A 275666-nucleotide genomic window follows, 5' to 3' on the forward strand; every position below is an offset into this window, starting at 1 on the left:
TAACAAATATAGTAATAATGAAAAAGTTTGAAATACTAAGAGAATTACCAAAACGTGACACAGAGCCCTGAAGTGAGTGAGCAGTTGCTGTTGGAAAAACAGTGCCTGTAGACCTTCCTTGATGCAGGGATGCTGCAGACCTTCAGTCTGTAGAAAAAGCAGCATCTGTGAGGTCTGCCTGTATTTATTGAATGCCTGTTATGTGTCAGGCATTGTTCTAGGAACCAACAGCACTCTGACCACACAGACAAATATTTCTGCTCTTAGAGAGCTTTCATCCTATCAGGGAAAAGGAGTATATAGTAGTTAAGAGGTAATAATGGTTATGGAAAGAAAATAAAGTAGGGTAAAGGACGTGGATAGGGTTGCCAGATTTAGCAAATTAAAATAGACAACACAAAATTGAATTTGAATTTCAGATAAACAGTGGATAATTTTTTTTTTTAGCATGAGTGTGTCTCAAGTATTGCATGGGACATAGGATCATTTGTTTATCTGAAATTCAGATTTAATTAGCCATCCTGTGTTTCATCTTGCAACTCTAGGTGTGGGGAGTTGGGTGATGGTAGAATTTCAAATGGGACGATCTGGGTAGTAGGTCTCCCTGAGAAGGTTGTGTTTGAGCAAAGACTTGAAGAGAAGGAGCCAGTCATGCAGATGTCTGAGGGAAAAGAATTCCAGGCCGGGGAATGTGCGGGGAGTGTCTGAGGCACGGCAAGCAGGCTCCCATGGCCAGAGTAGAATCGGCAGGAACTGAGGTCAGAAAGGGTAATGGGGAAGGGAGGTGGAGTGTCTTGTAGGCCATTCCAAGACCGCTTTGGCTTTTACTCCTGTAGGGGAAGCTTCGAGGAGGATTGTGAGCAGGAATAGCATAGCACAGCATTTAAAAGGATCACCGGGCTGCTAGTTAGGGGGTTTGGGGTAGGGGGACGGGGCGATAGCTGTAGAGGCAGTGGGAAGCAACTGGATTCTGAATATATTTTAAAGGTAGAGCCAAGAGCATGTCCTGATTTATGATTTCTAGGACGTGGAGTAAGAAAGAAGAGAGGACTCAAAATGACTGTGAAGATTTGGGCCCAATACTGACAGGATGGAGGATTCTACTGAATTGAAAGGGATGATTGTAGAAGCAAAGGGGTTTGTTTTTGGAGGGAGGGAGGAAGGGAGGGGGTTGGCACGGGGAAGACGGGGAAGTGAGGAAAGACAGTTGGGAATTTGGTCTGGGGCCTGTTTAAGATGTTTAGTACACGTTTGTTCTGGTTTTTTATTGTTTTGTGACGACGGGCCGTAAACTTCAGTGGCGTAAAACAACCCCCATTTTAACTCATGGATTCTGTGGGTCAGGAATTAGGACAGGGCACAGCAGGGATGGCTTAGCTCTACCCATTATGTTGGACCTCAGCAGGGAAAACTCCAGTGCCAGGGGGACGGGGGCTGCAATCATCCGACCTGGCACCTGAACTGAAGGTCATGAACTGGACTCAGCTGGGGCCAGTCAATGGAGGCACCAACTCATGGCCTCTCCGTGAGGCTTAGGCTTCTCCAGCTCTGGCTACTGCGTGTCTGGTGGGACCGGTTGGAGAATGAGTGACCTCGGGTGGAGGCTGCATGATCTTTTCTGACCTGGCCTCGGAATCATGCAGGGTCACTTCTGGCACATTCTGTTGCTGACGAGTCACAAAGCCCGCTCTGATTCCAGGGGAGAGGAATTGGATGGGGAAGTGACAAGGACACTGCCAAAGCTCATGTGGAATGGGAGGTATTGTTGCAGCTATTTTTTGGAAAATACAATCTGCTCCAGCATCAAGAGATGTTGGTTTAGCACTCACATAAGAGTTTGGAGGTTAGGGGGAGAGATCTGGCCTATACATGTAATCTGCAAGTCATTATCATATAGATGTCATTTCAAGCCTTGAGGTTGATTGAGAGCATGAAGAGAGTTAGTATAGACCGAGAAGCGGAAAGGTCCAGGGGTAGAGCCCTGGGGTTCCTGGAACACTGTTCAAGGATCAGAGAAAAGAAAGCCAGTATGAGGCAGAAATGACCAGTGAGGTGGGAAGAAAAATCTGTGATGTCCTAGAATCAAGGTGTTTCCAGGAATAAGGGTCAAGGTGTTAAGACTGAGACTGAAAATGGCCACTGAGTTTAGCGACATGGCGTCCTGGATAAGCTCCCCATGGGGCAGCTCCTTTTCAGTGAGTGGGAGGACAGGAACCAGAAACAGCTCTTTCAAGGAATTTTGCCGTGAAGAGGAAAAGAGAAATGGGGTGGTAGCTGGAGGGGAAAGCAGGGATGGAGGGTTTTGGGTTTTGCCAGATGGGAGAGGTACTGGCATGTTCGTATGATCCAGTGGGAAAGGGGAGGTGGGCAGGGGTGAGGGGTGGTGAGTTGCTGGAGCAATGGCCTTGGGGAGAGGGAGGGGCTGCGTGTACCCCAGGTGCTCTGAGTCGGGAGGGCAGAGTGGGTGCAGCTGCTGGTAGGTGGGCAGATGGGATGGGATTTTGAAGTTCTCGTGACTCCTTCGGTTGTCCCATCGACGTGAAGGGTATGCTGATGGTGCCTGTTGCATTGGGTTGCTTTGAAAATTAAATGCGTTTATTTCTCTAAACCACTTGGAATAGTTCCTGGCACATACAATTCAGTTGCTGTGTTTGAGTCTAAGCCCTTACTCTTTTTAAAATGGGTTTTTCCTCTGTGAAAAGTTGTGGTAATCAATCAGGGTTTTTTTTCATTTTAATAATCCTTTATTGAAGAAGAGCATACACACACGCGTTTGCACGTAAGGGTACAGCTCAGTGAATGATCATGAAGTGAACGTACCTATTTACCACACCCAGATCAAGAAATAGAACATCAGTGGCATCTAGTGGGTTTGGGGGGTTACTTTGTTTTGTTTTCTCTCTTAAATGTCTTTAGTTCAAAAAACAGAAGGCTATAGTCATTCCTGTGTTGGGACCCAGGATATTTTTGAAATATTTCCTGGCCTGTGAAATCCGAAAGTCTGCTAATACGTTTAACACTGAGAAGTCCAATAAACCTTACTGGGCTATCCTGCTGCTGGACGAAAGAAAAAACTCAGTTCCCAAATGTACAGTAAGTTTCTAGAGTCATGAGAAAACGTCTAAACGATGACGTGACACCAATTCCTTGAGCATTCTTCAAATCCTTTGCCTAAATTAGTGACTATTGTGTTAAGAAACATTTTTGAAGGATTTCAGATTCTCGAAGATAAAATGCTTCTTGCCCTCTTCAGCTAATAACCACAAATTTATTGAGATTAGTCATTCATCTACCCCTTTTTCTCGCCTTGTCCCAAAAAAAGTAGGCCTGTTTTCCCTGCAAGTGTTTCTCCAATCTGGTTTGCTCATGATGTTATTAGGACGGTGATGATACGACCGCTTTCTACGACAGTGTGTTGGTCACTTGTTCTGTGTCTGTCAGTGATTACCTAAATGGTTCCTCTTTCTAGGATGTGATGATCCACAAAACAAAGTTGAAGAATACGTAGCTAGTGTCCTTTTCTTCGGGAAGCTCTTGTGTCTTTGCCTAGTTATTTCATATGGTTCCCAGCACACAACCTCTAGTACACAAATATACACCCACACGCATGTGCACACACACACACACACACACACACACTCTGTGATTATGGTAATGGTAGTGTTCGGGAAAGCCTGCCTCTTTTAATTGAGGGGACTTTGGTCTGCAGCCAGCACTCGCGCTGTCTGTACATTTTACTTGTGATCGTATTCATTTTATATTTTGATGTTGATTTACTGTTCGCAGTGTCTCGATTGTTCAGAGCAGCCATCTGTGGACTGGTGGAAGCTCTGTGCCTCGTCTTCAGTGGCGCTCGCTTTCTGTTTCTTGTGCCGGATTAGTAATTGGTATTTCATGAGCTCTCCCAGAGCACCTGTCCACTCCCCCGCCCAGGGAAACCAAGACCCCTTTTTTCATTTATACGCAAAATGGAAAATATATGGATGTTTTTGTAAGTTAATTTTATTATATGAAGATAGCATACAAAGTACATTCATAGTGACTAGAGATGTAGGACGAGATTCTGTCTTACTTATATATCTGCAGCATATATTCTTGGTTTGTATAAAAGTAACTTTAAAATTCCAGTTTCCTTAAATAGTTCTGCACAAAACACACACACACACACACAAATATACATATAGTTACTACCACTGTCGGTCAAAGACACGCTCCTTCTTTGATCAGTTAAAAGGGGCCGACATGTGGTTGTTTCCTGTGTGGCATTCTTAGGGGCTGGGAAGCGAGGCGCAGCCAGAAGGCCGAGGTCGCCTTCTCAGGGTTTGGACCCACTTGCTCCACGGGCCTGAGCGTCACTCTTAGACCAGCTAGATACCGGCTCGTGCGTGGTTCCCGTCCCCTCCTACCCATGCTGCTCCGTGTCCGTGATCTCACAAGTCCTGAGAGGGAGTGCTTGTCCCCTCACTGTTCAGGCCAGCCATTTCTGTTGGAAATGTCAAATGGGTCTAATAATACCATCAGTCCGCTAGTGAATGCATTTTCAGTGCTGTTTCAACGAACCCGTCTGGGACAAGCCCTTCACCACTGGATACACTCATTCCTCCCAGCTTCCAGTTTTCGTCTATGTTAAAAGACTCCAGATAAAACCGGACTGATGGACAGACCCGAGTCTCTGAGGAAGCCGGATTAACATAGTCTAACGTGTTCTTTGTCTTTTGGAAAGATGGTATTACTAAGGCCTCTTAATGATTAAGAGTTAGATTATTGAAATCAAGACATTATATGTATAGCTAAGGTTTTTCTTTGTTTTCACTAACTGCTGGATCCTTAACTGATGTGAGAAAACAGGAGAATCGACTGTGGTCTTCTTGTAATTTCCCTGTTTGACCTCCTCCTGGTTACCTGATTTCTACTGTTGCCAGGGGTCACAGGTGCTCTTGGGCTTGTGAAGAAGAGGAGGAGGAAGGCCCCCCTCTCCTGGCCCTGGCCCGGTTCTGTCTGCACGTGGCTCTTGCTGGAGGCTGGCCAGAGGCTCCTCCAGCAGAGTCCCCGCCCCCGGAAGCAGCCGACTACGTCTTGCTGGGGACGTTCCAGCTCTCCCATCTCTTCATAGGAAGAGCCTTGAAGCAAGACTGTGGCACACGGGGCAGGAAGCACAGGCCCGTCTATCACTTCCGTCTCAGGTTCTAGAGTTAAGAAGGGAAGCGTCCTCTTCTCTACCAGGAGCCGTGATTCCTTGTGGCCTGTCTGGCTCCAACTGGCCCCAGAAGGTGTGCACATCCTAAACACGCAGCATCACGCAGAGCCAGTGAGGGGTCCAGGGCCTCTGGACCCTGAGAAGTAGGCACCCTTTTGTACCCTGTCTCCCTATCTCCATCATCCTCAGACCCAAGGCAAGGCCCGAAGTAGATGAAAAGAGGCTTTTCTCCTATTGTCGGCTCATTAACTAGTATCCTGAGTCCCAATTCTAGAAGTATCTTGCATAAATTACATACCACCTTTTTCCTCAAGGAGCATAAAGTGCTTAGTAGACATTGGTCAATGCTCTTCTGTCTAAGAGGTGAGCGTGGGTAGGGTCTCCACCGAATAAGAAGGACACCTGGTTGACTTGTGTCCTCGGGTCGCCATGGTTTTCGGGAGTTGGTCTGGTTGGCGTGGAGATGGGGTTTTCACTCCGCCTTCTCTTTTTTTCCCCATCTATCCTAGTTTGGGTCTAGAGTAAACCTCCACGAGACTGTTTTCCTTCTCCTCAGCTTCCTTTTATAACTAACTGTACGAAACAGATTAATACCAAAAACCGAGTTAAGTGTCTTGACTAGATGTTAATACTCCAGATGGACTCTGACAGTATCTTTGAAAACGTGGCGACCAGACTCACTGGGCTGAGCTTCCTGGGAGCGGCGCGTGGGGAGAGGCGACCCCCCCCCACCCGGCACCCCCCGCCCCGCCCAGCTCAGGGGGCGGGGTCAGCGTGTCCTGCTGGGGGGCCGGCGGGGGCCCGGGCTTGGCTTCGAGCTCCACTCAGCGCTGGAGACGAAAGCCGTGCCCCGTCTGGGAAGAGGCACAGAACCCGTCCCATAGCTGAGGTGGTGCAATGTGCTTGGTCGTTCCAAAAACTACGTTTGGCCTTTTTTGGCCTCCGCTCACCGCCCACCCCCTGTCCTGTCTGCTTCCCAGCTGGTTCTCGAACGTGGACCCAGTGGCACTGTCCCCATCCCACTCCGTCCCCGCGCCCTGTCCTGTTCTCTTCCTCTCTCCCCTCCTCCTCCCAGGCCGTGTCAGCTGCTGCAGGGCCCCAGAGCCACGCCTTCGCAGCACAGGCCGGTGACAGGTGTGTGTCCTCATCCACCCGGAGCCCGGCGGCCCTGGGGTCCCGGAGAGGAGAGGCGAGTCCTGGGGCTGAGGAAGGCTTTCTCCTACCCTCTGAGTCCCGCGAGGGTTGGCAGTGGTGCTCTTGGCTTGTCACTATTCCTCTATCTGGGGTTACATTCTTGTTAGTCAAGAGAGACAAAAGCGCTATTAACAGTCACACAAAAGCCGCTGGCTTCTGTGGAAAGAAAAAGGTGTCCATTTATATATGCATAACACTGGCAGAAGCTACTTTCCTTGGGGTATCAATACACACGTGGCTCTAGGAAGAAGCCTGTGCTGAGTGGGGCTCTAGACGGGTGCGGCGGAGTACGGGACCACGGAGTTGTAGTCCGGCGGGGGGGAGCAGCACGAAATCTTCCTCTCCAGCTCCGAGGGGTCATAGGTGAATCTGCGCCGGCCTCTGCTGAGGTGCCCACAGCTGGCATGGCAGAACGCGGGTCTGCTGAGGTCAGAAAGGCCCGACTCCTTACTTGTACTGGTTACTCTCAAGCTAAAGAAAGAAAAGAAAGGAAAAAAATCAACCGTACAAAGTTGATTTCTTGAGCACACTCAAGTCCACCCCTTGGTGGGTCGTTTGCTCATAGCCGTCCTGGGGTTCATGGCTGTGGAGTCCCACCTCGCCCTCTGCCCGGGTCTCTGGAGCTGCGCACGGCCTCTCTGCCACCAGCTGGGGGTCATTCCGCCGGCGGGCCGGGGCCGAGGGTAGCATTAGTTAAGGCAAACCCAGAACTGCTGGTGGAAAATAGCCCGCAGGCTTGGGTCCAGCCCTCCCCTACTCCTGTGATTGGCTCAGAGACGCTCCCCAGCCCCGTAAATATTCAAGTCGAATCCCTAGAACCTGTGAATAGCACTTTACACGGCAAGATCTGCGATTGAGCTAAAGGATTTGCGGAGGCGGCGCCTGGCCTGCGTCCCCCAGGTGGGCCTCAAGCACAATCACAAGCGTCCTTATAAGAGAGGCGGAGGCGGCGGGGGGGGGGCGTCACGGCGCACGCAGGAGGGGCGGGAAGGTGGGGCCGAGGAGACTCGGGGTCAGCAGCACCGCTGGAGGAGGCGAGGTACGGTCCTCCCCGAGGCCTCCCGAGAGAGCGCAGCCCTGTGACACGTTGATCTTGGACGTCCGGCCTCCGGAACTCCTGTGTCGAGCCACCGAGTTTGTGAAAGTTTGCTACAGCCGCCTGGAGAAACTACTAGAACGTCCTACGGAAAGGTGAGCCCAGCCGTCCGTCTCCCTCTCCTGTTTGTGCTCCAGAGGAGAGGCGTGTCCAGTTAGGGCGGTGTATCACGGCAAGGGTGACGGGGGAGGGGACTGGCTGCTGGCTTCCGTGCTTCGCGTGGAGCCCAGGACGCCGCGCCGGGCAGAGGAGCTTCTCTTGCCCTCCCGTGTTTGGTGGGCTTAACAGCTGGGATGCGAATGAGAACCCCGGGCGCCACGACGTTGTTTGATTGGCTCTGCATTAGCGCGCCCAGCCTTTGATCCATGTTCTACATTTTAGTCTCCGAGTAGAGGATGCTATGGGCGGTTTTCCTTTTTTCACACAGGAAAGTGTGTCAAAGAGTTTCTGGAAGTGTTTTAAAGCAGGAAACAAAAGCGCGTGGGTCCCGCTTCTCCCCTCACTCCCCGCGGTGTCCCCTGAGCTGCCCAGCACGCGGCTCTGGGCCCCCGGGGTGGGGGGGCGCCGCAGAGGACACGCGTGCGCAGGTGTTCGGCCCCAACGTTCCCGGCCCTCCAGCTCCCTGGGGTTGATGCGCTGTGGGCCCCATCGCTCAGAGGCGTCTGTGGCCACCCTTTGACTTACTTGGATCAGGGCCAGCAAACTAGCCGTGCGCTGGCCACCTGTTTGTGTTTTGTTTGTTTTAAGCAACAGATTTATTGACATATAACTTATTATGCGATTTACCTATTTAAAGCATGTAGCCCAATGGTTGTTATATTCACAGATGGCTATTCTGCGCATTTCATATACATGGAATCGTACTGTTTCATGACCGGCTCTTTTCACTTAATTCAAGGTTCATCCGTGTTGTAGCGGGTATCGGTACCTCATACTTTTGATTGACAAATCTCCTTCTATTGTACAGATATATGCATTTTAGTTATCCATTCGCCAATTGATAGACATTCGAGTTGTTTCTTCCTTTGGTTATTATGAATAATGCTGCTATGAACATTTGTTGACGTAAGTTTTCATTTCCGTGGGGTATATACCTACGGAGCTGAATTGCTGGTTCCTAGACTAACTCTATTTAGCCTTCTGAGGGACTGCTAGACTGTTTTCCAAAGTGGCTGCACTGTTTTATGTTCCTACCAGCGAGCATACAGGGCTCTAATTGCTCCATCTCCTCGCCAGCACTGACTCTGATTCCAGCCATGCGGGCAGGTGTGCAGGGCTGTCCCACGTGCCTTGCATCTCCCTGATGACTAATGAGGTTAAGCGTATTTTCCTGTGCTCCCTGGCCGCGGCTGCCTGCTTCTGTAGGGAGAGGTGGCCGGACATAGCTGCAGCTCCTTGCTCGTGTGCCGTGGACGGCTGCTTCTGTAAGTGGCAGAGGTGAGCCACTGTTTACCCTCTGGCTCTTTAAGTCAGCAGAGCCCTGATTTAGGTAAAAGGGGAGCAGAACGGTTCCGCCTGTGGGTGAGTCAGGGGCAGGCGTTTGAACCGGGAAGGGAAGGCAAGCCTGGTAGGCCCGGCCTTGCCCTGTCCAGCACTGTCCCTGAGCAGAGACGAGCACCGAGAGAAGCAGGGCCCTGGAAGGTCCAGCGAGAGCCCAGGTTTTCCGACGGCGTTGCCACTGGTCGCTGTGTGGAGGAAGGAACGCCAGGGTCCGCAGGACATGAGCACTCCCTTGGAAGGGCTGGGGTGTCAGGAGGGCGAGTCTTAGGACTGGACGGCAGTAGTCGGGCCCTTCCTGTGCCGCTGCTACCGGCCCGGGATGGTGAGGGCTGCGCGTCCCCTCCCCGCCCCTGTGAGCAGGTCTCCCTCTGACTGCGCACTGTTGACAGTTGGAGACATCGGGCTCCTTTCCCCCGAGGGGCTGTGCTTCATGGGCTTGGACTGCCTGTCCTTGCCCGTGAAGCAAGTTCTGTTTTCTCTTAAATCCCAGTCTTCTTTCCCAGAACATGGCGCTCAGGTGTCTGATTTTATGCCCTCTTTCCTTCTGGGGAGGAAAAAGTGCTTTCTGCACGGCCTGGACACTACGGTCTAGGAGGGCAGGTAGCCCTCAAGTATCGCCATGAAACCCCCTCCCCCGGCATCTTCCTTCTCGCCCCTCCGGGAACTGGTCAAAGCCCCCCAGCGTCCTTACTCAGTCTTCAGTGAGGCCTTGGGTTTACTCTCGGCCCAGGTGAAGCGCTTTAGCAAGGGAGAGGCCAGCAGGGTGCCACTGTCCAGCTGGTAGTCCTGAAGGGGAGAAGGAAAAGGTTACACCTCTTGCTTGACCTGGAGGGGCCCATGCCAATCGGGGTGTGATGCTGGGATGCGCATCTAAGGTCACTCCAGGCTCTGGCCTCATCTTCCACACTCCCTGCCTGTGAAGACACAGCATTGTCTCCATATCGGCAAGTCTGAACTTTGTCAGTCACAAGAAATCCCTGTGCCCAGTGACTGAGGCCCTTTCTCCTGACGGTGAAGAAAGCAAATGTAAACAAAAGGGAAAACTGCGGGTACCAGGTGAGCGTTTTTCCTAGTCAACTTTTATGCAAATGATTGCTTAAATATATTAAGGATGGTTGGACGGACGACTTGGCAATGATATGTAAAGACTCTGAGAAATTATAAAGACCCGGTTTAATTTTTCTTGAAGATTCTACAGAATTTTTAGGCCCTCCTGTGTGATGGTTTCCAGCCATTCTGTTTCCTTGTTGGTTCGTATTTAGCACTGAGTTTTATGCAGGGTCCTCCTGACTGTTAACAGGGCGTTTGCGGTGAGTGGACCCGACACGTGGTTGCTGCCACCCTGAGTCCCCCCGTGGCTCTGTGTCCTTAACTATCCGTCAGTAAAGGAGCCTCAGCAAGGGGCCTGCCCCAGTTCCCGAGGTACTGAGGTGGGCAGGGCTGAGGGTCAAAGAAGCCTTCCATGTTTTGTTTTATATCGTTTCCTTGGACTTAAAACCAGTGTCTCTAAGCAGCAAACCAAAATTTCCAGCCACTTTGCCTTTGTATTCACCAGCTTATTTGTAATTTTTTTTTTTTTTTTTTTTTAGTGTTTAAATAATCTTTTCCTCTTTCTCTGGTGTGTTTGGAAGGTTTTGGTGTTTTTCAGCGGTGACTGTGCTATGTCTCAAGGCCACGCTGTTTGTGGTCATCACCTTCACACCACAGTAGGTTCTACAGGCCTTTGTTGGGTCACGACTCCGTGAGCGGCCCTGAGATGCAGCGGCCGTGTCTCTTGTCCAGCCCTCCCTCTCCTCCCCTTATTCTCTCAGCCCCACATCCCAGATCTTTTAAAGGGACAAGCTGGTTGAGGCCTCTTGTTTGCTGGGCTGTACGGATCACTTTGCCCTGTGTGGTTGGGTGGGAACAGGGCTGTTCAGTTCTGGAACCTTCATGGGAGGAAGCAGAGGCCTATGAGATTCTTCCAGGATCTCAGAGCTGCTCGTGGGAGAGGGCTCTCTGTCGCACCACGAAGGTGCGGCCACTCACACAGCTTTGAGTTCCTCTAATGCTCTGAAAGCAAGGTTCCATCACTGATGGCCAAGAAGCTAGAAACACACAGTGAGGTTTCCTAGGGGACTGAGTTACGCCCAGGCAAGGACATGGGCCCTGGAGTGAATCCTGGCTCATCTTCAAACTACAGAATTACTTTCAAATTAGCTCTGTGTATTCTATGTCTTGTTGTCAGCCCCCCTGAAATGGTCATTCCAGCCACCACTGATTACTGGCCCCCATAGACCTAGAGCCACCAGACGACGGGTGTTTGTGTTTGGATGGGGTGCCTGAGTAGGTTACTTCCGTTACTTACGTCAAGCATGGAGGTGGCATTTGGTGAAAGTTCTTCAAAGGTTTTGATTTTTTCCAGGCTGATGAAATTGAAAGCATTTACATATCTAAAGAAGAAGCAGAAAGAATAATCAAGACAGGAAAATGCATCCAGTGTTGATTAGTCAGGAGACCATGGGCACCACATCCCAGCTAAGGTGAACCCAGATACTAGGAGTCACCTCATCCCTCTTGAGGCTGCAATTCTCTGGCTGTTTCCCTGGGAATCTGGACAGTGGTGCTACTTTCTCCCGTGGTTGGTAATCCACGTTGCATAGTTTTGGGCAAAACCCCAGAGGGACCCTTGAGAGACGCGGTAGTGGTCAGGCCTCTGGTCCCCCGTGGAACCAGATGGTGTCGGGCTGAGAAGAGACCTGAGTCGTCATCTGGTCTAAACACCCATGTTACAAAGAAATGGGAAATGATGCCCAGAGAGGTGATGTGGCTTCATCATGTACAGCTGATACTTCTGAAAGGACATGACCCGTCAGGGTCACACAGCTGATTCAGTGGCATAATCAAGCACCAGGGCTAGTCTTGTGTATCCAGTTTTGCGATCACAGATCGGGAGGAAGGGTTGGTATTTGGATGAGCTCCCTGTGACTGCCTGCTGAGCTTTGGTTGATCTGTTAGGAGGGGCCGGCAGAGGGACCCACTGTGCGCCCCCTCACCTGAGGCCCTGTCACCACTGACAAGGCCCCATCTCTTAGGCAAGCTCCCTGTTGGGCCCAAGGCTAAGCAACAGACTGGAAGGGCCCGTGTAACTTTGACACCTTCCTCCCCAGGTCTGACCCAATCCGCCCCTGCTAATTTATTTAATCCACGCTTACTTTTCTCATCTTTAAAACAATGGATGACTCATCTGGGCTGGTTGTGAAGTATGAATCGTGCCGCTGACCTGTGACCCAGTGCCGCAAATCTGGGCCGGCCACTGGACTTCTTCCAGGCCTATCCCAGACCATCCGTCTTTCCAGCTCTTCCCTAGTCACCTGCCAAGCTTGGCTGAGCTGAGGTTGGAGCCCTAGGAGTGTACTGACTGCAGACAAAAATGCTAGAAGGCCCACAGGATAGTCTAAAAGTCCTGAAACGAGTCCTGACTACACAGGGACAGGGAGGGAGTGTCAACACCTGGGTTAGAAGTGCTATTCTGCGGCTTTCGAGCCGCACAGTTTTGGCGAGCTGTCCTCTATGGAGCTTTAATGTCCCCACTTGTATAACAGGAATACTTCATAGGATTGGTTTGAGCATTAAAGGAGGTGATGTATGCAAACAGCCCAGCATGGTGCCAGCCCACACAGCACGTGTCTAACCATCAGCACTGAGTGTGTGTGACACACGTGTCACTGCTGGGACTGAGGTGCTGACCCCACCCAGCACGGCTGCTCAGTACATCTTCCTTCCCTTACACCTTCTCCAATTTCCTCTAGGATAACGAGAGGTACCTTAGTTTGTCAGGTAAGAAAACAAATCCAGTTTGTTGCATTTTATCGAAGGTATCATGAAAAAGAGTCAAGGTCATTGGGGGGAACAAAAGAGGAGTTCTTCTAGAATAAGATAGACTAAAGAAATGAAAGAAAATGCAAAGTGTTCTTGATTGGATGATGCTTTTTAAAAAGGTACATTAGATATTGGGGGAAAATAATGGAAATTTGAAAATTTAATAGTATGAAGGGATTATCAATTTTCTTTGGTGTGATAATTTTTGGTGTGGTGGCACAGAAGAATATCCCTTACAAGATGTATTCCAAAGTATTTAGAGGGAAGGTGTTACAGTGCCTTATGCCCTTTTTCAAAAGGTTTGGCAAAAAGAAAAATACACACATACACACGTATAGAGTACATAGACAAAATAAGGTAAAATGTGTGTTTGGGTTTAGGAGGTGGGCTTTTTTTATGTTTGAAAATTTTATAAAATGAAGTTGGGGGAAGAAAGATCTTACCTGACATTATCAGAACTTCCTGAATTAAACTTTGGAGCAGAAATATCTTCCTTGAAGAAGTCCTCTGAGAAGGCAGGAGTTGAGTACGTAAACCCACCACTGTTTCCTGTCAGTATGGCATTGAGTGGGATGTAGTCTTTGCCATCCTAAAACACCAAAGACAGGTCTAGTCGCATGCTTTTCTACTTCAGCCTGTTTCTGTGGGACACTGTTTCAGTTCAACTATGTCATTTCCACAATCTTGATTGTGTTTGGGGAAGATAAGTCTGCACACACCCGCACACGCCCACACACACCCACACACACAGTGTTTTCCTTTACTGATGAGCTCAGCTATTAATAGCCATTAAAATAACAGACAAATAAGACACTCCCTTGACTTATATTGAAGGCATCTGGCCTGATATTCTAGATAAATTTACCTGTTGTACATTGGCTTGAAGCAAGTCGCCTAGTTTTTCCACAAGTTCTGCAAATCTTGGCCTTTCTTTTGGGTCTTTGTTCCAGCAGTCCAACATGATCTGGTAGCTGTTGGGTGAAAGCACAGCAGAGGTTGCTGGGGAGCAGTGGGGAGTACAGAGACTGCCCTACACACTGGCCAAGGGATGGGTGTTGTCACGGGTATAAAGATGATGCTTCTCGTAGTATGTAGCGTTTGCTCCACTTTTAGATGTGGGTACGCAGCCACGACACATAAAAAGACTGCTTGGGCCAGGTCCTGCTGGTAGTGGAAAACACGTCTACACAGGCAGACTCTCAAACCAACCCCCCGGAGCCCATGACGACCCAGGCTGTTGTGGGGAGGGCGTGCTGAGCTCTGAGTGAAGCCGAGCTGTCTGGGGGGAAACGCCAGTGGTCACTCGGCCATGAAGTGTCATGTCCTCCCCTCACTGTGCAAAGCAGGACAGTGTCCTTAAAGGTGGGAAGTGGATATAGACACAAATATCCACGGGTGAATAGTCTGCAGTCTTAGGACCTTCTCAGGCTGGGATGAAGGCTGCCCTGGGCTCCTGCATGAGCACATGGGATGCCTCACCCCTCACAGTTGCCTTGTCGAGCTCAGCAGTGGAGGTGGGCAGGGGGAGGCACTGTGTACACGACCCACATCACTTCCAAAAGGTGGATGTCCACACAGAGTGTGGGTAGCTCCTCGGGCCGTATGCTAGTTCCTTCCGCGTGGCTGATGGCCCCACCCCCGGCATTTCAAAGCCACCATTACAGACTGGCCTCTCCCCACACAAGGCAAAAGCACAGGCTGGCTTCTGGATAGGAAACCATTTGTCTTAGTGTCCCAGAAGCCGACTCTTGTCCCGGGATTTAAATGTCAACAGGGTTCCTCTGTGATGCTCCTGACATTTTAGTCCGAAGGGTATCGGGCTCCTCTCTCAGTCACGTCTGCAGGGAGTGGAGGTCTCTACCTGCTCCTTCTGGGCAAACCACCTGCCAGGCATCTGTACACACACTGGCTTAAGGAGCTATTCTCTTTGCGCTCTTTGTTCTCCTCGAGATGTGGATTGTAAGTCGTCTCTTCTCTCGGGAGATCCCCTAGACTAGAGAGGACTCTGACCAGGTGGGATCAAAATCTGAATGGGCCTGGGCTCTGGATCTGGGTCAGAACCCGGCCGGGAGCCCTGCGCGGGCAGGGACCTCCTCTCCAGACCCCTCACCTAACCCAGGGCCTGCCTGTGCGCACTCGGCAAATGTCTGCTGAAGGAAGTCAGACTGAATCTCCTAGAGGAGAACATCCCGCTCCTTCCGTGAATCCCTGATTCCTCAGGCAGACACGGCTGGGACCTGGGCGCCGCCAGGATGCGCCCGAGGTGACGCGGCCTTGCTGGCACCTCTCAGAGGTGGGCCTGCAGGCGGCACCCACAGCTCCGAGCGTCTCTGAAGGCTGTCCCTAGTTTGTGTCAAAGTCTATGAGGTGGCTGACAGACAGGAAGAATATAGGAAGGTTAAAAAAAAAAGAAAGAAAAGCAGAGTATCAGGAAGGATATAAAAATAACAGTGAAAAAAGGTGAAACTGCAGGCAGTGAACACGCACAGTGTATGCCATGATCTTGAGTCGTCTGACAGAGGCAGTGCTCTAAGCTTCCAGGCAGCTGGTGAAAGGAAGGAATAACCAGTTAAATGAGGCACATGAGCCGGAAGCTAACAATAAGCCAGCTACTTGGGAGAAGTACGGCTATTCCCAGAACTGAAATCTGAAAGGAGGTTCTTGTAGACACCTCGCAACTGCATCATTGTCATCCGGGTAATAATGACGTCGTGGGATGGTCTTGTGCATTGTCTTTCAATGCTGGCCAAAGTCTCAACGGCAAAAAATACCATTCAGTAAAAACAATTCTAAGAGGCAGAACAGTGCGGTGTGTGTGTCCAAAGGCTCTGATTTAACCCCAGGATAAAGTTCTAGGTACCCAAGGGGGTGGGAGCACCACCTGGTCTTCAGAACTTTCCACGGGCACTGGTCTTCACAAGCAAACTCTCCTCATAGTTGGCTGGTGGAGCTGAGGTCCTCCTTTCTGATAGGATATCTGCTTGCTGGGTACTTAAGTCTTTGTTTAGGGATGGACAGGAGTTCATACAGATCACATGTCTGAATTGCTAACTTTCCTCCATTTGTCCAAACTTCTGGGTCCAGACTCTTTTCCGAAGATAATTCTGGATCCCTCCCACCTGTGTCTCATCTACTGGACCTGTTTGACCTAAATCCCAGGGGCGGGCTGTGGGTTGATTTGTCCTAAGAGCAGTGAGGGCCCTTGGGTGAGTGTGCTATGTGGGCCGGTGTCAGGTACCACTGCATTGGGGCTCAACTTATAGACACCAAGGAGGCTGGGACTCTGGGCTGTCATCGCTGCTCTCTGGGGGACACAGGACAGGTCCCTTAACTCTCCCTGATGAGCAGCGCCTTAGAGTGAGGGCTCAAGGCACATGCTCCATCCAGGCAACCCGGGCCAGCCTGCTAGTGACCAAAGGGCTAGAGTAGCATAAGACAGTCCCCTGCGGATCTCATATTAAGGTCCGTTTACACATCTTACTAATTTATTGAGATAGGTACAAAAATGCACGCTACAGAGGCAGGTGGTTACGAGACTCGAGTCTGGGATCCTCATCCCAGGGGCATGGGCTGTGGCAGAGGCTGGCCTGTGTCTGCCTTACCTTGTCTAAGGCTCCCTTGCCTCTAGCAAGAAACAGATTCTCAGAGGCCATTGGAAGAACAGTAAATACATACACAGATATTCTATATCAAGGCAGCCAAAGCAAGAAAAGCTTGAACCAGGGCTTCCCTGGTGGCGCAGTGGTTGAGAGTCCGCCTGCCGATGCAGGGGACACGGGTTCGTGCCCCGGTCTGGGAAGATCCCACATGCCGCGGAGCAGCTGGGCCCGTGAGCCATGGCTGTTGAGCCTGCGCGTCCGGAGCCTGTGCTCCGCAACGGGAGAGGCCATAGCAGTGAGAGGCCTGCGTACCGCAAAAAAAAAAAAAAAAAAAAAAGGGGTGCTGAGAGTAGGGGGCATTTGGTCAAGCAGGGGCCCCAGGCTTATCCCGACCAGCATCACTTCACTGCTGAGAGGCAGCTTGTGGGGGAAATGCAAGGCCTGTGAGCAGGATTCTCCCAGGTGCCTCTCTGCTGAAACCAGCCGAAGGGACCACCTGCGACTCTTGCTGTTTTTTATTTTGATTCTTGGTTTCTGACTTCTGGTTTCCACTCCTCTTGCCTAAAATTCAGTGCAAATCATCTCAAACACCAAAGGGAAAGAAAAAAAAATCAAAACATTCATTATTTCTTCCCTTATTGAAAGACATCTGATTAAACAGGCTCTGGGCGAGGAATGAGTGACTCACGTTAAACCGTTTTACATCACTAAGTAAACAGGTTGAATAAAGAGAAGAGACACCAGTTACACCCAACCCCACAGCCCTTCTAGAAAACAAGCCGGGGGTGAGGGGACTGTGCGAAAAGCCTCCTTTCCAAGCTATCACCCACGATCCCAAGGGCACACGCCCACTGAGACCAAGTTCAGGTCACAGAGCCCTCGTTCTGAGAGCAGCCCTTCCTCCTCACCGGGGCCTTCCCGCTGCTGGAACAACAAGAAGGAAATGACTCCATCAGCTTTCAGACGCTGGAGGTTTGAATTCTGGACTTCTCAACAAACAGTTCACAAAGCTGCTTCTTTCTTTTTATAGTTTCTAAAATAAACTCCCTAGAATTGAGGAACCATCCTTCTTTCTATGGGCTGGGGTACAAGTGCTACCTTATATAAAGACTTGAAGGTTTGATAAAGTCCAAGTGAGTTTTGGGCCCAAAGTTGATGTGAGTTGTTTTGGACCGGAACCTGGATAAGAATTGGAAACACACCCTGCAGGTGTGTAGCGTGGTGTTGGGGGCTCTGGACTCAGACTCGGTTTGCTTAACTAATTGGCAAAGTGGCAAATCTCTTAGGTGTTCTGTGCCTTGGTTTTCTCACCTGTAAGGCGGAGATAATAACAGCAGCCACTTTATAGGGTTGTTATGAGAATGAGGTAAATTAATAGGTTAAAGTGCTTAAGACAGTGCCTGATGCTTAATAAGCACTAAATAACTAATAAATATTAAATGCTGTTAATGACTGCAATTATTACTGTTAGTCACTGGGAACTTGCTCTTGTGATTTTCAGATTATATGAAAAGTCAAAGGAAATATTTAATTCAAAGCATGAGTGGACATATTAGAGAGACATTTCTTCTAAGGAACATGGGGTATATTCCTAATTTAACAGTCCTGTGATCTAGGGAGCTCAGTCCAGAGGACCGCCTTTAAATCTGTCTCCTTTCTACTTAGCTGACAAATCACGAGACTTCTCAGAGGCTTAGTTTCATCACTCATCCAATTCAGGTGAAAATTCCCGTCTGCCTGCCCCTCAAGCGGGCTGGGATCTTCATACGAGACCGTGGCAGGGGGAAAACACTTAGAAAACTGTAAAGTGCAAAGTCATCTCATTTTAAACCAGACCTCCTGGTGTTTGCCCCTCTCCACCACGTAAAAGCAGTGAGCAATTAAGAACTCTCCTGCCTTTAAAATCTCTCTCCAGTCCAGCGCAGGCCTGGGGCTAATCTAGCCGTGTCTCCAGCTCTCAGAAGGGCCTTGTGCTTTGCTGGCAAGGACACCACGTACGACTAAGAAGGCCGGGTCCCTTCTCCCCTCTGCACTCAGGCCGCTCGCCAGCCCCGTCTCCGTGGCCCGAGCCCCCTGTCCTCCTGGTCCCGGGTCTGACCTAGCTTGTCTCTGGGCTGTGGAGGAAGGAGAGGGCACTTTGGCCAAGCGCACACCTCCTTCGTTCCCTCCGACTCCTCCCAAAGGCCATCGAGGGGCTCCTCACAGCCCCAAGTTGTGCGGGTGGGTGGGGGAGGGCCCCCTGTCGGTTCGGCAAAGGTGGTACCACCGCGAGCGTGGACGGGGTGGGGCGAGTCCTGGTCTAGCAGCCTGACAGAACTGCCGGGGTCATCACCTTCCTGCCCAGGCCTCAGGGCAAAACACCCACAGAGCGTCAGGAAGACAGAGTCCGAGAGAGGCGAGCGAGCATTTGTCCAAGGTGGACAGCCCTCACCCCGGGCCTCCCGTCCTCCTAGAGCCACGGGTCCGAGTGGAGGGGCCTCCGCCAGCAGCAGCCCCAGCCCCCGGCTCCGCACAGGCTGAAGGTGCCTCGCTGCCCACGCGGGCCTCTGGGGAGCAGGGCTCCTACCCAGTCCGGACCCCCCTTCCTCTCCTCCACGTCTCCCCCTACACTCCAGCCAGCCCCCCGGGGTCCCGGGTGTGGCTGGAGGGCCGGTCAGCTGCGGAGCCCGTGGGCCCACTTTGTGAGCAGGTACGGGGTCTGGCCTCCACTTCCCGGGCGGGCTGTTCAGTGGTGCCCGGGCTCCTAGCTAGAAGCTGCGTTCCTAACCTCGGCTCCCAGCTACGTCGGGGGTGGAGAGAAGCCCTAGGTAGGGACGGGTCCAGGACGTGACGCCTCGCTTCTGGAATGTGCTCCCAGCACGGCTGGGCCCCAGGGGGCTCGACAGGGGTGACCCTGGAGTAAGGACAGCCTTCTGCATCTCCCAGGACGGGGGCTCTGAACGTCAGCAGCACGTCCCCTTCCTGAGGCGGCCTGGCGGGGGGGAGCCGTGGGCTGGAGGTGACAGGGACTCACATTTCGGGCGTGGCGTACTCCGGGGCCCGCATCCTCATGCCGTCCTTCAGGCGGCTGCAGAAGTCCTCGTCCATCTGCACACCCGGGTACGGGGACCCACCTGTACCAGAACACAGGGCACGTTATGGCCTCAGGGCACGAAACGCCCCGGGGGGCAATTCCCTGTCTCTTTCCTCCTTTCCAGGTGAGGGCTGGGTAGTGAACTCCCCGTGATGGGAATGGACCTCGGCGCACAGCGCACGCCCCAGGGCAGCTCAGTGGATCCTTGCTGGCGACAGGCTTGGCTGCTTGGCGCCCTGGTGCTGGGTGTCAGATGCCCGCAGGCCGTTCCCATGGCTGCTCTGGTCTGTTGGGTCAGGAGAAAGGGTGGCACCTGAGGGGTCCCTCCCCTCTCCCTGCAAGGAACCCTAGAGAAAGCCCATCATTTAGAGACTCATTCCTTGAGTTAATGAGCTGCTTTTTAACAAGCCCGTAGACTCGGAGGCGGTCACTGGGGGCTCACTCGCACCTCATTGAGAATGTCTTTAACTCACTACCCTCGTGTAAGGTTCGCACAGCACTGGGGGACCGGTTGCCGTGAAGGGCCCGAGGGAAGGGGGCCAGGAGCTGCGGGACTGGGCTGGCTGCTGTGGGGCGGGGCTTGCAGGGGGCCCAGAGGAGCCAGGACTCTGCCTGTTGCCAGTTTTCCTGGGCAGGATCGCACGTAACCGTCCCTCTTGGAGGGACTGGTGGCTGAGGTAGGGCTCGGGGGTAGCAGCCCTCCCGATCTGCCCTGTTCCGGACCTCGAACCTAGTGTGTCTCAGCATTTGTTTGTCTGCACTTTCGAGTGATTGCTGTCAGGAGGAAGCAGCTGGGCGGCGTGCAGTGCTGGCCGTGTGTCACCGCGGGGCCACTGTGGCCGCCAAGCTGCTTTCAAAGACTGGAAGCAACAGGTGCCTGTCATCGAAAGCAGGGGAATGGTTTTCACACATTACAGGAAACCAGGGATGTTACTGGGTGACTTTTTATTTGCTCTGCAAGGCAAGTTTCTGGCAAAGTCCGAAAGACTCTTGGCTAGACCCAGCGTTTGGGAGGCCTCGGAGCATCGGTGCATGTCTGCAAGCAGATGGGGGCTCCAGGTGCACTTGTGTGCTCGGGCGCCTTGGACAAGGCTTCCAGCCACCACAGTGGGTGTTGGTGGAAGCAGGGTGAATACAACCAGCGTTCCTGCCGCTCATGCTGCAGAAACCAGTGTCTGGGGCTGGCTGTGCTGACATCAGAGACACGGGTGGAGCTGTGTTTGTTGGGTCTTTCCTGGGAAATTCTGCGGGGAGCGAGGACGTGGGGAGGGAAGAGGAATGGGCGTTAGGAATCTGGGAGGTTGAGGAATTAGAAGAAGGGGGCCAAGGACAGGGAAGGAGTAGCCAGACTGGCTGAAGATAAGCCTGACTGCAGATCTCACTCTGGTCAGACCTCGTTCACGGCCCTACGAACATCTTTGCGGCCCAGGCGCATGTGCACACACCACTCGCCTGAGCCTACGTGGGTTTTAGATGCTGATCTGCCCGTGGACACTCAGCGGAGGGGGCGGGCGTTCGGTTCTGGCCTGTCTGCTCTCGTCCTGCCCCCAGATTTACCTAAGGAGAAGATTTCCCACAGCAGAACTCCGTAAGACCACACGTCGCTCTTGGTGCTGTAGATTTTGTCAAAGATGGATTCGGGAGCCATCCATTTCAGAGGAAGTCGAGTCTGGAAAAGGGCAAGGGGGCCTTGAGCAGGAGGACATGACAACAAAGCACATTCAACCCATGTGCCCATGGGGTCACCTCCCAGATAACATTTGGCCTGTAAGTCATTTCCTAGAGCAGCTATGGTTTCCCAGCATGGAGGAAACTCATAACATGCAGTGTTAACGCTGAAAGAGGGAGGGTTGTGTGCTATACCAATTCCTGTGATGGCAACAGTTGTTCAGTAAGCCCTTCCCATGAGCCCAGCATGTCCTGACTCCGACTCTGTAAGAAATCCTTCTCCCCACAACAGCTCACACTCTACAGGGACCTGGGAAAGAGTGATCTGAAGTAGGAGGCATCCTGAAAATCGGTAATTTCCTGGAATTTTTCTTAACAAGGATTTTGAAAGGCGTTCCTATTAAAAAAAAAAAAAAAAAAAAAAAAAGACAGGATTTAAAAGGTCATTGAATGGGGGGAGTCGGCAAAGGCACCAGAAAGAAGGAAGTTGATGGACAGTATTCAGGACGCCATGTGGCTGGTTTTCAAGCAGGAACTCCAGTGAGTTAGGCCCGGACACTTCAGAGGGATGGGGATTGACAGGGAGCCTGGGCTAGTGGAGAGACAAAGAGAAAAAGAGCGGGGAGGGCCAGGGAGAGGCTGAAAGAGACACGGATGGACAGAAAAGAAGCACAGACTGACACATGGGTAAATGCCATCTTTGCAAATCGGGGCTCGAGGAAAGCTTGTTGTTTTCCTTTTATAAAAAGAAACAGTGGGGCTGGGCTTCCCTGGTGGCACAGTGGTTAAGAATCCGCCTGCCAATGCAGGGGACACGGGTTTGAGCCCTGGTCCGGGAAGATCCCACATGCAGCGGAGCAGCTAAGCCCGTGCGCCGCAACTACTGAGCCTGCGCTCTAGAGCCCGCGAGCCACAACTACTGACCCCGCGTGCGTGCCTAGAGCCCATGCTCTGCAACAGGAGAAGCCACCGCAATGAGAAGGAGCCCACTTATTGCAACGAAGAACAGCCCCCACTCGTCACAGCTAGAGAAAGCCCGTGTGCAGCAATAAAGACCCAACACAGCCAAAAAATTAATAAAAGAAAGAAAGAAAGAAAGAAAGAAAGAAACAGTTGGACTTCCATGGTGGTCCAGCAGTTAAGACACCGTGCTTCCACTGCAGGGGGTGAAGATTCGATCCCTGGCCAGGGAACTAAGATCCCACATGCCTCGCAGTGTGGCGAGAAAAAAAAAAAGAAAAACACTGTGGAGAAGTGGTTCTCAAAGTGTAGCCCTGGGACCAGCTGAGGCACATTCTCAGGCTCCACCCAAGACTTTCAGCTGAACAGGCTCTCCAGGTGACGTGTGTGCTCGCTCAAGTTTGAGAACCACGACTGTGGAGTAGTCATCAGAGCCCAGACGCAGACTTAATTAAGCCTTCAGGGTAAAGGCCAGAGAAGAGGGGGCACAGGAGGTCACCCGCAAAAGCAAAAATAACACTATGTTCAGAAACAGGCGGGGGGGAGAGGCCCGTGTGAGCTGGCAGCGATGCTGGGTCTGAAGGCAAACCCGGGAGGGACGCCATTTCCTCCCCGGCAAGGTCATCCTGACGCCTGCCTCCGCCCTTCCTGAGATGTGTGCACCTGCTGAATCCATCACCCGGGTTTATCTGAGGGGAAGAGTCCAGGCTGTTCTTTCCAGCGGCCCAGGGAGCTCCCCCAGGGGTCAAAGGGGAGGGGACGCTGTGGTCCCCGCGGGGCCCACTGCGCAGCGCTCCGGGCCCGAAGGACAGGAGCCGAGCAGGGACAGGGGAAGGGCAGGAGGAGGGGACCGTGGCCTCCTGGAGCCCCGTGCGAGGGCCCTCGGGTCCACGGTGCACGCAGACCGTTCGTCTCCACAGAAAGCGCGTGCTGGTTTTCAGCGACCTCTGCCGAGGGCCTTGGTCTGTGGTTTGGAAACGATAGGGCCTAAATGAGCCCCAGAAACGTCCGACTGACTTACATCTCCTTTTCTCACGTAATCGGGGTTCTTATAAATATCCCGGGCAAGGCCAAAATCGCAGATCTTCACCACGTTGTTCTCAGACAGCAGTATATTTCGTGCTGCCAGGTCCCGATGAATGCACTAGAATAAAACGGCGGCGTGATCAGTGCACGTCCTCGATCTCATCGGCTGATTTCCTGCGCCTTCTCTGGGTTCTCCCTCTGAACTCGCGGATCTATTTTGCACGCTTCCTTTACGTGAAGGGAGCGGCTCCCGATACATGTGGCGTTGCCCCAAACGGGAAGCGCTTCTCTACCAATACAGACCCCCGGAGGCCCCCAAGTCAAGAAAGGCCCCGAATCCCCTTTGCTACTGTGTTGCAGGACAGCATCGGGGAAACAGAGCCGGCCATCGAGTTCTCCCAGGGAGCACAACTTCCCCAAAACCTTTTATCCTGAGCTGCTGAGATCAGATCATGATCTAGCTGGAGTTTCCTGGGAGGACCCCCCTGGGATGTATTACTAGATGCCCTCCCATGGAGTCGTGTCCTCTGAGAGTCTGGCCAGCTCTGAAAACACGCCAGAGGACGTTGTGGAGCACAGGGGCCAGGTTCATCTAGTCTGAAACCTGGCGAACTTTTCCCCTGGGATTAAGTTCTACCTGCTGGTACCCAAGAGTCACTGTTCTCAAACTTCCTTACTCATATCAGGATAAATTAGGTCATGAGTTGTGAAGTTCACTCTACATTGAAGGACACACATACAAGCAAATACGAGGAAAAGTGGATTTATAGCACAGGTGTGTGTTTGCCCATGTGAACATCCACACGACCAGGCCTGGTGAAGAAGCAAAACAGTAAAGAGTGAGGCTGACCTTTCTGGAAGACAGAAACTCCATGCCTCTGGCCACTTGAAAACTGTAAGAAATCAGATCTTCCATAGTGATGGGCTGCTTGTAGAAATCGTCAGAATCTGGAAAGCATTAAAACCGTAACTGTGTGTAATGGCTCTTGTTATGCCACCAAATCCCAGTTTATTGGAACAATGTTAGCAAAACACGAAACAAACCAACAAGTAGATCAGAGTTCATTTTCGAGAGCATTTTTGAGTTTCAACATGAATATCCGAGATTTTTCCAGGCCTCCAGCCCATTTTGCCCAAGCATGGGGGGCAGGGGATGATCCATGAAGACAGAAAGGCCGGAGGGGAGACAATTGGACGGTTCCCTGTCAAAATTAGTAACTCTGTAAATAATCTAAATTCAAATCTTATCTCCCCAGGACATTACGCTTCGAGTCTCCCACGGATGTTTATTAGGGTGATAAATAAGAAAAAAATTTCAGAGATGCACAGTATGCTGTAAAAATATCTCAGACTGTAGGACAGGAAGGAATTAATACCTACCCTCCTCTTCCTCAGCATCGCTCAGACTTTTCTCTTCCTGAAACCCGGAGCTTGCGAAGCTCTCGCTGCTGGTGACACTATCTAGTCTTTGTTTCTCGCCCTGCTCCAGGTCTGGCTCCATTTTCTCTTTCTTAGGCTCCACGTGTAAGGCTGCATCCTTTAACAGACCAAGAAAGACACAGATGAAAGGGACAGAACAGGAACGGGGAGACCGGTCCCTCAAGCTGGCACTCGCCTGCATTAGGAGAATGTCATCCGACACAATGGATAGTAAATGAGTAGCCTGGCTTCCCCTGGGGTTGTGGAGTCTATTCTGCTCTTGACTGGGCTCCGTGACAGTGACTTGGGTAGGATAGAGGAATATCCACAGCAGCTTCTCTTTACCGAGCGCTTACTCGGTGTGAGCCAGTACACTAAGAATCTTTGGTACATTTTTAATCTGTCCAACAATTTTATGAAGTGGTTCTTGCTTGTAATACACGGAGGAATACGTTCAGAGAAGTCAGGTAATCAAAGTCACATGCAGCTAGTAAATGGCAAAGCTTGAACCCAGGTTCGGCCAACTCCAATCTATGCCCTTGAGCACTTTTCCATGCCGTGCGCCATCTTGTGAAAGATGATATGGGATGACAGAAAAGGATCCCCGGTCAACTCGGGGCCTTTGTAATCCCTGGGAGGAGTAATAAGAGAAGGCTGCAGTTACCAATTTCTCTGGTTTCCTTGGAGAAGGAGGGAGCATGAATGTTTCCTTTTCTCCCCTCCATTCAGAACAAAGATATAGTTTAATGCTAACAAAGGTAGAAAAGGCCTTTCACCCTGGACTGGGCCTCTATAAGCCCTGGTGTGTATCTGGCTCTTTCATTGACCATGTGATCCTGAACAAACCACTTTGCTTTTCTGGGTTTCCTTTTTCTCATCGGAAAAGCTCTATCATCTTAATTATGTTTTGACTCACGGGAAAGGAGTTGGTGATTTTGGGTGGAACCAGAAAAGATTTTTATCACCTTTTCGTAATTCACCTCATCACTGTGACACCAGAAACAGCACTCCCAGTGGCTTCATGACTCGACCGAGTACCTAGCTCAGTCCTGCTAGATGGCAGTGCCAGACAGGGTCGGAGAGGGACTGGGGTTCAGTGGTGTCCCCCGATCCACCTGCCCGCTGGGGCAGGGCTGGGATTCACCAGACTCTCCATCCTTCCTTGGCTTTTCCTGGAAGTGTCACAAAGTGGGAATGGTCCCTCCACTAGAGGGCGCCGTGGGAGCAAGCAGAGGACAGTGGAGGCTGCTTCAGCCTGACAAATCCTGGAAGCGGGGAGGGTCCCCGGCTCCTGCCCCCCGAAGAGAGACCCTCCTGTGCCGCAGAAGGGGAGTCAGAGGGAACCCCGACTGCCGTCCAGGGGACCCACCTGAGTGGAGGTGGAGATCGTAACTCTTGGTTATTATGTGTCCCCGAGGCAGTTAGACTTGATTCTGCTCAGCGGGGGACAGAAATTTTATTTTCCACAAGACCCTTCCCAGGACAGAAGGCAGCAGCGGAAGGGGGCTGGCAAAGATGCTGGGGTGAAAAGGGCTCGAGTCTTTGGCGTGACTCCAAGGACCGTAACTCAGACCCCTTCACTCCTTCCTGACTCCCAATCAACGGTATATATTTAGTTTTGCTTATTGGTAACCATTTCTGGTAAATGTTGATTTACTGAACTTTTGGGACTCTGACAGAATACAGTGAATTTATTACAAATAATATTTAAAGATCCTAGTGAATTTACTTGGAAAATAAAATATCCCATTTCTGTTTAGCCATTTGGTTTTTCCTTTAGGTTCCAAATATGAAATACAGCCATGTGTTTTCCACGAAAACACTAAGCTCCACCAAGAGGGAGGTGAATCATTAAATTTAGCCAGAGAAGGAAGCAAGCTCTTCAAACAAAGGACGCATGAACCCAAACGTTCCATCCTGCCCGGGTCCCTGGGGTATTCTTGCTGGATTAGTTCTTCCTGAAGCTTCCCAGGATTTCAGGACTGAGGAGAATTTGTACTGCTCTCAGCCCAGGGCTCCACTCTCCACTTTTTCTTATGTTTTTTCCCCCTCTTTACCCAGTGCAGTGCATGGAAAAAGCATTGCAGGGGGAGTCAGGAGAGCTGGGTTTTCTCCTCGACTTCACCTCTTGTCTTGTGTGTCCTTAAGGCCAGTCACTTGACTTTTCTGGGCACATCTGTAATGTGAGCGTGTAGGCTAGCTGGTCACAAAGATCCCTTTGAGCTTCAAGAGTCTCATTATTAGAGGGCATGGTTTAAAATAGGGAAGTGTGTTCTTGCGTCTATGTTGCCAGTCTGGTAGAAAACCTGTGTCTCTGGTTGGATCAGAGGCTGAGAGGGTGGGCCAGCTGTCCGGTGGGTCTTCTTTGTCTGCCACGTGAGAATCTCACTCGCATGACAGAGATGGGCATCGTTCTTGGGTGTCGTACACCTTATCCGTCATACAGATCACATAGATCAGTGGCGTTAAGTCAGACTCACCCAATCTCTATCTCAGTGGATCAATGATGATGATAATTAACATTTATGGAGTGATGAACAGAATTTGATTCAACAATTCCGTCAGTTGGGTTCTATTATTATCTCCATTTAATAAATGAGGAAACTGAAACTGAGACTGAGCAACTTGCCCAAGGTCCCAGATTTCTTGAGTGGCAGAGATAGGATTTAAACCCAGGCAGTCTGATCCTGGAGTCTGAGCGCTTAAACCACCATGCTACGTGGATTCATCACCTACACTGCTGGTTACAGGTTAATTATGTCAAATCATTGTCTCGTGGGCTTCTCTAGTCCAGAGAAGGACACAACATTGGTGAAATAGGTCACGTTGGTGAAGGTTTATTAAACTCTCCTTCACTCAGTAATCCCTTTTAAACTTTGTTTGCCTTCAGGACTTGGACCCTTGTGTTCCTTTTATTACATAGCTTTATTTTAGTGGGTAAGGCTGGTTCAGTATGTGTATAGGGGTGACTTGGGTGGTGAAGGCGTGGGGAAGTGGGAGAAAAGGCACTGTTCTATTGTCGACTATAAAGTCTCTCGGTTGACTGAGTCCTAATTTCTCTAATCTAATCAATGGAAACAATTACGCTTGCCGTCATCTTTTAAGAAATGAGTGACTAAGTGCTTTGTGCATGTCTGAGTATCTATGGAGAGAGAAAGAGACAGAGAAATTTATCAAGATGATTTGATATTTACGTAGATGGCTAGTAAATGTTAATCTCTAATTATCACTGCATACAGTGGGCTCGATTATTCTCTGTGCTCACCCCAAAAAGAGTGTGATATATTAGCGTGGAAAGAAGAAAAATTTTTTTAAGGAAAAAAGCAGAGATTGTGTTTTAAGCTCAGTCATTAATGGTGTCGACTGAAAAAAATGCACAACGTAAAAGCTGTGAGTTGGGTTTATTCAGTGTCTTTCTGAGGACTGTGGCCCGGGAGCAGCCTCTCAGAGAGCTCTGAGAAACTGCTCTGAAGAGGTGGGGGGGAGGTCAGCATATACGTGATGTTGGTGAAGGGGGGACGTGCAACCAAGCACACATCTTGGCAGAAGGTTGCGGCTAGTTACGCAGAACAGACATCTTAGTTAATGGTTTCGGGGCTTTTCTAAGTATGAGAAGATGCAAGAATCCAGGTTCCAAAAAAAAAAAAAAAATTTTCTCCTGAAAATATGTAACTATCTGAAGGCCTGTTCTGCTAGTTTTCCCAGAGCGCCTCATTCCTGATCTCCGCCCCTGAACTCCTTTCAGGGTGTGTTAAAGGTCAGCGACTGCAGTGGCTCATGACTCAATCCTTGCAGAGCTGGATGGATGGCTAGTGACATTCTTTAGTTGGCAATGGAAAAAATATTTTCTCTTGCTTTATGCTGCTACAGCCTAAATGGAAACTCATTGCTGTCTTGAAAAACCTCCAACCCCTAAGTTCCTTACCTTGTTGAGAAAGAATAAGGCCCGTTTGCTCTTGAGATAGTTGGATAGATTTCCGTGTTTGCAATATTCCACGATCACCATCAGAGGCCCTGCAGCCAAAACAACACATGCTCAGCCACACCAAGCCAGCCAGCCATCTGCCAGCCATCAGTGGGCCTGAGAAACCTCAAACCAACTTGTTTTTATATTAGCGGGGTCTGGGGGATGCAACTTGGGGGTGAGAGAGTTTTTTGTTTTTGTTTTTTTTTCCAGCTGGACCTGAGAAGGGGTTTAAAAAAAATACAAAAGGGAAAGGAGACAATTGGTGGGGGGTCGGACTGGGGAAGAAGCAGAAAAAAAAGAGTAGGAGAGAAAGAACTGTGGGGAGGGGCGGGGAAGGGCCAAGGTCAGGGCTCGACCTCTAACTGCCAGCCACCCTCTTGGCCCCTTGGCCTCAGGACACTGTCACACCAGCCCCTCCCTCCCTGGTTCTGTCTGGCCTGACCCCCAGCTGCATGGCCACCTGGGGGTGTCTGCACGGAGGTTGCCCCAGGGCTTGTAAGGTCTAAAGCAGGGATCAGCAGACTCATAAAGAAAGAGAGACGGTAGCTATTTCAGGCTTGTAGGCCACACGACTACTCAGCTCTGCCTTTGTGACCGGGAAGCACCTGTAGACGACAGTACAACCAAATGAGTGACCGCGCTCCGATCCAACTTCAGGAACGCACAAATTTGAGTTGCATGTCGTTTTCCCATGTCACAGAATATTCCTCTTCCCCCCCCCCACTCCACCCAACTACTAAAAACGGTCAAAGTAAAAGCTCCCAGGCTGACCGGCCATCGTCTGGTGACCCCTAGTCAAAAGAGGCAAGAGGGTTGGAAAGGAAACCCCCGAGCTGCACTGCGGGTCCCCTGGGCTCCCCGAAGGCGCCATCCCCACCGCTCACCCGCTGGGCTCTAGGCCCACAGGGGAAGGACAACTTCCGGTTCTAGGTCAAAGCGGAAGTGGCCCCGGAGAGGCTTCTGCATGTGGGCCCTGTCCTGGGGCATGCTGGGAGTACTAAAGGCGCCCTAGGGGAGGATGGGAAGGTCTGCGAGTCCTCAGTCAGAATACACCCTGTCCCTGCACTCGGCCCTGTGGGTACGGCCTGTCCGAAGGCCGTGTCCCCCCCCCACACACCTCCTCCTGGGACCCTGTCAGGAGAGATTCCTTCCTCTGGATGAAGCTTCAAGGGATGCTAACCTTCTGTGCATCTACCTTGGCTCCCGTCATACTCGTCCCAAGTCATCATGAGAAAAACGCCCTGCACTTGACCTCGAGCCTGTGGAAGGAGGTCTCAGAGGGAGTCCTTCTGTTCAGAACCTTTAAGCTAAGTATCCAGGGAAGGCACTTCCAGGATGGGAGCACCTTCCATCAGCAGACAGGCTGCTTCCTCTGGGCTATTACCAGGCCATGTGCCAGGAGGTGGGGGAGAAGCAGTGTGGGGAGAAGGGCCTCGGGGCAGGGAGCTCGCCCAGGCCGTGTGAGCCGGGAGAGGGCCAGGCCCTCCCTTCCCCTTTACCTCCTTGCTTGGTGCAGGCTCCCAGCAGGTTGACGACGTTCAGGTGGTGGCCAATGTGGGTCAAGATCTTGAGCTCGGTCATCAGGGCCTTGTACTCACTGGCCGTGGCCCCCTCTGTGTAAGGAGCAAGGGGAGAGTCAAGGCAATAGGACAGTGGGGCTCCCTCCTCTGGGGCGGCCCTCCTGCCCTCTGCGTTTGGCAGAGCTCAGCCCTTACTGCGTTGGCTTCCCCACAGTCTGCAGAAGGGCCAGCCTCCAGCCTGTATTCATTCCTCCCACCCTCTTGAGCCAAAACGGTCCTGGTTACAGTGAGGCGCAGAGCGGTGGTGGGGTGAGTCACTGGACGTTTCCTCTAGGTGGACCTCGTCCTGTTCAGTGACGTGCTGCCTTGGAGCTGGGCACCTGGGGAGAGCGCCTTCCAAAGGCTTCCTTGCGTCAGAACCAGGCCCAGCAAGAACTTTGCAGGCAGGGGATGATCCCACACCTCACCTCTTTTTCTCACTTCCCCCGCTTTGAGAAGTTACAAAGGGGCCTGCGAGGGCAGAATGGCCACTTCTGTAAACATCTTTGCCGTGTGTTATTTTCTCTCTATAACCTTTTCCTCTCCGGAGTCTGCAGGGTTATCTCTAAGTCATGAGGATCCATAAGCATCTGACTTCAACTTCATTCTCAGAGATAAACAATGTCAGTCTAGGAATTAGCAGAGTCTAAAGCCTAAATTAAGTTTGTCTTGTCTGTTTGTTCTTATTGGTTAACTTCTAAGGCATTTAAAAATTTTTAATTATGTTTACAAGTAAAAAAAAAAAGTCATATAAGCTTGCTGTAAACTATTTCAACAATATGATGTTTATAGAGTGAAAAGTGAAAGCCACCGCAACTCACCTTTTTAGCAGTAACCACTGTTAATCATTTGGAGTTTCAGAGCTTTTTCTATGCATTTATAGATATATGGACCCAATCAAAGGTCTTTTTCGTTTACATAAATGGGATCATATATAAAAATATAAAAGCAAATTTGATATATATAATTTGCTTTTTTCCCCCTTTTAAATGTCATAGACTTTCCCCATTCTTTTAAATTGATTAATGGCATTCCTGACATTTAGACTGTCTACAGTTTTGTTTTGTTTTTGTTTTTGCCATTACAAATAGGCTGGAATAAACAGCCTGTGATCTTTGTACCCATGTGCAAGTATTTCTGCAGGACAGTCCTGGAAATGGGTCGTGCATTTCACATTGCATTTGTGCATGTGAAGGATGTGCATTTCACATTGTGGTAGATACCAACATGGTATTTCATAAGCACAAATCATTTGTTAATAATAACCAGATAAACTCTAGAAGCCTCCCAGTGGGATTGGGATTGGCTCACAATAGATGCTCAACAAATATTTGTTAGACAAATAAACAGCATGAGTACTCTTCTCATTTCAGACATGGGCTTAAGGCCCAAAAAGGTTAAAGGTTTTGCTCAAGGGCACTTTGAAAGAGCTTCTGACTCATGGCCTTTGTTTGACATTCTGCCTTTCCAGTTTCTCCTAGAAACAGATGGCCAACCAGTTTAAACAAGAAAGCTTGAATGAAAATAGTTTTTTAGGAATGTTATATAGTGGGTGATTTGGCAGTCTTTTTCAATCAAGTCTGATGGCTTAAAAAAAAAAAGATAAGCATTTATACAGATACTACACACCCTATTTCTGTATTGCATAGAACACATTCTCTGGCCCTTTAAAAAAAAAAAATTGCCAGTCAGAATTTCCCCCTCAAATTCATCCCTCCACGCATTAATGCCCCTTTAGCACAGAGGGAAAACCAGGTTCTTTTGCTCACACTGTTCCATTTATAGGCAGGGCCATTGGGTTATCTTGGACCCACAGTAGACAAGCATGGGCAGCCCACTTGCCTCTCCTAGAGATGGTGTGTGGTAGTAAGCAGGGAGACAAAACTAGCTGAGGAAACAGATGCTTCCAGATTTAGTTTCAACTCATCTCAAGGCTGGATATACTAGCTTGCCTCCAGAACACAGGCCAGGATCATTTTCAGGATTTTGGAGCAATGGATTACTTCTAGGAGGGTGGGCCTCTGCAGCCCTTCTGTAGCACTGAGGTGTGCGGGGGCGGGGGGGAAGAGCCTTGCACCCAAACCCTTCTTTTTGCACTGCTAAGCTGTGTGGCCTTGCAGAGGCTGTTTAACCTTCCTGGGCCATGTTTCTTCATCTGCAAGTTGGGATAATAATATCTACCTCACAAAGGCTGTAGAGAGAAAAATAAGAAAAGTGGCAACTTCATGTGGTTCAAGCTACTAAAGTAAAGTACCTAGTCTGGTGCTTTCTCACATAGAAGACACATTGATGCCTCTTCTCTTTAGAATCTGGGTGGGAGGTGGGGTATGGGGGGTGCTGGACTACAGGTATTCTCACAGAGATGCCCACCATCATCTGGGTAGTTGACGTTGAACAAGGCCTGCTTTGGGGATGCAAAGCTCTTTTCCTGGCTACTTTCAGAGTAGAACTGTCAGGTTCGTTGCAGAGTTTTATCAGAGCCTTCACTCAACAGCCTTTTGACGTGGAAAATATTATTACATGGGACATTTTACAATGACGGTGTCACTGCTGGATGAAAATGAAGGCTTTGAAGTCTCCCTCAGCACATGGGCCTTTCTGCTGGAGCCTTTGCCAGCTACCTACTTGGTTGGGCGCATAGCTTTCTATGCCTCAAAATCCCCTGGCAATATCTTAGAGACTTTGGAAAGCTGAAAATTGCCCTTTGGGTTTTTAGTCCTGGTTCTTTTTGGTTTGGGAAGCCTAAAATGCATTGAAGTAACAAGACAGTTTCATCACAGTGAAGTATTTTCTATGCTTTAAAGGACCTATGAGTCTTGGCGATGTTTGGTTGCCGTGACTTTCAGTCATTTTTCATTTTCACTCTGTCTAAGGGTGCTGGTCGTAAATCACCGTGTGCTTCGGCCCTACCTCCCAGTGCTTCACAGGGTGATAGTATCTTCAACATAGGAAGATAGTTTGTTGTTTTCGGTTTTGTTTTGTTTTTATTTCTAAAGAGGAAATGTTTAATGGGTGGGACTTGACACTATAAAATAGCCAGAAGTTCTGATCAACTCAACTGTTCTAGCTTCATATTCTTACTTTACAGTGAGGTCCAGCCCCAGCTAAGCCTTTGAGATTTATGACGTACAGCTAAGTTGCCGTCATAACGCCATAGTGGATCATTCCAAAACTCCGTATCTGTGGTTCCTGTGGGCTTGAGTCCCTGGTAGTCTAGAAAAATCTGAGATGTGGTAGGAGAAAGATCTCCGAGGAGACGGAAATCATTTTCCCATGGATAATGCTGGACTGTTTCCTTTACAAGGTTTATTCTCAGCTCTTGCTGGTATCATCTAAAGCTCCGGAGGTCAAGGGGCTTCCAGCAAAAGCAAGTTTTGTGGCCAGAGCAGAAATGGCTTCTGTCTGTTCCTAGGCCACACCCAACTTGTGCCAGCATTTAGGGAAAGGAATGGGTGAGCTGAAAGCCAAACTTACACCATCCATACCTTTCAGCATTTTTACAGCCACCGTCCGGCATGTAGGTGATTTCTTAATGCCAAATGCAGATGCTTGGACCACTTTTCCAAAAGCCCCTCTTCCAAGTGATTTGCCTACAATGAAAAGAAGACGTTGGTTTGTTTGCCAAGCCAGCAGGGTGAGTTTAAGTGTTTTTTCAGGAAGAAAGGGGCTTTTCCCTGTGTGTGTATGTGTGGCATGTAGCTCTGAATGGAATCTCCAATGAACTGACCCCAAAAGGGTCAGGACACATCTCTGGGGTGTCTTCCTTTCCACTCTTTATTGTGCTTCTGCGTTGTCCTCACCCTTCACAGCTAGGCTAGGCCCCTAGGAGGCATTTGGTGCAGGTGGATGGCCAGTGTCCTCTTTTACAAAGTCCTTCTTGTGGGGAGAGGCTACCACATCCTGAGTGGTCTTTTCCATTGTTTAATAAGGTTATTACCACAAAAATTTCCCTATGTTTAACCTAAGCCCCTTTTCTTGCCACTTACGCTTATTTCTTCTGATCTGTTTTCAGCAAAGGGAGGAAATTGAGAAAGGGGGGTTACTGCTGTTGGTTATAATGATGCTTCAGAGCTACCAAAAAATAATTAAGTCGTTTCTCAGACTTCCTTGCCAGGCAAGATATTCCCAGTATTTCCAACGTGTCTTTACATGATGATTATACACCTTCACGGTTCCAAACATGGGCCTATCAACCACTGGTAGTAATTTGTTTCAACCACAGAGAGGTGGTGGCCAGATGCAATAACAAAGTGAGGTCTCATTCACGGGACCCGGTATGTTATGTCGTAATGACTGTTAAACACTTTTTTTTTCCTCACCCTTGAATGAGACAACTTCACTCAAAGGGGCAATGACCATGTCTGAATCTTCCCAGAACTTGGCCAGGTGCCTGGTGCATCTGGGTCCCCCGTGTATTAGTGCAGAATGAAGAGTCGCATTTGGGAATTTGTGAGATGCTGACCGCAGTCCCGGGTAACCAGAGGGGCCCGTGAGTTGCACACCTGAACGGTGCACAGAGATGAGGAGGGACCACCCCTGCCCCCAGAACACCTCCGCCACCTTTTCTATCAGGGCTTCCCTTCTGCTCCATCAGGAAACAGGTTGCTGAGTACAACCTAGAGAAACTGCACACTCAAGTGTGATACGGCAGAATAAAGAGTGAGCCTAAGAAGTCGCCTCTTTTTTGGTTCTTCTGGCGGCAGGTGGGGGGTTGTGGGAAAGCCAACAAAATGCCTCTGGTCAAAAGTAAGTCCTGGTGGGGAGAGTGTTACTTCCACACAGAGCCTCCAGTTCCAACCAAGTCCTCTTGCTCAGACTGTTCTGATAACGTGCCTTCAGTGAGCTAACTTTCCTCCCTTCCTTCTTTCCTATCTTTCTCAGACGCCAGTCCCTTCCCCCAAAGGACACAGTTTGTTGTTTGTGTTTTAAGATTCCTAGAAAATTGGTAGGGAAGCTTTCCTGCTTCCTCATCCTATTAGAAGCTTTATACTTCTATGTGCAGCTCCCACCCACCCCCACCCGAGGTCACGTCCAGTGAGGAGGTGGGGAGAGCTCCGTCCCCACTGACATCAGCGGCGTCTCCCCGCCTGGGTCTCACGGGGACGCGCTCTGCGTTAGGAGGAGACACGGGTGACACGACACGCTTCCCCTGGTCACATGTGCACCTGTCGTGGCTGATCAGGTCCTTCTCCCAGAGCACAGGCTCCATGGACAGGGATAGAGTCTCTGCTCCCTTCTTCAGATAAAAGCATCCAAGAAATAGCAAGCTCAGGAGTTCTCGTTTAAATAAAAGAGCCTCCGGTGGACCCTGAAATCACGTATAGAAAGAACACTGGCCAGATACCTTCTCCAGATTGTAAACATAGGTGCGCTTTGGTGAGAGGCTTATCCCTTGCTTTTGTAGGGTAAAAGAACACCTTTTCTCCTGCACTGCCTTCTACCATCTAATATGAAAAGTGTCCTGAGTCTGAGACAGATGAAGAGCATCTCTGTCTTGGGACAGCTCTCCACAGGGTCCGCAGACCCCTGCTCGCTTGGGGCAGGCGACATCCTTTTCCTTTCCACAGCTTCAGCCCCCATGCGTTCCCTTCTTAGCCATCACACAAAACACTTTATTTTGACAAGTGTTTGGGGACTTGGCTTTGACCAGGGAGAAGCCGCTAGTACTCACTAGGCTTCCCTGTCTTTTCATTTATTCTCTTGGAAGCTGACTGCCCCCTCGAGCACGGCCCGAAGCCATTACGGCCTCTTTAATCATCTGGCGCAGTTGCGATCCTTGGGCAGATCTGCAGTTCCAGGGCCAGGGGAGCCCCGTCACACTGGACTCCATCTTGCCTGATCCTTCTTTTCCCTTAAAATCCTCCTTGGTGTCACCTAAATGCCACTAACTTGGAAAAGTGCTACGTCATTGTCATACCACGAGAGGATATTGGAATCTCCTCTGAGAGTGACTGGCCAGGGTCCCTGGGACACTGGGGAGAGTGCAGGGCAGCCTGGGGCTGAGTCCCTCTGGGGCATCCAGGGCTCCTCTTACCCTACGCAGCACCATCCACTTGCCACATTCCACACTCCATGTGTGGTTTCCCACCTTAGGTAATCCTGACTTTACTTTCCAATGGGAAGATGCACTGTCAGGCATTATCCCAGCTTCTGTGATAAATGCATAGAAGCGGAATTCTCGCCCAGGTTGAGTGAGGCATCTCTAACAAAACAGGGTTTTTTTTCTTTCTGGGTTTCAGGAATTTCAATGGTAGCAACACCTTTGACCTAAACTCTCCCTCTGTCTATCAGGTGCTACCAGTTCTGACTTCTGTCACCAGGGCTGCGAGTCGTAACCCAGAGTACACTCAGCTGATATCAGAAGCCGTTCGGTCTGTGTATTTCTCTACATTTCCAACCCACTGTAACTCTGCCCATCAAACCAGCTTTTCCTCTTCATCCATCCAGACATAATTTTGGTTACTTTCAGTTGCCAGACGTTACTTCAGATTACTTTCTGTCATGTTTGTTTTTTTTTTTTTTTTTTTTGCGGTACGCGGGCCTCTCACTGTTGTGGCCTCTCCCGTTGCGGAGCACAGGCTCCGGACGCGCAGGCTCAGCGGCCATGGCTCACGGGCCCAGCCGCTCCGCGGCATGTGGGATCCTCCCGGACCGGGGCACGAACCCGTGTCCCCCGCATCGGCAGGCGGACTCTCAACCACTGCGCCACCAGGGAAGCCCATGTATTTGTTTTTTAAGCCAAATAAATCTCGGGCCATGGAGTAGGACAAGGACTCCTCTGGCCCTTGCAGCCACACTCTGTGTTGAAAGGCAGAGTTAGCTGATTTGACCCACTCACCCTCATCCGTCAAAGACACTCACACGTACATTAGCCGAATCATAGCATCTGGCAGCTCCGGGAGGGAAAAGAACCAAAAGATCTTCAACAAGGAGACTCTTCTGAAATGGGATTCTCTAAACTCACAGGGCCCCAGGGGAATTCTGGTAGAAGGGTTAGCATTCTCCCTTGATGTGCCGTCAAGGATCACAATGGTACTAGGCCAAGGAATGAAGAAATGGGACAGAAAGCTCGTGTTTCCTATACAGAAAGACGCATGTCTGCTTGTGACTAATAACTCTGGAAAGCAACGTGGCCTGAGAATGGCTTACGGTTGTGGGAAAACTATCCCATGTTCCCTGCCAAGGTCACTGGCGGGGTGGGCTGGGCCAGCTGCCATATAATTTAGACTTGCAGAAGGAACTCATCTAGTGTGCCACCTGCCCTGAACTACTCTAAATTTAGTTGATTCCCCCCACCCCCAGTCGGCATCCATTGCTGGCTTTCGCCTGTCTCTCCAGCCTTTTACTGATTTCTAATTTTCTTCCCCAAGCCAAACAGCAGGCACTCTTGGGGCCAAGTCTTCTTTCTCATGGAGGGAGAAATGTAAGTGGAATCATTTCAAGGCCCAAGAGGACAAGAAAAGCCATTTCTCCCTCTCTGTCCCCTCACACCCCTACCCCAATATAGTCTGCATGTGGAGGAGGGGGGACCATGTGAGTAAATTGGAACAACAGGCTCTTCGGGCAGCAAGCTCCACTGGCTCCATGATCTCTTTTTTTAGTTCCAAATATTAATGATTCTGGCACACACAGGAGAGAGTGGAAAACTTTCAGAAGCCACCATCCAAATATCTGGGCAAGAGTATGTGAGGCTCCTGTGGTTTTGTAGCACCGTGGGCTGGAGGTTAATTTGCATTGTGCTGCCTGAGCTGGAGGAGATTGGGGGTAAGCTGGAGAGAAAGCACGTTGGCCCGGTGTTTACAGCGTCCCTGTTACCTAGGAAACAGCAATCCTCCCTCTTCATAAATGACACATAAATGACCCCCAAGGGCTTTTTTCTCTGTGTGGACATTTCAAACACCCCGGGAAATTCAAAGCATGTAATTTATAGGTTCGTGCAGAGGGCGTTTGATCCTCAGCCTTGCGGAGCACCAACCCTTTCACCATATATTTGGTTTTACTGCATCTCCTCATCCTGAATTGTGTTCTACGTCACCAATTTCTCATCCACAAAAATTTCATTATTTAAGAGTGTCTGTACTTGTAAGACTCTGCTGGAACTAAGCTCTCCCCTTCTCCTCCACTCATCGGCTTTTACAGCTGTGTCCTTGTCCCTTCGAGGGGACACTCAAACACCTTTGCATCCCCAGCACCTAGACAAGCATCTGCTGCTCGGCGAAGGTGCTTAATAATTGTTGAAAGAATTAACAGGTGCTGCCTTGTGCCCTTGACCTTCTGTCTTAGGATTCTAGAGAATTCTCTGTCTCTGTGTCCATCTCCCTTGCTGGTTTGTGAGCAGCTGGAGGGTAGAATCCCAAGTCTAGTCGACTTCTGCGTCCCTCAAAGCGCAGTGCTTTGCAAGTAGTAGGTGCTCGGTTATGGGTTTAGGAGTCTGTGGTACAAATACTTTACCCAGTTTAAGTCTCTCCCGGGCAAACTCCCACTTGCTGGCGTCGTAAGGGAGCCGTTCGCACTGCTCATCCAGGGGCACTTCATCTGGGTCCACGATAATCGATAGGTAGTCAGTTTTAATCTCGGAAGAAGACTGAGAAATGAAGAGATCTCAAAGTCACCAAGAAGGAAACAACTTTAAAAACCCAGATATTCAAGAAACCACACTTGGCAACATCGGCTGCTATTTTGTTGGTTCGTTGGGTTGAAACCACGTGGTGGGGAACAGGAAGGACCCTCTGCATACACATAGACACATCACACGTGAGCGTGCAATTTTCATCAAGCAACCCCTTACTGTTCCCACGATGCATTTCTGCGGCACCCGCTCCACCGTCCTGTCTCAGGCCAAATGCACTCAGATTCTGCTGTGATCCTATTGCTTGTTCTTAACCAAGCAATAGTCCTCTGAAAAAATGCAAGGCATTTTAATAAAATCATTCCAAACTGTGACTAAAAATAGCTTTCCACGACCATTCTCCACATGCAGGAATACACACGACAGATGAGTCAACAGCAGGCTCCATGACTGTGGCTTTTCTACATTTGCAAGAAAGGCCGGAGGTGGCAAAGTAAACCCAGGATCCCTGGGATGGTTGAGAGGCACATTTCACGTGAAATGTTTAAATAAACTCAGAAGGCCTGGCCCCTTAGTTGCTGCAGCAACCTGAAAAGACTATAGTGAGATTAGTATAAGATTTTCCTGGAGGAGTTTAAGAAAAAGGGTTCTGAGCTCAGCACTTAACAAACACTGAAAAGTCAGCACTTCTGAAAGAATGAAATAAAGGAATCCACCAACAAGTAGGCTACACAGGTTTCCTGGTGACCAAAATTTTGTGAGTCCCTGTTCAGATGTATTGGATTCCTCCAAACTGTTCAGTTTGAATTTGAATTATTTATGTTAAAATTCATGTAAAATGCAAACTTATTCAATATATTGCAAGTTCATATCTACCATACATTACTGTTACTCAGACGCAGGAAAAAGATAAAAATAAAAAAGGAAAAATGTACAAAAAGGAAAAAAAAGATGTATCTTCAATAAGAAATAGAACTTGATTATTTCAAAGGCCAAGGGGTAAGACTTACACACAGTCACATTCCAAGTTCTTTTGGCCACTGGTCAAATAAATAAGGTGGCATCGACCTCCTAGTGCTTGTTTTATCTTGGTAATGCAAATTAAGCCCGGAAAACACCCTTTATTTCAGATCATGCGTAACTGGTTTTATATTTAGTGTCTTAGGTTCACATTAATGGGTGATGCCCTGTTAATATTAATTAACTGTAGAATTGACTGCATTTCTGTGGGCAGGACAGACGGGAAATATGTTTGCCTATATATGCTAGGTCTTGATAACTCTTGCCTAGAAGTTATGTACCCTCCATTTAAATGAGTTTCAGGCCCTTCCTTTCAGTGCACTTCCCTAAACAGGACCAGAGTTCAGTAGAGAAGATGAACCTCTCCATCCACCCGACTTCACACCCGCCCACATTCTTTGGCCCTGACGCACCCCGTTCTGGGTTGTCACAGCTCACCTCATCCATCACTTGCAATCTGTCTCTTTCTCACAAAAATTATCACTAAAATGTGTGACAGATAGCTCAAGGCAGGAAGATTTGCCTGGCCTTCACGAAGAGGGGAAAATGGAGAAAGATAGGGAGCACGTTTCTCACGAACTGTGATGGCCAGCGGTGTTAGACTGGAGGGCCCCAGCCTGTCAGACGCTCGTGCGAGGCTGTGCGGCTAGAGAGGAATATAAGTTCCTACACTAGGGTGCTGGGTGTTCATTAGTGCTCACTGCTGGAAGAGGTTTTCTGACTCAAGCTTTCAATGTCTGCTATAGCCACGGCCGTGAGAAACGGTCTCCAGTCTTCCAAGAGCACAGGAAGCGCTGGAGCCCAGCCAGGGACAGCCTGGGTCCTGCAGGAAGTGAGGGAAGGTGGGCAGGGGTGACGGAGGCAAGGCAGCAGGCCATGAAGGTGGTCTTCCCACATGGCACCTGTGGAATCTGTGCTTCATCTCAATAAGGCGGATGAGGGGCAACACCCAACAAGACTTCAGGAAGGGCTTTGAGACGAGTATGAAAGTAGAATCTCGGTTGACAAATATTTATTCCTTCAATGGACATTAACGCCGAGCAGCCACTAGGTGCTTGGCATGGAAATTGCACTGCCAGGCGCTTCAGAGTCCAGGCTCTGAATTTGACAGGCTGGATTGGAATCGGACCAGCATATAACCTTGGGGAAGGTGCTTAACCTTTTTAAGGCTAGTTTCCTTGCCTGTAAAATAGTGATGATAATGGTACTTATCTCATAGGGTTGCTGTGAATATCAAATGAAATAGTCCACGTAAAGCAAGTACGGCCTGGAGTATAGGAAGTATGAATAAATGTTAGCTTTAAGTTGTAACACTGGCCTAGGCAGGGTAAGGATAAAAAGAGAAAAAACAGGGCTTCCCTGGTGGCGCAGTGGTTAAGAATCCGCCTGCCAAGGCAGGGGACGTGGGTTCAAGCCCTGGTCCGGGAGGATCCCACATGCCGCGGAGCAACTAAGCCTGCGTGCCACAACTACTGAAGCCCGCATGCCTGGAGCCTGTGCTCTGCAACAAGAGAAGCCACTGCAATGAGAAGCATGCACATCGCGACGAAGACCCAACGCAGCCAAAAAAAAATAAATTTATTAAAAAAAAAAAAAAAGAGAGAGAAAATCCAGCCCTTATCAGCGAGGATTTACTCTGAGGTTGGAGAAATCGTCTGGAAATAATTCCTGACACCTTGCTCCTCCTCACCTCCTACAACCAATTACTTCTCGAATTCTATAGTCATCCGGTTACTGATATGATACCTTCTTGCTCTCATCCTTTTTTTTTTTTTTTGCGGTACATGGGCCTCTTACTGTTGTGGCCTCTCCCGTTGCAGAGCACAGGCTCCGGACGCGCAGGCTCAGCGGCCATGGCTCACGGGCCCAGCCGCTCCGCGGCATGTGGGATCTTCCCAGATGGGGGCACGAACCCACGTACCCCGCATCGGCAGGCGGACTCTCAACCACTGCGCCACCAGGGAAGCCCTCTCATCCTTTTATTGACATTAAAATTTCCTAAATTTTTAGAAATACAAAGGACCTCTTCCATTTAGTCCCAGTTTGCCTTTCCAGTTCTATTTCCACTAGGCTCCTCTATGCAAGGTAACCAGACTCCTCCCCTAACCTGGGGAGTGGGCAGGAGTTCAGGTGGGCTGTGTCTTTCTGCTGCTTTTCTTCCAGCCACAGCCTTCAAAGTGTGTCTCTAAGCTGGGCTTTCTCTGAAGTTTTTCTCCCCCTCTCCTCCTTTGAACTCTGTAGTCTTTGCACCTCCCTTACAGATTTGGCAAGTTTTGCTTTTGTTAGTTCTGCTTCCCTATATGATGTACCTCCCCTTTCAAAACCCCATTGTTTAACTTTCCTTTCCTTCGAAAGCAGTGGCCTTCATTGTCACGTCTCCAAGCCACTCACTCCATACAACAAGAGCCTGAGGTTACTTACTCACCGTGGAGGAGGGCTGCCATCCCACATACCGACACTGTAGAGTACACCTTCCTGCTTCTGAATAGCAAGTCTAAGGTCAAACAACCTGGGTCAAAACTCAGCTCTGACTCTAACTAGCTTAGTGACTTTGGGCAAGTTACTTTACCTTTCCAAGCCTCAGTTTCCCTCTCTATAAAATGGGAATAATAATATAGTTACATCTTTGTGTTTTTTAAAGGATTAACTGAGATACAACATAATGAACGTCCCACAAGGTGCCACAAAGACCTGGCACATTAATAAGGGCTAATAGGGACTTCCCTGGTGGTCCAGTGGTTGGGACTCCGCACTTCCACTGCGGGGGGCATGGGTTCAATCCCTGCTCGGGGAACTAGGATCCCACATGCCCTGTGGTGCAGCCAAAAAAAAAAAAAAAGCTTTCTAATAAGGGCTAATACATCTCTAGAAATTGAGGAGGCCTTGATACCTTCCAAGTCCTGTTGATTTTTATCTCCCAAATATCTCTTGACTCTAATCATTTAGACTAAGCGACCATCATTTCTTTTTTTTTTAGTTAAATTATTTATTTATTTTTGGCTGCATTGGGTCTTCGTTGCTGCGAGTGGGCTTTCTCTAGTTGCGGCGAGCGGGGGCTACTACTCTTCGTTGAGGTGCGCGTGCTTCTCATCGTGGTGGCTTCTCTTGTTGTGGAGTATGGGCTCTAGGCATGCGATTTTCCATAGTTGTGGCATGTGGGCTCAGTAGTTGTGGCATGTGGGCTTCAGTAGTTGTGGCTCACGGGCTCTAGAGCGCAAGCTCAGTAGTTGTGGCACACGGGCTTAGTTGCTCCGTGGCACGTGGGATATTCCTGGACCAGGGCTAGAACCCATGTCCCCTGCCCACTGCGCCACCAGGAAAGTCCCTCTCTTTTTTTTTTTTTTAAATATTTATTTATTTGGTTGCACTGGGTCTTTAGTTGCAGCTCGTGGGCTTCTTAGTTGCGGTATGTGGGATCTAGTTCCCTGACCAGGTTTCGAACCTGGGCCCCCTGTGTCGGGAGTGTGGAAGTCTTAACCACTGCGCCACCCGGGAAGTCCCGTGACCATCACTTCTGACTTGGACTACCAAGGTCTTCTGCCAGGTTCTTCTCTATTCCCTCTTGCCCACTCTGGTCCTTTCTCCTCATACAGCTGAAATCATCTTTCCAGACACAGATCTCTCGCCCTTACCATCACCCACCTTTGCTTAACCTCACCCCTTGAAGGCTTCCTCTCACTTCTAAACCAGAGGGAGTTCCTTCCCGCAGCTTACAGGGCCCTGCCTGGGCAGCCACTGCAGCCTCTCCTTTCCTGCGCCCCCTTGTCTCTCATCCCCACCTCTTCGCCGGGTCAGCCTCTCCTCTTCACTGGGTCCCCTCTGCTTGCTCCAGCCCCAGACGTGTGCTGTCTCTCTGACTGCAGACTTCCCCTCCATTATGTGTTGTTTAGTCGGCTTTGTAGCATTTGCTCTGCATTCTTATCAGAGGTCCCTACACAGGGTCTGGCACTCTGCCCCGAGCAGGCACACGGGAAATATTTGCGCCATGAATGAATGAGTGCGTAAGGGTTGGCTCTTTCCCCCACTGAACTTCAGAGAAGCAGACTGTGCTACAGGCCCAATGATAGGAATCTGATGTCCTGAATTCCAACCTGAGCCTCACCCTCTAAAGAACTTAATTTTATCATGGGGCTCAGAGTATGGAACAGCAGAGATAAGACAGGTGGGCCTTTATTTTGCTTTTTCCCTTTTGGTTCTTAGCAGAGAGTGAGGTTAAGAACATGAATGCTTCCCAGGTCTCATGTTGAATTTAATTGAAAGACTTTTTTATATCAAAAATGTCTCTTCTGTGTCTGGGAAATAGTCATCTGTTCATTGCTCTAGCTTTTGTTCTGAACACCCCACGTTAGGGTTGAGATACTTTTTTTTTTTTTTGGCCGTGTGGCATGCAGGATCTTAGTTCCCTGACCAAGGATCGAACCCACGCCCCCTACAGTGGAAGTGCGGAGTCTTAACCGCTGGACCACAGGGAAGTCCCAAGAGACGTTTTTTTGTTTGTTTGTTTTTGTTTTTGCGGTACACGGGCCTCTCACTGCTGTGGCCTCTCCCACTGCAGAGCACAGGCCCCGGACACGCAGGCTCAGTGGCCATGGCTCATGAGCCCAGCCGCTCCGCGGCACGTGGGATCTTCCCGGACCGGGGCACGAACCCGTGTCCCCTGCATCGGCAGGCGGACTCTCAACCACTGCGCCACCAGGGAAGCCCGCAAGAGACATTTTAATAATGCATTTGCCGTGTTCACCAGGCCAGAGGGAGGAAGAGGGGGGGAGGAAGAGGGTCTGCCATCTGTTCAGGGCCTGCTCTGGACATCAGGCAGGCATTCTGGTGGGCACCTTGCATGACGTCACTACACCAACGGCGCTGCTAGGCATTTGGGAAGACTATGCAAAAAGGAGCATAGAATTTCATCTGAAATGTTCTTACCCTTTTCAGTTTTCGGATAAAGAGAGTTAACAGGAGCCAGAAGAGGGTTGCAGCCACACAGGTACACGTCAGAGTGATCAGCTCCAGATTAGACTTGTCTGAGGTTCCTGGAGAGAAAAACACCAAGAGGGCGCTAAACAGCAACTCGCAAACTCCGGGTCTGTGATTTGACAGAAGAAGGTCGGTGACCTGGAATGCTTCATCACAGAATGCAATCGGCTGCCTGGCGCAGGAATCGGCTGCCTGGCGCAGGAATCGGCTTCCAGGACAGAGCCTCTTACTTTCTCAGTCAGGCAGGGTCCATGCCATTATCATCATAAACTTACATGGAAATGAAAAGACTTTCCAGAAATTTTGCTGTCGAGTTTGCAAACAATCCCAGAAATAGAGGAGAAATTAACAATGGGCCAAAAACATTGAGGCAGGACCAAAACCTCACTGCAGCGCTACATCTGGACTGTGTGAGATCTCCCTAATGGGTTTTAGAGGACATTCTAAAGAAAAAGGAAAAAAAAAAGACATAAGTGTCCCTGGGGACTCACAAAATTCTTCAAAGTGGGTTTTAAAAATAAAAATAAAACCCCAGGACTGTCACAATTGCCTGCTCACTCCTTTTGGAGCAGCCAGGCCAGCGCTCAGCAGTCCCGCTGTTCGCGTCTGGGGCTTCTCAACAGGCGGCCTGCAGGGCTGAGCTCAGCAGAGGTACCAGCTAGAGCCAGTTCTTCCCAATCACCTTATTTCCCAGAATCACACAGATCAAAAGCCGAGCACTGTTTCTCCATGACCAAAAAGAAAAGACCCAAAGGATCCAAGAGAAGCTTCCAGAGAGGACAGTTTTGGGGATTTGTAAAGGAATGCTCCAGTGGGCCAGAACCGTGGTTCCCTGCTTCTTGATTCCAGTGGACACTTTCCCAGGAGCTCTAAAGTGACGTTCCTTTCCTTGGACTTCATTAAAAGGAGACAGAGTCTTAGTATTAAGTTAGGCCAAGATCAAGTGAAACTTATTCCTTTTAGAAATGGTGAGGGACTTCCCTGGCAGTCCAGTGGTTAGGACTCCACGCTTCCACTGCACAGGGCGGGGATTCAATCCCTGGTCGGGGAACTAAGATCCTGCGTGCTGTGCCGCCCAGCCAAAAGAAAAGAAAAAGAAATGGTGATGTGGATGATGATACTTTTTATTGAGCACTTCTTATGTGCAAAGTCTTCACACATGCCCGATGAAGTAGGGGCAAGAATATCCCCATTTCATGGATGACAGTTTCATCTGGTGGGCTCTTTGGGGTTTTTTGTTGTTGTTGTTGTTTTTAAAAAATATTTATTTACTTATTTATTTGGTTGCACCAGGTCTTGGTTGCGGCAGGCAGGGTCCTTAGTTGTGGCATGAGAACTCTTAGTTGCGGCATGCATGTGGGATCTAGTTCCCTGACCAGGGAGTGAACCCGGGTCCCCTGCATTGGGAGCACAGAGTCTTAACCACTGTGCCACCAGGGAAGTCCCAGCTCTTTGTTTTAACTCAACAAAGATGTGCTGAGTCCTGCCCCAGGCAAGGAGATGGGAAGGTGAATAAGGGAAAGCTGCTGTCCCTCTCCAGGAGCTCACTCACAACCTAAACAGGAGGCTTAAGGCAAATACAAAGAAACTAGGTACAAAGAGTTTGGAGATGAGGAACTCTGACGCCTTTTGGGAGAGGTGACATTTGAAATGGATTTTGACCTACAGGGATGAAGGCAGGGCAGGGCATTATAGGCAGAGGGAAGGGTATGTGTGAAGGCCCAGAATTGGGAAACAAGAGGGCACTGACGGAGTATAATGCAAGATGCGGGACGGGACCAGACCACAGAGAATTGTGAGCATCCCTGTGGTTTCAACTCCGTGCTGTGGGCAGCTGCAGCCAGTGAAGGTTGTCTGCCCTCAACAGTAGCAAATACCCAAGCTAAAACCGAAGCCACTTTCCTCTTCTCTCTTCTCCGTTCAGCCACCACATACCTACACTTCCTGTGGCCATTGTCCTCACCACGGCTAGGGGCGAATCTGGCTTCTTCTCTCTTTTCAGCCCATCCCCAAGTCCTGCTTATTCTGCTTCCATGGCTCATGAAATTGTCACCGCCTGTCCTACCGCGTGATCACCACCTAAGTCAAGGCCCCCTAAGTCCCCCGGAATGACCGCATCAGCTTCCTAACCAGCCTGGAGTCCCCAGTCTCTCCTCCGCTCCAGCCCGTGTGATCTTTTGCCAAATCATGGATTCCATCCTGGGGCTCCTTAAATTCCACCATTGCTACCCACCCTCAGCCCCGTCAGGATAGAGGCCCAAGCCCTTAGGTCCTCTGTGCCCAACCTTGCCTGTTTCTTCAGCCTCGTCTCCTGCTGTGCCCTCCCACGTGCTCTACATCAAAATACTTGTAGTTTTGTAAATAGACCAGCCCTTCTGCACCTCTGTGCTTTGGCCTTAGCCATTTCTCTACCGGGATGTAGGCTTCCCAGGGCTGAGGCCACACCTTATTCATCTTTCTATCCCCACTCACCGAACTGGGTGAATAAGTGGATAAATCATACTTTGCTTTGTCTCCAGAGAGTTTCATGAAGCTTTCAAAGGGTTCTGGGCCAAATTCCCTTTCAGGTATATTCATCTGATAAATATACGGAACATCACCCATGTCCCAGGCTCTGTTCTGAGTGCTGGTGTATGGTGGTAAGTGAAAGGGCATGGAATGGAGCTCACAGTCTGGTGTTCAGGTATGAACTGACGGCTGTGTTCAAAGCGCTGCGTGAAGCAGTAGAACGTAGGTCCTCTTCGTTCACTGCTGCATCTCTGGTGTGGAGAAGAGTGCCTGGCACGTAGCAGGCATCCTGAAAGTGCTGGGTGAGGGAGTGCGTGAATGAATTTGGATTCATTTGCTGCTTTGGCATCTTGTGATCACTTTTCCCCTGAATCTCCTGAGACTGAGAAGCTTCAAAGTATGACCGCCTTTTCTCTCAGTATGTCCTCTTGATGGGAAAACTGTAAGCGCAAGTTTGTGAGTTTGGATTTCCTCCCCCGCAGTAAGAGGTTTAATGTTGCCTTGCTGTATTCACACATGCACGCATGCACGCACACATTTCTTTGCTTATGCTACAAATACGTTTTGTGGAACTGAAAAACTGATTGGGACCTGCTCAGGGCACAGTGGCCTTGGGCTCCTGGAGATGCTGAGAGCATCTTAAGACACGGCACTGTCTGCATAAAGCCTCTGCAGAGGCCTCCTGCACGGAATGCCCTGGGAGAGACCCCGTCTCATTGTGGGAACTTTCCCACTGCATTCCCCGGGGCAGGAAGTTGACCCCCCGAAGTAATTCCACGGTCCTTACTCAGGCAGAATTCCTTGCAGTGGGAGCAAATGTGTTTGTGTGCACTTAGGCATTTAAGGAATCATCTCATTAAAAACATCTTCAAGATGAACATTAATGAGAAGGGAAAGGTCTATTTCATGTTCTATTGCGGTTGACCGAGAACTAAACTCATTTTGTAAGATGTAGTATCTAGGCTCTACCTCTATCTTGTCTGATAACTTGATCTCCATCTTTATTTGGAAAGTAACTACTAGGACAGTCTGCTATAGATTAATTTAAGTCAGCAGCATCTCTTCCCATCCAGCTCTTGGATGTGTTTTCAGAGGTCAGACATCCACACGCTGGCCGGACTACACCCGGCTTCACCTCGCTGGTGTCAGCTGATGAAGTCGGTGCATGAAATAGCCCAGCTGCAGACGGCAGGCAAAGGAGGCCAGTGGAACGTGGGTGGGATTTGACAATAATAGGAGTTAGCACTGGACCTCAGGGACGTCCCTCCCGTCTGATGTGTGTGAGAGACCAGGACATGGTACAAGGGTATCTTTATACGGCATGATGACAAGAAGGTGGCTGTTTCGAAAAGGTCAGGTATTTGTACCTCTTATTTCAGGTTGCTGACCTGGCTGCCCAGAACATTCCATGTCAGTTACCCTCCCAGGCTTCATCCCATCCCTGCTGGGATAGGAAGGGCAGGTGGCAGACAGAGGAGGGGCTGATTTCTGAAGATGGTGCGCCTTGTCTGGAGTCTGTACAGCTGGGCAGTGTCTTGCCGTCCTGCCCTGGTCCTTTCTGCTAGTGATGGCAGCTCTGTCTGCATGGGGCCCGGGCTGTGTGTTGTGGCAACATCACACCAGCCCTGACATGTGGCTCTGAGTGGTACCAGACTACCTGAGTCAACAGGCAACAGGATCAGGCAGCTCAGCTCGTGCAGTATAACTGGGCGGTGCCTCCCAGGAAGTTGGGGAAATTCCCCAAGCAAAAGACCAGGGTCCCTGGCCCCAGGGCCTTCCTTAACTGCAGATAAGGAAGTCTTTATGTGACCCTACAAGCAGCTATGTCTGAGGCCAAGGACTCTGTGCCCCAGCTTCCTCATCCCTAAAACGTGGAAGTGACAAGAGCACCCCACCTTACGGGGAGATGGTTAAAGCCAGTGTGAGCTGTTACTTTGAAGGCCTCCCCCCAACGCCCGCCTTTTCCTTTTTTTCCCTTCTTATTACTTTCTGGACTTCAAGTGCAAGATCGTTTTCTTCATCCAAACATATTTCATATAACACAATTTGTCTTTTCCTTCTAAAACAAATCAGACTTTGACCCAAGTACTGATCATTTTCTACAAACAACTGCGTTACTTTCCCTGAGAAATTGGCCTGACGCTGCAGCCTGGCCTAGGAGTTATTCTCTGGTTCTGGAATTGTTTTAATTTGAGGTAACTGTATATGTGGGTTTACTGCCCATGAAGCTATTAGGACACAGAGAGGAGGGTGTGTTTCTTGTTCATTTTGCGTCTTGAGCACTGGCCTAGTGAAAGTCTCAATAAATATATATGGTTGAGAAGAAAATTAATCAGTACACCTAGACCTGGCCTCGCATGTGAGCCAGTCAAGCAATGCTACCTCCTTTCATTTAAAATCTAGTAACCAGTAATCCAGTTAACCTTATTATGTAAGTCTCTAAGGTTTATTGGACATTAAAATTGGCCTTCATACTATTTATGAAGGTTTATAGGAATCTACATAGATTCGTGTACAGCCATCAACTTGGAATCCTTCTTAAGGACAGTGATTGTAGGCATACTCTATTCGGATTAAATCTGAAGTACATTTCAAGAGTAATTTTAAGTAAAGATACTTAAAATTGCTATCCTATCAGTTCTGTAATACATTTTTATCACAGGAAGTTAAATCCTTAGGTCAAATAGGAATTTTGTGGTCCAGAACACCATTTGTGTGACCTACTGGCTAAGTCTAGAAAAACTATAATACAGAAAGTTTTGTTGAAATGGAATTTGGTTTATCATATTAACAAACAATAGTGTTAGCTAATATTGAAGAGGTTTTTATCATATGCCAGGTATGGTGTTAAATGTGTTAATCCTTGCAACAACCCTATAAGGTTGGTATGCCATTATTCACACCCATTTTGCAGATGAGCAAACTGAGGCTCCAGGAGGGAAGTCATTTGTCCAAGGTTGCACGGCTCACGAGCAGGGACGCACCTGGCTTCAGAGTGGGGCCTCTTCCCCACCAGGCTGAGAGGCAGGAGAGCAGAGTGGTTAAACAGGGATCCAGTTCTCTCAGCACTGCCTCTTCCGAGCTTTGTAACCCTGGACAGGGTCCTAACCCTCTCGGGGCCTCGGATTCTCACTTGTAAGGAGGAAAAAAAAACCCTCATTGGATTGAAGGAGGCTAATGCATGTTATGTGCTTAAAACAGTGGACCACACGGTCAACAAGCATAAGATGTTGTAATCGAATTCCATCACCATTTTTTGCATTCTTGATCAAGGCCAACGTTATGTCATTGCTTGGGTTTAATTACAAAGGCACGCACATCCCGCCCCCAGCCCTCCCATGTGAAATTAGTGAGCTGCCTGCTCAGCTGTCGGTCTCTCTGTTCTCTCCTGGGGAAACCCTTCTGGACTGCCAACACCCACGAGAGGAGTGACATCAGTCACCAACATCTTCGTGTCAGTTAGGTTATCACATCCTCCCTAGTGCCAGGAGAGCCAGGGGGAGAGGACTGGCGGCACGCAGGCTTTAAGAAGAGAGGAGCTAAGGTAGGGGCAGTCAGAGATCAGAGGAGGCTCAGAAAGGTGAGATGCAAACTCAGCACTGGCCAAGCGTGATGAGAAAAGGCTGGACACCCAAGACAAGTCCCTTCTGAGCTTTTCTTACTCTTTACTCTTGGGACTTTGTTAAAGAACATAGTGTATCCTTCCTGCCATGTGAGTCCTTTCCTGAAACGTGTTAATGTGCGATTATTGTGGCACAAAATTTACAAATCACACCTGTGGTGCCATTTGAAGTATTCAGACTGCCCTGAGGCAGTCCTGTGCTTCCCATGATTTTTGCATCCATCAGTCTTCCTCAAAAAAATGTTAAAAATGGTAACTATGCTTCAAGTTGCTTTCTCCTGTGTGATTATAAATGCTATTATAATGCTTTGCTATTATTTCAAGAGCAAAGCCTAAATCTCTTAGAAGAATACACACACACACACATACACACACACACACACAGTGGTTATTACTAATAATGATAAAGTATAGTTGATTTTAAATCCTTGGATGAAAATGTGCCACCATTGCACTGTAACAGTCCCGTTGAGTTCCACAGGCTATAGCGTGCTATGTTAATTTCAGAAATTATTTTGGTTAGTTACAGTTTTGTTGCTGTTGTTTTTAATATTAGAACTTCCCCTCTGAGCACTCCACGTGTGCTCCTGAGCAGTCCAAACCAAACAAGACCTGTGATTATTTAAAGAAGCCACTTTGATTCCCCAGTCCGCTCATCCTTTTCAGATACAAAAATAACACATTGTTTTATCTATGAGTATAAGAATCCTTTTTCAAAGGAAATAAAAAGAGCAGACAGTTTCCTTCCTGGCTAATTTGTGAACCTCTTTAAATATGTTAAACATAGCCACAGACACAACTTATTTCCCTGGTTTCACTTCCTAAACTCAACCTGACAAGATAGGTCAGTGTGAAGGGTCTATACTGCATATATTAGGAAATTAAGTCTAAAGCTCTTTTACTTTTTTCTATAAATTTATTTATTTCTTTTTGTCTGTGAAGGGTCTTTGTTGCTGCGCGCTGGCTCTCTCTAGTTGTGGCGAGCGGGGGCTACTCTTCGTTGTGGTGCGCGGGCTTCTCATTGCCGTGCTTGTGGAGAACGGGCTCTAGGCGCGCAGGCTTCAGTAGTTGTGGAGCACGGGCTCTGGAGCGCAGGCTCAGTAGTTGTGGCACACGGGCTTAGTTGCTCCGCGGCATGTGGGATCTTCCCAGACCAGGGCTTCAACCCGTGTCCCCTGCATTGGCAGGTGGATCCTTAACCACTGTGCCACCAGAGAAGCCCAAGTCTAAAGCTTGATTCACCTAATTCACAGCCACCAGAGTGAGAAGAATAAATGATTTAGACTCCAGAAGCAAGAATCTAATTTCAGTGATGAGATCATTAGGCAGGTACTGCCTTTAACCATTCTGGACAGCATCCAAGGATGAAATTTTTATTCAGTGAGCCCAAAGTACTTCTTGTTCAAGATACTGCGTCTCATTCACAAGATGCACATACTGTCAACTTTCAGAAATTCTTCCTATTCAAAATTCTATCTTTATGTGGAGCTGAAACCTGCCTCTTTGAAATTTTACCACCATCTCCCTTCCTTGGTTCTGGTTATCTTTTCTGGTGAGTCAGAGAATGAGGCCAACATCTCCTCTGTCTGAAAGCCCTTTAAATATTTGAAGAAAACAATCCTGTCCTCCCCAAGTGGACTCACTTTTAGACTAAACATCCTCATTTCCTTGCACTGTTTTATCATTACCGTATTAGGATATGGCTTCGTTTGTTTATGCTTCTCTTAGAAATAGGTACAGATATTTCATGTGTGGTTTGATGATGGCTGATCAGGTAATTTCTCAGCCAACTACAGTTTTTCAGCAGAGAGGCTGGATACAGCCATCACGCTGAGAGTAGAGAAAAATTTACAAAAGAGAGCAAAGGAGGAGACGGCAGAAAAACTACGAAAAGCAGACACAAGAGCTCAAAACAGGGCTGTTGGGGGCAACAGCGGGTGAAAAGAAGGAGTCGTATATATAGTGTCTGCAGCTACCTTGTAGATTAGACCATTTCTCTAAGTGATATTTGAAGATTAATGCCCCGTGAGGAAAAAGAGGTCATGAATCAAAAGTACCAATTCCTCGGGGTCGGGGAGGGATGGATTGGGCGTTTGGGGTCAGCAGATGCAAACTATTATGTAGAGAATGGATAATCAACAGGGTCCTACTGTAGTGCACAGGGCACTATATTCAATATCCTGTGATAAAGCAAAATGGACAAGAATATGAAAAAGAATGTATACGTATAACTGAATCACTTTGCTGTATGGTAGGATTAACACAACATCGTCAATCAACTATACTTCAGTAAGATAAATTTAAAAACAGAAGTACCAATTCCTCAGAAAATTCAAAGGACTAGCCAGTAGGAAATGGTTAGAATTGTTTAGACGCTGTCATTGCCAAGGGAGATATCAGCGTGGGAGGTCCAGAGCTGCCACAGAACTCGCTGTCTTCTTTCCTGCCCCATCCACTTGGCCAATCCGACATCCTGCAAGGCCTCCTTCAGAGGTCAAGTCACTCGCCATATCATTTTTGGCCTCTAGGAAGTCCTTTAGCCCTTATCAACAGCACTGCGTGGTCTGTTTTATACAAACTAGGGTTTCTGTCTTACCCACAGGAGGAGCTCAAAATGTTTATTGATCTGGTTCTAACGGTTCCCCCTAATCACCTTCCAACTAGGTTTTCAAAACACAGAGAGGTGAGGGATCGTGACTTGCACGTCCATATCCTGCAGAGTCCTGGGCAAATGTATAAGTGGTTGCCTTAATTTAATACGGCTTCTCTCTAATGCCCTCAACAACATAGTGATGTGTTTCTTTTTTCAGACATTCACTGGTGGTTTTTAAAGAGATTAATCCAACGAACATTTCTCGAGTGATCTGGACCAGAAAAGTGAATAATGCGCAACGCTGAGCGTTGTATTAAAGGTCCATGCCAAGTGCTGTGGGGGCACGGGGTTCAGGGGGCATGGTGGTGAGACACGAGGGATGAGGTGTAGAGAAAGTGACCCAAGAGCGAAAGTGAATTTTAAAAGATGAGTAGGATTACTATATATAAAACAGGGAAACAAGGACCCACGGTAGAGCACAGGGAACTATACTCAATATCTTGTAATAACCTCTAAAGGAAAAGAATCTGAAAAAGAACATGTATAACGTATAACTGAGTCACTTTGCTGGACACTCAAAACTAACACAATGTAAGTTAACTGTGCTTCAGTAAAAAAGATAAAAAATAAAAGGTGGGAGTAGGATTGTCCGGGGGGGAACAAGTTGGGAAGGAAGGCTGTTCAGACAAAAGGAAAACGACGTGGAAAGGGCAGAGGACCAGGGGGAGTGCGGTGTGTTCCGGTTTAGTCCACGTGGGGGGCCTGGGGCGTGTGAGGGGGATGAGAGCTGAGGCTGGAGGAGAAGCATGTGGAGGACCAGGTGCGCTGGGGTGAGGATAATGGTGACCAGGAACCGCTGCAAGATTTCCTTCAGAAATTCTTAGGTATTCTGAAGTCTACTGGGGAGCCTTTGCAAATAGGCTACTGAAGAAATTCCATCTCTTCATGTAAAACCTCAGCGAGCCATAGATGTGTATACATCTAAGAGGCACCAATTCGAAGACTTGATGGTGCTATAAATGTTATGTTTTCTGGGATGATTTTTGGCTTTGGAGAATTGAAATTGAGGTCTAATCTCTGTTCTAAATGGAAGCCACATGGCCAGAGTCCACGGTCAGATTAGGCCTCTTTAGGTTTTGCTGCTCAACAAAACTGTCTGAGGAAGCCCTTGGAATATTTTTCTTCCATGTGGTCTGTTTATTATGTGTTGCTTCTCTCTGATAGTATTTTGCAGCCTACTTCGTGTTAAAAAACCAGTTTACAAAAACGGTGGCAAGAGCCAGCTTATGTGTAACTGGTGGGAATTGGAAAAAGAATGGATAATTTCCAGTGTGGGTTTTTTTTTCTCTCTACACCCATCTTCTGCCTTCTTGGATTTCTTTCTCACAGGTGTGGCCACTCTGGTCATTCTCTGTGGGTCAGTGTCATGGCTCTGGCAGCAGCTGGCTCTCCTGTCTTCCGGGAACTACTGTCCCCTACGGAGACTGTGTTCCGACGGTGGCCTGTGTCCTCACCTTCAGCCTCGCCAGGAGGGGGACCAGCCAGGCCTTCCCAGCGGGACGGGGAGGGGGAAAAGGAGGTCAGGGAAAGGAATAGACTGGAGGGGCAGCGGGACACTGGGAGGTGGAAGGTTCAACAAACAGGGAAATAGGTGTCTGAGCAGCTTCTCCCGCTTTCTGGAGCAGTTGTTTACCTTGCACGGTGAGGTATGCTGAACTCTCCGCGGACCCCTTCTGGTTGGTGGCTTTGCAGTGATAGACACCTTCATCCTCTTCCGTGACTCTTTCAATAAACAGCGTGCTGCTTCCTGGTCCTAAAATAATTCCTGGGGAGTGAGAGATGTTTAGATTAGTGAGCCTGGATGACAAACCAAAACAGCCACTTCTGTAACACAACCCTCTTCCTATCAGTATGCCTTCAGACGAGGAAATCCAAGCTCTGGTTCACCTGGGCCGGGGCTGCGGATTTGTTTTCCCTCCTCCAGGCTTTTTCATAGTACCTTCTATAGCTCTGAGCCCCTACTTTGGAGATGCAGATCTGACCCAGGCCAGAAAGAAACGAGATGGGGCTACCGCCCCCAACTTGAAAGAGCACATATCAAGGAGGTAGCATATCTAATAATAATAATAATAACTTCCGTTTCCTCAATGCCCGCCGTGTGCCAGGCACGACCGACACCCCATTCCTATCTCGACAGCCACCCTGTAAGGGGTTATCGTCTCCATCTTTCAGACGTGGACACTGAGGTCTGGGGAGGTTAAGGGACTCAACCGAGAGCGTGCAGTTTGATGGAAAAAGCACATTCGTGGCTCAGGGGTCAAAGCCAATCCCGTTTCGTTGGTCCCAGTGGTAAAGAGCTTGGGCTGGGCTTTAATCGAGGCCTCACCAGCACACCTCTGTCACTTTAGGCCAGTTACTTCACCTTTCTGTTTCAGTTTCCTCAGTCTTAAGATGACAGTGAAAGCAGTTCCTACTCAATCAACGGGAAAATGAATAGCAACTGCCCAGCACATAGTAGGTGCTCAGTAAATGCAGGTTTAAGTATTACTGTGGAGCCGGTGTGAGGGAGGGAGCACCTGGCTTCCAGACCCAGTCGCTTCAATAGCAAGGACTGTCTCCATGTATTTGAGTACTGACTCTGCTTTAGTCTGTGGCAGAGACTTGGGCGGGTAGGGAGGGGCAGGCTAAGACACTGTGTCTGTCGAGGAGGGACAATCAACTCATACCAAACACATACATACATTCTCTCTCCCCACCACGCGCGCGCGCGCGAGAGAGAGAGAGAGAGAGAGAGAGAGAGACACACACACACACACACACACAACCAACAAACAGAAAATGCTTGATGTGTGAGAATAAGTACATGTAGCCCAGGGGACCCAATCAAATGTAAAGTGTGGCCGGGGAGGCGCTCAGTAAGAATAGACCACTCAGGGAAGGTGTCATGGAGTATATGGGCCTTGGGTTGAGGTCAGGTTATCAGAGGTGATGGGAGAAGGGGGGCCATTGAGAAAAGGCATGACCCTGAAATGAACACGCACCAAGTGCTTGTTCCGGAATAAATTGAGCCCGACCAGACCAGAGGCTGTATTTTGTTAGTTGAAATAGTTTGTATTCTCCTGATTATAAAAAACTATATCTGATATAGAAAACTTGAGAAATATTGGAAAGCATAAAGAAAATGTGAAAAGACAGACAAACCTACAATCTCACCCCCGGTCAGTTCTCCTTTAGTCTTTTTAAAGTGGCCTTTTTTACACAGCTTGTTCATTGATATAATGGCTATTTTTGAGGTCCGCTGTGTACTGGACACTAGTCTAGATGCTGGTGATACGGTAATAAGCAAGGCACATGAGTCCTTGCCCGCAAAGGGCTTAAATTATAGTTTGGGAGAAGTACCAATAAGGAATGTCATTTCAAGTAGCCATAACGTTTGTGAAGGAAATAGACCAGGTTAAGGAGGTCATGAGTTAAGGAGGGTGAAGAAGCTACCTTAGATGGGCTGTTTTGAGGAGACTCTGAGCACGTGACGTTTTGAGCAGAGACCCGGGAGGTGGGGTGAGCAGGTGAGGACCTGGAAAAGGGCATTCTAGGCACAGGGCGTAACAAATATAAAGCCCGTGGGGCAGGAAGGAGCTTGTTTAGGGAAAGATACAGTGGCTTTGTCCTGGGGTGACTGTGTTTGTTGGAAGTGGTAGGGATTGGGGGTGCTGGGGATCTTTTGAAGGCTTGCTTATGGGTTAGCATGTGGTACAGGAAAAAAAGTAATAAAAGTCTGACTTCAGGGTTGATAGTTTGAACAGCTGGGAGGGTGGTGGTACCTCTCCTGGCGGGGGGAGCAGGTTTGAGGGAGAAAAATCAAGAGTTCTGTTCTGTTTCGTGAGGTTTCATTGGGGGCCCAGGGAGGAGGTAGGGGTTAGAGGCGGCTGCACGGACTCAACATTCGGGAGGCATGGCAAGCCAGGGGAATGGAAACAAAGCTCATGGGAAGTGAGTCCGGAGAGAGACGACAGCTGGCCTGAAGGCTGAGCCCCGGGAAATCAGAGAAAGAGGAAGCAGCAGGGATTGAGAAAGAGTAGCCTGGGAGGTTGCAAGGAAACCAGAAGAGCGTGATTCCTAGAACCAAGGAAAGAGCTCATGATGGAGAAGAGTGATGAGCTACGTCGGGTGCAGCGGAGAGACTACGAAGAAGGGAGATGACAAACCACTGGGTTTGGCAATGAGCCGTTTCAGTGACATCTGGGAACAGAAGCATGATGACTGTCACTTAGAGACAGGAGGGGATGGAGGAGAGACGGTTAGGGGGTTACTTTCAGGAGGGTAGCTGGAGGCCAGCACGAGGTCAAGGAATGAATTCGTTTTTGAAATGTGAAACTTTACAGCATGTTTATGGAGAGAGGGAGGGGGAGGGAGAGAGAGAGAGAGAGAGAGAGAACCAACAGAAGGAACAGTACCAGCAGTGGATTCTTAAAGAAGTGAGAGGGGATGGAACTCGGTGACTGAACTGGCCTTGGATAGGAGTCGGGATAGTTCATTCATTTTAACAGGAAGAACGGCAGAGCGTAAAGGGATATAGACTGGACAATTTGGTGATACGTTTTCTCAATAAACAAGAGGTACTCCTCTGTTGAAATTGAGGAGGAAGTAATTTTGGAGGTTTGAAGTGAGAGAAGAAGGTGTGAAATAGTGTGCTGGGAGAGAGGAAACAAGTCCAGTAGTGAAATGTTGGTAAGATTTCTCCTAATGCTTATACAAATTTACATACTGACCCGCCCCCCAGTATCATAGCATAAGTTATTCCCCATGTTCTTACATGCTTTGAATATAATCATTCATCATATGTCTGTACCCTAATGATTGGTATCAGGTTATATCTAATTGCTCATAACTATAAATATTGGTGCAATGACATCTGTAAGCATAAAGATTTTTCTGAATTTCAGATTATTTCCTTAGGAGAGATTTCCAGAAACAGATCTATTAGGTCAAAAGCTCTTGATTCATATAATCAAACTGCCCTCCAAAAAGATAATACCAATTAAAGCTTCTACCAGCAGAGGATAAGAGACTATTTTATCACTTTCCTACCAGGACTGAGCAGTAGCATCTAAAAAATAGAAAACACAAAATGTTGTTGATTTGATAGAGTAAAATGATGGTTGCCTTAATTTGTATTTTTTTGGAACATTCTTTCATGTGTTGCTTAGCCATTTTTATTTTCAAAGCACCTGTTTTGAGTAGTCGACTGGAAAAGGTGAGTTCGGCTTCAGGAGAGCTTTGAAATCCTAGCTGAGGAGTTTCCATTCAGTGGAGAAGGAAAGAGAGGGTCACAAGGATTTTTGAGGGAAATGACCTAACAAGAGCGATGTTTAAGGAAGTTTAGTCTAGAAGGAGAATGCAGGATGGACTGGAATGAGGCAAAAGTGGTATCTGGAAGTCCAGCTCCGCAGTGGTAATTCAGGCAAGGAGTGATGAGGCTCCAAGTGTGGATGGTGGGAAAGGAAGTGGAGGGGGGAGACATGGAAACAGACACTTTGTAGAAACAAGCCACAGAAATTGGTGCTTTATTGCATTCAGGAATAGACAGAGATGAGTCCAGGCTGGTTCTGGAAAAAACATGAGAGCTCTGCCCTGTAACCTTGGCTACATCATTTAATCCCTTTGGGGCAGTTTCCCCATCTGTAAAACAAACAAACAAAAAAACCCTGCTTTATCTATTTCATGGTATTGCTATGAAGATCAACAGAAATAATTTCAGTGAGAGCTTTGAAGCTTTGAAAAGTGCAAGATAGGGTATAAGTGGCGCTCCCAGAAAGTGAAAGTGTGGCTGGTGAGTGGGTGATCGGGGCAATGACCGTTTAGAAGAGCAGCGATCTGGCTACCCACAGTGGTCTCCACTGCAGCGGACCTGAACCTCAACCAAGTTTCTATCACTCAGATCCCAAATGAGGGCTAACGGCATGATCAAATAAAGTCAAAGGACTTGGATTTCACCCAAGGAGACAGATGTGTAATTGTAGAGGTGAGAGAATGGTGCCAGGGATGCTGATGAGCTGACATCATCTGGCTCAGTTCCCTCTTCCCATCACGCGGAGGAGAGATGGGGTGAGAGAGTGTCCAAAACCAACAAGCACAGCGCTTCTTTCTGACTTGGCCTCAGTCTGCACATCAACAGAGGCACAGACCTGGATACGTCATCATCAGACCCCTGAGAAACCTCATCACACTTCTCTCATTCTCTGCTCTCGCTACTTATTTCCCTTCTCACATAAACAGGCCAGTTACTCCCCTTATTATTTTCCCCCATTCATCAAATCTTCTGCCCATACTTAAACGTTTAGGGGAGACAACTATAGTTCTTTTTTTTTTTTTAAGTCTTTATTGAATTTGTTACAATATTGCTTCTGTTTTATGTTTTGGTTTTTTGGCCGGGAGGCACGTGGGATCTTAACTCCCCGACCAGAGATCGAACCCACATCCCCTGCATTGGAAGGTGAAGTCTTAACTACTGGACCATCAGGGAAGTCCGTCCCCTAGCTTCTTTAGTGCCTTAACCTGTTGCCACCTTGATGCAACCTGTTCACTATGATACAGGCTCTGGTCTACCGTGGAGCTCACCTTTTAAGGAGGGCTCTCTTTTTAGTTTTGAATTTTTTCATTGTAATTTCTAAGATTTTAAGAGTGCAGAAAAAATATAACCCATGTGGCTCACCGTTAAGATAGCCAGATGTCAGCATTTTGCCATATTTGCTTTAGACCCCTCTCTCTTTTTATGGAAGTGTTAATTTTTAAATTTTTATTGGCGTATAGTTGATTTACAGTGTTGTGTTAGTTTCTGCTGTACAGCAAAATGATTCAGTTATACATATATCCACTCTTTTTAAGATTCTTTTCCCATATATGTCATTACAGAGTATTGAGTAGAGTTCCCTGTGCTACACAGTAGGTTCTTATTAGTTATCTATTTTATACATACTAGTGTGTATATGTCAATCCCAGTCTCCCAATTTATCCCTCCCCCTTTCCCCATTGGTAACCATAAGTTTGTTTTCTACATCTGTGACTCTATTACTGTTTTGTAAATAAGTTCATTTGTACCATTTTTTAAGATTCCTCATAAGCAATATCATATGATGTTTGTCTTTCTCTGTCTGACTTACTTCACTCAGTATGACAATCTCTAGGTCCATCCACGTTGCTGCAAAAATTTATAGATACTTTCCCCCTCCTCCTCCCTCTCTCCAAAGTTCGTGGATTTTAAAATTCCAAATAAATTGTGTCATATGGTACATATCCTTTTTTAACTTGGACTTTTTTCTATTCAACAGTGTTTTAATATTCTTGTTGACACATGTAGATGGAGTTCACTTCACTGATATATAATATTCCACTGTATTAAAAAGCCACAGATTTTTTTTTTTAAATCCACTTCTCTCCTATAGGGTAGTTAGGTAGTTTCTACGTTTTTTTGATGTTACAAAGAAGGCCACAATGCACATCTGATTCAACTATGTGTACCTTGTTATACAATATCTCCTTGTACTGGGTTATAGGATATACCCATTTTCAACTCTACCAAGTATTACAAAATTGTCTTCCAAAATATGCCAGTTTACATTTTAACCAGCAATGAGTAAGTGCTCCCCTTTCCCATTACTCACCAATATTTGGTGTTATCAGGTGTTTTAATTGATGGCAAAATTTTGGGTGTGAAATGACATCCCTGATTACTAGTTACGTGGAACATCTTTCTCCATTTTGGTTGGCCATTCAGGCTTCTTTTCCTGTGAATTGCCTGTTTGTGTCCTTTGCACATTTTCCTATTAGCCTATTGGTTTTGTTCTCAATGATTTTAGGGTTCTTTACATGTTTTGGATCCTGAGCCCTTGTTGGTTAAATATGTTACAAGTCTTGCCCATTCTATGAACCTTTGAAACTTTATGGTGAATTTTATTTTATTTTTATTTTTATTTTTTTAAGCGTTACGTGGGCCTCTCACTGCTGTGGCCTCTCCCGTTGCGGAGCACAGGCTCCGGACGTGCAGGCTCAGCGGCCATGGCTCATGGGCCCAGCCGCCCCGTGGCATGTGGGATCCTCCCGGACCGGGGCACGAACCCGCGTCCCCTGCATCGGCAGGCGGACTCTCAACCACTGCGCCACCAGGGAAGCCCCTATGGTGAATTTTTAATACAAAAGCTTTTAGAATCTTAGTGCAAAGTCAAATTTATCAATCTTTCTATTATCCTTTGTGCTTTTTGTTACTTGTTAAAGAAATATTTCCTATTCTGATATCATAAACCATTCATTCCCCTTATATACTTTCTTCCCCCAAAAATCTGATTAAAGAATTTTGCCTTCTCTCACTTAGGTGTTTAATACATGTAGATTTTCTTTTGGAGAAGGGTATGTTTATTGCGTGAGGTAAGAATCTAACTTTTACTGTATAAATAGCCAATTATGCCAGCTTCACTTACAGAATAATCTGTTCTTTCCCCACTGAGTTGTGGTGCCAGCTCTGTCAGCTACTAAGTTTCCATATATCTGTGGTTCTGTTTTTAGGCTCTCTATTTGTTCACAATGACCTATTTATCTGTCCCACATGAGTTAAACCATGATTAACTTAAGTTATGATTGCTTGATAACACATCTTAATATTTAGTATGAGATGGTCCCTTTTTCAAAATTGTCTTGGACCTCTACACTTCAATATGGATTTCAGGTTTAGCTTGTCAAATTCTGTAAAAAGCACTGTTGGAATGTTGATGGGAATTCCACTGAATTTATGTAATAATTTGGGGGAAATTGCCATATTTATTTTTAGGTCGAAACATGAAATTGTCAATATTTTGACCTATAAAATGGCTCAAAAATGGTTCAACTTGATAATAAATATTCCCAACTAAGAATACCAAATATCTTTGCGTTACTTAGGTCATCTTTCATGTCATTTGATAGCTTTAGGATTTTCTCTTTAAATATATTGCTCTTCAGTTATATTTATTCCTTGATAACGTTGTAATTTTTGTTATTATGCAAAATGGCATTGGGTTCTTTTTTTTTTTAAACATCTTTTTTGGCGTATAATTGCTTTACAGTGGTGTGTTAGTTTCTGCTGTATAACAAAGTGAATCAGCTATACATATACATATATCCCCATATCGTATTGGGTTCTTTGAAGAGTCACTTTATCTGAATTTCGTCTTTCCCCTTTGGGTGTTAGTTATTAGAACTAACAAGTAGAACTCATAAACGTGATGCTCTGCTTTGTGTTGCTGAGGTAATTTAATTGTAGGCCTGCTTCCTTCCAGAAGGATCACCTAAATAATTTCCAACCACAAAAATGATGACAATTCCCATGGAAACTTACAATTTATCATGATCAAAACTCTTCTTCACCCATCAAAGTCCAATTCAAATGACACTTCCTCCCTGAAGCCTCCCTTGATCACCTCAGAGGTGCTAATTTGTATCTGATGGAATTTTATGCCATTCATGTTGCATATTTTTTGAATTGACTTTGTACCTATTATGTGTAAGTTTTTCAAAGGTAAGGACTAAGTTTTACTCATTTCCCTTTTCTTTAGAATATAACAAAATGTCTGGCTCATGGTAGGGAATGAGTGTTATGTTTAGAAAAAAAAAGTAGTTTTTGTTATGATAGTCTTGGCTCACCCACTAAATGATAAATGCTTTGAAGTTGGCATATGATAAGTTTTCAATAAATGGTAGCTATGATGATGATGTATACAGTTCTAGGCACACAGTAAATAATCATACCTTTAGATTGGCAGTTCTTAAAGGAATTCATTAGCTGAGAGCTGTATCTGAATTAAGGATCAGAAGAGCGAAAATATAGATTCAGGATGGTTAAAGGTGACCCAAGAAAACTAGCGATAGGTTGTCTGACTGATTTCCCACAAACAACACAAAGGAGATAGTGCACATCCAGTCAAACTTTGGAGGTTGGAAAACTATGTCTGGGGAAGAGAAATCCAAGCTTAGTAAATTTAAAAGGCTGACAAAATTCGGAAATGAAGAATGATGGGCTCACCAAATAGTACTAAAAAGATGAATGAGTCCTATGTTTTCAAATGGTCACCATGCAGCTTCTTCCTTCTTTATTGAGAATTTCACTCTAAGATCAAGCCTTGTGGCAAAGCCTTTACAGATGTAAGAAAAAAAAAGTTGGTAAAGTGTGGAATAATCTGAGACATGGTGAAAAGCAGCCTTATAATAATGTGCTAAGTTGGAAGAGAGTTGTGAGATGTTTAAAACATATGGTCTAAAGGGGATCTGATGGGCGATGTGATCTGTGGTGAGACTGTTTGCTCTATAGCCTTGAAAAAGATAGAGAAAGAAGAGAAGCTCTTAGAAAAGAATGAGATTAAGGACAGTGATGAAAAAGCTGTATGATATTCCTCTCCATGCAACCATTGAATAAGGGAAAAGCCATAAACAAAGGTTCTTTCATTTGAGATAATGTCTGTTGCTTTACTAGTTTAACTTCCAAAAGTGGGTTATGATAACAGAATAGATTTAAAAGCTCTTAAGAAATTGTAAACCAGTTGAATTGAAGGGTTGTGGTTGAAGTGAGCACCTTGAAACTATGCCAAAAACACATGTATTTCTAAACACTTAAAAGTGAAAAGCATTTTTTTTGCCGTTTCACTGTGAACTTTACTGTTGCTCCAATGAAGTAGTTCAAGATGATTTGGGCACTTAAAAAACATGTCAAGTGGTGCTAACTCTACGGTTATTGGCTGTAAAACCTTAGCTATTCACTATTTATGTCTATAAATTATAAACACACACGTGCGTGTGTGCACACACGTAATATACACACATGCGCTCATCCCTGCCCCAATAAATTCTTGTGGTATGTTCAGATTGGCCATAGCCCCTTCCATGAGGTTGGATGAATTTGTACTGCAGGATACAGCTATTCACCTAAAGTGCCCTTCCGGTGGATAGTAAAGTAGCGTTTCTATGTATGACCATTTTAAGGCAGGAAATAATATGGCACTGCACAAGAGGTTAAAGTCAAGAAGGTATTTTTCCATCGTTAGGAGAATAGCTAAATAAATTGTGGGAACACATACTATGTTATAGTGTATGCCTGCTTAAAAAAATGAGGCAGACAATATGTACAGACATAGAAAGATCTCCAGGATATATTGTGATAAAAGCAAGTCATAAAACACGGAGTATGAGCTCAACTCAAACTTATCTTAGAGGTGCTGGCTTTCCCATATAGCCCCACTGTAATCCATTACCTTATTTTGTTCATCACAGTAGTTAGTACTAACTGATTGTATGCTATAGGCTTGTAGTTTTGTTTGTTAAATTTATTACCTGTACTTTTCCATTAGAATGGAAATTCAAGGTCCCTGTTTTGTTTCCAGCACCTAGTTATATTCCTGGCACAGAGCTGGCTTTCTGTAAACAGCTGTTGAATGAATGAATGAACCCCATCTATCATTTGCCTCACATATATCTGTGCCCCACATTTGCATATATACATATATGTGGGTAAAAAATGGAAAAATCTTTGATGAAGTACACGTGAAACAGTTATGTGTTAATTCCCCATAAGGGAAATTTTTATAGCTTATTCTATTTTGGTACTATGTGAGCTTTTAAAATGAAAATATACTCATGTATTACTTATTTAATTAAAATAAATAACAGTAGTTTTAATAATGAAATTGTAGGCCTCTTTACCATCAATAAAGAGCCACTGAATGAAAGTTTAAAAGCTCTGTGGGTCCAAATACTTATATATTTGCAAAACTTTATAATATTGACTATGTATAGAATGATAAACTATTTTTGAAGAAAAGCAGATCTATGCTTCACAACAATTTACAGTTGTGGGTTAAAGCAATAAAAGGACAAACCAAAACCTATTCCTTCAGGAGACGAGGGAGAGGGAGGGAGAGGGATCTTAGTAGCAGATTATGCAAAAATCAAGTTTTGATTGAATGTGGGTGGAGGAGGAATGAACTTGATTTAACTTTTTCAGCAGCGATTTAGTCATGCAAATGATGGGCTGAGTTCACAGATTAGCTTATCTGAGAGTGTATTTGTTGGCATATTTTCCTTAATTGAACTGGGCAGAGTGGTGACCCCAGCTGCACTGCTACGTGTCACTTTAGATCCTGGTTAAGCTGTTTCAAGTTTGTCCTTGGGGGCAGGAGGGGTTTCCATGCAAATGCTGAACTTGTGAGATAGAAAAACCTCATCTCATTATTTTGCCAAGAGATGGAGGAGAAAACTTAGCCAGGTAGTGTCTGAGTTTTCTTTCTTTAGTCACCCAGGCTTCAGTGTAAGCAGGAAATGGTGGATTGGGGACGGAGACCCCCTTCCACTCCAAGCGCCCAGACCATGGCTCTTAGTTTCGGAGTTAGTGACTTTGGACAGGGCACAGCCCCTGCTGGTCTCTGGGAAGACTCCTGGGAGAGTCTGCCCTCCCCCTCCCCCATCCCCATCCATCTTTATTTCTCTCTTCTTTGTTCTTCTCGCTCTCCCTTTTTCTCTGCTCCTGGTCTCTCCAACATCGACTGCTCTTCAGACAAAACAAGCTGCTGGTCATGGCCATGCTCAAAGTACAGTTCCATGTGTCAAAGAGGTCACAGAAAAGGTCAAAGAGGAGGTTAATTCACAGTCAGAAGGGAAAAGCCTTAAGGGGTATGAGGTTTCCGTTTGAGGTGATGCAAAAGTTCTGAAACTAGATACTGGTGATGGTTGCAGAACATTGTGAAAATACTTACTGTCACTGAATTGTGCACTTTTAATGGGTAAAATGGTAACATTTATGTGTATTTTGCCACAATTTTTTTTTAAAAAAGGGAGAGGATCTTTCTAAAGCGATGCCCACATTTACAAGTTCTCTCCCATTTCTTACGTTCTAAATTTTTCATTTGAACATTCAAGAGGGCTTCTAAAAAGGCACCCAACCAAACGTAGACAATTTGCAGGGAACCTTGTTGTTTCTATGAACGAGTCTGTGCCGGCTTATGTGTGATCCCTCAGCTGGGTCTTGCTGTGGCTGACAGCTTTCGGGAGGCTTCTCTGGGCTGAATGGGGATGAGGATAATAGGCTGGAAAAGGCATCCAAGTAGTTTTCTTTGGGCAAAGCATTAGGATGTGATACGATGCTATGTATGTACATGTAAGACCTAAATACGGTGGAACTTGACGATAAAGAGAGAGATTTGGGGGTGTCAGGATTGAGTCTCCATAAATAACTTCCACTGATTTCCAGTACAAAATGGGCCTCTACTCACGGGTTACTTTTCTGGATGTAAACCCTACAGCTCCACTGCCCTACTACATGCGTCAGTCCCACCAAACCAGGCAAACATTAGCAAGTAATCGCAGGAAGTAATTCTACAGTTTTTCAGCAGGTTAGAGCTGTGGTTAGGGTCGGGGGTCCTCTTGTCTGGGTTGGGCTAGTAGCTCTGAACTCTGGCAGTGCCAACCAATGAACTGTTTTCCCTGCTCTTACCCCAACTCCAATCCCCCCTTAACTCCACTCCTTTTCCCCTCACCTTCTAAATGGAAGTTTATCCTTAGAAGAGAGCTGAGCCTTGGTTCTATGCTCTGTTCAGGGTGTCCTTCATGCTTATTTGTTCTGAGATACAACTAAACCTTGAGATATTCTGGCAGAAGAGCTCTGGATGAAGAGCTACTGGGGTATCTACTGGTGAAGCTTGGCCCTTCTTGGTCTGGGTACCTAGAACCCCTTACCTTAAAGACACAGATGGAAGAGGAAGGGATGACGTGATTGGCTGATGAGCCGATCACGTGAGCACATTCCCTCAGTGGGAGTGATAAACAGCAGCCCACTCAACTCCCCCTGTGCTGCCCTGTGTGCACCTGGGATGCTTAGACTCGTTTCTTTCCTGCAGTGTGTGTACCTGGGATGCTTAGACTCATTTCTTTCCTGCAGTGTGTGTACCTGGGATGCTTAGACTCATTTCTTTCCTGCAGTGTGTGTACCTGGGATGCTTAGACTCATTTCTTTCCTGCCCTTTGTGTACCTGGGGTGCTTAGACTCACTTCTTTCCTGCAGTGTGTGTACCTGGGATGCTTAGACTCACTTCTTTCCTGCAGTGTGTGTACCTGGGATGCTTAGACTCGTTTCTTTCTTGCAGTGTGTGTACCTGGGATGCTTAGACTCATTTCTTTCCTGCAGTGTCTCTTAATCCATTTTGCACCATAAGGGTACATTTCATGAGAAAGAAAAGGCAATTACTATTCAAGTTTTGCAAAAGGTTAATTGACATTTCTGAATTTTATTATTCTAGGAAATCACGCAAAAATAGCCTGAGAGTGACGGTCCGTTTATCATCCCGGGGCATCGACATCCTCACTGATCTTTCTCCCCTGCTCTTCCTCAGGATCTTTCTCAGATCTATGAAAACCTTGACACTTCAGGTGTAATTCTGTCCCCCAGGTACTAGGACGGCAGGTCACCTTGATCTGAATATGCGCTTACAGGTACAGATATTTGGTGTCAGTGACACAGTGAGGACAGGAAAGATGCCCCTTTCAGATCCTTAGATAAATAGTCCCAGGGACCAAGATCTCACTTAGGGAGGAACATTGAGAGTGAGACGGAATTAATTCTTTCGAGACGGAATTAATTCTTCCTAAATTCTTTGTGGTTCCAACCCTACTGCTTTAATCTTAAAATATTCTGAAAATGTCTTGCTGTTCTAGAAATTTCAATGATGGTTTCTTGGGCTTTACTAAAAACATCTCAGGTCAGTATCGCCTTCTGTTCTCTGAGATATTTTCAGAGAAGGGTTTACTTTTTTCAGCAGTTTAATGGCTTTTGTCAGGAACCCCGTTTTCTCTGTACCCCCATCTGGGAGATGGTTTGTGCATGCATCAGTGTAGACCTAAGCTGGACCCACCTCCTGCCACCTCTGCCTTGCAAACTGATCTTGATTCCTTACAGTGTCACTACGAACTCAGTGGCCAACAGCCCCCCTTGCTGTGCTTACTCAGCTCTGTCACAGCTTTAAACAGTTTAGGACCTCACTGGAGAATCTGGGAAGAGTGTGAGCTAGAAAGGTGACGTTTTGGATCATTTTGGGGGAACTGCCAGTCCCTTGGGCAGGTGGCTGGAGGAGTTATGAAGACACTCTTGGGAGTCAGAGGTTCTCCAGGGTGACTTTATGCCATTGTTCCAAGTCTGGGTGCAAATCCTTAAAATGGTTAGCCTAACAGAAAGAATGTTTCTTAAAGGAGTTTTCCTGTCTGTCTACCCCTAAGCATCAAACCATACTCAAAGCAGCCACTGTCATGGAATTTGTCTCCAACTTAGAGCTCTCGTGGTGCTTTTCTGGTACTGCTTCTCTCGCATTTCCTTTCACGTCTGGTCCTTTATATTATATTCACGTTAGTGGCTCTAGATCTTTTAACCTGTCTCTTCAAAGTAAACATGTCTCAAGTCACCTCCCTCTTTCAACACTTTGCACCCTATCAGTCCCTCCTGGTTGTTCCCAGTTCTTCTTTACTTGGGTCTAATCTGGAGGTTCTCCTACCTTTTATCACTCTTTGCATATTTCCTCTTTATCTCTCTTCCATTCTATGTATTCCACTAAAAATGAATGATTGAGAACCTACTGTACGCTCAGTGTTGAAGCAGGAAAATTAAAGTACAAAGGATGTATCTCATGTATTAAAGATCTTTTAATCCTGTGATGGAGCCACATTTTCCACCTGTCCCATTTATTAATTCACCTTATTCCAATTTTAGGCTCATTAACTCTGGTGCCCACTGTCCTGATGATAATAAGTTAGGACACACATGGCTGCTGCCTGAAGAAGCTGTGTTCACTTAAAGACATACACTAACTGATTACCTTAGATATTTGCTTATTCAGATTTTCATTTTCTTGTTCACTGCTGTATTTGCAGAGCCTTGCACAGCACCAGACACAAAACAGTGCCTTAATGATGTCTCCTGAATGAATAAAAGACTGTGGGGCTGATACAGAATGAACTCTGGACCTTTTAAAACTAACTGGATTTTGGTTCAAAATAATTTTTAATTTTTTATATGGCATGTCCACTTCTTTAAAATGCTTTGAATATTTTAATATGCTTTACATTTTTTTTGTGTGTGTGGTACGTGGGCCTCTCACTGTTGTGGCCTCTCCCGTTGCGGAGCACAGGCTCCGGACACGCAGGCTCAACGGCCATGGCTCACGGGCCCAGCTGCTCTGCAGCATGTGGGATCTTCCCAGACCAGGGCACGAACCCATGTCCCCTGCATCAGCAGGTGGACTCTCAACCACTGCGCTACCAGGGAAGCCCTATGCTTTACATTTTTAAAAATAAAAATTAAAAAATAAACTATAGTTTTTATAGCTTAATATCTAAGGGTTGCAAATGAGAAAATATTCATTGCTTTAAATGCTTGTTAATGCCCACGAGGTCATTTAAAACTAGTGTCTGTTCTCTTCTGAGTGATGGGAACTAGCGTTTAGCTCCACGTGCTCTGCGTTCAGAGCCCAGGCTTCAGAGTTGCTCTTCTGGTTTAAACCTTGGTCTGCTACCCACTAACCCTATGACCTAGAGCCACTTATTTCCCTTATGTTTCTGCTTCCTCATCCCATAGCCTGCCAAACAGGCACGATAATTTAGCAAACCTCATAGAATTGTTAGGAGGAGTAAACAAATTAATTTTAGTAAAGAGCTTAGAATAGTACTGGGCACCTAACAAGAGTGTGCAAAGTCAAAACAGACCCGGAAATGCAGCTGAAAACAGTACCTACCTCAGATGACAGTCATGCAAAGTATCAATAAACAAGACATTTGTAAAACTCCTAACAGTTCCTGGGTACCTGGTGAGTGCTCAGTACATTTTTATTATTATTTTCGATAAAGAAAACCTATGAAGATAGTATATCTATCTTCAAAGGTTTTAACGGGCACACATCAAACCAGAGAACAGCTAAGTGATGTGCCCTACGACGTGACACAGATTGTAAGAAAAAGAAAAATGCGGACATCAGAGAGAAGGAAGGATTATGTGCTCTGGGATGTGAAAGGAGGCTCCTTTGGCCAGAGGCTGGGGGAGAAAACGAGCCAGTGCAGGCTGTGGTGGAAGTCACGAGGGTAGATGGGAGTTAGCAGGGTTGGGCCATGCAGTGGAGGCCCTGGGAAGCCCGTGGGTGCCCTGGGGAGGGGGCTTCCTGCCCCCCTGAGCATATGCTTCCCTGGGCTGCATGCTTAGGACCTCTTCTGTCCCTGCTTGATGTCCCTTGTCCCAAGAACTTACTATTTGGCTTTCATAGAACTTTCTAGAAATTGCATTTCTTCTCTAGAATGGCTCTGCCCCCACAGAAAGGTCTTCCTGAAAGGAAATGAGAAGGGAGAGAAGAAGTTCCCCTCCCCTAAATTCTCTCAGCAGGTGTTTGATCGCCACTTGTCCAGAGCATTAACTCTCTTCTCTGTTTTCTTTGGAATTGAGTAAGTTGTCATTTACCAAAAACAATGATAATGGGCCAGATCCTATCAATGATCCAAGGTGACCAAAATACTCTCAGTATATAGGTTCTTTTTGAGTTGCCAGGCTTCATATAAAAAGATCCATCTCAAGTCTCCAAAGGATGTACAGTTTATTCTCAGGTTTTAAAAACTCAGTTGAGCTTTCCAAAGGCTTAGGTTATAATGAGCTAGTTTTCAGTCTTTTTCAGCCTGTGATCTTGATGTTTTTCCATATCAGCTTTGGAACAACCAGTGAGTTAATTAAGGATGATCACTTTGGTTATCTGTAATCTTCACTTATAGATTTGTATAAAGAAGCAACCATAAAAGAAGTGGTATTTTTGAAGATATCTACACACAGGGACAAAAGGGTCACAGTGATACAGGGTGTGCATTGGCTGCTTAATCTGCCACCTCAAATGGGAGTCTTACATATGAAACTTTACAAATACCATATAAATACATGTAAGAAAGAGATTATCTCCAGAAAATTAAGAAATTCCTTTCCAAAAAAAACTATAGTAGTTTTAAAGAGTGAATAAAGGGAACAGAGAGAGAGAGAGAAAATTGACAATTTACTATAGCGGAACTCAATAAATGCTAATAATAGCATATTAGAATGATATTTAGGAAAGGTTTTATATAAGAATTTATATAAAACTCTTTTTAGGTGTTCTTCTTTTGGCCCTCAGAAGATCAAAGAAAGCTGTGAGGAGGACATCTCTGTTAGATTTAGAGTCGTTTGACATTTGAGCTGACTTATTAATTAACCCTCTGATACCTTCCAACAGATTCTGACAATTCGTGGGCCAATTTCTATACAGTTGAGGTGGGTGGGAAGATAGTATTTACTAAACCATGTCTATGGGTCAGCTCAGTTATATTAACTCATTGTAACCATACCACATTCCTCTGTGGTATTATCTCAGTTTTATAAATAAGGAAATACAGGCTCAGAGGGTAAAGATAAGTGAGTCGCCCAAATTCTCTGACCCATGAAGGGACAATGCTAGGATGCAAACCCACCCAACACCTCATAATATTTTTCTATTTATAATAACTCCCTGGTCTCTCCCTCTCATCCCAGAACAGTCATGAGCTTTCAAATTGGTTCAACTCTAATTCTTGAATCCATATCCAAAGCACAAAAACTGAATTTAAGTCAAATTTACTACTTTCAAAGAACCATCCAATATCTTATGACATTTCACAAAATATATTTTGTGATCAAGTCAGTTTGGGGAATACAGAACTTAAAAGCACAGTTTACCTGATTTTTTCAGTACAGGACTTCTTTGGGTCTTTAATATACTAACATGAACTCTGAATCTCTAAGGGGACCATATTACAGACCTTGTTTCCCAAGCTATTATTTATTCACATATTCATTCATCCTTTTATTTTGCTAGAATCCTTCAAGGGCTGAATTTTCTATGAAACTACCTTTCTTAATAGTGTGTCATCTTGGGCAAATCACTTTACCTCTTTGCACCTCCATTTTCTCTTCTTCACATGGAACTAAAGATATTCCAAAGGGCCCTTTAGCTTTAAAAATCCTATGGCGCAGCCTCTCTCCTCCCCCAGAGTCTAGGCATTTGTGCTACCAAGTGAACTTGCTAAGGACAGAATCAGATTTTCTGAAAACCATTCATTCATTCATTCACGAAACATTTATTGATTGCCAAGCACTATGCCAGGTTTTGAGGATAAAAAGACAAGATACAAATAACATGAAGATACACTGTACTCAGGATGAGCCTGTGATATGATGATAAACATAGAGGAAGAAAGCATACGCGTGAACTCACGATACAATACAGGAAGAGGGCAGTAGCAATATGCATAGATAATACAGACTCGCATGAACTGGTGACTATAAAACAACTCAGTAAGAGAGAATAGAAATATGCCTAGATAATAAAGACTCACGGAGGGCTTCCCTGGTGGCGCAGTGGGTGAGAGTCCGCCTGCCGATGCAGGGGACACGGGTTCGTGCCCCGGTCCGGGAAGATCCCACATGCCGCGGAGCGGCTGGGCCCGTGAGCCATGGCTGCTGAGCCTGCACGTCCGGAGCCTGTGCTCCGCAATGGGAGAGGCCACAGCAGTGAGAGGCCCGCGTACCACCAAAAAAAAAAAAAAAAGACTCACGGAGGACCTGCCTCCTCTTTGCAGGGGTTGAGTAAGACTTTCAGGAGGGAAAACACCCAGTGTCTTAAGGGATGGGTCGGCATTCCATGAAGGGAAGGTACTCCAGGCAGAGGGGACACAGGAACAAAAAAAGCATAGGGGCTGAAGCAGCATAACATGTGCCACGAGCTACAAGAGTTTGGCAATTGTTAGAATGCAAATAAAGTTCAAGGCTGGGGAGCATTCAGATGTAAGAAGTAGGCAGGGCCTGCTGTTGAAGGCCTTCTTTGTCAGATGCTTGAACTGGGTCCTGTGATGGAGAGCCAGTGGAAGACTTGGAACAGGGCTGGGCCATTTTAGTTGTGTGGAAAACAGATGCAAAGAGAGAAAAGAGAGGTAGGGAGACCAGTGAGGAGACTCCTGCAGATGTCCAGGACATAGACAGTGAGCACCTGAACTAGGAGACTGACAAGAAGCAAGCAGAGGAAAGGATGGATTTGAGAAACAGTTCACATTTCGTAGGTACAACCTGCTCAGCCTGATGGATTAGAGGAAGAGGGGGAAAGAGAGGGACCACCTCTACTGTGGATGATGGATACATGATGTCTGTATAAGAGGAGGAAAATCATGTGATGGGATCAGTTTTGGACCTGCTTAGTGTAAGGCCTTTCTGAGATATTTGTAGATATGTTAAAATTGGAGATGCTCTACCACAGCCTTTTTCTGTGCATCAAACTCAAATGGAGATTTCATTTTGAGGATTCGCATTGAAGGATGACTCCATATTGCTGGTTATTTGATTTAGGTTGTCGGGATGTTGCAAATAAATGGCAAGTTTATCTTTAATATAAATGTAATTACTAATCAAAATTATAACTAAGTTCATTTTACTCTTATTTAACCACGGAATCATGAGGCACACAATAGTGTTTATACTTGCAGATTTAAGTGTAGTTGGTATTAAATATATTTTTTTGTTGAAAGACAATCAACACGACCATTAATTTAGATCTTTTTTTACCAGTATTATAAAATGTAATTTAAAATATTCTTCTTTTTACCAAATCACTGAAATTGTTATAAAGTGAACGAAGGAGACTATAAATCTACTCTGAACTTCATCTATGCCAGGCGTTCAAAGCTCAGCTAGACCTCAAATCAAGGAACTAATGCCTCACTCTTCACTGCTGTCAAGATGAACTGAAACATTTTCTGAGGGGCTCTTACCGTTTCTTTCTGAATGCACGATTTTTTTTTTTTCTGCCACGTGACTTGCAGGATCTTAGTTCCCCAATGAGGGATCGAACCCAGGCCCTGGCAGTCCTAACCACTGGACCGCCAGGGAATTCCCTGAACGCATGATTTAAAGCAGATTCTGGAAGGATCTTTCCGTAGGGGTAGGAATATGGTCTGTATAAGAACTGACTCCAGTATCCCTCACTGGAAGTGATATAAGCATGAGCCAGAGCCCAATTCATTTTTGCAGGTCTATCAGCAAGTAGTTCTAGACATCCTGAAAGGAGGTGATAGGAATTTTAAGGGAAGAAGAGGGTGAGGAGAAAGAGTAAACACAAGGAAAAAAAATCTCTTACCAGGTTCTTGTTGTATTTTGTGGTTGTTTTTAAACCAGGTTATCTGAGGCTCTGGGACACCGTTAGCATGACAATCTAAAGTCGTAGAACTGCTGATGGCCACTGTGTGATCACTGAGGTTTCGTAGGAGGTAGGGTGCTTCCTGATCTAGTGAATAAAGAAAGGGAATTGTTATTACTCGTCAATTTTATTCTTTTATTATATATGCATATCAACATTTTAAAAATAGAGAGGAAAACAGCAAAACTGTAAGTTTTCATTCATATTTTATTCCCTCAATTTCTCCTCTATGGTTAGCATACTGCTTCCTCTTTATTAAGTTACTACAATAAATTGAAATCTGTTAGAACACAGAGGAAAATCAAGAACTCAACTCTGTATTTTTAGATTTCAGTATCAAGGTTTTTGCCTGGCCAACTAGTTTCCTTCCTTTCTTTGAGAGAAGCTTTTTCTAAAACCTAAGGATTTTGCATGATATTTTAGGAACTAGAAAGGAAACAGACATGATTTTGGATATAGGCTTGTAGTGAGTTTTTACATAAATACAGAGAGTTCTAGTAATGAGCTAAGCGAATTTTGTATTTTTGTGTTTTATTAACATGTGAGGGCATGTTTGTGTCACTCAGCTGTCAGTAACCTAAACTGTAAGGCAGCAGACCAAGTGGGAGAATTTCTTGAACTTTGAAAGCTTTATTGATATATCTCTTTGCTCCAATCCCTTCCCACATGCAAGCGAACAAAGGATTAATTCAAGAGGCAGAGGCACAGATTTGTAGTTTTTGCACTATATAATAGTACAAATATTGTATTTTATATTACTTTCTCTTAAAACATACAAATATGATACAATTTATTTTAATAAAATGCCAACCAATATAGTACAACAAAATGGATTTGATACATCAGGATGCAATACATTACAACATTAAAATCTCACAGAAGGACAGCAGTCCCCCAAGGCCCCCATGAGTACGTGTCTCTGTTTTTATGGAATCAGTCCTGCTGATGCGTATACATTCTAGTTGGGCAGGTGCTGGATTGGTAACTCAAGCTTCCACGGTCAAAGAGTAAAGACAACTCCTGAAATCTTTCCCCCCCCTCAAGTCATCCTTACCCCCCACCTTGTTGTAAATCCTGGAAGAGAAATCAAAATAGTTTTGGCATCACTTACACATTCTGCGTCACTGGTTTCAATTACACAGTCTGAGCTTTCTCTGACCATTCCTCATCTTATTGTACTAACACTGTGAAAGCAGCTTAGGAGTGATTACAACGCTCTAAGAGATGACACCTTGCAATGGCTTTGATTCCATGTCCCTGCAGGATTCTGCCGAGTCCCCAAACCTTTCTGTTTTTATTCCTGCAGGGAAACTCTCAGGATTAGCATTCATTAAAGCAATTGAGAAATCTCAGGTTAAGAATTATATTACCATATGACTTTGAGAACATGTTGACATAGCATGACATGGCAGGGTGACTATCTGTTAGGAGAAACAGATTTCTCATTCAATTTTGATTTCCATAGCTTATCATTAGTCTTTTCACATTTTATACAAAATGCAATCTGAAGGCAAAACAGACTTGAAGGAGTGCTAATTTATAAACTCGTCAAATATAGTGTGAAATGCGTGATAGCAACAATCCTTTGGCCTGTTTCAGTGTAGCTTTCCTAGTCTTATCTTGTGCCCCCCCACCCCGGCAGACCCATTTTAATAGTTCTGGGTTTACATTCTGTCCGGTCTGTCAAATAGTTTTCCCTAATTGAAAACGCAGCCATGTATCAAGATCTTCCATTTTGATAATTCTTACATGCTTGATCATTACAATTTTGACATTTTTACACAGTCAAGACCCCAGACATATCAGTGAAACATGACAAGAGAATAAAGAACAGTATCATATTACTATTTAGCATCTTTTACAGCCAACTTTGACATACCTCATTTAAAACTCAGAACAGACCCAGTTCACTGAGTTATACTTGTAATAGCTTCCTCTGGCACACTGACTGTTTCCCAGGCGTTAAATATGATCAAATAATCTTATCATTGTCCATAGGTCTTATCAGAAGAAGGAAGTCTGAATACATGGCCTACCACACCCGAATTACTTTCATAGCTACAAACTGTAACATCATCAACACAGACAGGATTTGGCTTCCCTGACAGGTGTACTTGAAAACAATGCTTATATAAAAGAGAGCATCTTATTTTAACATAAACGTCACGCAGAACTCCCAAAGGCCCTCTCTGTACTACACAAACTTCAGACAAGAGAAGCAGCCAGAAGGCTGCAGAATGAACAGGGGATTCTCAATGAAATACAAAGTTCATATAAACATGTCTGAAACATACAGTATGATGATTTTTTCTTTGTACCCATTTCTGGGAAAAAAAAAAAAAGTTCTCATTTTTGGCAAGTTTCAAAATGACCAATCAACCAAGGAATTGTTTTTTAATCAATTCCCACTTTATAGTCATCTATTTTGGCATTTTAAATAGGAAAGGTACGTTGAACCCATATTTTTAAACCTAAGTTATTTGATGGAAATAGCTGCTTTCCAAAGTTTAACAAAGTGGAGCTTTCAAACTGAGAAAATCAGAATGAACAGACTATTTCTGCTGGTTGTCAACAGCCAAAGATGGCTCCCCACCAGGTCCTTTCACGTCTCGGCATTCGAGCCCAAGAGATCTGCCAGGTCCCACAAATACGTAGCTCCGATTCTCCATTTGGAAAGGGGACCGAGGAACCAGCCTCACGCCCTCTACCCCACCTCAGTCATTCTCCATAGCAGGCTCTTGGTTCTTTCTCTTTTTCCCGTTATCCTTCCCTTACACCACACCCCGAAGACTAACTAACAAAAATCAAAACCCACCCAGTCCTTTCTTTTCCTTTTTGAAGCTCTCTGGAAGGATTCATTACTCTATGGAATTCTTCAAATTCTCTCTCGGAAGTACTTCAAATCATCTTCTGTAACTACTAAACCCCTCCTCTCCCTAGGAAAGGATAGGTTTTGCATGTCCATTTCACCATGTTTTTCCAAAGTACTCCCTAAACCATTTCATTTGCTTTTTCAGCTTTAGTAAAAATTGAGCCTCCCGCCCCCCCAAGTCCTCTGGTACTATGGCAGTTTCCTGAAGGAACACACTGACTTATAATGAACAAAGACGCCAGGCAAAAGAGCCATAGGTAAAATTTCCAGATACAATTGATTATTCTTTCCTTTGGGCTGACAACTTCCAGGTTACTAATTGTTTTCAGAGCATTTGGGGCTCCATAAAAGTGGCATTCTGGGGAAATGCTATTGTTTACTCCTTCACATTTGACAAAAGCAATTCCCACGTGAAAGACAAGTTTAGCCGTGGGACAGAGTCTGTTACCTAAAGGAGGAAACAGTCTGGTGAGTTCCCAAGCCTGAAAAGCTGTCATATTGTCACCTCCTACTGAACAGCCCAGCCACTGTGTTCTCAGCCATGGCTATTTTGGTCATTATAGTTTGTTTTCCAATAGTTCAGGCAAGTCACATGTAATGATCAATCATAAATGAAAACAACAGAACAATGCATATGAAATTGGTGAAAAAGTTACTTTCCCCTCAAATGCAAGCTGAAAACAAGAGATTACAAATCTCTCTGGATTGGAAAATGGGGTGCATTTTAAAATGACTCTGAATTCTACGTCTATAGTTTTGCCATGAATCCCCAGGAAAAAAAAATCCTATTAAATTTGCATATGGGGAAAGTGGACTTTTTTTAAAATGGACAAATTTGAGATTGACATTTAGAAGAATGCATTAAACCTCTGGTCACAAGAGCCTTTATTTCCTTGATAAACTGATCATGGTACACAGTTGAATGCCATCCATTTGGACAGGATAAAGTTCTTTAACCAGGGACAAAAATATGAAAAACAAAGGCATGATCCACTTTTGTTCAGGTGCTGTCAATGGCTGTGTAGTCCACTCAAAGGCAGTGAGGAGAAAACCCACTGGACTTGTTGACTAGCTCCTGGGATTGCAGGAGAGAACTGGGCTCGATCTGGGTGGACTTTTGTAATTCATACTGTGATAAAGCTTTTAATACCTCTGAATGACACCAACACCTTGCACCTCTGGGGCCCATCTTAGACGCTCCAGTTTAAAATTAATGTGCTTAATATATAAAAAAAAAAGCATCTTCAAATAAATAAGCATTATAACTTGCTATCATCCAGGTGCTATTTACAAATCAAGAGCAGATGAAACAGTACGAAATAAAACCCGGCAGAGGTCCGTCAGAGTCTCCAATGCAACTGTCCTCATTCTGAGCTGGCCAATGAACTGATTCATGTCCATCTTTGGCAGACACCAGCATTTGTTTAAATTATTCAGGTTTGGCAGCTTGGAAACATAAACATAAAAAGAGGTGGGCATTAAAGTGGAAGGAAAGGATCAGTCCCGAGTTGTCATCTATCAGGCAGGAGAAGACAGCAAAGAGCGAAACACAGAGAATGCACTGCAGGGATCCTCCAAATCCAAACGTGCACCAGGTCGGCCCCAGAGGGCGGACCCCTCAGCCTGAACGGGGCGCCCACAGCTGGGGGTCCCAGGGGCGCCATGTTACTCCTATCATGGCCAAACTCATTTTGGGAGGAGCTTCTCCTCTGAGCCGGAAAATGAGCAACAGTGACAATAAATCAAGATGATATGACACAACTGTTACTTTGTAATGAGTCCTTTAATGTTTTACATTACTTTGTGAGGTACAATCATTCCTTGTGCTTTTAAATTTGGAGATCCGAGAGAAAACAGCCTTTTTGTTGCAGTGCTCACCTCTAATGGTCACTTCTTTCTTCTGGAGGATTTCTTCCCCTGTGTACATGTTCCTGGCGCGGCAGGCATAGGTGCCCGAATCTTCCAGGGAAACATTCTTGATGAGGAGGTTGAGTGTCACGGAGTACTCTTTCGTGATGGCCATTTTTTGCTTGCTGATGCCGTGCTGCATGGTTCGGTTATTCACTGTCCGCAGCAAAATCCAGGTAATGTCTCTGTATAAGAACTTGTTAACTGTGCAAGACAGTTTCAGGTCCTCTCCTTCCGTAGGCATTTTTTCCAAGTTAACATGAAATCCATTGGGCACATCTGGAAAAAAAAGAACAAAGGACTTGAGTGCATAGGAACATCAGTGTCTCATCCTGAGGATATATCTCATCCTAAGATAGTCAAGGATCTTAAGGATTGTTCCTACACAAATTCAGCATCAACATTAAAAGGATGGTATTTATCTTTTTTTTGTTTTTTAAAGGGGAACGGATCAGACATGGTGGGTAGGAACCAACTCAGTTCGTTCCATCAGAAGCGAGGCAGGGGGCTGCCCTGGTGGCACAGTGGTTGAGAGTCCGCCTGCCGATGCAGGGGACACGGGTTCGTGCCCCGGTCCAGGAAGATCCCACATGCTGCAGAGCGGCTGGGCCCGTGAGCCATGGCCACTGAGCCTGCGTGTCCGGAGACTGTGCTCCGCAACGGGAGAGGCCACAGCAGTGAGAGGCCCGCGTACCACACACACACACACAAAAGGAATGCTTTTTTTTTTTTACAACTTGGGATGATAACCCATTGCTTTATCATGTGCAGAACTCCTCCTGGTAAGTGGGCAAATAGTGAAGGACTCTAAGAGGAGTCTGTACTAGAAACCACAGGTGCTTTGATAGCCAAACTTATTTAACTAAGTTGTGAACAATTGAGAACAGGAGGTCCCAGGTCTGCGCTAGGAGACTCCAGTTAACACTTTACTCCTAAACTCTGGACTGATGGCATCCTCCTCCTGCTGCAGGCCCATCACTTGCCTGCTCTTTGCTGGCACCAAGGGGTCCTTGCTCAGGTCCCCTTTTATGGTGACTGCTCTACTCAGACATAAAACAGCAAGATTTCTTTTTTTTTTTTTTTTGCGGTACGCGGGCCTCTCACTGCTGTGGCCTCTCCCGTTGTGGAGCACAGGCTCCGGACGCACAGGCTCAGCGGCCATGGCTCACGGGCCCAGCCGCTCCGTGGCATGTGGGATCTTCCCGGACCGGGGCACGAACCCGTGTCCCCTGCATCGGCAGGCGGACTCTCAACCACTGCGCCACCAGGGAAGCCCAAAGAGCAAGATTTCTTCTGAAAATGCGGACAACTAATCTAGAAGAGTTGCTAGATTCCAAAGTGGGCGCAGAAGGTTCCTAAATCAAATCTGCTCTTAAAAAACATATTAAACCTTTTCCTAAAAGGACTGCATCACTGCAAGTCATTTTCTCCAGTGTCATTCCCAGGTAGCCTTCTTCTCCACCTTCTTGGTGCCTCTAGCCACACCTCACGAGCTCTCCCCTCCTCAGCTTTCTTAACCTGGACCATCATTTAGCTTCTGCCCTGAGCGTTCCTTGGTCTCCTTTTGGACCATCTCACCAGATGATTGTAGAATACCACTGGTCGTTACTAGCCCTGAACTGGCCTGCTCTCAAAACCCTCCCATCGCTTGTGACTAGCGGCATATCTGTACTTGAGCAAAGAACTGGGGCCAACATTTCACAAAGAACTTTGAAGATGAAAAGCGCTATGTTCTGCTATTATTATTATTATCCTTTGCACACAAAGCTATAAAGAAACCTTTAAACCTTAAGGGGACAATAGTCCAAAATTAGATATCGTATCAACTCTTTCCTAAATCTCACTTTGCTTGTTTTTCTGATTTTTCTGGGCTTTGGCTTTATTATAAAGTGTCACGTCTGAAGAAATGCCAAAGTATTCATCTGAAACCTGGGAGCGGGGGGTAGCAGTGGTTTATGAAGCTGTCAATGACTGGAGAAAGGGGAGGCCAGTGGAAGTTTTCCTGCTTCTAAAATGAAAACCTAAGAATGTGCCAGAAGAGACAAGCAGCTGACCACAGTTTTTTAACATAACAATAAGGTGTCAGAAATAGCCCCTCTAATTCAGCATCTTTTTATATTTGGGACACTTTCCAAGCATGAGGAGTAAAACATCAGCCATCAACTTTTACCCAGATACTAGGGCAGGAGTCTTGTGCCCTGGTTGCAATCAAATTAGTTCTTAAAAGACTGTAGGCTTCCATTTACGAAGTTCCATCCTGGTAGTCAGAACCCAAGTGGGTCCCAAGTAACACCATTGAGATCATGTAGAGAGTTTCTATTTACTTTAGTGATTTGAAACTTCCTGTGGAAATAGCTCACAGGTTTCCTGGTGGAAGATTTTGTTTATCTTTGCCAAGCACCACCAGGAATCTCAAAATAAAATGCATTTAGTGACATTGGGAAACCAGGGAGATAAGGCAGTGCTGTTCCTGTTTCACCCTCAGTAATTGCTAACACACCCATAGTCATGCTGAGTGCCAACAAAACAGCAAAAACACACACAGAGGAAAAGAAAAGAATCGAATCCGTTTTCAGGTCCGTTTCTCATATGGGGACACTGTTAGGAGGCTTATTTGGTTTATGTTGTCAGATGGCACTTAGAAATGATCTATTTCTCAGTATAGCCCCTCCACTATTCTGATCCATGGAAGGTTCTAAATAAGATGTCCTAGACTAGGTAATGAATCCAGAGGGATTTTTCCCTTAATTCATGTCGATTTTTTTTAGCCCGAGTACAAAAACAGACCGAAGAAAGCATTGCCTTCTAACCCTCAAAATGAAAACAAGAAATATTCCCACACTTAAGGATCTGTTGCAGATTCAGCCCAGTCATCAGTAGCACCAACTAACACTCATCCATCTAACACACAATCACATCCACGGCGTCTTAGGAGATGTTGTGGAGAAGACGCCACCCTTGCTCAGGAGACATCCCACCCAGGGTTAGGTGAAAGGGTAATGTATTTACAGAGGTGCACATTTGGGGGTGGACATCTTGGCTTGACTGGATCAAACGTGTGAATTAAGTTCATGAAAGAGAGAAGCACAGAAATTAAAAGGATGAAAGGTATCTCCTTTGTCAGGTGGAAATAAAGGCTTTACTTCAACTAGAGAACAGAAATAGCATTCTCTGAAAAAGTGAGTGGTGACTAGAAAGTTCTGCTTGTTTCAAATAGACACTATGGACAAGTGAATGGCAGAGTTGGAGTAGGAGCCGTGGAGGATGCTGCTGGCCATAGCAAACTGGTTCACATCAGTTCAGAAGGCAGCTCTGTTGTTATTGTATTTTAAAGGAGGGGCAGCATGGTTGAAGTGAGGATCAGTACGGATCCAAATCTAGATCTTTCGATTCTGAGCAGTTAAATTGTAGACAGCTCTTTTAAACCATGACCTGCACTAGGTCGAGTATAAGCATGGAACAAATAAATACACATTCATTTTTCAGAAAATCGTCATGTAAGCTGCAACATTCCTAAGAATATTTAGTCTCATATCTAGTGAGGCTAAATCTCAAGACAGAGATTTGAGTAAGAAAAAGAGAAGAGTTTTAGAAATAATGAATGTAAGTAATCTATGATTACCCATCAAGACTAGAATTTTTCAAAACAGGGAGCAAAGAATTTAGGAGAATTATATTCTGGGCAATGGGGACTTGATTGGATGAGTTTGTGCTCCGTTTTAAGATTAAAACCCTTAAATTTCTGGAGGAGAAATGTCGTGAGCTTCGAGTTAGGTATGTTGGAAACAGAATTCCCATCGCTCCTTTCGATGGATGAGGAAAGGTTTCAAGCACTCCGTGATTATAAACTGGACAACATGGTGGGAGGTGAAGGGGGGCTTCTGCCTGAGTTCCGCACGTGAGCAGCTGTATCTGCTGGGGCCCCTGCAGCAGCCGTGCTGTGCACAGATACAGGCCGGAGCCATGAAACACTCGGGGTGGGGGGGCTGGATGTTGGTGCTGCAGTGAATAATGGGCATTGATGAACCTTCCTGGGACTCATATCGTGAGGGAAACGAGCAGGATGTGCCCTCAGTCAGGGCATCCTCTCCCAGTACTGCCTTCAGACCCAGGCAAGGGGGCTCTCTGTTCAGGCTGTACCCCTCCCCACAATGGAGAGAGTCTAGCGGGGGGGGGCTGCCCACACAGAGCCTGTGCTACCCCCACTCTTTATCTTTCGTGGGGCCCCTGGGGCCCCAGAATTCCCTGTAAAGATGATCCCAAGTCTGCTTCCAGACTGTCTCAGACCTCTTCCCCCTTCGCTCGGTCAGTCTGCACACTTATAGGGCCCAGGGAGACTGTTTGGGGGAGGGATGGACAGAGTTTGGAGGTGTGGCCTGGGGAGACCATCCCCAGGAGTATACGGCGCCTTACCATGAGGGCCGAGCCAGGAGTGGAGGGGAAGCAGGGTGATCAGGGGGTGGGCTTCTCCTGCACCGCCAGGCACTGTCACTGTCACTGTCTGTGTAGTCCCAGAACTCTAGATTTGTGCCTGACTTTCCCAGTCATCATGAAAGTATCTTTGTCCACCAGAGGCTAAAACATATTTCACAGCTTGTCCATGTGATTTAGAACTTGTAAGTGGTTAGACGTATAGTCTGTGGGCCTCTGTTGGTCTTCTTGCTTTGATTCTGAAAATGCCAGGGCCAGCCTGTCCTCTTCTTTCTACCGATTCTTTCAACCCACAGGACTACCTCAAGTCCCGCTTCCTTCTCAGAGGCTTAGAGCAACACTGTACAATACAGGGCTACCTGTGGTTACTGAGCCTTGAAAGTATGGTCAGTGTGACTGAACTGAATTTCATTCAATTAGTTTTATCTTATTTCAATCCTGATTTTAAAAACCGAAGTGATGTAATATTTTTAAAAATACTGATGACATGTTAAAATGATAACATGGGATCTGTTAGGTGAAATAAAATGAATTTCACTTTTTTCTTTTTACTTTAAAAAAAATGGTCACTAGAAAATGTTAGCTTATGTATGTGGCTGACATATTTTTATTGGTGGAATTGGCTTAGCATTGGTAAATTCATCTGTCACATTACTTCTGCTCAGTCCTTTTGATACTAGGATACAGGTGACATTTCTTCTTTGTGTCCAGTGTTCAAACTGTCTTCTTAGAAAGACAGGGCCTTCCTTGCTATCTCTTTGAACCCTCAACACAGAGTTGAACTGTCCTGTTTAGTAGTTGGTGCTCATTAAACTTGTACAAATGTATTGAATATTAAGAATAGAACAGGATGGGCTTCCTTGGTGGCGCAGTGGTTGAGAGTCCGCCTGCCAATGCAGGGGGCGCGCGTTCGTGCCCCGGTCTGGGAGGATCCCACATGCCGCGGAGCGGCTGGGCCCGTGGGCCGTGGCCGCTGGGCCTGCGCGTCCGGAGCCTGTGCTCTGCGACGGGAGAGGCCGCAGCAGTGAGAGGCCCGCGTACCGCAAAAAAAAAAAAAAAAAAAAAAAGAACAGGAATGGCTCAATCTTTTGTACTCTAAATCACAGAGACAGTGGCCGTGGACTTGGATGGTTAGGGTTAGCTTGTTTCCCCCCCAAATATAAAGGACAACACAAACCTTTGAACTTAATTAGTCTAAATCATCTGAGGTTGATTAAATAATCAGTATGTGTGAAACTGCTCTCTGAATCCTTCTCTAAAAAAAGGCCTTTTCCTATTTGGAATGAACGCAAAGATGATTTTATCTCCGCTTCTCGAATATTGAGGGTATAGGGACTGACTTGGTTTTCAGAGGCTCTCCCGTGTGCCTCTCCACCTCTCTAAACCCCATTTCCTCATCTGGAAAATGCAGGGCTATAATGTCAAATTATAGCCCCCTAAAAGTCTCTTCTGGCTCTGACATTCTGTGCGAACCTACCCAAGGATCTCTCCCCTGGCACAGCTTCTCTGAGGGTCAGCTAACTTGCCAGAAGGCTCCCTGTGATCTGGCAACCCATACTTCTCGTGAAATTGGACATACCTATTTCTTTCTGGAGAACTCAAGGCAACTGCTACAGCCTGCCCCAGGCAGTGTGAAGTTTCCAGAGAGTTGGCCAACTGCCCAGGTTTTTTTCAGAAAACTGGGGGAGTGTGGAGCCAGGCAATTGTTTTTATACTTTGAGCTACTTACTTCCTTCCTGTACCCATGGAGGGACATAGGGAGTGCCATTTGTGTACCTTGGAAGTTATAAGATTTGCAGACACCATCATATTTAAGGTTAAAAATTCTGAAATGCTACCAAAAAATAGCACACTAAGAATGGTCAACCAAGCTCAGGTTCAGATTTCTTTAGGAGAGCCTCATGTGCCAAAAAGCTGAAATTCAGTTGTGAAACATTTGCTGTACAGCAGAAATTAACACAACACTGTAAATCAACGATAACATCAATTAAAAAAAAGTTGTGAAACAACTCGCCTCTTGGGTTACAAAGATGTCATCCCATGTATTATAATTGTTTTCCTTGACTATTATTGAACAACGACTGTGTGCCAGGCCCTGTGCTGGAGACTGTAGGGTGTTCAAAAATGAACATGACAAGATCCCAGATTCACAATCAAGCCTAGGAAAGAGACGTACACAAATAGCTCTAAAAGGGAATTCAGGGAAATAACTCTTTAGGAGACCCAATGACCCAATGATGCTGTAGAAAACTGTTCCTGAGAGCAAGGATGAAGGAACTCAAAATTGGACGAGTCTATGGAATGTTTTTTTAAAAAAATAAAAGTCACTCAAGTGCACTCAAAGCAAACAAGATTGGAAGAGAGACTTGAGGTCACTGGGCTGTCTTCATGAATACAGGACATGTGGCTTACCTGTGATGTAAAAGTTTATGTTTCTTTCCACAGTCCCTACTTTATTGGCAGCCATGCAACTGTAGATTCCAGAAATTCTAGAGTCAGCCACAGCCAAGGTGCTAGCCGTCTGCAAAAGAAAAGGCAACTTTAGCGACAGGACGAAGAACCACTGGACACCCCCTGAGATGTTTCTGAGGGGGACAGGATCTGGCTATTCCACTGCCTCCACAGAGGTAGAACTGCACACGTGGTGGTTACCAGAAACTCTCCCCTTGCTGAGCCTCAGCAAGAATGGAAAAACAACAGGAAAGCAGGTCCTCAGGAGACCGGGGGCTATGACATCCGACTCATATGAGGGCTTCAGGCTTATTTATCTCGTGCTGCTGGCGTAACAATTACAGACCTGAAGCCCAGATGCGGGACAGCACGTCCTACCCTATGAGGTGGTCAGGGCCACGCCAACGAGAGGGGGAGGTCCAAGCCTTCCCTTTTGTGTGGATGACCTGTGATCACGAACAGCACTTGGTAACAGGAGCCTTCTTTGCCGTCTGGTTCTGTAACCGGTGTGTTAAGTGAGCAAGGACAGAGGAGAAAGGCTGGCTGAACCATTTCTTTTCTGGGACGTGGCACTGCAGCCCTAATAGTGCAGACGGAGGGGCGGAAACTCCCTAAGACTTCTTGCGGGTGTTTGTAAATCACTTAATTTTTCAGTCTGTCAATCCCTACTCTAGAAAATGAAGATATAAATTATGGATTCACACAGCAACGTCATTTCCCTAGGTTTTAGTGCTGCTCTTTGGCAGATGAGCTCCTAAAGAGGCAGGAGGAGTCAAAACTATGTGAACTTGAAAGCACTTTCCAAACTATGATGTTGCAAAAAGTAATGTCTCAAAAAAAAGAACCACAAATTTATACAGCTTAAAGATTTGCATGGCTGTCTGCTTTTAAAAATAACAATTAGTAGTAGGAAATGAATTGTTGAGAATTTTAAAATTTAACCCAACCTTTCAAAAAAGTAATGCATACTATACATGAAAAAAAAAATGAAACAGCTAGTAAGTTTTTCATATTTAAAATTACAAAAAAAGGTTGATCCAGTTACTTATAAATCGTTGCAGCCTATCTCCTAGGACACAAAGGACTGGTCATAAGCTGTGAAATTGCAGAGGCTGTGCTGATGCTTCCAGACTAATGGGGTGTCCTGGCTGGAGGAGAACGATCCGGTCACTTACAGGTTAACGTGATACGTACAGAGAGGCTGAACTGTGACAGCGGGCTTTCTAAGACAGTAACACAAATTCTACAAAGGGTCCTAACATTTTTCTAAGTTGCTAAGTTATATGGTAGGCACTTTACTCGTATTCTCATATCCCTTACAAGAAATTAAAGTATGTCTGTCTTTACAGATCAGGCAGACTAAAAGATATACTCCTAGTTTTTTTAGCCAGCAACTTCATTGCTCCAAATTCTCTGTAATTTCCACTACAGTACAGTTGCTATTTCAGGATGATTCCTTTTCTGTTTGTTAGATCTGTTTAAGTACATCTACCCACATATCCTCTGTGTATTACTGAAATTCTGGGAAGTGAGTGTCTGCCAATTTGTGGCATTTTCATTCAATGTAGCAGATACTGATTATTTGTTAAGGCATCACCCAGACGTTGTAAAGGGGACGGAGGGGAGTATGACACAACCCTTATTCTTAACTTGAAGGACTACTTCGAGGTCACAGGGAAGGATTTCCCTACTTGAAGCCCAAGTATATATTATTCTCTCTTTTACAGAGAAACACTCTCACAAAGGCAAATAACCAGTGGAGAGAGGATGAGAGAGAGCTCAGGTGTCTCCCTTCTCTATTTTGATTACTAATCATTACAAGAGGCGAGGAATAAAAAAATTCTGGATGGCTGTTTAATTATTGCACCCACCACTTCAGAGTTGTGGAGGAAAAAGTAGCTAGAAGAGAAGCTTGTAGGTGAGAGGTGGAAGGACAGGAGAGATCACCAAGTGAGACTCTGACTCCTGTAATTTTCTCAGGAGACGAGCTCAGATGCTTGAAAGCAGCATGAACAGGGTCAGAAGGGGAACAGTCATGGAGACCTCACAGCCCCTCTGCTGTTTGCCTCTCAGCTCAAGCACAGCTTTCCTTACGAAGTTAGCGCTCAATGTTTATCCTGAAGAGCCTCAGCAGAGCCTTATTTAGATTCTCAGATGTATTGCTGCTCAGTAAATAAGAGAACAACTCACTTCTGTTTGGCTTGAACATTTGAAATTATGAACGATTACCTGAATCTGAAAGTTGCATGTGGATTTCTATTAAAATTATTTTGATTTCACTGAGAGCCGGGCAACTGAGAACCAGAACTGGGTTTCGGGGCAAGGGCAAGTCAATACAGATGTGCACATCTGCCATAGTTAAGGCCTGTGCAGGCAACCGGGGGAGGGCTGTAGCCATTTTCCAACACTCCGAAAACAGATAGCTCAGGATTTCTGTATAATCAGAGAATAAGACTGAGGTCCACAGAAGCGAAGTGAATCCAGGCCACACGATGAACCATGGAGATAACAGATGCATCTGAATCTCTTATTTTGCCTGAATGACCTCTTCCAAGACTGACCCCTTACCCCCAGTAGAGCCTGCCCCAGAACTCACCTCTCCCAAGTTTCTATTAAAATTGAACTAGAAAATGACATGGATGGGAGCTTACATTATTTCTTTGTTTCTGGGTACCTTTACGTTACCCTTGCTGTGCGCCAGACAGTGTGTGAGGCATTACCTCATTTAATTAATCCTCCCTGGAGCCCAGTGACGGGGGTGTATTACTTGTTCTACAGAAGAGGCAACTGAGGCTATAGAGGTTAAGTGATTCACTCTAAGATCCATGGTACCAAAGACAGCCCCGAGCAGCAGTTATGCCCAGGTTTGTCTGACGCCAGTGCCTGTGCTCTTAATCTACACAAAACTGCTGCTTGCCACCTTCAAAGCCTTTAAATCTAATAGTACAGATCTATTGGTAGAGTTCTGTCTCTGCTTTGAGTTGGATTTTCTCTCGAGAATACCTCCTTTAATGAGCGGACATGGTCACTACAACAAGCTCAATGCTACTGTGTACAGAAATACTAGTTTTTTTTAGTATTTCATACAAGTTGCAAGCTGATACAGTGTTATATGGTTTGAAAATATGATTGATAATGGACAAGTTATAATTAGAGAAGAAAATTTTAAAATAAGCTGGAACTTACATCCTGTGAGCAACGTTATTCAAAATGATCTGATTTCTAGAGGACTTTTATTTTTCTAGAGTATATTTTTAAGCTATAAATTATTTTCATGAAAAAACTATGACACTTGAAGTATAAACTATAGAGTCAGAAAAGGGAGGTCAAGTGTGAGTTGGAGGTGGGTGTAGTTTGGACACAAGAGAACTTCTCACAGGACAGAAGCCTCTTGGGTTAAGGGGACAAATCTGATCCCCGGCGGTCATGACCAAATCCTATTGTTTCAAGAGGGAAAAAATGGAAATAACATACCAGTTGGAACAGCAAATATCAACTTAATACTTGAAAAGAGAAAGTATTTCAAACTCAAGAATTTGAGTTGTAGCGTGTTTGAAATTATCATCATATATTTTATAAGGTACACCAAAAGAAATTCCCAAGGCTGTCTGCTTGTATCCATTCTAGAATTAGTTTCCATTTGCCACAGTTTTTTTAGTTCTGAACCCACACTTTGGGTGCCTCTGTTTTCCCTGCGAGGACCTCAAGGATTAAGATATTAGAAACAGACCCTTAAAATCCATTCTCTGGGTTCTTCTGTAGGACCCAGGAACGCTGGGGAACACTGTCGTCAGGTACTGTAAATTTGGAAGTTATTCATACTCCTTCCTTCCTTTCCTTTCGCTAAGCATTAGTGATTCACTGCTGGAATGTGGTTTGAACCTCATGGAACAGAATGGATGGGATGATGTGTAATTCAGCCTAATTTCCAGTACCCGCCTTTAAAAAAAATCTATATACAGATTTTATTCTCGGATGTTTCTATTACAGTTTCCTTTGAAGTGTTTCAGGGAGAAATAAAAGCAGATATGTAAAGGTCAGGGAAGAATCTAAAATGATCCTAGGGTGGTGCATTTGAGCCAACTGATGGGAAATAGAACCTGAGAAGGTGGACAAGGTCGGGGAGTGTGTGGGAGAGCGGAACCCAGGCTGTACTCCCGGGATGAGGCATCCATGCTTCGGGTCATGGACGTGTCTTTTACGGTACACACATTTCTCAATTAAACCTCAAAACGATTTCAGTGGAGATGTTGCTAAGATGTTAAATTGTCATGATCCTCCAGCCTCACAGAATTAATGCTGTGAAACGCATTTCCTGTGTGGCTCCTTCTACTTCCTGCCCCAAGTCTACAAAGTCTGGCAAACCCACTGAAACCATACCAAAGCTCCACGTTTGCCATTAGCAACTCCAATTGATGACTTCATTTCTCACAGATCTGGGCCAAAACCTGGCCATAAGGAGACTGCATTTTATTGTCTCGTGCACCCTCCCTCGGGTTAAACAAAACAAAACACAACGGGGGGTGGGGCGCGGGGGGAAGCAAGTCCCTGAAAGGCAGCAGGTGCTCCAACAGAACCTCGCTCCACTGATGGCTCGAGCAGGGTCCCGGGCACACCGACTATATGACTGTGGGGAAAAGCATCTGTATGCTCTAAGCTGGGACTTTCATTTGCTTTCTTAACTTGAACAGAATAGAAAAGCAGTTTTAATTGTAAAGGAAATAACAATGCAAAGAATTCTGAGATAGCAAAACTTCCATCTGTCATCTGAAAGACGTTTTTCACACACACACAAAGATATATTAATAGATGCTAAAAGCAAAATTAGTAAAGTCTTCTAAATTTAGGACATGAAATTAATAACTCAGTCTAATTTGTTACAGTCACTACTAGGATATGTGTGTGTGTGTGTGTGTGTGTGTATGTGTATATATATATACACATACTTCGTTTAGAAGGAGTATTAAAAGTTTTTTCAACACAATTGTTTAATAAGTAGTCTTTATTGCATATGCTCACAATCAATTTGGGGGATTGCATTAGGGAATATAAGACAATCATCTTGAAAACAGGCCAACAAGATAGGTCCTATGTTAGGAGCTCCATTTTTTGGAGGAGAGAACTCAGGTTCCGAGAGGTGAACTGATTTGCACGTGGTTACACACAACAGAAAGGGGAGACCTTAACCCATGCTCTGCAGGTTGGATGGCCCAAGGGCCACCTGTGTCTGGAGGTCTCTGTTTAAAAAGTTGGTGTAACTACAGAAGTACAAGACAATAAATTTGTTTCAAGCACACATGGAAAAAATCAGGGAAGATTCTTTATCTCACCCAGGTTTTGTCATGGAGGCAGGTGGCTACTTCATGGTTCAGGCTCATCAGAAACATCACCTAGCTTTTTCATTTTCTATTTTCTATCGTATGTTTTTTTTGCGGCTAGAATACCACAAACCGGACTAGAAGTTCTCTGGAATTAAGCTCATAAATTCGTGTTTTAATATCCAACAGTTAACAGTACAAGCATCTGATAGGGTCAGGGAAAGGCAAAATGAATTGGCACAGTCAAGGGCATCTTGAAATTTTCTAGTACTTTGTGACAACTAACTTTCTTTCTACTCTGAGGCAATTTCCTTTTTTATCAAAAATGTAGTGTCACTCAAACTTCTGAGTTTACAGAATTTTCTCTTTTCTAAGTATTTCATTAAAGTGTCTCATCAATAGCTACACATCTTGGAATGTTTTAAACTACAGTCTGTTTGCATTTGAGAAAAAGAGTTGTAAGCCACCTACAGCTTACTGCAGTGGTTAGAAAAACTTTTCCTGAATCCTTGACAAGTGATTGCTGATATTATCATGCAAGCCATCACCATCTTAACTAATTTCTGTATTGGCTTAGTTGGCAGAGCCCTGGGTTTTAGCAATGAAGACTTTGGTTTGAGCTTCTCATGTGCCACTTTTAAGCTGCGTGACTTGGAGTTAATCATCTTATCACCTCAGTTTTTCTTATCTTTAAAATGGAGATAGCCACTCCGGCCCACCAAAGAAATGATGTTGACATAAGCGCATGTCCAAAAGTTTTCCATCAGGAAGAATTCAGATGTTATTTGTTATTATGAAGTCCTACACGGAGAATGATGCCATCTATTTTGTTGCCTTCAAATGCAAATATAGCTGAACAGATAAGTAAGCATGACCACGCTTAAGCAGATAATACCCATATTAACAGACTACTCCAAATCAAGATATGCATGTAGAAGTAGATATTCTAGCAAGGGGTGATGTGATTTTTTTTTTTTTTTCTTTCTTAAAGCATCACTACCCCTGTGCCTGATAATAGCAGATTTTGGAGTTGCATTTTTCACTAATTCGACAGAGAAGAAAACCACCAGGTCTGAGGTCTGCTGAGATTTGCCTGGTTCACAAGGTATCAGCTAGTGTTGAGGTTAAGGGAGTGGAGAAAATATGTCCAAGAGCAGAAAAGAGGCTCCTAGACCCTGACGAGGTCAGGGAAACTTATTTTTAAAACTGAGGCATACTTGACAAATTACATTATATTAGTTTCAACATTTGTATATATTGCAAAATGATCACTACAATATGTCTAGTTAACACATATCACCACACGTAGTACAAAGGTTTTTCTTTCTTGTGATGGGAATTTTTAAGATCTAGTCTCTTAGCAACTTTTAAGTGTGCAATTCAGCAGTATTAACTCTCGCCGCAATGCTGTATATGGCGTCCCAATGGCTTATTTATATATTATATGAATTGGAAATTTGTACCTCTTAACCCCCTTCATCCATCTTGCCTACCTCCTGCCTCTGGCAACCACCAATCTATGAGCTTGTTTTCTTATTTGTTTGTTTTCGTCCACATATAAGTGAGATCATACAGTATCTGTCTTTCTCTGTCGGACTTATTTCATTTAGCATAATGCCCTTAAGGTCTGTCCATGTTGTCACAAATGGCAAGCTTTCATTCTTTTTTATGGCTGAATAATATTCCACTGTGTATATAGACCACATTTTCTGCATCCATTCATCTGTTGATGGACACTTAGGTTGTTTCCATATCTTGGCTGTTGCGAATAACGCTGCAGTGAACACGTGGGTACCTATATCTTTTGAGTTAGTGTTTTTGTCTTCTTCAGACAAATACCCAGAAGTGGAATTGCTGAATCATATGGTAGTTATATTTTTAATTTTTAAAGGAACCCCCGTACTGCTTTCCATAGTGGCTGCACCAATTATATTGCCACCAATGGTGCACAAGGGGTTCTGCACATCCTCACCATCATCTGTTATTCCTTGTCTTTCTGACAATAGCCTTTCTGACAACAGCCATTCTGACAGGTGTGAGGTGATACCTCATGGTGGTTTTGATTTGCCTTTCTTCAGTCAGGGAATCCGATGCACTGTGTGTGTTTGTATACCCCAACTTAGGCTTCGCCCATGCGAAAACAGAGGGGAAAACAAGTTATTTTGTGAAATGGAAACATTCCATTTTAGCCTGAAGTTTTGTACTAGCTTTTGCTTACTGACCTCTCACTTTATTTATGTCAGAGGTTCTCAGTTCTGGTTATGCTAGAATCTCCCAGGGAGCTTTTGTGAACCCTGGGCTCCACGCTGAAGAGTCACATGTAATAATAATTGGTAGAGTGCACTCCTCTGCAGCCAGAATTGAGAACCACTGATGTGGACCAGTTTGATGTTCAAGAGGCATTTCTACCTCTTCCATTAAGACCAAGGACTCGCTCCTTCGGGACGGGTGCCCAGTTAGGTGTATACAGCAGTTTGAATAGCCTCAGTGCATCGCCCCGTAGAGACATGCTAGTGCTTTCCTTCCCTCTGAATTTTCGCTTGAGCATTTGAGTTCCTTCCGGCTCTAATCAACCCAGAAGTGGGAGCCGAGTGTGTGCCTGGGGAAGACATGTCCCCGATGTGCTCCCTGTAACGAACAGTACCTTGTTCTTCCCTCCTAAGGCTGCCGTGCGCTGGGTGATGCTCTCAATTCTGTTTCCTATGCTGCGGTCAGGATCCAGGATGAAGGACTCTTCGTGCTTGGAGCAAAAGTCATACCTATTTTCAAAAAAAAGGAAGCCATCACTATGGTGCTTTGCAGCATGGTCTAGCCCACGGTGACCGGTGACATGGAAACCATTAGTCCTCAGATAACAAAGTCACAGTTTTCTTCTTTGCCTTAGATTCCTCCCCCCCACCCCAATATCCATCCTCAAAACTGAAAAACAGCAGACAGATTTTGCCTGATCTGCAAAAAAACAAAACAAAACAACCCACACCGGTGTATCTCCATATATCCTTCCTGTTCTAAATGTTAAATACTAGGTACAAATGCATAAATTAAAAAATCTACTATCTAGATTTTAATTAGTTCCTAGTGGAAGAAACATGCAGACACGGAAAAAACGGAAGTTATGTTAATGCATGTAAACCTCAAGGAGATAACAGCACTTCACAGCTATAAGAGGCTGGCATTTCATGAGAATATTCCATTACACAGCTGATTTTTTTCCAGGGCTGATTAAGTGTATATGGAAACGCACATCATGGAGCAGCTATTAAATCCAGTCTATTTCTTTTCAAGTTTTGCAGTATCATGGCAAGCTGTTTAACATCTCAGGCCTCAAGTGTTTAATTATAGAATATGTGTGTGGAAGTTGTTTAAGATCTTTTTTGCTTCTAAAAGTCCACGCAATCTCCCTCTCTTACTGTTTAAACTAGCTGGAGGAGTACCATTTTAAAGAGAGATTCCAACCTATATCCGAAAGTACGTTCTTTCAAACACCTGATTATCAGTAGGTGCCTGTCCATTTACTACCTAAATCATTGGTGTAGATATCTATTGATCATTTATTATGTTTCTTCATCTCTGTTTCATTTACTTCTGCTGTGATCTCTATGATTTCTTTCCTTCTACTAACTTTGGGTTTTGTTTGTTCCTCTTTCTCTAGTTGCTTTAGGTGTAAGGTTAGGTTGTTTCTTTGAGATTTTTCTTGTTTCCTGAGGTAAGACTGTCATTGCAATAAACTTCCCTCTTAGGACTGCTTTTGCCGCGTCCCACAGGTTTTGGACCGTCGTGTTTTTGTTGTCACTTGGATCATTTATTATGTTTCGTGTATCCTAGGTTCTACATGAATAAAAAATCCAAACAACAAAAAGGACACTTACATCCACTCTGACCCAGGCAGTGCAGTAGTATTTCAACATGCCTTTTCCCAAGCCAACACCCACAAACTGCTGCCAGACCAACACCCTGAGCATTTGGGGTTTTAGTGGAATCCTGTTTGCTCCAAAAGCTTCAACAACTGTGTTGAAGAAAGCCCAGGCTTCCTGACTGAGTCAAGGCCATCCAAAGTCCATTCCCTACCTGCCTTTTCAACCTTACCGCTACAGACACGTTTCCTCACAGGCAAACCAGTTTGGTTCAGCTACTTCAAAGAAGACTTGAGTCCTAGAGCTGCCCTGACTTCTAGCTGTATGACAGTTTTCTCCTCTGAAACATACAAATAAAATTATACCTGCCCTGTTAATCTCATGGGATTATACCTGTGTTAAATGACCTAATTTAATGGCAGAGGTTTTGTAAATTAAAGATGCCCTAGAAAAGCGAGGAACTAGGGACTTCCCAGGTGGCATAGTGGTTGGGAGTCTGCCTGCCAATGCAGGGGACACGGGTTCGAGCCCTGGTCTGGGAAGATCCCACATGCCACTGAGCAACTGGGCCCGTATGTCACAACTACTGAGCCTGCGCTACAGAGCCTGTGAGCCACAACTACTGAGCCCGTGTGCCACAACTACTGAAGCCCGCATGCTTAGAGCTCTGCGACAGGAGAGGCCACCACAATGAGAAGCCCATGCACTGCAATGAAGAGTGGCCCCCGCTCGCCACAACTAGAGAAAGCCTGAGCACAACAACAAAAGACCAAAAAACAGCCATAAATAAATAAATTAATTAATTAATTTAAAAAAAAACAAAAAAAAAGCGAGGAACTATTCTTCCTGTGGCTCGGGGTGTACACACCTGATTCCTTCATCTTCACTCACCAGTTACGCCTGCCTCGATGCCCCTCACCACCGGCCCGATCTCCTCCAAGCAGCTTATTCTGATCACTGTGAGCCCTTACGGTGCACAGGATCAGAACCACTTGATGAACCTGTAGCTAGACCACCTTAACTTGTGCTGTGATTTCCATTTGCACGTTCTGCTCCAACAGGCAGTCAACTGCCCAGAGCCTAGCTCTATACCATCACGTATGACAAACGCAGGTGCACAGTAAGTGGACACTGCAGGTGATTTGCTTTCTACCACTTATGACAAAATGAACACTGATTTCTTTCTTTCTTTTTTTTTTTTTATTTGGCTGTGCCAGGCGGGATCTTTAGTTGTGGCATGTGGGATCTAGTTCCCTGACCAGGGATGGAACCCAGGCGCCCTGCATTGGGAGTGCAGAGTCTTAACCACTGGACCTCCAGGGAAGTCCCCAATGCTGATTCATTTAAAGCAGGCTTTGAGATTTAAATATGGATTTTTTGGGGGGGGGCATGATGCAAATATACAAAGAGCTATTTTATGTGCCTCAGAAAAAACATCTGTGGGTTCCCAAGGTGTTTCCCTGCCAGACTGGGTGGCTTGAGAGACACGTGCGCGTAGGAACTGGCCTGAGTGCCTGCAGGCACCTCGTGGCCCTTGCTGCTTTCTGATCGCCTTATGGATTGATGCTGTTCATTTCTGTATCTCTCTCCTGGATGCAGTCTTTCCTCCTACCTCCCAGCCTAAAGAGTGAGGACCTTGTAAGGCAGGGAAGTGGTTATTTGTATGATTACTTGCACTGTGAACTTGCCATGGTGTCACTTCATATTCCTTCCTTCTGGCTTAGAATTTGTGGTGAGCAGACAGCTGGCTGGGCTCTAATCTGTACATGTCTTGGGCAGATTCTGGAGATTTTCAAGCCAGAAAGAATGCGTGGTTGCTCTTAAGTTATTGTTGCCCTTGGCTACTTCATGTGAGAAGAAAGTGAGAGGATGAAATAAGGGAGAGAAAAGTTAAGAGAAGAAGGGATTGTGATGATCAGAAAAAAAAAAAAAAGTTCTGTAATTATTCCTGTCTGGTCCTCAAGCTGAGAAAGGACTCCAGCATGTGAAACTAGGGAGTCTTCTGGGGTGGTCTCCCCTCCTGGGGGGGCACACTGCCATATAGTGTCCTCTCCCCCAGAGCATTCACCAGTTTCTAAGTTTGCATTCAGTGCTTCTGAGGCCCCACTGAGCCAGCAGCTACAAGGAACACGGGCCACCTCTACGTGATCACTCTGTCTTCACAGTTATGCCAAGGCCAAGCACGTAACTGGCACCCCACAAACATTTGTAAACATACAGGCGTGAGGTACTGACGGGTGGTTTCTAGTAAGAGTTTTCATTGGTTTTAACTGTTTATTATTTTCAAATATACTGATGAGTAGAGTCATAGTATAATAAACCCCCATATACCCATCACCCAGACTTACTAATTACCAAGAGTTTGCCACATTTGTTTCATCTATCCCTTATTTCTTTTTACTTTTTCTTTTGAGAAATACTGTAAAGCAAATCGCAGACAGCGTGTCCTTTTGCCTCACATATTTAGTGCATGTCTAAAAATTATGCACGTTTTCTAATAACAACAATGCCATGATCATACCTAAGAGAATTAGCAGTAATTCCACAGTGTGGTTTGTATCTGGCCCATATATCAGATTTCTCCACATTTTTTTTTCCTTTCTTTTTTTTCTTTTTTTTGCGGTGCACGGGCCTCTCACTGCTGTGGCCTCTCCCGTTGCGGAGCACAGGCTCCGGACGCGCAGGCTCCGCGGCCATGGCTCACGGGCCCAGCCGCTCCGCGGCACGTGGGATCTTCCCGGACCGGGGCACGAACCCGTGTCCCCTGCATCGGCAGGCGGACTCTCAACCACTGCGCCACCAGGGAAGCCCGTCTCCAAATGTTTTTAACATGTCTGTTTTTACAGTGAAATTATAAGATTTAAAATAAAAAAGAATTCATAAGGACAAACCATTCCTTAAGGAATTTCTGCGATTTTTGACTAGCTATTCCTTATAATCATGAGGTTAAAAAAAGGGAACATTTTAACTTATTGATTAGTAGAAGGAACTGAACCAAAGAGAAATTATACTTTCTCCTTTACTTGAAATATATCATGACCTTAAAACTTTATCATTAAAGTACGTTCTTTTGCCCTACCTTTCGTAACATCTATACCTTGAGCTACTGCCTAATCTCAGATCTTTCACACACATGGGGGACATATATAGGTTTATATAACGTGTGTGTGTGTGTCTGTGGATGTGTATATATATATATATATATATAACATGTATATGGGGGGTTGTTACCTATGTGTACACCTGTGACATGTACACACGTTACACAGCTACTTGGTATTGTGACATCCAAGAGCTGAAGTTCTCTCGTATCTGAAAGAGAAGCCTGTAATTTCATTCCTTTTTCCCCAAAGAAGTGAAAAAGATAAGGGAGGCCTTAGACAAAGGTCTTAATTTCAAACTCTTGGTCGTCAGGAAATGCAAAGAAATATGTTAGAGTGAAGCAAGTCGAGGCATTTCCCGAGGGAAACGCAGTCGGCTGCCTGAGTTCACTCGGGCTGCCAACATACACCCCCGACCCCCCGCCCGTCCCTCTAAGGGCAGGCAGCTACTGTCGGCACAAGCCCTGGCCTGGAAACTAGAGTTGCTGCAAGGTCCTCCAAATGGAAAAGGGCAGGTTCTGTGGCTATTTTCCATATTGGGGACTGTGATTTTTCCCTCTTTGTCACTGGAACCTTAAAAATAGAATGTCATTTAGGGGGCTGACTCTATAACAGCACTTGAAACGAGAGGTAGGGGGAGGGGAATCTGCCTGAGCCCTTAAGAATACATCAAGCTCTTCAGGAAGTAGATTGTGCCATGTTTGAAGATGCAAAGATAATCGCTGTGCTGGGAACCGTCTTGAGGGGGGAGGAAGCCGAACAACAAGAGGAAAGCAGCGTTCGCTCCTGATTTCGCACAGGAAGTCCTCAGCACCTCCTGCCAAAGGGAGATAAGAAAGCTCCCAGGCACTATTCTGGACAAGGCCACTGTTATCAGCTTCAGCTCCATGCTGTCCTCTCGGTGCTCCAAGCCCCCCATCCCTTTCCTAATGAGCTTTAGGACTCTGACCTCTATTTGCATACAGCATGCCAAGTACAATAGCGTGGAGGTATTTATAACCATCCAGAGGAAAAAAAAAATTTCCGGGGTAAGAGTGTACTCCATTGTCGATTGCCCTGGAGCTGAAACAAATGAGTTTTGGACTAGAGATTGACATAAATAAAATTAAAAGAAAGCAGGCAATTATGGATCCAACACATGGAGCCGGGACCCTCCATGTGACATGTCTGTCTGTTTGACTCCCAAGTAGGAGACATCTGTGGGGCTCTCCCATCTGGTCCAAGTTACCAGGCTGCTTTGCTTGACACATAGTGGGGAAACACCACCCTCCATGGATGCAGATGACATTACTGACCTACATGCTCTGGGTTTTTCCCTGTAGAGCTGATGGGTTTGCCCTGTTCCCTGCACACTCATAAGTATCTGGCTCCTTTGTGACCAAACACAGTTTGGAGCCACAGAGAAAGGCAAAGCCAACACTGGGATCCAACCTAGAGTCTTGGCAATTTTGACTGCCAGTCCCAACAGGCAAGCCGTAGGCTGTAATAATCACGGTAGACACTATGCAATATTACATTCTACTATGATAAGGATTATACTTTCTATGCGCTAGGTACTGCGTTAGGTGATTCATGCACACTATCACACTGATCTCTACAACATCCCAAAGAGTAGGTATTATCATCCCCCATCTAATGGACAAGGAAATTGAGGATTAAGGAGGTTAAGTAAATTACCCAAGGCTAAAGTGCTAGTAGGTGGCAGAGGCGGAATTTGTAATCAGTTCTGGCTTATTCCAGAGTCTGTGCACTTAACCTGTATGCTGTAGGTAACGTAATATCCGTGTTCTATCATCATCATAAAAAGAAATTGTTATACTTCAGTGCTTCTTTGTATATAGGGAGAAAAGGCTTCTCAAATATTCACTACACAGATACCATTACTGCAATGGGGATTGAATGGCTTTTTTTTTAGCCCTTTTTGCATAACCTGGCCAACTTCCTCCCAAGATTTGGCAAACAGCTCTCATGATACCCAACCCAAGTGTACTGAGTGCCCACTGTGTGCATGGTCTGCAACGACCATTTACATTCCATTTGTCACCCCATGATTTCTGGCCTCAGGTCCCATTCACCTTTACAAACCCATCACAGGGAATACAACGCAGAGCGTGCACCCATAGGTACCCTCTTGTGTTCACCTGTGCTTTTCCTTAGGTGCTGGATTTGAACAGTTCCCATCTTCACACTTTCTGCAGTCCTCCTGCCTTTCTTTCCCCTGCCCCAACCCAGAAAGCAGAGCTGGTACTTCCTTTAAAGGACGGATTGTTGCAGCTGGTGGAATCAGAGGGGAGAGGTGCCCTTTAGCCATGGATGGCTAGTGTCTGTGTTTTCTCTGGAGTGGCCCCCATGGGAGAAAAACAACAGACTCTCTGAAGAACCAGGTTGAGATGGTTCAACCCTTCACTCGGCCTTTCTAGAAGTTGCCCATTTAGTGCTATGACGTACCTGTGTTATGGGACCTAGGACTCCTGGAGTTATCCAGTGTAAGATTCTCATTTCACAAATGATTTCTAGCAAGTTGAATAGCCACCCCAATCCCAGAAGGTCTACTCTACCACCTGAATCTTAAGAGGTGAAGGATCCCCTTTCACCCTATGATAAATGACGTTAGGCTTGACCTTTCTTTCAAAATCTCTGTTCTGCTAAATTGGGCTCTTGGTTGGCTGAAGGGAAACCAGTTGTTACTGGGCTGCTTTTAACGTACCAGACTTGGGGTAGCAGCTACACACATGTAAGCTCAACTAAGTCTCACGGTCACCCAGTGAAGCAGGTATTACGATCCCCATTTCACAACTCCCTTTACCAAGAAGGAAACTGAGACTCATGAAAATCAAATGTCTTGCTCATATTCATAGAGAAAGTAGCAGACAGATCTGCAATCAGAACCCAGATATTCCTAACTCTTCCTGCCACACCAGAGCTCGTCCATCACACGGCATGAATTCTGCTTCCAAAGACCACCACCCCGCCCAAACCTTTACCACCGTGCTTCAGAGTCACGTGTTAGGAAACTCGGGGGTTCCTCTGAAGCCAACGGGTACAGACACCCAGAGAAGCAAACTATTGGCTTTCAGGAAGTAGAAGTAGCCCCTGGTCCTCTGGGGGAGGGGGGAGGGAGCAGGAGAATATTTTATCATGACATTTTTTACATAAATTCTGGTTGGTTCTCATCAGTACAGAGTTTTAATGCTAAAATTATACGAAATCTTGGCCTTCTGCTGGCTGATGAATTTCAGCACTAGAAAACATCTCGCAAGAGAATAAAAGAGCCAACTTTTATTACAATCTTTTTTCCCCCTGGTAACTTAAACCTGTCGTCTGCAATGATTCCTAAACACACTCTGAGATGAACGAAGCCTACTTTGTTAGGAGTGCCGATACATTGATAGCAGCAGCTGGTTTTGAGGGGCCTCTGCGGGGGGCGCGCAGTCGTGAGCCGGGCCCTACACCCAACGGTTGCCTACCTGAGCCCGCGCCATCGCCTGGGAAGGAAGGTGTACATACATTAAAGTACAGGTGAAGCACATTTAGTTTGGCGGAGGAAAAGAGGCTCTAGAAAGTTCTACAAAGTCCCAAGACACAGAATAATCTCCCTCTCTCTCTTTTTTGGATGATGAAAGCTGAGGACTTGTGTGGACTCTGCTACTCCATGTGATGGGGTTCGACTGCACGTGCTCACTGTGATTAGAATCTGTTTGTAAAGAATATTGAATCGGGCTTCCCTGGTGGCACAGTGGTTGAGAGTCCGCCTGCCGACGCAGGGGACGCGGGTTCGTGCCCCGGTCCGGGAGGATCCCACGTGCCGCGGAGCGGCTGGGCCCGTGAGCCATGGCCGCTGAGCCTGCGCGTCCAGAGCCTGTGCTCCGCAACGGGAGAGACCACAGCAGTGAGGGGCCCGCGTACCGCAAAAAAAAAAAAAAGAATATTGAATCATTTCAAGGGAGGAAACAAAGGGGGAGAGCAGTTATAGAGAGCAAATCGAGGCTGTAAAACGTCTTTTAAAAAAAAGTGGAGAGAGAAAAAAAAAAAGACCACCTGGAACCGTGCCAGAGGGCACGACCGGGCAGCTCCGCATCACCGCGCGCCATCCTGCAGAAGGGCCTCGTGTAAACTTTCCTGCGCTCCTGCGTGTGTCGTGTCAAAACATTAGTGATCGTGTGTCTGAGCCATCAGATTAATAGAACCTGCAACACTATCTTTTCCCCTTCTCTCACATTCTCTTAAAACAAATAAAACAATACAGAGCAGAGGATGCTGGCAGAAAAAGGCGTGTTTAGACAGAATGGTTCCTGCCCCTTTTGCTCCAGGAAAAGGGCCTGGGCCTCCAGGCTGGTCACAGGGTCAGGCTGGGGGGATTTTGTTGGTAGGGGCGGTGACTTCTTGCCCAGGGAGAGACCTCGTGACGCCTTGGAGCCCATACTGAAAACTACTTCTTGTCTGAATGGCGACGGGGGAGTGGAGAAGGCTTTTCGGGGACTGAAGGCTGGGGTCAGCTCCTGGGACAATGGTGGAGGTGATCCAGCGTCCTGGCCACCTCTGTTTAGATAAGAGCTTTTCCGTGAGCGTCTTGGCCTGCGCCGCTTCCTGCTCTCGAGGGCCCCGCGGTCCATTCACACTCAGAACAAGGCCTGTCTTCCCAGCCTCTGCTTTCCTTCCTCCTCTCTCTCCTGCTCACCTCCCCCAAGAGCCCCAGAGACTCCCCCGCCCCTGACTCGCTCTCTTTTAGGGAATCTGGGCCAAGGCATCCCGACAACCCCACACCGGGTGACTAGGAGGCCAAAGGGTGGGTACCTACTCGGTTACACCCAGATAGGAGCCTCGGAGAGGCCATCCGTTTTCTTCATTCATTTTTCTGCCCTAGTGAAAGGCTGGTCAGCAGAGGAAGGGTGATTCGATAAATAAGAAAACCTTCAGGGAAATGTTAGGAGTGGCTACAAATAACATCCTTTAACACATGCAAGGAGTCTTAAGGTATTAACTCCAGTCGCTCAGTGAAGCATATTTCAAGCTATGGTTCCGTTTTGTTCGCCTATTACTTATTAACATGGTGGTCAGTACGGAAAGGTCCAGAAGGCCTTCGGGGTGGGGGTAGGGAATCCCATTTAGCAGAAATTCTAGAGCTAGTCAGACCTGAGCTCAGATCATGGTTTTGCAACCGTCTGGTTATGGAACGCTGGATGGCAAGGTTGGGAGAATCATCGTCAGAGGGAATTGATCAGAGGACTTAACAGTCTTTTTAGTCCCTTGAATAGTTCTGAAATCACTGGGTCATGTCAGCCCACAGAATCACTTTTAATAAATTCTACATTGGTGTCATGCCACCGGTCACCAGGGGGGGAGGTGGTGATTACCAGTCCTGTGACACTCTCTGTACTAGAAATGTGGTTGAAGGGTTCGTCTGCTAAGACTACAGCACACAGAGGGTGAGAGGAGAAGTCATTCTGCTTGGATCTTAGCTCCCTGAGAAGTTGTACTTCTCCTGCTACGCTTTTATCTTATGGGCCCCTTCTCGCAAATGTCTATTACATGTCTCTTTCTCTCTCTTGACAACTAACATGTAAAGCATGTGGGCCATATCTCTGTCTTACCCCATGTTCATCCAGATTTGTTAAATTATTAATTGTACTTTTCTATGAACCACCTCGAATTCTCTGGGCACGGATGTGTTTTTAACATTGCCAACTCAAAGGAAGCAAAGCCACATTACCACGTCTTACCAGTTTTCTTATAGGGATTAAAAAAAATAGAAGGGAAATAATTCAGAGAAGATCTTTTTGCATCATCAAACATGCTGGTGAATGCTAAGTGAGTTAATTGGGGTAGCATGCTCGGCACAGTGCCTGGTCCACGGCAGACGTGTCACTCATGTTAGCCGTGATTAGCTGACCAGATTGAGAGCTACTTAAGAGTGGGGACTAGGTCTTATTCATCATCATAACCTCAGGGCTTAGTCTAACTACCCGGGGAAGCAGAAGCGCACACGTGTCCTCGCTCAGCTATGGCCTGACGAGAAGAGCGAATCCCGATAACGCGTTAGATGTGGACTCAAGCTCACATGGGTGTCAACCCTGCCATCCATCACTCACCTCAAACGTGCTGAAAAAGGGGACACTGCTGACCCTCCAGTGACCTCACACATCCCGCCTGGACCAGGCGCTGTGTCACCATCATCAGGGCTGTCCGTTCCCAACGGGGAGTATTAATGACCTGGGATGAAGCCATCACAGCCTCTGACGAGTGGACAGTTTCAACTCAAGCAATGATGCTGACATGTGGAGAAGCACCTTCTGGGCTATAACAGAAAATAACTAACCTGCAGTGGTCTTCTCTTGTCTTCAATTACTAGCACCATTTGCCAGGCAATTACTAGCACTGTTTGATTCAAATAAAAATTCATTTGTTCACACACATTCCATTTAAGAAGTAGAATCATGTCCCCTGAAAGAGGTACAAGATTTATTTCCTTCCATTATTAAGGATATGGTTATTGAAGAGACACGTCACATGCATGGAAAAATATCTGAAGACAACTGAGCACAAGCAAGTAAAATGTCCAGAGCCCATGCGCTACAGTAGGCCGGACAGTACGTGGGTCAATGAGGGTTTGAATAGCTGAGGCAGAATTCAGAAATGCAAGTAGGTCCAGGATATTACAGCTCCTCTAACTTCCTACATAATCTGAAGATTCTATCACTTCTGGTCCCATCTTAATTTCCTTGCAGTAAATCACCACAGTCAGAAGGCCTGTCCAAAGATGCAAGCATACTTCCTGGGAGAACAGGAACCCCACAGCATGGATCGTTTTGTCAGATTGTCAGCGTTCACAGGATACCCGTGTGTGTCTGATGCTACTTCAGAGGGAAGTAGCTTTGCAGTGGGCGGCCCCAGAGCAACCAAAAATATGGGAAAACTTTTAGCAAACAGACTTGGGCTAAGTACCACCGGGCTAAGTACTTCACATACATCATCTCATTTAATTCCCCTGAACAACCGTAGGATGTCGGTGCTGTTACCCCGACTGTACCGATCAGGAAACTCGGACCCAGAGCGGTGGTTTACTGGGCCCAGAATCACCCAGCTGGTAGGCGGCAGTAGGCGGCAGAGCGGGGATTCAGGCTCCAGAGCCCACGGCCTTAAACTCTAGACTATACGGCCTTTCTGCATCCTCATGCCTTTTAAAAGTGGCTCTTGATGTCACCACACAGGCTTCTCAAAGCATATTTGCTTTCTGGATCATGAGCTTTTGACCAAAAATGATCCAACTTAATGTCTACATAGTTGCTACAACACCAAGCCTCACAGTGACAGATGAAGTGCTGGGTGGTGACATGCTTGTAGAGTCACTGGCTGGCTCGCTGGGATGAGGGACAATCAAAACCGAATCTGGAAAGGGTGCTTCGGACCTGACGTAGACTTTCTTGAATGGGGGCTAAATAATATGCCAGCCAGTCCTTCTGCTTGAGCTCGCCTTCCCTGGCCAGTGCCCCGGTACCCTGCTCTCTGGTTACCAGGGTCCCATCCCCGGCCACCCACTGCGCTTACAGCGTGACGGACTTGTTCCTAACAAGGTCTTTGGAACTCTCTGTGCCTCATCTAGGAAATGGTAGTACCATAGTCCCCTGCGTCGTAGAAGTTCTGTTAGAATTAAATGAGATGATACATCTAAAGCACAGATTAAGCACTTATCCTAGAGACAGGTGCTTAAAACGTTTCAGCTCTAAGGAAAATAAAAATAGAAACCCTAGGCCCTGCAGTCTTCTAACTTGGCCATAACCTTCTGTTTGGTGCTAAGTAGCTTCTAAACACCCATTTTCGTTTTCCTCACCTTACTCATCCAAAGACTTTGTCACACTCACAAAAGAGGATTTCTCAATAAGGTAGCAATCCATGATCATCTCACGTGGTTTTCAGTGCTGAGGACAAGGCGTATGGAACATGAAAGGCCTAAGAAAAATGGGATAATAAGCAGCTGTACAACTTTTTAAAAGGCCTGAGTGAAAACCTGAGCCTTTGACCTTCTGACCTAGAAGGCAAGCTTCAGAGCTGCAGTGCACATAACACGGGCTGAGGACAGGAGAAAGAGCCCCACCCCCGAGTCTGTACAAGTCCATCACGCTGTAAGCACAATGGCGGCGGGGGGCAGGGAACCCTGCTAACCAGAGAGCAGGGTACTGGGGCACTGGCCAGGGAAGGCGAGCCCAAGCAGGAGGACTGGCTGGCAAATTATTTAGCCCCCATTCAAGAAAGTCTACGTCAGGTCCGAAGCACCCTTTCCAGATTTGGTTTTGATTCTCCCTCATCCCAGGGAGCCAGCCAGTGACCCTCCAAGCAACTCCTCCACCATCCTCTCCCCATGTCCCTCTATTACATCTGTCCCTCCCCCTTTCCATCTGACCTCCCAGCACCTTTAGGACCCAGATCTCCCCTCTCCACAGTGCTCCCCCTTAACCGCAGTGCTCACCATCTGCCATCCACTGAAACCATGTTGGTTCGCTTATTCAACCAGATTATAAGCACTTCCCATGGGGACTCTATAATGTCGTGGTGGAAATAAGAATAAACAGGAATAATAGAACTCCAAGACTTGGGTCTAGTCCTGGGCTTGCCATTATCTAGCTGTGAGGTGAGGGATAATTATCTTTGAGCCTCAGTTTCTCATCTCTAAAACAAGCTTTTTTTTAACCTCTAAAATGTCTTAAACTCTTTTTTCTTAATTTTTAAAAACTTTTCTTGGAGTATAGTTGATTTACAGTGTTGTGTTCGTTTCTGCTGTACAGCAAAGTGAATCGGTTATACATATACATACATTCACTCTTTTATAGATTCTTTTCCCATACAGGTCATTACAGAGTATTGAGTAGAGTTCCCTGTGCTATACAGTAGGTTCTTATTAGTTATCTATTTTATACATACTAGTGTGTATATGTCAATCCCAATCTCCCAATTTATCCCCCCCCTTTCCCCACTGGTAACCATACGTTTGTTTTCTACATCTGTGACTCTATTTCTGTTTTGTAAACAAGTTCATTTGTATGATTTTCTTTAGATTCCGTGATATCATACGATATTTAAAATGTCTTAAATTCTTTTTTTTTTTTTTTTTAAAGAAAATGTTGGGGGTAGGAGTTTATTTTTGCTGTGTTGCGTCTTCGTTTCTGTGCGAGGGCTTTCTCTAGTTGTGGCAAGCGGGGGCCACTCTTCATCGTGGTGCGCGGGCCTCTTACTATGGCGGCCTCTCTTGTTGTGGAGCACAGGCTCCAGACGCGCAGGCTCAGTAGTTGTGGCTCACAGGCCCAGTTTCTCCGCGGCATGTGGGATCCTCCCAGACCAGGGCTCGAACCCGTGTCCCCTGCATTAGCAGGCAGATTCTCAATCACTGTGCCACCAAGGAATCCCCCAAAATGTCTTAAATTCTAAGCGAATGAATCGTTCAGAGTGACTAGATCCAGCCACACTGAGGCTGAGGTTTGCAGCCTCCGTGTGCCCGTTTCACGCACTCATCAGCTGTAAGCTCTCCCTCTTTCTCCTTCATCTCCTTTCATCAGTCTTCCATGAGCTCTGTGAGGCCCCCGGAGGGCTGAGTGCTTGCTGAATCCTGACCCAGAAAATTAATCCTGAACAATGAATGAGAGGGAATGGGACTTCCCTGCAAGAGATCAAAAACGCCTGCATGGTGGGAAAGTCACAGAGAGGAAAGTGGCCGTAGGAAAAGCGCCAAATTAACTGTTTGACTTGCTGTCCTCCTGAGGTTGGTCCTATTTAGGCTCGCTCATCCCCTTGGGCTTTCTAGCCCCTCAGAGGGTCTCCTCCCACCTGCAGGTTTGGGGCCTGAACCAGCAGCTCATCATCCCTGGCTCCCGAAGAGACGGTCCTATGGGAGTCAAATTCCCCCAACTGCCGCTAACCTCCTTCTCCAGCCCCAGTTCAACTCTAACTCAGCCAGTGGACTCTGTGATCACTGGGGACAAGAGTAAGCCCAAGAAGTGAGGCCAGTGCTCTCCTAACCCTGTCCCCTCGGGGATTTCGGTTCCTTTCTCGGGGAGCCCACGGCGATCCACTTGAGGAGTCCCATGGGTCACCAATGAATAGTAACCTTCTGAAATGCCAACCTACTTAGCCTCTCTTACTCCACGATCTGTAAACACCTGAGAAATAACTTTCTGAGCTTCAGTTTCCTTATGGGGAAATTATGGCCATGATGTAGAATTGCTGCCCAGATTAGGGATAATGTGGAAAGGGATGCGCGCAACGTTGGCACTAGAAAGGGCTGGTTGATGAAGTCTCTTACAGCTATTATCATGAAGTAGTCAACTGCATTCAAGGTGACCAAACATCCCATAAGGCTTCTAGAGAAGGTATGAAGAAGCAAGTATTGAAGCTCATTATGAAGCACTACCTGGGCCAGAGTCTAAATCCATCACACCTTTCCTTCTACTCCAATCCACCAGGTTCTGCTTTTTCACCTACAAAGGCAGTGAAGTTACATGATAAACCACAGACTAAGGTCCATATTTCAAGAAACAGTCTCCCAAGCCAATAGAGATATAACTAAAATGCAGCTTTCCAAGGATAGGTGCATGTTTTACAAGTGATCTCTCCTATTTATGTATGACTAAGGATCTTGTGTCAGGACAGGAGTTTCTAGATTCAGTCATGAAAATGCCCCTTCAATTTTTAAAATCTGTGAATATGGGCCAAAGACAGTAGGAGAGGTTCTGCCAATCTTCCCAAATTGTGTGCCACTTCCTTCTGGTCCTCCTAATCCTGGGAAACTACACTGAACTCTGCTCAAAAGATCCCTCTAAAAACCATCCAGCATGGACTTCCTATGATTCAGCCTTTTGGTTTAATTTAAGCACATAATGATACGTTTGATAGGAATTACAGGAGACAGTTAATTAGGAACAATTATTCATCGGACTCCCTGAATTCCTACGAAGAGTGGGAAAAGAGGAAGAAATCTCGCAAAGTGTAGAAAAGTGGCAAAGAGGCATCTGGCAAACGAGCTCGCTCTCTGTTCTCAGGTCTTTGCATGAAGTCTTAATAAGGGCTGTTGTCAGAGTACTCACACGGGGTGGCAAGCACTTCCTCATCTCGTAATTATATAACAGAACGCAAGACGTTTCCCATTAGCAAGTGAGCAGTCACTTTTGGCTTGTGATGAAAGCTTCCCGGAGATGGCCAGATTTGCTCCGTTGTTTGTTTAAGCTCAAAGTCCTGCTCAAGTGGGCTTGGGGGGAAGTGGTCATCTTCAAAGTCCCCGTTTTGATTCAGGGTTTTGCATGTGGCAAGTTAAAATTCTCTGGAGCCTGCCTGGTTTGAGTCTGCATACCCATACACACACGAGACGTGGACACAAATTGTATGTATGCTTAAAAGGAGCGTGCTAAATATTAAAACGTATAGACTGTGGTCATATTTCCAAAAGAAAAGGTCTGCTTAAATTACAGCTTCCCTCAGACATTGACCTACATCTAGCCCCCAGGAGATGTTGACTTTTTCAATGCTAAAATTGGTAAAACTTTCATTTTGTAGACAGAAAATCCAATACAAAACTGTTTCAGCATAGAAAGAATAGACGTTCACGCTGGTAGTCAATTAAATTTGGGTCCTTGAATACATTTCTCATTAACTACTACCATTAGCAATTGTTTTGTTCTTGCCCTGTTAATTTTACAAACCCCACTGATGCACAAAACTGTGTCTCCCTCAAATGATCTAGACCTAACACATCCCTAATGATTCAGGCCTTCCTTTCTTTGCCAATTTGGTGACGTAAACAATAGAGAAATGCAATTAGGCAACTTCTGGGAGTTCCTAGATGCCCCTGTCCTCCCTTATTTTGTAGGCCACCCCCTGCCACCCCTCCCCCACAGAAACTCCTAGCACACTTAGTCCTGGAGTGGTCTCCTCACACTCATGCTGAGCAAAGGAAGTGTTCCAGAAATGGGGAATCAAAGTGTGAGGCAGGGAATGTTATTTTCTCTCTCTCTCTTTCCTTTCTTTTTCTTTTTTGATTGAAGTATAGTTGATATACAGTGTCATTACAGGGAATATTATTTTCTATCAAACGTCTAAACACATAATTATTTGAGACTCCAAAATCTGATTTACTTTATAGAGTTTTGGAAGCAGGTCCTTGAGATTCCATGGATGTCTATTAGGCTTTTCTTAGCAAACCCACAATTTTAGCTAAGAAAGTAATAAAGAATACACCAATCCCTCCACCTTCCCTGAGTTGAGAATCCAGCTACAGTTTTTTTGCATTCTGAAGGGGTTCACTGGCAAAACACCAAGTGAGTCAAGCAAAGTTTTAGGGCTAACTGGGCAAAGAATGATAATGCCTTGGTCTGTATGGGCTGGACCAAAACTGACAGAGGTCGTCCAGGTTGACACTGAGGAAAATAGGGGTTGACACCAGTGGTGGAAGAGCTGCTGCATTTTTTTTTCTGAATGGGTGATTATTGACATTACTGAGTCAATTCTGTACCACGGAATACATAATCACAAGTAAGACTTTTCTTATGACCATTCTATTTTCATAAGTTGTTTTGTTTCTGTTAATTTGGCCCTGAGCTTCAGAGTTAATCCTCAGGTCCAATGGCTTTATAATTTGTAAGAAGCAGAAGGAAAATAGTGTGCAACAACTAGGAAATCATTTCAAGCTTCTTTGAAAGAAGACGTAATTTTAAGTGAATTTCTCACTTCACTCGTTAGTCAGTGGGTATTATAGGAAAGGGGAAGCACTACAGTTAGCATTCACAGAAGGGGAAATTGAAGCCCAGATTAAATAACTGGCCAAGGTCACACAGAAGTCAGGGACTGGGCCAAGAATAGAACCCATTTCCTTGATTCCCAGGTCTCTATCCCTGAGGCTGTGGAAGAGAGATCCTGCAGGTCCGTATATAGAGAGGATAAGTAATCACCAAATAGATCTGACTTTACATAATTAAACAAATTCTAAACACAAATGTTACTTATCTTTGTTTGGCACATGGTTGGTGCCCAATCAATATCTGTGTGATAATAGACGGTTGACAGTATATTTAGACTGAATACTGACCATGTGCAAAATGCATTGTAAGATATGGGCAATGTCAACACGGTAGAAGTAGCAGATTTCTCTCTACCTATTTTTATTGGTCATCACAGATAGTGGATGAAGGAAATGAGACTTACACAAAGAATCTAATACACCTAACATTTTTTCCATTAAAGAACGATGATATAGGGACTTCCCTGGTGGCACAATGGTTAAGAATCTACCTGCCAATGCAGGGGACACAGGTTCAAGCCCTGGTCTGGGAAGATCCCACATGCTGCGGAGCAACTAAGCCCGTGCGCCACAACTACTGAGCCTGCGCAATAGAGCCCGCGAGCCACAACTACTGACCCTGCGAGCCACAATTACTGAAGCCCACGCGCCTAGAGCCCGTGCTCCACAACAAGAGAAGCCACTGCAATGAGAAGCCTGCACGCCGCAACTAGAGAAAAGCCCGCACACAGCAACGCAGCCAAAAATAAATTTATATATATAAAAAATAATATATGCAACTCTATCAGTGTAATTTATTTATGACCTGGAAGTGATAATTTGTGATGGTTAGATGGGGAGAGGGAATTAAAATAGCCCGTGATCTAAAGAATGTCTGTTCTAAAACCCAAACTGCCGGCCTTAAACCTCCTTATAGAAAAGAACCAGACTGCCCTTTCCCCATTCCTCCTGGGTTCCTCAAATCCATCTCTCTTCCATTCCCTAAAGAGGGGCCCCTCCCAAAGACTCTAATACTGTTCCTTGTTCCTTTACAGGCCATCCTCCGTTGAGTGGGCAACCTTATCCGAACAATGTTTCCTGTGAGACTGGACCAGCACTGTGGCAAAGCTTATCCAGGACCATGAGATCAAGACCAGCTCACTGCGTGGGCGGTTAGTAGTCCTACTTAGTTCTTCAAAATGCAGGGGGAGGTGAATTTCTCGAAGGCTAGCGTGGGCTCCCCGAGCAGGAGTCAGCTCTCTCACGTCCTGCTCTGCCCTATCCCAGCCTCGGCCAACCCACAGGTCAGAACCACTTCCTCCTATGGCGGGAAACAAATGAATGGGGCGGGCCACCCAACTGCAGAGTCACTTTATTCCCCCTTGATACACTTGAGCTTCTTCTCACTTTTGCCTAGCTCATCTACATGGCCGTTTTCTTTTTTCTTCTTCTGAAAAATCATAAATTCCATTTTCCTCAATTCTATAACCCAGACCTACTAGAGATTTCTATTTCTAAGACACGGCAAAATTACATTTTACTTTCCACAGTTTGTGTTCACTTCTCAGAAATATTAGGTAAACATTTCTCACTGTTGTGAAACTAGGTCTACAGTAGGCAGAAAATTCTTTTCAAGTTCCTTAAAAGTTTCAGAGCTTTATTGGGAGACATTTACCCTAATGCTAGCAATAATTACAACCTTGCATTATGTCCATGGCACTCTGTACCTTTCCCAAATACATTGCCTCATTGGATGCTCATATTCTCTCTATGAAGTATATGGAATTACCTCTATTTCATATGAACAGAAGCTGTAAACTACACACATGTGAAAGGTACTGTAAGTTCACCATCCTTCTGTGTGCTCCCTGGGTTTATGCTCAGGCTGACGTGGGGCAAGTTTAGGACAATCTATTTAAGGAGTCGCTGCCAGCTGCTAAGCATGAGAAAATTAGTAACTTATTTTCATGTTTTTAAAAATTCAAAAGAAATAGTCTACTTCTACTACTTTACCACCCATATCTGCAGAAAAGTAAAAGGAGGGAAAGATTCTGCTGTATTTCCCCTCAGCTCATTACGTACATGAGTTTAAAAGTAACCACCCCTCCCCCACCCTTATTCTTAATGTTTTGTGAGAACAAATTCTAGGTAAATCAGAAACCACAGTGTTTAAAAATGTGGTAAGCTGCTGAGTTATGTTCTTTTTAAAAAAGGAGGAAGTTTCTGTTAAATTTATTTATGGCTCTTAATACCCACAAAGATGAACTAGTTGAGCAGTTGTTCTGATCGTTTTAAATATATATATTTATTGGATTCCAGAAAACTATACAATTTAAGTCTGAACTTCTTTACTTTAGACCCATTAACCAGGGGGCCATATTAAACCAATTAATAATTTTGAGCTACTGAAAACATATACCTTCTAACCTCAAAACTAATGCTTTGGTTGTGGTCCTTACATAGACAGATCCCTTAACTAGAGCCTCAAATTTAAATACCAAGAACTATTCTACATATTCAAGAGTAATGTGTATATATTAATCACCTAATCTCTTTTGACAATGATGCGCAGATACCACTCTGCAAATATGTACTACGTAACCCAGAATAAGTAAGATTTTAAAAATTAATGGAATGGAACATCCCTTATTCACATGTCACTAAAATTCCTGTCTGCAACTGAAATTAAGTATATAAAATAGATTTATATAAAGACATTTGAAAAATTTTAGCAGTAAAAGAGGGCTTCATTTACCTGTCAGTTTGAGCTTTTATCTCTCTGCAGGGTAAAATCAAATTCTCCTATTTGCTTTCTAGTGCACAAAGGTCCCATGTATCTTTCTGAAAACATTTCTGCGTTACATGTACTGATTTAACCACCAAGCATCAAATCTGGACCTGACACAGGTAAGCTACTCAGTCTACTGACTTTAAAAATGAGAGCTTCTTAGGGATATGCACATTTCCTGAAGATAATTTCAAGCAACAATTTGAATCATCAGTGAAAGAGTTAAAGCTTTCATTTCTGATCTGTCTTGTGATAGGTTAAAAAAGAAAGAAAAAGAAAGAATGCCTTTAACATTAAGAGAATAAGTCAAATGGCCAACAAACATTTACTGAAGATGTAAGGTACTGCTCTGAATTTTGAGAATTCCAAGAGGAATACGCTATCTTTCCATGCCTCGGCAAGCTTACTCTGTAACATGGGAGAAGGATCCCATACACCACAAAGAAATCAGAAGGAGAGATGTAACGTTTACAAAGTTTCGCTCCAGCTGACCTCATTCCCCAAACCACATTTTATTAGCATTATTCAAATCTAACTTTATAATATTATGTTCTATCATTCATAATTGTTATTTTCTCAGAGTTACTAGCTCTAATCCTAAACAGAACTCAAATTTTAGATTTGCTATTGTCAAAACAAAACTTAAGAATATCTTAAGAAGGCTGTTATTCCATAAAAAATTCAACTCTATACCTTTATCCAAACCTAACAGCTTAAGTTAGTTATTTTAAATTTATTTGCAAGTTACGTTAGCACAAATACTTAAAGGGACAAGTCCATAAATATGGATGTCCATCTCCAAATTAGCAAAATAAATAATATAAAATCTCAGTAGATCTCACTTTCTTTGGGGTTGAACGATCACAGCGGTAAAGAAGGTATTCAAGATATGCATATTCTTAGCAAATTCAAGATATTTCTGTTCTTAGCAGATGATTCACTCAGATGAGAAATCAGATGTGTGGAAATAGCTACTACTCAGGAATTCCACAACTTACCAGTAACTTTCACGATCAGAATGATATGCCTTAAAATACTAAAACAAACACAAGATGAAGACAAGTTGAAACTGCAAGAGGAATCTAGAAAACCAAATAGCCTCTTCTGTTTACGCCAGAATTACGTCACATTTCTTTTTTATCAAGCTAATTAAAACAAAAAAAAAACAACACTGCAATTCTCCCAACCACTCTGCTAGTGGAATTAAAAGCAATAAAGAAAATATTTGGCCTAATGATAATTCTTGAGCAGTCTCGATACTATCTTACTTGATAGTTAAGATAGACTGATAGTTGCACCTATCAATTCTATTCCTGTCCTTCAAACTTGCTCCTGTGAACTATCATTAGTTTCAATCCTCTAGACTAAACAGTAATGGAAAACAACAAACAGGGCTCGGTCATCAACAGGAAACACTGCACAGTTAACCAAGGGCAGGGCTGAATTCATTCAGCAGGTACGCCCTGAGCTTCTGTGTGTGCCAGTCCCTAAAGACAGAGAGGTGCTGAATCAGCTCCTAGCTTAGAGAAAAGACAAGCGTATGCACACGTCAGCAAAGTGCTGTTCACGCTGAGGAGGGAGGAGGGCGTCTGGAGGGTGGGGAAGGTGACGGCACTGTTGAGCCCAGAAAGATAGAGGAGGACCTCTTAGGAAGCAGAAAATGCATGGAAACTCATTTCCGACACAGGAAGGAGCACGCTCAGAGCCTAGGAAAGGTAATCTTCAGCAGTGGGAAGATCTGATGCCAAACTCGGTGCTTACAGAGTGGGAAACGGGGAGACCAGTGTAACTGATGCGGTGGTGGGGCCAAAGTCTGGGTGTTCTCGGTTGGAAAGCAAGAGAGGCGAGTTCCAACCTGAGTTCCAAAGAATGGCTCACAGGGTGAGCTCCATTCTGTCCCTGTGCTCCTAGCCTTAAACTGTAAGCTAGAGAGAAAAATCTATGAAACGGTTAGACATGGGTAAGGAAGAAGAAGAGTAGATATATTGCCTACCTTTTCCCAAGGCAGGGAAAGCCTCTGGCCCCAGTGGACCGCACGTGCCATCTGCCAGCTCCCATAAGACCCTTGAGTCCAGGTGTCAAAAAGTATTCGAAAGTTACTCAAGAAAAGAACTGTCCCTACCTTGCTTTGGAATGATTATGGTTACAGGGATGCCAGAACCACGTGATGGTAGGTTGAGGGATACCGTAAATGGTGCAAGTCAGGATTTGTCGGCTGCCCAGTGGGTAGAGAGTCGGGTATGGAAATGATGATACGGCCTTTTCATAAATCTGGGGTTTCACTGAAAGGAGAAAATAGGACAGAGGTCAAGAGCCGTTCTCATGACTCCCTCCTGGACCACAGCGAAGGACCCCATTCTCGCTGGGGTTGCTGTCAGGGAAACACACATGGAACAGAACCCTCGGACCTGTCATTCTAATGCCAACTGAAAAGAGTATGTACATTCCGGCCACCATGATAAAAAGAAAATCATATTGCTTCCGAGATCAGACGAGATCGGGCGCGTTCAGGGTGGTATGGCCGTAGACAGAAAATCATATTGCTTATGGAAGAAAACAAGCAACCGTGAAATAGTTGGGATGGGGAATAAGTGGTTTTTAAAACAATTTTTTTTAAATGTTGCTTTCTTTGTTATACTGACTTTTGACACAAATTTCACCCCCACCAGAACCAAGAGAAAGTCTGAACAGTGAACTTACCATTGACAATTAGAGTGGCAGTGAGGTTTTTGAACACATTTGACTGCTTTAGGCCCAGCAAGATTGTATAATCCCCTGCATCTTCGGCAGTCACATCTTTGATGATTAACGAATAGCCACGAACCAAATAGCGGGCAGATTTCTCAGTGGCTGGTAACCCATCTTTTAACCTGTGGTGAAGGGCACGATCAGTCAGTCATTTCACATTGCCTCTCCAGTATCACCTTAACGTTGCCATTTAAGGATGTGAGATCCAGTTTAGACATCTTGAGCCTTGGATCCTCAATATTCATTTAAAACATTTAGACACTGACTTTTTAGCAAAGCCCAGTGGGATTTTTAGACTGGGAAACACTTCATGCTGATTGGCAAAGAAGTAAGCCGAAAGAAAGACAAGTGACGGTTTAATGTACCCCCACGGACACTGGTCACCACTGTGACTTAAGTATAACCCAGAAGCACAGGCTGATTCCATCTGAGATGTTTTTCAGAGTTCTCCACGAGGCTCCATCAGCAATACAAGGGTCATTAGCAATACAAGGGTCATTGTGAGTCAGATCAACTAGATCACTTCTCCAGATAAAAATAAAAATAGATTTTCCTATTGTGGCCTCATGTGGAGTTCTTATTAGTTATATAAATGGTCACACCAGTTGCCCTTTCATAAGCTAGAGTGAAACCAAGATTATCAAGGTTCTTTCCCCTGGGGAAGAAAAGTGAAGGCAAAGAACTCAAACAAAAGGTATGAACTTAAAAAGAATTTTTTTAAACTGCAGCGACAGACTTAATGCCTAGATACCATGCAGCTGCATACAGAACGGAGAGTCGGGCTTGGAAGGTTGCCCTGGCTCTCCCACTGTGTGCCTTGAACTTATCCATTTGAGCCTCAGTTTCCCCGAGTTTCTCAAAGATCTCTTTCACTGTAAAATTCTATGATTTCATTAAATGACAGTTCTTTCAATGGGCATTTTTCATCTGTTAGTAGGAATCTACTGTGTTCTGCATAAAGCTGTAATATTAGGAACGGCACTGGTTCATAGTCATGCATGTATTACACAGTCATGCAAACAAATTCCCATTACTAGTGGGTCTCCGTTCCAAAGCAGCTAAAATGCCTATGCTCTATTTTGTGATTACAAATCCCATTTTAGTATCCTTGAAATTATTTCCTCTAAACAAGTCAGTATTTTCCAAAATGGGTTGATATTTTTGGTTTGTTTTAGGTCCTTGCTACTTAGCTACTGAAGAAATGAGCAGTGTTGAACAGTTGGGGATACTCTCAGATACTGAAAGAGGGAATGTACTTCCCAGAGCAATTCAATTCCTATTCAGGAATAGTGTACGTTCATAATCTCTAAAAAGTTTAATAGTAAATTTCCTATGAAACAAACAAAAACATCTCCTTTCTACTGCGACAACATGAAGGGGTATAGCACAAAGTCTCATTTTCTCTTTAATTCCCTATTAACGGTCTGAGGAAACTGAAAACAAATGCTACAGCCATATGATACTGAAAGCAAAACAAGCTATGGTGGAGATTCTATATCGTATGGGTTGTTTTCCTAATCAGTTTTGGACCCTTTGTTTAGAATGTGGTGGCTTGAGCCAAAGATCCTGGCGTTTCAAAATGATTTAACAAAATGATTGCAGATTATCAACAGATTACATTGTTTTACAGCAGGTATTGGGCTCGCATTAAAAAAGACCGCTTAAAGAGTTTCTGAATTTGCAGACTTCGAGCCAAAAAACCCTTAATTAGTTCAAGTAGGGCCATGAGTGCATCCCTGCCAATGAATAAGTCTTGTCTCTATTAATGTTTGTTTAATTTTAAAACAAGACTGGAACTTTCAGCCCAGCTGTATCTCAAAGAATTATTTTTCGATAAGAAGAGAATTATTATCCTCATCACAAGGGCCCACTTCTTCAGGGTTAATAGAGCATGTTACACACTAGAGATGCTTCCTAATCGTTGCTCAACATAATCCATTCAGAGGACGCTGACATCACAGGAAGGTTTATAGAGAGGCACAAATTTAGTCTCAGGGAGTGAAGACTACACTGAAATGAGCGCTCAGAAAACGAATCCCTTGCTCCAGCCTGTTATTTACATTATTTCCCTTCCCACCCACTCCCCTCCCAGCCCAGAAACCAGCCCAAGTTCTTAGTTCTTCACTGCTGTCTGGGAAGCTTATCTTGATTTTTGTTTCTTTTCAGGAATTCAAGTCACTGGGCTCCTGCATCTTCCTACTGACAAAGCATTATCTTAAGCTGCTAGGAACAGAACTGTGATCCTACCATACAACTTCTGGCGAGGGAAACGCCTTCACTTTCACAGAGAGCCGATAAGACCGCGTGCCAGCTACAGTCTCAAACACCTGCTGCTGTCGAGGTTTCACTGTGATGAACGCTTTGTCTTCGAAAAGAGAAGTGATAAATCCATTAGAAAAGACTACATTTGTGTAAACAAAAGAAAACCGAAAAAACGCCAACACGCTGCCTCATTCAAGGAGGGTGCAACCAATGAATAAACAGAGCTGAATTATGATCAAGGCCATCGGTGAGCCCAAATGCTGATCAGTGAATAAAATCACTGAGAAGTACTCTAACTGGTTTAATACTTGCAAAATCAAATGGTCCCAGGGATATAAAAACCCAGGGGCAGGGCAACAGAAGTAAAACACCTTAAACACCTATATTGAAACAACAAAAAAAAGTATAAAGATACTTCTAAAAATCTACCCGGCCAACGTGAATACCATGGGAGAAGGTTGTTCCACGCCCTTCTAACATAACTGATTTGATGTAAGACATCAACTGGAGAAAGTCAAAAGAATATCAAAGGCCGTTGATAGAACAGTCCCCTAGCTTCTGTTCCTTACAAGTTTTTCTTTTCAGTGGTAGAAATAAATGTTTATTAAAGATTCTAAAGAGGTTGAAGTATTTTCTTTACAGAATTTGCCTACTGGAACTAAGCAAAACTATTAGGATTTCATGAGCATAAAACCAGAGACAAAAGAGCATCAATTCTAAATAATTTATCACAGCCTCTTTTTCTCTAAATCAGTAGTGCCTGAGAAATTTCTCCCAGAAAATGAAGGTAAAACGGACTGTATTTTTCTGTTTTGTTTATACGCAACACTAAATAAAGAATTTCATATAGATTCTAATACCTGACTTATTAGCCACAATAAATTTGTAAGGAAAAGATTCTCTAGCCAGTGCAAAAGTATTACATTTAAAGAACAATTAATGTGATTTGCTCTTTGGCAGGGGGGCGGAGGGGGACAAAGTTGTATTTGTTCATGACAGTGTACCTCTTGGCCAAAAGAAAATTTACTTTTTTTTTTTTTTTTTTTTAATAGAACCCTCCAATCCTGCAATGATTAGAAAGCAGAGCATGGGTTGCTTACCATATATATGCACTGAGGTGTTAACAGATTTCAACGACGGGCCGCTTTTCACATGACAAATGTACAGTCCTTTGTCTTTGTTCTGCACTTTGTTGATAACAAGAATGCTGTAGAATACATTGTTACGGGAACTGCGTCGGTCAATTCGTTGCCTTATAGAGGCTCTCTTATTTATCTAGAAAGAAAACGTGTAACAAATGTAGAAGGAGTCATTGTTCGCGCTCAGAGTTACAGCATTTCTCAGATGATTCCTCAGACTAATATTTTACACTAAGAGGCAAACCCACCCAGAGCGAGATGCTCAGAACCGACATCTCTGTCTCGATGTGTTTCCAACATGTGCCGTGGCACCACTGACTTAGCACTTCATTTTCCTCAAATGGGCTTTCACACACAATATCTCAACAGTTTCTCACAAGCCAGGGAGATTGGCAGGGTTATTGCCCTTATTGTAGATGAAGAAATTGAAGCATCAGAAACACTGGCCAATGTAGCCTGGGAACTTGGGTCTTCTGAGTACAAATCTAACTCTGCCCTCTAGCACCTACCTCTCTAACCAGTAACCTGTTCTCTAGGCAGTGGTATCACACACAGACTCGGGCCATGATTAGTATCTGGATTAATCACAGGGTTTCTCTTAATAAATCACCACGTGAGCTTTCTTTTGCTTCCTTTTAGAAATGAAGGGAAAGATTATGACTCCTGGCTACACCTATTAAGGCGTAATGATCCTAGTTTCATTATTTCCCTATTTGAGCAAGGCTTGCCTGCTCAATATCTGCTAAATACCACTAAATGGGTCTGGGGGCCTGCAAAGCCATCAACAAGTTTAGCCAGCGATCTGGGGGGTGGGGTGGGGTGGGGTGCTGTCCCATGTGTGCAGGCCTCAGGCTCAGCGGTATTAAACTGGCCACAATGACCCACTCCTGGCTTTGCGAAGATGAGGTCACTGTGCCTTTTCCTTTCATTGTTCCTTCCTTTCTTTTCTTTCTTTTTTTTTTTTTTAAGCATTGCATTTTATAACACATAATATGTTATTTCCTCCTCTCAGTGCGTCCCCGTGAGGAGGCATGGAAAAAGACTCTGGAAGCTGGCCAAACTAATCTCTGGGTCTTGAACTTAGCTCTCCTGTATGCCATGCTGGATAAATTCTACCCACCTGTCCTTTTACTGCCCTGTTGGAACAGACACATGTTACGCCATTTTCTCCATTCTCAGCAGCGACCACAGAGAAGACATCGATCATTGCCATCAAAAATCAGAGACTCCGTGCCCTACACGAAAGACTGAGGGACCTTTGGCAACTCTGTTCACGTCGCTATTACTTCTCCCTTCTCCCTCTGAGAAGGCTTTCCTTTCTCGGGTTCGAGTAACATTGGTATTGTTTCTGCCTTGGTACCCTACAACTCCCCCTGGGTTTCAGAACAGGGCCATCAGCACCATCCAGCAGCCACATGTGGCTATTTAAATTAAAATGAAACAAAATTTAAAATTCGGTTCCTTAGTCCTGCAAGCCACATTCCACGTGCTATTAGGCATAGGTGGCTAGTGGTTAGCGTTTTGGACCACTTCCATCACAGCAAGTTCCACACAGCACCATTTTCGAAGGTTATGGGCACTCAGCAGATGTTATTAGCACACTCTCACTTAGAGTAGCAACACTGACAGGGTACAAGTTTCTTCCCTCTTTCCATGTATTAAGAGTACATGACTTCCATCAAAACCCAGAATATATTACTACAAGTAGTAGCATTTTTATTTCAACGAAACAATACCATTTTCTAGAAAACACCTTATGACTGATGAGTCAATGTGTCCCTACAGGGCACTTGTGGTACCGTTTTGTTGCTAAGTTGTTCTGTTTTCATAGCAAGAAATGTATATATTGTACAGCACAGGGAATATAGCCCAATAGTTTCTAATACCTGTAAATAGTGTATAATCTGTAAAAATGTTGAATCACTATGCTGTACACCTGAAACTAGGATAACACTGTAAATCAACTATACCTCAATTAAAAAAAAAAAGCTCGGGACTGATGCATTAATCTTAATTATACATACATAATTTAATCATAAGCTAACTTCATGATTGGGCCATCTGAATGACGTAACAAGTGATTTACCTGGGATATGCCACATGAATCATACAGACATACAAGAAATGGGGCTGGAACCACTGTCAGATGTTCCTTAACAGTTTATCCGAGATTCCCCGCCTATACGTTTTTAAAACAATGATTGTTTGCAAGGATGTTTAATCTGAATGGGAACCTAACTCAGCCTTCATCCTTCTCATTTTTCTGAAGGACAGAATTGCTCCTTTGTCACTTAACAAGTGGAATATTGGATGGCTGGGTTGTATTATCTTTTCCAAACATGCTCCAATCAGGTGCCTGCCTGTCTGCCAGTCTCTTAAATTAATGCGCTGACGACAACTTTTTGTTGTTGTTTTTACAAAAGATAGTCCCTGCCTGGCATGTAGTGATAAATTTCTCTCTCATCTCTAAATCCCAGAGAATCATTTCCAAGGATGAAACAATCCCCTTTTCCACCCAGAATCATGCAATAGAAATACCAGCCTATACACTTCAAAACAAAACCTCCAGACATCAAAAGACCGTATCTCTGCCTATCACACTCATGAAATGTCAGGCAAGGGAAGCACCCAAACCAAACCCAAAGCTTCTTTATTGACTTGAACTGCCAGAGGAGTCAGAATATTCGGCTTTTTCCCACTTCAAAAACTCAGTTTAGCATTTCACTTGCTAAAACTAAACACTGTCCTATAGAAGAAATAGAAAAGTAGGTCACTCACTTCCCCAGGGTAACTCCAGGTCATCTGAACTCTTGTGTTCAAGGGAGTGGTGGCCGTGCAGTTGAGGGTGAGAGCATGACCTCTAAGTAATCTGACTGGGCTTGGCGTGCTTATTTGGACGTCTGTGATTGTGTTGGCTGCAAGCATAAGAAATCACATTAAAAAAAAAAAAATCAACGTTTCATTAAGCAGATAAACCCTTGAGTATTCTGGCTTATGCTCATGCTTTCGGAACATCACTTACTTTGTCGAAGCGTGAGATAGTTTGTCTTGTACTCATGTCCGTTGACTGTTGTTTCACAGGTCAGAAGCCCTATTTCTTTGTATGTTGCATTTGATATTATAAAGCCCTTCCTACTGTCCCACGTTATTCTTTTTCCATCAGGGATCAGAGTATCAAATGGAAACTGGAAAAAAGAAGAAACATGCTTTCACAAAATCGTATTAGCGCTGTGATAAGAGATTCCCTCATAGTTTGTGAAAATGTCATTTTTACCGCAACTAAGAATAGTGCAGGCAAAAACTCCAGGTTGTCATAATTGGTTTAGTTTTCTTTGCATGTAGGAAACGATACATTAACTATGACAAATTATAGTAAGCAGGATAGTTTGTTATCAGTCTTAGCAACAAGCTGCAGCCACCTAGGGTAGACCTAGTGGTCATGTCAGAATTCTAGCGGGAGCGCCCGTATCCCTTTGGCCTCTGGGAATCTCTGTTATAAACTGGCCTGATACTCAATAGAAAAATTAATTAGGATTTTTTCCATTAGGGCTGCCAGGTTATCCTCTTGGTCTCATCATCGGGAGCTTTTAACAAGCCATACCTTGTCCTCTCATTTTGCATGATTTGTTAGAGGTGGCTGTCTTAAAAGGACTGTACAGGGCTTCCCTGGTGGCGCAGTGGTTGAGAGTCCGCCTGCCGATGCAGGGGACACGGGTTCATGCCCTGGTCCGGGAAGATCCCACATGCCGCGGAGCGGCTGGGCCTGCGCGTCCAGAGCCTTTGCTCCGCAACAGGAGAGACCACAACAGTTGAGGGGCCCGCGTACCGCAAAAAAAAAAAAAAAAAAAAAAAAAAAAAAAGGACTGTACATAATTCCTGGTCCCCCAAGATTCATAGCATTAACTCGGCACTCACTGGGGTTATCCCTCTGGGGAAGACTGAGGGTACTGACTCTGCACCTGGAAGGGAGGCGCCCCGAAGCAGAGGCTCCTGACCATGAAGAGAGCCGAAAACGGATGTGAGGCCAGAGAGGAGTTATGAATGACATGCTCGCAAATCCCGAGAAGTATTCCCAAACGCAGTGAGGCCAAGCAGAAGTAAAGAGCCCACGAGCTGATTCTCTGCTTATGCCCTCTCCTATGTATCAAGGACTTAATTTGCACCTTCCACCTTGGGATTAGACTTTGTAAAGGGCCACTGTCTCATAGAGCAGCCCAGCCAAATTCCCCTGATGCCAGATTGGCAGCCAACTCCAGAGGCAGTGGTCTGACAACTGCTTTCATCCCCAGCTGGAAAAGGGGGGAAAAAAAATCAGATCACCTCCTCACAACAGATTATAAAGATTCATAGCGTTAACTGCCATAAAGAAGTTTCAAATCCTCTCTCTCTTCTTTAAAAAGAGCACACACCTTACATCACTCTATCCACAATATCCTTTATATATATATTGCTTGTGGAAGGAGTGAATCTGACTGGGATTTGTTATCTGATGGCAAGTGATTTCTATTCCAAAAGCACTAGTTGTCTCTCCCAGTGAATATGTCTGCATTGGTGTATGTTACCAGAGCGTTACGTGGGTTTGACATGAACTGCATCCTGTTTATGAAGAGCGGAAAGCAATTCAAGGATGCATTTCATGTTTTAGTAAATTAGGATCCTGTAAGCTTAGGAATGCCCTGCATTCCGGGGTGGTGGTGGGGGAAAGAACCTTCTAACCTGGTGCAAACTATTAAAGGAAAAACTCAGAAAAATGTAAGTCAGGGATTGAAATCTGGGATGCTTTAAAAACATGTGAAAACAAGCACGTACTGAACCTACAAGAAAGGTTGGCTGACGGACTTGGTCTGCACAACTTAAAAATACATTAAATTTTCCTCTGAAGTGTTTCTCTTACTCTATCCATTACTGCCACTAGTTGTAGTTCATTGACAAAGTCACTTTATTTCTAGCTGACAAGAGCTAAAATAGCAAAAGACTACAAAGCTCATCAGCTGTGGCGGTGTGTGTGTCATAAAGAGGCAGACGGATGGGCAGTCTGGAGACACTGCTGAACAGGGAGGCTTGTCTCCAGCTGACCGGGGCTCTGCTGAAGCAGGCATGGGAAAAGGCGGGAGCAGCAAGTTAGAAGAGAAAGGACAGTGAGAGAAAACGATCTTCTGTTAATTTCATGTCAGCATATATGTGTAACAGGTTAGAATATTTTCAAAATATATGTGATAAACCAAAATCCTGGTTAGACTGTTATGCTTCTCTCCCTTTTTTTTTTTTTTTTTTTTTTTGTATTATAGATCTGGGTGGGAAAACACAGAAGATAAGCTTTCCCTCCCAAAATGTTTGCAGGTGGGAGTCTGGGAAAGTTCCTCCAACAGACAAGCGATCTGCATTAGGGCGAAAAGGCAAGGGGTGTGCATGAAAAGAGAAGCTTCATATCCTCAAGGTTTGTTCCATATTAGTCACAGACCAATTATCATCTCGGACTCAGAGGGGTAATGCCAGGCTATGGAAAACATCACGATAATAAATTTTTTTTTTAATTTAATTTTATTTTATTAGTTTCTGCTTTATAACAAAGTGAATCAGTCATAACGATAATAAATTGATTATTGGGCATTAAACTGTTGGATATGTAACGTGAACAGCTAATCCTTGAACAGGCCTTGCCTGTGCCAGGCATGATCCTAAGGGCCTTCCGAGCACCTCAGGTAGCCCTCCTAACAGTAAGGCTACTGTAAGGCTATACAGGTTCAGTAAGGCTCTACCAGTAAGGCTATACAGGTTCCCTGTAACCTCTCCCATCTCTCCAGTGAGGACTCTGATGTGCAGGGAGGGAGGTCTGATAACTTGCCCATTCTCCAGCGGGTTAAGTGGTAGTGGGGGTGGTGGTGGTGCAGAAAGAATCCAGGTGGTGTGGCCCCAGCCCCGGCTCTGAACCACTCTGCCCCGCCTCCTATGCAAACTAAACCATTAGCAAAGGATGGCAGGAACATGGAGTTAGAAGACAGGACACGGGCTCCAATGCCCAGTGTGGCCTGTGGCCTGGACGTCCCTGGAACTCCCTGGGAACCTCAGTTTTTTCTTCCACCAAGTGAGTTTGACCCTGCTGGCGTTTCCAGCTCCAACATACTACAATTTTATATTTCCTGGCGATGACACCCAGTTGTGATGGAAGCCGAGACCTGTCACTGATGGACTATATTGAAGATTTAAATCAACAACTTGGGGGAGTGAATGCAAGGGGAGCAGACAGGGTGACGCCTCATCACATTTCAGGATTCAGGGTCAACAGGTGATACTGAAAATCACTCTGAACTCATTCAACTTGAGGACCATCACCACCAACCCTTGCTGAGTCCCTACCTCTGCGTGATGGGCAGTGCTCGGTGCTGCCTGGGGACAGCCTGCACTTTTCCTCTGAAAGCTCTAAGCTCTCAGGAGCCACTAGAGTTTTCCATGTGGGAAGTTTTTATCCAACTCTCAGACTCAGCACAGGCCTAAAGTTACTGCAGCTGGCATGTCACATTTTAGGGGTTTTATTAGATTTCACTCTGGATCTTTTTCCTTCTCTACATGCACAATTATACAACATAATATGAAGAAAATCTCATTTATAGCTTTTTTTTCCCCCTAAGAGGTTAAATTTGGATGCCCATCGGAAGATAAGCCTTTTGTTACAAGGAACATCCCAACTCAAACCAAAGCGATAGCTCTTAAATGCCTGGCGAGTCAGGTACCCTGCCTGACAGTTCTTCCTTCAGCAAAAATCTGCATTATTAATTTGTATACACGATAGAATTGGTTTTTCTGACATTTACAGACATTCGAATTTGTGGCAATACATAGAAATTTTCATGATTGTAGCTCTTTCATTATTCACACAGATTTATGCTCAAGACATTATCCTTTTAGTCCATTTAAGTACACGCAGGGGTATAACGCCTAACACTTACATAGTAAAAAGCTGTTACAGAAAGTCCGCCGAGAAAGCCGAAATGTCTCTTAGATAACTATTCCAGAGACAGAAAACAACTCAAAATTCAGTATGCTCCCTTGCAGTAAAAATCTTGTGAGAGGAGCACTGCTCAGTTTTACCTTTTTTAAAGTAACAGTGATGTTGGGTGATGTAACCCGGCAGGGGATGACGACCTCCTTCCCTTCGGTCATATTTACAATTTCCGGGATTTCACTGTGCATCTCTAAGAAAGGTCTACCTGTATCTGAACAAGAAGAAAATGAAAACACATAAACATAAATGATTGTATTATGAACATGCAGACACTGCAGCTGGCGAGGCAGCATGGGCACCACCAGTTACATCATTCTCCTTTCAGGTAACCCATAAATCCACATTCTTCTCTTAGAATCTGGCGCTCTGTGTTTCTGTTTCTCTAAGAAAACCGAATTCCTTATTCAGGTCTTAGCCTTCCATCAGGGAGCTCTGATGCCCTACTTTGCAATTGTGACCTGGGGGGTGGGGGGAACAGTAAAGGTGAATATTCTGCATAAACTGCTTTCCACAGCTATGCTAAGTGCCTCAGGAAGCGCCCTCCAGAGCCTTTGTAAGAAGTCAGAGGGGGCGGGTACAAGGGCCCTCTGTCTTAGGAGCACAGATGACAGCGGATAGCAGCAAGCTGAGGTGTCAAGTTGGAGAGAGGATTAGCATTTGAATGACAGAAGCACATGCCTTCGCTGTTTTCCAGAGCTTAATGGCAGACTAATAAGATGAGAAGGTCCGAGCTACTTCGGGGGAGGGGGCGGGCTAAACGCAGGAGCAGCAGTGCGAATACCGCGTTTATTTCACGTGTATGTGACATCCGTTTGTTTAGCAGGCGCTGCACATCTACGAACAGCAAAGCATGCGGAAGTGACACAAAGAGGTCTGGAAAGGGCTTTACCTAATCACCGAGAGACCACCCTTAAAAGTACGGCATTGCCGACCACAAACTGGCACTTGCCATCTACCTTTACAAGGATTAAATCATGAGCCGCTGCAGCTGCTGAACTTCAACACCACCTGAAAGGAGCTCAGGGTGGAGATCAGGAATGAGGCGCTCTGTGCTCTGGGGAAAACTGGCAGAACAGGTCTTCAGATAGTTAGATATTTTATGAGCCCAATTTTTGCATCTCCTTGTATCTAGAAAAGCACTAAAATTCTTCAGGGTGACGTCTGCTCCTCCTGACTAGAGGCAGGCTTCTGCAAAAAATATGTGCTTGGTCACAGGTACTCCCTCTTCACACCAAAGTCATATATATACCCACCTTCTCCCCTATCTCTTTGGAGCTGTTTCTCAGAGCTATCTGAAATGCTGCCTCCCGGGCTATAGTCCTCATTTTTGCCCCAGATGAAACTTAATTCACAGCTCTCATGTTGTGCACTTGTTTTCAGTTGACAGAATTTTGCCAGTCTCAGGGGTCAGAAGGACTCAAACCACCCGAGCGGCTTCCCTGCAATACCTCTAGGGACCGGAATGAGCATCCTTTCAGAAACATTCTCACAGTCCACTGTGCCCTTGCCCTTGGGACGCCACTGACAACGATCCCTTCAGGAGATACTGTGCTCTCAGCTTCTCCCCTTGGCTCCAGCCTTCTGTGCCCAGGTGGAGAGAAGTCCTGTGAGGACTCTCTGTCTGGACCCTCACCTGCTTGCTGTGGTTTAGGAAGCTCATCCTGGATGCTGAATGGAGAACGAAGTGGAGAAAAACAAGAGCATGAAGGAGGCCATGGCTGCCTGGACTAAATGGGGGCTGCAGACATTGTTATGGATTGAACTTTGTCCCCACCCCCAAAAATGATATGTTCTACCCCCCCAGTACTTCAGAATGTGACCTCATTTGAGTCAAATAGGGTCACTGCCAATAGAATTACTTCAGTTAAGTAGGGTGGGACCCTAATCCAATATGCCTGGTGTCCATATAAGACGACGGCCACGTGAGGACAGACATACAGGGAGAACGCCACGTGGGGACGAAGCAGAAGGGGAGCGATGCAGCTGCAGGTCAAGGATCGCCGGCTGCCAAGGATCGCCACCCCCAGAAGGTAAGGAGAGCCAAAGAAGGATCCCCTACAGGCTTCAGAGGGAGCATGGCCCTGGTGCCATCTTGAGTTTCTAGAATGTGAGACAATAAAGCTCTGTAGTTTTAAACCCTCCTCCCCGCCGCCCCCCCCAGAAGTGACAACGCTGTAGCCTGCTGAAGGTGAGAAAGCGTGACATACACTAGAGGGGGCCCTAGAGAGACCGATCGCCACAGCCTATCTTGGATGCCCTGAGACACGGATCCCTACTGGTTGTCTGGGAAGCCTCGCTGGGCCAGCCCTTCCTGCTTCTACCGCCTGCGCCCCAGCCCGTCTCAGCGGCTTTGCCAACATCCCCAGGACTCTCGTCTTACAGCACTTATAACACTTCTTCTCTGGCTACACATGGGATGATGAATTCCTAGGAGAGGAAACAGACCGTATTCATCTCTGCCTCATGTGTATTAAGTGAATGAACACATGAATGAATTGCTCTCCAACCCTGTCATTTTACAGATGAGAAAACAGAGGCGTAAACAGGTTATAGTGCCTTGTCTCGCTGTGAACAGAGCCAGGCCCAGAGGCCAGTTTCTCCTGAGCTCCAGCCCAGGGCTCCTTCCCTGCCCCCATCCCCTCATCACTGGGCCCGCCTCCCCCCATCATAGGAAGGGCCTTCGTGGCAACTGTTTTTCAGAGATAGGATGATTGTCTCAGTTCCCATGTGCTATGCCACACTACCCAGTGTTGCAGGAATTCTGAGAGGTCGCTCACCGAGGGACAGGGCTGGGGTGGGGGCAGGCTTTGAGACGGGCCCAGCATGAGGCTCAGAGTCGGGATGGATGGGTAGCGGGGAGGCAACAGATCTTGGTTAAGAGCACACACTTTAGGAGAATTCCCTGGCTGTCCAGTGGTTAGGACTCTGCGCTTTCACTGCCGCTGAGGGCGCGGGTTCAATCCCTGGTCCCGGAAAGCCGCAAGGTGTGGCCAAAAAAAAAAAAAAAAACCACACACACTTTATAGCCGGGGTTCAAATCCTAGCTCCATCCCTTCCTAGCTGTGAGCCTGTGGGAAAACCGTTCTACCCTCTGTGCCCCATTTGTAACATCTGCCTCAAAGGGTTACTATGAAGGTGACATGAATTCATACATGTAAAGTGCTTAGAATGGTACCTGGCAGACAGTACAATACTATGTATGTGTTAGCCGTTAATTTTCTCCTTCTTATGAGAGATTTGGACTTACGGAGAGAGGGCGGTTAGGATATATGAAAATCCTAAATCATACTCATGATCTAAACTATAAAAAGTACAAATCTATATTCATATAATGGCATAGAAAAAAGGCAAAATGAATACACTAACATGTTAGCAATGATTATCTTTGAGTGTTATGGGTCGTTGTTATTTTCTTATTTACCTTCTGTATTTGTCAGATTTTCTAGAATGATCATGTATTATTTTATAATAAGATTCAAAATTATTGCCTTTAAGTCTCAAATTCTAAAGCACCATCCAGTTTTACTTGAGGAAAACTATACATTTTGTATTTGATTTACTTCGGTTTTGCCCAGTATACTAGAAGGAGACATTAACTACCACATTTGTAGTTACATGTCTGTTAGGAAGGCTCAGTGGGTGTAGCATCTGGAGAGAGGAAAAGTTAATTATACAGAGACAAAGATTCACTTATCAGCACGAAATTCCTCCCCTGAATAAAATTGCTGAGCTAGACATCCAGGCAGGGACTATTGGGACTTGATCATTCCTTTCCTTCCTCCTGTGAGTCTATATTTTTGTCTCCTTTGTGAGTCCCAAGGTAAACACAAACACCAGGAAATGGTTTAATTCACGTAACCAAACGGTAAATCCTTCACATTTAAACTTACTGTCTCCTTAAGCAACCATTTTCAACAAAGGACACGGGCATAAAAAGTTCCTGCAGGAAACAGTAGACCTCAGTGCAGTCATTTTTAGGCCTATGAATGCCAACCCCAAATGAAAATAGAAGCGGCTAATGCAACGTGCCTTTGAATTGTGCCTTTCCCTTGCTCACTTTGGATCCCTCAAACGCTTGAATTTTATGATAGCTACTGGCCTTTAAAAGCCAATACCAATTTTAGCACTGGGCCCACTGTTCAGAAATATCAGGACGTCAATGATTTGTGTCCATCCCAGCACAATTCAAAACACATCATCTGTAGCACAGTTAATCGTGGCATTTTAAATCCGCTATGTTTGCAAATGAGCTTATGCCTGTAGATACACACCCATACACCCACACACAGAATATTCTCCAGGCTTATTAATAGTATATTTCCTCTGCAATTTGTTTCAAGGAAGGGCTAAGAATGAACTTGCCTGACATATTATAATACAAACATTTTTTGTTTTGTAGGACCACAGTTACAGAAGAGGTCAAGGTTCCATTAATATCACCAGTAAAACCACTTACTACTCCCAAAGGACGCATTTGTCTTTGTCACAGAATTAAAAATGACTTCCAAACCCAGCCAGCGCTGCAGAGTGGTTTCCTGAGACCAAATTGGCTGGCTGTTGAAAGAGTGAGGAAGAGCTGCTCCAGAGATTGCCGGTGTACCCACGGTGCAGACACACTGTCACCAGGGACTCATGCCAACACCAGCGACGGGGAGGTCATGCCACCCTCCCCTCTCTGAACTCTTAGAACTCAAAGCAGTGACAGGAAACTGGCACAGAATATGAGGTTTTCTCATCCAGTGGGAGTAGCTGGGCTGTCATCTTTCAGGACAACAAGCAGGCTAGGACATAGGGAAAGGAAAGATCAAACAGGGATCCTTGTTCAGAATGGTATTACGTGTTTTTTCCTTTTAAAATCTGTCATCACTCTGGCACATCAGGGCACGCAGACACAGAGGCCCCAGCACGGCAGTCCTCATGCCACTCCACTTCCCAATGGCATCGCCTGGGAGTTCTTCTACTGGGTTTGGAGCAAGTGAATGACCCAAGGATTTTAGGGAGCTTTTCAGACTTGAAGAGGAGTTCAAGAGTAAACATCTTGTTTCCTAGCACTTGTTCATTCCCATGATTTTCATAAACTTTTTCTTGATTTCCTTTCCCTTTAATTTCATTTTCCTTACCTATAAGTCCTGGTCAGGAGGACTTCTAGTTATTTTCAAGGAGGATGTGATTTTAATTTATTGAGGACGAAGTGAAGAAGATAAGAAACTAATTAACCAATCCCATGAAAAGGATTCTACCTAGACATGAGGGTTTCCACATCGCGCAAGTCTTTGTGTTGTGGACCATTCCTAGTGCTCAAGGAGAGTTTGTTGACTAGTGAAATAGTTCATTTGAAATATGAGCAAAAAAAAAAAAGAAAGAAAGAAAGAAAGAAAGAAAGAAAGAAAGAAAGAAAGAAAGAAAGAAAGGAGGCAATTTCTTCTTGACTTTCATTGCCCATCAAAGCTTTTGAGAATTCAAAAAAGAGCTTTGGAGCAACCACAAGAAAGCTGAAATAGCTATACTAATATTAGATAAAATAAACTTTAAAACAAAGTATGTTACTAGAGATAAAGAGGGCATTTTGTAGTAATTATAGGGTCAATCCAGCAGGAAGATACAATAATTATAAATATATATGCAACTAACAACAGAGCGCCAAAATACATGAAGGAAAAACTGAGAGAATTGAAGAAAAATAGAAAATTCAACAATAACAGATGAAGATTTCAATATCTTACTTACAATAATGGACAGAACAACTAGACAGATGATTGAAAAGGAAAGAGAGGACTTGAACAACACATAACCAACTAGACTTAACAGATATAAACAGAACACTCCACCCATCACAGCAGGATATACATTCTTCTCAAGTGCACATGGAACATTCCCCAGGATAAACTACATACTAGGTCATAAAACAAACTTCAATAAATTTAAAAGGATATAAATAACACAAAGTATGTTCTCTAACTACAGTGGAATGACATTAGAAACCAATAAGTGAAAGAAACTTGAGAAACTCACAAATATTTGGAAATTAAATAACACACTCCTAAGTATCTAATGAATCAAAAAAGAAATCAAAAGGAAAATTAGAAAATACTTAGAGAATGAAAATAAAGACACAACATACCAAAACTTATGGGATGGAGCTAAAACAATGTTTACAGGGAAATTTACAGTGGTATGCCTATGTTGAAAAAGGGAGAGAGATTTCAAGTCAATAACTATCTTCTACCTTAGAACTCTAGATAAGGAACAGCAACCTAAACCTAAAGAAAAGAGAAGGGAGGAAATAATAATAAAGATTAGAGTGGAAATTAGCAAACCAGAGAACAGAAAAACAATAGAAAAAATTCCATGAAACCAAAAGCTAGTTTTTTGAAAAGACGAACACAATTGACACTCCTTTTGCCAGACAAGCCAAGAGAAAAGACAAACTAATAAAATCAGAAAAGAAACTGTAGATATTACTACGAACATTACTAAAATAAAAAAAGCATTATAAAGGAATAGTATAACTGTATGCCAATAAATTAGATACCAGATGAAATGGACAAGTTCCTAGAAAGACAAAAACTACTGAAACTAGCTCAGCAAGAAACAACCTGAATACACCTGTAAGTAAAGAGATTAAATTAGTAATCAAAACACTGTCTACAAAGAAAAACCCAGGCCCAGATGGCAAGTGAATTCTATCAGACATTTAAAGAAATAATACCAATTCTTCACAAACTTTTCTTAAAAAATAGAACAGAAGGGAAAACTTCCCAATTCATTTTATGAGGCCAGTATTACCCTGATACCAAAATCAAAGACATCACAAGGAAACTACAGGTCAATATCTTTTATGAATGTGGATGCAAAAAACTCAACAAATTCCTAACAAACTCATTACATATAAAAGAATTATGTACCATAACCAAGTGGGATTTGTTCCAGGAATGCAAGGTTCGTTTAACCTCCAAAAATCAGTGTCATTAATATACCATATCAATACAATAAAAAAACCTATATGATCATTTCACAAGGTGCAGAAAAAGCATTTGACAAAATCCAAACCCCTTTCATGATAAACACAGTCAACAAACTAGGAACAGAAGGGAACTTCCTCAATCTGATAAAGGGCATACACCAAAAAAACCTAACAGCTAACATCACACTTAATGGTTAAATACTGGATGCTTTCCCCCTAGGATTAGGTACAAGACAAGGTTGTCCACTCTCACCACTTCTATTCAACATTGCATTAGGGGTTCAATGGCTATAATGGCTATTATGAAAACTGCTGCAATAAACATTCCAGCCAGTGCAATTAGGCAAGGAAAAGAAATAAAGGGCACCCAGATTTGAAAGGAATACGTTTTCTCTATTTTCAAATGACATGATTTGTATATAGAAAATCCTAAGGAATCTACTAAAAAACTATCAATTGGAACTAGTAAATGAATTCAGCAGATTTCAGGATTCAAGATCAACATACAAAAAAAGAATTATGTACCTCTATGTACTTGCAATGAACAATCTGAAAATAAAATTTTAAAAATTCATTTAAAATAGCGTCAAAAAGAATAAAACACTTAGGAATATACTTAACAAAAGAAGTGTGAAACTTATGCTTTGAAAACTACAAAATGTTGTGGAAAGAAATTAAGGATCTAAAAAACTGGAAAAATCTCCAATGTTCGTGAATTGGAAGACTTAATATTGTTAAGATGGCAGTGCTCCTCAAATTGATCTGTAGATTCCACACAATCCCTATCAGAATGCCAGCTGACTTCTTTGTAGAAATTGACAAGCTGATTCTAAAATTCAGAATTGAAAGGGATCCAGAAGTGCCAAAACAATCTTGAAAAAGAACCAAGTCTGAGGACTTGCTCTTCTCAATTTCAAGAGTTACTACTAAAACTATAAACAACAATGATTAAGACAGGATTGTACTGGCATAAAGACAGACATATAGATCAACGGGGTAGACTAAGAGTCCAGAAATAAGCCCACGAGTCCATGGTCAGTTGGTTTTCGACAAGGCTGTCAAGACCATTCAATGGGGAAAGATCTGTCTTTTCAACAAATGGTGCTAGGGCAACTCCACGTGCAAAATAGAATTGGACTTTTACGTCACACCATATATAAATATGAACTCAAAATGTATCAAAAGATTAAGTTTAAGAGGTAAAACTGTAAAACTCTTAAAAGAAAGCACAGAGGTAATCTTCATGATCTCAGATTTGGCACTGGATTCTTATATATGATACAAGCAACAAAAGAAAAAAATAGATCAATTGGACTTCATCAAAATTTAAAACTTTTGTGCTTCAAAGAAAACTACCAAGAAAGTGAAAAGAGAATGCCCAGAATGCGAGAAAATATTTGAAAAGTATCTATCTGATAAGAGATTTGTATCTAGAATATATATTTATATATCTAGAATACATTAAAATCTAGACATAGCTATATGTATCTTAATACATATCTCTAAATTATATGCCTAGAGTATAAAATATATATTTATAATATATAACTATATAAAATATATTAATACATATTAACAACAAAAAGTTGAAGAACTCTTACAACTCAGTAACAAAGACAAATAACCCAATTTAAAAAATGGAAAAGGGATCTGAATAGACATTTCTTCAGAGAAGATGTACAAATAATCAATGAGCACATGAAAAGAAGCTCAGCATCCCAAGCCATCAGGGAAATGCACATCGAATCCACAATGAGATACTGCCTCATATGCACTAGGATGGCTACAACAGAAAGAAATGATAACAATTATTGGTGAGAATTTAGAGAAACTGGAACCCTCATAAGCTGCTGGTGGGAACGTAAAATGGTGCAGCCACTTTGGAAAACAGTCTGGCAGTTCTTCAAATCGTTAAGCATACAGTGACCATTATGACCTGGCATTTCCTCCCCTCGGTATCTACCCTAGAGAATAAAAACTTATATACACACAAAAACTTGTGTAACGAATGTTTACTGCAACATTATTCATAATAGCCAAAAGATGGAAACAATTCAAATGTCCATCTACTGATAAATGGATAGCTAAAACGTGGGAGACCCATACAATACAGTGGAATATTATTTGGCAATTAAAAAAAATGAAGTGCTGATGAGAACCTGCTGTATAGCACAGGGAACTCCACTTCACTTCGCTGTACAGTAGAAACTAACAACATTATAAAACAATTATACCTCAATTAAAAAAATAAATGAAGTGCTGATACATGGTACAGCACAGATGAACCTCAAAACATTATGCTGAGTGAAAGAAGCCAGCACATATATGTGAACACTGGTGATGTGGTAATGGCTACATATGTCTGTCCGTGTGCTAAAGAAAATTAAATTGTACAATTTAAAAAGCTGAATTGTATGGTATGTGAATGGTATCTCAAAAAGCTTATTTTGAAAGAAAACAGAACTTTGGGCTCTTTCTCAGAAATGGTGACCCACTGTTTCCTGAGCTGGAACTTTTCCTGAAGATCATCCAGTGCAAACTCCTTACCTTCTGGGTCTTTTCAACCTTTCTCTCCCATTCCCGTTTGCATTTGAGGAGGCCACTCACACAAAAAAAGGAATTTTCTCCTGTGACAAAGTCATTTTGATTGTAAACATGTAGTTTAGTTCCCCTTGGCAGCCCCAGGTCAGCAGGGAGCATAGTGAAACATCTCTGCCTTCATTCAGCTGGGAGGTTACTACTTGCCTGGTGTATCTGAGTATTATGGTCCACACAGCATTTCCTAGTGAGTTATCCCAGTTATCAGTCAGATCTTCATCTTGATCAATTAAAGCACCTCAAAAGAAAAGAAAGAAAAAGAGAAAGCTAGGCAGGAAGGTAAGAAGGAAGAGAGGGGAGAAGGAATGGAAGGATGGAAGGATGGAAGGATGGAAGGATGGATGGATGGATGGATGGATGGATGGATGGATGGATGGATGGATGGAGGAAGGAAGGAAAGACGTAAGGAAGGAAGCAAATGAGACAGAAATAAGGGAGAAAGGAAAGGAGAAAGCAAGCAGCTCTGACGGACAACCACAACTCCTTCTTCTACTGCCAAGATGTGGGGCCATGACCCAAGTTCTATCATTCCCAGCTCTACCTCTGAATCATAAAACTGTAAAACTGTTAAGGGACTCGTATGATACCCTAACACTGACTCTCATGTTGTAGAAGAGGAAACTGAGCCCCAGAGAGAAGGAGAGACCTTCCCACAAGCACAGGAATAGTACAAATGGCTGAGCCACACCTGCATTCAGGTGTCCTGGTCCTAGACCATCCTCTCTCCACCACACCAAAATCCAGCCCTGACCCTCCTGAATGACTTGGGAGTGACAACTACACCTTCAAATACCCGACCAATGGGATGGAAGGAAGGAAGGAGGGAGGGAAGGGAAGATGGCACCGAGACAGGGACAACATGGAATCTTCTGGCAGGAGCTCAGAAATACGAAATGACAGACTGGTAAGAAATTCTCACTATGAACATCAAGCCTGAGTCATTGGACCCTCTGCTTAGCTCTCTCTGCTGTAAGGTGCTGGGGGTCCTTTGGGGGGGCCTCTGTGACCACCTCAGGACCAAGAGCAGACAAACCAGAGAAAGACCTGTCCTATGGAGCCTAGAGATGGAAGTCCTTCCAAGCGGACAGTCATCCTCCAGTGCAGGGGGTGCTTGCTCGCTGGGACACAGGTTCTCCTAGAGGGCAGCTGCCCATCAGGAGAACATTCCCTCCAGGGTCATGCACTGTAGGAGTCGGGAACCAGAGTTCTGTTGAGGTCAGGCACTGCCACCCTGCGACGCTCTGGGGCTCAATTTCCTCTAGAAAATGTGACAGGCACTTTCCTGCCCCCAAACCTGTGATTGGTTATGCGTGCACGTGAAATGTCCACACTGGGAGCAGCACACTGACATCCCTCCGGGGGGGCGGGGGGGAGAGGCAGGGAAGGCAAAGGGGGCGGGGTAGCCGTACGCGAGGCGGTAGGTGGCCTGTTGAGGATGTGAGGCCACGTCTGGAAGGGGCAGCCCCTGCTTGTGCAGCCAGCTGTTGCCAAGTGGGAATACAGGCCAGCGTGGCTCGAGTTTCCAGTTTTTAAAGATAAGTAGGAAATCAGATTTTTATGTGAACTCCTCCAATTATTAACTACTGGCAGCGAAATGCACTACGCCTGCCAATCAAAACGTATGTCAGCTGCATCTGGCCCGAACACTTCCAGTCTGCAGCCCGTCGCTGCTCTCCATGGCCCCCCACACAAAGTTCCAAGGGAGTCATGGGTGGGGAATCTCAGCAAGGCCGTGTTGCCAAGAGCAGGCACCTCGGAGTCAACCAAACCTGGGTCCGAAGCTTGACTTGGGAGCTTACACAAAGTACCCAAACTTGAATGTGGTATTAAATTTCTTCAACTTTCCTGTAGAAGGAGACTGATCATAGAATTTTTCCCGTTGGGTTTCAAGGATGAAATGAGATGATGTATGGTAATGAACCTCAGCCAGGGATCAATAAATGACAGAGATGCACACTAGGCCCTACCCACATCTCAACAGTGGAAAGGCCTTGGGGCATCAGCTTATCCAATCCCACCAAGTGAGCACCTGTGCTGTGCTTGAAAGCCTAGACACACGGGGAACTCACCACCTCCCAAGACAGGTCATTCCACTGTTGGATAGCTTTAGACGTTAGACAGTGTTTTCTTACATCGAGCTGAAATCTGCCTGTCTTGACTCCTTTCATTCTTAAATAGTAGCTCTGCCATCTAGGATTATAAAGATGAAGCTTAATCTCTTTCCCACATAGGAAAACTTTGAAGGAGACAATCACACACTCGTGTCTCCTATTTTCCCACCTAATTCTTTACTTTTTTAAACATTTCTGTTCCTTTAGTTGCTCCTTGCCAGTGAAAGTAAGAAAACCATCAAATTACTTAACACCCACAACCCGGTGAGGCAGGTACCCATTTTACAGATGAGGAAAATGAAGTTTGGGGGACAGGTTAAGGAATTTGCTCGGAATTCCTGTCTTCATTGTCCCTCTTGAAATGTAAACTAAACATGACTAGCACCACCTTTATTCTGAACCCCATCTATTTGTTAATGCAGTTCAAGGCTGGGTTCCTTTTCTTGGTGAATGTGGAGTCAACTAGAAGCCTGAAGTCTTTCTCGCATGTGTTGTCTCAGCCGCCACCTCCCACAGCCTCCTCGTAGTCCTACAGTGGTTAGCGGGCTTTGCAAGCCAAATACAGTCCTTTACACTTATTCCTGTCAAATCTCATTTGGTTAATCCCAGGTCACAGTTCTAGTCAGTTGAACATTTTTTGGACAGTGATTCTGTCACGTGACATGTGCATCTTTGCCCCCGATTTGGCTCCTTTGCTCCGTGTGCCCTTCGTTTCCTCATTAACGCCCAGGAGGCCAGGTGAGACTAATATAAATTTTAAAACCTCATGTTTGGGCTTCCCTGGTGGCGCAGTGGTTGAGAGTCCGCCTGCCGATGCAGGGAACGCGGGTTCGTGCCCCGGTCCAGGAGGATCCCACATGCCGCGGAGCGGCTGGGCCCGTGAGCCATGGCCGCTGAGCCTGAGCATCCGGAGCCTGTGCCCCGCAACGGGAGAGGCCACAACAGTGAGAGGCCCGCGTACCGCAAAAAAAAAAAAAAAAAACACCAAAAAACAAAAAAACCTCATGTTTGTTTCATTTAGCAAACACCTGTGAGCACCTCCTACTTGGCTGGAGCCATTAGGGTGAGCAAGACAGTCGGTGCTGTTCCTCACAGAACGGGTGAGTCCTACGTGAGGAGGGGGTCAAACCTAGATTGGGGGGCCTGAGGAGCTTCCCAGGACGGGTGTTGTTTAACTCAAGACCTGAAAAATAAGTGCCAGAACGCTGGTGCAGAAGAGTGGGGGAGGGGTGGGGAGGGGTGGGGAGGGGTGGGGAGTCCCCGGCAGAGCATCCCCGGTCTAGGCCCCTCTTCCTGCTCTCTTCCCATAGTGCTTTACAATACGGCTCGCTGTAAACTATTTTATTTGTATCACTAATTGTAGACCCTTGACCGTTAAGGGGATCATCTTTGTACTTCCTCCTCTGCCCAGCGCAGTGCCTGTCACCATGGTAACTACTATTGACTGGTCCCCCTATAAGTGTAGGCACAGTGCTACGGATATTACCTCACTGAATCTCCTGACAAATGCACAAAGTACCACTCTTCTGGTTTTACAAATGAGGAAACCGAGGCTCAGAAGATGGTAACGGTAGCAACAGTAGCAGCAGGAACAGGTAAGCAGTGCATACGACACGCCAGACACTAAAACTAAGCACTTTATATATATAAACCCCTGATGGGAAAGGGGGCTGCTGCCTTCTCCACTGCGTGCTAGTTCCATGAGTAGTTAGATGGGCAGTTACTCAACCTCTCTGTGAAAAGGAGATGAAAATGATAGCGCTGCTTCCTAAGGTTGTTATGAGAATGAAATCATTAACCAATACAGGTGCCTAGGATAGCATCTAGCACACAGTGAGACCTAAGAGTGAACTGTTATTAAGGAATCTGTACAAAGACAAAGCCTTCTCATGTATCAGAACAGGGACTGAATCTAATTTGAACCCTGGATCATGTTGTCTCAGATATAGCTTATTTACATACACACTACTATGTATAAAATAGATAATCAACAAGGACTTACTGTATAGCACAGGGAACTCTACTCAATATTCTGTAATCTAAATGGGAAAAGAATTTGAAAAAGAACAGATATAGGTATAAATGAATCACTTTGCTGTACACCTGAAACTAACAACATTGTACATCAACTATACTCCAATATAAAATAAAATAAAAAACATATTAATTGATATTTGATGAAGGATGGAAGAGAGGGGCATTGATTGCACTAGGAAGTCACCAACCGTGAATAGCACAGTCAGTTAGCCAAGATGACTGCCAACACAACCCAGCAAAAATGCACTGGATGCCAAAACAACAAATATTTTAAACAGTAAAGGAAAACTAAAGAGTGTCCAAACTGCAAGGACCACAGAGGTCAAAACTAGGGCACCTCCTTGTCTCTAGGCGGGGCTGGCATTTCATTACCGTTGTTAGAGAAAGTTATGAAATGTCAGAAACTTAAAGCCTTTTCAGCTTGAGGGGATTTCTCCTGAAAAAGTCCCTTGCTCATTTTTCTTAAAAAAAAAATTACACGAAGGAGATTTTTTAAAAATCCTTAAAACCCATAAAGTTTTGATGGACAATCTTTCACACTTTCTGTCTGTGGGGCGGAAAATGAGAGGACATGGTCGATTTTATTGGATTTTTATTTCGACTTCACCGCCATCTTGAGATTTCATAATTCTACCTCAGTCACTAATTTTTCCTGGTCTTGGGTTGTGTCCAAGTGGCTCAGTCAAGAGTATGTTCATTCTGATTATTTTTGAGGATTTATGTAGTTGTACTCAATGCCTGGTGACACAGAATAGTGTCACTGCGAGCAAAGCTTAGCTGTGTGGCTGTCGAGAGCTGGCACGCCACATTTTTTTGGTATGGAGCCTAGAGAGTGTCGGGAAACGCTCTCTCTGAAGGAATGACCCCGGACATTTAATTGGCAGGTACCACCAAGGGCTAAGGGTGAAATTCCTAGGAACACGCTAGGTGAACACAGGGCTTGGGGCAAGGGCTAAAGAAAGAAGATGTGACACTCCCGACTTCCAACAAATCCACCACCACAAGTGGCTTCTGTCCCAACCACATGTAAATGTTTCCTATAATCAAGGTCCCTTGGTGTCTAATAACAAAAATGTCTCTAGAAGGGGAATGTGAAACGCCAGGGCTCAAGATATCAAGAGTGTCTTCCATGAAATGTTCACGTAGCTGGAAGGCGAATGGACAAGAGTTAAGTCCCTCTTCTCTAAACTCTTGCCCTGTGGTCCTAATCAGCTGTTCTCCATCCCCACCCCCGCCCCGTGATGGAGAGAACGGATAGTCTCCTTCATGCCTCAGCCTTAGAGGAAGCACAGCACCAGGCTGTAAAGGGGTCTGTTTCCCAAGGAAAACTCCAACCAACCATGTCGTCAGTGTCTATTTTAAATCCTAGCAATATTTGTTTCCTCTTTTTCACAACTTCATCAAAATGCAAAAAAAAAAAAAAAAAAAAATCCAGCAAAACCTGACCTTGTATTAGATGTTTGATGAAGCTGTATGCAGAGAGGCCAGAGAATTCCTAGGAATTCTTTACAGAGGTTCGTTTGAAGTAGAATTCTGCAAATACAGGTCAGCCTCAAACTGCTGCTACTTTAGGAAACCCACCTGGGCTTCCAGACGCGTAATCCAAAGGCTGAGAGTCCAAACTCTGTTCACCCCAACGTGTTCATCTGTCTCCTGGGCAGATACATCAGGCAATGATGTGAGAAGGATGGCAAACAAGATCTACCACCCAACCTGTCTGCATTGGCTGCTTCCTGGGGGTACAAGGTGTCTAGTACACTTTCTTCTCAACAACTCTGGGCTCAAGCAGTATCAGGCTTAGTCCCTGAGACCAGAACTCTGGGAAGCAATTCTCACGCGAGTATTCGTGCTAGAATAAGCAGAGGTTTCAGAAAGTAAGTGGAAGAAGCCATGCATTGAGGATAGAGATGAAGTGAGTAGGGGAGGTGAGGGGAGCAGCTTTTCCAATGGGCAGCGGGAGGGGTGATGAGTACCTGTTGAAACTGACTTTTAAAACCAGAGAAGACCCTGGACAGTAACCAAGCAATAACAGATAATATCATAAATGTGCTAAGCAATCCAGACCTAAAGAACTTGGCCAACCTATGGCTAAGTGGTCTTTCTTTTTTTTAAGTCCGTTTCTTTGTTGTTTGTTTTTTTTCTTCCTACAAAATGTCAACTGTTTTAGCCTGCTTTTCCTCAGAGGAGAGTTTTGATGAATGGAAAAAAATAGTTTCTCTTGAAAGTTTCTCCCACAAAAATACAACAATAATGCCACTGAAAATGTTTCAGAGGCTTTGAAAATCTGTTCAGCCTCTCTCTCTCTCCCCATCATGGCTCTGACCTGCATGGAAGGCGGCGTGTTGACAAGGCAGCCAGTGATGCAACTGAAAGCACAGAGACCTCCTCTCACTTTGGGCTGGGGGTCTGACACCCTTTGTGCATCCCTACCTTAGAACTGTTATCACCACCCGGGAAAAAGTGCAGATGGGGAAACTCTGAGTACATCTGCAGATCACTACTCTTTTCCTCAACGTCCCTGCTTGTTTCATGGCCGTGCTGATTGGACTTGCCACACGCTGTGGCAAACTGGGCAACAGGCAACCACTGCTCAGCCACTACCCAGTGAAGCAGTGCTGCCCCAGCACCCTGTGCACGCCCCGTGGTGCACTGGACCCAGGTAGGAGTCCAGTGGAGGTGGTGTTGGAGCAGAACGATCCACACAACCTCAGTAAGTTCTACTGCGGGGCTCAGTAAGGACCATTAGAGGCGCCCTCTTCACTCCCTGGAAAGACCCGCTTCTGGGCAATAGCTATTATTTTAAGAAGTTCAACCTGCACCTTTTAAAATCCTCATAGATCTATTGTAAGTCATGGTCCTAGAAAGGAACCAGGGGCCTCCAAAACCCTAAGATGCCGCAACTCTGCTCTTCGTACCTTCCACAGAATGGGAGGGCCCTGCAGGCAGCAGGTGTGTGACCCATGTCTACAGACGGACGCCATCTGCTGACTGCACCTCCTGGGTCACACCTATCTGTGGGAAACCCCATGTCAGGAATGTGAGGAGTGTGTACTGCATAAACCCACACATTTTATGACGGGTTGTAGCCACATCAACTCGAGGAGAGGGGTTATTTCCACCACCACGTTCTCGCCAGGCCTCTGTTTCAGGAGTGGCGTGCAAAAAACACCATGGTGCTTACGACTGGTGCTGTTTTCTTAAACACAAAGTACAGAAATGACCTGTCTCAACCTGTTAAAATTTTAATAAGTTTACCTGTTTACACCTTAATAAGATTGAAACTTTTAAACTTACTGTACTGAGTTCCACAATAAGAAATACATTTCACTTCAGACCCATTAAACACATACACACACTCATATGTATTTTACATATATGTGAGTATAATGTATGTATGTTGCATATTTTATAAAATGGAAACAAAAGATTTAAAAAGTTTCACTAAATGTTTACCCTTACTTTTTGCAATATACTTGGATATTTTCCATTTTATTCTGCTTTTTTTTGGGGGGGGGGCGGGTGCCCCGCAGCTTGTGGGACCCTAGTTCCCCAAACAGGAATCCAAACCAGGCCCCCGGCAGTGAAAGCACGGAGTCCTAACCACTAGACCTCCAGGGAATTCCCCTGCTTTATTTTTTTTTAATGCTGATGACAGACCACTAATTTGATTTCACAGCCCATTGATGGTTGGGATTTTTCAGAGCCCTGCTCATCCTGGTAAACAGAATGATGTCTCTTTCCCTTGCCACGTGAGCTGGAACGCAGTGGTGAAAGAGTGTGTGCCCAAACAAGTTCTGACCCCATCAGGCAACCACACAAAGCTCTCTGGGATCGGGATTTGTTTCTGTAAGGCCTATCACTCAGAAAAACACCCTGAAACCAATGTAACCTACCATTCCTCAAAAGAAAGAAAAAAACATTGAATTTGAAATTTAAAAGACTGTAATAACTGTATAATGTATACTGTCAAAGATTAACAGTTGGTTCATAGTTTGAAATCAATAGCTGAAACTGTAGCATAGCGGAAACAGTCTTAACCTTGGGATCTGACCTGGATTCTCATCCTGGCTTGTCATTTTATTCGCTCTGTCTTGAGCAGGTCACAGCTGCTGTTTTCTCATACATAAAATGGAAGAAATAATACCAAAGTGGTTTATCTCAGAGAGTTATGTAAAAGCCCTTCAGGAAAACCTGATGTGTTGAACAAGTGAGTATGTTGAATCCTTTTCAGAATATCTGCACCTTTAGTATTTTTACTTGTTGGAGATCCCCTAGCCACGCAGAGCTTTTTCCCACTAAATACGTTTATGTGAAGGCACAATGATCATTCTCTCCCAGGATATCGGGGTTGTTAGAATTTCTACTACTTTTCAATTACATACGCAGTGTGTCTGATCATTTTTCTACCTGAAATTAAGCTACTATGCAAATCTCATTCATTTTATACATAAAGGAGAACCAAAGGAAGGAAAATCTGTTGTGAAAATGCTCCAACCCATTTGCTTTAATAGGCGTAGAGAGAAAAACAACCAAGTAAAGAGAAGCAGAAGAGATGAGTTTCTTTTACAGGGAAGAACTAGAAGATATCCACTCAACCACAGCGCAGACTCCCATTTTTCTTTCCCTTTTCAATTATAACGCTTCAAGAGAAGACATTATACTTAAAGAGCCCTGAAAGTCTTGGACCTGGAGAGGGGAAGGGTATAGGCTGACTTCAAAGCATGGGGAACTCAACAGGCTAAGTTCAAGGTCTTCTTAACCAAATTAGAGACACTGACAAAGTATTAAATACTTTGGAGATGCCATTAAAATCTCTTCTGGTTAGTTTCCTTGCTTTACAGGCAAAACTCATATATTAAAATACTAATTGCGGGCCTCCCTGGTGGCGCAGTTGTTGAGAGTCCGCCTGCCGATGCAGGGGATACGGGTTCGTGCCCCGGTCTGGGAGGATCCCATATGCCGCGGAGCGGCTGGGCCCGTGAGCCATGGCCGCTGGGCCTGCGCGTCCGGAGCCTGTGCTCCGCAACGGGAGAGGCCACAACAGTGAGAGGCCCGCATACCGCAAAAAGAAAAAAAAAAAAAAAAAAAAAAAATACTAATTGCAATGAAATCCTCTAACAGAAAAGGCTGATCTGGAGCCAATTTCTTGTCTATACCAAAAGGTCAGAAAAGAAATGCAAATGTGTTCCTTTTTCTCTGCAAGGCAGATGAACACTACCTAAGTAGCCCTGGCATTACCATTCAGCTAACATCTTTTTGTTTTGTAATTAGTAAAGCATCGAGGAGTACTTTTTGTTTTTCCTTATGACCCAGAATTTTGTAGCTATAATTGCTGGGGTATTCCACTCATTTTCCCAAAAGCAATTTTTTAAAAATGTATGTAGCATTTTTCAGTTACTCTCATTCAACAGCCATTTGTCAAGATCAAGCCAAGGGTGGGAATTTCCTGGCGGTCCAGTGGTTAAGACTTTGCCTTCCAATGCAGGGGGTGCAGGTTCGATCCCTGGTTGGGGAACTAAGATCCCACATGCCTTGCGGCCAAAATACCAAAACATAAAAACAGAAGCAGTATTGTAACAAATTCAATAAAACTTTAAAAACGGTCCACATCAAAAAAAATTCTTAAAAAAAAAAAAAGATCAAGCCAAGGGTGTATCAGGAGAGGAAGATGATTGTCTTAGAATCAGTGTAATTTAGTGAGACAAGGCTCTAGTTGGCTATGGGACCTGGGACCAGTGCCCAGGTGCCCCTACAGAACTCAAGGGTCACTTTCCCTCCTCCCTTCCACCACGACCCTCCAGCTCACCAAGGTGGATTGAATCCCTGCAATCCATCACCTTCTGTCCTTTCCCACAGCTATGACAACGGTGACCTTGGCAGCAGCCCTACCTGGTGTTCCTGCCTCAGTCTTGCCCCCTCCGGTCTCCTCCCGCCACTGAGAATCTGAAGGGAAAAGTCTGACCACCTTACTCCGTTGCTAACCCTTTTCCGTCGCTCCCCATGTGGCCTCAAGTGAAGTGGATTTTAGGCCCTTGGCTTGTAAAATGGAGAGAAGAAAGCTTCACGGGATCGTTGTGAGAATCGAACAGCATAATGTAAATAAAACCACTTGTTTAAATGAAAAGAAACCACGAATGTAAGAAGTTATTATATTAAGGGAAATTTAAACTTACCAGTAATTTAAATTTACCAGTAATTTAAATCCCAGGTCCCACAGCCAAGTAGAGCCTTGTCTCACTAAATTACACTGATTCTAAGACAATCATCTTCCTCTCCTGATATACCCTTGGCTTGATCTTTCTTTTTAAGAATTTTTTTTGATGTGGACCATTTTTAAAGTCTTTATTGAATTTGTTACAATATTGCTTCTGTTTTATGTTTTGGTTTTTAAAGTAGTTATATTTCGGTTTTTAAAGTAAAGTAGTTAAATGTAGTTGCTTGAGTAATTAAATTGAGTAATTGAAATTAATGCATTATGTCAGAGGTTTGGTAGATTTCTACAAGCTGTAATGATAAAGTTGTGATATTGATTTTTCTGTACATTACATATACATATCAGATGTTATGTCCAAATCAGTGCTCAGGTGGGAACCATCTAAATAATAGTTCGCTTATAATCCACATGCACGGTTTGGTATCATGCAGACAAAGCTGTACAGCCCTGATTCTTTTTCTCAGAACCCTATCAGACTACAAATCTATGCCTTTTCTAAAGAGGTGTCTAATAGTGTTTCTCATCATTATAGAAAACCAAAATGAAACGCCAACACATCTGCAGATGCTTACCAGGGGGCAGAAATCGTACAAACAATAACATGTTCTAAAGTAAACATTCAACAATAATAAATAAGTGATAACCAGTTGACACCTAGTAAGTAGTCACAGCTGTGTATTAGGAACTGGTTGGAGTTATTAGTCCCATAGACAATCCTGAGTCACAAGAAACCAGACCAGTTTTGTGCCCCTGAATAAAATTAAACCTGTAATGTTGTAAATATTCAATAAGAATGGAAGCCTGAGACCAAATCTTCTCAGACACAAAATTAATAAAAGAATGAAAATAGGAAATGCATAAAATGTTAGGATACTTGGAAAAGTTACAGCTGCTTAATGAATTATATCATAGCTAACTTGGATTTTAGTAAAGTGTGATTATGAGACCAATATCACTCTACTGGGAAAGAGGCAACAAAATCCATGTTACTATTTAGAGCAGTACAGGTACAGGCACCTAGCAAGTGTTCCCTAAATATCTGCTAACCAAATTAACTGACAAACAGAGAACATTCAGGTGCTCTCTTATGGTCACTATTACTGATTCAAATATCTTTTGTTATTAGGGCTATTTAAAAGTCACGTCTCATAAAGATTTTCCCAATGAACACATATAATATTCATAGTATTCCAATAATAACGCCCTAGGAAACACAATCAGTGCATTTTGATATCCTTCCGTCTCCAAGAACAGAGTCTTTGAAATAGAGAATTTCCTTCTACCCAACCAAATTGTGCGGGAGTTTTGAGATATGAGGACTTGTACCTTTATGCTAATGTTTGTGGGCTACTACCACAGAGCAGACATGATACATACATGACCCCACGGCCAGTACTCACCCCCCCTCCAGCCTCATACCAGACAGGGATAATTAGTGATGCCGCTCTTTCCTGCTTGGCCTGAAATTCATCCTCACTGTCAATTTCAACAGAGTATTCCACACAGCCCTGTTAATCGCTTCGTGTATTCCTCTGACAAATATTACTGAAGTGTTGCTATGAGCCAGGCACTGTACCCAGGAGGCACTTTGCAGATAAAAGTAATTAAGGCAGACATGGACCTTGCCCTCACAGAGCTTAGAATGACTACTGATGTGACACCCAAAGTGGTCGTTACTTGCCAGATCTGCTCTATTGTATAGTGGAAGTGGAGATAATTCTAAACAGCTAAGTTTCTCTTCTGTTTTCAAAGGGGGTTGAAGTTGACAGGTTCTGCACACCTACCTACCGGCTCCATAACCCAGGAGGCCCACTGAGTAATGTAGGAGCGAAAGATGAAAATAACCGAATGTTATTTCTTAGGGAAAAAAAAAGAGAAATGGTCTTCTTTTACTCATTTAAGTGTTTGATTCGGAAGGTCAGACCAATAAACCCACAGGAGAAAGTTTTATAAGAATTTTAGTATAAATGAATTTCCCCCCCATTTCCCCTAGAGAGACAGAAATAAAAGCATTTTCTTTCCTCCACAAGCACCAGGAAGAACATAACCTACTATGTGGAGCTAGAAAAAGAGAACAGATGTCTGAGCACATGACTTTTTCCATCGCCACTGGCACACGTTGTGTCTGTGTCTCTCCCTTTAATCCTGCTCCCCCCCCGACCCCGCCCTCTCTTCCCTCTTGGAGAAGGCAGCTCTGCCTTCTCCAAGCCAAGATCCCTGGCCTCCTTCCTCCTCTTATTTTTAAGTGGGCTGGTTGCATTCCTATGATGGCGATCAATTAGCAAGTTGTTGCCTCCTCCAGTTCTCTGCCCACCCCACCCCCTCCCCCCGGAAAAGTGCAAAATGTACAAACAGGAGTTTGGCGGAGCAGGATAGAAAAGTGGCTCAGTCAAAGCAGGCTGATACGAGCTAGTATGTTACTGCCAATATCACACTACTGTTCTACTGGGTCTAAGACTAACCCTGAATCTGGAAAATGACACATTATGCTCAGGTAAAACACTGTCTAGTTGCCTTATTTCAAAAAAGATTCCCACCAAAATGTAAGTCTATGGTGCTGCCTTCAATGCAAAGACCCAGTTCTTTAACTCGCCGGGAGGAAGACCCAGGATGTGTGTTTAGGCTACTGACACTGATGGTTGGTTGTTTTGTTTTTTTAACTTGAGTTTGTGCCTGAGGTGCCTACTAATTTTGCTCTATGTGTGAGAGCTCTAGCTCTAAGGCTAGAGTCTTGCGCAAGTTTTGGAAACTGGCTGGAAGAAAACAAGGAAGAACAAAGTGACAAGTCATCTTCCTTATTATTCCTTCCAGGGATCCATTTCTACTGCCCCTTTAATGTTTCTTTAAGGATTTTATATTTCTTCCCTCTGAATATTATTTCATTTCTTCATTTTCTAAGGAAGAAAAAAAACTAAAAAATTATACTATAAAAATTATAACCAGAACATGATTCATTTTTTGTCTTTCGCCCTTTTCACTATGCAATGGCATGTGCCTGCTCTTATATCTTTATAATACTCGCTTTGTGAACATGAAATAACACAGTATAATTAACTGGAATTACTTTTGTAACCTTCAAGTGACATTACCAACATTACACTTATGAATTTAGTATAGAACAGTATTTTACAATTTCAACCTATCAGAGAATGCAGTTGTGTTAAAGGACAAAAATCTTGTATTTTGGGCTTCTCAATCATTAAGAAATAGAACTAAAAGCCTGCCATTCATTTATTCATCCCACGATGTGCCAGACAGTATTCTAGGTGCCATGGATACAGTGGTGAACAAAATAGACAAGAGTCTCTCCCTTAAGGGAGCATGCAACTGACTGACTGGTCCTTGAAAATTCCGGTTGAAACTGACACTCAGGAAATACAGGAAAACACACTCCACAAGTTTCAACAGCTAGGGTAGGCTCTATTTCCTGGCCCACTTCTTTCACAGTCACTAGGAAAGCTCCCTTTCCAAAGGATCAGGTGGCTTTATGACCCACTGCAAAGTTATAGCAAAGAGAATGGAGAAAGTGGACGTCTTACCATTAATAAATATGTAGATTGTAGATTCTGCTTTCTTTTCCTTGGAAGCAGGTGTAGAGAGATATTTGCAGCTGTAGAAGCCAGTGTGGTTTGCCTGAGCCCCGTTCAAGGTCAAAGTACTGCAGAACTGCTTGCCACTCCTTCCACAGGCAGATTTAGTTATGCTCAGCCTCCGGCTTTGGCTTTCCTTACTCACTGTTGCAGGCAAAGACCATGAATGGGCCCCTTCCCCTCTGCAATCACAGGTAAGAAAACAAAACACAGTCAGTCATGGCTGGGGCCCGTTCTGAAGCTGTCATTTCTATCCTGATGTCTTTTCTTAAGTACAGTCATTTTCTTTACAGAAAAGTAACACATTTAGAAAAGCCTTTAAACAACTCAAAATGTTCGGGGCATCCCTTCCCCTGATTCCCTGTGAGTGAGTAATTCCCTCCCATCCCATGGATGAATGAATCACCCTCCAGGGGAAGCTGGATGCATGAGGTTTGCACTTGGCAGATGACGGAAGACCACTGACGTCTACCTGTCTACTCTGGGGGGCCACCTTTCTACTCTCCTAGTGAGTGATTCTGCCTAAGGAAGAGCAATCAGATTGTCCCCAAACCAACACGGTCACTCACCTGCATTTGAGATACAGCGTCTGGCCTGCTTGTATCACGTGCTGGGTGCCTTTTAAACTCAGCTCAGGACCTTTTAATTTTGAACCTGAACTACATCCTGGAAAAAAAGTTTTTGAAATGTGTTATTTGCAAATTGCCCTCTCATCTTTTTTTAAAAGGTGTATCTTTCCATAAAAGGTAACTTTTCATCTTTAACTTACTTGCATAGGCAAAACGGTACATCTGATACAAATTTATTTTAATTCACAAATTTTTTCTATTCCAAGACTTCTTGCTCATGAATATTGTATATCCTACTATGCCAAATGATCTAAATCATATTCAAAAGCCCATTAATTTAGAACACTAATAAATTCAATCATGATTCAAAGTGCAACCGTATTAAAATATATAGTAACTACTTAAAAACTCTCAGGATTAAAGGTCAATGTCATCCAAAATATATTTCTAATACTGAACTACCAACATGGGTCATCTGGTTATACAGGCCCGTCTGATCTTCTTCCTGAATACAAGGCATGGAACTTTTCCTGGATTCTAGACATACTTCAGTCATTAGTTGAGCCATGATATTCTAGGCGAGTCATTTCTCTTTCTGAACTGGTTTCCTCATTTGGAAAACTAATTATAGAATCAAAATCAGTTTTAGAAGCCACTTGGTTTGTCTTACATAATCTCCAACTTCCTTCTACAATGGAAGAGAAAAGAGGGAACTGTCTGCTCCTACGTGACATTTGACAAGTATATTTCATGGGGATGGTTGTGAGACAATGAGATCAGCTATGCAAAAGTGTGCTAAAATCAACACATCTCCCTATGACACAATATCTCCTCATGACACAGTATCTCCTCACGACACAATATCTCCATAAAACACAGTATCTCCATATGACACAATATCTGCATACAACACAGTATCCATCCTGGGGACCAGCTATGAGACCCTGGCCAGATCACCTTCTCCAGATCTCAGTTCTCTTATCTGTAAGACGGCAGACTGGACTGCATAACTTTGGTTCTCTGTCCATTTCTGACATCCCCAGACCCACAATTCTTTTTTTTTTTTTTTTTTTTTTTTGCGGTACGCGGGCCTCTCACTGTTGTGGCCTCTCCCGTTGCAGAGCACAGGCTCCGGACGCACAGGCTCAGCGGCCATGGCTCACGGGCCCAGCCGCTCCGCGGCATGTGGGATCTTCCCGGACCGGGGCTCGAACCCGTGTCCCCTGCATCAGCAGGCGGACTCTCAAACACTGCGCCACCAGGGAAGCCCCAGACCCACAATTCTTTGAGCCATCGGTGCCGTAGAGGTTCAGTCTCTGCTGAAGCTCTCGACTTAGCAGAAGAGGTCTCTGATCAGGAGCTCTCCCCTCATCCCCTGCTCTCCCCCCACTCCTGGTAGAAGCAGGAGATGGGGCTCAGGATTAGCAGGGGTAAGGGTCAGCAGGAGGGAGAAAAGATATTCTTGGAAGCAGGGAAGTTATGTATGCAGAACCGATCTTAGGGAATATTTTCTACATAAAAAATACGTTTCCAAACTGGAATCCAAAGCAGAAGACTGGGATCTTAGACCACAGACCTGCACGTGTCAGACTCCACGGGGAAGTCTAGCAATGCTCCCTAGTGTTTCTCTCAGGTCCAAATATCGCAAACAAAACTATAGACTCAGTGAAAGATCTGCCCTGGAAGCTTAATCTCTCCACCTCCTGCTGGCGTGCCTCGGCATTACTGGATGTGCTTCTCCTTGGCATCCTCACGTGTGAGCCACAAAGTCCACAGGCACAGCATGGGGACTTGGTGCTCTGTTGTCTGGGGGGCGGGCACACCACCTGGCATGTGGCAGACAGATGCCCCTGTCACCGACACCTAGCAGAATCACTCCCCTCCCCCACTCCCATCAGAGAACGTTTTGCTGGGTATGTAACTGAAAAGATGTTAGATGAACATTATCTGCTTTGCTGGTGTTGCTGATGATATTAATATTTTGAAAGTCACTTTTATATACAATAGGCCCTGGTATCAAATTATGATTGGAGCAAATGGCTCAATATTAGCTAAATTTAAATTCGAATGACCGTTTCATCGAGCTCCCCTTGTTCTATCAAATAACCTCACAGAACAAGTCGACCCATTCAGGTACCTAAAGAAGAATTCTGTACTTTCCTCATGTTTATGAGTTTTCTGAAGTAACAGGGTAGCTCAAAATCAGTGATCCAGGAGAATACTACGTCTTTCAAAGGCCACAGCCAGCAGTTACTAACGCCTGCCCTGAAAAGTGTCCAGGCCAGAATAGTCTCTGCCCTTCTTTGTGGCATGGAACTCCAGGGATTTAACTGAGCAATTGTTCGTGGGCTGGAAAAGGTCCACCCCAAGCTTCCTGTGGAAAATTCTGGCAATACTTGCAGGTATCTCTGTGGTTTGTGTGCACATAATGAGTTTTCCCATCCAGGAGAGGCCAAGGGGAAGATGCCTTCCTTCCCTGGTATGAGGTGATTCCTACTTTTTTCCCTTTTTTTGTTGCTATTTTGGTTTCCAAATTGTGTGACTCTTTCTCTATCAGTGCCCTAGAACACCAGTACTCCTGACCCTTGTCAGAGAGGATCTTAAACCTTGAGAGAACCACCCAGATCCCAGCAGAAAGAGATGTGTCATGTAGAGAATATCCCTCAAAAAATATGCCAACTGCACATCCCTCTCTGCAGTCCCCACTCCAGCCTCCAACCAAAAGAAAACCACCTAACTGAGTGGTTAAATAAGACAATGAGAGAAAAATAGGATTATTGGAAAGCTTAGGGGGATAAATATTGAGAAAAATATTTTGCTATCGAATTTGTCTCTGCTGACATCATGAATTTTGCCCTTGGAACAAGGAAGCTAGATAAAAGTAGTTGATTGAAAGAAAGGAAAGGACAGGTATCAGGAAACAGCATTTCGAAGTAACTGGACACTTTGGGACATCACATCCTTCAGTTAATAGGAAACTAGAATCTCATAAAGATGAACGGAAGTACCAAGACTACAGTTTAACAGGAAAACTAATAAAGAAAAAGGAAAGTGAGATATTTATTCCTCAACTGCTCTGAAATGTCATTAGGCCTTGAAACACTTCTTTGAAACAGTTTAATGCCCATACACCCACTTGCGTAATGAATATTTAACACTTTTTGAGTGTCTCCTGCGTGTCAGACACTTTCTCCATCTCGGTGGTGATGTGTATAAGGACGTGAATATGCATACATCCAAGATCTGATATCTTCTTCCCACCATGAGCAACTCTGTTTGCTCGACTCATGAGTAGCTCAGAGTCACATTGTCCACTTAGAAATAAATCCACAGGATACTTCATTTTGAAGGGTGGAGTGCTACAACCTAACAATGATCCCCCATTGTGAAGCTCAGATGGGGATCAGAACTTTCCACTGTTTGCCATGGTAGCCTAAAAGTCTCGTTTAAAAGAATCATTGTCCCCTCAGGAAACTAGGTGGTCCATGAACTATTGTTTTCATCAAAGTCAACTACGATAGAATCATGAGGGTCAAAGAGATCTCCTTATACGAGGAAAATTACTATTTAAATAAAACCAAACAAAAAGCTCAATGCAATCAACATGAAAAGGCAGTCTACTGAATGGGAGAAAATATCTGCAAATCATATGTCTGATAAGGGGTTGATATTCAAAATATATATTTTAAAAACCCACATACAACTCAATAGGACAAAACCAAACCATCCAATTTTCAAAATGGGCAGAGGATCTGAACAGACATTTTCCCCAAAGACAGACTGTCAACAGGTACATGTAAAGATACTCAACATCATTAATCATCAGGGAAATGCAAATCAAAACCACAATGAGATATCACGTCACACATAGAATGACTATTATCAAAAAGACAAGAAATTAACAAGAATTGGGGAGGGTGTGGAGAAAAAGGAATCCTTGTGTACTGTTGGTGGGAATGTAAATTGGTGCAGCCACTACAGAAAACAGAATGGATATTTCTCAAAAAGTTACAAATAGAACTATCACATGATCCAGCAATTCCACTTCTAGGTATTTATCTGAAGGAAACGAAAACACTTACTCGAAAAGATATGCATTCACATGTTCACTGCAGCATTATTTACAGTAGTCAAGACTAAGTGTCCATCGATGGATGAATAAAGATGTGGTATATATACACAATGGGATACTATTCAGCCATAAAAAAGAATGAAATCTTGCCACTTGCATCAACATGGATGGACCTTGATGACATTTTGCTAAGTGAAATAAGTCACAGAAAGACAAATTCGGTATCATCTCACTTACATGTAGAATCCAAAACGAAAACAAACTAAGTGTAGACTATGAAAATGGGCTTTATCACATGCTTCTGTATTAGGAAAAACTATTAAGGTCGAGCACAGTGGGCTAAGAGCATTAAAAAGCCAATATGTGTACGTGAACTTACTGACTGAACAATGACACTCTGTACTGTGCTTGTCTGAATATTTTCCCTCGTTGTCTGTTCTGTATTATTGGGTAGGTAGAAAGCGAACAGAGCCTCATGGCTCTTAAACAAACACCCCTTCTCTCCCCACATGATGAACCTCTGGGAGGAAGCCCACACATAGACTGTTCTAAGATACTGCTCTACATTTCCCAGCCATACTTCATTGGGCAAAATGGAATGCTTTCTGTGACCTCAATGGGAAGCGTGAGTAAAATTCCAAGTAAATAAAAAAGGCTTTATTTTGCAACCAAATCAAAGCCCGAATGATTGAGGTTCTTTCTTCAAACCTCTTCAAAGCTACCATGATGGACACTAAGAGAGAGGACACCCACCATAGGTCATTATGAACCAGACAGCCTGGCCCATCACTTTTAAGACTGAGAGCAGGCTCTTATATAAAGTTTGACTAAAAGTTATCTTTAGAAAACTGCCTTTTTTATTGATCTGAATAATAATAGTGTTCTACCTGTTAACTGTAACTTCAAGACAAGGTTGTTAGCCCCTCTTCCTTCTAGATGACACCCCCTCACCCCTACTATATTGAAATCAAAGGGCTGTTCTCTGTAAGAAAGGGGCCTTATTCAAACAGGAATCATGAAACAGCTCTGTTTTTCTATTTTTGATTGGGAATCATGAATCTCCCCAGCTCTGCTACTAACTGGCTCTGCTGTGGCCATGAGCCAGACCCCTTAAGCCTCAGATTCTTCATCTGCCAACAGAGGAGGCTGGACTTAAGATTTTTACAATTCCTTCTGGCCTAAAAAGTCAGTGATTCTGAAATCCGCAGTGATTAATAACAATGTACAAGTTAGAAATCACATTTTAAAATACTTACAACTAGTGGAAGAACAGATAACCCATTTAAAGAATTGACAAGAGTATCTGAATAGACATTTTCCCAAAGACGACGTATAAATGGCCAGCAAGCGCATGAAAAGATGCTGGACATCATTAGCCGCCAGGAAAATGCAAGTCAAAAGCACAGTGAGGGCTTCCCTGGTGGCGCAGTGGTTAAGAATTCGCCTGCCAACGCAGGGGACACGGGTTCGAGCCCTGGTCCGGGAAGATCCCACATGCCGCGGAGCAACTAAGCCCGTGTGCCACAACTACTGAGCCTGCGCTCTAGAGCCCGCGAGCCACAACTACTGAGCCCGCGTGCCACAACTACTGAAGCCCGCACGCCTAGAGCCTGTGCTCCACAACAAGAGAAGACACCGCAATGAGAAGCCCGCGCACCGCAATGAAGAGTAGTCCCTGCTCGCAGCAACTAGAGAAAGCCCACGTAGCAACAAAGACCCAATGCAGCCAAAAATAAATAAAAATTTAAAAAAAAAAAAAAAAAAAAAAAAGCACAGTGAGATACCAACTTCACACCCACCAGGATAGCTTCAATAAAAAAGACAAGAACAAGTGCTGATGAGGTGAGAAAACAGGAGCCCTCATATGTTGCTGGTAGTATTGTAAGATGGTCCAACTGCTTTGGAAAACAGATTGCAGTTCTTCCAATGGTTAAACATAGAGTTAAACAGATGGCTCAGCAATTCCACTCCTAGGTCTCTACCCAAGAGAACCAAAAACATGTATGTCCAAATAAAAACTTGTACACAAATGTCTGTAGTGGCATTATCTGTGATAGCCAAAAAGTGGAAACGACCCAAATGATGGGTGGATAAACAAAGGTAGTCGATCCATACGATGGAATATTATTTGGCAAGAAAAAGAAATGAAGTATGGATATATGCTACAACATAGATGACCCTGGAAAACACTGTGCTAGTGCACACAGAGGTAAGGCCATGTAGGAACACAGAGAGAAGACAGGTGTCTACAAGCCATGGAGAGACGCCTCAGGAGAAACCAAAACTGATGACACCTTGAGCTTAGACTTCCAGCTTCCAGAACCGTGAGAGAATAATATTCTCTTGTTTAAAAACCAAAAAGAAGCTACTCACAAAAGGCCACATGTTGTATGATTCCACTTATATGACATGTGCAGAACAGGCAAATCCATAAGAGAGAAAATTAAGAATAGTGGTTGGCAGGGGCTTGGAGGAGAAAGAACAGAAGTGAGTAACAACAGGAGTTTCTTTTGGGGGTGAAAATGTTCTAATATTAGATAGTGATGATGGTTGTACCACTCTTGTGAATATACTAAAAATCACTGACTTATACAATTTAAAATGGTGAGTTTCGTGGTATGTGAATTTTATCTCAATAAAGCTGTTTTAACAACAAACCTTATGACTAAAATAATCAGAGTTAAGTTGCATATTGAGCTATTTTGAACTTTGTCGTAGTACATACAACCTCATCAGTGTCAGATTTTTATACTTTTAACTGTTTCTCCAGCTTAAAGCTTTAGAAGGCTGATGTTAGAGAATTTTTACTTCGTGTTCAATAACACATTATTTATGTATTAAAAGATTTACAAACATATTGCCAAAAAACTCACTGTTCCCCCAAATTGCAATCTTTTAAATTTAATGTTAATTTAAAATCACTTCCAATTGCATATTTTGAATTTTACCTATTTAAATTGGAATTTTAACAAATTGAGTCCCGTAAAAATTATGTTGCTAGAGCTCTTGGAAGAAATCTTCGGTATTTCCTTTAATATTAAAATTATTGATTTCTAATGGATTTGGTTTTAATGCAAAGCTTTGTATATTAGGTCTCTTTTCAAATGAGAGGCATCTGTCTTTGATTTTACATACCACGTTTTCAATAGTACATAATCCTACATGATAAATGACCTCTTTATCTAAATATAAATCCCCAAGTATCATGTTTCTAAAATTTGATGTTAAGACCCCGAGTCTTTACCAAGGTTGTGTGAGGTTAATTAAACATAATTCATAATAAAAGAAGACTTTCTTTCCTCAAGATGTAGCTTATTAAAAGCTTAAGTCTCATAGACTAAACCTCATGGAATCTTTTTGGTTGGTGGCAAGGGTGGGAAAAAGGTTAAGAATGCAAATGAACCAAATTTCCAGAAACTTCCAAAACTTTTGTTTGAGATGCTAATGCCTACAGGGCTCTAATACTTAATAAGAAGTTAACTCTTGGTCTTAACTTCTGTGTTGTGCCTCTATTAAAAGTATTTGTCAGATAATATGAAGGGTCCCTTATAACTGAACAGTTCGGTTAGAATGACTCTCTTAAAATGAAGATTACACCACCAACCCAGGGGACAGGCACCACGCTCTACTTGAAGACATGATAACGTACATTTTTCTCTCACTTCTAGCATGATGGGGAAAGACCAGAGAGCTCCTGTTCCGTCTACCAGCAGACTAAATCAAAGGTGGGAAAGCCATGGGAGTTTGTAGGATAGCAGCGTAACTCAAGCAAGTCCCACAATGAGAGGCGACGTTAGGTTTTTAAATGTTATTTTCCTCCCAGAACTGGCCTTAAATCAAGGAAGGATCTAGAGAAATGAAAGCATGTTTACGTAAAGACATGCACACATACATTGCTGCCTACAGGGAACATGCCTTCCTCCCTGGGAAGTTTGTTTTAGGAGTGGTGGAAGGTGGGTTTAGAAATGAGAGGGGGCATGTACATTCTCTCAGACACAGGGAAACCTCTTTCCACGCTTGGACTCAGAAACTGACATGTACTCGGCAACAGCATGAAGCTCTGACTCACTGCTGATTAATCCCTTGTGGAGATAAGATTGTGACTTCTAGATGGACGGATGTAGGATATTTTAGATTATGATAACTGTACTCTTGGTCCCGGGTCCACAAAGGTCGGAATGGTTAGGTAGCTGCTTCCAGCAGGAATACACCTAATTTGTGGCAAATTGCTAATCCCAGAGACTTGCTGTTTTCTTTCTCATCTTTTTATTATCAAAGGGACCCACAAAAAAGAATTCACTGGTTTCTTGCTTCAGAGTTTCTGCTATCCCAAGTAATCCCCAAGTCATCAGATCCAAACTAGGAAGCACCTGATCTCCATGCCTTAAGAGAAAATTTAAAAGTCATTTATATAGCATTTATGTCTTGAATTCAGGCGTAAAAAAAACAAGTGAACAAATTGCTTAATTTCAGCAGGGACAGGTGGCACAGCCCTAAACATATGTTTACTTGAATCATTTGCTTGTGTTAAAGCTTACAATTCACACTTTGTCAGTCAACAAAATCCACCAACAGCTTTCCAGTGCAGCACACAGAGGACGCCATGGTATTAGCCCCTGAAGTGACCATGGTCTTGGTTCCATCCAGGCATGGGTGATGGACTTCACTCATTTTTCCTTAAACTCTATACAGGTTATTGAAAAGTAAAACAATCTGTGTGGTTTAAGATGTTTACCAAGAGAAAAGTCCTCTGCTGACATCGGCATTCCTACTGTCAACGTGTATGAGGGGCACGTCTTCAGGGTACCTCTCTGAGCTTTTTCCTTGACACTGGCTTCTCGGAGGGTCATGGTTTAACAGGGCACGTTCATTTATCATCGGGCCTGTCACCGGCTACCATCAGGAGCCTACCCTCCAAGTGACCTGTACCCAGGAACAGCTCCTTTTCATGTGACATCAGAGTTAATTAAGGTTGGTCAGTGAGAAACCTCCTGCCGACTGAGGAGTTACCTTTTTACCCCCCAAATGCTCTACACTCCCACACCGATGTCCTTTCATTGAATGAGTTCACAAGCCACCTCTATAGAACTGTCTAACAAGATGTCATTTCAATTTACCATACAATGTCAAGGGAGTTATCTGAGCGGCTTGGAGCAAGGGTCAAGATCTGGTTGACAGGGCACGAGACATAGCTCACAAAGCATTCAGTGGAGAAGATGGTAGGCTTTCCTCGGCTTACACAAAAGGAGATGAACAGAACCAGTGCACTTTATACCGTAAAAACGCAAAGAGGAAGGTTTTGGGTATTAGGGAGGGCTCGGCACGGCTGTTTCTCTGCCAGTAGCAGGAAAACGCACTACATGTGAAGCAGACACCCTACCATCCTCTGTTCTTATCCAATGTTACTGTTCAGAGGACTGTGGGGAAACTGGACCTGATGACACCCCACACGGAAGGGCTTATAATCACCAGCAGCGCTATACTATCGTTCATGTCGATTTACAAGTTATTTCAGGCCAGAGTATATTAACTTTCAGGTTATAAACACCTGAAAAAAAAGAACACTGCAGAGATTCAATCAACACACATGCAATATACAAACACTTGGTTTACTGGAAGCAACCAGGGTTTTTCTGCTGCTGTTCATCTTTCATCAATCGGTGCATCCTAGCATTTGGAGCAAGTTGCAAGTTGCATCATTAGGCATAGAAGTCGTATTGATAAAATGTTTGAACTGCCCTAATATTAACCTTCTATCCTCTGAATTGTTTAGGATTACAAGTTTCAGTTCAGCCAAAGGTATCCTCTGTATTCTTTTTAAACAATCAATCACTCGTCTGGAAGCATAGGACAGTATGTAGGCAACCCACAATTCAAAATCTCAAGTCTTCCCTATTCTACGTGGCATTAGGATTATGCTTTGTTCTACCACAAAACATTTGACCACATACTCTGTGTGTATCACTGTTCAATGCCAAAGTTCCGGGCATCTATGGAGACAATGACAGCAGGGCCCTGGAATTCATGTTATTTACATGGATCCCTCTGGGTTCCTTTAGGAAGGAAAGCATCACAGAGAAGACCTGGGAAATATTTCATTGATTCAATAAAGGAGCTTGTTGCCATAGAATGGCTAAAGTATAAGAATGGGAATTAGAACTTTTAAATTTTAGTTGAGACATTGAGTATAACCTGTCATGTAACACTGATAATCCTCAGGTTCACACACAATTCTTTCTGGAAAAAACTAAATATATCGTGGAGCTGTATGTTGGAATGCTATTAAGTAACCATAAAAAATAGTTATCATGCCAGGGCTTCCCTGGTGGCACAGTGGTTGACAGTCCGCCTGCCGATGCAGGGGACGCGGGTTCGTGCCCCGGTCCGGAAGATCCCACATGCCGCGGAGCGGCTGGGCCCGTGAGCCATGGCCGCTGAGCCTGCGCGTCCGGAGCCTGTGCTCCACAGCGGGAGAGGCCACAACAGTGAGAGGGCCGCGTACCGCAAAAAAAAAAAAAAAAAAAAAAAAAAATTTCATGCCGAAGTTTTAATTTCGAATCCAACATTATGCCTTAAAAATTTTGTACCATAAAATGAAGAAAGGCTGGCAAGTAGGCAGGCAGGAAAGCGTGTACCTTAAACTCTAGCTATCCATGCAAGACAAGGATGAAAACGTTATTATCCCTAACTCAAAGTTTCGTCAATTCTTTTTATATTGTATATTCTTCAACTTTCTAACCTATTACAAATAAGGACACAACCCCACTTGCTGTGCATATAAAAATACGGGAGAAATAAAATGAGATTGGAAGGCTGAGTGTGATAAAGTCCTGATGTTAATTTCAAGCTTATTCTGATAGAGTTTCTGTAGTCCAAACTACACAGAACACATTCTCCCGGAGTACTTTAGACTGTCTGTAAAGGAGGTGCCTTATAAATTCACTCACTGAAAGCTGAGAGATCTCCGTCTTTGTTACCAATAACATATACAAATCCTCTGACCCCTGAGATTTAAATAGCCAAGAGTGTGCAATAAAGTTATCCATCATAGGGGAATTGAGGTTTTGAAAGCTGCGTTAGCATACTTTCTAAGGCTCATTAAACACTGTCCTTGACCATTGTGTTTCTATTGTCAAAATCAGTTTCCTTCTAAATTAAACAATTTGGAATACAACTGCTTTTCATTACACATATTTTGGAGATTAATCCTGCACACACAATGGGATGGGTGTGTTGACGGAACAGTTCTTTTAAATTCTGCTTTGCTTTAATTTTCATGTTTTCTTTAGACTCACTTAACTTACACAGTAAATATGGTAATAGCTGGCCTTCCTAAGATTTTTTTTTTAAGTTTGTAAATTCTTAGATGGAATTAATGTTATACAAGTTTTGCTGAGAGCCAAGCTTCTGGAAGGGAAAGGAACCAATTAAAAGCAGTACGCTGCCACCAGAACTATCTCCATTTTTAAAGAAATAATTGACTGAAGGTTTTTTTCAGTCACTTCAGTATGTGATATTCAGGTCTTCCTTACAAATATCCATGACAGACTTTAAAGTAATTTGCACCCAAAACCTGGAGAATATTGGTTTTAATTCTCGGGTCATTTTTACTCACACAGTTTCATTAATCTATTATAGAATTAGCACTTTTAATATCATCCAGGATATCATATATCAGACGGAAGAAAAAATAAAACCAAACATCAATTTCTGTTATCAGTTGGCCATGGAGCTCACAGGCTTTAAAATAACTTATGGGGGCTTCCCTGGTGGCACAGTGGTTGAGAATCTGCCTGCCGATTCAGGCGACGCGGGTTCGAGCCCTGGGCCGGGAGGATCCCACATGCCATGGAGCAGCTGAGCCCATGAGCCACAACTACTGAAGCCTGTGAGCCTAGAGCCCGCGGCTCCGCAACGGGAGAGGCCACCGCAGTGAGAAGCCCACACACCGCAACGAAGAGCAGCCTCCACTCACCACAACTAGAGAAAGCCCACGGGCAGCAAGGAAGATCCAATGCAGCCAAAAATAAATAATTAAAAAGTAGGGCTTCCCTGATGGCGCAGTGGTTGAGAGTCTGCCTGCCGATGCAGGGGACACGGGTTCGTGCCCCGGTCCGGGAGGATCCCACATGCCGCGGAGCGGCTGGGCCCGTGAGCCATGGCCGCTGAGCCTGCGCGTCCGGAGCCTGTGCTCCGCAACGGGAGAGGCCACAATAGTGAGAGGCCCGCGTACTGCAAAAAAATAAATAAATAACTAAATAAATAAAAATAAAAATAAAATAAAATAACTTATGGATCAGCTCATTCTGGAGGACAAAACCAATGCAGCCAAAAATAAATAAATTAATTAAAAATAAAAATAAAATAAAATAACTTATGGATCAGCTCATTCTGGAGGACAAGACCAAAACCAAGAAGTAGAAGTTACATAAAAGCAGAAGGGGGTCTCCCCGGTGGCGCAGTGGTTGAGAGTCCGCCTGCCGATGCAGGGGACACGGGTTCGTGCCCCGGTCCGGGAAGATCCCACATGCCGCGGAGCGGCTGGGCCCGTGAGCCATGGCCGCTGAGCCTGCGCGTCCAGAGTCTGTGCTCCGCAACGGGAGAGGCCACAACAGTGAGAGGCCCGCGTACCGCAAAAAAAACCCCAAAAAGCAGAAGGAAGCACTGCGAAGAAAGGTAGTAAGGTCCCCAATACTGGAGCTGTCCCCACAAAGTGAAACCACCAACCCCGAGATGAGAGTGATGAAGAGAGTGGGTTAAGGGTTGGACTCCCATCCGTGCTTCCAGGAGGCTGGGAATGCATCACCCTCATTTACCTATCCTTCTTCTCTCTTTTACTGCCAGCCAATCCTGGCCTTTTCCCTACTCCCTTCCTGATACCATCCCTTCCTCTCACCCCCTCACCTTGGTGCCCTTTCTGCTCAGTAACCTCAGCATTTATTCTTCCGTTTAATATTTCAAACATATTCTAACAGAAGGATACAATAATAAACAAGACAAACAAGATCGCTTCTTTGAAGGGTTTATAACTTAGGCTGGACAACAGATAAGTATATATAGACAGATATAATTTTACACTTATAAATTAGTTTTTATACAAGTGACAAATTACATTATGTTAGTGGGTGATCAGAGGGAAGTGTACCAGGCGTGGGGAGGAGGGGAGGAACCCAGCCCAGGGAGTGAAGGACGTTCTCTCAGAAGAATGATGCTGAAGGTAAGATCTGAAGAATGAGCATGTGTTTGCTGAAGGAAACACCAGGGTCTCTCTCTCTCCTTCAATCTGCAAACCCTCTAAAACCCAACTTTACTCTGCAAACAACTGTTTTCTTGCATCAGCTACTCTTAATTCTCTTGCTTCTACAGCTCTGCTTTCCTTGATCTCTTTGCTGAGAAGAGAGACCTCTATTGTTTCTTTCCAATGCTTTGGTTTGCATAGATAGATAGATAGATAGATATAGATACAGATAATTTTTTTTTTGAAGTCTGGGGTCTACCTGACTTCAGTTGCTATTATGGAAAAAAAGCTGCAAGTGAACATTCACTAGAAGATATGCCTAGGTCACACTGTGCCTTTTTTTTTTAAATATAAATTTATTTAATTGTTTATTTTTGGCTGCGTTGGGTCTTCATTGCTTCGCACAGGCTTTCTCTAGTTGCGGCGAGCGGGGGCTACTCTTTGTTGTGGTGCCCGGACTTCTCATTGCGGTGGCTTCTCTTGTTGCGGAGCACAAGCTCTAGGCACACGGGCTTCAGTAGTTGTGGCTCATGGGCTCTAGATCGCAGTCTCAGTAGTTGTGGCGCACGGGCTTAGTTGCTCCGCAGCATGTGGGATCTTCCTGAACCAGGGCTCAAACCTGTATCCCCTGCATTGGCAGGCGGATTCTTAACCACTGTGCCACCAGGGAAGTCCCACACTATGCTTTTTGAAATCATGGGAGAGGGATAGATACAGAATGAGGGGAATAAAAGAAAATGATCAGATGTGATCAGTCCTAGCCAGGACTTAACTTGTGCCTCCTCTTCTCTCCTCTTCCTAGCCTACACCATGGATGGTCCAGAGCCAAGGGGAAATGGTTTTCAAAGCAAATGTTCTTATCCAAGAAGGCAAACACAACTGCAGCAAGAATAACATCACCTGATATGTTTAGGCTGCGTTGCTGTACCTACAAATTAAGGTTCCCAATCAACTGTCTTTCTTCTGTGCTGTTTGGGAACCTTGACCAGCTAAATGTATCCCAGGAGGAGGGTCCATCTAAAGGAAATATCTCTTGGGAGCCATTTCTGTAGTGGCCAGGCAGCTTAGATCTGAATTCTGAGTCTAGATTCGAATCAGGAGAACACGGCAGCTCAGCCAAGGATAAGAAAGGGGTCATTGGAGCCAGAGGATGGCCCAGAAGGAAGGAACACAACACTTCAGATGTGTGGGGAGAATTCCTGCCAGCTCTTGAACGTATTTCTGCCAATCTCCTCCACTACACCTGCACAGTATCGAACCAATATGGAAGCAGGATTCCTAAAAGGCCTCTGAGACCCAGAGGGACATCTAGGATACAGCTCTAGTCAGTTCAACCAGCATTTATTGAGTGACTACTATATGCCAGGCACTGTCCTGGATTCACAGCTGTGAAGACAGGGCAGAAACCAGCCCTTCCTCCTGAAGGGCTTTCAGTCCTGAGAGGCCCCTTAGGACATGAGTCACCAAGAAGCAGATTAGGTGAATACCACCACGTGTTCAAGATTATCTAAGTCAACAAACAGAGATCACCTCAAAGCTAGGTACACTTTGTTTTTAAAGGACACGTTTCTGAGTACAGGGAGTCACGAATTCTTCACTAACATAGATGAGTCATTTCAGTAAAATTCACAGTTAACATCACAAAATAAGACACTCAATGGTCAATACAGAGCACAATAGATACAACCATGTTTCCATCTGGAAATAAAATATAATAGGTTAATTGATAATTGCTTGAGCACTTTTTAAGTGAATATGTTAAAAATGCTCTAAAATAAAAGGGTCTTCCAAGCATGCCTGAACTAACTCATGCTAGAGGTTGAACATAAACCTGGAATGATGACTGGTTATGAAACTGACATCACGAGAATTAAATTCAATACAGCCCATGCTTTCCCTCGTGAAATCACAGAAGATACAGCATTCCAAAACACTGTCAGAAAACATATTTCTCAAAAGACATTTCCCCTCCCAAGTTTCTACTTAACACTCTTCCAAAATGGTGAGTGAATTATTCCAGCAAAGCAACCCCATGCCCATCTGCTTGCACCATGAAGCACACTGAAAATCAACAACAACAACTCTATTTCCACACTTTAGAATTTTATTACTCCTAAAAAGACACCTACCCAGATATAGAATCACTAAGTTTAATGACCAGTCCAAAAGGGCTAAAGCAAACTAGAAATTCTTGAAAGTTAGCATTCATGAGAGTTTCCTGCATTTTTAAGTGACTTTGTGTGGCAAATACTGAACTTAAGGTATTTTTCATTTACCAGCTCTGAGGACAGGGAATGGGGTAGGGGAGTGAGTGGTAGAACACTTCTAATGTGTACACCAATGATGTGTGTCAAATATTCCCTAACCCCCAAGAAGTTGTAGGTACACAAAGTCCATTCTAGGTCAATACAGTGACTCAATTCCCATGCTTTTTTTTTTTTTTTTCCTTCTTCTCTAGTTCTAGCAGAATTCCCTATGGAGATTTCAAAGCTATAAAAATTTCCAAATAACAACAGAGAACAAAAATCTGATCCAAAAAAAAAAAAAAAAATCTGACCCAGCAGGAGACATTAAGTAGAAAAGAGTTAAACAGAGTTTTCCAAAAAGAAAACAATACCATTCATCATAGACAAAATGCTATAACACAAGTTTACATTGCCTTTTAAAACTGTTTGTTTGCAATCCCCTCTAATATATCACTGCCTTTCCATCTGTTTACATATATTTTTGGTTTCTCTAATGCCAACTTAGAAAAAGAAAACCATCATAAAAATCAAACTGTGTATATATATAACCACTCCTTATAACTTTCATCCAAGCCATGTATCCCTTTGACCACACTTTCTACTGTTTCCTTGGAACAAAAGATAAAACTCCTCTATAGGTGGCAAAACAGCATTTTTCTCAGATTCAGATAAACATGGCCATATTCTGGTATCAAAAAGTATCCCTCTCAATGTGGAGAAAAGGGAACCCTCCCCTACACTGTTGCTGGGAATGTAAGTTGGTACAGCCACTATGGAAAGCAGTATGGAGGTTCCTCAAAAAAGTAAAAATAGAGCTACCATATGATCCAGCAATCCAACTCCTGGGCATATATCCAGACAAAACTATAATTCAAAAAGATACACGTACCCCTATGTTCATAGCAGCACTATTTACAATAACCAAGACATGGAAGCAACCTAAATGTCCATCAGCAGATGAATGCATAAAGAAGATGTGGTACATATATGCAATGGACTACTACTCAGCCATAAAAAAGGAATGAAATAATGCCATTTGTAGCAACATGGATGGACTTAGAGATTATCATACTAAGTGAAGTAAGTCAGAAAGAGAAAGACAAATATCATATGGTATCACTTATATGTGGAATCTAAAATATGACACAAAAGAACTTATCTACGAAACAGAAACAGACTCACAGACAGAGAGAACAGACTTGTGGTTGCCAAGGGGGATGGGGGGTCGGGGTAAGGAGGGATTGGGAATTTGAGATTAGCAGACGCAAACTAGTATATATAGAATGGATAAACAACAAGGTCCTACTGTATAGCACAGAAAACAACATTCAATATCCTGTGATAAACCATAATGGAAAAGAATATAAAAAAGAATGTATACATATGTATAACTGAGTCACTTTGCTGTACAGCAGAAATTAACACAACATTGTAGATCAACTATACTTCCATTTAAAAAAAACTATCCCTCTCCAGGTAAGGATCAAGGAAGAAATAAAATGCTTTTTTCTCTTTCTTGACTTCTTGTACGTTTGAATGCCTGAAGGGAATGATTTAGCAAAGAGCAAATAGGCCTTCAAGAAATGCTTCCATTTTTGTTAACTGTACAAGGACTATCCGTCAAACAGGGAAAGCAGAGACTGTGTTCCTGACCATCCCAGACCAATGGGCGCTCCCTCTAGGACAATGCCCTTGGACAGCTGTCTTTTTCTCAGGGGCATAATAACTTTCTATTCTAAACCCTGAAAACCAAACTCCTTGGTTTTCCTGAATTCCTAGATTTTATCATTCAAGATCTTTTGGATAAATGTTGGTGGAAAGCGTACTGATTTCAAAATCAGAAAGACCTAGGTTTCCACCCTGGTCTGGTCACTTGGTAAGAATGTGACCCTCGGGGTTTCCATTCATAAAAGAAAGTTAAAAGCGTGCACGCTGGCTGGTTCGGAAGAGGTTCACAGCGCCGGGTATGCACATCCCTCCCCCTTCCCCGGAGGACAGAGTCCTCTCCCACCCCAGTTCATGAAGCACCAGGGTCCACCCCTTTACTCCAGCTTCATTAAGAAAAAGCTCCAGGCCACTGTGGCTTCTGGGATCTAAAAGGCGCACAGAGAAGTAGACATTTGATTCCCAGAAACAACCTGGCAGAGGGCAGCCCAGCCTGTCGGGGGACCTACCTGATGAGACCTCTTCCAGAATCAAAGTGCCCTTGTGGCCTCATCCGCCCTCCCGTGCAGGCTCAATTCATCCGAAGCCCCATGTGGGAGAGCCTGGAAGCCTATATAAAGTCACGCTCTTAATGGTTTTGGAGCTCCTTCTCTGACTTGAGTTTTTTGGAAGGGCCTTGAATACCCATGATAAGAAAACGCACATGATGAAAATTCTGTCTTAATGGAGCCTTTAATGGTGTCTGCCACACACAGCAGTGGAATCTCCCAAGGCCATTTGAGGCCAGAGTTGCAGTGGAGTCTCACATTCTTTGGAAGCGGCAAAGCTCCAAGGATAGAACGGTTTAGAAAGAAGGGAAAGACCAGCACACTCTCACCCATGCTCCCTCCCTTCTCTCCTTTCCCTTAGGTTCTAAGGCGTGGTAAGAGGAGGGAGGTTTGGAGTCTGACGGAACCAGATGGAAATAATTCCGGTTTAGGGAAAGTGTTTAATTTATCTAAATACTTAGGTACTCTGTGATCTTAGGGAAAGTATTTAATTTACCCAAGCCTCAGTTTCCTCAAATATAAGAGTACTGTACCTACCTCTTGGGACTGAGCAACATAATATGTATAAATCTAAGTCCTGACGATCTGTAAGCGTTAGTTGCCTCCTTTCTCTCCACCCCGTCCCCCAAAACGCTTACAGCCTCACCACATCCCCCAGAAGATGCTCAGAGATCCTCTGATCTAAGCCCCGAGAAGCTGCCCACTGCCTACACTCGCAATCTGAGGGTCAGCTGTCCCCCGCTTCATGCCGGTGCCATGGTGTTCTTGAGAGCCTGGCAGCCACCTTCACTGTGGCCTCTGTCCGCTAATCAACAGAGTTACGAATAGGAAGCTCTTCCACTGGACCAGCTGTCTTTAGCTCACAGGTTAAGAAGGGCCAAGGCATTATTCACTATTATTTTCTTGGCCAAACTCCAGAATCTTTTCAAAATCTAAACTGAAAAGAAAGGTTAGGGACTTCCCTGGAGGTCCAGTGGTTAAGACCCCGTGCTTCCAATGCAAGGGGCACAGGTTCGATCCCTGGTCGGGGGGCTAAGATCTCACGTGCCGTGTGGCACGGCCAGAAAGAAAGAAAAAGAAAAGAAAAGAAAGGTTTAGTACTAAACAGCAGTGTGTACCTCAAGAAACGAGCCTGCCTGGAGAGAATCTCTTTCCCCACGCCCCACTCTGAGTTAGGACTGCTCTGACCATCCCAATGTGGCATAGGTGATGCTGCAAGAGTTCAAAAGGCCTTGAGACACCCACTGTTGTCCTCTCAGACGGCCCCTGCCCCCAGTAAGGAGGTGGGGGCTAGACGGCTGGGGGGCAAAAGGCCGCCTGCGGTGGGTGGGCTCCCCCGACAGCCAGTGCCGCGGTCCCAGGGGCAAAGTCAGGGGACTACAGCTGCATGCGCGACCCAGGTGAGGCCCAAAGCAAACCACCCAGCTGAGCCGCGCCCAGATTTCTAACCCACAGACTCATGAGACACAATGAGTTCTCCTCGTAGGCCACTGCGTTTTGAGGCAGCCTGTCATGTGGCAGGAGATGACAGATACAAATGCTACCATGACTCAGGTTTGAGAAGCACTGATTCAGCCGTGCGTGAAGGATATGCTCTTTCTGTATCTGAACATGAAAGCGTCCAAATAGAGCTCACACAATATGAGGCCTTCAACGCCCTATAGGTACCCCGAGATGCTCTCAGGGAAGGGGCACCCGGCGTTTCACGAGAAGGGTCCCAGCACCACGATTCTGCCCAGTGAGAGGCCAGCCCAGTCTCCAACGTGGCAGCGACTTGCTCACCAAGGGCGACAGACCCCTGGCGTATCTGCAGAAGTCAGCAGAGCCATGCTGCTCCGACAGGTGGAAGTCAGCCATCCAAGTGGGGACGCTGACCCCAGCAGAGGAATCCAGCTACAGAGGCTTGGTCAGGGAGGGAAAGATAAAGCTTCCGAGAGCTTCGCGGAGGGCTTACTGAAGGGTAGCAAGGCTGGACCAGAGGCGCGTGGGTGCCCGCGACAGGTCAGTAGCATGGCACCTTCCCAAAGGACTCTGTAGTCATGTGCCCACACTTCTAGAGAGGAAAGGCTGAGGACTCCACAGCGTGAGGCAGGGAAGGAGGACCACTACGACCTTTCCTGTCTAGACCAGCAATCCAGTTCTGGCTCCTAACTCACATACCCTGCTCTGCAAAACAGGCCCGCCTATACCAAGCACTTTATCCCAGAATTCCTCTCATTCTAAGAGAGGAAGAGTTCCTTTCTTCCTCACAGATACAGTTTCCTCCACCTTGTTAGATGTCTAGTAATGATTTAATTTCGTGCCTTTTCCAGATTGGCCCCAGGACGGATGCCTCCCAGGTAGCCAGGCCTCTCAGTGGAGCCCGGGGTCAGGGGCTCTGAAAGCAGTGGTCTCTGCATCCGTGCCTCGGCACCACCTGGGGTCTTGTTAGAAATGCAAATTCCGGGACCCATCCCAGGCCTACTGAATCAGAAACTCTGGGGCGGGCCCAGTGCTGCAGCGCAAGCTCTCCAGGTGATTTGGATATATGATAAAAAGGTTCCGTAACCTCGCCGCCCATTGGAATCACCTGGCGGCTTTCAATGAATGATGCCTCGGTCCCACTCAAAAACTCATGATCAGAAGTGCAGCCAGCGCAAGAGGATTCTAGAAATAAAGCCCCCCAGATGGTTCTAATGTAGAACCAAAGCTGGGGACCTTGGAGAGAAGCAAAGGGTTTCACAGAACTCAGTTGGCAGACTAATTACTAATCAAGGCCGCCCTTGAGCACAAGTGGTTTCATATTTGCATATAACAGAAGACAAGGCTTTTCATTTATCCAAGGTTCACTTCAGGCCTCCTTTCACAAAAGAACCTAATCATTGTTATAGCTTTGCTTGTGTTGACCACGTGGGAGGGTCTGTGGTTTGAAAGGAAATGCAGTCACACTCCACCTGCTCAACAGAAGGATAGAAGACCAGGCTGAGAAAAAGTACCCATAAGCACTGTGGTAACCTGTGAAAAGACAAAAGCATTTGCCAAGATTTGCGATAACAAGACGAGGAAGAAGGCAAGTGCATTAAATTTCAAGCCAGCAAGAAGCACAGAAAATGTGTCATCAGCGGCAGGACAGCATGATGAAACACTGGTGCCTCCCTGACAACAGATTACAGAGAAGGATGCTCACCTCCCTGGTTTTTATACCAAGTGACTTTGTTTTGGAAGCAAATGCTTTGTAAAACTTTTATTTATGGTTAAAACCTATCTGTTTAATGCCATTTTTATTGTACTATTTTTCACCAGGTCCCTATTTTCTAAGACCCATGGTTTGGTGAACCGCAGTATTCTTCAAGACCTCAACCTCTGTATGCTTTAACTACAGGTCCAAGCGAAGTCTAAGATTTTGTTTAAAAAAAAAAAAAAGTCTTGAGCAGGTCACAGGTGTCCCAGCAGAAGACAGGGCACAAGAACAGTATGGGAGCCAGAAAGAAGCTCCTGGCTGGCCCAGGTCTAGTCCCTTGGTCACACAGGTCAAGGTCATCACTAGGATGTTGGTGAAGACGATCTAGACCCTGACACCAGAGCTAAGAATCCTTTACTGCAATCAGCGCTTCTCAATTTTTTAATGTGCAAAAACACATCTGGGGACCTTATTAATATACAGGCCCTGATTGGTTAAGTTGCCAGGGGATGCTGAGCCATGGACCACACTTTGAGAAGCATGTGTAAAGTTTGGGGCTGGGGATGGGAGTAGGGGAAGGGAGATACCAGCTCGAGGCTGGATCGGGGGTTCCGATTTTTCAGAACATGTTTCACACCTAGTAGGCTGGTCCTGCTGGAAGAATCTATTTGCATGAATAGTTAAGGAGAACCTATTCTAAGGAAGGAGGAAATCAAGCAACTAGCCTGGTCCTGTAACAAGGCTCCTATTAAAGCGGAGTCTTGACTCTGAGTATCTCCCCCTCATTCAGATTTGCCACACAGCCCAGCACCCAATGACTCAGGTTTGAGTCTATGAGAGGATAAGTCAAAGCATAAAATCTAAGAGCACTAAAAATGGTATAAAGCCCTGCGGAGTAAAGGTGACAGGCCTGGCCCCATACCGATAGACGGTTCGGACAGAAATGTTGCACGGACCCAAGCCCAGCTTTGCTGGCCCAGAAGCCCCAGGGAATCATCATGACCAAACAGGAGGGGATCACAAGACATGGGTATCTCAGAGCTGGAAATCATAGCTGATTTCCTAGATCTTAGCCACTCGTGGCAGAGGACAAATATTCTCTGTTGAGCAACAGCCTCTTTAAGGAATCCACTCTAACTGAGGCCCGATGGACAGGCGAGAGTAACTAATAACCTGGAATAAAGTCATATCTGGCCCGGAAAGACTTCTTCTTTGAAAGGACAGTGTGGCTACATCATTCATTCATTCCAACCTTTACTGAGAGCTTCCATGCCAGGCATGACAGTAGGTGCCAGGGATGTAAGAGCAGTTAAGACACAGGCTCTCCTCCCCAAAGAGGGAGGGCAGCCACATAGACAGAATACTAACAATGCAAGGTGAGAAGAACGGGAGGAGGGACCCACAGGGACCCATATAGGGGCTATAAGAGGAGGCGACATACAGGAGTGGAAGAAACCAGTCATTCTGTCTGGGGCTCTAAGGAGGAGCTCGTGGAGCTGGTGATTTCTAAGCTGAATTTTGAAGACATGGGAAGAAAAGATTCAGAGGGAGAAAAAGGGTCTTGCAGGCAGACAAACAGCATGAAAAGTGCAAGGCCCATCTAAAGAATGGTGAGCTATTGCTTTGACGGCGGTAGAGTTTGTGTGGCTGGGACACAGGGTATGTGGAGGGAAGTGGGAATAGATGAAGCTAGTACCGTAAGCCACAACTATTTAAGCTGCAGCCATTTAAAAGGAGGATTCCAACTGTTCACAAGAAAAATTAGTTCTCTCCCCAAATCTCTCAGTATATTACTAAGCAGCCATCATTTTGATATTCCTAATTAAACCCCTTATGGGCTTTAAAGTTTTTTCATATTAAAAAAAAGATGCCAGTTGGGTTTAATAAATTATGGCATAGCCATACCATGAAATGCTATGCAGTTATTGAAAAGACTGTTGTAAAAAATTAATGATGATGCATTAAAATACGAACAACGTATTATGTTTAAAAAGGCAGTTTAAATAGATTTTTTCGCAGAAGAGCATATAAACACATATCTACCACTACAATATGTTCATATGGTCCTAGTTTTATGTGTGTAAGAAAAACTTATTCGTGTACTGATGGTGGGAAAGAAGACTCTTAAATATATTCAATAAAATGAGAAATAAGATTAAATGCCAGCATTTAAGATGAAATTTTAGCTCTGCAATAATGTTATTCAACCAATATTTTAACATCTCTACTCTGTTTGGGGTAGAGGAAATACAAAAACGAAGAAGAAATGTTCTCTGCAGGGTGAACATCAGGTTCTGTTCCTGGGTCTGCCACCAGCCAGCTGCTGAGCTTGAAAAAAAAAAATCACTAAACTGCTCGTCTCTGAAATGAGTAGATTAGATCCCTGAGGTTCCATCTAGCGCTCACAGTGTATGTGTCTGTGCAATGAGATCAATTCTCTCAAGGAGCACAAAATCAAGGAAAGGAGCAATAATCAGACATGGCTCTTAGGCATCCAGCTTTACCAAGACTGATGGGAAATCCCCAGGAATTCTTGACATCCCCCGACATCCGCCCCAGCAGCAATGCAGGAAATCTAGTCCACTATCTTCAGCAGACTCAATGGAACCATTTCCTTAATGAAACCCCCCTGCAGTCCCAGATACTAAACCAGAGGCTCTCCTTTCAAGCCCTCCCTCCATCACCCCCCATTTCTCCCGTTTCCTTCCCCTTCCTCAATCTGGTATAAAATCCAGTACTGTCATCAGCAGCATGCAATTTCCAAGGCACCCAAGAGTGTGAGGAATCAACAATGATCCTGGAAAGCATCTGGCAGGAGCTCTTGTCATTCCTTACAAGCCTCCCCAGTGTACTGAGCCCAATGGAACAGAATGGACTGTTCTTGTAGATCGTTTTCAACCAAATGCAACCAATGCTTCTGATGCTTTTAACCATTCCTAATGACATATTTTTACTTAAAAATTAAGCCTGGTTGTTATTTCAAATGTCCTTCCTCCTCTAGCCACAATGACAAATGCTCTGAAAAATTATGATATTCACTTGCTATCCAACAAACTCCTGACCGTACAATTGAACCAAGACCCTAACACCAGAAAGCTCTGCGTTTAACACCCGGGTGCCAAGAGAACTTCCCTTACTCTCCACTCTCTCACACTCAACTCGCATGCACATCTCAATTTAAAGCACTACAGAAGCTATTTACTCTGTTATTTGTTCTTGCTTTGCAGAATTCTCAAGCCAGAGTAAACATCAGTCATAACTTGGTGATCTACTGGGTAACCTTCCTCAAGGATACTACCTTTTTTTTTGGTGGATATAAAACCATTTTGGGAGGCGATATATCATTTTCAACTTCTATATTATATACATTCAAAGGAGATTTAAAATATCTAAATAGTTTTGGTAAAAACAAAGTGATTATTTGGTCTGTTCTAAAAAGTCATATAAAATAAGTTCCAGTTTAAATAAGAGGTTTAGTATTCTTGTTGAAATCGAAAACTCTTTTAGACTTAAGTTACTTGGGGAGCAAATAAGTATTATTTGCAACTAGTAAGCATTAACTGAAAAAAACAAGAAATACAAACAGGTTTTAAATGACCGGTCTCCTTAGAAGAGACCATGGAACTAGAGTTATGAAATAGAGTCTATTTCATAGAGTTACACATTCTGTTAGTTAAAAAAAAAAAAAAAAAGCCCAAGATCATGATTCGTCCTGGCTTGGGCATCCTCTAACAGCTTAGTTCTTGCAACCCGATAAAGAGCAAGCAAATCGGTTGGAATTAGGTGTGTTGTACTAGTGAAAAAGAAAGTCCACCGTGATTACTGACAGCAGGGGAAAGCCAGCTCAGCCTTTCAGCCCCGGCTCTGGCATCACAGGGCTGGTCATCCACTCTATAGGCAAATGCAGTTAAGGGAGGGAGAAAAACAGACACTGTGTTCAGTCTGTTTCTTGGAATCATTCATTGAATTTTAGAGTTGGGAAAGGCCCCTAGAAATAACCATCTATTCTAACGTCTGAATTTTACATGTGAATACACAAAACCCACTTAGTGCTCCCTAGAAAAGAAACTGGATAGCCTATTATAGAATTTTCAACAGGGACAGAAAAAACTTAATAAATAAATAAATACGGTCAAAATATTGAGGAACTAGAGTAGGTGACCACCTACAATTTATCTGCAGTGTGATCCATCATTTGGAAAACTACGTGGACCACCAAACGTGCTACGGAATTAACATTTCAAACGTACAATTCCGGAAAAACACAACCCAAAGTGTGGCTTTATAAACCTTGGAGAAAAGACAAACTGTTATGCGAAATTAGCTTGATTTTGAGAGATTTAGTACATTCATTTTGGAAATGGGGATCATTGTCATGTACATTTTTGATTTAACTTTATATCATTAATTAACTCCACTCACAAAATTTGCAAGTGAAGCACTTCCGATAAGCAATAGCAAACTGTACATGTCAGCTGCTCAAAAACTCTAGAAAAAGGGGGGCAGACAAAAAGGGTGTGCGGCTTTCATCGAGGGTGTGCTGCCTTAAAATAAGAAAACGAGACTTTGAGCTGGAGAAAGGAAGACTAGTATCCTTTTTAGGGGAAGAGATTGCAGTATAGAGGACTTGGAAGCACGTGAATATTGGAGTGTTTTTATTTCCCAGGGTATTTAGAAGAAGGTAAATATACTCTTTATGGGGAAAGGAATTATCTTTTTGTATTACTGAACCTCTGATTATTTTATACCTCAGTGAACGCAAACGTAATATTAATAACTCATAAAATTATATAGCACCCAACAGTGAGCAGAGCTGGCCCGTGATGGGTGCAAGCTGAACTCCTCATAAATCCACAGGGCAGAAACTTGGCCCCTATCTAGACACCACTCCCCAGACATGCAGCCCCTCGTTCAGTTTGAAAGCGCTGACGCAGCTTAGAAAGCAGGTACTTGATTGTTTTACTGTGACGCAGCTGTTAACCCGCGGCAGAAGCCTGTGGTTTAGATTGGCGATTACAGACCCCAAACAGCTGATAGAACATTCCCTAAACCGGCAGGTGAAGAGGTTCTCACCTTGCCAATGTTTGTCTTGCTTTCTCCCTATAACACACGTAAAACATTTTTTAAAAAATCACAAAAGAGTTCCAAGATTTCTGCCTCATTTAAATAAAATCTAGGAGGAATCATAAGAGGATCTCACTCGCGTTTCTGAAAAGCTTCCACGGATCTAAGTTGCTTTGAACCACGAACAGAACTATACTTTGCTAGTTTTTGAAACAAAATAAAGATGTCTACGTGTGAAGCAGAAAATCCAATAAAGCGTATACTTTCCCCTCCATGTTCTGGATTCACAGTAATTTACCTAGATTTACTTTCACATAATAGACGATGGACTTCAGCAAGTTACTTAAATGCTCGAAGCAATTGTAATTTCAAAACATATGACTTTTCAAACCCCCAAATGTAGTTTTGAAACAGAAAAGCAGTACTTCACTTCGTATAGTTCTTTTAGCAACATTTCCAACTTAGAGCGAGTTCTCTCCAATTTAGTACGAATTCGCCTTGCCTCTCGGTTTAACAGCTTCATCCAAGTGGAACTATTACTTGTTATTAAGAAACAGGTGTTTTAATTAGTCTTCCCACTAAGAAGGAACATTTGTTACTGCCTTTTGAGTTTAACAAGCATTTTAAAAAAATATGCTCAACCCTACGGACTTTCCTACCCAGGGATCTTTGCAATAACATACGTTACTGTATTTTATTTCATATTTTACCTTTCCTCCACGACGCTTAAGAGACAGGCGCTCCAAAATCTGGCCCTCTGCGCCCAGGGGGGCTAAACCAGGGCGCTTGGCCACTGAGCCCCGCTGAGCAGAAAAAGCAAGTCCGAGTCCCTAAATGCCCTCGGGTTTTGGCGCCTCGGTGGAGGCCATGGCCACACTAACCAGGTACAACCTACTGGTCCCTGAAGGTTCTGCCGCCAGTGTCCCTAACGCCCAGCAAAGGCGCGCACCTCACCGATTCCTCAAACCACACCTTTTGGTCCAAGTCATTTGCCCTTTCTTCTCTCGGAACTTAAAGGCTAGGCTTGCAATTCTGAAACTTAACGGGATTTGGGTCCTCGACTGCCCTCGTCGGTCAAGGTCACCCAGGTCGGCGACCTGGGCTGGACCCGGGGCAGAGGCTCCACTCGGATGGATGCGCGCCCAGCGCTCAGGCCCAGCGGCCGGCGAGCGGGGAGCGGGAGGGGGGAAGGAGGAGAGGACGCTGGCTGAACGTTCCCCGGACACGCGAGCTCGGGGGCCCAGAGTGGGTCGAAGGATACCAGCTCTTGCCATCTTCAGGGATGTGTGTGCTCCCGCCCGGCACGCGATCCCCTCCAAAGGGGCTCACCTCCTTCCCTCGGGAGGCGCGACGTCGCGGCCCGTGCCTGACATCGCCGAGGCCGGGCCTCAGCCCAGCCCGCGGGCAGCCACGCGGGCGTCCTAGGAGCCGCTGATCCGGGGGCCTCGCGGACCCGTCCAGGCCACCTGAGAGCAGGCACTGGGTGTCAGGCAGGTCCGGGTGCGCGGCACTTCCCGAGCCCAGAACCTGGGTGGGGGGCCCCGGCTTGGGGGAGGTGGCCAGGCAGCGAGGATCAGAGACTCCAGCCGCAAGGGGCAGCCCCAGCGCGGACCCGAGCGCGGCGATGCTCGCGGACCCCAGCCAGCTGCTCTCCGAGGAGCCCAGCCCGACCGCCCGGCGGCGGAGAAAGGGCGTCACGGCCCCAGGCGTGCCCACTGCAACTAGTGTCCCCGGTTCCCTCCGAGCTCGCTCCCCGCGCGCACCCGGCCCCCCGGGCTGCGCCCCTGCCCCCGCCAGCCCCGCGCCGGCCTCCGGCCCCGGCCGCGCCTCACCTGTGAGAAGCAGACCGCCGAGCAGCGCGCAGAGCAGGGCCCCGGTGTCCCAGCAGCTGACCATGGTGAGCGCGACGCGGCCTGCTCGTCCGGTGCCCGCGCTCCTCGCGGGCGCCCGCCGCAGCCGCCCGAGCCTGTGTCCTCTCGCTCCGGCCCTCTGCCCCGAGCGCCCCTCTCCGCGGCTCCAGCCGAGAGACAACCACTTCCCCCGGTAATCCTCGCAGCCCGGCGTCCTCCGGCCGTTGCGTTCCAGCCCCGGAGCCCGCTCCGAGCCGCCGCCGCCGCCGCCGCCGCCGCCGGGGAGGAGCCGCGAGGAGTGCTGATCCCGCGCGCTCCGAGCCTCCAGCGGACCTCGATTAAGAGGAGGCGAGGGCGGGGGCGATTTATAACCTTTCCCCAGCCCACTTCCTACCCCGGCACCTCCTTCCAGTGACGTCAAGGGGTCCCCCACCCCTCATCCGCCTCCCCACCTACCCTCTTCCTCCGGGACCTGATTCCCTACGGCTCGGGAGGGGGCGGGGGCCGCCGGGCGCGGGGGCGGGGAGGGAGCGCGCGTGGGGAGGCGCGGGCGGCGCGGCCCCGGAGCGCCGCCGGGCAGGTTCACGGTCCTTGCTCCCGGCTCCTGTCCCGGTCCCCTCCTCCTCCTTTAGCTCTCAGGAAATCCCTGCAGCCTTCCTCCGCCCGGCTTACTCAGCCCTGGGGGCCGCCCGAAGCTGGGAAGGGGACGGGGCTGGACCTCCACCGCCCGGCCCCCGGGGCGGAAAGTCCGACCCTGGGAAGCTGGCCGCGCCTCCGCGACGGTGTCCTTGGCACGGAGGGGCGAGGCGCAGGCCGGCTCCCTCCCTCCTTCCTTGCTCTTCCCGCGCTGTCCCGCCGCCCGCGACTCTCCCAACTGTGCCCAGACGTCTAGGAAGGCGCCGGACACCCTCGGCACAGGGGACTGCGCCAGGAGCGCCCGCGGGGACCGGACGCTTGGCTGGCACCTTCGGGAAGACAGCGAAGCCGCTCAGGTCTCTGGGGAGCGCGTCTGTGTCTTTTTCGACCTCACAGATGCACCCGCCCAAGTCATTTCCTAAACCCTCGGCTTCCTAGAAGCAAAACAAGCAATAACATCATGATACCTTTTAAAAAGCTGGGACATGAAGCTGCTCCTGCAACTTTTAAAGGCCGAGCACTTGAACTTTATTTCCTAAATGCTCGAAAAGAATCCTTCTGATGGCTGCTTGCTACGCAAGATGAGTGACTCCACTGCCCTCCGAACAAAACCCCGGGAAATTAACATGAGGTACTAGATCATTTGCGATGACACTAATTCCACCTCGTTCCCCAATTATGTGTCCATTACCTCAAAGGCTGATATCGTCCTAGGCTCCACGGAGCAGCCCAGTCTTGTCCCTGTAAATACCGCTGGTTTGAAAAATAGTTCTACTGCAAAATGCCAGATGGCCACGATAAAAAGGAACGTGATGGCTCCTAAACACTGGGCCAGCGGACTCTTCCTGAAGGACTGGACTGCCTCCCGCCGGGGAAGGTTAGGCAACCCGGAGTTGCCACACCTCTGGGCGGCAGGGCCAGGACAGGTCCCCGCCGCTGGGAGCCCCACGCAGGAACAGCGCATCCGCCCACCTGGCGCTGGGGCTCGGGAGTGGCAGCCCCACGCGGCTCCGAGGAGAGTGAGACCACGCGGAGCCTTTGCGCGCCTGCGGGCTTCTCCACCTTTTCTAGGGCTCCTCCTACTCCCAAGCTTGATTTCTTCAAAACCGAAGCATCAGTCCGCGAACAGTTGGTTAATTACGTATCTCAGGGTTAGAGCCCTGACAGCGGATCTTACTCACAACTGATCCCCCAGCCTCGGTCACAGTCTGGGACACACCCTTAGAAACGAGGTATCCCCCCTGCCTCACTTCCGAGCTGCTTGTCCCTCCCATGCTCTCTCCCAAGAAGCGGGCTTAGAGTCTGGAGAGGAGGTTGACGCGTAAAGAGGCCACGACATTACAGTGTGAGGATCCCAGTGCTGGAGGGAGCCTGGGTTCACGATGGTCACAGAGAAGAGGTGGTCCGTCCGAGAACGCAGGAGCGCTTCTTAGGGGAGACACTTAGCTGACCCTGGGGGAAAACGGTCCATAGTACAGTCCACAAAAGTTTACTACAACCCTTCCAATGCTATCTGAGAGACAACACTTCACATACCAGCTGTCAGACATGACTCTGCATCGAGTTTACTTGTGAAGCCACAACGGGTATCTGATGGTTAGCTGAAACAATCTTCATGACCTCAGACGTCCATCAACAATACTAGTATAGGGACTTCCGTGCTGGCGCAGTGGCTAAGAATCCGCCTGCCCATGCAGGGGACACATGTTCGAGCCCTGGTCCAGGAAGATCCCACATGCAGCAGAGGAAGCAAGCCTGAGCGCCACAACTACTGAGCCTGCGCTCTAGAGCTGGTGAGCCACAACTACTGAGCCCGTGTGCCACAACTACTGAAGCCCGTGCACCACAACGAAGAGTAGCCCCTGCTCGCTGCAACCCGTGCACAGCAAGGAAGACCCAACGCAGCCAAAGATAAATAAATAAATAAATTTATTTTTAAAATAAATAAAGAAAATTGAAGAAAAAAACAATACTAGCATATTGCTCAACTATTTAAGGTTAAAAGAGTCCCGGTCGAATCTAACTTAATTTACACCAAAATCATTCTGCATTAACAGTGGTCTTCCAGAAATTCCCAACTATTCTTTCGAAAAGTTGTGGGTTTTAATTATAGTCAGCAATTTCTTTACTTCTTACTTTGTTAGTTGCATTAGCCTCCTAACAAAGGACTCAAGATGCTACAAGTTCTCACAAGGTTTTGTTCTTAATTTCATTTTAGCTCAGATAAATATTAGCATTTAGATAAATGAATATCTAAGCTAAACTAATGGGAAGTAAAGGTATGGTTCTCAAGCCCCCACCCCCCCCAAAAAAGAGATAATACCTTTGAGCAAGAATGGGCTACAGCACCCTTCCAACTAAATCACTAACGAAAGGGCTTTTATAGATAACAGTGATGGAAAAGATCAATTTCAACATGCCTGGTGGGTATAAAAAGCTATTGAAATAGACTATCTGCTTGCTTCCTGCTCACATACAAAAGAACGTTTCATCTCCTGCAAAACCAGACATTCTCTCTTGTTATCAGCTACAAACATTCTCTTGAGGATTCTTTCTAGCCCCTATTCAGAGGCACACTGTCGGGAAAACCAACAGCTTTAATATTCAAGACTGAACAATAGTGTGGGAGCATCCCTGTGAGAGACAGGAGGGAACCCAGGGCCTCATCTTCCTACGGTGGACCAAGGGTAGGTCACCAGGTCTCCATCAGGACTTCATCCCCACATGGGTTAGGTGGCTCCAGAGCAAAGAAAAACTATACTCCACGGCTACACACTGCATAGCATAAATATGTATGGTTGGTTACAAGAACCCAATGACTTTATAAAACCCGTCTGTGTTCTATGGAAACAACAGTTCCCAGCACATCTCCGCCTGACAGTTCAGGCTCCTAGATCTGAGTCGCACACGCTCACAGTCCTCCTTGGGCAAGCTCTGCTGAGTTCACCAGCCAGGCACCCCCCCAGTTCCATTTCTCCAGTGCTGATCGGTGCTGATGGAGTTCCTTGCCTGCCCCCATGGACGTGCTCACTCCTCTTGTTTTGGCCCCATGTGCTTCACTCCATCCCTGACTACCTGCTTCTCACATAGGTTGGTGCTGCAGCCATTTATCTCGTTTTGATTGATTCGGGCTTTCAGCTTCTTTCTGAGGCAGTCTCCTAGCTCTGGTCTCCTGGTGAGCCCTGCACCTCCTCCGTAGGAACTGTGACATGGATACTATACTTCTGTTACTGCAGCCTAAGATCAAAGGAGCCCTTTCTGTGGGCCACTTTGTACCCTGGATGCTTGTGGAACTCACTGTTGGTTAAAAGCCCTGAGGCTTTTTCACAGGAGCTGTGGTCTGGCTATACTGGACAACCACAGCTTTGGATGACCCAAATTGCAGACCCTTATACCCACTCTTATTAAATTTCTTGTTGGATTTAGTCCATCTTTCTGGCCTGTTGAAATCCTTCTGGCATATGGAAAATTCAGTGCATTTTCTATATGTCCTGCTTCAGATTACCCAAAAATACGATACATATGCCTTCTGCATCATCATCAAAATCACTGACCAGGGCAGAGCTGAATAAATGAATAAAGGAAGGAAGGAAGGAAAGAAAGAAGGGAGGGAGGGGAGGAGGAAGGGAGAGAGGAATCAGCAGACATGAAGCAAACCAAAGCATTCTTTGTGTCATTATCTCTGACGCCTGATGTGTCATGCATCATCACCATGGGAGGCTGCATATTAGCTTGTTACCATATACCATGTCATTATTCAGGAATAATTGACGGTCCTAGCAAGAGGTAATACGACAGGTGAGTTTTATTCAAGGTATTTTAGGAAAGTTTTTTTTTAAAGCCCAGACGGAGATAATTAGAGAAGATTGGGGCAGGAGACAAAGCAAAACAGAGAAGGGACTAATACCTAAAGGAAAAGTAGCTGGCTAAGGAAGTCTGTACAGTGGTCATCTAATCAATAGAATTAACAACTTTTGCCAAAGGTTAATTTTATCTCAGCCTATAACTGTCAGCTATTGACTTTTACTCTTATTAAAAAATATGACATTACTTTTAATACACTCTTTTAGTTATAAAACATTTTAGACAGTTGCAAAGATGGGGAGAGGGCTGGAGGATGAATCATAACCCCATCATCTGTATAAACCCACCGAGATCTCTTTGGTGTATTTCATGTTAGTCATTTTCTTAGAGAGTGCTTGTAATTTTCTGTTTCTATATAGCCTTCGTAATTATTATATTTAATAGCTGTAAAATGTTATCCTACTGCCGGACATTTCAATTTCACCATTACATATAATCCCCAAATGCATTTAATTTGACATTGGAATGTTTTTTAGTCAGTTAGGCTCATCCAGACGCTCGGTAGCCATTCCTCTCCTCCCTCCAAGCCCCTTCTACACACACACACACACACACACACACACAGAGTCAATATTCTTGCCTCACTTGAGACTTGCACCAGCTTCATCCAACAGTGACCTAGCTAAGCAATCGGAAGGAAAAGTTTTGTGTCGTGTGGCATAATCCAGAAAAATGTATTCTCTCATTCAGTAAACATTTTTTTTTGTACCCATACGCAACCCAGGGCCAGTCTTATTGAAGACGGTAGAATAGAAGATATAATTATTGCTCTAGAAAGCCTTACCGTTTATGTGAGAAGGCCAGACTTCATGAAACATTAGGAAACAATTCTACTGCAATTAAAACAGTTCCAGAGCAAGAACAAGATACAGTTGTGAGTACTGAAAGGAACTGTTCCTCACTGAATTGGGAAACGGTTTTGAAGGTAGTAACAGATTTGTGCGGGCAGAGAGGGGAGGGCATTCTGACAAGGAGCGAAGGGAACAAAACCAGCCCGCTCTGGGGGTGGGGGGACGTGTGAGGGGCAGGGGCGGCCAGTGGAGGAGGGAGGGTGTCAGGGAACCGCGAGGCAAATTTCAGCAGGTAAGGCTGAGGGACCTTGACTACTTGGTAGGTAAATTGAAATGTGTTTCATCCTGCCAGTCCTAGGAAAGGATGGTTTAGGATGGTTAGACTAGCATATAGGGGACTAAAGGGAAGTAAGACAAATGAAAGGAATAAACTATTAAATAAATTTGGGAAGAAACAAACTATTAAGCGGCGATAGGATAGAACTGGAACAATGATGGGAAGGAGAGAGCAAGAGGGCAGGTGGCTCTGGTTAGTAGTTCGGAGAAGGGATGGAGAGAGAAATTAACACTGGGGCCGAGGTGAGGGAGACAGAGGAGACCAGGAGAGCCCCAAGGTTCCAGGGAGGACTCTAAGATCACTGAGCATTGCCAGGATGCGGAGGCTGCTGGGAGAGGAGGGGAAGGACTTGTTGGTTTCAGCCAGCTTCAGGTGAGTGGGGAAAGCAGCCTACTTTATTTTCCTCCTTGAGCCAAGACAGGGTTTAAAAGTGATCGCCTGGCTCAGGTCCAGACATTTTAAGGAAGTAGAAAGTCATCATCGGATTGCTGTACCCTAACACTGGACCCAAATTTATATACTCATAACGTCTGAGTTTTATGTAACGGCTGGGCTGTGACTAGGAAGTTTATTAAATGCCATGAGTTGGATTCCCACGTCTGAGTAAGCAGGGCTGAGCAGCAGAGCTCTCCACCTTCAGCCCTTCCTTCATCCAGAGTTCCGCCATACCCAGACACAGCCTCTGGGCAGGTCTGCTGGCCGCTTCCGTGAAAGACCATCCCTTTCCTTCCTGATCTCTTCCAGACTCCTCCCAGATGCCTTTTCATGCGTATCAGCAGCAGAAGTCAGGGAGGCGCCCAGTCACTCTCTGCCCTGGACCACAGGCCCATCTGAACCAGCAGTCAGCCAGAATGCAGGAATGTGGCCCTGTAACTTTCAAAGATGCAAACTGGCAAATCTGACACCAGACGCAAAATCTAGCAAATATGTCATTTTGTAAGAAAGTTAGACCCCCAAGCTCACCTAATCCAACTGTGGAGGGAAGACTTGAGTTTAATAAGTGGCTTTAGGGTTTTTTTTTCTGTTGAAAAAATAATATTCCATAAAATCAAGTTCTGGCTAAACTGAGAACATTGCTTCTGAGAAAGACATGACATCATTAAGCTGCTTTCCACTAATGTTAAACTGCTAAATAACTTTGTTTCTATAATTTTATACTAAAAATTTCTTCAGAATACCTATAAAAAATATCAGAATCACTGTCTCTGTATTTTGGAGTATACCCCCTGTTTGTCTCTATAAGAGAAAAAAAGTTGACGCCAAGATATGATAAACAAATCTTGGTTTTGGACATAAAACAGATCAATGTCCAAAGCAACAAGTCAAATACTAGGGTGGTTTTTCTTGATGAAATTTAAAACCCAGCCAAATAATAATAATAATTTAATAATAAATAATACTTTAAGTTATTTAATTTAAAAAACATAGTTTATTATTTAAATAGACTTCCCTTTCTTCACATCCTGAAGTAATCACAGATAAAGTGATAAAATGTCTGAGATGTGCTTCAAAAGTATCCAAAAGGAGTAAAGATGAAACGAGATAGGCCCTATGTTGATAATATTGAAGCTGAATCATGGGTATGTAATTTATATATATTTCTTTCTTCTTAGGTATATGTTTAAAATGTTTTCTTCATAAAATACATTTTTCTTTCCTAGTCTAAAACTGAAAAATGCAAACTATCAACCCAAAGTAAATTTTAGGCTCTGAGTCTAAAAAAAAGTGAAGCTAGAGAGAAAAGGAGGACAGTGAATGTTACCTGGTGACCAGAGCTTTGGTTTCACTGACAGTCAAGAGGACAAGTTTCCAGCAAATCCAATGTTCGTTGATAAGAGGTATGAATAGGTGCAAAGCAGTCACACGGGAAACTGATGGTTTAAAAACTACACTTGGTTCGAAAAGTACTGCTGTATTCAGAAGTAACACAGATAAGCAGGAACAAGATCAAGAAGGAAAAATAAAGAAAATAAGAATATTTTTTAAAAGGAGAATCCAGGAAAATATTCTGTATATGATGGAGAGGAGAGAAATGCGCAAGCTTTGAAAATCTCTTTTCTCCTCCATCATATTTATTTAGAAATTGTTGTGGGTGACCATTACCTAAAGGAAATGAAACTGAGGGGGGAAGGATAGAAACCCATGCTTAATCCTCTCATGATATAAAGACCTTAAAAACTATGTGTTTTTAAAAAAACAAAATGCAACAGGATTTGTTGGCAAGCATCCTAGGCGATTTAGGAACAGAAAGGCAATACTGAAAGACATTTTTTCTAGAACATATGAAGAAGTGTCTAAGGTTGGACAAAGAAAGATTCCAGAAGACTGACTGGGGAAGATAACACATAGAATCATAAAATATTAATGTACAAATGAACCTCAGAGATGACCACGTCCAACCACTTGATCTCACTTTAAGGAAACAGGCAGAGAGGTGATGTGCTTTGCCCACAATGAACCTGAATCTGCAGGACCTCCTTGGGCTTATGGTTTAGACTCCACTCCCACCCCCAGAATCCCCTCAGCTCTTCTGGTCTGTTAATGCCAAGCTTATCATAGAGGAGGAGAGAGCTGGTTCCTAAAGACCCATTGCTTCATCCCCTGGATCATCGTGAAATGATCTGATGACTCGGTGGAAGAAGAAGGATCTGTCTGCAGGTCAGCTCAGATCTCAGTTAGGTCAAGATCACCACCTTTGAGCAGGAGGTCACCTGCACTCAGAAAGCAACGTAAAGCAGAGAGCAAAGCACTTCTGCTAGTCTGGGGGGATGTGTGCAGCCTCTAGGGCCAGCCGGCCAGGGGCTCTCTGTCTCCTGCTGGATAGATGACCTTGAGCAAACCCACCTAACCTCCTTGGGCCCCAGTCCCTTATCCTGGGACATCAGCAGGACTGATGGGCTGTTGTGAGGATTAAAAGAGAAATCCAGAAAAGCGTTTGTAATAGTGTATTTATAACACTGAGTAAGTGTTAGCTCTTGTGACGTTAGTCATGTTTCTTTGGCATGCCCCCTGCACTATCCCTAACTGGTCCTCCCCTACCTACCCCCAGGGGGTGGACCACACTTCTGCCCTCAAGCTCCAGATCTCCCACGGGGCTGGGCCTCGAATGGCCCACCACACTGTCTACACCTACGAGCCTTGTCCCTAGAGGACAGCCACTTCCCCTTACCCTAGGGCATCGTTTGAGACCCTGCCTCTTGTCTGATTTCAAGTGTCTTCTAATGCTGACAGCCTCCAGTTGCTGGCCCCATCCTCAGATGCCCGTCTGCTGAGTAACTGTTGCATCTCATAGCCACCCCTGCAGGGACCAGCTTGTATGTCAGGTTCCACTGCTCCCTTTCCTCTCCACCCTGCCCTGGTCCAGCTGCCCATCCCCTCTCTCCATGGGCCTCTGCTACTGAAGTTCCGGTGTAAAACCCTAAGCTTTCTATAGGAAAACCTGCTCCTTTAACAGGCAAAAACCTTGATCCACGAAGGTTGGCAGTGATGGGAGACACATCTTGGAGAAGGCCTCCCCAACCTCCTCTTGTCCCAAGATCTCCCTTCCTGAGTTTCTCACTAATCACCGCTACCACCACGGAGCTGGTCTTTGGGGGCCCAGTGTCGCCCTGCAGCATTCCACACGTGTGGATAAAAGCTTCCTTTACCTGCCATCAGCAGAGCTGAAATTGGCTGTAACTGTTATCAGGATCACACGAAAGGCTCAGCTAGGGTAACAGCAGATGTGGTCCCCTCCCGAGCCCACCGGATGTTCCCCACCCCCTCCCCGTTCAGTCATCCCACAAGATCTGGCAGAACTCAAGGACCAGGAAGAATCCATAGGTAAAGGACTTAACAAAAAGGCTGCTGGCCTGCCTGGCCCTCCTGTGACCACCATTCCTCCTGCTTGGCAGGCAAGCTACAGCTTGCTTTTGCCTTTGCTTATTTGTTCTCTGGACTTAAAAATCCCCCACTGTAAAAATGGTGGAGGAGGATGAAGAAGGAATCCTGTGATGTCAGTATCTAGAAAGAACAGCAGCTGTAATTAACAACCCCTTATATAAATTCAGTTTAGAAGAGCCCCAATGATTCACTCCTTATAAATGAAGAAAATGAAACCTCAAAGTACTGAGTGATGCATCCAGCTAAGGCCATAGGACTCAGTCAATGACACATGCATACAAGAGACCGGGTTTCCCTCTACAGCCATGGTGTCATGCCTCACAGATGAAGAATCACTTGAAAAACATGGTTTTGTTATTTGTCATCATTGATACTGTTAGGTGATTTTAGGAGCCTGACCACACCTAGAAACTGGGAAGTTTGCAACAGGACACCAGGAGCGCCGTTAGCTTAAGAGAACCCTCTAGGGCCGTGAAGGAAATTTCCTGACCATTGGCCTGGTCCCCTGATACTAAAATTAAGAATGACCAGGGGGGCTTCCCTGGTGGCGCAGTGGTTGAGAGTCCACCTGCCGATGCAGGGGACACGGGTTCGTGCCCCGGTCCGGGAAGATCCCACATGCCGCGGAGCGGCTGGGCCCGTGAGCCGTGGCCACTGAGCCTGCACGTCCAGAGCCTGTGCTCCGCAACGGGAGAGGCCACAGCGGTGAGAGGCCCGCGTACTGCAAAAAAAAAAAAAAAAAGAATGACCAGGGAATTCCCTGGCAGTCCAGTGGTTAGAACTCAGTGCTTCCACTGCAGGGGGCATGGGTTTGATCCCTGGTCGGGAACTAAGATCCCTCATGCCCTTGGTGCATGGCCAACAGTAAATAAATTTTAAAAAATAAATATATAAACAAAATTAAGAATGACCACAAAAGGAGATAAAGATCTCAGTGTCAGGAGGAAGGTATAGTAGGAAGACACGGACCCCACGCAGTGAAGAGCACAGCCTAGATTTGGGGTGAAAGGAGACTATATAGGTGCTTCTCCGCTGCAGAGCTTCCCACCTCCTCACGTGCCTGGCACCATTAACCACCATCCACAGGGTTTCCTGGAAGACTGAGAGCACAGCTTTCCGTGGGACCTGGGAGGCTGGTAACACTCCGGCAGGCATTTAAATGCAGACTGCAATCCCCTCCCCTAAGGCATGTGAAAGACTTGTCATCCTCGGCTCATGCTGGGATCTGCTACCTCTCCTTGAGGCACCTGACACCCTCTCCTGCCTGTTCAGCTCTCACCTGCTGTGCACATCCTGGTCTAAGTGCCACATGTACCATGAAGTCTCCCCTGAGCACGCCAGTCAACCAGGCCCCTCTCCCCTGCACACCTCTAGAACGTACAGTTCTGCATTTTATCCTGTACTTTCTTGTTGAGAAACTATTGGGAACTGCAAGGATGTTTTTAGGCATTTAAGTGCTTGTTTATCAAGCAAATATAATGAATATACTAGTTAGGCATGCTTTTGGTTGCAAGTAACAGCATACTTGACTACAAGTGACTTAAGCAATAAGGACTAAAGTTAATTAAAGTAACAATTACCCCTTAGTCTGGAGAAGGCAGTTCCAGGTCAGATGTAGCAATTCCACAGTGTTGCCAAGTACCCAGGCAGGCGGTCTCAGTCTGTCTGCCCTGCCATCTCTGATGTTGCTTTATGGTTACAAGGTGACTTATGCAACTACATTCAAGGCAGTGAGTGGGGCAAAGAGGTCTTCTCCTTGCTGGGTTCTATCTATCTATGAGGTGAGAAAAACTCTCCCAGGAACTACCCAGCAAAATCTCCTTTATGTCTCATTGGCCAGACTGGGTCACCTGTCAACTGTTAGACCAATCATCGGCAAAGGGGAGTGAAATTAACATGATTGGCTTAGAACAATCATGATGAGTTCCCTGCCACCCTATCCCCATCCCCACCACACACACAGGGCAGGGCACTGTCTCCTAGAACAAAGAATCTCTTTCTCTCCCACCAACCGGAACAAGATCAGGGATCTGTTAGCAACCAAGAGGACAGAAATTATCCTATGTGTGAGCAAAATCAATGTCAGCCACCGTGAGTATATGGATAGTCATTGATGAACGACACATTTAGCGCCATAAAAATTGGCCTTCCTAAAGCACAGCATACATCATGTCCTTCCCATGTAAAAAACTACAGAGTATCCATATACCTCCTATTAACCTTAACTTGGAATCAGAAGAACTGAATTAGAATCCTGGATAGCATGACTTAGCCATGTGGGTAAATTAATTCACTTTCTTGAGCCTCAGTTTCCTCATTTGTATAAAATGAGTGAGTTGAATTTGCTTCATCCCTTTTAATTCCAATACCCTGTGAGTTCCCTTTGGATTTTTTTTTTTTTTAACATCTTTATTGGAGTATCATTTGGCTTTTAAGGCCTCTTCAAATCTGGTCAGACATATATATTTCATCATGTTTTCTGCTTATTTATTTCTATCAAGATTCTTACTTCCTTTAAGCTAGTCCTTTCCTTGCCCCAGAACACACCATGTCATTCATTCATTCCTTCTTTTATTCCAGAAGTGCTCATTGAATGCCGACCAAGTTCCAGACATGAGATGAGACCAATTCTCTAGAAGACGATGGGGCAACAGCCAGGAGGGACTTGGGTCTCTGGATGACAATGAAGAAGCCCTGTACCACCTAATTCTTCTAGATTGTTTCATGAGAAAAAATAACATTTTTTTTGCCACTATATTTTTGAATCTCTTAGCCTATATCCTAACCACTACAAAAGTCTCTCCTGATTTATTTGTTATGGGCTTAACTGTGTCCCTCCAAAATTCATATGTTGAAGTCCTAACTTACAGTGTCTCAGCATGTGACTGTAGTTGGAGATAGGGTTATTTAATTAAAGCTAAATGAGGTCATTAGAGGGGGCCCTAATCCAATATAAGTGGTGTCCTTATAAGAAGAGAAAATTTGAACACAGACAGGTACAGAGAAGAAGACCATGTAAAGGCACAGGGAGAGAAGATGGCCATCTACACAACCTTGGTCTTGGACTTCCAGCCTCCAGAACTGAGAGAAAAGAAATTTACGTTGTTTAAGCCGCCCAGTCTGTGGTGCTTTGTTAGGGCAGCCCACCCAAGCAGGTTAATAAACTACTCCTACCTGACTGCTTTCTTAGTTTTTTTTTTTTTTTTTTTTGCCTGCACCGCACAGCTTGTGGGATCTCACTTCCCCAACCAGGGATTGAACCTGGGCCACGGCAGTGAAAGAACCGAATGATAACCTCTAGACCACCAGGGAACTCCCCAGCTTTCTTAATTCTTAAAACTACAATTTTACCTTCTAGTCAATAATATTAAATTTAAATCTTAATTTCCTAATGTTCATACCTTTGTTAAAAGTTCACTAAGAATAGAGAACACGTCTTAAACTTTTGTAGAATTTCTATTGTTATTATTATTTTGAAGCCAAAAGCTAGATAACTCTTTAGCAGGAGTGATAAGGAAAAAAGGAGAGAAGAAACAAAAATAAACAATATTAGTAGTGACAAAGGGGCCACACAGCAGAGCTAAATCGACAGATACAGTCCAGAACTTTAAAAAATCATAACAAAACTCTGAACTAAAGTATGCACATCACTTTGAAAACTTAGATGAGTTTGACGATTACCTATAGAAAAAAATTACAAAATTGGACTAAAGGTTAAAAATGACAGATGAGATTCGTATCTAAGAATTTCCCTTGCTTAATACCTAAAGAAAAGAAATCATGAAAACCATCCCCCAGATCTGCATTAATGGCAAAGAGGCAAGGATGGAACCACAGCTTAATGACATACGCTTCAAATATTAGTAGCCAAGGAGACAGGAAACTCTGGAGCAGGGCTGAGCAGCACAGCAAGGCTAGACTTCTCGTCCCACCCTCTACCCAAACCCTGTCAGTGAGCAGAGAGACCCTAGGAATGCTTACTCTACCCCCCACGAATACCCACTGGAGAGGACCAAGCTGCGTGGGTGTCTTCATCTTTTAGCTCTTCTGTCTGACAAATAGCAGCAATAGACAAACAAAGGAGCACATCACAAGGAGTCCCAGATCTGAGAACATCCTCCTGGGGTCTTTGGAATTCTGCATGAGCATTTAAACAAAATCTCAGAAGACAGCAAAGGACCACATGGGCCAACAAATCCTACTTATCACCACAGATAAACTCTTCCCTCCCCACCATCCCCTCATTCCTGTTTTAAAAATATAACATGAAATGCTCAACCACAAACTATTATTTGGAGAAGAAACACTGTTTTTAGACAGTGTTAAAGAAGTAAAAAAAAAAAAAAAAAGTCCCCCATATTGTATCAGAGAAAATAGAAGGTCTGGACAGAATTGCTTAAGGTGAAAAAAAAACAAACAAACAAAACCCCAGCATGACAACTATGCAAATATACAACAAGGGGGGGGGAATAAAAGAAGTAAAGAAAGAGGAAGAGAAGGAAGAAGGAAGCAGACAGAGCAGCACGAGACTGGTGAAGAACTTAAGTTCGGAGACAACTCAAATGAATGAAGAAAACTCATCCTGATCTCTTTACACTAGAGAATAACTTTTTAAAAACCCACGGATTCAGTAAAACAAGAGCTCAAGGATGTTATGGTAAATGGGGCAGAGATAATGCCACGCGTTTACCGAATCTTGTGTCGTTTTCTTCTTCCTGCGCATATAGCCATTGTGCATTTCTCTGCCTTCCTTGTGCTTAATGCTAACCATCTGACTAGTTCTGTGCAAAAAGTGTAGATTCTAGAAATAAATGTAAGTGGTGTGTGACAATTTCAGGCCAATTCCAGAAAATTCCAGGTCAGCAGGTGTGAGTTGTTTATGTTGTCATCGGCAACTTAGAAGCCGGTGGTATAGCTTCAAGATGCAAGTATATTGGAGAATAAATGCTAAGAGTTCTCAACACAAGGAAAAAATATATATTTTTTCTATTTCTGTTGTATCAATATGAGATGATGGATGTTCAATCACTAAACTTACTGTGGTCATCACTTCATGATGTATGTAAGTCAAATCACTGTGCTGCACACGTAAACTTATACAACGCTGTATGTCAATGACATCTCAATAAAACTGGAAGGAAAAAGAAGATGAAAATATCTTGGGCTCTGAGTTATCTCTTAGAAAGGAGCTATGCTGGAAAACTGTGAGCCCTCAGCTGACTTTGCATGAAAAAAAAAATAAACCTATATGTGATAAGCCACTGGGAATTTTTAGTTAACTAATTACTGTAGCAGAACCTAGCCCATCCTAATGTATTGAAACAACAAAATGAAATTTAAAAAGAGTTTGCAGACATAAGGAAACCAGTGGAACTCCCAAACAACATCATGACATAATAAACATATAAATTAGGAACAAAAAGAACAGACAGATACCACTGAGAATCTAATTACTGACATAAAGGAAAGTCATGAGTTATTTGAACTAACATATATGAAAAAGACAAAGAAATGAAAGCAACTAATGAGACACTAATAGAAATGGAAAAAAGATTAAGTTATGCTAACTTAAGATAATTGATGTCCCTGAAGTAAAGAATCTAAAAATTAAAAAGAATATTTATTAAATATGGAACAAAAATTCTTTGAAAGGGCTCCCCTGGTGGCGCAGCGGTTGAGAGTCCGCCTGACGATGCAGGGGACGCGGTTTCGTGCCCCGGTCCGGGAAGATCCCACATGCCGCGGAGCGGCTGGGCCCGTGAGCCATGGCCGCTGAACCTGTGCGGCCGGAGCCTGTGCTGCGCAACGGGAGAGGCCACAGCAGTGAGAATCCCGCGTACCGCAAAAAAAAAAAAAAAAAATTCTGTGAAAGAACTGACTCTGCAGATCAAAAGAACAAATCGTGTTCCAGGAAAACATAATACAATATAATACCAAGGAGACAACTTCTAATTAAACTATTGAACTTTAAGGATAAAGGAAGAATTTATCAGGTATTCAGGCCAAAAAGCAAATTACTTATAAGGGAGAGAAATTAGACTGGCCACACACTTCTCCCTCATTGAGAGAAGACAACAGGCTGAGTTCTATGGGAAAGGATACTAGACCAGGCCAGGATGTTTTTGAAGTAGAAAGGCAGAGGCAGACGTTTCTCAAACATGGAAGAATTTGGGGAACACAATGCCAGGACTCTTCATGGAAAAGCCATATGACTTGACAATAAATCCAGCCCATTAAAAAAAGTAATCAAATATAAAAACTCGGGAATGAGGAAACCACAGTAAAAAGATTTAAGATAAACACTAAATCCACTTAAGACATATATATGTGTGTATATATACAGTGTGTATATATATATACACACACATATATACATACATACATACATACTAAACAACTCTGAGAATTATGCTACTTAGTAGAATGTAAATGTTGTGAATTGGGGCAAAAATCAGGAGGGGAAGAGAAGTGGCAGGAAGATATTATTGTCATCTGCTCTCATGGCAGGGGGTCCATTGATGCTACCTACAAAATTTTTAATGTAATTTTAAAAACACAATGGATCGAATACCTTAATTAAAAAAAGATTCTGTTCTTAACTTTTGAGAAAACCTGAAGAAATTAATCTCTCTCATCTGCAATTCAGTTTTACTTTCTTTTTTCTTTGAATAAATTCAAGTAAAACTAACAGTATTTATAAATATTCCTATCTATCTATCTAAAAATAGCATTTATAAATATCCATTCATCCACTCATCACCCATCCAGCCTCTGTCTGTAATGCATTGAAAATTGTGTGGGGACTTCCCTGGTGGTCCAGCGGTTAAGACTCCACGCTCCCAATGCAGGGGGCATGGGTTCTGATCCCTGGTCAGGGAAGTAGATCCCACAGGCATGCTGCAACTAAGAGTTCGCATGCCACAACTAAGAACCAGCGTAGCCAAATAAATAAATTAAAAAAAAAAAAAAAAAAAGGAAAATTGTCTGGAAAAAAGGTTGACTTATTAATGATGGTTATTTCTTAATGGTGAGGTTTGGAGTAACTTTAAAAATAACTTTCATCTTTATACTTTCTGCATGGATTATCCTGACAAATTATCATGGTGACTTTTTTCTCAAAAATAGTTGAATATATGTATCAAAATATTAAAAATGGTGAGAGAATTTTGGATTATTGTTTTTCTTTATTTTTAATTCAAAATTTTAAACAACTAAAACTTCTTAAGAAGAAAAATTAGGAAACTCAAATAGATCAATAACCATTAAAAAGCCTGAATTAATGCCCGCCCCCATCCATCTCCTTCCCACCTACCCCTATCCCCAAAATATGTATAATCACATTAGTTCCAGGTACATTTTAATAAATCTTCAAGAACGAGATCATCTCTATCTCATAAAACTGATCAAGAGAAGAGGTATGAAATCTATCAAATTTGTTTTATAAGGTTACCATAACCTTGACTCCAAAAACAAAAAAGGAACATGTCAGAATTAAAGCTATAACTGGTTTCACTTACGAACAGTAGATCCAGAAATTCTAAATAGAATATCAGCAAATCAAAAAAAGAAAAATCAGACATTTTGATGTTGCAATCATATTGATTGATCAAATCCACTGTCTTGAACGCCTGTCAGCCTTCATGGCATATCTGAATATTTTGTCTAATTTTGGTATCCATAATTTTTTTTTTTTTCCGGTACGCGGGCCTCTCACTGTTGTGGTCTCTCCCATTACGGAGCACAGGCTCCGGACGCGCAGGCTCAGCGGCCATGGCTCATGGGCCCAGCCATTTCGCGGCATGTGGGATCTTCCCAGACCGGGGCACGAACCCGTGTCCCCTGCATCGGCAGGCGGACTCTCAACCACTGCGCCACCAGGGAAGCCCGGTATCCATAATTTTAAAGGCTATGGATTCTTAGAGATAATTTAGAGAACATTCCACTGTAAAATGATAAAGAGGATAGAAAAATATGTACTCAGATTTTTTTAATTGCCATTGATTGGCTCAGAAAGACAAAAATACCAGAAAACGTATTTGAATTAATAAAACAACAACAACACAGAAAGTCTGGATTTATCACTGCTGAAAAACATGATTTTTCACTTGAACTACCATCATCAATAACTCTGTTAATAAGCCCCCCAAAAGGTATAAGCATCAGAGGGAAGTCCACAGGAGCAGGGCCACTTCAGAGGGCAAAATCATGCAGCTGTACAGGGCCCCACGTTTGGAAGGGCCCATATTTGGTTTAATGCTCTGCTGTAGCCATCCTAAAATTCTTAATACTTTTTGGAAAGGGGTTCTACATTTTCATTTTACACTGGGCCCTGCAAATTATGTAGCCAGCCCTGCACAGAAGGGTAACTACACTAGTCGACCAGCTAGCTCTGTTGGCCCTGAGGATGGGCTGAGACACTAGAGATGCCTCCAGCTGGAAAGAAGGTGATGGGGACATGATTCAAACCCATAAAGCTGCGAATAGGTGGGATGGACTTTTCCCATCATGTCTTCACCATGAAACTCGAAGGTTGAAATGTTATGACCAAGGCCAGTCTGGCAAGCATAGAGCCTGGAGGGCTATTTCTCTTAGACTATACACCACTGAGCAACTCAAAGTAATCCCACTCTCAACATTTTAATCCCAAATCAAACTACAAAAACTATGAAGTGTTATCTTGAAGGGGAACATAAGATATCAAAATGGACCACGTGATGGGAGGGGAGGGCACACGGCTTTCGGGAACCAGCAGTGTATATCTCCACATCACCAACTCTCCCAGCACAAACTTTTCAGGGCCTGGTTCTTTTCTTTTCTTTTTTTTTTTTTGCGGTACGTGGGCCTCTCACTGTCGTGGCCTCTCCCGTTGCGGAGCACAGGCTCCGGACGCGCAGGCTCAGCGGCCATGGCTCACGGGCCCAGCCGCTCCACGGCATGTGGGATCTTCCTGGACCGGGGCACGAACCCATGTCCCCTGCATCGGCAGGCGGACTCTCAACCACTGCATCACCAGGGAAGCCCCAGGGCCTGGTTCTTAATGAGAAAAGCAGCAGAGGGAGCCCAGCTCAATCCAGCCCATCCCACAGATAGGTCTGCCCGTCCCATAAAACATCAATGCTCTGCATTGGTAGTAAACATATGGGATGCCTTGCTCTGAACGGTTGTATAGGCATATTTTCAAAGGTATTTCCATAGCAAAGTATGTTAGGGATAACAATGAAAACAACCATTTACATGCTTGACACCAAATCAAGAACTCTATAGGCATAATTTACAGGGAAAGAAAACTGAGCCTACTTTTTTCTTTTTTTTAGGTCTTTTGTCTTTTCAAGCAGATAAATACTTTTATTAACATGGTAATTTTTTTAACACATGGTAGGATTTTGACCTCAAATACACGTCAGGTCTGCTACTCAAATGAACTTACAGCTGACGACTCATGAACCCTGAAGATACCTGGTCCCTGTCCACTTTCAGGTCCAATGCAGACAGTATTCACTTTCCTTCCCCAGCCCCTTAAGGGCCTTTGCGAATACCTCTTCCATTTTATGCCCAGAATACCCTGAAGTACATTAGGATATTACATCAACTTGTACAGAATACCAAGATCTCGTCTATCCTAGGAGTCAAATAAAGTCATGTCAAATAAAGCTGAGTTTGTCCAAACAAACTGACCAGATAAGTTACATCAGATAATATGTCAAGGAAACTTAAATTTTGAACAAAATACATCTCTCCTGCTTTGGTCTCACATAGGAATTAAAGTGCCCACATGCAGACAATACCATCCTCAAAAAATTAAAAATAGAACTACCATATGATCCAGCAATTTCCACTTCTGGGTATTTATTTGAAGAAAACAAAAATACTAATTTGAAAAGATATCTGCACACCCCATGTGCATTGCAGCATGATTTGTAATAGCCAAAATATGGGAACAACTTAAGTGTCCATTGGTACATGAATGGATAAAGATAATATGGTATATATACTATGTGGAATATTACTCAACCATAAAAAATGAAACCTTACCATTTGTGACAACATGGATGGACCCTGAGGGCATTATGCTAAGTGAAATTAGTCAGAGAAAGACAAATACTGTAGGACCTCACTTATATGTAGAATCTAAAAAACAAAAACCAAGCTCGTAGATACAGAGAACAGATTGGTGGTTGCCAGAAATGGGTAAAGGGGATCAAAGGGTACAAACTTCCAGTTATATGATAAATAAGTCATGGGGATGTAGTGTACAGCATGGTGATTATAGCTAACAATACTGTACTGCCTATTTGAAAGTTGTTAGCAGAATAGATCCTAAAATGTCTCATCACAAGAAAAAAAATTTTTGTAACTATGTGTGGTGATGGATGTTAACCAGACTTAGGGTAGAGATCATTTCACAAACATCGAATCATTATGTTGTACAACTGAAACTAATACAATGTTATACATCAATTACATCTCAATTTTTAAAAGAGGGCTTCCCTGGTGGCGCAGTGGTTGAGAGTCCGCCTGCCGATGCAGGGGACACGGGTTTGTGCCCCGGTCTGGGAAGATCCCACATGCCGCGGAGCGGCTGGGCCCGTGAGCCATGGCCGTTGAGCCTGCGCGTCCGGAGCCTGTGCTCCGCAACGGGAGAGGCCACAACAGTGAGAGGCCCACATACCGCAAAAAAAAAAAAAAAAAAAAAAAGGGTAAAAAGAATAATACAATGAACATCTATATACATACTATTCACTTTAAAAATCTTCCCAATTCCATTTCCCTCTCCCTTCTTTTTATTACCCCCATAACACTCTTTATTGAACTTGGTGTTCAATTTAAATTGGCATTCAATTTAAATAATATTTTAAATGTCCAAATTACTATATATTTTAGGATTACACACTACATAGAAAATGATAACATTTGGGGAATTTAAAAATATTTTTCTACGTAAGAGTATAATCCTAAAAACTTGTAGAAATTTGGACATTAAAAAAGAAACAGGGGGCTTCCCTGGTGGCGCACTGGTTGAGAATCTGCCTGCTAATGCAGGGGACACGGGTTCGAGCCCTGGTCTGGGAGGATCCCACATGCCACGGAGCAACTAAGCCCGTGAGCCACAACTACTGATCCTGCGCGTCTGGAGCCTGTGCTCTGCAACAAGAGAGGCCGCGATAGTGAGAGGCCGGCGCACTGCAATGAAGAGTGGCCCCCGCTTGCCACAACTGGAGAAAGCCCTCGCACAGAAACGAAGACCCAACACAGCAAAAATAAATTAATTAATTAATAAACTCCTACCCCCAACATCTAAAAAAAAAAAAGAAACAGGATGTGTTTTCTCTTGAATCATTTAGGTCAAGATTTATAAACTATGTTTTTGTGAAACTCTGGCACTCAGGAATTGGATGAGATTTTGAGCAGAAATTTGCACAAAATACAAAGTTAATAGAAACTTTCTCTCTCCTTAAAAATTTTATATCAACTCTTTCTCATAACTTTGACACCTCTTTTCACCTAGCTACATAATAAGCTAATCTGAGATGGCATGAAACTTTAGCCTAACATTACGTGTTCATAGAGGTAAAGTCCTGATCTTTGGTGCCAGGCTGCCTAGATTCCACTCTGGTTCTCTCCTTTCCTAGTTGGTGGTCTTGGGCCAGAGGCCCATCATATGGGAAGCTTAAGCTTCTGGACCCCTCACCCAAGGGCCTGTCCCAATTTATTTTCATGTGTTTGTATTCCTTTTCTTAAAGGGGGCCTCTAAAACTGCATATACATGCGGCCCACAAAACCACATCTGCCTCTGCCTGATACAAATTCCTTAACCTCTCTGAGCCTCAGTTTCCTCCTCTGTAAATGGGGATAATCATAGTAGCGCAGTATTACCTCACTGGGGGAACTATATGGGATAAACTTCAAAACAAGTAGAACCATGAGTGACGTATAGTAAGCCCTCAATAAATGTTAACTATGACGACCATCACCATCATCATTCTTTAACTTATTGTTTAACTTAGCATGTTTTTCACGGTGCTCCCTAAGAACTACGTGACAGTCAGGAGCTCCACCATCTGTGTGTGTCTGGGAACCCCTGTTTGAAGCGTCCAGCTCCTTGGACAAAGAGGCCCTGGACCCCGTGGCAGCTTTGCAATCCTACTAAATCATGAAGTCCTAAGGTAACCTGGGGTTTTGGCCACTAGTTGTTGTGGTGGAGAATTGCTTTCAAATCTTTGAGGCCAAGATCTAAGACAATAAAAATGTTATAGCAGTTTTCTTCGGGGTATAATAGATAAATAAAATACTTTCTAACTAAATGAATCTAGAGAGCATAGGCAGCATTTTTCAGCACAGGTTCTATTTGCATGTCAGGCAGAACTATTTTTACAAATTACTCATCATTCTTGAACGGCAGTAGTGAGTCTGCTGTACCCTGGCCCCCAGACATACCTCCCAAACGCCCCCTTAGCGGGTCCCTGTCATCCTTTTTTGGTGTGCAGGCAAGAGTGTGTTTTGATTATGAATGTCCCATCAAACTGTATATAATTAAAGTTAGAAAGCTGTGCCATTTCAATGCTCTTGAGGTAACGTCCCAGGGACACTAAGAGTGAGGTAGGTATATGCGTCCAGCCATCGGAGGGCAGAAGAAAGCAATCAGAACAAGCTTTGAAAGCAAAATACATAGACAGGAGCCTGATAGGAAGAGATTCTTTCGCTGGTTTAAAAAAATGAACATTTACTAAGTGAAAGAAGCCAATGTGAAAAGGCTACGTACTGTATGCCTCCAACTATATGATGTTCTGGAAAAGGCAAAACTATGGAGACAGTAAAGAGATCAGTGGTTGCCAGGGGTTATGGGGAGGAAGCAATGAAGAGTGGAGACCAGAGAATTCTAGGGGCAGTGAAACTACTGTGTGTGATACTACGGTGGTGGCTACATGTCCTTATCCATTTGTCTAAACCCACAGAATGTACAACATCAAGAATGAACCCTAATGTAAACTATGGACTTGGGTGATGATGATGTGTCAGTGTAGGTTCATGAGTTGTAACAAATGTACCACCTGGCGGGGGATGCTCATGGTGCGGGGACAGGGTAGGGTAGTGGGAACTCTATAATTTCCACTCAATTTTGCCACGACCCTAAAACTGCTCTAAAAAAATAAAGCTTATTAAAAAAATTTTAAACCTATAAACATTTTTTAACCTATTAAAAATTTTAAACTTATTTTTTAAAAGTGAACTTCTGTCTTCTTGACTCACTAATTTTTGAGTATTGCAAACTTGACTCTTCACTATTTTTAGCATCCACAGAACTCTGAGGCCTAATTTTGTTCAGTATTTCCCAGTGTCTGCCAAAGAAGTACAACTAGATATTACTACCATACAATTAAAAGTCACGAAATGCCATTATGCGTTTAAAAAAAAATTAGAGGGCATACGTGGGAAGTCTCAGAAATGAAAAGAGGAAAAAAATTAACCTAAAAGTGATGATTAATTTAGCAACTTAAGGAAAACAATCCCACCACAGACAGAGCTGCACTGTGTGTAGAGCACACGTACTGTGACACAGAAGTAATCCAGATTCATGGTCTTTTTCATACCAATTCCACTGTGTTCACAACAGTTACCTTCGCGTTTATCTCAGGAATTTCCTTTTCTGAACCTCCTGCCTTTCATAAGGTCCTTTCCTAAATTCACTTAACGTTTTCACCTATAAAATTAGGAGAATGTAAAAGAATACTTAGTTCCTGAGATACAAAGCAGGCTTCAGATGCTCTTGAGACCAAAATGACTTGATCATGTTAAAAAAGGGGGGGCAAAGGAAGTGAGGGTGGTAGGAGTTGAGATCTCGTGGGGGCCAAGAAAAGCTGGCTTCAGCAAGGGGAGCCTGGATCTTCCTCTCTTGCCCACCAGGGAGTGAGGAAGCTGGCTACCTCTGAAGGGAAGAGCAGTGTGATCCTGGCAAGGGACAAAACTGCGCTGAGCCTCAGTTTCCTCATTTGTAAAACAGGGATGAAACTGCTTACCTCTTGGGGCAATAGTACGGGAGAGGCATTGAGGTGCTTTGCACCAGACTCAGCCCGCTGGATGTACCCAGCGGGGCTTCCCCACTGACATGACTCAAATGTCAATCTTCTCTGCCTGTAACTCTTCATGATTTAAACTGTCAAGAGACTGTGTCTTGTTGGCTCAGTCAAGCCTGTGGATTGGTTTGCCCTAGGCTGGGTGACAGGTATGCATGCGTGTGTATGTGTGTGTGTGTGAGCATGCATGCATGCGAGAAGAGGGGTGCCTCGGCATATCGGATGCCTGAACGTGAACTTTGGCTTCAAAGTTCTTAACTTGGCAAGGAGCCTGGTTAAGAAAGGTGGCCAAAATGTAAATTCTTCTTTTTAAAAAAAATTTTATTGAAGTATAGTTGATTTACAATGCTGTGTTAATTTCTGCTGTAAAACAAAGTGACTCAGTAATACATATATATACTCTTTTTCATGTTCTTTTCCATTATGGTTTATCACAGGATATTGAATATAGTTCCCTGTGTAAATTCTTCTTTTTTTAAATTAATTAATTAATTAAGTTATTTTGGGCTGTGTTGGGTCTTTGTTGCTGCACGCGGGCTTTCTTTTTTCTAGTTGCGGCGAGCAGGGGCTACTCTTCTTTGCAGCGCGCAGGCCTCTCGTGGTGGTGGTTTCTCTTGTTGCGGAGCACGGGCTCTAGGCGCGTGGGCTTCATTAGTTGTGGCACGTGGGCTCAGTAGTTGTGGCTCACGGGCTCTAGAGAGCAGGCTCAGTAGTTGTGGCGCACGGGCTTAGTTGCTCTGCGGCATGTGGGATCTTTCCAGACCAGGGCTTGAACCTGTGTCCCCTACATTGGCAGGCGGATTCTTAACCACTGCGCCACCAGGGAAGCCCTAAATTCTTCTTTTGATTAGAAAGAAGACAACCAGGTGGCCATACTGCACGTGCCATTTCATCCTTTCTCTTTCTTCATTCACAGCTTTTGGGAGGAAAACAAAGAGGGCAAGAGGGAGAAGCAGAGGAGGCTTTTTTCTTTTTCTTTTTTTTTTTTGCGGTACACGGGCCTCTCACTGCTGTGGCCTCTCCCATTGCGGAGCACAGGCTCCGGACGCGCAGGCTCAGCAGCCATGGCTCACGGGCCCAGCTGCTCTGCGGCATGTGGGATCTTCCCCGACCAGGGCACGAACCCGCGTCCCCTGCATCGGCAGGCGGACTCTCAACCACTGTGCCACCAGGGAAGCCCCAGAGGAGGCATTTTTATAGCAAAGGTTCCATCTATCCTGGGGAAGAACAGCCTTGCTGTTATTATAACTGGGAGTTAACACAAGGGAAGAGGCTGGTAGGAGGTGGGTACAGGGCTGAAAGGTTACAGGTGAGTTAAAAGGTGTTTTCAACTCAAGTATTCATATAAGACCAGGGTGTGAACGCAGCTGAAGATTGGTGACTCACTGAATTTCATTTATTACCATGTTTTATCCAGAAGTTTTATTTAGTTAAATCATGCTATAAGGAATACAATAAGTTTAAATTAACTTCTAGATCCCAAACTACTTAGGACAGGGTGGAGCCATTTAGAAATGAAAGCTTATTGCCAACAGGGGGTCATCATATTGCTCTTTAAGATTCACGTTTAAGATTTTAAAAGAATGCTCACTACACCAACAGTTTCTATATTAAAGGCATCTTCTTTCACATGCGTAATTCATTCAAGCCATGCTATGCCCTTGGATTCACTGACTCTTATGGTGGACGAATCTAACCATTTGAAAATCTAAGTCACCACTGCTCACCAGGTGGCAGCTTGCTGAAGATGCGAGCAGAATATCCAGGAGAGAATAAAAAGACCAAAAAGACCTGGAATCTAGCCTTGCAGACTGAAACCTGCAAGGTGATTGCAAACATCACTGGGTATCTCAAATCTTGCTGTGATTCACGTTTCTGTTTTTCTTCAGATGTCATAACGATGACTCTCTATTAATCTTTTAAAAGTTTACACCTGCCTCCTTTCAGAAAGGTTTTCAGCTGTCACTGGGTGCAGTCGGATACTTGCAATAAACTGAAGCAAGTGAAGAGGAGGAAGGCCCTGCTCCGAGGAGGGGTGCAGAGGCCGGGAGAGTCGACCCTGCCATGGGTGCTCACATGAGAGGGGCGTCCACAGGTTATAGTAATCTTTAGTCCAAGCCCAGGAAATTAATCAGCAATAAAGGAAGGAAATCGGGCTGGACACACTTCATAGGAAGGAGTAGGCAAGGGGCTCTCGACCAGGTCCCAGCCTCGGGACCCAAGTTGGGGAAAAGGGACCTGGCAACCGTCCTAGACACAGGCAGGAGACCAGGTTAGGGAGGACCAGATCCAAAGCCCAGGAACAGAGTGGGAAGTGGAAGGCCGAGGCAGGCTGCTTCACAAAGCGAGAGAGGGCTTGTGTGAACTCCCTGAATGAGTTTCTTTCACATAGACTCAGTTTAGTGGAGCCAAGGAACAGCTCGACTGATATGTTTCAGTAATCCATGAAGAAAAGAAAAGATTCATCTATAGTTACCTACACAAGTTAAGCCAACATGAACAGCCCATTGGAAGACAAGAGACGCAACCATTCTGCATTTGCCGCTCAAGGAGCCCTGAAATCCTCCCAGCTGGAGGTTATCAAAGACATCCACAACTCAACCAGCCCGACTTGTTTAGCTTAAATTCGGGCTAATTCTGAGAAGACTGGGCGGGTGGGAGGAGGGAGCCACCTGCTTTCTGCCGACAGCAAAGAAGTAAGGTGGAAACGCCCACAGCCCAACAGCGTGTGGACCAGTGGAACCTGAGAAATCAGAGCTGCTGGGCCCAGGCAACTATTTCTATCGCAGACGATAGAGGATTAAAACCTTCCTCATTCTCTCCAAGTTCTGAGCATTTCTTTTCTGAAAAATTTTCTTTCTGGTTCGTAGAATATAGAGCATATTCCGAAAGGTGTTTTCAGGGTTGGTGATGGGGAAAGTTCAACCTTCAATGTTTCCTCCGTTAACAGGCCTGGGATGGCAATCTGCCTTTGTCTGCTGCTGCCATTCTTCTAAGGGGGATGTTTGCAAAACTGTCCTGAGCAGTAGGACCTCAAATATAAAAGCACTCTAGGAGAAGTGTCCCTAGAAACTTCCCTTCTCCACTGGTCCCTTGAAGCACATCCATGGAATGCCATTGGACAACTGCCACTGGAGGGCATTAGACATCATTTAATTTGCTACACGATGACTTTTGACCTCTGCATTCGTTTTACATGGGTCACTGTCTTATTCTCATTGTCACGGTCAGACATTTATTGATGTGTTTCTAGGTGCAGGAAACAGTGATAGGCCTGCAGAATCAGGATGATCGTTTAAGGGGCTCACAGTCTAATGGGATCACATAAATCAAAAGGAAAATAACCACAATAGGGTCAATGCAGAGTGGCACACACTCTATCAAAAAGCCACAGCAATGAGGCTCTCGCGGGCAGTAAGCATTCTGCAAAAGCCACAAGGACCCTCCTAAGAAGTGAACTCACACCACCACAGGGCTTTTTGCACACTAAGTCTCCCCCACTCTTGGCTAACTATAGGAGCAGGCCAACTTCTTTATTAAAGAGTGTGTGTTGAGCATTTAGGATGCACCCATTTTAGGGATCACCCCGTCTATTTCTCCCCAAATTTATTCCTGTAGACCGCAAGCTATAATCGCTTTTCTAAGCTTATAAATAAAATAACATGTAAACGAAAAATAGAATATATGGTCAAGCATTCATTCATTCAAGAAGCATTAAGCAGCCTTGGCTTTCAGCCCTGGCTCACCTCAGAGGATAGTAAGAGCTGAAGTAACCAGGAGCAAAGCAATTAGAGGATGATTTTCACATTACAAAGAGTCCCAAAGGTTCCTTTTAGTGCTTCCCTAGAAGATTTAAATATTGAAGTATTGTTTTACAGACCATTAACTCTTGCAGCTGGAGGAGGAGGAAGAGATGGACATGGGTGATCAGGAAAAGAGCAGATTGAAACCTGGAGGGTTAGAAGGCAGGGCCACCAATAGGTCAATAGTTCCAATAACTCTTATTCACATCCTGCTCCCATAGGCTAGAAAGTCCTCAAGGCGCTTTCTCCACATTCTCTATTTTGATCTTAACCCCTCAAAAAACGAGGGGTTCAAGGGGTGAACAGATGGACCACAGAAGATTTTTAGGGTGGTAAAACTACTCCGTATGATACTGTCATGGTAGATACATGTGGTTACACATGGATCCAGACCCACTGACTGTATAACACCGTGAGTGAACCGTAATGTAAGCCGTGGACTTTGGGTGATTATGGGTCAATCTAAGTTCATCGACTGTAACAAAGGTACGACTCTGGTGGGGGGGAGTCTGTACCGCATGGGGGGAGGGGGTGTATGGGAAACCCTGTACTTTCTGCTCAATTTTGCTGTGAAGCTAAACCTGGTTTAAAAAATAAAGTCTATTTTTAAAAATGGAGAGTTTAAAGTTCGATGAGGAATAACATGTTCAAAAATTAAAGTCACATCCAATGTTAGAAGAGTTTGCTACAAAAGAAGATTAACGAGAGGCAGAGGTATACCCGCCACGGATTTGAAATGGAGTTTCCATTTCCTTCTCTACAGAGGATCATCAACAGCAGGGTAGAGGAGAGCCAGATGGTAGTGGTATTGCCGTCACTAAAATGCACACTGTAGTACGTGTTCTACGAGTGTGCATACACAAGCATGCTGTGCAGAGAACAGCATGTGAATTACGTACACATATAGATTCTATGGGTACGTTCGGTAGCCAGCTGTTAGTATTCCCAGTCTACAAATATGAACAGTGGGAGGCAGTGGCAGCTGGAGCAGCAAAGAGAGTCACAAATGTCTGCATGGTTAGTGACATTTATAGTGATAAACGCAGGCAAAGGAGACCCCACCGCACACCGCCTCCTTGGTTTTGCAATCTAGTGCTACTCCAAGGAACAATACAGAATGCAGGGCAAAGTGAGATGAAATACCAAGTGGACTAGGATCATGTTTACGAGACTTTTTATGGGCCTAACAATTGTTCCGTTTTGTGCATTTTGGGACCACCTAGGCACCTCGTCCCATGGCCCAAGCTTGCACAGCTTGGAGCAGACTGCCGGTGCCTCCAGAGCCGGGGTCCCCTTCTGCCAATTTCCCCTTCCAAACAGAAGGGGCGCAGGAGGGCAGCGAGCCTTGGCACAGTGGGTCCTGATAGCCCCAGCGGGAGGGTCACCGTTGAGACATCCAGCCCCATCTCATTGTTCAGCGCCGGGAGTTTCCTCCTTTGGCGGGTGACCCGGAGCCGGAGCGGGAAAGGGACGGACCCGGGCGGGACTGTGGGATGTCTACTGCTGCCGCTCCTTCCCCTCTCCGGGAGCTCGGGTTTCCCGGGGTGTGTGCGGATTCTCCATAAAAAGGGAAAAGCACGATCCAAGTTAATTTTCCAGCGCCGAGAGGAAATGCTGTTTCCTGCATCGTACAAAACTGGTGCCAACAAGACTGACACAGGAGCCCATTGTCCCGCTAACAATGTGGTGATGGGGGAAGGACGCCTGAGAAAACAGACTTCGGGCTGCCGTGCGCGTTTGATCTTTCCCCGTAAGTGTGAGTGTGAATGTGTGTGTGTGCGCGTGTGTGTGCGGTATAAGGATGGTCAGGCTGCTAGAGACGGGCGCTGCCCCTTTCTGTCCTGCCTTCGCGTCCGCGGCGCGCTCCCAGCGATGGCTAGAGACACCTAGCCCTCCAAGGTGCCCAGGGGACAAAAAAGAAAAAGAAAACGGAAGACAAAAGGATAGAAATGGAAAGGAGAAAGGAAAAGGCAAGACTCCGCCCAAAGCCACCCTACGGGCGCATTTCAAACCTGCCACCGGCCTGGGTCACGGGCAGAACCGAAAGTTCCCAATCCTCGACCCCACCCGGTGCCAACCGTGTTCCTCCCGTGACCTGAGCCAAGGGTGACTCTACACGGAGCAAGCCCAGCGGCCAAGGGGGCCGGCGAGGCTGAGGGGCGGCCTCTCACGTACGACAATGTCCCTCGAGAGCTGAGCCCCTGGGCAGGGCTGACCCACTGGCGACTCGGGTCAGAGAGCTCCCCGCGCGCGCCTGGCCCGGCTCCGGGGCGCTGCGCCTCTGGGTGGCCCCCGGCTGGACGGCGCGGCGGTGACTTTTGCAGACACGCGGCTGTCTGGTTAATTTCACCTGGGCGCCCCGGGGTCAGAGCTTCTGCCTGAGGACACGTTGCTCCAGGCTCCAGAGGACGCGGGTTCATGCCAGCGCCCAAACGTAACCTCCCCGCCCTTCGCCCGCTCACGTAGCCCCGGGTTTGGGGACGTGAAGTGCTGGTGAGAAGGCAGCTCCGGCCACCGCATGCGCTGGGCGATAAACAATCTCACAGGATACACAACACCCTGGACTGTCACAAGTCCCTAGCAGGAAAAGATAAATAACATCTGAGGAGCCGCGGCGCAGCTTCCCCCGGGGCTGAACAAAAAACGCTGGGAGAAGTAAGTAAACAACAGAACGAAAAGAGTTCCCCCAGCCTTGGCCGAAGAGAAATCAGATGCAGCGCCCTTCCCCCTGCCCTCCCCGGTAGGGGTTTCTTCCAGTGGAAACGAAGGGGAAAAAAAAGCAAAATAAACCATACACGGTGCAAACGTTGTTCTTTAAACCGACTGGCAATTGTCACTTTCTGGCTAAGGAGCGTGTTTCCTGGGCACCCTAGGAAACCTTTCTAGAGCAGGGGTTGAGATGCCACGGGTTTTCTGGAGGAGGAGGCCAAAGAAGAATTTCCTGAGGAAACGACTCTTTTCCAAAGGTTTGCTCCTCGGGATCAGAGCTGTCAGCTACAGAAACCACCCTCACATCTGTGGTTCCATCTTGATTTCTTGTAAACAGATCAGAGGTGAGGGCATGGGGGCCAGGGAATTGAAATGGGAACAAAACCCAGACCAGAGAACTACAAATGCTGCATGGGTACAATTAAATGGCTGTTAAAAATGCACACCTACAGCAATCCCATCCTAGGCATATATCCAGAGAAAACCATACTTTGAAAAGATACAGGCACCCCAATGTTCATCGCAGCACTATTTACAATAGCTAGGACATGGAAGAAACCTAAATGTCCATTGACAGAGGAATGGATAAAGAAGATGTGGTACACATATACAATGGAATATTACTCAGCCATAAAAAAGAATGAAATAATGCCATTTGCAGCAACAGGGATGCAACTAGAGATTATCATGCTAAGTGAAATAAATCATAAAGAGCAAGATAAATATATGATATCACTTATATGTGGAATCTGATTTTTAAAATGATACAGATGAACTTAATTTACAAAACAGCAACAGACTCACAGACTTCAAAAACAAACAACGGTTACCAAAGGGGGAAATGTTGGGGGGAGGGGTAAATTAGGAGCTTGGGATTAGCATACACACACTACTATATATAAAATAGATAACCAACAAGGACCTACTGTATAGCACAGGGAACTCTACTTAATATTCTGTAGTAACCTATATGGGTAAAGAATCTGAAAAACAATGAATATATGTATATGTATAACTGAATCACTTTGCTGTACACCTGAAACTAACATTGTAAATCAACTATACTCCAATAAAATAAAATAGAATAGAATAAAATAAAATAAATAATTCAATAAGCTAAAAAAAGCACACCTAAAGGGTTCACCTTTCTCCCACTTGGAATGTGAGTGCCCAAGGCAGTCTTTTGCCTTCTGTGAGGGAGCCAGGTCCAGGCCGCTGAAAGTCAGTGCTAAGGCACTGGGCCTCTTCTCTCCTCCCCTCTTCCTGCAAAAAGTCAGGTAGCACCTAGACTGCCAGTCTCCACGGCCCAAGCAGAACCTCTTTAAAAGTCCAGCTCCAGGCCCATATTTCCATCAGGCTCTTAGACACTGCCCAAATTGCATTACGAGATTTATTACTTTGGAATAAGGGTTAGACCTAAAGTACAATTTCATTCATTACTCCACGCCTATTATTTACCTGTTGATGTAAGCTGGACCACTCCAGGAGCTTATTACCCACTGCATACTCTTTTGTCTTTTCAGTAATCTTTACAACCATGTGAAAAAGTTTATGTCATGTTTTGAGATTAGGGAAAATGGGAGGAGGACAGAGGGGTGTGGTGAGAGTGTGGGCTGGCCACTCACTAAATGCCATTCATAGAAGACTGATGTCCTGGTCCCTCTGAACGCTCTGACCCCTAACTCAGCAATGAGATACAGACACAGTGTATCCAGACTTCTAGATGTTCTTCAAGCTTTCTCATGCCAGCTGCTTGGGGAAATGGAGCCATCTGGGTTGGATGCTGGTACAAGCAGATGTATCAGTGGCTGGTTGAAGACAGAAGGCCTGGTGTTCTGATAACTATGCTGATGGGGTCCTATGGGAAACTTTCACTGTAGTATACAACATGGTCATCTACTGTGGACCGTGAGCACCTCTAGAGAGTGGCCCCGTTCAATACATCTTTGTATTTCCAGTGCCTGGCTGGGTGCCCAGAACATAGTAGCTGCTCAACAAATATTCATTGCTGAACAAAGGTATTGTAGACCTGCTTATCCAATGTGGAGGTGACACAAAGTTGAGATAGTAAACATAACTGATTTTAACATCAGGGTCACCCAAAGCCCTAGGAAATGGGGCAATAAGTAAATCTATAATGAGAACATGTATGGTCCCTCTCTTGAGTCCCCCAGAGTTTGATTCTGCAGATACAGATTGGGGAAGATATGAGTAATTAGCCAGCCACACAGACTGTAGCTGCTGGTAAATTCAGTGGGAAGCACCAGAGACCTCTTAAAAAACTGAATGTGACCTTCAACTGAATTAAAAGTAAAGGCTCTGGATCAGAATCTCCTCCATGTTCGCTGGACCCATTGAGCTCTGGGCTCAGTGCTGAGCTCCCTGGTCTGGGAAGATATCAGACCCGGCCAGATCCACTGACTGACAGGAGAGGGAGGGATGGGACACTCAAAATCCCAGTGTGTGAGGATGGTCGAGAGAACTGGTGATGTTTAGTCAGGATGAGAGGCGAGCTCTTTAGGAGCCGTGAGAGCTGCTTTCAAATATTTGGAGAGACATCAGATAAAAACAGGGATCGGACTGGGGCGTTGGGACAAACAAGAGGTGGAACATCAAGGATGCCAAAGGCTCTGCCCCCCTCAACCAGGCCCCCTTCATGGGGCTTCATTCTCACCAGTAGATTGGAAGAAGGATCCTGAAGGTGAAAAAAGAAAAATAGGTATTGGAATTAAGTTGGCACCCATTCCCCAAACGAGACCAATGAGCTGAAGAACCCTGAAGCAAGGGTGACTGTCCACAGGGGACACAATTTCTGCTGACCGTGTCTTCTGGTGACAGTCAGACTCCTGGTTGCTCTGGGGGTGGGGAGGGCAGTGGAGAGGGAGATACCTGAGAGAGAACTGATTACAGCTGAACCTGGATGGCCCCTTGCCAGGAACACAGTAGGATGGATTCAAGCATCCCATGGGGGTGGGGACAAGGGTGGGGCTGGAGAGAAGGCTTTTAAGATCCCTTCTAACACTGAGCATGTACTATTCTATTATTTGTCTATTCCTATTTTGTTAAAGGGCTAACTCTGCCTTGCTGTAATTTCTTAAACCAAATGAGATCATTAAGGCACTTTTATATTACTATTTTATAAAGACAAATACGCATCGTGGAAACAACCAAGCAGTGTATATTTCTGAGCCCCCGCTTAGAGAGTGAGAAGTTTAAAGATACAGTCACATATTGCTGATGATATAATGAACACGATTACTGCAGGTTTGAAGTAATTAAGGTGCTGATATTTGCAAAAAGCTTTGTCTGGTCAGCAGGGATGCAGAACAACTTGAAATTGTATATATTGCTGGTAGGAATGCAAAAGTGTTTTAGAGTTTAGTGTTGAGTTTAGTGTTTCAAAAAGCTGTTTTAGAAAACATCTGGGCAGTTTCTTATTCATTCAAACATACATTCTCCAAATGACCCAGCAATCCCACTCCCAAGTATTAATCTAAGAGAGATGAAAACTTATGTCCACACAAAGACCCATATGCAAATGTTCGTGGCAGCCTTATTCATAATGCTGAAAACTGGAAACAACCCAAATGTCCATCAGCCAGTGAATGGATAAATAAGCTGTGGTACATCCAGACATGGAATACTACCCAGTAATAAAAAGGAATGAATGACTGATAAGGAAACAATATGGATGAATTTCAAAAGCATTACACTAAGTGAAAGAAGCCAGGAACAAAAGCTACATACTGTGTGATTTCATTTACTTGACATTGGAAAAGGCAGAACTATAGGGACAAAATTCAGATGAGTGGTTGCCAGGTCCTGGAGGTGAGGGGAAGGCTTGTTCACAAAGGGGCACAAGAGACCTCTTTGGGATGATAGAAATATCCTATATCTTGATTGTGGTGGTGGCTATGTGATATACATTTGTCAACTCACAGAACTGTACACCTGGAAGGGTGAATTTTACTGTATGTAAGTTATACCTCAATAAAATGGACTCAGGAAATCTCTGTCCTTATTTTTAATAGTTATTTTCAGGTGGCTTGCAGGGAGATGGCATTCAATAAATGTTGAATGGATAAATGAGTCTCTATGGAAGTTCTGGTTTTCAATGAAGTCAGATTGTACAGAAGTGAAATTGGAAAAGAGTAAGTGCTCTGGTTCTCTCCAAGTTACCCTACTCTCTGTCCGAGGAACCTGCCTGCTCCATGTGACACCTCAGGAGGAACCCCCAGGATGAAGTCAGCTTTCTGAGGAAGTCTTTTTCATCTGGAATTGGGACATTCATTCAGGAAACACCCAGTAGCCAAGGCAATATTGAAACATGCAAATGTCGTTTGGAGGGTCTGCATGGGCAAGCCTGGGCTGGATGCACTGCACCCAGGAGAAATTCCCATTCTAGGGCAGCTGAGGATTCTAAAAATGCAAATGCCACCCCGAAGGATCGAAATCTCCTTCTACGTTTCTAATCTAGCAATTGTCTTTTAAAATTTATTACAGAATAGATAATAAAACACCCCCCAATTTAAACAATACACTACTACTAATTACTGTAAGAGTACAGCTGGCTTTAAGAAAATATGCCAATTTGTATTTATAGACCTGCTACTTTGCAACTTTTTTTTCTCTACCAATATCACAGGATTCCTTTTTAAAATCACGTAAACCATTTTAAGCGTATGGTTCAGTAATGTTAGGTACATTCACTTTGATAGGCAACTAGTCTCCAGAACTCTATCCATCTTGCAAAATTGAAACTCTGTCCCCATGAAATAGCAACTCCCCACTCCCTGCTCTTGCCCCAGCGCCTGGTAACCACCACTGTACTTTCTGTCTCTGTGAACCTGACAACTCTAGGTACTTCATATAAGTGGGATCATATGGTATTTATCCTTTTGTGACTGGCTTATTGCACTGAACACAATGTACTCAAGGGTCATCCATGTCATGGCATGTGTCAGGATTCCCTTCCCTTAAGGCTCCATAATATTCAACTGCATGTATATACCACATTTTCTTTATCCATTCATCCATCGATAGACACTTGAGTTGCTTCCAGCTTTTGGCTCTTGTGAATAATGCTGCTGTGAACATGGCTGTACAAATATCCCTTCAAGACCCTGCTTCCAATTCTGTTGAATATCTATACATCTATATACCTCCTACATCCAGAAATGGAACTGCTGGATCACATGGTAATTCTATTTCTAATTACTTGAGGAACTGCCAAATGTTTTCCACAGTGGCTGCACCATTTTACATTCCTAGCAACAGTGCACAAGGGTTCCAATTTTTCCAAGTCCTTGCCAATACTTGTTATTTTTCTGGTTTTGGTTTTGTTTTGTTGACGTTTTTTATAGTAGCCATCCTAATCGGTGTGAGGTGGCCTCTTACTATGGTTTGATTGGCATTTCCCTCATGATCAGTGATGTTGAGCATCTTTTCATGGGCTTATTGGCCATTTGTGTATCTTCTTTGGAGAAATGTCTATTCAGTCCTTTGCTCACTTTTAAATTGGGCTGTGGGCTTCCCTGGTGGCGCAGTGGTTGGGAGTCCGCCTGCCGATGCAGGGGACGCGGGTTCGTGCCCCGGTCTGGGAGGATCCCACGTGCCGCGGAGCGGCTGGGCCCGTGGGCCATGGCTGTTGAGCCTGTGCATCCGGAGCCTGTGCTCCGCAGCGGGAGAGGCCACAACAGTGAGAGGCCCATGTAACGCAAAAAAAAAAAAAAAAAAAAAAATTGGGCTGTTTTTGTTGTTGAGTTGTAGAAGTTTTTTTTTTATATATTCTGGATATTAACCCCTGATTAGATATACGGTTTTCAATATTTCCTCCCATTCTGTGTTTTATCTGTCTTGCTTCAAAAGGAGACTGGACCCCCTGCTTCAAGGAGGCCAACTCGTTGCTGCCATGCATGTTCCAGAGCGTCTGTGGGGTGAGGCTGAGGTGAGACTTCAGCTGAAACCACGTCTTTTCTTAGTTGCCCCCCTCCCCTCTCCTATTTCACTCACCTCCCTACAAACCCCTCCTACCAGCACTCTCCCAAGCTACCACTTGTACGAGAATTCCATCTGCTTGCAGGGAACATGACCCAAGAGAGGGGGCTTGACTGACACATGTCAAGGGGAGAAAGCAGAGCTTGGAAAGACCAAGCACACGCTAGCAAGGCCCTGGCAGCTGAAAGAATGTGAGCTGATTCCACAGAGCTTCTCTGCCAATGACCACTGTCCCCAGAGTGCTCAGCCAAAGCCACCCCTCAAGGAATTGATAAAGAGACAAGACAGGAAGTGTTACTTTACCAACCAGACAGGAAATTTAAGATATTGATTTACTTTTTTTTTTTTTTTGCTGCGCCGCACGGCTTGTGGGATCCTAGTTCCCCGACCAGGAATCCAACCCAGGACCCTTGCAGTGGAATCGCGGACTCCTAACCACTGGACCGCCAGGGAAGTCCCTGATTTACTTTTAAAGAGAGATGATTTGCTGACTATTTGCCTATCTGTTCATGTTGCTCTACAAGACCCTCTGCCTGCCAGGCTTTTCCGGGAAGGTGGTGTGTATTTGGGATAAACCCTGAAAGATGAGATGCAGTCAGCAGAAGGTGGATGGGAATGTGCCCCTGGACAGAGGAAAGAGCTTGTGCAAAGGCCCTGAGGCAAAACCAAAACTCCCCACCACATCCACCACCACCACTAACCGAAAAAGTAGAGAGTGTCTCAGGGACCCAGAGGAAGCTAGTGTGTCTGGTGCTGGTGGAGTTCCAGAAGAAGGAGGATGGGATAAAGTTGACAGAAAGGTAAAGGCCAGACCACGCAGGGCCTCGTAGGAAAGCCACGTGGATCTTATCTGAGATGTAATGAGAAGGTTTTAGGCATTGTGATAAAGCAATCTGTTTTCCATTTTTAAAAGATTATTTGATTCTGGAGTCTCTCGTGTTAATAGGGAAACTTCTGCAAGTTCAAAAGAAAAATTATTGACAATCGCAAGGGTAAGAGAATCACTTTTCCATGTATTCTTGAATTGTTAAAAGCCATTTAAATTTCCAGGATAGTACAGGAAAGGCTAAGGAGGGTAGCTGGTTTGTTTAAAAGTAAATTGACCAAAGTCCATAGGTATATGAAACCATTCTGAGATTTTAATTTTCTTTTTATATCCTAGCAAAGGATGAACATTCGTTGAACAATTTTTATTTGATTAGATCATTTCAGGCAGTTCTTTTATTCAGGAGCTTTATTTATTTTTTATTTATTTATTTATTTTTTGCAGTACACGGGCCTCTCACTGTTGTGGCCTCTCCCGTTGCGGAGCACAGGCTCCGGACGCGCAGGCTCAGCGGCCATGGCTCACGGGCCCAGCCGCTCCGCGGCATGTGGGATCCTCCCAGACCGGGGCATGAACCCACGTCCCCTGCATCGGCAGGCGGACTCTCAACCACTGCGCCACCAGGGAAGCCCCAGGAGCTTTATTTTGATAGCTTATATGCAAAAGGCTTTGGTGACCTTTGGCAAAAATCCTGTTAAGCTTTGAATCTGGAAATTCTGCTTGCAGGTACTGCTGTTTTTAAAATGGCAGCTACAATTTCAAAGCTAAATTATTGTAACAGAAATTATTTCTTTAAATGAAAGGAGATAAAACAGTGCCTATGCAAATTCTATCAATTTAAAAGATGAATAATTTCCATCAAATGAATTTCTGTCCAAGTTTTCTGTTACATGTTCTCTCTTAAAATTGTTTTTTTTTATTGGAGTATAATTGTTTTACAATGTTGTGTTAGTTTCTGCTATACAACAAAGTGAATATAGCTAGGGATATATGTATACATATATCCCCTCCCTCTTGAGCCTCCCTCCCACCCCCCTCCCTTGAAATCTTATGTAAACTTGTTCATTTCTACGCAACTGAAAATATTGGGACTTCCCTGGTGGCACAGTGGTTAAGAGTCTGCCTGCCAATGCAGGGGAAATGGGTTCAAGCCCTGGTCCAGGAAGATCCCACATGCTGCGGAGCAACTAAGCCTGTGCGCCACCGCTTTGAGCTTGCGCTCTAGAGCCCGCGAGCCACAACTACTGAGCCTGTGCTCTAGAGCCTGTGAGACACAACCACTGAGCCCGTGTACCACAACTACTGAAGCCCGCGTGCCTAGAGCCTGTGCTCCGCAACAAGAGAAGCCACCGCAATGAGAAGCCAGCGCATCACAAAGGGTAGACCCCAATTGCCACAACTAGAGAAAGCCTGTGTGCAGCAACGAAGACCCAACACAGCAAAAATAAATAAATAAAATAAATTTATTTTTAAAAATGTTGCATTTGTAGTTAACTTTTTTTTTTTTTTTTTTTTTGCGGTACGCGGGCCTCTCACTGTTGTGGCCTCTCCCATTGTGGAGCACAGGCTCAGCGGCCATGGCTCATGGGCCCAGCCGCTCCGCGGCATGTGGGATCCTCCCGGACCGGGGCACGAACCCGCGTCCCCTGCATCGGCAGGCAGACTCTCAACCACCGCGCCACCAGGGAAGCCCTGTAGTTAATTTTGTATATATATATATATTTTTGCAATTGACAATTTCCATAGTGAAATAATTATTTTTCCGTGTATCCCTTAAGTTGTTAAAGTCCATTTTACTTTTTTAAGCATTTGAAATATGCTTATTTTATTTTCTTTCAACTTTTTTAAAATTTATTTTTATTGGAGAAGAGTTGCTTAACAACGTTGTGTTACTTTCTGCTGTACAGCAGAGTGAACCAGCCATATATATATATATATATATCCCCTCTTTTTTGGATTTCCTTCCCATTTAGGCCAAAAAGCCGTTTTAATTTCCAGGATTTTCTTTCTTAAAAGTTTACTCTGGCTGTTTTGCGGAGAGGATCTTAAGCATGGGCAGCAGTGGAAATGAAGCCAGTAAGGAGGTCACTGGGCACAGACGGGCGAGGCGTGTGGGTGACTCAGAACATTGTGTGGAGAGAGGCTGGGGCTGAGACGTAAGTAGAAACAACAGGCCCTGCCGATGCCTCAGGCGTGGGCGGTGAGCATGAGGGAGGGATCCTGGCTGGTGGCCACGTTTCCAGCTTGAGCAGATGGCTGAACCGTGCCACCAGTCACTGAGATGCGGAGACTGGGAGAGGCACTGGTTTACCAGGGCTGAAGGAATCCAGAGGTGCCCTTAGGACACATCACCTTTAAAGCAAAACATGCCTCCCAGCAGGGTCGTCAATGGGCAGTGAGACGAGGGGTCGGGAGGCTGGAGCGGTCTGAGGAATGCTTTTGGGAACGCTTAGCATGCAAGTCATGAGACAGGAGGGGGTCACGCGGGGAGAAAGGGCAGAAGAGAGGAGAGCGCCTAGAGCCACGCTGGAAGCCAGCATTTAGGAGGCATGCATGTGTCTAAGGGAAACAGGGAGAAGCCTGCAATCGATTCTGCAGAAGAACAGCAAGAGAAGCAGCAGCAAAACTCAGAAAAGTGCAGCATCAGAGGAGCCGGGAGAAGCACGTGCTTCAAGAGGAGGACGCGGGTAGGGAAGATGGATGCAAAGGTCAAGCCAGACAAAACCAGAGCAAGTATCCCCTGGATTGGTCATCTGGAGGAGTTCGGCGGCTCTCACAGGGACACAAGCAAGGTTGGAGTGGGCTTGAGGAGTGAATGGCTGAGAGGAAGTCACACCGTGGGCAGCTCTCAAGAAGTTTTGCTCAAACGAGGGCAAAAGTGTCGGGGGGAGGGGCGGGTAGCAGAGAAACGTGTCATCGGTAGCGGCAAGAGGATGCAGGATAAACCAGCGATGAGCTGACATGTTTAACAAAACCCCCTTTGGAAACCGAAACCTTCATCTGTATGGGTGTAAATAGTCTCTGCACAGCCAATTCCAAGTCACCAGCAAATGTCAAAGAGTTTGCAGAATCCCTGAAAATATAACAACTGGCTCTGAGGAATGAGGGCGACCCATCTCCAGCATAAACCGCACTGGGAGGGGTCCTGAGGAGGAGAAGGAGAGCATTGGTTCAGGACAAAAGGGAGGTGAGACGGCGGGGGCGGGGGGTGAGTTGGGGGAAGGATGGCAAGGTCCCCATTAGGAGGGAAGCCCCTTCCCAGTGCACGTCCAGAGGATGCTAGTGCCGGTGGAGTTAAGGATCCTGTGGTGGCGTCTGAACAGGAGCAGAGGGCCAGGGAGGGGTGATGGGTGAGAGGGACGTAGGGTCAGAGCCCAGAGGAGATATGCTGCCCTAACCCAGGGGCGGGTGGCCGCTCCCCAGACGCTTGGTCTGTTGAGGAATCAGGGTCTGAGAGGCCAGCGTCGTGGATGTGTCATCTCCACAAACACTGAAAGAGGCCAAAAACGCTGGACGAGTTGAGTGGCCAGGCAGGGAGGTAAAGCCTTCAGGATGGGAGGGAGGTGTGGGAGGTGTGTGGGAGGTGTGTGTGTGTGTGGTGCTTTTCTGGAAGTCCGTGCATGACAGACATCAGGAGGAGGTGGCATGGAAGAGGTGCAGGGACTTACTCAGCAGAGAGAGAGAGACGTGGTCTGCACGTAGCACTGGTGACCCGGGAAAACACAACTTTTGCTTGTGGTCCTGAGGTCCGAGAGGTGAGAGAGAGAAACAGCCCCAGTTGCTAGGGCTGTACTGGAACATTCTCAGGGCGAGCCAGGTGCTTGTGAAGGAGCGGGGCGGGGCTGAGGGGTCTGCTGAGGGCAAAGTGGAGGGTCCTCGGCGGCAGTAGAAGCTTGGAGAGGAGGCCTGGCTGGGGACTGGGTCTGATGGGGGCTGCGCAGAGCAGTCTGCGGGTGTGATTCTGGGTGAGCAGAGGCTTGGGTTTCTGGCAGTGGCTGTGGTTAAGAGTGGCTTTGAGTCACGTGCCCTTGTTTGGGTACCACAAATTCCACACCAATATACCTCCAACATTATCAACAAGACGCCAGACTTGAGATCCTGTGAGGTATTAACCTGAGTTAACCTCTAAGCAGACTGAAATTCTCTCAAGTATCATTCAGCAACCCCCAGTCACTGAGCCCTTAATTCCTTCACTTTGGACCTCCTGGGTTCTTGTCCAGATTCCTGGCACCCAGTTTAAATTTCTGGGCCGAAGACATTCCTGCCTTAGAGAGTTTTTCTCTCTGAAATTTCATTTCAAATATCTTTTGTATGTCCTTTTTGGCTTTCTTCTCCTAAAGCTGTCCATTTGTGATCTGTAAGACTGTTTCTTTTATAGCATTTGTTTTCCCTTAGTTGTCAGATTAACTCAAAACATACTACTTCCAAGGGGGTTTTCTTTGATTCCTCCAACTTTTCTCCTAAACAAAAGGGAGGTTTAAACACATTAGCCAATTGAAACCCTCCTACACTGTTGGTGGGAATGTAAATTGGTACAACTGCTATGGAGAACAGTACGAAGGTTCCTTCAAAAACTAAAAATAGATCTACCATATGATCCAGCAATCCCACTCCTAGGCATATATCTGGAGAAAACCATAATTTGAAAAGATACATGCACCCGTAGGTTCACTGCAGCACTATTTACAATAGCCAAGACATGGAAGCAACCTAAATGTCCATCGACAGAGGAATGGATAAAGAAGATGTGGTACATATATACAATGGAATATTACTCAGCCATAAAAAAGAATGAAATAATGCCATTGACAGCAACATGGATGGACCTAGAGATTATTATACTAAGTGAAGTAAGTCAGACAGGGAAAGACAAATATCATATGATATCACTTATATGTATAATCTAAAAGTATGATACAAATGAACTTATTTACAAAACAGAAACAGACTCACAGACATAGAAATCAAACTTATGGTTACCAAAGGGGAAAGGGGGGAGGGGGAGGGATAAATTAGGAGTTTGGGATTGACATATACACACTACTACATATAAAATAGACAATCAACAAGGACCTACTGTATAGCACAGGAAACTCTACTCAATATTCTGTAATAACCTATATGGGAAAAGAATCTGAAAAAGAATGGATATATGTATATGTATAACTGAATCACTTTGCTGTACACCTGAAACTAATACAACATTGTAAATCAACTATACTCCAATATAGAATAAAAATTAAATTAAAAAAACCCCAGGGCCTCCCTGGTGGCACAGTGGTTGAGAGTCCGCCTGCCGATGCAGGGGACACGGGTCCGTGCTCCGGTCTGGGAAGATCCCACATGCCGCGGAGCGGCTGGGCCCGTGAGCCATGGCCGCTGGGCCTGCGCGTCCGGAGCCTGTGCTCCGCAACGGGAGAGGCCACAACAGTGAGAGGCCCGCATACGGCAAAAAAAAAAAAAAAAAACCCAAAAAACCAAAAACGAAACATTAACCAATCAAATATTCTTGATTCATGTACTGGTATTAGTCGGAATACATCTAGCAGTAGTCCTAATGTTTCTGTAAGTCTTTTGAAAGAGTACCAGAGGGAATACATCCACCACAAGTATTTTTCTGACTTAGAAGAGTCTTTTTTTTGGGGGGGGGCAGTGCCGTGCAGCTTGTGGAATTTTACTTCCCCGACCAGGGATTGAACCCAGGCCCTCGCCTGTGAGAGCGCTGAGTCCTAACCACTGGACCACCAGGGAATTCCGGGACTTAGAAGACTCTTAGTAGTCAACCAAATACGATAATGCAATCTGTTTGTTGCACTAATATAATTGGTAACACAGCTGCCAACTCCTATTTCAGAGGAAAAAATATATTATGTTGAAGACAGGATTTTAAATGCCCAATTTTATAACCTGGAATTTTCCATCTTTAGAACCTAGCCTCTAGAAACAAGAGAAACGCTATCTTGGGTTCCTGTTTTCCAGGGTGGTGGCATTTAGTGGAGTAATAAGACAAATGAGAAATTCAACAGGTTACAGGAACAGCTGATAGAAAAGATGAGTCAATTTGGTGTGGGTGTCACTAGCAGTAACTTTTAGTTTTATTTTCCTTCAACACAGAGAGTCCTCTGTTGAAATTCTCCACATGCTTTAGAATTTTTTTTTAAAAAAGCACACCAGGTCCCCAACCATTCTGTAAAAGGTGTCCAACAATTACAGAATAATCATTTTAAATAACATGACCATGGGCATGGCTACTTCCTGACCCCACTTAACCATATTCAGAAATCTCTAAGAGCCTGAAAGATAAGGTATTTCTGGCTGTGGTGGACAGATTCCCTTGTTTTGATAATGTTTGAGATCCACAATCTAAGCCTGTTTTGACGATCCATTTTTCTATTTACATTTATTGAGTGTCTGCACCATCAATGTTTTGGGGGAAGCGTTAATCCATGTAAATACGTTACAAGTAGTTGTAATGCAAAGCACATGTGATGAGATATAAGGAAGACCCCAAAACACTCTGGGGGTTTAGAGAAAGGGGCATTGTTGCTTGCCAGGGAACAAGAGAAGAAAGCTTAGAGGCAGTGTAATTTGAATGATGTGTCACAGGAATAGTGAGTTTGTTTAATTTTTGTTTTATACTGGAGTGTAGTTGATTAACAATGCTACATTAGTGTCAGGTGTACAGCAAGTGATTCAGTTATACCTCTACATATATCTGTTCTTTTTCAAATTCTTCTCCCATGGAGGTTATTACAGAGCATAGAGCAGAGTTCCCTGTGCTCTACAGTAGGTCCTTGTTGGCTGTCTGTTTTACATATAGCGGTGTGCACATGTCAATCCCCAAAGAGGTAATGGGAAGAGCAGCCAAGGCAGAGGAATTACGAGAGCGAAGATGCGTGGCATATTTGGGAAATGCCAAGTAGACTGGTTTGGGGAGAACACAGGACACAAAAAGAAAAAAAATTAGTTTATGGCCAGACTCATATGGATACCAGGCTAAGAAATATGGTCTCCATGGGAAAGGCAATGGGGAGCTATTTTAAGCTGAGAGCACGTGGTGCTCCAGGAAGTTAAATCTCCCAGCACGTGTCAGATGATTTGGAAAAGCAGAGATTGGTGCAGAGGTGACAGCTAAGACACTGCATGCATCCCATGTTTAAGATCTTTTCTATTATTATTTCACTGTTATTATCATTATTATCTTTCACAGTCATTTATTCGATGCCTACCATGTGCCAGGCACACTTGTCAAGCCTTGAAGATACACAAGTGATCAAGACAGAATGTAAGGGAGGATAATCTTGTTGGAGTCCTCAGATAGTAAGCAAGAGTAAGGAGGAAAACTTCAGGTGGATAAATTGTACTACAAAAATCAAACAAGGTATCCTTCCTTTCCGGGAACAGGGTGCGATAGGTTACTTGAAAAGAGCCCTCCCACGGAAAACAACTAAAACTGCTGGGTAAAGTACATTTTTATAAAACCTTCTTAAAAGCTCAGATACAATCGTAAGGAATTTACTAGGTTGAAATCTGTAGGAAAGAGGGGCCTGGAGGATTCAGTGAATCTTGCAGCTGCTTTTGCCCTGAGGACACATGCAATCCATGAGAATTTGAATTTGGGGTTTGGTGGCCTAGAGGGGTAGAAGGGAAAATCCTAACTCCCCAAACTGGGGGACTGGTAATGTGGCATCCTCGTCACACCAAGCTGGAATTAAGATACGAGTCAGTGTAAGGCTCAACCAGGAGTAAGGCTTCCCACCCCTATGATCTGAGACTTCATCTCTGCCAAAACCCTGCAGGACTTAGTCCCTTCGCAAGTACGCAATTCACTTTTTCTAGAAAGTTCTTCTGAACCATGAAGATCGCGAAGACTATCTGAAGTGCACTACCAAGTTTCAGTTATTCAAATTCTCGTGTCTATTCAGAGCGCTTTGTGGACAGTGAAACAGAGCAGAACTGTGTGGGGCTCCTGGGCACAAAAACAAAAGTCTTTTCATGTCCCCATTTTCTTGTTTGCAGGAAATAGGCTTCATTCAGCCTCCCTGAGGGTAGGTTCAAACCGTTGCTAATCAGAGAAGGGAGGGGATTCCAGGAGCAGGCAAGAGACAATAGTGCAGCCTTGGGGCAGGGTCCCTCTTCTCCCTCAAGTGATACACAGAACAGAACCTTTGAGTTATTTTGCAGATACTGAAACCCCACCAGGTGAAAGAACTTAACTGTCTACTGCCCACAAGCGCGTGACCCCAGACGGGTCGGAACCTGAAGGTTGACGATGCAGACTCCCACTAAGGTCACCAGCAACCACTCAGAATGTCCACGAACTGATCACACCCTCTTTGAACCATTACTATAAAACAACTCACTAATCCCTCCCAGGTGGGACACACAGTTTTGAAGGCATTAGCCCACTGTGGCACCCTTTGCCTGGCAAAGCAATAAAGCTATTCTTTTCTACTTCACCCAAAACTGTCTCAGAGTCAATTCGGTACCAGGGTACAGAGGCCGGATTTCGGCTACAAGAGGCAGGAGAAAAATCCCCTGGAGACATTTGGTTTCCCGCCCAGCATGTAAGGCTTAAAAGACCCCACTCCATGCTAACAAGTAAAAAACCGAACACACCGAAAAATCAACTGCTCTGCTTAAATCTGAACGAGAAGTGGGAATGCAGGGAAACCGCTACACTCCCCAAATTGGAAAGACGCCGAGGCAGACACAGAGAATCACAACTTACCTGAGCAGAAGCCCCCAGCAGACACTTTCTCGGGAACCCGCGCTGGGGTGGAAAACCTGAGCTGTAATGTACGAGTTGCTGGCGCCTCGGTGAAGGCGAGTCTGAGGGATGAAAACTCCTGGGACACCGAGTCATCCGGGGGCCTCCACGCATTGGGGAGTTTTAGTCCCCAGAGCTCTACCCGGTTCTCCTAGTGAATATCAGAGAAAAGCCCCCGGCGCTGCTTCTGGCAGGAGGAGGCGGAAAGGAATGAGGCTGAAATACACCCGGAGCCCTCTGTGCTTTTTAACAAGGGCTGCCCTCAGGGGAAACCTAGGTAACCAGAGCCTGACCAACCTGGGGAAGGGAAATACCCACCTCCAGCCCTCTTGAGCGATGAAACTGAGAAACACCTGTGAAGTTCACAGGCTAGAGGCACAGCCTCAGAAAAGTCGATTGGAAAATGCATCTTCCTCGTCATGAAGAGAGAACCAAGTCCCCCCATTAGACTCTGCAGCGATCACGGAATTGGGTTGGGAGTGGGGTGGGAATGAACAGTCGATATTTACATGATATGAAAGCCAAAGCCAGGAAGTGAAACCAGCAACCCCACTGCGCCGTCCCGAAGGACGCGTGGTGTTAAATCATACGAGCATCTTAACACCGCGGACCTAACACCGCGGCACCGTCCAGACCTGGGGGCAGCACCTTCCTTCTGGGCGTGACCGGGCAGCACAGCATCACGAGAGGCGGCCAGACTGGAGGGGTGGCCTTCGTTGTGGTCACGCGCCCGCCCAACCCCCCACCACATTTATTCGTGCTGGAACATCACCACACCTTCCGCACAGGCAGAGAGAATCAAGGGTCCTGTCAGATACTTTTTCACCTGCTGGTTGTTAGCTAGTTAATAAAGTGGAGGAGAAAAGCAGCTATTGGGCCTATTCTTCTGATGAACTATTCAGTGCATTAACTTACTGGCAGCCAGCACAACTACACGTTACAAATGTTTACACTGTTTTCTCAATTTAGCCTTTCTAATTTGCGAATAGATAAAAGGATTTTAAAAACTGGAGACTCAGATGAACAAAGAAAGATTCTACTCACCGCTGGAACCGTGAGAAGACTGTTCTGATTAGTCACACCTTTGAATTACAAATGGATATGATCCTTCCTTAAATTCTTAGAGCTATTGTTCTTTTATAGAATCCAAGATAAAGGCCAACATTTCCATTTCAAAAAAAAACTGGCTCTTACATGATAGTAAAATTGATTGGCACTTGTTAGATATTTTACACTTAGTAAGCATTACAAAAAACAAAACAAAACAAAAACCCCACATACTCTGCAAGGGGCATATCATTTTGTCCACGGCATAAAAGAAACTCAGTGGGGGAAAGGGGGCTTCATGTGATCCTTGTAGAACACCCCGTCTTCCTAACAGCACCCTCCTCGTTCTCTAGTGTAATTCGTGTAATTAAGGTCCATCTCCCCTGCACACTGTAAGCTCCATGAGTTCAGGAACCCTGTGAGACTTGTTTACACCTGCGCATGCAGGGTTAAGCGAGCTATATACGTATCAGGTGTTCGGTAAACATTGGTTGAATGGAGGAACAAATGAAGAAAAGGAAATTGAGCCCAAGGAAACAATTCGGGGGGGTAGAGATAGTTTGGTAAAGTCCTTTTTTGGGGGGAAACATCCTGGCACAATCCCTTAGCATCTCCGGGAGGTTGTAAACTGCTGATAATGGAAGCAGATCTGAAGAGCACCAAATGCCCTCAGTTATACTAACACACAAGTTCATGGAACAAAGTTTGCTTTAGTGTTGAGGACCTCCTGGTGGTCTCCCTCTTTCTCTTTGGTCCCAGGCACTTTGGACATCAGTGCAGACACGGCCAAGTCCAAGAACCACAGCACGCACAGCCCATCCTGGAAATGCATCAAGAACCCCAACCATGAAGATGTGAACCTCTTAAGGGGCTGGGCCCCGAGTTCCTGAGGAACACGCACTATGCCGAGAAGCACAACAACACGGGCCTGAGGAAGATGCAGGCCAACAACGCCAAGGCCATGAGGGCAGGCGCTGAGGCTGTCAGGCCCTTGTAAAGCACAAGGAGGCCAAGCACAAGATCACAAAAGGCATCAACCACAAGCTCAACCAACTTACCTACCTTGCCCACCCCAAGCTCAGGAAGCATGCTTGTGCCTGCATCGGGGCTCAGGCTCTGCAGGCAAAGTGCAAGAACAAGGCTCAAACCAAGACCGGACTGCAGCTGCAGCTCCAGCTCCAGCTCCAGCTCCAGCTCCTGCTCCTGTTCCTGCTCCAGCTCCAGCTCCTCTTCCTGCTCCAGCTCCAGCTCCTACCCCAGCTCCTGTTCCTGCTTCAGCTCCAGCTCCTCTTCCTGCTCCAGCTCCAGCTCCTGCTCCAGCTCCTGTTCCTGCTTCAGCTCCAGCTCCTCTTCCTGCTCCAGCTCCTGCTCCAGCTTCAGCTCCTGCTCCAACTCTGGTTCCTGCTTAGCTCCTGCTTCCAGCTCCTGTTCCAGCTTAGCTCCTGCTCCAGCTTAGCTCCTGCTCCAGCTTAGCTCCTGCTCCAGCTCCCAGCTCCTGTTCCGGCTCCCAGCTCCTGTTCCTGCTCCAGCTCCAGCTCTTGTTCCTGCTCCAGCTCCAGCTCCAGCTCCTGCTCCTGCTCCAGCTCCTCTTCCTGCTCCAGCTCCTGCTCCAGCTCCTCTTCCTGCTCCAGCTCCTGTTCCAGCTCCAGTTCCTGTTCCTGCTCCAGCTCCTGCTCCAGCTCCAGCTCCTGTTCCTGCTCCAGCTCCAGCTACAAATCCAGCTCCAGCTCCAGCTCCTGTTCCTGCTCCAGCTCCAGCTACAAATCCAGCTCCAGCTCCAGCTCCTGTTCCTGCTCCAGCTCCTGTTCCTGCTCCAGCTACAAATCCAGCTCCAGCTCCAGCTCCTGTTCCTGCTCCAGCTCCTGTTCCTGCTCCAGCTCCAGCTCTTGTTCCTGCTCCAGCTCCAGCTCCTGTTCCTGCTCCAGCTTCTGTTCCTGCTCCAGCTCCAGCTCCTGCTCCTGCTCCAGCTCCAGCTCCTACTCCAGCTCCAGCTCCAGCTCCTGCTCCAGCTCCCAAAGGTGTCCAGTGCCCTACAAAGGCTCAGAGCAGAGATCTTTTCTGCCACTGTGAGCATGGAAGGACTGGTTTGACCCCTGGGCAGCTGAGGGGGCTGGTCTTCTCCTGTGCTATTAGTATAAATAAACCTGAGGCAGGATCGGTTTAAAAAAAAAAAAAAAGAGGATGGAAGGCCCCTGCTGCTGGGAGGTATGTAGCAAGGATGTGTTCTGTTTTCATCAGCATCCCACCCTGCCATATCTGATAAAGTACCATCCTGTGCAGGGTTGTATGTTTTAAATAAACAATTTTCATGTATTTAGAGTATCGTTATTGTTACTTCTGTTGTTTTCCCCTAGAGAAAGAAGACAGTAAGTAAAGTTTTCTGGTCTGTCCCCCACTCCTGCCTTCCCAGTTCATCAAATCTAAAAAGGAAAAGAGGCTTTTATTCAATCACTATTTATAGTGGGATTGGGTTCCCAAATGAACATGTCAGGCCAAACTCATAAATAGTCAGAACTACACTAGAAAATCTTTTAAGTTGCCCATAAATTAGTGTTCTCTCCTCTCTTAGCCTAACAGGCAGTCCTGCCTTTGGCATTGGAAGGGATCACTGTGTCTTCTGTTGACACCAGAAGAAGTAGTTGCCTTGTGTTTGGGGTCCATGACACAGAATCACACTCAGGAAAAACGCTCGCATCTTTAAAGGGTCAAGCAGATGAGAATGGGCAGTAACGTGTTTCTCATCTCCCACCACGCAGGGTGGCTGCTCAGTGAGGGGCAGGCTCACCAGGACTCCATGTGTTCTCCCTCCCCACCCCTCCCTCCCCGAGAAAATACATCACCTCTTCCAGGAGCTGGTCCCTGTGCTAGGCCAGGGGACACAAAGAAAATGTACTGTCCTCACCCTTGAGGAGTCCACAACCCAGTGAGGTCACAGCCATGAACCAAAATTGCATTACAACGGATGAGGTGCAAAGAGAGACGTGAGTGCGGAGCCACCAGCTGAGTGGGGCTGGGGAGCTGCCCTGCAGAGCTGGCATTTGACCTGGGTCTCAAGGGTTGACTGTGGCTTCTCTAGAAGAGGAGGAAAGCCTGGAAGGCACAGCACATCCCAGTCACGGCAAGACGTGGGGAACAGGGATCCAGGCAGAAGATGAAGGTGGAAAATACCCTGGGGGCCATACTGCACTTGGTACCAGCACACCCCCTGAGAAAAATACCGCCAGACTTGACCAGCTCCCCCGCTCTGTACACCAGCCAGGGGAGCAGAGAATATTGAGCCTCCGGAACCCTTCCTCTGCAGGCAGCTACTGTGAGTAAAGGAAAAGACCACAGTAAACGTCTTCTCCAGACCCACCTCCGGGACAACCGCCTCTGGATGGAGTAACTGACAAGCATGGCCAGGGCCACGGGGTTCCCATCCCTTTGCCTGATCTTGTGTTCCTTTCAGCGACCTTGCTTGGGGGTGAGAAGCACAGCAGCGGGCTTGACCTTTGAAAACGCCGGAAGCATCAATATCTATTCTTCTCTCCTTAGCTGGACACCCTTCACGCTCAGACCCCAGCCATGGACGCCCTGGCAGGTAAGAATCTCAGGCTCAATATAGTTCATGGTGTGGGAACTTGATCTAGACCAACATGTGATCTCCAGCCAGTAGGGATTTGGCAAGATCCCAGGAGAGAAAGAAATTTGTATTCTAAGCTGAGGCTAATCGTTCCGTATTATGTTGCACCTCCCTGTGACAGGCGCCGTGTTCATGCTTGAGGCAAGATACGGCCTGAGTTAGAGCCCGTGTTATAAGGAAGCAGGCCTGTGACATTTACAAGAAAGGTGAAAACCAGGGTTCCACACAGAGCGGGGGTGGGATCAGCCACAAAGCTATTTTCTGACTCTGAGAATGTTACAGGGAATCCTAGTGATGCCACGCCCTGCGAAATTAACGCTTCCTTGTCTTCATCCTCACAGTTGAGGCTGTGAAAGGTCCATTGATGTCAACACTTCTCTGTTACAGGCAAATTTACAAATTCCCAGGAAAAATATGTGAGTATGTTAAAATCTTTGGGAAATAAACAGAAAGAGTAAGGGAAGGGTGAGACAAAATGCCACCCCCTCCTCAGAGCTGTTAAACAAGACTCAGGAAGAGATTTTAAAGAAAAATGTTCAAAACATCTGGTTCTTATCTGAAATATAATTAGAAATGTATCTTAATATACAAGGCATTTTAAAAGCCGAGAGGAAGGACATTTCTGGGTGACCAAATGTCTTGGATGATGTCATAATCATGGCATGAAGAGAAATACCAAAGACTCTTTGGCAATATTTTGAGAGATGTGCTTTTTGTATTGTTTTATTGTTTTTATGAAAAGTTGTTTACTGATGAAATAAGAAGGCAGAGAATGAGACTTTATCAAATGTCATTTGGAATCAAGGGATTCCTAAACCTAGGTGGTATATAAAGAGAGAAAGTGGTTGATGAGATATGGTTTCAAAATGCTAATCAGTTATAAGGTAGATGTTTTGAAACTTTTTCTTTGCATTCTCTGCCACTTCCCACTCCTGTTTGTTTTTCTTTGGTCCATTTTCCACCCTGGGAATAATAAAGAAAAAGGAGCATGTATTTGATTAGAGAACAGCAAAAGGAAATAAATGGCTGTTGTCTGGCTCGTGGTCCCAGCTCACTCACCTGGCTCTCCTTGGCCAACTTTTGAAGTCCTGGCATCCAGACCTATTGCATTAGAACCCCTGGGGGCCAGACCCAGGGAACAGTATGTGCTTTTTAAAAAACAAAAACAAAAAACTCCCCAGACAATGCTAATTGTGCAGCTAGGTTGGGAACCACTGTCATCAACTCTGCAACATCATGAGTGAGAGACCCCCTCCCCGCTCCGGCCAGCAACCAAGTATTCCCCCGGCTTTTGTACTCACAGACCGGGATCATTTCAAAACGCACTTGGGGGAGCCATATAGATTTTCGTTTGTCAAGATTGTAAAAACAACAGTTACCATTGACTATCATGATTATTTCATGAAATACAGGACATTTTAATATCATAATAGCAGAAAGGACGTAGTCTCAGAGTATTAAAAATCTGATTACATATGTATTTACACTCATACCTATATACCTGCATACATGTATATGTTTACATGTATATTTCATCATATTTCTTTCTCCCTTTTACTAAGAAGAATTCTTCCTCGACTGCCTGGCTTTGGGACCAACTTGCATCCCATCTGCAACACCCCTTCCAAGAAACTGACACCAAAATGAGCATTTACTATATACTAAGCCCTTGTCTTATTGGTTTACATACATGAAACCGTTTAGTTCTCACAACCCTAAAAAATAGGTACTGTTATTATATTCATTTTGAAATAATCACAGCAGGTGAAGCAGTTTGCTCTGGGTCACACAGTAAGTGATAGAGCCTGATTTTGAACCCAGGCAATCAGATTTCAGAGCCCCACCTTCTCAACCTCTTTACCGCACAAGTAACTATCTGTCATGTATTCTATTATTCAGCAAACACTTATTAAGCAACTACTATGTGCTAGGCACCATCATGAAGCCCAGGGATACAGAGATTAAGGAGGGTAAAATCTAGGCCCTTGGAACCTAGGTGTGTTGGGGACACATTTATTCCTACTCCTCATGTTTCCCCAGAAGAGTGGGCCTTCCCACTCCACTTTCCAGGAAGGAAATGAAGGAGGAACCCATCTGACTTCTCTCTGTCCCCCAACCCACTCCTGGGAAGGAGTGGCTTGTGATGGTTTACCAGATGAACCAGGAAGAAGAAACCTGGTTGGCCAAGCAGTGAGTTTCCCAGGCCAGGCTCTCCTCCTGGGGGGCAGATGATTTGCATTGTTCTGAGGCTGCTGATGACCATGGGGAAGTCTGACTAATTCACTGCCATCCTGGAAGCCCTGTTGGCCACTTGGCTACAGAGGAGCCTGGCCCAAAGCCCAGTTCCTGCCGCAGCTGGACTTGTGGGCACTGCAACAGCACCTGGGAGTGACTAAGGGTTTGTCTCCCAGTGAAAAGTGGTCATCAAGGAGAACTTAGTTTGTACTGCAGGGACCTGCGCTGAAAACACATGACTGGGCGTCCGTACCAACATCCTCACGTCCACAAGGGCTGCCAAAGGCCAAGAGTCTTGTGTATAATGCACAAGCGCCTGCAAAGGTAAACCAGGAGGCTGAGGAGCCCGGAGGAGGGGTTTCCAACCCAGACTGGGGGATGGGGCACATGAACGGAGTCCTGAAGGACCACAGGCATTTTAGACTTTGAGCGGTGGGGTGGGGGACGGAAAGACGCCAGGCAGGGGTGAGAGCAAATGCAGAGGCAGGAGAGGACATGGCATACCATTCAGAATGACCAGAGCAGGGACTTCCCTGGCAATCCAGTGGTTAAGACTCCGCACTTCCACTGTAGGGGGCGCAGGTTCCATTCCTGGTTGGGGAACTGAGATCCCACATGCGGTGGCACAGTGCTGCCAAAAAAATAAAAATAAAAAAAGAATGACCAGAGCATCCGCGGCAGAAATAAGAAGTGAGCCTGGAGGGATAGGCAGGGATGGAATCGTGAAAAGCCTCGAACGCCACGCCAAGGCCTTGTGTATTTCACCCTGAAGGCAATGAGGAAACTGTGAAGGGTTTTAAGCCGCAGGGACATGATGATCGCTTTTACATTTCGGTAAGATTTCTCCAACAAGAGTGTGGTGAACTGGGGACCAGAGGACCTCCTGGGAAGCTGGGACAGTGGCCGGGCAAAAAAGGATGAGGTCTGGAAAGAAGGGAGATGGCTGTGAGGATGTAGAGGAGAGATTAAAGAGCTGTCGTGGATCACAGTGACTGATCAGCTATGCCATCAGGGGAAAAGGAGACCTCTGATTTCTGGCTTAGGGACTGAGGGTGCGTAGGCGCAATTCCCAAGATAAGGAGCATAGGAGATCAGGAAGAGGAGGACAGTTCCACCGCGGCCAGGTGCATTCTGAGGTGCCCATGATGGGAGCTCTTGTCATGCTCTGTGGTCGGCCCCTCCCGTGGGTCACTGAATTGAACGCAGTTCTGCCAGCATGCCACAAGGCTCTCCCACAATCGCCAGTGACACCCATGAGGCTGTGGTGGCCGTCCTGTCTTATGGCCTGGAATCCCTTCCGCTTGCTCTGGGCACTGACACAGCATCCCCACCGGCTCCCAGGCGTGGTTTTGGCTTCCGCCCGCCTGGGAGTCACCAGGGGCCCCTCCTGCGCTCATTCTTCCTCTGATTTAGGGAGGGAGAATACTTCCTCCTTCATCTCCACAGCAACTGGTTCCACCAGTTTTCCGGAGCGTTTCTTCCTCTTCCGCTCCAGCTGAAAGCTCTCTTGATCAAATCACTTAGCCTCCTGGCAAACGCGTCCTTCCCTTCCTCGTGCAAGACACCCCAACCTAGCCAAGAAGCCACAATCCTGCTCTCTTAAATCAGGCTCCCCGCTGATCAATCTGTCTCACGTGGATGCATTTGGAGTCAGCTCTGCCTGGGGCTGGCAGATTTCCATCAAACATCTCAGTGGATCTACTCTATTCTTAGGTCTGCCCTGACAGAAGACACACAATTTAACAGGAAGTTAAGGTGAGTAGGGCTAACCTGGGGTCACCAGAAGTGCTTGGGGCTACACCAGTGTGGAGTTAGAGCAAGTCCAAGAATCTCCCCAGTGCCCCGGCTCAGACCCAGCTTTGACCAAGAAAGAGTCTTCAGGATTGTCCATCTCCCCACTCTACCCTCCGGGACTGTGCTGAGTTTGCGAGAAGATGGCTGGATTCTGGGTCAATCTGAAGGTCACAGAAGAAGCTTATTTTAGTACACGATAGAGAAGTTAAGTTCAGGACTGAATTTGATCTCAACTTTCCTTCTGGACCAAGCAGCTTGAGGAACTTGCCTACATGGTTGATTGGTGTTGGTGAGGCCAGCATGGAGGAGGTCACAGCCCCCGGAATGTCTCCTGGGCGTCTGCCTGCCCAGCTCCGTCTTCTATAACGTCACACTTTCTCATCCAGAAGGCTTCATTTTGGTGTGACTTGGAGTTCAAACATGGCTTGATTATAGGTGGAATCCTGGGAATGAAATGGAGTTGCTATGGGAAAACTGGCACACAGAACCCAGACAAAGGCAAGTGGCCCTACTGCCAAAATACAAAAATATCACTCTATCAACACTGCTGCTCTGATGAGGCCGGCAGCCCAGCCAAGGGATTTACCCCAGCGTAATAACTTTCAACTCCAATCCAACTTTTCTTCCACCCACTCTGGGTGTGTGATGTCATGGGAGGGGTTCTGGATTGGGAACCAGGAAATTTTCTGGGTCCCTGTTCTCTCTCTCTCTTTTTTAAATGATTTTCAGTACTCACAATTTAGTAGATATGTTTGAGCTATCTTCTCATTTCCAGATTTTGCTTTTTTTTTTTTTTTTCTCTGAACCAAACGAATCTAGTGAAAAAAGTCCTTTTGGGTTGAATTAAATCCTTTAGAGAAAAAGTTGAAATAAAACTCAACTTTCCTGCCTAGACAAAATTTATTAGATTTCTCAAAATGCTTTAGATAACATGCATAAAAATGATGTGTATGAAGCAATGAAATAATATACAACTCTTGCACAGAAGCGTGGAGCAGGACAATGCAAAGATTTGAGGCAGGTAAGTTCTTCTGGCTTTGAGAGAGCCTTTGAACCTCCATGCTTATCTCATACTGTTTCTCTTATCTGCCGCTCTGTGCCAAACCACACCTGGTCCCTTTTGTTACTCCGCCCCACACCATAGGGTCCTTCAGGCAGGTTGCTTAACTTCTTTGGGCCTCAGTTTTCCCTTCTAAAAATATTAGATTAAAAAAGAGATCTAAGGAGATTAAATGAGCAAACACAGGTGGAAACTCTTGCATTCAGTACAAAGCAGTCAAATTAGAATTTTTGGTAGAGGTTGCTTCAAAGCACTGTTGACCTTTCATATGTTAATTTAAATGTTTCCTTTTTTTTTTTTTTTTTTTTTTTTGCGGTATGCGGGCCTCTCACTGTTGTGGCTTCTCCCGCTGCGGAGCACAGGCTCCAGACGCGCAGGCTCAGCAGCCATGGCTCACGGGCCCAGCTGCTCCGCAGCACGTGGGATCCTCCCGGACCGGGGCACAAATCTGTGTCCCCTGCATCGGCAGGCGGACTCTCAACCACTGCGCCACCAGGGAAGCCCTAAATGTTTCCTTTTGATTAGCATTCACTGTGCATTCATCCAGCAAGCAGTTCTCAACATCACTATGGTGTGAAGGCGTCATCTTGTTCAATGGCTTTGTCTGTGTTTTTACCTCTCTGGTATTTTCTGTGACCCCCCTGCAGTCCAATCAGACAATAGTAAGAGGCTCTGTTTCCACATCCTCAGCGTTGAGAGGTTAGAGCAGAAATGTAGAGAGAACAAGTAAAGCCATACTCAGCTTTTGTATTTCAAAATAGATCTGGAGTCTCATAGCAGAGATGAGATAAAAGAAAAAGGTTTTGAGTCTCAAAAAAAACAAGATCTTGAAGGACTTAGGGCATATAGCATTTGTACCATAAATGACGTAGTTAGGAGAATGAATAATCAGATAAGAATGGGTTTTTACACTCCAAAGGAATCATCCAGACCAAATATGGGGGGGGCAGGGGAGAAGACATCAGAGGGAGGGGAGAGACAGGGGATGAAAGAATCCCTAGGTATGTCAGGGGATTGTAGACACAGATATCCTTCCATATCAAGGATACTGGGTTTGGTGGTGAGGCTCTCTCATGCTGGTAGGGTAGAGCAGCAGTAAGGTAAAAACAGCAGCCTGGCCAATCTGCATGGATAAAATTTAAGACAGCCCCACCAAGTGTCCTCTATCCCTAGAGTGTTGCATCCAAATATTTGCCATCTCTCCTTCCTGGAGAGAGGCAAAGAGATACCTGAGAGAATCAGTAAACCTGCAGATGAGGGCTAAGCATGACCCACATGGACTCACTAACAGAGACCATAAGAAGCATGATTATCGCAGCCAATGCCAACGTTGGGAGATGACAACAACCGGGGACTTCGTGAAAGAGGGAGCATCTTGGCAGATGCCAGCATGAGTAGATGATGATAACCAGGCGTTTGATTCCTTGAAGGCGTGGCATGTTAGCACCCTTGAACTCAGACCTATCCCCAGGTACATGGGTAGGGAGGGAACACTAAATCAATCAAGAAAATCCTGGGACTTCCCTGGTGGTGCAGTGGTTAAGAATCCGCCTGCCAATGCAGGAAACATGGGTTCAAGCCCTGGTCCGGGAAGATCCCACATGCCGCGGGACAACTAAGCCCATGCACCACAACTACTGAAGCCTGTGCGCTTAGAGCCCGTGCTCCGCAACAAGAGAAGCCACCACAATGAGAAGCCCGTGCATCGCAACGGAGAATAGCCCCCGCTCGCCGCCACTAGACCCAATGCAGCCAGAAAGAAAGGAAGGAAGGCAGGGAGGAAAGAAGAAAGAAAGAAAGAAAGAAAGGAAATCCCAAATCAGTTTACTCTGAAGTGATTACGTTTTTACCACCAACAGAATAGGGGTGCAAGAAACAAAATTAAATTCAGTCTAAAAAAATTAAGTTATACAGCCAGCGTTGCATCTCTGAGTTTTTGAACTGAAACTCCCATTCAATGGTCAGGTGATGGCCCTGGGACTACTGATGACCTTAAGAAAACTGAAGGTCAAATGAGCTTAAAGGTACCCTAAGGCTAATGTTGGAGCAGCCACTGGGTTCCCGCCCCCCCGGCCAGGTCCCAAGGCCAGAGTCAGGGTTCAGCTTTCCAAAGCTTCCCTTCCCTCCAGATCCCCTCCCACCCCACCCTCCATGCACATATTCTCAGCCTCCTGTTCTCATCCCTGATAAAAGATGTAAACAGAAACAAAAAAAAAGAGAACCATATGAGATGGGGGGAAAAGTACAGCACCTGAGAAGAGGGAGGGTAGAGGGACAGTAGTGGAAATACGAAGAGGGAGAAACTAGAGGATAGCGTTTAAACTCCACATGGACGCTGCCGCAGGGACTGCAAGGCAGCTATTACCTTTTCCTAAGGGGAGTCGCTCCCCTCTTGGTGAAAGGATGAAAATCTAAAATAATAATAATGATCACTACCTTGATTAATAACTGCTGTGCACGGTGCATATACATACATATATGTATAGAGAAATGTAGATAAATGTATGGAGTATAAAGTTCAATAATTACAAAGTAAAGATTCTTTTTTTTTTTTTTTTTTGCGGTACGCGGGCCTCTCACTGTTGTGGCCTCTCCCGTTGCAGAGCACAGGCTCCGGACGCGCAGGTTCACCAGCCATGGCTCACAGGCCCAGCCGCTCCGCGGCATGTGGGATCCTCCGGACTGGGGCACGAACCCGTGTCCCCCGCATCGGCAGGCGGACTCTCCACCACTGCACCACCAGGGAAGCCCCCAAACTAAAGATTCTTAATGTCTTAAGAGACAATGTCAGCCAAAAAAAATACTCTTGTTGGGGGTAAAGAGGTATTTCCTCATGGGTGCACACACACACACACACACACACAAAGTATGCATATGTGTTGTACTGTGTATTAAAGTGATTTGGATAAGTTGAAAGTAAATACACACGTACAAAATATGCATGTATGTTATATTGTGGATTAAAGTGATTTACTTGCTTGGGTAATTTGAAAGTAACCTTGTGACACTCCCTGAGGTAATATGCAAAATCTGACCATAGCATGAGTGGAAATCTGGAACCTTTTCACTTTAGCTCTTCAGCATAACCTCCGGCACAGTAAATTCTACTGCTTTCTAAAGATAGTGGTGGTGATGAGACCTCTTCCTCAACAGAGGCTAGAGCCCTCTGATTCTGTTCCTCCGGATTTGTTACCCTTTGTATGCCTGTGTCTTAATTCCCCTGCTGGGTTGCTAGCTCCTTTTCTTTCTCTTCGTGTCCCTCCCTGACACTGCTCCAAGACCTTGGGCGTAAGAAAGGCTCAGTAAATACTGCTTGGTTGGTCGATTGCCAGCTGGGCGAGGCGACTTCCTTCAAAGCCAAGAGGATGACTTGTCTTGACACCTTATACCTTGGGGATGCAAGGCAAGCCAAAGACTGATTTAAAATGTAGGTCTGGCTGTTGGAGCAGACCAAGGTGGGGAGAGTCCAACTGTGTGGTCAGACCGCCATGAGGGCCCCCCTGCCTTGATTCCCTGATATGTGAAGGCCTGGCTGTGTCCTCCTTTGAGAAGAGAACAGAGCCATCGCTGAGGGTGTGAAGTTCAGATGTGATTTTTCTGTTGGATCAGTCACCTCAGATTCCTGTATTGCTTGCCTCCGCCCTTTCTCTGTGTCTCTTTCTGTCTCTCTTTCTCTGTCTCTCCCAATGTACACCGAGTTCATCTGGGGCATGTAAAAAGGAAGAAAAAGTATGGCAGTTCCTATGAGAATGCCCCCTCCCAACTGAGCAGTTATTTTATTCAAAAGAGGAACGATTCTTGTTTTTAAAGCACGGTCCTTTCTACCTGAAATGTCTCTTCTCCCCCCACCTCCCTCCCCTATACATCTCTATGGCATTCCTTAATTCTGGGAATGCCACGGTTGTATGCCGGTCCTGTATCCTCTATTAAAATATAAATACACTTGTTCAGATAGCCCATTCAAACAATGGTAGCAACCATTCACACTTTAGTATGAGTGAGTTTATCATTACTCTACTGTTTCTAGATTTCACTAGAAAAGGAGCAGAAGGGACTTCCCTGGTGGCGCAGTGGTCAAGAATCCACCTGCCGGTGCGGGGGACATGGGTTCGATCCCTGGTCCGGGAAGATCCCACATGCCACGGAGCGGCTGGGCCCGTGAGGCATGGCCGCTGAGCCTGCACGTCCGGAGCCTGTGCTCCGCAACGGGAGGGGCCACAACAGTGAGAGGCCCGCGTACCGCAAAAAAAAAAAAAAAAAAGAGACCGTGTTAATATTTCTTTGGGGGATTTTTTCTGCAAAGGATGTACTTACTGGAATTCTTAAAAATGACCTATTCAAATCTAGACTGAAGGTAGATTCTACCATCAGCATAGTCATCCTTTACTGCCAGAAGGCCCTTGATATGACATAAAACTTTAAGCAGCATCTTTCTCAAGCATCTTTTTGCTAATTGAATGTTGCCCTTGAACTTGCTTGAACGGTAACTGCAGAGGAGCTCCCCTTTCCTGGCTCACCAGACAGATAGGAAAGAGGTCAGTCCCTGGCGAATCAGGGCTGTTTGTTCTGCCCCGTGCAGACAAAACCCTCAGTGTTCCCACCCAGGACTGGCTGTGTTGCTTGTGGGACGCAAAATAAACATGACAGGCCCCCGGTTCAGAATTTCAAGGAGGCAGCAGCAGAGCATTAAACCAAGTGCAGGACCTTCTGAGTGCGGGACTCTGGGCAAATGCAGTCTGCCTGACTTGCATCCACCCAGAGAGAGACACAGCTTGCAGGGGCCCTGGCCACCTTCTCCTCTTTACTCCCCACCCCCAGCTCTGCAGCACTTCTGCTCTCTCCTAGGCTCTGGCTCCACTCTCCTTGTCCCAGTGCATCCTTCTCCTACTTGAGCAATGTCCCTCTCTCAGCCTCCACCCCCTCCTCTCTCTCTTCCTTTCTTCTGAACTCCAGCATTTTCATCCTTCTAGATATGGCCCAGACAATCTCTGGATGCAGATCCAAGGCCTGTTCCAAGATTAGTTCTAGCCTCAGATACATGTGTGTCTTTCAAAACTTCCCCATTATTTCTGGGTCTTCCTCTCTTTGGTGCCAAAACAGGTTTTAATGACCGAGTCCTAATGTGTCATGTGTGTGTGATGAGGCGGGCACACAGAGGTGGGATGCAGGGGGTAATCTGGGCCTCGTTACAGGACCAAGAAAGAATCAAAGAATGAAACGATGCTCCAACGCGATCCTGGACCCACACGAGACAGGGAACCACAAGGATGAAGGTGTAAACAATGGGCCCGGGAACAGGTGTTCACCCACAGCGCCATGCACACCAGAGCTGTGAACTTCCTCTGACACATGTTCTAAAGGAAGAGGAAATGTTCAACGCATATCCCAGATCACCTTTGTGGAAACTCGCTTTTAGATGGTTCTCTTCTGGCAGCATGACTCACAAAAGTCTTTATTCATTGACCCTTTCTTCAGGGCCCTCAATGAAATGACTCACACCTCTATTTACTACATTTTATTGGGAAGGTTAGGTGAAATCCTTTCCCCTGGGAACAGGAAGTTTTTGGTGTTTCTTATACAGATTAAACACCGCTGGGGGCACAGTAGCACACACACTGTTGCTGGGCTGACTTCCTACCGGGGACGCTGTGTCCTATCAGGGGCGGCAGAGTCACAGTTCTGGGGGAAGCAGAGCCGCTTTCAGAGGGCACCGTCAACCTCAGCACACTCGTAATAACCCAAACGCACAGAAGATAAGGCCCGACAAAATACTTCCTGTTTGGAATATGTAGAAGAGAGGCCGAGAGGAAGAAAGTATTGTGGGAAGCGCTGGCAAAAGGCTCAGTGACTGAGTTTTGGGAATTGCACCCCCTCATCTTGCCTATGGAGGATACTCAGGTGTCTGCAGTCAATGGGAAACACGGGGAGATCGAGTCCATTGGAGTTACCATTAGGGTCACTGCCCGTAGCAAAAGGGCACGTCAGGAATTCTCCAGGCAGCAGACTTCAGGCCCAGGGGTAAGCGGGGCAAGCGACAACTGCGCAGACGAAGGACTTTTTATTTTATTTTATTTTCACTTTTTTTTTTTTTTCCTGTACGCGGGCCTCTCACTGTTGTGGCCTCTCCCGTTGCGGAGCACAGGCTCCGGACGCGCAGGCTCAGCGGCCATGGCTCACGGGCCTAGCCGCTCCGCGGCATGTGGGATCTTCCCAGACCGGGGCACGAACCCATGTCCCCTGCATCGGCAGGCGGACTCTCAACCCCTGCGCCACCAGGGAAGCCCCTATTTTCACTTTTTAAATTAATTTATTCAACTACCCTCGAGTCACATTAGAAAGACAGGGGAATTATCAGCTGCCTAATCCCCATCACTAATGGGAAGTAGCTGTTGGAAGAGCATTAGAAATATTAAGACCAGGAACTCCTTCCTTGGATTTTTCATCCCACCCTTGCCTGCCCTGTCCACCGATGACAGCTGGTCCAGAGCAGGACTCTCCAGGAAGAATCCACTCTGACTGTGTGCCCTGCTAACGAGAGAGGAAGAAGCAGCTAGCCAGGCCTCTGGAAAGTTCCTTGCCTGGCATGAAGGACCTTCTCCTTGTCAGTTGTAGAGAAATGGTGCAACCTCGCCAGGTGCCACTGGAGGCTAAGAAGTATCTTCAGCTGACATCAAAGCAAGAGGCCAGCGCTCCTCTCAAGACATCAGTCCTTCTGCATCCCCCCCCACCTGCCGTTAATGCTACAGTCACGGAAAGGGCTCTTACACAGGTCAAGTCTGGAGACAGAGCCTGGAGTCTCATCCCATAGCTCCCAGACAGGCACTTTAACCACAGGCCAGTGGACGCCACAGTGTGCGTATCTCCAGGGATCCAGGGGACCCCCTGGCCCCAGTCTCATGGGACAAATAAGCCACACATCCCTCCCCCAAACAGCAGATGCCATCTTGGGGAAAGAAGCCAGGGGAAGGGAAGGTGATCTGAGACACCGAACAAGAGGAGCAAAAACATGACCCAAGGAAATTTTTTTTTTTTTTTTTTTTTTTTTGCAGTACGCGGCCCTCTCACTGCTGTGGCCTCTCCTGTTGCGGAGCACAGGCTCCGGACGTGCAGGCTCAGCGGCCATGGCTCACGGGCCTAGCCGCGCCGTGGCATGTGGGATCTTCCCGGACCGGGGCATGAACCCGTGTCCCCTGCATCAGCAGGTGGACTCTCAACCACTGTGCCACCAGGGAAGCCCCCAAGGAAATAATTTAAATGATCAGATGCACAAAGCCTTAACCCATATCAGGCATCCACTTAAAAATTTCCCCATAACCGTTTGATGGCAGCACGAGAAAATAAGGTTATTTATAGACCAAAGTCATTACGTTTCTGTCCACACATCAAAGGGTGCCAGGCATGAGTTAGCAACCCTGCCACACAGTTGATTATTTATCACCTATTATATGCCAGATGCTACATTTGATGTGGAGGGGACAAAACTAGCTTAAGAGAGAAACAGACAGGTAAGTAACTATTAGATAGCGCTGTTGGTAAGCTCTGTGACAGAGGGATACCTCAGTGACACAGGGGCCCGGAAGAGAGGCATTTAACTCAGAGAAGGCTTCTGGATCGTTGAGACTCGAGCTGAATTTGGAAGGACAAGTAGGCGTCAAATGGAAATTAAGTTTTAGATGAAAAGCTGTGGGAAACATTTTCCAAGCCAGGAGGATCGTAACAGACACAGAGGCAGGGAAGCGCATGACGAGGTCAGAGGACAGAGAGGATTCTATGTAGCTGAGGTGTGAGGAAGAGTCAAGAGATGATGCTAAAGAGTCCAATCAGGAAGAGGTATGTGTGCTGAGCTAAGCATCTGAATTTTGTCTTGACAGCTATAAAAAAAAAAAAATCATTGAAAGATTCTAACCAGGGCAGGACAGAATCAGATTCTCATTCGAAACAAATAATTCAGGTGGCAGGGTGGAGTGCAAGCACTGGAGGGCAGGGAGAGGAGGAAGGAAGGCGGAAACCTGGTGAGAAGTGATGAGGGCCTGAACCCGGAGGGCGGCTTTGTGAACGAAGAGGAGGCTCCGATTTAAAACACGTTTGGGAGATGGAATCTACAGGAGTTCATGACCCGTGAGATGAGGGGGGTGAACAAGAGGGACCTGCAGAGTTCTGATGGGATTGTGGTTCCCGAGTGGGTACCTTGCTCCAAAGGGAATACAAGACAACGGCGGGTTTGAGGAGGGAGGCGATGGGTTGGCTGGGACGTGGTGGATCAGTTTGTGGTGTTTCTGTCCAGTATCGGTCAGGGTGGCCAGTAAAAGTCAGTGCCCCTGAGAAGTGAGGTCAGAACCCGGGCTTGCTGTTGGACTGTCGTGTTGGCAGTTACTGGGGGCCTTGATAACAGCACACGCAGTGTGGTGCTGGAGATAAGACCCCACTGACAGTGGACTGAGGAGAGACTGATAGCATGAAGCTGGTATCCTTGCAGCCCTGTCTTGGTGAAGAGCCCCCCACCCAAACTGGGCACCTTCCCCGCGGATGCCCAGCTCTTTCTCATATCGGGTACTCGGTCAGTCACTGGGGACTGCTGATTCCGTTCCCCTAGGGTCTCCATTGCCCACTGCCCCCACCCCCGTTCTCCACACCGCCTCCCACCTCCATTCAGTCTTTCCAGGATGCTGCCTGACTTCCAAACAGAACCCGGGAATCCTTTAACAGCACAGATCTGATCATGTGACTCAGGTGAGAACCTTCTGGATCAAGTCTGGACTTCAGGACTGGATCCCTGAGCTCCTGCCTAGCCCTCACTCTCCCCGGGGCTCCTTCCAGCCCATCCCCCAGATACCCTTCCCCCACTCCCCCGCTCAGATTGAAATCACGTGGCCCCCTCTCTCCCCCTGCAGCTCTCATAGCTCCTGAGTTAGGGTGATGGGGAGCCACCCACAGGTGTGGCGGCCGGAGTACCGCCGTCGGGAAGGGCTTCGGAGCCGTGAAAAATCAAGGTATTGCGAGGCCAGAGGGCTGAGTGGATCATTTACAAGAACCCAGGAGGTGGAGGTCACGCTGTGAGTTTAGAGAAACTCTCAACAGATGTGAGAGCTGACAGGTGACCACAGGGGCCGTGGAGGATGGCCCCCGTGAAGGACATCAGCCTCTTTGTGGGAAGGTAGAGGACGGTGGCCTGAACGTGGCAAAAGGGAGATAGGAAAACCCTCAGGCATTTACTTCTTCCTCTGGGCCGGGTAAGGGGAGGGGTGTGGGATGAGCTGCCTCCACCTGAGAAGAGAGAAGATCATCCCTCTCCTTTTGGTCAAACTGCAACCTGGAAAAATCCTCTTGTTGGGAACACACCCCCCGTATTCCTCATCATCCTCTGTACGCTGACGATGCCTAAATCTATGCTTCAACTTGGACCTCACTTCTGATTCACAAGCCCCAAAGGCAGCTGCATGTTCATACATAACCCAAACCCTTGTGTCCAAAACAGAATCCCCACTTTTCCCACCACGTCCCTTTCCCACACTCACCCCTTGTCCTGTCTTCCTCCTCGTACGACTGGATTACAGCATCCTCTCCTCATTGCTCTAGTTGGAAGTCAGGTCACCTGACTCCTTCCTCTCCATCGCTGCCGTTCAGCAGCCATGTCATTGCACCGGGCACTCCTACCCTCGGGCGCCTCCCTGGCAGTGCGGTCACTCCCCTGCGGCTCCTGTGTTCTGGCCCCTCTCCCGCTCCCTGGCGCATTCCCACTGCTCCTACAGCATTGACGTCGCAGCTGGGTTCATCTTCACGAAATTAAAAGCTCTTGCCGGGCCCAGGGTAATGCAGGGCCCCAGCCTGGGGCTGGGAGGTTAATCTCCTCTTCCCACAGACTCTGCTATCCCAACCCATGGCCCATGGTGACCCCCAATGGGTTGCGACGTCCACGCTGGGAGGTACTTGGTACCCAGATCAAGGGCAGGCAAGACGCCCATCTGGGCTGCCACAGAGTGCCCGTGGGGCTGCCAGCCCGAGGTGGGGTGCCAGTGCCTCGCTCTGCCTTGAGATGCTACGAACCTGCACCCAAGCTCTCACACGTGTGCAGCGAGGCCCCCACCAGGGGTGGAGGGTGATGGCGGAAGAAGGGTCTCCTGCCCTCATCTCCCCAGGTGGAGGGCACGAGCCATGGGGGGGCAGGGATGCGGAAGGGGAGTCAGGCAGGGCGGGCCCACCAAGAGACAGGGAGCAGGTGGGCAAGAACTCATGCTGGGAGACAGGGAGGGGTGAAGAGGTGGGACCGTACATGAGCAGAGGCTCCAAGCCCCCCCCGACACGCTCTGTTGTCCATTTATTTACAGAACACAAAGTCGAAGATAAATTTCTTAAGGATTCCAAGACAGCAACTACAGAGCATCGAACCGCACCCTTCTAAGTGCACGTCCTGTGCAACCGCACTGGTCACACCTGTCCATGATTTCAGCCCTGCCTCTTCCCTCCCCTCCTTAAAATCCTTCAGGGGCTCACATCCCCTTTTTAGGGAAAAAAAAGCCCAAATGCTTTCACCTGGCTTTCACTGTTAGGACTTCTGACACACTGTTCTCACTGCCCAGAACACATTTACCCCCTCCCCATGTCCCTTGGTCTATGTTCATCAATGGGGTCTTGGTTTCACTTTCTCTGGGAAACTCCATAACCACCAACCCCCCCTTTTTTTTTGAGGTACGCGGGCCTCTCACTGTTGTGGCCTCTCCTGCTGCGGAGCACAGGCTCCGGACATGCAGGCTCAGTGGCCATGGCTCACGGGACCAGCCGCTCCGCGGCATGTGGGATCTTCCTGGACCGGGGCACGAACCCACGTCCCCTGAATCAGCAGGCGGACTCTCAACCACTGCGCCATCAGGGAAGCCCGACCCCCTTTTTAAAAAAAAATTTTTTTTAATTTTTTTTTTGGCCGCGCCCTGTGACACACGGGATCCTAGTTCCCCCACCAGGGACTGAACCTGTACCCCCTGCAGTGGAAGCGTGGAGTCTTAACCACTGGACCACCAGGGAAGTCCCTCCATGACCCTCTTGTTTGAGTGCCTCATTTATCTGGCCCCATGACACTAAGATCAAATGGAGAAGGAACCACACACACTCCGGAAGGAGGGCTGCGGGAAGCACACAACTTGGGAGCTGGACTATCAGCTTCGACCCCCAGAATAGGAGGAGTTGCCCCTCGGACTTGATAGGGCCTGGGGCGGAAGCGTTTGTGACTGCCTTTACTAACCTGTCCCTCTGCTGAGGCTGCCCTGACCATGAGGGGTGTCACTCCCTGTGGGTCCACATCTCTGCTACTCGCCACATATGTGCCCCTCGTGGAGGCTGGACTTTCTCCTCAGTGCCTAACACGATGCTTGCCACGTGCTAAGTGCTCAGGAAATATTTACTCACTAAATGGAATGAATGGGTTGAAATCAATCAATGAATGAACGGAGTTGCATGCTCAGGTTATCGTAGCATTCTAAGACTGCAGAGCCTGTGTCCTGATACCAGCGTTTCCCCCCAATAAAACACCCAGCCTCTAAAGGAGAGAATCTTAACTGGAGGTCCACCAGGATTCCAAGGGAATCCATGGACTGGGTGAAAGGACTACAAATTCCAAAAATTGCATGCACAATTTGATGGGTACGTGTAGTTTGGGGAGGGAGGGGATTAATAGTTTTCATCAGAAACTCAGAGATATCTTGAATCCCTAAAGTTAACAAATCTTTGCTCTGAAACAGTGGTTCTTAAAGTGAAAGTATCTTCAGCATCATTTGCAAACTTTATTAGAAATGCAAATTTTCAGACCCCACCTCAGAGCTGCTGAGCCAGAAACTCTGGGTTCAGGAGCCCAGCGTGTGTATTGTTGGGAAGTTTTCTTGGACATTCGGTGCACACTCAAGGTTGAGAACCACTAAAGAATTAGAAATAGGATGCTGTATCTTCCAATCAGTAGAGGTGAAAAAAGAAAAATTAGAGAGAGCCCAGGAATAAACCCTCACATTTATGGTCAAATGATTTTCGACAAGGGTGTCAAGACCGTTTAATGGGCAAAGGACAGTCTTTTCAACAAACGGTGCTGGGAAAACTGGATATCCACAGGCAAAAGAATGAAATTGAACCCTTATCTAACTCCATATACAAAAATTAACACAAGGGTCTTCCCTGGTGGCTCAGTGGTTAAGAATTCGCCTGCTGGGGCTTCCCTGGTGGCGCCGTGGTTGGGAGTCCGCCTGCCGATGCAGGGGACACGGGTTCGTGCCCCGGTCCGGGAAGATCCCACATGCCGCGGAGCGGCTGGGCCCGTGAGTCATGGCCGCTGAGCCTGTGCGTCCGGAGCCTGCGCGTCCAGAGCCTGCGCTCCGCAACGGGAGAGGCCACAACAGTGAGGGGCCTGCGTACCGCAAAAAAAAAAAAAGAATCCGCCTGCCAATGCAGGGGACATGGGTTCGAGCCCTGGTCCGGGAAGATCCCACATGCTGCGGAGCAACTAAGCCCATGCGCCACAACTACTGAGCCTGTGCTCTAGAGCCAGTGAGCCGCAACTACTGAGCCCGTGTGCCACAACTACTGAAGCCCACACGCCTAGAACCTGTGCTCCTCAACAAGAGAAGCCACGGCAATGAGAAGCCCGCGCACTGCAACGAAGAGTAGCAATCACTCTCTGCAACTAGAGAAAGCCCGCACGCAGCAATGAAGGCCCAACACAGCCAAAAATAAATAATAAAATAAATTAAAAATAAATAAATTAATTAAAAAAATTAACTCAAGATGGATCAAGACCTACGTGTAAGACCTAAAACTCTTAGAAGAAAGCATAGGCCAAAAGCTTCTCGACAATGGATTTGGCAATGATTTCTTGGCGATGACACCAGAGGTCCAGGAACAAAAGTGTCGAAGTGATGAACCCTCACTAAGAACCCAGGACACCACGATTCCCATGAGCTTCCCTGGTTAGCGGCAAGCTCTGTTTGTCACATGCGCTGCGAGCAGTACTGGGACGCCACTGGCTTTCTGTCGCCGTCCCTCTCCATGGTGCCGCTTGGTTAGGGCGTGTGTGCATGATTATTATGTTATCCCCAGGCCAGCATGTCAGCACTTATTATCCCATAAAATTAATTCCTTTTTTAATATGATTATTCATAAAAGGTATTTGCTTTACTCTAGGAGGTTTTTATATGGCTTAAATTAGTGAGTCTTTTTTTTTTTTTTTTTTGATAGCTTCACCCTCAAGATGCAAGAGAATTGGAGAAAGGTCAAGAGACCACTTATGGGCTTCCCTGATGGCGCAGTGGTTAAGAATCCGCCTGCCAATGCAGGGGACACAGATTTGAGCCTGGTCCGGGAAGATCCCACATGTCGCGGAGCAACTAAGCCCGTGTGCCACAACTACTGAGCCTGCGCTCTAGAGCCCACGAGCCACAGCTACTGAGCCCACGCGCCACAACTACTGAAGCCCACACGCCTAGAGCCCATGCTCTGCAACAAGAGAAGCCACCACAATGAGAAGCCCACGCACCGCAATGAAGAGTAGCCCCCGCTCGCCGCAACTAGAGAAAGCCCGCGCGCAGCAACGAACACCCAATGCATCCAAAAATAAATAAATTAATTAAAAAAAGAGGCCACTTGTTAAAGAGCAGAAGATAAGAAGCGGGATATGCAAAGTGAGAGTCCCATGGAGCCAGGAAAACATAGGCACGAACCTTCTGTGGGCCGACAGAGCCGTCTGCTGGGGCTGGAAACACAGACTCAGAAGCCGAGATCGCTTTGATAATGAAAAGAAAGCATTTGACCTAAGAGCAGAGGAGGTTATATCCCCAAGAGACTTTTTTTTTAAATCTTTATTGGAGTAGAATTACTTTACAATGTTGTGTTAGTTTCTGCCGTATAACAAAGTGAATCAGCTTTATGTATACATATATCCCCATATCCCCTCCTTCTTGAGCCAACCTCCCACCCTCCCTACCCACCCCGCTCCAAGGGACTTTGAAGTCCTATCTCTTTTCTGGGCTGAACTGAGATTGGATTTCTTTAGCAGCTCCCAGGGATGGGCGGACCGCTGAAGGGAGGAGCTTAAAGAGAGGAGCACGGAGCCATTTGAAGCCTGGAGTACCAGACTTCACGTTCAGTGATGCTGGGTAATGGTTCAATTTCTCTGAGACTAAATTGGCTTGTCTTTAAAATGAGAGTAACAAAATCACCTCCCCGAGTTATTAGGATGATGATAAAAAGAGGCACAGGAGGGGCTTCCCTGGTGGTCCAGTGGTTAGGACTCCGAGCTTGCACTGCAGGGGGCAAGGGTTCGATCCCTGGTTGGGGAACTAAGATCCGCATGCTGTGTGGTGTGGCCAAAGGAAAAAAAAAAAAAAAAAAAAAAAAAAAAGAGGCACAGGAAAAGTCAGGGGTAAAATGGGAGCTCAAATATTACTTCCCCTTCCCCCCAGTGTTGACTCATATGGCTTCAAACTCATTTTGTATTTCTAGGTCTCCAGCAAATGTGTTTAGTGCGGCTCTAACTAAACTTCTCTAGAAAACAAAGCCTGTCCTTGCCCTGCAGCTGTCCTCTATTTGGAATCCTTCAAATCTAAAAATTCAGAAATGTTTGCATGTCCGTTCCCCTCTCTGAATCGTCCTGGGATGTCCTGACTCTTGTTTTCTCACCCGCTTTCTCTTCAGTGGTTCAGATATCCTCTCAATATTTGTGTTTGCAAAGTTCCATCCCTGGGCCTGAATTCCCCCCAGAGTTCTCGTGGCCCAGATCCAAACAGCCTGCAAGCATGTCCCTTTACCTCACCCGACACTCCAGTCTTGTTTTGCCAGCAAATATGTATGGAATGTCACTAAGTGCCAAATCCTGTGCCGGGACTGTGGTTTTCAGCTAAATTAGAAACAGTTCAACCCTCAAGGAGCTCCCGTTCAGGGGGAGATGGATTATGCAGTGACGGTGGTACGGATGCGCTCTGTTCCAGCACCCAGGAGACGCAGCAGGCCAGGTGCTGCCTGAGGATAGAGAAGCCATGCAGGCACGAGGAGACATGCATCCCCCAAGCGGTGAGGGCCCGGCCACCTCAGAGGGCCCACCTGTGCGGGGGTCCACCAGGGGTTCCTGGCGGGCGCTGTCCACTCCGCAGACAGAAAGGGAAGCCCTCACACCAGTTGCAGCCTGGGAGTCAGAGCGGAGAGAAAAGAGCTTCTGCCTGGGTCCGGCAGCCAGGGCTCCAGCCCATCAACACCCAGCGTTCAGCTCATGGGATGTGAGAACCGCGATGCAAAATCAGGGTGTGGAATCCGGGCACCCCAAGGCCTCCCGGGCTTGCTTGGGAAAAGATAGGAAGCGTATTGTGTGAGCTGATGCTCACCGGGGATTCTCAGTTAAGCGAACATCAGCATTGACTCAACACGGGGGCAGCTGCTCTATGCTCAGGCTGTTTGCCAGGCAAACTGCAGGACCGGGGACACCAAGAGCCAGCAACATTGCAGAAACCAAATCGCTGGGCAGAATTCATAAAAGGCTGAATAGACTGGCGTGTAAACAAACAGCCATAACACAGGGCGGTGTCGCTCAGAAGCCACCACATGCACAGTCACTCGGCAACGTGACGTAGTGAAGAAGACACGGCCTTGGGTCAGACCTGCCAGGCCCAATCCCAGCTTAGACATGTAGTAACCAGGAGACCAGGGCCTCAATGTCCTGATCTGTAAACTGGGGCTGCAGCAGGATTCCCTTAGCCTTGATATATGGAAAGTGAAGTGCCTGGTATATAGGGAAGGTTCAATAAAGAGTCCTTGTTGGGCTTCCCTGGTGGCGCAGTGGTTGAGAGTCCGCCTGCCGATGCAGGGGACATGGGTTCGTGCCCCGATCCGGGAAGATCCCACGTGCCGCGGAGCGGCTGGGCCCGTGAGCCATGGCCGCTGAGCCTGCGCATCCGGAGCCTGTGCTCCGCAACGGGAGAGGCCACAGCAGTGAGAGGCCCGCGTATCAAAAAAAAAAAAAAAAAAAGGGCCCTTGTTATGGATATTATTATTACTATGAGCGGAGCCCAGTAAGCTTTTCCGTCTCCCTCATCCTCGCGTTCTGCAACGGGTCACCAGACAAGTCCTGTGTCGGCTCTCCTGTCTGTGTTCCTCTCCCGTCCTGCCCTCTCACCGGGCCCTCCCTCCAGCCTCACCTGAGGCCTGGCCTCGGCAGCCATGGGCCTCCTCTGCTCACCTCTCCGCTGCCTTCGGCCTGGACACGTGCCTCCTTAACCGCATAGCTGGCCCTCCTCACACCAGCTGAAGGGGGCCCCTCCCAGCCCTGTCATTTATACAAGTCGCATTCTGCCCGACATTGTGGGGTCTGAGCCCCTGGCGTTGACTCCATCGTGAATCCGGCACATGAGTGCAGAGACCAGGACATTTGGATTGGCTCCCGTTCAGGACCTAGCAGACTGCTCTGCATCTTAAGTGCTACGTACTAAATCTCTCTACAAAAAACAGCACATATTAAATATGTTAACAAATAAATGAAAGTACCTTTTCCTTATACCGTTCCTTATACTAACCCACCAAGACGTGGGTGAATGAAGGTTATCTTAAGCCAATTTCCCATGGACCGTATCCTCCAATAGCGTGCATTTAGCACCTAAGTGCCCGTGTCACTCTTCGAAGCAGGCCACCAAAACCATATATTGTGGTCTTTGGTTTTCTGGAATCTACAGTATAAAACAGAACTTGATGCCACAAGTTCCGTTCTGCCCTGGAATTAACAGAACTTAATTCCAGGGCAATTACGAGTCAAATCCCAATACTATAAACTCCAAGAGATCATAAAATACATCATAACAAACATTACTTCTAAGAAGAGAGTCTGGCTGGCTAGGGTTTTGAAATCTCTTGGTTTGTCAGATGACACTCTGTTATAATCTAATTTCCCTTGTGGCATTATCAGCAAACTTTGTAAATACTGACGATGTTGTTTGCAGGGAGAGGGGTAGAGCTGTTAGAAATGCCAGGGGGTGGAAAACACGCAAGAGATTAAGGGAAAATGTACAAAGGAAATGAGGAAAGAATACGCAAAATGGGGAATTGGATCAGGTTCTGGTGGCAGGCGCTCTGTTCTGAGCCTGAGTTTCTTCTTCCTCTTGGTGTTTCTTTCTCCAGGCCTGGACAGACCCTAAAGATGAGAGGATCAGCTAAGAAACCCAGGGAGCAGGGCAGGCCGACTGGGGAAATATTTGTGGACTATCCCTTATGAGGTTATTCCTATTCTAAAGAACTTGAGAAAGGTAGAACCTGCTTATATGAAGGATGAACATTGGAAAATGGTTTTCTTTTCCTGCCAATTTCTACTAATCTCAATCTCTACGAATTGACATCCCTCCGAATGCAACTAATGATCTGCACGTAGTAGTTTCTCAATAAAATACTTTTGAATTGATGTTGTGCGTGACGGCAGGTGGTTTCGGTTCTGATTCCTGCTACGGGAAGTTGTGTTTTGTACAATTGAGGGTAAGGTTCGTTTCACTTTCGAAATTGTTCTGAAACCTTCGGCTCTGTGGTATCTGAACAGCTTTGTAATAGAGAAGCTCCAGCAGGTCCCTGTGTATCTCTTCCAGGAGTCCTGCTATGTGTCTGCTAAAAGAGAAATATGAGCACACAAAACATAGCTCATTTTACCTTGAAAAAAAAAATAAGGCCACAGTGCCCCAGGGCACAAGCGACAGCCAATGAAGTAGCAAACGAACAGCTGGAATTGGGTTTTTGCTGAGCCACAACTGGAAACACATTTATACCTAATGAACAGGGGCCGATGGGCTGGATTCTATAGGAAATGACAAGTAAAAGGAGGGAATGGAGCATGGACAATGAATACTATCTGTATTTTTAAATAACTCCTTGTGATTAAGGAAAGATAGATTAATGACAAGTCTGGCGTTCTGAAGCACTGTTCCAGCTTCATAGATGCACACTAGCAAATCCAACAACGAGCCTAAAACAGCTGGATGTAGCGTGTTAACAGAATAGTGAGGATGGGGAGTTATGTGGCATACTTGGCACACAGTAAACTTCAGCCTCTGCCATAGCACACGTTCTTAATAAAACATGCATGTCGAGCATTTATGTCGCCCTGTTTATGAAGCACTGATGACTCTTGCTACACGCCTCAGGAAGGGAACCATATTTAGCCTGAGACGCTGCCCCCGAGGTGTCTTCATGCAGCTGAAAAGGCCACAGTCCCTCACCACACTAGGTCCCATCTTGCTGACGCCACCAGGTTTTCTGCCCTAGAAAGACCCCCGCCAAGCAGCCAGGGGTTCCCTGGAACGTCAGTTGAGACCTCGGGGAGCAGAGGAAATCAGAATCTGACCTGGTGGAGTATCACTCCTGGGCCTTAGCTATTTATTTTCTCACATTCCTCCTGCCCGGCACCTTATACCTCATCTTCTACCCCCTTCTGTGACACTCTTGACACAAAGCAGAACCAACAGACATGAATACAAGGTTACAAAGGAAGCAGGCCAGGGAGAAGTTTGGGAACGTAAGCCCTGGGCTGGGTGGGAGGTCAAGGCTGCGGTAACCTTCATTTAGTCCAGAGGTGGGACGGCTCAGAGGGGATTTAGTCCCAAGAGCTCAAAACAGGGCAGCGGGAGTGCTGTCCATGGGTGACAGGATGAGAGAGGGAGGTTTATACCCCAAGAGGAGTTTGATTGGAACAAGGAAAGGTTCACTTGTCTTCCAGAAGTTTTGGACAAAAGATGGGCAGTGGGGGGGCTTCCCTAGTGGCGCAGTGGTTGAGAGTCCGCCTGCCGATACAGGGGACATGGGTTCGTGCCCCGGTCCGGGAGGATCCCACATGTCTCAGAGTGGCTGGGCCAGTGAGCCATGGCTGCTGAGCCTGCGCGTACGGAGCCTGTGCTCCACAATGGGAGAGGCCAAAATGGTGAGAGGCCCGCGTACCCCGCCCCCAAAAAAATGATGGGCAGTGGGGTTTAACAATCATGCTACACAGAGAGGCTGCTTCACCTGGGTGAGGGACATTCACTTCAGTATGTATTTATTGGAAAAGCATTTTATCAAAAATGATCATTTTCAGACTTCCATGGTGGTACAGTGGTTATGAGTCCTCCTGCCAATGCAGGGGATGTAGGTTTGATCCCTGGTCCGGGAAGATCCCACATGCTGTGGAGCAACTGAGCCCGTTCGCCCTGGAGCCCATGTGCCACAACTAGATGATAAAGAAATAAACAAACAAACAAACAAAAAAAGGACTTCCCTGGTGGCACAGTGGTTAAGAATCCACCTGCCAATGCAGGGGACATGGGTATGAGCCCTGGTCTGGGAAGATCCCACATGCTGCAGAGCAGCTAAGCCTGTGCGCCACAACTACTGAGCCTCCCCTCTAGAGCCCGCGAGCCACAATTACTGAAGCCCATGTGCCACAACTACTGAAGCCCGCGTGCCTAGAGCCCGTGCTCCGCAACAAGAGAAGCCACCGCAGTGAGAAGCCCGCGCACTGCAACGAAGAGTAGCCTCCACTTGCCGCAACTAGAGAAAGCCCACATGCAGCAATGAAGACCTAACGCAGCCAAAATAAATAAATAAATAAATTCATTAAAAAACATGTTAATTAGGAGATGGAAGGTGATGTCCTCCCCTACACCCTTACACACACACACACACACACACACACACTCCAAAATATTTCTCACCAGGAACGTCTGCCCCCCAGATCTGGCCTCTAGTGCACATTGGCTTGATAAGAAGGCAAAGGAAGACTGCTTTATAGAAAAAAGTGAATAAGATAGTTAGGAAAAAACTTTTTAAAAATATCTACTCCTTGTTATTTCACCATTATAGCTTCATTCCTTGGGATCTTTAAGAGTTATTATTTCAAATTTTAAATACCTTGGGTCAGAGGCAGAGGGTAGTCCATAAGCCCACCAGTAAGTAAACAGAGCGACTTGTTCTAGAGGTTGTCCTGGGAATTTCATCCTGAATTATTTTGACATCTCAGACTCCCTGGCCTGGCCTGGTGTTATCCAGGGACCCCGGCCTCCTAGGCTGGGACTTAGATATCACTGAGGTAAACTTTCCCTCCTGGCTGGCTTAGGTTCCAGGATACAAACCTAGCTAGAGATTTATATGGTCTCAGGCCCCAAATGAAAATTAGAAATCAAGCAACATATTGGGAAAATATTTGTAATTTGTGACTAAGGTTAATTGCCTAAACATAAAAAGAGCTCTTGCAAATCAAAAGATGAACATTACAATAGAAAATCAGCAACAAGAACAACGAACTACCCTCCACCCGAACACACACACAAACGGTGCAACAATTCATACGGGAAGAAATACAACATGATAAAAAGGCAAAGAAAACCAGTTCAAACACTCAAGTAATTAAAGAAATGCAAACTAAAGCAACAGTGGGATACTTTTTTCACTTATCAAATTAGCAAACATTTTGTTTTGTTTTACTAATGATAAATTTAGTATTGGAAGGCATTCAGGAAAATGGATCTCTTTTATACTTTTGTAGGAATGTAAATTGGCACAGTCTTTCTGGGGGGAAATTTGGGATATTTGTCAGTGGCCCTTTAACCCAGCATTTCTCAATATGCACACCACAGGGAATTGGTTAAATAAACTATGGTACATCCACATGTCACTGTGAAAAATGATGTTGTAAAAGAAACATTCAGTGTCATTGATAAAAAAGTAGATTACAAATTAACATGTTTGGTACAAATATAATTGATTTAAAAAAATATATATGTATAGGCTTGAAGAATCAGATTCTTTGTGATATAAAATTATTAAGTTTGAAATGTATTTTGCTTCCATGAATGACACTACTTAGAAGTCTAAATAAAGAATTTCCCTAGCAGTAATTAGTTTGTCCTACAAATATTTATTAAAATCCTCCTATGAGCCAGGCACTATTCTAGATGAGAGATACAGAAGACAAAGTTCTAGTCTTTACGTCCCTTTTGGTAGGGAACATAAATGATAAGTAAAACATACATAAATAAGAGAGAGATCATTTCAAAAAGAAAATCATTTACTGTGATAGAGACTGTCCACAGGTCAGGGGACAGCATTAGATATGATGAACGATCAGATGAAATTATATTCGAGTTGAGAGCAGACTGGGGAGGAGACTCAAGCCACAGGAAAAGCCTTCCAGGTGGGAGGGAGAGCACATGCAAAGTCCCTGAGGCAGCAACAATATTGGAATGACTAAGGAACAGAAGTCAGTTAGTTCAGTGTGGTGAGAATCTCTGTATGAAAGTGAGCAAGGGGGTGGTAAAGAATGAGGCGAGAGAATTAGGCAGGGGCCAAATCACATACACTCTTAGGCCAGGTAAGGAGGTTAAATCTTATTCTAGGGTAATGGGAAGCCGTTGGAGGACTTTATTGATAATTTGATAAAATGTATTTTTTTAAGGATAAAAAAAATCTAAACTTTTGGTAATATGCAGTTAATAAATTAACTTCACATATACAATTTCACTTAATAAAACAATTCTGTAGGGTAGGTATTATTTCTTTTCCTCATAGACGTTGAATGACTTGGCCATGGCCATACAGCTAGTAGGTGGCATGATTGGGACGAGAAACTGGGTAAGTCGCTAGAAATGAAAAATTTAAAAGTCTTGTAAAGTAAACAAGTCACGGGGATGGAATGAGTAGCATAAGGAATATAGTCAGTAATATTGTAATAACTCTGTATGGTGACGATTTTGAAATGTACATAAATATCGAATCAATATGATATACTAATCTGATACTGTATGTAAATTATACTTCAATAAAAAAAAGAAAGAAAAAAACAGTCTGCAACACTGAATGTTAGTCATTTGTTGTGGTGGCTAAAATTCATACATTAGCATTCCCATATGAGTACACAGAATGAACAAATGAATTCTCCGGTCACCACCTCCCCTTAATACAGGATTTTAAGGAAGTAACCAAGGAACTCAGTTGTGCTTCCCAGGTTATTGCACCAGGATTGGAAAATCTGAGACTTTGGTTGCAACATTGGGCACCTGCACTTCAGATGCTCTTCAAGCCTTTTGAAGGATTGGCCTAAGTGTGCTGGATGCAGCCCCTCTTTTGAAAGGGCCACCCAGCCCTGCCTCCCTGGGTATCAGCTGTAGGAGGACCGAGCACTTATTCAAAAACAGAGGGACTGCCTGGAGCCATACCATCAGGCCCCAGCAATGTGTCCTCTTTCAAGTCAGGATGGGAAGAAACATTTGTCTTGGACTTCGACCTGCTCTTTCACCATTCAGCCTCTGTTTGAATGGAACGGCTGATTAAGCTGAGCCCTCTCAGCTGAGTCTTTTCCAGCTGCTGCTGAAGCCAGCCTGCATGTCTCTGCTCCTTAAAGTGTTCCAACAGCCACTGGCTAGTTCTTCTCTGTGTGGGACATTGGAATCTAACTCCTCTCCCAGTCTGTCCTTGGCTTTCCCTGTCTCATTATCGGGGCAGCTGCAAGCTGAAAGCATCCCATTTACTCAGTGGTCTGTTTTATCCCTGGATTCCCAAAATGCTGCTCTTACTTAGCCGGACACCCCCTCGTCTACGTCTTGCCAGCCTGTGCTTACACATTCTCTGTGCAGCCTGGCTGTTCTTCTGTAGGATCCTTCACACATAAATCTCCTCTGGGATCTGAGTCCAGCCTTTTAAAATAAGAAAATGAGATGTCTAGAGTAGTCAAATTCATAGAGAGAGAAAGTGGAATGCTGATTGCCAGGGGCTGGGGGGAGTGGGGTGGAGAGTTGTTATTTAATGGGCATGAGGTTCCGTTTTGTATGATGAAAAAATTCTGGAGATTGGCTGTGCACCAGTGTGAATGTACTTAACACTCCTAAACTGTACACTTAAAAATGGTTAAGACGGTAAGTTTCATATGTTAAAAAAAGAGAAAGAGACAATTGGATATTACAGTCCTCCTGAGGAGGAATATACCATCACCTATGAAAAAGTCTTGCCAAAAAATCAAACCCATTTAAGTCTGATCAAGCCTCTGGGTTTAATGACCAATTTACAGAAAATGCAGGAACAGAGGGACATGCTACACAACATCACATGGAAGCAATCAGCAAAATCCAGACTGTGGGAAACTCTACAGGAAAAGCAGTGGAGTTTCTTTAATAAATAAATTGCAAAGAAAAAAAAAGTAGAAGAAGGAGGAAACCATAGATTAAGAGAGTCTTAAAAGACAAAAAACCAATTGCAATGCATGGAGTTATTTGGATGTTGATTCAAATAAACCATAAAAATGTATGACACAATCAGGGAATGTTTGAGAATGTTTAGGAATCTAATGGTTATTTTTAAGCCTTTATCTTCTGGAGACAGATACTAAAATATTTATGGGTGAAATAGTATAATAGCTGGGACTTGCTTCAAAATAATTTGGGGTGGGGAAGTTGGAAGGTATAGGGGAAATAAGATTGGCTGTGAGCTTATAGTCAATGAAGCTGGTTGATGGGAGCCATTACTCTATTCTTTTCCAGTCTATCTTTATGTCTGACATTTTCCATAATTAAAAGTTTTCTTTTAAAAATATTAACCTTGGGCCTCCCTGGTGGCGCAGTGGTTGAGAGTCCGCCTGCCGATGCAGGGGATACGGGTTCGTGCCCCGGTCTGGGAGGATCCCATATGCCGCGGAGCGGCTGGGCCCGTGAGCCATGGCCGCTGGGCCTGCGTGTCTGGAGCCTGTGCTCCGCAACGGGAGAGGCCACAACAGTGAGAGGCCCGCATACCGCAAAAAAAAAAAAAAAAAAAAAAAAAAAAAAAAAAAAAATATTAACCTTATAGTCCACTCAAAGCTTTTCTACTCTTCCCCCAGCAGTACAGTGTAGGGGATGGGGCTACGGTCTGCAAACCCTCTCTCTCTCTCCCTCTCCCCTGCACCTGGCCTGCTGGGTCCAGACAGGGGATGGAGCAGGGTGGGCAGGGCAGCCTCCTCCCTCTCCACACAGCCTGGCCATTTGTGTGGCAGGGTCCGCATGCTGGGCCTTCTGGAACACATCTGTGGGGTCTCCAGACGAGCCATCAGCTGGCCTTCTCTGCCACACCTTCCCTAGCATGGAGGTCAGGCTCCAGCTCAAGTGTGGGCTCTCCCAGCCACAGTCTGCACCACAGCCACCCTAGGTAGGTACCTGAAGAAAGCTTAAGTCTGGCCAGCTACTGAGCTGCCTACAAAACCCACAGGTAATCCTTGTATCCTTTCTGTGTCAAATGGAGGAAATACAGCTTCCCAAGTGGCACACCTGCTCCTGGCCACCTCTCTTGCTCTTTTCTCCACATCCAGGTGGCATTAGACAATGTTTGGGCAACTTGTAGACAGAAGACAAAACTGGGGCTGTGGTTGGGATCAGGTTGGGCATATCCACTCTTTATCATTGATTTTCTTGGTGTTTCTCTCCTTCATTTCTTGAATGAATAAATATATGATAAAAAGCTCCATGTAAGATATGGCCAGACTGAGCCTGCAAATAAGTTTTACCTGCCCAAGTATTCCAAGTAGGGAGAGTCTGGATTCCATGTGATGCATAGAACTGGCAACTGGAATAAGCTTGGGTTTCTTTTTTTTAAATTAAATAATTTATTTATTCATTTTTATTTTTGGCTGCATTGGGTCCTCGTTACTGTGTGTGGGCTTTCTCTAGTTGCAGCGAGTGGGGCTACTCTTTGTTGTGGTGCACGGGCTTCTCATCGTGGTGGCTTCTCTTGTGGAGCACGGGCTCTAGGCACGCGGGCTTCAGGAGTTGTGGCACACAGGCTCAGTAGCTGTAGCTCGTGGGCTCTAGAGCGCAGGCTCAGTAGTTGTGGTGCACAGGCTTAGTTGCTCCGTAGCACGTGGGATCTTCCTGGACAAGGGCTCGAACCCATGTCCCCTGCATTGGCAGGTGGATTCTTAACCACTGTGCCACGAGGGAAGCCCCAAGCTTGGTTTTTTAAATGACTATGTTTTATGAAAGAATCTCTAATTATTAAATATTTCAACTTGGGGGGCATATTTTACAGATAGAAAGAGTTGTAATTGTGCCCAGGAGCATAAAGTTAGTATCAGATCATCAGCACAATACCTGAATAAATTTCTTACTCTGAAAGCATCTTTCCTAGCACAAAACTAATGCACATGGAAGAGTCAAAAAACATAGCATAGCCAGCAAAGAAGAGAACGGCAGATACCACTGATTAGCACAGGTACAAGGCTAAGTACTTTGTAGATGTTACCTCACATAATCTCCACAACAATCCTGCATTGTCTGCATTATTATCTCCAATGAGAGTTGAGGCAACCAAAATTCAGAGAAGTTACTTTAGTAAATGAAGGAACCAGGATTCCTTTATTCATAAACTCCACCTCCATTTGACTCTGAAAGTTGAGTTCTTAATCTCCATGTACTACTTATAATAAAACACTAAAGGGGACTTCCCTGGTGGTCCAGTGGTTAAGACTCCATGCTCCCAATGCAGGGGGCCCGGGTTAGATCTCTGGTCAGGAAACTAGATCCCACATGCTGCAACTAAAAGCCCACATGCCACAACTAAAGATCTTGCATGCCACAACTAGAGATCCCTCATGCCTCAACTAAAAAGATGCCACATGCCGCAATGAAGATCCTGTGTGCCACAACTAAGACCCAAATAAATATCAAAAAAACCCAAACAGACACTAAAAATATTTGCCAGGTTAGGAGACAGATGTGTACGTATATGCATACGGTAGATATGTATGTATATATATGATAAAGATAGATATGGGTATAGATGTAGACTTATATATATTTAATATTCAGGTTAAAATTTATTTCCCTTCTAAGATACAGGATTTGTGAAAAGCTTAATCTACATACTTACTAAGTCCTTACTTTTTTTTTTTTTTTTTTTTTTTTTTTTGCGGTACTCGTGCCTCTCACTGTTGTGGTCTCTCCCGTTGCAGAGCACAGGCTCCGGACGCGCAGGCCCAGCGGCCATGGCTCACGGGCCCAGCCGCTCCGCGGCATGTGGGATCCTCCTGGACCGGGGCACGAACCTGTGTCCCCTGCATCGGCAGGCGGACTCTCAACCACTGCACCACCAGGGAAGCCCTCCTTACGTATTTTTAAAAATATTTTATTGGGGCTTCCCTGGTGGCGCAGTGGTTGAGAGTCCGCCTGCCGATGCAGGGGACATGTGTTCGTGCCCCGGTCCGGGAACATCCCACATGTCACGGAGCGGCTGGGCCCGTGAGCCATGACCGCTGGGCCTGCACGTCCGGAGTCCGTGCTCCGCAACGGGAGAGGCCACAACTGTGAGAGGCCCACGTACCACAAAAAAAAAGAAAAAAAAAGGAAAAAAAAATTTTATTGGGGTATAGTTGATTACTAAGTCCTTACATATTTAACACTGCTTCTAATCTATCATAGGAACTACTTTCCAAACAAATGTGAATCACAGCTGAATTGAAGAGTATTTGGGAAATGTAGCAATGTTCTTTATATAAATATACCATATTATAAGTCTACTGGAGGTCCAGTGGGATTTGCCTTTGTGGAATTTGAAACAAAAGAACAAGCAGCAGAAGTTATTTAGGTAAGTCCAGATCTTAAAAAGAAAAAAAACAAAAAATTTAGTGTTATAAACAGTAACAAACTTTTGGGAACCATTTTAGTTTCTTAATAATCTACAGAAGAGGCACCAAGAAAACCTAGTATATTCCCTAAGACAGTGAAAAGAAGCCCATTCTAGTTGTAAGAATGGCCAGTGAGTTATTTACTTAATATCTAAATAGATGTAGCTAAAGTAAAATGGGACGGATGATAGTGCTGCAGAAGAAAAAAAGAAAGGCTGAATGAAGAGTCCAATAAGGAAGCAGCCAAAGCACCTGTAAAACGAAAAGATCCAGACCCACCTTACACCTGAGGGCTCCGAACTAGAGATTACTGAACCCCAAGGCACCCTCAAAGAAAAAAAAACAGGACAAAGTTGAAGTATCCAGCTTCCCTGAAGTCAGAACAGGGAAAAGAGGAAGAGAGTAGCTCCGAAGGTGCAGAATGTGTAGCTTCCAGACCAAAAGTAAAGAAAACGGCTCAGAAAAACAAAAACAAAAAACTAAAAAAAAAAAAACATTTAAAATGAAGCTGCAGAAGCTTAAAAAGAAAACACAGGTATGACTGTTCTAAAGTTAGGGTAAGATAATTAAGATTATATTTCATCTATGTTACTTAGCCACAAATATCTTAACTGGATTTTTTTTTTTTTTTTTTTTTTTTTTTTTTTTTGCGGTAGGCGGGCCTCTCACTGTTGTGGCCTCTCCCCTTGCAGAGCACAGGCTCCGGATGCGCAGGCTCAGCAGCCATGGCTCACGGGCCCAGCCGCTCCGCGGCATGTGGGATCTTCCCAGACCGGGGCACGAACCCGTGTCCCCTGCATCGGCAGGCGGACTCTCAACCACTGCGCCACCAGGGAAGCCCTTAACTGGATTTTTAATTTCTCAAGATTTAGAAGTCTCTACAGAAGAGGAGAAAGGATACTGGAGATACAAAAGGTGGATTTCTCTCAAAAGCAGCATAAGAAAAAACAGAAAGAGACATACAATGGGGGAAGAGGTTGTACCATTAATAGTACGATCAAAGTAAGTCTATGGTATAAATTCCGTTGTTGGCAATTGATGTGCCCTTCAAGGTTAGGCTACGTTTTAATGGGTATGACAGTACCTGGAAGGAAGAGGCCAGGTGAATTGCATTTTGTTGTAGATAAAGAAGGTGAAACTGTATGGTTCAGGTATTTGAAAGCCAAAGCTTTTAATATAGGGGCAAGTTTTATAATTCTGAAGACCATTTTGCATGTGTATATGCATTTCCTGACACTGTAAAAGAAGGTGGAGACAGAGGAGGAGGGAAAAGCAATACCACGCCGTATTGCCTAAATCTCCAATGACTCAACGCTGTTTATCGCGAGCACCTCATGTACTGAGCAGTAGCGTAGGATTTAGGGGATTTCCCAAGGGAATCCCCACAAGCCATATTTATATCTAGGATTGGCTTGAAGAAAGTTTAGAAGTCCCCATGGCCACACTGTTTCAGCTAAATGCCTTAGCTCCCTATAATTTAAAATATATCTCTTTTGCATAAAAGTAAAGCAAAGGTTTGCTACTTTCATTTTCTAGAGGGAACTATACATTTCATGATGCTAGACATGTTTGGCACAAGATGTAAATTTCAGTTATTAATTTAATTTTTATTTAAAATATCCTTTATCTACAAGGCAAATTATATTTCACCTTTAGGGAAGCTTGGTATCTAAGACAAATAAATTTAAGTTTTCTATGTAATCAAAATATGACAGAGATTAATTCAGACCTTTTAACTCTTCTCTAAATAAAGCTAGCTGGTAATTGTATTAGTTACCTACTGCTACATTACAAACGATCCCAAAACTCAGTGGCTTAAAACAACAATGAATATTTATTATCTCATACTTGCTGTGGGTCGGGAATTTGGGAAAGGTTTCACTGGTGGTTCTTGCTCAGGGTCTCTTGTAAGGTGGCAGCTGGGGCAGAGTCTAATCTGAATGCTTGAGTAGGGCCAGAGGCTCTGCTTCTAAGATAACTCGCCTATGTGACTGGGAAGTCAGTGTTGGGTGTTGGTAGGAGGCCTCAGTTACTCATCCTGTGGACCTCTTTACACGACCGATTGAGTGTCCTCACAACATGGTGAATGACTTTCCCGAAGCAAGTGATCCAAGTAAGCAAGACAGAGCTGCGAGGTCTTTTCTGACCTTGCCTTCACAGTCACACACTCTCATTGCCACAATATCCTATTGGTTATGCAGGTCACTCTATTCAATGTGGGGGGGTACACAGGGACATCGAAACCAGGTAACAAGAATCACTGGAGACCATTTTCGAGGCTGGCTGCCAGGGTCATCAAGGCACACTAAGAACCCATGATTCCAAAATAAAAAGGCACTCATACAAAGAGCATGAAACACAATGTAGCATATTCTGTAAAGCATGGTGTGGTAGATTGCTACAGAAATGACCCCTAAGGATTCACATCTTCCAGAACCCATATGGCCTTGCATAGCTCCCTCTCATGTTGACTCTGAGTTTGGCCATGCAACTTGCTTTGACTAATGGGATACTGGCAATGTGATTCGAGCAATGGTTTGAAAAGCAAATGTACGTTGGGACCTGCCTTTTCGTGCTGCTGGGGATTCTTCCTCCACCATGTAAACGAGCCCACACCCACATACACACATTATACGACCCCGTCCTTGGCCAATGTCCTCCTGTTTTCCTATTGAAACTTGCTATCAAGAAAAGGTCTAAATTCATTCATGCTGCATGTAAAATGTAATGATAGCTTAAGTGTTTCAGGTCATTTTAACTTTAAAATAACAAGTACATTTTTTAGAATTTGAAAATCTGAGGGTGAAATCATAAGGAATAGGTCAGAAGAGTTGTTATTGCTCCATGTCCTCTGACCCCTCACCTCTCCACCCTCCCAACTGGTGTTTGAGAGGGAAGTGGACCTGGGAGGAAAAGACATGACCAATGACAGAAACAGCCTCACCAGGAATAAAATACACTTCATCTACACGTCCTGAGTGTGCCCTCAGTTGCTGATAATCAGGAAGCCAAAATCCTTTCACTGTGGCCTTAATAGAATCTTTCCTAAAACCCTTTTCTCACCCCTGTACACTCCCTGGGTCCACTGCTATAGGCTGCAAAACAACTTGACAAGCCCAGCAGTGTGCAAAGAAAGGACTCTTTAACGGCTTTTTAGTCCATACATGGTAGCCTGTTACCTTTCCCCAGAGCAATCCATTTTAACCATCATGTAGAAAAGAATTGGGTCCTAAATTTGTTCTTAGGATCCATAGGGCCTTTTTTCTCTGAAAATACTATTTAGAACTAACATATGGGAAAATGCAATGTCTATACACATTTCATTACACTTGCTATCTTTCTTGCACCTAAATGAAACTATAACACTCACGCATCATCAGCAGGGTATATATTTGGAATTAATCTTCTAGTAGAAAAGATGGATTTTCACTGTTATCCTCTCTCCCTTGTGATCAACATATACATTTAGAGGAAGTTCTGAGGCTCTGTATTCTAAGCAAGTAAGGTGAATAATAATACCTGCTATACATGCTTAGGGTGGCCATAAGAACAGAAATTTGAACAGATATGGATTTGCATATTGGTTCCAGAACTTATGGTTTGATTTTATGTGCACTGCGTAGCCTCTCTGAGCCTCGTCTAAAGAATGAGGACAATGATACATTCCGTATTGGGTTCAGGTGAGAATCCCTAAGACGCTATGTTTAAAGCACCAAACGCAGGGCAGGGCACACGACAAAGGGTCTTAATAAGTGCTGGTTTCACTCAGCTTTCCTTTTCCTTCCTTTAGTTAACATACGAACTATGGGAGCTAAAGGCATCACTTCAGTTCTGATGTTTCGTGTATTCGGCCCGAATCCGAATCAAGTATCTTTTACCTGAATCAAGCATCATTGACCGGAAAGCAGAACGTGATTATTAGCAGCTATAAACAAGGATGCAAAGATCCCTTCTAAAAGCTTCCAGTGTCAGATGGAACTCACTGATTCAGACTAACAGCTACGACTGGGCCAACCAGCCCAAGACAAATAACAAGTGTGTTAATTAGTGAAATGGGATGAATAAGGGAATGGTGCAAGAGTTTTCGGTGTGGTTGTGTGCAGAGCAAGTCCAGACAAGATGGGTGTTGGAGGGGGGTGAGGAGTGGGGTAGGAAATCACCACCTCGGTCCAGCTTATTGGGAAAGGCTTTGAGAGAGAGGTCTCATTTTGGAATTATTTGTATAGTGGTAGGAGGGGGGTTTTGAGCTAGACGTGAAGGGGTGTTTCAGGTAAGGGGTGTGTCCTGAGAAAGAGTTCAAAGGACAGAGAGGATCTTGCTGTAGAGGAAAGGAGACACCCAACCACAGCCAACATTATTCAAGACCAGTAGGGAAGGAGTAAATCACTGACCCATAACAAGAGACGGGGGGCATCCGTGGGTGAGGCTCCTGAGGAGCTGGTAGCGGTGTGAGCCTTTGCAGAGGTGCAAACATGTTTCCATGGGCATTGGCTCACGCTTAGGGCCCCAACTTAGAGTGAGGGGCAGGGGACTTGGGGCCACTCCAAAGCCAAAGTGATTGGGACTCATTAACTTGGACAGCAGATGGCTTAAGGAGAGACCTACATTCTCTTCATTTTTTAAACAACTCCTCTGGGGACGTCCCTGGTGGTCCAGTGGGTAAGACTCCATGCTCCCAATGCAGGGGGCCTGGGTTCAATCCCTGGTCGGGGAACTAGATCCCACACGCATGCCGCAGCTAAGAAGCCCATATGCCGCAACTAAGACCCAGTGCAGCCAAAATAAATAATAAATAGTTTTAAAACATAAAATAAAATACATGACTCCTTTGGGAGCAGTGTGGCTGCCTCTTCTTCATTCCCATTAATGGCAAAGTCACAGAAAGGTTTTGAGTTTCAGCAGAAGAATATAGTAGAAACAAGGAAAAAGTCGTGATTCATATGAATAGGAGACAAAAGGACAGTTTGATCAGAGGGCTATAAAATTTAATTCCCAGGAGTTCTTTCTGAAGAGGCGAAACCTCCTCTGTCTTCATGCTACATTTGTTCATGAGCCCTCGGTCTGACATTTATGACATTCAATCAATGGACATTTGCTAGATCCAAGTTCATAAAGGCAGAATGTAACCTTAGCATACCCAGTGCCCAAGGATTTGCCTTTATGTAGGTTTCAGATCCCCTTTAGCTCATGCTTCAGGAAATCAGCTCCCTCCCTCCTATATCTCAGGTCCTACTGCATCTCCCATCACTTCTGCTCCTCTCTTCTGCTCACACAGACCTTCACCTTTCTTCAAACCAGCAACTTCCCTCCACACAGGCTCACTGACTTGAATGTGGGCCTCCAGAGAGGAGAGATGTTCCCCTATCACCAAAAGTGGAAGAAGGAGGTTGGAAGTGGATGGTTCTGGACAGAAGTTAGAAGTAAACACACAGCTACACACGATTCTTAAAATTGATGGTATGGAAGACTGCTGTGTGTTCACCAAATTCTGTCTCCTTTTCCTCCCAGCAAACCGTAAGTCTGATTTCTGTTTCCCTTGCAGCCACTTGGGTGATGTGACTGAATTTTGGGGAATGGAAAGTGGGCAGGAGTGATGCGTATCACAAGCTCCCACAAGCTCCTCCAACCTGCAAAAGGATTAAGAGGCCACAGGGGCACAGAAGCACCAGATGGAAAGAACCTGGGTCCTGAGTGACTGTGTGGATGCCTCCCCCTGCCAGCAACTCACAATGGATGGGATGAGAGGGAGAAGGAAACCTTTATTGTGTTGGGCCACTGAGATGCACGGGAGGGTGTTTGTTACAGTGCGTGGTCTATCCTGACTAATACACATGGAGATTAGAGGGTGGCTTCTCTTTGGGTTATAGATACACTAGTGCCCATGTTAAGACAGATCACCTGTGGGAGGGTCTGGCCATGGTGCCTGAACTATGGGGCCAGAAACGATGAAAGAAGATAAACAGATGTTTAAAGGAATTGGGGTAGCATCAAGTGAAACTGTAAGATGACACCTAAACATCTATTCCATGCCAAGCCTGTTCAACACAGAAAGAAGATTCTTTCCAACAAATGGTGCTGGGGCAACTGGATATCCACGTGCAAAAGAATGAAGCTGAACCCATTCCTTATACTGCACACAAAAATTAACTCCAAATGTATCAGAGGTCTAAATGTAAGAGCTAAAACTATAAAACTCTTAGAAGAGAACATAGGAGTAACTCTTCACGGAGCTGGGTTAGGCAAAGCCTTCTTAGACATAACATCAAAAGCCCAACAACAAAAGAAAAAAAAATAAATTGGACTTCATCAAAATTTAAAAAAACGTGTGTGATTCAAGGGACATCAAGAAAGTGGAAGGACAACCCACACCATGGAATAAAATATTTGCAAATCACATATCTCAGGTGGGACTTGTATCCAGAAATCTTACAACTCAATAATAAAAAGACAAATAACTCAATTTAAAACGGGCAAAACAATCTGAATAGAAATTTCTCCAAAGAAGATACACAAATGGCTGACAAGCAACAAAATATGCTCAAAATCATTAGTCATTAGGGAAAAGCAAATCACAACCACAACGAAATCCCATTTCACATCCACTAGGATGGCTGATATAAAAAAGACAGACAGTAATGTGTTAGGGAGGATGTGGGGAAGTGGAACCCTCATACACTGCTGTTGAGAATGTAAAACGGCACAGCCTTTTTGGAAAACAGTTTGGCAGTTCCTCAAATTGTTAAATGTAGAGTTAACCATACAACTCAGCAATTCCACTCCCAGGTATGTGTACACCCAAGAGAAAGGGAAACGTATGTCCACAAAAAATCTTGTACACGAATGTTCATAGCAGCATTATTTAGAGGAGGTAAAAAGTGGAAACAACCCAAATAGCCATTAACTGAGGAAAGTATAAATAAATGTAGTCTATCCACACAATGGAATATTATTCAGCAATAAAAAGGAATGAAATACTGATAGATGGAACTACTTGGATAAACCTTGAAGACACTGTTATGTACAAAAAGCCAGTCTCGAAAGCCCACCTATTGTATAATGTCATTTATATGAAATGCCCAGATCTATAGAGAAAGAAAGGAAATTGGTGGTTGCTTAGGGCTAGGATGGGAGAGAGAAGACTGAGGTGAAATGGGACTAACCTCTAATGGGCACAGAAGGTGAGCAACATGTTCCTAAATTGATTGTGGTGATGGTTGCACAACTCTGTGAATATGCTAAAAAAATCATTGACCTGTACACTTGACATGGGTGAATTGTATGGAATGTGAATTATATCTCAATAAAGCTGCTGAAAATTTATTCTGAATTATATTCTATTTGATTATATAATTGTATATTTCCATCCACAGAATGATATGATGCCCCAGTACAGAATAATTGGGCTGCAAGTGATAGACCTAAGATTATGGTCCAGCAAGCATTGCTCAGGAAACCTGTCCTTTCATCAGAGATCGCTGCGCTGGATTGCCCACAGCTCCCCAAGGCCTATGGAAACTTAAGCCAATCTATGCCTAAGAAACTTCAAAGGGTACCTTGCATTGGTGTGCTAGTAAATATTTATCAACTGACTCTCTAGTGGGGGGAAAAAAGCCCTGTTTTGCAGCGCTTTGCCAATTTCTCTGGTGTAAACACTCCCACCATGGACAATTTCTAGCTACCAACATGAGATCACTGAATGTAGCCTTGGAAAAGAGACAAGTGATAATATGTCATCATATGGTATTTCCACTATAGAGATATAATAGCTGTAAATCATCTCAAAAGCTTAACAAATGGTAAAATGTAGTAAAATAATTAGGAAGTTACAAGTTTTGCACATTTCATACCTTTGTTTTTAATATAGTTTATTTAACTGTAAGTTTTGTATGCTTAATCATAATAATGGATGGGTTTATCAACCAATTTGCAAAATTCCTGAAAATGTAACCATTGGCTCTCGAGAGGTGGTAAAACGGGTCCAGGAACCACCAGTCCCTTAGTTTATTTCAGCCTGTGATAGGTCAGAGCAAGAGAAGAGACCAATAGACAAAGTTTCTCTCTCCTCTCACCTCATCCATCCCCACCCTGACCCACCGTTAACTGAACAGAATGCCCTGCCTCCCTAATGCAGAATCGGGCAATGCCTGGAAGACTGTAAATCTACTGGGAGTTTTCTTTTTCTTCCTATTTAAATAAAACGTCTGGCTTTATGGTTCTTTTCGCCATATTCACTTGCATCTCCGAATATTCTGTCCCACCCTCACCCCACTCCCAAGGAAAAATAACAAGAGAATAAGAAGCAGGCAGGCATGGGACTTCCCTGCTGGTCCAGTGGTAAAGAATCCACCTTCCAATGCAGGGGACGCAGGTTCGATCCTGGATCGGGGAACTAAGATCCCACATGCTGCGGGGCAACTAAGCCTATGAGCCACAACTACTGAGCCTGAGCACCTCAACTAGAGAGCCCGCGTACCGCAAACTACAGAGCCCACATTCTCTGGAGCCTGCGTGCTACAACTAGGGACAGAAAACCCACACGCCATAGCCAGAGAGAAGCCCACGTGCCGCAATGAAGACACGATGCTGCCCGCCCCCCCCAAAAAAAAAAAGAAGAAGAAGAAGCGGGCAGGCAGGAACAGCAGCTGGTTTAGTACCTTCTCTACTCTCTCCAGAAAGGTAACACTCTGGTCCCTTCCGATCACAATGAGTGAATTTTGAAGTTATAAGAAAGGAGGCTTGAGTCTACCACTGCCACCCTAGAGTCAGGTGAAACTTGTCAAAGAGCAAAATTACATGGAAAAGTGTAAAGACATTTTCAGGCTGTTACCTTGACAGCTTGAGGTAATATATTTAGAACAGAATCTGGGCTTGTTTTGTTTGCCTATTTTGTTTGTCAAAATAAATAGAACCTTTTCTTTTGAGGATTTAAAAATTATTTTATTTTATTTTTTTTTATTTATTGGCTGTGCCGTGTGGCATGCGGGATCTTAGCTCCCTGACCAGGGATCAAACCTGTGCCCCCTGCATTGGGAGCACAGAGTCTTAACCACTGGACCACCAGGGAAGTCCCAGAACCTTTTTTAAAATTGAAGAATAGTTGACTTACAATCTTACATTGTGATTCAGCAATTTCAGGAGTTTCAGGTGATTCAGTATTTTTATAGATTACACTCAATTAAAAGTTATTACACACCCATTTATGGCAAAAACCCTCCAGAAAGTAGGCATAGAGGGAACTTACCTCAACATAATAAAGGCCTTATATGACAAACCCACAGCCAACATCGTTCTCAATGGTGAAAAACTGAAACTGTTTCCTCTAAGATCAGGAACAAGGCAAGGTTGCCCACTCTCACCACTATTATTCAACATAGTTTTGGAAGTTTTAGCCACAGCAATCAGAGAAGAAAAAGAAATAAAAGGAATACAAATTGGAAAAGAAGAAGTAAAACTGTCACTGTTTGCAGACGACATGATACTACACATAGAGAATCCTAAAGATGCTACCAGAAAACTACTAGAGCTAATCAATGAATCTGGTAAAGTAGCAGGACACAAAATTAATGCACAGAAATCCCTTGCATTCCTATACACTAATGATGAAAAATCTGAAAAAGAAATTAAGGAAATGCTCCCATTTACCATTGCAACAAAAAGAATAAAATACCTAGGAATAAACCTACTGAAGGAGACAAAAGACCTGTATGCAGAAAACTATAAGACACTGATGAAAGAAATTAAAGATGATACAAACTGTTGGAGAGATATACCATGTTCTTGGATTGGAAGATTCAACATGGTGAAAATGACTATACTACACAAAGCAATCTACAGATTCAATGCAATCCATATCAAACTACCAATGGCATTTTTCACAGAACTAGACAAAAAATTGCACAATTTGTGTGGAAACACAAAAGACCCCAAATAGCCAAAGCAGTCTTGAGGGAAATTAAAAGAGCTGGAGGAATCAGACTTCCTGACTTCAGACTATACTACAAAGCTACAGTAATCAAGACTATAGGGTACTGGCACAAAAACAGAAATATAGATCAATGGAACAGGATAGAAAGCCCAGAGGTAAACCCACACACATACGGTCATCTTATTTTTGATAAAGGAGGCCAGAATATACAATGGAGAAAAGACAGCCTCTTCAATAAGTGGTGCTGGGAAAACTGGGCAGCTACATGTAAAAGAATGAAATTAGAACACTCCCTAACACCACACACAAAAATAAACTCAAAATGGATTAAAGACGTACATGGAAGTCCAGACACTATAAAACTCTTAGAGGAAAACACAGGCAGAACACTCTATGACATAAATCACAGAAAGATCCTTTTTGACCCACCTCCTAAACAAATGGAAATAAAAACAAAAATAAACAAATGGGACCTAATGAAACTTAAAAGCTTTTGCACAGAAAAGGAAACCATAAACAAGACGAAAAGACAACCCTCAGAATGAGAGAAAATATTTGCAAATGAAGCAACTGACAAAGGATTAATCTCCAAAATTTACAAGCAGCTCATGCAGCTCAATAACAAAAAAAACAAACAACCCAGTCCAAAAATGGGCAGAAGACCTAAACAGACATTTCTCCAAAGAAGATATACAGATTGCCAACAAACACATGAAAGAATGCTCAACATCATTAATCATTAGAGAAATGCAAATCAAGACTACAATGAGGTATCACCTCACACCAGTCAGAATGGCCATCATCAAAAAATCTACAAACAATAAATGCTGGAGAGGGTGTGGAGAAAACAGAACCCTCTTGCACTGTTGGTGGGAATGTAAATTGATACAGCCACTATGGAGAGCAGTATGGATGTTCCTTAAAAAACTACAAATAGAACTACCATAGGACCCAGCAATCCCACTACTGGGCATATACCCTGAGAAAACCATAATTCAAAAAGAGTCATGGGGCTTCCCTGGTGGCGCAGTGGTTGAGAGTCCGCCTGCCGATGCAGGGGACACGGGTTCGTGCCCCGGTCTGGGAAGATCCCACATGCCGCAGAGCGGCTAGGCCCGTGAGCCATGGCTGCTGAGCCTGCGCATCCGGAGCCTGTGCTCTGCAAGGGGAGAGGCCACAACAGTGAGAGGCCCGCCTACCGCAAAAAAAAAAAAAAAAAAAAAAAAAAAAAGAGTCATGTATCAAAATGTTCATTGCATCTCTATTTACAATAGCCAGGATATGGAAACCACCTAAGTGTCCATTGGGAGATGAATGGATACAGAAGATGTGGCACATATATACAATGGAATATTACTCAGCCATAAAAAGAAACAAAATTGAGTTATTCGTAGTGAGGTGGATGGACCTAGAGATTGTCATACAGAGTGAAGTAAGTCAGAAAGAGAAAAACAAATACCATATGCTAACACATATATATGGACTCTAAAAAAAAATGGTTCTGAAGAACCTAGGGGCAGGCCAGGAATAAAGCCACAGAGGTAGAGAATGGACTTGAGGACACAGGGAGGGGGAAGGGTAAGCTGGGACAAAGTGAGAGAGTGGCATGGACATATATACACTACCAAATGTAAAGTAGATAGCCAGTGGGAAGCAGCTGCATGGCTAGTGGGAGATCAGCTCAGTGCTTTGTGACCACCTAGAGGGGTAGGATAGGGAAGGTGGGAGGGAGACGCAAGAGGAAGGGGATATGGGGATATATGTTTACGCATAGCTGACTCACTTTGTTAACACTGTAAAGCAATTATACTCCAATAAAGATGTTTAAAAAAAGTTATTACAAAACAGTGGATATGTTTCCCTGTGCTGTATAATATATCCTTATTGCTTATCTATTTTATGCATAGTAGTTTGTATCTCTTAATCCCACACCCCTATCTTGCCCTTCCCACCTCCCTCTCCCCATTGGCAACCACTAGCTTGATGTCTATGTCTGTGAGTCTGTTTCTGTTTTGTTTTATACATCTGTTTGTTTTATTTTTAGATTCCACAAAAACAGACACATAGATCAATGAAACAAAGTAGAGAAACCAGAAATAAACCCACACAGCTATGGTCCATGGCCAATTAATCTACAACAAAGGAGGCAAGAATATGCATTGGAGAAAAGACAGTCTCTTCAATAAGTGGTGCTGGGAAAACTGGACATATAAAAGAATGAGATTAGATCATTTCCTCATACCATATGCAAAAATAAAATCGAGATGGATTAAAGACCTAAATATAAGACTTGAAGCCATAAACTCCTAGAAGAGAACATAGGCAGAACATTCTTTGACATAAATTGTACCAATATTTCTTTGGATCTGTCTCCTAAGGCAAAAGATATAAAAGCAAAAATAAACAAATGGACATAATTAAACTTAAAAGCTTTTTTTTTTTTTTTTTTTTTTTTGCGGTACGCGGGCCTCTCACTGTTGTGGCCTCTCCCGTTGCGGAGCACAGGCTCTGGACGCGCAGGCTCAGCAGCCATGGCTCACGGGCCTAGCTGCTCCATGACATGTGGGATCTTCCCGTACTGGAGCACGAACCCGCGTCCCTTGCATCAGCAGACAGACTCTCAACCACTGCGCCACCAGGGAAGCCCAACTTAAAAGCTTTTACACAGCAAAGGAAACCATTGACAAAACAAAAAGACATCCATGGGAATGGGAGGAAATATTTGCAAATTAAATGACCAACAAGGGGTTAATATCTAAAATATATAAACAGCTCATACAACTCAACAACAAAAAAACAAAAAACCCAATCAAAAAATGGGCAGAAGACCTGAACAGACATTTTTCCAAAGAAGACATACAGATGGCCAACAGGCACATGAAAAGATGCTCAACATCGCTAATCATCAAGAGAAATGTAAATCAAAACCACAGTGAGATACCACCTACTCCTGTCAGAATGGCTATCATCAAAAAGACCACAAATAACAAACTTTGGTGAGGATGTGGAGAAAAGGGAATCCTCCTACACTGTTGGTGGGAATGTAAATTGGAGCAGCCACTATGGAAAACAGTATGGAGGTTGCTCAAAAAACTAAAAATAGAACTACCAGATGATCCAGCAACTCCACTCCTGGGTATCTATCAAAAGAAAATGAAAACACTAATTTGAAAAGATACATGCACCCCAATGTTCATAGCAGCATTATTTACAATAGCCAAGGGATGGAAGCAAACCAAGTGTCCATCAACATACAGCTGGATAAAGAAGATGTGGTGTGTACACATATATACACAATGGAATATTACTCAGCCATAAAACAAATGAAATTCTGCCATTTGGAGCGACATGGATGGACCTAGAGAATATTATACTTTGTGAAATAAGTCAGAGAAAGGCAGATACTGTATCACTTATGTATCTAAAAAATAATACAAACAAGTGTATATAGCAAAATACAAACATACTCACAGATATAGAAAACAAATAGAACATTTAAAGATAGAATGTGGGCTGCTCAAAGGCCTCCTAGGAAGCAGGGGTGAGGGTGTTCTCCCTTCTCCTGATGAGCTGGGATTCGTCCTGGACTCCTAGGCAGGATTCATCAGTACCTCCTCCGTGCTTCCACAGCTCTTGGTTTATTTTTCTGTAACTGCACCCAGTCAGAACACATTTGTTGAGCACTCAGTATGTGCTAGGCAACTGGGGATATAGTTATGAAATGACCAACTCAGTCCCTTTCTGCAGGGACCTTCAAAGTCTATTGGATGTAAAGCATTTATACTCCAAAGTCTATTGGAAGAACTCATCACCTTGTATTATGATGCTGCACACACACATCTATGTCTGCTTCACCAGGAGCCCAAACAGCACAGCAATACAGCCTTCCAGACCCAGTAGGTGCTCAATAAAATTTGCTGAATGAATGAAACAGGTTGGAGGAAAAGGCTATTCCCTAGGTCCAGGCCCCTGAAATCTCCCAGTGAAAAATCTACCCTGAAGAAACCTGACACTCTTCTATTTGTCAGAATTGGGACACAAATTTCCCAACTGCCTTCTTCCCCATGACTTAGAAACGGATTGACTTCCTAGCCACAAATGAGTGAATGAATACATGAATCAGTAATTTAAGAGCAGCTTAAATTTCTGGGTCAGAGACACCCTGAAAAGAAAGTAAAATGATTGTTCAAAAGATGAAGATGCCTGGAAGTGGCAGTTTCTAACTGCTGAGAAGGAGTCTATTTTTAACCAGCCATTGCATAAGAATTTAAGAAATGTCTTTTGAAAAACTGAATGAAGACAAAATGGGAACCCAGGAACAGATGGGAATGTTCCAGCCCCTTTCAGCCGTGCCCATCTATCATCTGCATGACTGCAAATATCCAGGACACAAAAACAAACACCCACAAGGAGACATGTAAACATTCAAGCACATACGTGT

The 275666-nt window shown here is 45.2% G+C and overlaps 1 protein-coding gene across 3 annotated transcripts; it reads right to left on the bottom strand.

Moving 5' to 3' along the window:
* Positions 1 to 3986: 3986 nt before the first annotated feature.
* Positions 3987 to 179580, bottom strand: FLT1 (fms related receptor tyrosine kinase 1). Of its 3 annotated transcripts, XM_081214954.1 has the most exons (30): positions 179230 to 179580; positions 151405 to 151501; positions 150785 to 151017; positions 127408 to 127532; positions 123341 to 123503; positions 123097 to 123233; positions 120280 to 120454; positions 119165 to 119282; positions 116870 to 117039; positions 116292 to 116451; positions 94314 to 94428; positions 86313 to 86421; positions 79440 to 79748; positions 74630 to 74776; positions 55099 to 55230; positions 44632 to 44738; positions 38571 to 38703; positions 33605 to 33709; positions 30060 to 30173; positions 28519 to 28607; positions 24555 to 24711; positions 24025 to 24122; positions 23170 to 23292; positions 21078 to 21189; positions 19461 to 19560; positions 13714 to 13819; positions 13292 to 13437; positions 11335 to 11419; positions 9679 to 9773; positions 3987 to 6862 (listed from the first exon to the last, which is right to left on the bottom strand). In XM_081214954.1, the coding sequence occupies exons 1-30, from the start codon at positions 179291 to 179293 to the stop codon at positions 6661 to 6663; spliced, it is 4026 nt and encodes a 1341-aa protein (XP_081071080.1). In that variant the 5' UTR covers positions 179294 to 179580; the 3' UTR covers positions 3987 to 6660. The 3 variants fall into 3 exon arrangements, with proteins under 3 accessions (XP_081071080.1, XP_081071081.1, XP_081071082.1); XM_081214955.1 differs by lacking the exon at positions 33605 to 33709 and having other exon boundaries at positions 179230 to 179421; XM_081214956.1 differs by lacking the exon at positions 9679 to 9773 and having other exon boundaries at positions 6694 to 6862; positions 179230 to 179421.
* Positions 179581 to 275666: the final 96086 nt, after the last annotated feature.

Source organism: Mesoplodon bidens, assembly GCF_964165515.1.
Source record: "Mesoplodon bidens genome assembly, chromosome: 17".
Classification (NCBI taxonomy): domain Eukaryota; kingdom Metazoa; phylum Chordata; class Mammalia; order Artiodactyla; family Ziphiidae; genus Mesoplodon; species Mesoplodon bidens.

What these genes read in the sequence shown, in the direction of transcription:
- FLT1 (XM_081214954.1), bottom strand. Translation starts at nt 179,293, where the DNA reads ATGGTCAGCTGCTGGGACACCGGGGCCCTGCTCTGCGCGCTGCTCGGC. An exon ending in CCTTATTCTTTCTCAACAAG is followed by an intron (nt 24,712 to 28,518) that starts GTAAGGAACTTA and finishes GGTCTGTTAAAG; the next exon opens with GATGCAGCCTTACACGTGGA. An exon ending in ATGCCACCTCCATGCTTGAC is followed by an intron (nt 9,774 to 11,334) that starts GTAAGTAACGGA and finishes TCTCCCCTTCAG; the next exon opens with GACTACCAGCTGGACAGTGG.